General features: G+C 41.1%; 2 protein-coding genes, 2 long non-coding RNA genes and 4 pseudogenes across 15 annotated transcripts, besides 12 other annotated features; 5 read left to right on the top strand and 3 right to left on the bottom strand.

Moving 5' to 3' along the window:
- Positions 1-20,916: 20,916 nt before the first annotated feature.
- BAZ1A-AS1 (BAZ1A antisense RNA 1) lies at positions 20,917-23,189 on the bottom strand. The gene has a single exon (NR_160776.1). It is a non-coding gene; the product is annotated as a BAZ1A antisense RNA 1 (long non-coding RNA).
- On the top strand, positions 22,020-144,649 carry BAZ1A (bromodomain adjacent to zinc finger domain 1A). Of its 8 annotated transcripts, none has more exons than NM_013448.3 (27): positions 22,020-22,242; positions 22,718-22,888; positions 35,058-35,336; positions 71,224-71,367; positions 86,344-86,445; positions 89,842-89,929; positions 94,392-94,526; positions 96,187-96,286; positions 96,990-97,156; positions 101,615-101,710; positions 102,493-102,631; positions 104,459-104,605; positions 111,159-111,254; positions 111,379-111,603; positions 113,453-113,618; positions 114,148-114,261; positions 117,070-117,194; positions 120,865-121,461; positions 122,890-123,053; positions 123,654-123,808; positions 125,721-125,869; positions 132,112-132,359; positions 132,447-132,673; positions 135,157-135,623; positions 138,534-138,676; positions 142,466-142,553; positions 143,676-144,649. In NM_013448.3, the coding sequence occupies exons 2-27, from the start codon at positions 22,776-22,778 to the stop codon at positions 143,870-143,872; spliced, it is 4,671 nt and encodes a 1,556-aa protein (NP_038476.2). In that variant the 5' UTR covers positions 22,020-22,242; positions 22,718-22,775; the 3' UTR covers positions 143,873-144,649. The 8 variants fall into 8 exon arrangements, 7 of the variants coding, with proteins under 7 accessions (NP_038476.2, XP_024305228.1, NP_872589.1 ...); XM_024449460.2 differs by having other exon boundaries at positions 22,020-22,511; NM_182648.2 differs by lacking the exon at positions 111,159-111,254.
- Positions 22,122-22,221: a silencer, noted in NCBI's record as "silent region_5672". NCBI's record gives its function as "represses an Ori minimal core promoter by ATAC-STARR-seq in GM12878 lymphoblastoid cells {active_cell/tissue: GM12878}" and the evidence as "EXISTENCE:reporter gene assay evidence [ECO:0000049][PMID:35858748]".
- Positions 22,322-22,641: a silencer, noted in NCBI's record as "silent region_5671". NCBI's record gives its function as "represses an Ori minimal core promoter by ATAC-STARR-seq in GM12878 lymphoblastoid cells {active_cell/tissue: GM12878}" and the evidence as "EXISTENCE:reporter gene assay evidence [ECO:0000049][PMID:35858748]".
- Positions 22,692-22,801: a silencer, noted in NCBI's record as "silent region_5670". NCBI's record gives its function as "represses an Ori minimal core promoter by ATAC-STARR-seq in GM12878 lymphoblastoid cells {active_cell/tissue: GM12878}" and the evidence as "EXISTENCE:reporter gene assay evidence [ECO:0000049][PMID:35858748]".
- Positions 22,972-23,331: a silencer, noted in NCBI's record as "silent region_5669". NCBI's record gives its function as "represses an Ori minimal core promoter by ATAC-STARR-seq in GM12878 lymphoblastoid cells {active_cell/tissue: GM12878}" and the evidence as "EXISTENCE:reporter gene assay evidence [ECO:0000049][PMID:35858748]".
- Positions 52,020-52,079, top strand: RNU7-41P (RNA, U7 small nuclear 41 pseudogene; annotated as a pseudogene).
- Positions 53,304-53,804: an enhancer, noted in NCBI's record as "H3K4me1 hESC enhancer chr14:35312782-35313282 (GRCh37/hg19 assembly coordinates)". NCBI's record gives its function as "activates a minimal SCP1, AML or CMV promoter by ChIP-STARR-seq in naive H9 embryonic stem cells {active_cell/tissue: H9 hESC(naive)}" and the evidence as "EXISTENCE:reporter gene assay evidence [ECO:0000049][PMID:30033119]".
- Positions 59,206-59,707: an enhancer, noted in NCBI's record as "NANOG hESC enhancer chr14:35306879-35307380 (GRCh37/hg19 assembly coordinates)". NCBI's record gives its function as "activates a minimal SCP1, AML or CMV promoter by ChIP-STARR-seq in naive H9 embryonic stem cells {active_cell/tissue: H9 hESC(naive)}" and the evidence as "EXISTENCE:reporter gene assay evidence [ECO:0000049][PMID:30033119]".
- Positions 104,450-104,650: a silencer, noted in NCBI's record as "peak2136 fragment used in MPRA reporter construct". NCBI's record gives its function as "represses an SCP1 promoter by STARR-seq MPRAs in K562 erythroleukemia cells {active_cell/tissue: K562}" and the evidence as "EXISTENCE:reporter gene assay evidence [ECO:0000049][PMID:32103011]".
- On the top strand, positions 156,476-157,089 carry RPL12P6 (ribosomal protein L12 pseudogene 6; annotated as a pseudogene).
- Positions 174,083-174,377: a silencer, noted in NCBI's record as "tiled region #5589; HepG2 Repressive DNase unmatched - State 4:PromP". NCBI's record gives its function as "represses a minimal TATA promoter and a strong SV40 promoter by Sharpr-MPRA in HepG2 cells {active_cell/tissue: HepG2}" and the evidence as "EXISTENCE:reporter gene assay evidence [ECO:0000049][PMID:27701403]".
- Positions 182,351-182,940: a silencer, noted in NCBI's record as "silent region_5668". NCBI's record gives its function as "represses an Ori minimal core promoter by ATAC-STARR-seq in GM12878 lymphoblastoid cells {active_cell/tissue: GM12878}" and the evidence as "EXISTENCE:reporter gene assay evidence [ECO:0000049][PMID:35858748]".
- Positions 182,787-188,267, top strand: CFL2 (cofilin 2). Of its 5 annotated transcripts, none has more exons than NR_028131.2 (4): positions 182,787-182,842; positions 183,819-183,872; positions 184,244-184,320; positions 184,403-188,267. NR_028131.2 is itself a non-coding variant. In NM_138638.5 (4 exons), the coding sequence occupies exons 1-4, from the start codon at positions 182,840-182,842 to the stop codon at positions 184,513-184,515; spliced, it is 501 nt and encodes a 166-aa protein (NP_619579.1). In that variant the 5' UTR covers positions 182,787-182,839; the 3' UTR covers positions 184,516-188,267. The 5 variants fall into 5 exon arrangements, 3 of the variants coding, with proteins under 3 accessions (NP_619579.1, NP_001230574.1, NP_068733.1); NR_028130.2 differs by having other exon boundaries at positions 183,819-183,983; NM_138638.5 differs by having other exon boundaries at positions 183,819-184,126.
- Positions 183,031-183,090: a silencer, noted in NCBI's record as "silent region_5667". NCBI's record gives its function as "represses an Ori minimal core promoter by ATAC-STARR-seq in GM12878 lymphoblastoid cells {active_cell/tissue: GM12878}" and the evidence as "EXISTENCE:reporter gene assay evidence [ECO:0000049][PMID:35858748]".
- Positions 196,040-204,496, top strand: LOC107984628 (uncharacterized). The gene is made up of 3 exons (XR_001750947.2): positions 196,040-197,457; positions 202,818-203,069; positions 204,376-204,496. It is a non-coding gene; the product is annotated as an uncharacterized LOC107984628 (long non-coding RNA).
- RPL23AP8 (ribosomal protein L23a pseudogene 8) lies at positions 202,687-203,225 on the bottom strand (annotated as a pseudogene).
- Positions 221,386-221,489, bottom strand: RNU6-1261P (RNA, U6 small nuclear 1261, pseudogene; annotated as a pseudogene).
- Positions 245,318-245,536: a silencer, noted in NCBI's record as "fragment chr14:35121050-35121268 (GRCh37/hg19 assembly coordinates)". NCBI's record gives its function as "represses an EF-1alpha promoter that drives an FKBP-Casp9 reporter gene in an ReSE screen in K562 erythroleukemia cells {active_cell/tissue: K562}" and the evidence as "EXISTENCE:reporter gene assay evidence [ECO:0000049][PMID:32094911]".
- Positions 247,876-248,714: an enhancer, noted in NCBI's record as "H3K27ac-H3K4me1 hESC enhancer chr14:35117872-35118710 (GRCh37/hg19 assembly coordinates)". NCBI's record gives its function as "activates a minimal SCP1, AML or CMV promoter by ChIP-STARR-seq in naive H9 embryonic stem cells {active_cell/tissue: H9 hESC(naive)}" and the evidence as "EXISTENCE:reporter gene assay evidence [ECO:0000049][PMID:30033119]".

Genomic DNA, 249,612 nt, shown 5'->3' with positions numbered 1-249,612 from the left:
TGAACTCCTGTCCTCAAGTAATCCACCCGCCTCGGCCTCCCAAAGTGCTGGGATTATAAGCGTGAGCCACTGCACCAGCCTATTTTATTTTATTATTATTATTATTTTGAGACAAAGTCTCACTCTGTCGCCCAGGCTGGAGTGCAGTGGTGCAATCTCAGCTCACTGCAACCTCCACCTCCTGGTTCAAGCGATTCTCCTGCCTCAGCCTCCTGAGTAGCTGGGATTACAGGCGAGCGCCACCATGCCCAGCTAATTTTTATATTTTTGGTAGAGACAGAGTTTCACCATGTTGGCTAGGCTGATCTCGAACTCCTGACCTCAAGTGATCCGCCTGCCTCTGCCTCCTGAAGTGCTGGGATTACAGGCATGAGCCACCACGCCTGGCCTGAAATGGTTTTTCAGATGTATTTTTAAATTTGCAAATTGTGGCTGCACTGTTGATAATTAGTCATTACTCGTGAACGTCTTTCATCCCAGCGTGGTAGAAGCCTTTATGGGTATTAAAGTTCATAACACCCCGACAGACAGCTTATAGGTAATTAAACTCTGTGATCTACCCACTTGATATATGAATCAGTTCTTAGTTAATACTCTTTTACGTATTTCAAATGAAATAAAAAATTTAAATAGCAGTAATAATGGCACAAGCGCCAGAGAAATACAAAGGAGTTTAAAATCACCATGAAAAAAACTTCTAAATTTAAAAATAGACCTATTTTAGAAATGTGTGAAATGTTATGCTTGAATGAGTTTAAGATGAACCTAGAATATTAAAAATTCATTCCTCAAAAAATATTTTTGGAGGCCCACAGCGTGTCAGACACTGTGTATCAGACACTGTGCTAAAGGTGGCTACACAATCATACATAAGAATTGTCAGCACCGGCCGGGTGCGGTGGCTCACGCCTGTAATCCCAGCACTTTGAGAGGCCTAAATGGGCGGATCACATGAGGCCAGGAGTTCGAGACCAGCCTGGCTAAACTGGTGAAACACCGTCTCTACTAAAAATACAAAAGTTAGCCTGGCGTGGTGGTGCGTATCTGTAATCCCAGCTACTCAGGAGGGTGAGGCACGAGAATTGCTTGAACCCGGGAGGTGGAGGTTGCAGTGAGTCGGGATTGCGCTACTGCACTCCAGCCTGGATGACAGAGCTAGTCTCAAAAAAAAAAGATGCAAAAAACGGAACCCAGATTCTTCAAAGCATTCACTCATTTATTCAGAATATGTAAATAAAAAACTACAATGTGTCAGGTATTGTTTTAGAGGAGGAAGACACTGTCCTTGCCCATCCCCATCCCAGGATTATTGACACATAAACAAATTGGTACAGTGTGTTATAGGAGATACGTAGGGGAATAAGAGTACCGAGAAAGAAGCCATGAGTTTTATGGCTGTTTGTGGGACTAGGGATGCAAGAAGTGTTTCCTGTAGAATAAAATATGCGTTTAGTCTACTATGTATTCTTAATCTGTATTTGTAAAACAATGGTCCACATAATGATATTTGACTCGTACAAAACATAATTTAGGGACGGTAGTAGTTTTTATGCTGGCAAATTAAAATTATGTAGAACTTTGGAACCCCTTAAGTTTTTCTGGGTCCTACTTATTTTGTAAATTTGAGCTCTGCATAATGCAATATATGTTTTATCTGAATGTTGAGACACACTAAGGAACAACACACTGTTCTGCACAGACCGTTGCAACAGCTTTGGAATGTGTTTGTCAAATTAAGCGACAAACAAAAACACAAAACGCTACAGTTCAAAACTGGCTTTTTATTAGATCTGCTACTTTGCTTCAAACTTTAAACTGTACCCAGATAACACAAGAAATAGATAAGTACCAGTTGCAGAGAACCTTCTTTGTTGATTGCCTCTTGGGAATTTTAACATTTGAATATACTTCCCAGTGTGGAAGCATGGAGTAGGGAGTGGACTCCAGAAGATACAGGGGCCCTACCTAGCTGTAACCACGTTATTATGAAGAACAAAATTACAGCTAAATAAAAATTTGAAGACTGTCCTTGAGGATATGCATAAAAAGCAATGTGTTACCTAATAGATAATTTATGAGCCTGAAGTCATTCAAAAGCCAGAGAAGAAATATTCAGGCTAAAACAAAACTTGCTACTTTGTTAGAACAAAGAGAATGCACTTCTTGTTGGGAAGCTAAATCCTAAGAAAGACGGGGAATAAATACTCCATAGATAGCAAGCCCCAGAGAATTTTACTTTAATATTTATTTATTTATTTATTTATTTATTTATTTATTTATTTATTTATTTGAGATGGAGTCTTGCTCTATCGCCCAGGCTGGAGTGCAGTGGCGTGATCTCAGCTCACTGCAATCTCTGTCCTCCGGGTTCCAGCGATTCTCTTGCCTCAACCTCCCGCGTAGCTGGTACTACAGGCGCCCGCCAGCACACCCAGCTAATTTTTTGTATTTTTAGTAGAGACGGGGTTTCGCCGTGTTAGCCAGACCTCGTGATCCGCCCGCCTCCGCCTCCCAAAGTGCTGGGATTACAGGCGCAAGCCACCGTGCCCGGCCAAGAATTTTACTTTTAAAGTGAGTAGGATAGAGCTAACATAAGAACCAGGGACCTTCCTAGAGAACTGAAAAGAAGCCTCGAGTATTGCTATTACTGTAGCGTACGGACATCAGAGCGAATGTTTTACTGAGTTAGATTGAGATCAGGTGGCCTACATGAGCTCTGGGAAATAACCAAAACAACAGCATAGGAATGGAGGTTAAATGTGTGGGTGGTGCCATAACTTTGAGTGGCTAAATTCAAGATAATTTATCGAGATTTGGTCCTAGATGCTGTTATACTGGGCACCCACCCAGGCTTTTTAAAAAGAAAATCAGCCAGATCTGGTGGCTCACACCTGTTTTTCCAGCACTTTGGGAGGCCAAGGTGGGAGGATCGATTGAGGCCAGGAGTTCGAGACTGGCCTGAGCAATATAGTAAGACCCTGGTCTCTTAAAAAAAAAAAAGAATATCAAAGCCTGAAAGTACAAGAGAGGTCTCTCAAGTTGTAGAGATAAGGCATGATCAGTCTTCCTTGGTGGAAGAGTAAATAAAAATATTGGCCAGTTTGATTTTGCTGCTGTTTAGAAAGACTCCTGGCTGGGCGCAGTGGCTCACGCCTGTAATCCCAGCACTTTGGGAGGTCGAGGTGGGAGGATCACTTGAGCCCAGCAGTTCAAGACCAGCCTGGCCAACATGGCAAAACCCCGTCTTTACTAAAAATACAAAAAATTAGACGGGCATGGTGGCGCACGCCTGTAATCCCAGCTACTTGGGAGGCTGAGGCACGAGAATCACTTGAACCTGGGAGGCAGAGATGTCAGTGAGCCAAGGTCAGGCCACTGCATTCCAGCCTGGGTGACAGAATGAGACTCTGTCTAAAAAAAAAAAAAAAGAAAGAAAGACTCCTGAAGGGTTTTATTTATTTATTTATTTATTTTTAAATAAAAATATAGAGATGGGGTCTCACTATGTTGCCCAGGCTGGTCTCCAACTCCTGGGCTCAAGTGATCCTCCCGCCTTGGCCTCCCAAAGTGCTGGGATTACTGGCGTGAGACACTGTGCTCGGCGCTTCAAGGTCTGGATAAACATGAACACACTGCTTGAGGGGAACGGGGGATACTAAGTGCCCGTTATGGACCAGACACTGTGCTTAGGCACTTTCTCTGAAAGATAACAATTAACTTTCTCATTGAAAGCAAACAATTTGCAGACTAGAGAAGTTTCTTATCAATGCTTAGGGTCATTTGACCTTTGCTAGCCACTAGACTTCCAGTGATCAAATTAATTTACTAGAGCAATAATTTTTTAGTCATTTTCTTGTATTTTTTCTGAATGAAATAACCATTATCATTAACAGAAAGAAAGACTTATAAAGGAAAAGAAAAGTAATGTTCAGTTGTGTTGGTGATACTGAAAGGAAAAGTGTGGAGGCAGGTGTAGGCAGCCATACTTTAAAGACTTGGATGGTGTTGCTTTGGGGGCATCCTTACTTGCAGTTTATATTCTTCATATGTAATTATATTGCCAAAGACAAACTATTTCATCATGTATGGTAAACATTTTTCCCCAGACCTACCATAGTTTTAATGATGTCTTCTGGTTGTAATAAAAATTAATGAGTTGCGGCAGTTTAAGACAAACAAAATCCAGGTAACCTTGTTTTATTCTTTTTTTTTTTTTTTTTTTTTGAGAGGGAGTCTTACTCTGTCACCCAGGCTGGAGTGCAGTGGCGCGATCTCAGCTCACTGCAACCTCTGCCTCCTGTGTTCAAGAGATTCTTCTGCCTCAGCCTCTTGAGTAGCTGGGATTACAGGTGCACGCCACCACGCCTGGCTAATTTTTATATTTTTAGTAGAGACAGGGTTTCTCCACGCTGGTCAGGCTGGTCTTGAACTCCTGACCTTGTGATCCGCCTGCCTCGGCCTCCCAAAGTGCTGGGATTACAGGTGTGAGCCACCACGACTGGCCCCTTGTTTTATTCTTATCTTAAAAATAGTATGTGCTCAGCTGGGCGCAGTGGCTCACACCTGTAATCCCAGCACTTTGGGAGGCCGAGGCAGGCAGATCACGAGGTCAGGAGTTCCAGACTAGCCTGGCTAACATGGTGAAACCCCGTCTCTACTAAAAATACAAAAAACAGCTGGGTGTGGTGGCAGGTGCCTGTAATCTCAGCTACTTGGGAGGCTGAGGCAAGAGAATTCTTTGAACCTGGGAAGCGGAGGTTGCAGTGAGCCAAGATCACGCCACTGCACTCCAGCCTGGGCAACAGGGTGAGGCTCCATCTCAAAAAAAAATAAAAATAAAAATAAAAAGATAATAGGCCGGGTACAGTGGCTCACGCCTGTAATCTCAGCACTTTGGGAGGCCAAGGCGGGTGAATCATGAAGTCAGGAGTTCAATACCAACCTGGCCAAGATGGTGAAACCCCGTTTCTACTAAAAATACAAAAAGAAAAAAAAAATTAGTCAGGCGTAGTGGCGGGCGCCTGCAATCCCAGCTATTCAGGAAGCTGAGGCAGAGAATTGCTTGAACCCAAGAGGCGGAGGTTGCAGTGAGAGTAGATCACGCCACTGCCCTCCAGCCTGGGCGACAGAGTGAGACTCCATCTCAAAAATAAATAAATAAATAAATAATAATACTGTATGCTCATTACAGAAAAATCAAATCAGAAAAACTAAAAATGAAAATGAAAAACACCAATCAATCCAGAAATAACTGCTGGCTAGTAATAAAAATTTGTTATATCTTTAGAAAGGCTGTGTGTGGTGGTTCATCCCTGTAATCCCAGCACTTTGGGAGGCCAAGATGGGCAGATCACTTGAGGCCAAGAATTTGAGACCAGCCTGGCCAACATAGCGAAAGCCTGTCTCTACTAAAAATACAAAAATTTGCCATGTATGGTGGCACATGTCTGTAATCCCAGCTACTTGGGAGACTGAGGAAGGAAAATCACTTGAACCTTGGAGTTGGAGGTTGCAGTGAGCTGAGATTGTGCCACTGCATTCCAGTCTGGGCAACAGAGCTGTCTATCTCAAAACAAAAATAAAAAAACTTTCCATGGGAATAAAATATGTTTGTACAACATCATTTTTAATGGCAGCATAGTAGTCAATTGTTTAGATATTTATTTTATATCTTTTTGCTAAATATTTGAATTGTTTCTTTTTTTACTAATGGGTTTCATACCCTTTGTTCATTTTTCTATTAAGTTATTTCTTTTTGCCTGTAAGGGCTCTTTATATATTAAGGATCCTAAACCTTTACCTGTCATAATTATTACAAATATTTTGGTAAGTTTTCTATTTGCTCTTTAATTTTATTTTGAAGTTAGAAAAGTTTTAATTTTAATACAGTTAAATCTATTAGTCTATTCAATTTTATTTCCACCCATTGTATCACGCTTATGCATCATTCTCCACACCATGGTTATATACTTACACACATTTTCTCTTAATAGCAGACTTTTACATCAGAATGAAACTCTGCCTTACATGCTTATGTTTTCTTTTTCATGTAATATTTATTCCATGTGAAACTTATTTTGAAGTAAGACATAGGTAGAGATATAATTGATTTTCCCCCCAAACAGTTGGCCAGTTGATTCAATGTCATTTTGACTGAATCATTTTCCCTGTTTCAAAATGCTACCTTTTTGTATCCTGAATTCTTACCTATACTGGGCTATTTCTGGACTTCCTGTTTTGTTTCATTGATTTATCTATTTCCCCTCCCCCTTTGAAGGCAAACTGAGTTTACTTGCCAGACAAGAGAACCAAACCAGTAAAAAAATTAGTTTACTGATTCACTAAAGGGCAAAACCGTGGGGATGGTCTGTCTGTGATAGAAATGCAGGGAGTTTGTGATGGCTGTGGTAATTTAGAATGGAAAACTTTCATTCTAGATAGGACAATGAATTAATATACCTTTACATTTTTTTTTTTAAGTCCCATTGTTCCTTGGAAAGAGCATCCTAGTTGGGTCCAATAAAGTTCTGGCCTACCAGGGACTCTAAAAGTTCATTTTTTTTGGCTGGGCGCAGTGGCTCACGCCTGTAATCCCAGCATTTTGGGAGGCCAAGGTGGGCAGATTACCTGAGGTCAGGAGTTTGAGACCAGCTTGGCCAACTTGGCGAAACCCCGTCTCTACTAAAAATATAAAAATTAGCCAGGTGTGGTGGTGGGTGCCTGTAATCCCAGCTACTCGGGAGGCTGAGGCAGAAAAATTGCTTGAACCCGGAAGGCGGAGGTTGCAGTAAGCCAAGATCACGCCACTGCACTCCAGCCTGGGTGACAGAGCGAGACTCAATCTCAAAAAAAAAAAAAAAAAGATAATACTTGTGTATATTTAATATAGTTAGATGGGGTCAGTGGAACAGTGGAAGAGGCAATAATTGAGTATTCTATGTTTTAAAGGAGACTTGAGCTGATAAAAATCAAGAACATAAGTAGAAGAGTTAATTTTGGGAAAGTAAATTTTTCTTTATTTGTGGATGTAGGTAGCAGGAGAGAATATAGAGAAATTGTCATCTAATGAATGTAATCACCCAGAGTGCAGGGATCTTCTGTTTTATTCCCTGATATATCCCAAGGTCCCTAGAACCATGTCTGGCAGCTAGAAGACACTGAGATATTTGTTGAACGAACAGACTTTGACATATAATCAATCTGAATTTGAATCCCAGTTCTTCCACTTGCATACTGTGGAATCTTGGACATTTTCTTTCCCTTGCTAAGCCTTACTCTTAGTATTTTATAGTAAGAGTATAAGCCTTACTCTTACTATCTGTAAAATGAGAATAATAATACAGAATGTTTGGGACATAGACTTTTTTTTTTTTTTTTGAGAGAGGGTCTCAGTCTGTCATCCAGACTGGACTGCAGTGGTTTGATCATGGCTCACTGCAGCCTCGACCTTCTAGACTCAGGTGATCCTTCCACCTCAGCTTCCCAAGTAGCTGGGCCTACAGGTACTCGCCATCATGCCCAGTTAATCTTTGTATTTTCAGTAGAGATGGGGTTCCGCCATGTTGCCTAGGCTGGGCTTCAACTCCCAGGCTCAAGCAATCCACCTACCTTGGCCTTCCAAGGTTCTGGGATTACAGGAACAAGCCACTGTGGCCTGTCAGATTTTTAATCTGAGCCACTATGACTTTCTTGTTCTTAAATTTAGTGATTGGCAAAGTTGCTCTGTGATTTTTTTCATTTAATTTTTATACGTAAGGAATACATTTGCTTTATTATAAATCACAATATCTTTAAATATTTTCAGCAATTTTCTAGTTGTGGAACCTTCATTTGTTGTGATATAACACATACTTGGTTTTTGTAAAATCACAAAAATAAGTTTTTTTGTTTTTGTTTTTGTTTTTCGTATTTTTTTTAGACGGAGTCTCGCTCTGTCACCCAGGCTGGAATACAGTAGCATGATCTTGGCTCATTGCAACCTCTGCCTCCCGGGTTGAAGTGATTCTCATGCCTCAGCCTCCGGAGTAGCTGGGGCTACAGGCGCCTGCCACCAAGCCTGGCTAATTTTTATATTTTTAGTAGAGACAGGGTTTCGCTGTGTTGGCCAGGCTGGTCTCAAACTCCTGACCTCAAATGATCCTCCCACCTCGGCCTCCCAGAGGGCTGGGATTATTGTCGTAAGCCACCATGCCCAGCCAAAAATAAATTTTTCTAAAAGTTGGTTATACAGATGCATTTAAGTTTTAAATATTTCATTCTTTAGCTCTTAGATCCAAATACCTGGCATCACATTCTGGTGTTTTCTCTTTTTTTTTTTTTTTTTTTTCTGAGACAGAGTCTCACTCTGTCGCCCAGAGACTGGAGTGCAGTGGCGCGATCTCGGCTCACTGCAAGATTCCGCCTCCCGCGTTCACGCCATTCTCCTGCCTCAGCCTCCCAAGTAGCTGGGACTACAGGTGCCTGCCACCACGCCCGGCTATTTTTTTGTATTTTTAGTAGAGACAGGGTTTCACCGTGATATCCAGGATGGTCTCAATCTCCTGACCTCGTGATCCGCCTGCCTGGGCCTCCCAAAGTGCTGGGATTACAGGCGTGAACCACCGCGCCTGGCCTCTGGTGTTTTCTCTAACTTCATTAACAATTAAGACGGTAGCTATGGTGGAATGAGGTAGCTTTTTATGATTGAAGGAGAAATGTAGGTATACGTGTAGAGTACAGAGGGGAAGGCATTGCTAAGTTTCCTGCTAGAAAGTTCTAAAACATAAATATATTTTGTGAAGTAAGATTGATTGTATTTAAATTAATAATGGAAAAATGCGGTGTTCTTATTGGCACTTTCTAAATTAAAACTTGACTGCCCACTTCTCATGCTAACACTCAAGTTTGTTGCCATAGGAATTGCCCAAGATTCTTGCTTACAGCCTTAAATGAGTATAATTGCTATTGTTATAGAGCGAAAAATCCTGACTTATGACTAAGAGATAATCATCATATGATAACTCTAAGTGCATTTACAATTCCAATTCCTTGGAAACAAATAAAGGCAAAGTAGTATTAGATTATTTGTTGCTTCTTGAAAGTCAGCATCCCAAATGGTGCAAATATTTGATTAGTCACAGCTGAAAACATTTTAAGATTAATTTATCAGATGATTGCTGCCCTATAGAAACTTACATTTTGGAGACTGACACAATATATAGAACATACCAACACAACACTGTTACAGCAAGAATTCGAACTACTAATCAAGACTACACATAGTTGTAAAGTTTATATTACTTAGTGATAAAAAAAGGAGAGTGATAAGATGATACATCTGAGGGAATCAAAGTGAAGGAAAAACATTTTTGGAAGATCAGGGAAGCTTGAATATGTTAGTAGGCCAAAAGAAAAGAGCAACCAAAGGGAGGAGATATTAAGGAAGTCAAGGAATAAGCTCCTAGGGGTTGAAGCAAATACGATCAAAGGCATAGATATAGTCTTGGAGAGGAGAAAACAATAGGGAAGGAAAAAGGGATGTGGTGAAAAAAAAATTGGGTTGAGAACAGAAGTTCTCAGAATGGCTCAGATTTTGTAAATAAATTAGGAGGCAAGGTGATTGCCGAGAGCAAAGGTAAGGCTAAGAAAGGAAGACCAGGTTGGAGCCTTGAGAAAAATGAAAAGAAGTTCGGAAAACCTGTTGTAGGGCGTTCAACAGAATGTCAATATGAGATGATGTAAAAGGAGTTTAGAGTGTCAGCAAAGGCCCCTAAGATTAGAGAGCACATTTTTGTAATATCTAGCAATGATCAACCCAGAAGAAGGAACGGAGAAAACAAATGCCGGTGGTTACTCAGTGGCTCAGTGAGGTATTCTGGAGTGCTGAGGAGGGGTCTTGAGTGTCTTGGTACTTGATCTGGGTGCCTGAATAGAGGGAAGAGTATAAAGAAATGTATTTGTTCAGCAAATAATTACCTACTATATATCCATCAACTCTAGTAGATTTTGTTATCACATTTCTGGAAACAATCCCCTAATCTATAGACTGAATTTTGATTTCTCTTCGGGTTTTTGTTTGTTTGTTTGTTTTTTGTTTTGCTTTTTGTTGTTGTTTGAGTCAGAGTCTTGCTGTGTCACCCAATCTGGAGTGCAGTGGCACAATCTTGGCTCACTGCAACCTCCGCCTCCCTGCTTCAAGTGATTCTCCTGCCTCAGCCTCCCAAGTAGCTGGGATTACAGGCGAGTGCCATCAAACCTAGTTAATTTTTGTATTTTTAGTAGAGGAGGGGTTTTGCCATGTTGGCCAGGCTGGTCTCGAACTCCTAACCTCAGGCGATCTGTCCACTTTGGCCTCCTAAAGTGCTACAGGCGTAAACCACCGCGCCCGGCCTGATTTCTCTTTTGATTTCAGAGCCTTGTCTTCCAACTGCCTGCAGGGCAGGTCTGATTTGATGCTGCATATCTAAAACTGAATGCTTCATCTCCCTCCCAAACCTAATTTAATACCTTGTTACCCCATTTCTGTTCATGATGTTATTATCTTTCTGGTCTCCCAAGCCTGAAACCTTTGAATCATCTCTGATTTTTCCTCTCTCTTCCTTAGTGTATCATCAAATTATGTCACCAAATATTTCCTCTGAAATATTTCTCCTGACTTTTCCTCCCTTCCATTGCCAAGGCAATAATTCAGGCTTCATTTCATTTCGTGCTGGTACTTCTATGCCTTCTCAACAAGTTTTCCTATCTCCAGGCACTACCCAGTCCAGTCAGTCTTACACACCACTTCCTCCCAGATTAATCTTTATAAAATGTCAGTTTGGGGAGTCACTCATCATCTCAAAAATCTTCTAGGAACTGTGGCGGAGTCCTCAAGGAAAGAACAAGACCCCAGAGGAGCTCATATTCCAATGAGAATGGAGGCAGTTAATGTTGTGAGGAAGAGATGTTGATTTAGGGAAGGCCTCCCTGAGGAATGACAAGAGAAGAGAATGGATGGGAGGAAGCTGGGAAATGCCAGGCTTTAGAGAATAGATTGAGGGAGAAGAGGTGATGCCAAGGAGACTCAGAACAGCTCAGGGAGGTAGGAGGAGAATCAGGAAAATTTGTATCACAGAGACCAAGGTAGGAGAGGATGCCAAGGAACAGATTGAGTGAGTAAGGTGGACTCTTTCCTGGAGAAGAGTTCTTTGGATTTGTCAGTTAGGGGGTCAGAATCAAAAGCAGGTTCAGGGGAGTGTAGGGAGTAGAAAGGCTATAGTGAGCTGGAAAATAAGGAGAAATAAAGAATACAGATTTCCTTTTTAAAATGTTGGTTGAGAACAGAAACAGTGCTGAGGATTGTACTTAATTTTTTCCCCCACAATGAAATGGACCTACACTAGTTTACAGTCTAAGGGCAGAGATCTTAGGGGTGAAGGAGAGGTTGATATTAGAGGAAAACTGACTGATGGAGCAAGTTCCCTAAAGAGGTCTGAGGAGATGGAATCCAATCAGGAAAAAAGTCTTTGTCCATTTATAATCATCTCCTTACTATATACATGCAAATTTTGTATATATGTTATGGTTGTATATGGCTAAGGTAATAGTGTATTATGAAATGACTAGATGAATTTTTGCAGCTTGAAGCGGTCTCTAGAAGCTGGAAGACCTTCTAGAGACTTGGTGTGTGGCCCTCTTTCTCATTCAGAAGGAGCAATGTCACATCTCTGACTTTGCTTCAACCATCGCATCTCTCTCTAACATAGTCAGGAAATGTTCTCCACTTTCAAGGATTTATGTGATTAGATTGGGTCCACCTGGGTAATACAGGCTACTCTCTCTATCTCAAAGTTCTTTTTTCTTTCTTTCTTTTTTTTTTGAAACAGAGTCTCTGTGTTGCCAGGCTGGAGTGCAGTGGCACGATCTCGGGTCACTGCAACCTCTGACTCCCTGGTTCAAGTGATTCTCCTGCTTCAGCCTCCCGAGTAGCTCGGATTACAGGCACGTGCCACAATGCCCAGCTAATTTTTGTATTTTTATTTTATTTTATTTATTTATTTATTTATTTATTTATTTGAGACAGAGTCTTGCTCTGTCGCCCAGGCTAGAGTGCAGTGGCTTAATGTCTGCTCACTGCAACCTCCTCCTCCCGGGTTCAAGCCATTCTCCTGCCTCAGCCTCCCAAGTAGCTGGGATTACAAGCGCCCACCACCATGCCCAGCTAATTTTTGTATTTTTAGTAGAGACGGGGTTTCACCATGTTGGCCAGGATGGTCTCGAATTCCTGACCTCGTGATCCACCTGCCTCAGCCTCCCAAAGTGCTGGGATTACAGGCGTGAGCCACTGTGCCCAGCCTCTGCATTTTTAGTAGAGATGCGGTTTCACCATGTTGCCCAGGATGGTCGTGATCTCCTGACCTCATGATCTGCCCGCCTCGCCTCCCAAAGTGCTGGGATTACAGGCGTGAGCCACCGCGCCCGGCCTTAAAGTTCTTAAGCTTAATCACATCTGCAAGTTTCTTTTGCCATATAAGATAACATATTCACAGGTTATGGGTATTAGGATGTGGACATCTCTGAAGGCTGTTATTCTGCCTGCTACACTGGAACTGACTGTGAAGTCCTTATTTTAAGAGGAGAGTTTGAAATGGGAAAAAGAAGGGCCGGGCGTGGTGCCTCATGCCTGTAATCCCAGCACTTTGGGAGGCCAAGGAGGGCGGATCACGAGGTCAGGAGTTGGAGACCAGCCTGACCAACAAGGTGAAACCCCGTCTCTACTAAAAATACAAAAATTAGTCAGTCGTGGTGGCACACAGCTGTAATCCCAGCTGCTCAGGAGGCTGAGGCAGGAGAATCACTTGAACCCGGGAGGCGGAGGTTGCAGTGAGCCGAGATCATGCCACTGCACTCCAGCCTGGGCAACAGAACGAGACTCTGTCTCAAAAAAAAAAAAGAAAAGAAAAGAAAAGAAAAGGAAAGAAATGGGAAAAAGAAAGGTGTTTAGTATAGAGAAATTTGGTTTTTGTACTTGAATCGGGCAAGATGCTTATTCTGGTAGATAAACTGGCTTCCAGGGGCCATGAATGTGGCGTCTACATGCTGAGAAGTGATTGAGAAACAGTTTACTGGTAGCTTGAAATGAAATGATCTTTTTTCAGCTAAAAAAAAGAAATTTCAGTTGTGGTAAGGAAATGAGATGGTGTTTCAACACAAACTTTTTTTTTTTCTTTTTTTTGAGTTAGTGATGGAGTCTCGCTTTGTTGCACAAGCTGGCCTTGAACTCCTGGCCTCAAGCAATCCTCTGACCTTGGCCTCCCAAAATGTTAGGATTATAGGCGTGAACCACCACACCCAGTCCAAACATTTGAATTAGAGAAAATAGAGCGGTTATTATGATTCCTGGCTTCCAGATGTGATGATGGCAACAAAAATAAAAAGGAGAAAATCCTAAATGTTTTTATTTTATAGGAACCTATAGCATTAGCACGTTTTGTCAGGAACTCTTAGGTTAGAATTTAACAAAAATACTTTCAGACCTGGGTTCTTAATTTTGTCTTAGTTCTAGCTCTCCTTCCATAATGGCCAGGTAGTCTGTGGATACAGGCAGTGCAATGTGAGGACTCTTCTTTTAAAGCACATTGTAAGTTATTGGAGTCAAAACGGTTTTTATGTCTGATTATTCCTTATATGTCTTATTTTTAAAAACAACAATAAATCTCTCTGGTTGAACATAGTATGATTTATTTTGTAAGTTGGTAAATAACTATAAACGTAGGTAATCTAGATAGAATTTTTCAGAAATGTGTAATCTCAATTCTATTTCCAGGTTAAGATGAAAGCAGTTATCTGACTCTATTTCTCTCACTATAATCAAATTAAATTTGTGTTTTATATATCCATGTAACCATTCATCCATCCAACAGATATGTATTGAACTTCTATCTTGGGAAAGACACTATGGTAGGCCCTGTAAAATATTTAACACAGACATTTTTTACTTTCTATTTGCAGTTCTAAACTTTATATTTCTGATTGTGAAGTGAAAGATTTTATTACATCAGCTATCTCTCCTGACTTGCCTCTTTACCTTCTAACCTCTGTATCTTTATTTCAACAGTGAAAGGTTTCCCTTTCTTTCTTTTTTTTTTTTTTTTGAGACAAAGTCTCGCTCTGTCGCCTAGACTGGAGTGCAGTGGTGCAATCTCGGCTAATATGTATTTTTAGTAGAGAGGGGGTTTCACTATGTTGGTCAGGCTGGTCTCAAACTCCTGACCTCGTGATCCACCCGCCTCGGCCTCCCAAAGTGCTAGGATTGCAGGTGTGAGCCACCATGCCCAGCTAAAAAGTTTCCCTTTCATCCTTGTCTCCTAGCCACCCCTTTCTCAGAGGCAACCAGTGTGTTATTTTCTTACATATCCTTCCAGATGTATTTTATGTATCAGGCAAATATATATTATAATATTTTTTAAACAACATACACATTTTTCTGTACCTTGTATGTGTTTTTATTTTACTTCTTTCTTTTTCTTTTCTTTTTTTTTTTTTTTGAGACGGAATCTTGCTCTGTCGCCCAGGCTGGAGTGTAGTGGTGCGATCTCGGCTCACCGCAACCTCCACCTCCCAGGGTCAAGTGATTCTCCTGCCTCAGCCTCCTGAGTAGCTGGGACTACAGGCGTGTGCCACCATGCCCAGCTCATTTTTGTATTTTTAGTAGAGACAGGGTTTTGCCATTCTGGCCAGGCTGGTCTCAAACTCCTGACCTTGTGATCCACCTGCCTTGGCCTCCCAAAGTGCTGGGATTACAGGTGTGAGCCACCATACCCGGCCTCACAGTGTAGTTTTAATTTATACTTGTCTTGTTAGTGAATATCTTTTATTTTTATTTTTAAGGCAGGGTCTCATTCTGTCTCTCAGGCCGGAGTGCAGTGGTGCAATCTCAGCTCACTGCAACCTCCACCTCCCAGTTTCAAGCGATTTTCCACCCTCAACCTCCCAAGTGCTGGTACTACAGGCCTACGCCACCACGCCTGGCTAATTTTTGTATTTTTAGTAGAGACGGGGTTTCGACACATTGGCCAGGCTGGTCTCAAACTCCTGACCTCAAGTGATCTCTCCACCTCAGCCTCCCAAAGTGTTTTTTATGTTTGAAAAGCCATTTGTGCTTCCTTTTCTGTTTATGTTGGGTTATTGTGATTTATTATTATTATTTATGGGAGCTCTTTATATATTAGGGAAATTAGCCCTTTGTCAGCGAGTTGCAAATATTTTTTTCCCCAATTTGCTATTGTCTTTCAACTTTGTGGTAGCTTTTTTTCGTTGTTTTTGTTGTTGTTGTTTTTTGAGATGGAGTCTTGCTCTGTTGCCCAGGCTGGAGTGCAGTGACACGATCTCGGCTCACTACAACCTCTGCCTCCCAGGTTTAAGCGATTCTCATGCCTCAGTCTCCCTGAGTAATTGGGATTACAGGAGCCCACCACCAAGCCTGGCTAATTTTTGTATTTTTAGTAGAGACAGGTTTTTGCCATGCTGGCTAGGCTGATTTTGAACTCCTGACCTCAGGTGATCCACCTGCCTCGGCCTCCCAAAGTGCTGGGATTACAGGTGTGAGCCACTGTGCCTGGCCTGTGTTAACTTTTATATGCGGAACTTTATTTATTATTTTATTTTTGAGACAGGGTCTCACTCTGTTGCCCAGGCTGGAGTGCAGTGGTGAGATCTTGGCTCACTGCAGCCTCAACCTCCTGGGCCCAAATGATCCTCCCACCTCAGACTCCTGAGTAGCTGGGACCACAGGCGTGTGCCACCATACCTGGCTAATTTTTGTATTTCAGTAGAGATGGGATTTCACCATGTTGCCCAGGCTGTTCTTGAACTCCTGTGCTCAAGTGATCCACCTGCCTCGGCCTCCCAAAATACTGGGATTATAGGCATGAGTCACTGTGCCCAGCCTAAATTTTTATTTTGTAGAATTATATATTGTGTATTTTCTCTTATAAGTAGGCTTTCTTTCTTTTGAGATAATTTTTAAAAAAATCTTACATGGTTTTCGTTAGTACTTTTATGATTAACAAACCTTCTTAATCATTACAAGTTCTAAATTGTTCAGTGGATAGTACTGAGTTCCCTGTTTCAGTTTATATCTGAGCTAGATTAGCAAGTCAGTCCTATGGAAATATAGAATAGTAGTAAGAAGCTTGGATTCTGGAGTTGATAAGATTGGAATTTAGGCCTTCCTGTTTCTGAACTGTATGGTTTGGGGCATGCTACTTAATTAACCTCTCAGAGCCTCACTGGCTTCATCTGTAAAATGGTGATAAGTACTTCTTAGTTTGAGGTGAAAATTGCATGAGATGAGATGATTCCCTTAAAGCCCTTAGCACAATCCTTGACAAGTTGGAAACAGTCATTAAATGTAAAGTATTACTGTGATAAAGATGATGACCATAGACTACTCTCTCAACTTTAACTACATCCCATAATTCATGACTCTAATCGGAAGGGGTTGAATAAAAAGATGTATTCCCAATTTGCCCACATTACCACTTCAACATCAACAGTCCGAGCACAGTAATTCTCAGCCTTGGCAGTCCATTAAATTACCTGAGTAGATTTTTAAACTCCCAATGCCTGGGTCTCTTTCCCAGCGACCTGGGGCCTGGATATGGCCCAAGCACCAGTATTTTTCAAAAACCCTTCAGGTGTTTCCAATGGGCAGCCAAGTTCTAGAACCACTATTCTAACACTAGGCCACTGGTTTCAGATATAAAGGAAAACACATTGCTTCTAAATAACAGTACTGTATATAGAAATCTTTTATGGGTAAAATGCCATGAATTCATTAGAAAGACATTATAAAGAACATAGAAGACTTGAGACAAATGTTAGAGATATGTGAGAAAAGGAATTACAAAACTAAAGATGTTCCTTGTATATATTTGTAAGGCATCTTTCTCAGAAAAGCTTGGGCAGCTATACTGTAAGTACTTTTATAATATTGCTGAGAGGTAAGGGAAATGAAATTTTCTATCTGTTAGATGTGTTAATGGAAGCATGGAGATAGGTCTCATGTCAGCTGTCCAATTAGAGAAATTTATGATTTTTTTTTTTTTTTTTTTTGAGACGGAGTCTCACTGTGTCCCCAGGCTGGAGTGCAACGGCATGATCTCAGCTCATTGCAACCTTCACCTTCCAGGTTCATACGATTCTCCTGCCTCAGCTTCCCGAGTAGCTGGGATTACAGGCGCACACCACCACGCCCAGCCAATTTTTGTACTTTTAGTAGAGACGGGGTTTCACCACGTTGGCCAGGCTTGTCTTGAACTCCTGACCTCAGGTGATCTGCCCGCCCCAGCCTCCCAAAGTGCTGGGATTACAGACATGAGCAGCCTCACCCGGCCTATGACTTTTATTACCCCATTGCTTTCCTGGATGATTCTCAAAAATAATTATTTCTTTACTTTTTATTTTTTAATGTTAAGGACACAGCTGCAACAAAAATAATTATTTCTAATCATCAGTAATATAGCTTATCCCTATATGAGCACTTTAGGAAGGATGTATAATGGTATTTTAGCTCATTAATGCTGTGGGAGTAGGGTATATAAGAAAATTAGCTATTATTGAATCCAAAGAAAGAGCAGTGTGGTCTAAAGACACTGACTGGACAAGGAGACTCAGGAGGCCTGGATTCTGGTTCCTCAGCTTCAATTTCCTCAGGTGCAAAATGGAAGAATTAACAGAGGTCCCAAAGGTTTCTTTCAGGTGTAAGTGATTACTGTCTCACTAAACCACCTAAGTATAAAGCCTTTCTTAAGTTAATCAGTCAATATTAATAGAAGCTGCAGGAAAATTGTTCTAGTTCAAACTTTTTTCTTTCTTTCTTTCTTTTTTTTTTTGAGACAGAGTCTCACTCTGTCGCCCAGGCTGGGGTGCAGTGGCTGGATATTGGCTCACTGCAAGCTCCGCCTCCTGGGTTCACGCCATTCTCCTGCCTCAGCCTCCCAAGTAGCTGGGACTACAGGCGCCCGCCACCATGCCTGGCTAATTTTTTGTATTTTTATTAGAGACGGGGTTTCACCATGTTAGCCAGGATGGTCTCGAACTCCTGACCTCGTGATCCACCCGCCTCGGCCTCCCAAAGTGCTGGGATTACAGGTATGAACCACCACGCCTGGCCTCAAACTTTAAAAATTTATATTCCGGGCCAGGTGCGGTGGCTCATGCCTGTAATCCCAGCACTTTGGGAGGCCAAGGCGAGTGGATCACCTGAAGTCAGGAGTTCGAGACCAGCCTGGCCAACATGGGGAAACCCCGTCTCTACCTAAAATACAAAAATTAGCTGGGTATGGTGGCAGGCACCTGTAATCCCGGCTACTCGGGAGGCTGAGGCAGGAGAATCACTTGAACGCAGGAGGCAGAGGTTGCATCAGGAGGCAGAGGTTGCATGAGCTGAGATCGTGCCACTGCACCCCAGCCTGGGCAACAGGGTAAGAGACTGTCTCAAAAATAAATAAATAATAAAACTTAAAATTCCAGTCTTTTTTTTTTCTTTGATGGAATTTTGCTCTTGTTGCTCAAACCGGAGTGCAATGGCATGATCTTGGCTCACTGCAACCTCTGCCTCCTGGGTTCAAGTGATTCTCCTGCCTCAGCCTCCCAAGTAGCTGGAATTACAGGCGTGTGCCACCATGCCCAGCTAATTTTGTATTTTTAGTAGAGACAGGGTTTCACCATGTTGGTCAGGCTGGTCTTGAACTCCTGACCTCATCCACCTGCCTTGGCCTCCCAAAGTGCTGGCATTACAGGTGTGAGTCACTTCGCCTGGCCCATAGTCTTGTTTTGTCTTTACTTCTAAGGCAGTATGTGTCTCAAAATTGATATTTTAATCAAACTATGTCTTGATAGTATTAGATTAATATATGTTCTGCCTAACTAGAATATTCCCATTTTACGTGTCTTCATGCTGAAGGACGACTAATGGAGATTGATGGGGTTGTCGCTTGAGACTGGCGAGGATATGTTGGAGCATGAGTTCTCTGTTGCCCTTCAAATCATGCCCTGTAGATGACTTCATTTAGGACTGATCCTGGGGTCTTCCTTCTACATTTTATTCTAATATTTTCTACTTCTCTTTTTGCATTATATTACTCGTGATCATCAGGATTCACATAATTCTTGTATTGGTTGTATTTGCATTGTCTCTTTCCTATAAGATTATACATTTTTTGAAGCCAGGATACATTTATTTACATTGTATCCCTTACATGAGCTAGTACAGTGTCTTGGCACACAAAAGGAGCTTGACAAATGTTTAAATTGTTAAAAATTAAATAATTTTAATATCATTGCCTTCTCTTTTTTTGTGCCACTTTAGCTTTGTTTCCTTGACAATATTTCCAAAAAAATTTTTTACACAAAGTCCTATGTTATGACAGTATCCTTTAACTACTTTCTGAATACAGCAATGAGCTTTTTATTCTCAAAAGCCAAGAAGTAGTAATTAACAAAGCAGGGAAGAAATCATGATACCAAAATACAGAAATAGATCATAAATTAGGTAAGCTTTTAGTTGTGAATGTGTAGAATACTTTAAATGTTATTTCATGAGGCAGTTTAGGTAGTCTATTCATTTGAGTATTATAAACACATTAAAACTAAACTTTTGAACATTTTAATTATAATTTTCTAAACTTACATTGTTCTGAAATAACAATGAACAACTGTATAACATTCATTAAATGCCACAAATCATTAAAATAAACCATATGTATATAATTCAGAGAAATAAGTTATGATAGTATTGAAATTTGAGTATGATCGTGAGAAAACTGAGCATGATAGCTTTTGATGGAATAGAATAAAATTTTAAGCTAGTATAAGAAAAAACCCAACTTAAATATTTGTATTTAATAATAAAATAACGACTTTTGATCATGATTTGAATGACTTATTGAACAGTAAGATCTAATAAATATAAATACTGACGTATTCAGAAAGAATTTCATCTTTATTTAGCTTAATTGTTAAATTGGGATTTTGAGTTGTGAGGGTGATGCTTCAATATAGCTTGAAAATTATCCATTTTCCCAATCCCCCTTTTGAGTTTACCTTTGTGGGCTCTAAATTTTTCACCTGGTAGATCAATAAATACTTTTTTTTTTTTTTTTTTTTTTTTTTTTTTTTTGAGACGGAGTCTCTGTCGCCCAGGCTGGAGCGCAGTGGCGCCATCTCGGCTCAGGACAACCTCCGCCTCCTGCCTCAGCCTCCCGAGCAGCTGGGATTACAGGCACCCAGCGCCATGCCCAGCTAATTTTTTACTTTTAGTGGAGACAGGGTTTCACCATGTTGGCCAGCATGGTCTCAACCTCCTAACCTCATGATCCGGCCGCCTTGGCCTCCCAAAGTGTTGGGATTACAGGCATGAGCCACCGCGCCCGGCCCAATAAATACTTTCTAGGCAGGGAATTCTAACTTGTCACTCAGTATACTAGTTGGAGACAGGTTTAAAACACCAAATCTTGGCCGGGCGCGGTAGCTCACGCCTGTAATCCCAGCACTTTGGGAGGCCAAGGCTGGCGGATCACCTGAGATCGGGAGTTTGAGACCACCCTGGCCAACATGGTGAAACCCCGTCTCTACTGAAAATACAAAAATTAGCTGGACGTGGTGGTGTGCGCCTGTAATCCCAGCTACTTGGGAGGCTGAGGCAGGAGAATCGCTTGAACTCAGGAGGTAGAGGTTGCAGTGAGCCGAGATCGTGCCACCGCACTCCAGCCTGGGGGACAGAGTGAGACTCTGTCTCAAAAAAAAAAAAAAAATTAAATCTGTAAACTCTTATTTGAAGAGTTAACCGATACTAAAGTATATACTTACTACTTACAGGAGCATTTCCAAACTTCTGTGACTTCTGTACAGTAAGGTGCATTCATAGTATTAATGAAATTTAAAACACCCAAAGAATAACGCCTTTCACAAATGTTTATTTTGCTAGGTGTATGAACAGTTAAAGCCAGCCTGAAAGATAAAAAATACTAACTCTTGATTTCGATTTCTTACATTTTCTGCTCCAAAGTACAAAGGAACTTAAATTTGAAGTTATAAAACGGATCCCACATTGTTTCTGTAATTATCATTTCGCAGTATTGGTAATAGGAATAACATCTTTGTCGAATAACCATTCCTAAAACTTACTTTTAGACTCATTCTTACATATTAATTTGCAAATAAGCAAATGTTAAGGACAGTATCAAAAAAGACTTTAAAACACATCTAGTGAACGTTCTGAGTTACTTCTAGTTTCGAAAATTCTATTGAATTCCAAGGTCACATGTATTATGTACATTAAACTTGTTTCCCTAAATAAAAGTTACTGATATGGGAAAGTTGCTTTAGGGGAATTTTCGCTAGTAAATCCATAATCCTTAAAATTCTAAGTGAATTAAACATTGATACTTTGCAAATATTTACAGCAGTGTAAATATTACTTTTTAAAGGTGCGTTAGTTTCAAGAATGCTGGGGTCCTACAAGCATGATGACACTTTGTAACACATACTTTTTTTTTGGTCTTTTCCTCTGCTTTCTAAATCTCTTAATTGCCATAAGTATTAAATAGAACTGATGTCAAGGTATCTTCTGTTCAAGATGGATGTTTACTAAACATGCAAAGTATTTTTAGAGATATAGATTCTAATTTGGAAGAAGAAAAATAGCAACAAATTTTCTTATTCATTTCTTTTCTCATCTTTAAAATACAAGTTAAATCGTAATTGGAATCCCTTTTCCCATCGTGTAGTCAAGAGTCTGTGCCAGACTTGAAGGCTTTACTTTGTTAGCCATGTGTTTATGAACCCCCAGCGCTTTCCCTAGATCTTTTGGCTGATAATCTCAAACATGGAGGATGCTTCTGAATCTTCACGAGGGGTTGCTCCATTAATTAATAATGTAGTTCTCCCAGGCTCTCCGCTGTCTCTTCCTGTATCAGTGACAGGCTGTAAAAGTCATCGAGTAGCCAATAAAAAGGTAGAAGCGAGGAGTGAAAAGCTCCTCCCAACAGCTCTTCCTCCTTCAGAGCCGAAAGTAGATCAGAAACTTCCCAGGAGCTCCGAGAGGCGGGGAAGTGGCGGTGGGACGCAATTCCCCGCGCGGAGTCGGGCAGTGGCAGCGGGAGAAGCGGCAGCCAGGGGCGCGGCGGGGCCGGAGAGAGGCGGTCCCCTGGGAGGACGGGGTCTCCCCTCGTTGCCTTTGTAGTGGAGAAGGTGGACAAGTGGCAGTCGGCGTGATCGCAGGTGAGGGTCGCTCGGGAGCCGGCCGGCGCCGGCGGGGAAGTGGAGGCGAGCCGGGAACAAAGCGGAGCAGCTCCGGGGTCCGCCCGCGGCGAGCGCTCTGGCGGCGTTGGGCTGGCCGGCCGGCCAGCTGCGCGCCGAGCACGTTGTGAGCCTGGCGGCGGCGGCGGGCGAGGAGCCGGCGCTGGGGGAGGGGGCCGCCGCCGCTCCCGCACTGCCCCCCGCGGCGGGGCGTCCTGCCCCATTGTGAGGCGGCGGCAGGACGAGAGGAGGTAGGGCGCGCTCGGGGGGCAGGGGCGGCGGCGGCTCCGCTCGCTCGACACCCGGGCAGCGGCAGGAACGAACTCGGCTCCGGTAGCGGCCGCGGCGCGTCAGTCACACAAAAGGCAGCCGAGCTTCTCCCAGCGCGCGGACCGGCCCACGCTGCCGCCGAGGGCTCCCCACCTTACCGGCTTTCCTTTCCCTCCAATTTTGATAGGGAAGCGGGGCCGGCGCGGGCGGCCGAGGGTCCAGGCGAGCCCGCGGGCGGACGGGAGATGCCGCTGCTACACCGAAAGCCGTTTGTGAGACAGAAGCCGCCCGCGGACCTGCGGCCCGACGAGGAAGTTTTCTACTGTAAAGTCACCAACGAGATCTTCCGCCACTACGAGTAAGAGCCGGGCCGTGTGCGGGGCCGCGGGGGGTGTGGGGACTCCCCCCGCAGCGCTCTTTTGTCTCTCTCCTTTTCCTCGCCCTGGGCTTCTGGCGGGGCGACTTGAAAGTGACGGGTGGCCCCCGGGCCCGCGGTTCTCTGCCTCCTGGCCTCCACCTGGAGAACGCGCGGGGCCAACTGGCGGCGGCGCGCGTGGGGAACGCGGGTTGGTAGTGGCGGAGGAGGCTGGGTCCCTGGCCGGCCTCGGGGACCGCTCCTAGCCGCTGCTGTCGCCCTCCCGCCCTCTTGGCCGCGGGGCGGCGGAAACTCCCCGCCTCGCCCCTCCCCGCCGCGGCCACACGCGCACTCCGGGGCCAGTTCCGGGATCCCCTCCCGGCGGCCGAGGGGATCCCCGCTAGGGTCAGCGACGTGGGGCCGCAGTCCCTGGGCCGGGGAAGGGAATTCCTGCCCCGGTGGGCAGGAAACGACTGGGCTGGGCTTCGTTTTCTCAGTCGGGAGTGGGGTCTGACGTTGGAGCTGCCTGGGGTAGGGGAGAGAGGAGCGGAGTTGAGACTCGCTCTAGAAGGGAAGGAGGGGGCGTCCCTACGGGCCAGGGGTGGAGGGCGCGGGACGCGAGAGCCTCCGTCCGCGGCCTCCCGTCCGGCGCTGCTAGGCCTCGGAGTGCGACGCGAGCCGCGCTCTCTGTCACCGCCTCTTCTTGGTGACTAACTCGTCTCCGGGGAACTCAGCGTCTCCGCCCCCGGGAGATCAGTGAGGAAGAAGTCGCGGCTGGGCAAGGGGAAGAGGAAGGGGGAAGAAGCAGGGCCTTGGGCGCCCCTCGTTTTCACTTTCGCATAGCCGGGAAGCGCGGTGGAGGTTGTTGGGGGAGGGGGTTAAGACAAGTTCAACTCCAGACTCAGCCAGGCGCCGCTTTATCCCCCTGCGCATGTGGGCTGCCTGACATGTGCCACTCGCTATTGTTTTGATAAGAACGCGGAGCTGCTGGTGTAGTTACAGCTCCTACATTTTCAGCCCGTCGCTTAATTTATCCCAAGAGATCTAGTCCTGTGACACGGAGCAAGGGGGTGTGTTTTAGCGTCTTGTGTTTAAACAGGATCTCTAAGTGAGAACCTGACTTGATCAATCACTCGAAGAGGGTGATCCTCTCTTTTTCTTATGCTTTATCCTCTGCACTCAAAAGGAGTCCCTTTGTGGCTTGCAAACCAAGTGTAATAGCAACCAAGTAACGTCGCGTGTAAGGAGGCACCTTTTCTGAGTGGGGGCTTGATCAAGGGAGGGTTTTGGGCAAACTGTACCTGTCTAAGAAATGAATAGTGAGGTTAGAAAAGTTCCTTTGAGCATTTATTTTAAGTAAACCTTTTTCTTCAGCTCCACAGAAAGGGTTACACGTTAAACATGTTATATCCAGAGAAGTAGAGTACTTTTCGTCAGACAGTACTTTTAAGTAGGAGTGCACATCTCGCTCTGCTCCTGTAGAGACTTGTTTTGTTACTCAAATAGAGTTCTCGTAACTAGTTAAGTGAACTTGGATTAGGTAATTGGACAAGTTTTTTTTTTTTTTTTTTTTTTTTTTTTAGGATTTTAAAGCTACAGGCCTTGCTAACAATTACGATAAAAAAAAAACTAAGAGTATCAACAAAATAGTAAATAGGCTTAAATTTCAAACTGCTTTCTCCTTCCACGTAAGCAGTCTTTTAAAGAGGCTTTTCTCACTTTTAGAGGGTAGGATGAATATGACTGTTATCCTTTGTGAATTAAACACTCTTAAGGCACTTTGGTTCTTGAGCTGAATTATTCTAACCATGGAGAAATCTGAATTGCTGAAATACAGATTTTTCGCATTCCAGAACTATCTGTCTTCCATTATTTTTATTTATTTACTTATTTTGAGACAGGTTCTCGCTCTGTCGCCCAGGCTGGAGTGCAGTGGCACAATCTTGGCTCACTGCAGCCTCCACCTCGTGGGCTCAAACAATCCCCCCCCACCTTACCACCTTAGCCTCCTGAGTGTGGGATTGCAGGTGCATGCCACCACTCTGGCTAATTTTTGTATTTTCATAGACGGGGTTTCGTCGTGTTGCCCAGGCTGGTCTTGAACTCCTGAGTTCAAGTGATCTGCCTGCCTTGGTCTCCCAAAGTGCTAGAATTATAGGCGTGAACCACCAAGCCTAGTCTTATCTTCCATTAATATTAAGGAATTGTATCCTTTGTAGTCTTAGGGCATTTAAACATTTTAAATAACTAGGTTTTTATTTTCAATTTTTGTTTTTTCCCTTATGCTGAAGTGTTTGGGCTTTTGGAAATTACAAGCAGTCCCAGAGAGATTACTGGTTTGGGAGCAAAGGTATTTGACCATTTACCCTGAATTAAGGAGTATTGCTGATGTTCTTAGGTTTCTATGACTGAACGGAAATAATTTTGACAAAATTGGAAGAAGACTGCCATTTAATCATGTTACATTTTGAATTACTTTCTGTTTCTCGCAAATGATTACAAAGAGATCTTTCCAAAAATGCATTTGTGGTACGTGGATATGGTGGTCTGTAGTATGGTAACCTGACCTTTGGAACAACTCTGGAAAAACTATGACGGAAACCTCTGCAGGCTGCTCTTTTTTTGAGACGGAGTCTCACCCTGTCGCCCAGGCTGGAGTGCAGTGGTGCCATCTCGGCTCACTGCAACCTCTGCCTCCCGGGTTCAAGCATTCTCTGCCTCAGCCTCCCGAGTAGCTGGAATTACAGGAGCCTGCCACCACGCCCAGCTAATTTTTGTATTTTTAGTAGAGACGGGGTTTCATCATGTTGGCCAGAATGGTCTGGATCTCCTGACCTCAGGTGATCCACCTGCCTCGGCCTCCCGAAGTGTTGGGATTACAGGCGTGAGCCACCGCACTTGGCCTGTGCCTCACATTTTGTCTTCTCCAAGAACCTGAACTCTTTGAGACAGTGACTGGCCAGGATGCATCCTCAGTGATTATGTAGCAGAAGCTCCTTACTACATTCTCCTTAACTAATTGCTAACTCTTGATTGACCTGCTTTTTCATAGGTAAAGAAGACTCAATAGCACATCAACTATAGACAAATGCGTAAGCTAAGGTGCATAATGTAGTCTCTTAAATACGATTTATTCTGGCTGCATGCGGTGGCTCATGCCTATAATCCAAACATTTTGGGAGGTTGAGGTGGGAGGATCACTTGAGGCCAAGAGTTTGAGATCAGCCAGGTCAAAATAGTAAGACCTTGTTTCTACAAAAATAAAAATATTCTTTAATTTTGGCTAGCCGACAACAATTTTGTTTATTTTTGCTGTGGATTGTTAAAAAATGGAACAGGTCTGAATACAGAATTTCTTGACTTGTGGGATAGGAAAATGATTTGTTGTATTACCTAGTGACTTAATCTCATAAATAAAATAACTTTTTTTTTAGCCATGTAGACACTTGGAATATATTTCCCATCTTTGAGTGAGTTCAGCCTTCAATATAAAATGTATAACTCTCTTCCACAACATCACTAACAGGTGGTCCAAATTATGTTTCACACTGGCTTTTCATTGGAAGAGGTTTAACTAGCTTACAAGGCATCCTGTTTTCATTGTTCATCTGCTCTCCCTTGTTAATAAGTCAGTCCTTTCAACAGCCTCCTTTTACAGGTGAGGAAACAAGTTGGGGTGGGGAGTAAATCCAAGATTACGGTGTCCAAAATTATTTTTCTAGTAACTGATAATGCTAGACTCTAACATCAATTATTCTAGCATTTATGCTCTTTTTACTGTTTATCACATAGTGCTTATTATGGAAAATTCTTCCTGATATCTGTTGAAGTATGCATTAAGAAAATAGGGGCATTGCCTGGAATTTAAACTGGCTGCCTAGATCTTTGTGTAGATACCACTCTGTACTGTCTGCTTAGACATTTGGCTTTTTACTATACCCCAAGTGATTAAGCTCTAGGTATTCAATGGACATATCAGAACATCATCAATTTATAGTAGGGAAGAATGTCTTTCATACTGACCAATTCCTATACTAATGGTCAGTTATGTGTGAAATCTAGTTATAATCAAAGGCTATTTGGTGAGCATGGGGTTTTCAAAGGAAGTTGGATAATTTTCTTAGCTAGTGTCTTTAAATGAGATGTTTAGCTCCTTTTTAAGGAATAAGCCTGCCGTATTGTCCTGATACTTGGATCCATGAGTCCTTTTTTCCTGGATGGTATAGCAGAGATTCCTAAATGCTTTACTTTTTGAATTTTATCTTTTGTCTACTTAGCAGACACGTACTTAGTTTCAGATGTTTTAAATACATTTTTTCTTCAGACAATACATTGATCAGTTACTGCAATATTGTAGGTTGTAGTAACAACCTACCCCAAAACTTGGTGGCTCAAAATAACAACCCATTTTATTTGCTCACTATTCTGTGGATTGCCAATTTGTTTTCTGCTGGTTTCCTCTGGGCTCACTCACTTAGCTGCAGTCAGCTGGAGGCTAGGCTGAGGCAGGTTGGAGTAAGAGCCTCAGTCACAGGTCTGGGAACTCAGCTGGGATGGTTTTAGTTACCGTGTGGTCTTTCAACCTCAGAAAGAGGCTGTTTCACATGGTGGTCTTAGAGTTTCAAGAGGGTGAGAATGGAAGTCACTCAATATCATTTCTTTATTATTTTGGTCAAAACAGATTACAAGGTCAGCCCAGATTCAAGAGGTCATGAAATAGACTCCAGCTCTTGGTGAGAAGAGCATGAATGTCATATTTCAAAGGAGCCTGCACACCTTTAGACCTCTTTGCAAACAGTCTACCACAAGCAGTTGCTACAATTTTATAGTTGGGTCATCCTGATTGGATTTTGTGTGTTCACTGATAGTCTAATATATGTTATCCATCAAAACACAATGAAAACCATCCTAAGAACTTGTGGACCTGCCTTGTTGTTTGCCCCATACTACCTATAACAATGATTCAAAAACTCTTTCTTCCTAGAATTTCTGTTGTTTCCTACACTTGCCCTCAGGAGCTGACAAGAAGAAATATCTTCAGATGTTTGAGATAGTTCTGTCTCTTTCTGCTCCCCTTCCAAATGTCTAACTTTCTCTCTTGAAAACATGAGTTTTTCTGACATTGTTTCTCTACCATACTGGTTATTCTTCTAGGATCTCTCTGCACATGTGGTACCTGAACAATAAGAATTGATAATATTTATTGAGTGCACTTACATTTTAGGGGCATTTGCTAAGAATTATCTGATTTTATGTTATGTTATGTTATTTATTTATTTATTTATTTTGAGACGGAGTCTGGCCCTACCACCCAGGCTAGAGTGCAGTCATGAGATCTCGGCTCACTGCAAACTCCGCCTCCCGGGTTCATGCCATTCTCCTGCCTCAGCCTCCCGAGCAGCTGGGACTACAGGCATATGCCACCAAGCCTGGCTAATTTTTTTGTATTTTTAGTAGAGACGAGGTTTCACCGTGTTAGCCAGGATGGTCTCGATCTCCCGAGATCGAGTATATATATACATATATAATATATACGTATATATTATGTATATATATACATGTATTATACACACACACACACACACACACACACACATACATACTTACATACATAGAGAGAATGAGTGTGTTTTGGCCCCTAAGTAGAGTACACTTTGTTTTTATCTGAATTGTACTTTGTTTCTGTTTTTTTTTGAGACGGAGTCTCACTGTGTCGCCCAGGCTGGAGTGCAGTGGCTCCATCTCGGCTCACTGCAACCTCTGCCACCCTGGTTCAAGCGATTCTCCCACCTCAGCGTCCCGAGTAGCTAGGATTACAGGCTCCTGACACCGTGCCCAGCTAATTTTTGAATTTTTACTAGAGACGGAGTTTCACCATCTTGGCTATGCTGGTCTTGACCTCCTGACTTGTGATCCACCCGCCTCGGCCTCCCAAAGTGCTGGGATTACAGGCGTGAGTCACGGCACCCGGCCTAGTTTCTGATTTTTATGTCACAATTTAATCTTCCCCTACTAGGTTTTTAGTTTTTTAGTTTTCCCAATACCCAACAAATTAATAGTATGTTGCACTTTGTTCCTCAGTTTGTTCGCCAGAGTGTTGGTTGACTTCATATTACAGGTGCGTTCTTAAGAAAGTCCCTTGTAACTCAGCAACTTTTCCTTATGAAATAATGGTAAAGAGGAGGGGTCATCAAATTTTTTCCGCAAAGGGCCAGATAATCAGTATTTCAGGCTTTGCTTGGCCATAGGGTCTCTTGTACCTATCCAACTGTGCAAATGTAGTGAGAAAGCAGTTATTGACAACACCTAAAAATACAGGTATAGTTGTGTTCCCCAAAAAATCTACAAAAACAGGTGGAGGGCAGGGTTTGGTCTCTGTGCCAGTAGGATGCCCACCTTTAGTGAAGAGGATGATTGAAAGAGCGCAGTCATAAATCTGACATTAATAACCTGTATTAGCCTAAATTTACATTCATATAAAAATACTTTGTATGTTATCATTTTTGCTTATAGTAGTAAAATGTATTTCTTGTAAGTTTCGTTAGTTACATTCTTAATAATGTAGAAATTGAAGAGGCATTGTAACCAACCCCCTAGAATTCAGTATTAACAAATTCTGCACATTTAAATGTGTATGATAAATGGGTAAAGTGTGAGCAGAATTACAGAAGTGGGAGAAAGTGAAGGTGTGTAATGTTAGAGATGGTGCTGTGCTGTTAGGGGGTTATGAGTAGGGGAGAGATGACCCTTGGACTTTTCTCCCTTAAATTGGCCACTGTGGTAGCATGTCCTGCCTCCTTAGGGTAAGTCTTTGTGAACAGTGAAGCTATAATGTAACAATAACTTTGTAGAGTAAATAGACACAAAGGAAACAAATGGCACAAACATTTTGTAGGAGATAGTAGAAACCTTGGGATATAAAAGGGCAGCTATACATCACTGGTTGTGGCATTTGTGCCATTGCTGTTCTTGGTATTTTTAGGCAGTGTTAAGTCTAAATCGTGTTTGTTGCACTTCACTGCGTTTAGCTGTCCCCCTGCCATGGCATGAAATATCCCATGCGTGACCTACTCAATACCTCAGGCACTTAGCTGCTGTGGCTAGAGCTGTGCTGTCCAGAACAGGAGCCATTACTTGGCCAGATGGGTTATTAAGTACTTGAAATGTGATTAGTCCGAATTAAGATAGACATAAATGTAAAATATACATTGGATTTTTTTTTTCTTTTTTTTGTTTGAGACAGAGTCTCGCTCTGTTGCCCTGGCTGGAGTGCAGTGGCACAATCTCAGCTCACTGCAACCTCCACCTTCCGGGTTCAGGTGATTTTCCTGCCTCAGCCTCCCCAATAGCTGGGACTACAGGCGCGTGCCACCACGCCTGGCTAATTATTTGTATTTTTAGTAGAGATGGGGTTTCACTGTGTTAGCCAGCATGTGCTCGATCTCCTGACCTCGCGATCTGCCTGCCTCGGCCTCCCAAAGTGCTGGGATTATAGGCGTGAGCCACCATGCCCGGCGGATTTTTTTTTTTTTTAAAGAAGAATGTAAGTAAAGTATCTTAATTTTTAAAATGTTTATTACGTATTGAAATGAAATTATTTTGTGATATATTGGGTTATTTTTATTTTAAAATTTTTAAATGTGACCACTAGAAAATTTAAAATTATACATGTGACTAACCATTCTATTTCTACTAGCACTGGCTTACAGACTAAAGTATAAGATGTTTAGATTTGAAGTATAATTTTCTCAAGCAATACTAAGTATTGTTTAAGTTATTAGAAGTATACTTCATGTGATGGATATCCCAGTTACCCCGATTTGATCATTACACATTGTATACAGGTATTAATATGTATAACTGTTATATATCAATTTTAAAAAAGAGGAAAAAAGTATACCAATGTACACTATGTGCTAACTATGTACTGGTTTGAGAAGCTAAATATTATAGATATGTTTGTTTCTATAGGAAAAAGTTAGAACTTTTTTCTTTTTTTTTTTTTTTGAGATATTGTTTTACTCTGTCACCCAGGCTAGAGTGCAATGGTGCGATCTTGGCTCACTGCAACCTCGGCCTCACGGGCTGAAGTGCTCCTCCTGCCTCAGCCTCCTGAGTAGCTAGGACTACAGGCATGTGCCACCACGTGGACCTGGCTAATTTTTCCGTTTTTAGTAGAGACTGGGTTTTGCCGTGTCACCCAGGCTGGTCTTGAGCTCTTGGGCTTAAGCATTTCTCCTGCCTCAATCTTCCAAAGTGGTGGGATTATAGATGTGAGCCACCGTGCCTGAACTAGAACTTTTTTAAGAAACAGGGTTGTGCTCTGTCACTCAGGCTGGAGTGCAGTGGTGTAATTATAGCTCACTGCAGCCTTGAACTCCTGGGTTCAGGTGCTCTTCCCACCTCAGCCTCCTGAGTAGCAAGGACTATAGATGTGCGCCCCCTGGCTAATTTTTTTCTTCAATTTTTGGTGGAGACAGGGTCTCGCTTTGTTGCGCAGTCTGGTCTCGAACTCCTGGCTTCAAGTGATCCTCCTGCCTCAGCCTGCCGAAGTGCTGGGATTACAGGCATGAGCCATCGTGTCTGGCTAAGACCTACCTGTTAACATTACTTCCCCCCAAAAAAGTTCTAATAGTATTTTTAAAAATCTTTTTTTACCTTCTGAATTCTTCCCTTCCCTTTCTCTGAATTCTTAGGATATCTGCCTTCTAGCTTATAAGGATAACTGCTTTTTACTTTGTATTTTTGATGATATACACCGATTATTTCCTGAACTAAACTTTAGTTCAAAAGGATCTTCTTTGTACTGAATTAAGAGCCATATAACTTGGCATATGCATGCTATTTCTGTAGATCTCATTTAAGTTAAGGTATGATTAGTTTCTCTTGCTTTATTTCCGTAGATACCTTTTTAAAAAGTTGTTCTATAGAGATGTACAAAGGAAACAATCTAAATGGAATTGCCCCCAATTTTTGGAGATCAAACTAATAGAGATAACCTACACAGATAGATGTGCTAACCAGGAAATAGACATATAACAGTTTAAGTACTTTTAGAATGACGGGAGAAGTAAAGATTTCAGGAAGGAGAAAAAATTGAAGAATAATGAATTATATGGTTACATATAGAAAAGTAGAACAAAGTGTAAAGCAGGAAAAAATTTTACCTGTATCTTACCACTTAGAGGCAGCCATTGTTAACCCTTTTGCATATGTATAACCATATGCATATATATAAAAAAATTTTTTTTCAGACAGTCTCACTCTTACACAGGCTGGAGTGCAGTGGCATGATTGTGGCTCACCGTAGCCTTGAACTCCTGGACTGAAGCGATTCTCCTGCCTCGGCCTCCGGAGTAGCTCGAATTACAGGCTCATGCTACCACAGTGGGCTTTTTACACTTAAAAAAAATTATATTGGCTGGGCGTGGTGGCTCACGCCTGTAATTTTAGCACTTTGGGAGGCTGAGGTGGGCAGATCACCAGGTCAGGAGATCAAGACCATCCTGGCTAACATGGTGAAACCCCATCTCTACTGAAAATGCAAAAAATTAGCCAGGCATGGTGGCATGTGCCTTTAGTCCCAGCTACTTGGGAGACTGAGGCAGGTGAATCCCTTGAACCTGGGAGGCGGAGGTTGCAGTGAGCCAAGATCATGCCACTACACTCCAGCCTGGGTGACAGAGCGAGAACTCTGTCTTTAAAAAAAAAAAAAAAATTTATTGCGCTGTGTGCGGTGGCTCACGCCTATAATCCCAGCACTTTGGGAGGCTGAGGTGGGTGGATCACGAGGTCAGGAGTTCGAGACCAACATGGTGAAACCCCGTCTCTACTAAAAATACAAAAATTAGCTGGGTGTGGTGGCGCGCGTCTGTAATCCCAGCTACTCAGGAGGCTGAGGCAGGAGAATCACTTGAACCTGGGAGGCGGAGGTTGCAGTGAGCTGAGATCGCACCACTGCACTCCAGTCTGGGTGACAGAGTGGGACTCCATTTAAAAAAAATTATTGCAAAATGATATATGAGTAATGCTCATTAAAAAAATTTAAACAGGACTGAATGCGGTGGCTCATGCCTCTAATCCCAGCACTATGGGAGGCTGAGGTGGTGAATTGTTTGAGGCCAGGAGTTCAAGACCAGCTTGGCCAACATGATGAAACTCCATCTCTACTAAAAATACAAAAATTAGCCAGGTATAGTGGTATGTACCTGTAGTCCCAGCTGCTTGGGAGGCTGAGGCACAAGAATTGCTGGAACCAGGGAGGCAGAATTTGCAGTGAGCTAAGATCGTACCACTGCACTCCAGCCTGGGCAACAGCATGAGATTCTGTCTCTGGAAAGTAAATACATAAAAAAAAATAAAAATTCAAACAGGCTGGGTCTGGTGGCTCATTCCTATAATCTTAACACTTTGGGAGGCTGAAGTGGGAAGATAGCTTGAGCCCAGGAAGTTGAGACCATCCTGGGCAACATAGTGAGACCCCATCTCTACACTCTCAAAAAAATTAGGTGAGTGTCCTGGTGTGCACCTGTAGTCCCAAATACTCAGGAGGCTGAGGCAAGACAGAATGCTTGATCCTAGGTGATTGTACCACTGCCCTTCAGTCTGGACAACAGAGTGAGACTCTCTTAAAAAAGAAAAAAAATTCAAACAATATAGAATTATTTAGAATCACAAAAAAAGTTTTCCTTTTCCTTCCTTCCCAGTCTCCCCTCCTTTCTCCATAGGGAATATCTTTACAGTATATATATAAGTACATACATTTTTGTGATTATTATAATTAATGTACATGGGATTGTGTATTCATTGATTCATGTTTTTCCTACCCATTATGTCTTAGAAATCTTTCTGTGATATAGATCTCTTGCATTTTAAAGGAGAGTGGATAGGGCTGGGAATGGTGGCTCACGCCTGTAATCCCAGCACTTTGGGAGGCCGAGGCAGGTGGATCACAAGGTCAAGAGTTCGAGACCAGCCTGGCCAACATGAGGAAACCCCATCTCTATTAAGAATATAAAAATTAGATGAGCATGGCCGGGCGCGGTGGCTCACACCTGTAATCCCAGCACTTTGGGAGGTTGAGGCAGGCAGATCGCCTGAGGTCAGGAGTTTGAGACCAGACTGACCAACATGGAGAAACCCCGTCTCTACTAAAAATACAAAATTAGCCGGGCGTGGTGGCACATGCCTGTAATCCCAGCTACTAAGGAGGCTGAGGCAGGAGAATCCTTGAACCTGGGAGGCAGAGGTTGTGGTGAGCCGAGATCGCGCCATTGCACTCCAGTCTGGGCGACAAGAGTGAAACTCCATCTCAAAAAAAAAAAAAAAAAAAAAAAAAAAAAGCCGAGCGTGGTGGCGGGCACCTGTAATCCCAGCTGCTCGGGAAGCTGAGGCAGGAGAATCGCTTAAACCTGGGAGGTGGAGGTTGCAGTGAGCCGAGATCCGGCCACTGTATTCCAGCCTGGGTGACAGAGTGAGACTCCGTCTCAAAAAAAAAAAAAAAAAAGAGAGAGTGGATAGAGTTTTTGAAAATAGGTAAATGCGCGTATTAAGGAATTCCAGCAGAATAGAAGAGCACTGAATAGAATGGTTCCCCAGTCTTATCACTACTGCCTGTTACCTCGAGTTTTGTATGACATTCCAGAAACCTATGCTTCTATAGGTACCTTTTATTTTCTTTCCTTTTTCTCTTTTCCTCTTTTTTTTTTTTATAACACAAATGAGATCATCATATAGTTTCAAGAAAATACAGGAGAGATCAAACTGAAAATAGGTATTTTTCTATTAACATTAATGGAAATGTTAATTAAGAACTTTATACTTTTTAATGACTGATTTTTCATTATATAAAGTACTACTTTATTTAGCTTTTTTCTTGTTAGCTGCTTAAAGTTTTCAGTTTTTCACTGAAAAGCAGATGGAACTCAAAGTCTGGTTTTGACTGATGTACCTTTAAATTGCAAAATATAAATATTTAGTTTAAATATACTTTTTCTTATGTTTGTATTAATGTTATAAGTTGACCAGTTACCAAACCCTTGAGTTCTGTGAGTCTACATAAAATTTTGCATTAAAGGCACAAAAATAACCTGATAATGCTATCAGTTTTTAATGTAAAATTTGTGAAATGATAGGTAATGGGCTTTTGTTTTTGTTTTTGTTTTTTAATCAGTGACTTTTTTGAACGAACCATTCTGTGCAACAGCCTTGTGTGGAGTTGTGCTGTGACGGGTAGACCTGGACTGACGTATCAGGAAGCACTTGAGTCAGAAAAAAAAGCAAGACAGAATCTTCAGAGTTTTCCAGAACCACTAATTATTCCAGTTTTATACTTGACCAGCCTTACCCATCGTTCGCGCTTACATGAAATTTGTGATGATATCTTTGCATATGTCAAGGATCGATATTTTGTCGAAGAAACTGTGGAAGTCATTAGGAACAATGGTGCAAGGTAAAGTACTTTTAATTTTTCCTCTTGGTAAGTTTATATTCACATTGCTCAAAATCCAAAACACACAAAGTGGTGACCTAAGGAAATCTTCCCTTTTACTATGCTCTAGCTATTCTGTTAACCCACAGATAGCCCCGGTGTTAGCTGTTTCTTGTATATCTTTCCAAAGCTAATTTATATATATGCCACCAAAAACATATACGTGCATGCGTCTGTATGTGTATATATAACATGTGTCTTATGTAACAAACGTGCACAAATTCCTTCCCTTTTTAATGCAAAAGAACATACATACTCTAGATCCCTTTTCACTTAAAAGATCTTGAAGGTTAGTCCTTTGTTACATAAGCCACCTTCCTTCTCTTTAATTTACTGTATAATAAAGTTCTATTATATGGAAGTTCCATCTTTAGGAGTAGAAATCTTTAGCTAATGGTATCTACTGTGTCCTCATTATGTCACCTAATAGTTTAAATATGCCAGTATTTATTTATTGGTTTTAGTGTTTTATTTAACAAAACCAGGATTGAGTTTTATATACTCCACTAAGTTCTCCTTCTTTCATACTTTCTCACATTGCTTTATTGAGCTGTAACTCACATACAATACACTTCTCCTTTCTGTAGTATACAAATGCAGGGTTAGTGCTCTTCCCTTTCACCGAGCTCTTCAGAAATAAAGTGGATTTTTATATGAACATTGAAAATGACACAATCTATGGCAATAAATGAAAAATTATCAATGTTTTCCTCAAGTCTGAAGCTTTGTGATTGGCTAGTCACTGACATTTATAATAATAAACTTTATATGCATTAAAACCTCTTGTAGCCTCTTGACTTTAGGTATTAACTGTTTTTTGGATGCCCTGCCCCCATTATTGACCTGAATACAAATTTTTTTTTTCTCGATTTTAAACTTTAGAAGCCAAAAGTTATTTATGTTGTTACTATTATCTTATTTGAAGAATCATTATAAGTTTGTATGTAATGTTAGAATTAATGTCTTAACAAATTAATATAATCCATTTTAATTGTTAGGTGCTACTCTACTTGAATCTTAAAAAGCCAAGCAACCAAATGTGTTTATATTAAGATATAATTTATTTGGGTTTGATTTTTGGCAAGTAATTAAGTTCTTTTTTTTTTGAGACGGAGTTCCGCTCTTGTTGCCCAGGCTGGAGTGCAATGGCAAGATCTCGGTTCACTGTAACCTCCACCTCCCAGGTTCAAGTGATTCTTATGCCTCAGCCTCCTGAGTAGCTGGGATTACAGGCACCCACCACCACACCCAGCTAATTTTTGTATTTTTAGTAGAGACGGGACTTCATCAGGCTGGTCTTGAACTCCTGTCCTCAGGTGATCCACCCACCTTGGCCTCTCAAAGTGCTGGGATTACAGGTGTAAGCCACTGCGCTTGGCCTAAGGCTTAATTTCTTAATACATTGGCTATTCTTTTTATTGTGTGAGACAAAGTCTGGCTCTGGGTTTGTTTTTGTTTTTTTTTTTTGCTTTTTTTTTTTTTTTTTAACTTTTGGTATAGATGAGGTCTGGCTCTGTTGCCCAGGCTAGAGTGCAGTGGCTCCATCTCAGCTCACTACAACCTCTACCTCCCAGGCTTAAGCCATCCTCCCACCTCAGCCTCCTGAGTAGCTGGGACTACAGGTGCATTCCACCATGTCCAACTCATTTTTGTATTTTTTGTAGAGACGGGGTTTCACCATGTTGCCCCAGCAGCTCTCAAACTCATGAACTCAAGTAATCCACCTGCCTTGGCCTCCCAAAGTGCTGGGATTACAGGCTGAGCTACCAAGCCCAGCCTATATTGGCCATTCATAATTGGTGATTGTGCCTGAAGTTTTCCTCCCTTAAGTACAACATTCTGAATGTACTCTGTTAAAAAAACAAAACAAAACAAAAAAACTATGGAACTCTTGTCCTAATGCATTTAAATAATTAAGCATAGAATTGGGTTAATCTGAAATGTGCTTGTAAGAACAAGAGAACAGTACTTTATTAGTTATTTTTATCTAAAAACTAAGAATGGTTACAGTTATTAGATCCACTCCTTAGGTCCTTTGTTCCCATGATCACTTAGATTATAAGTACCATAGGGTTGGGGCGTTTGGGGAGGGTGGAGGTTGTGGAACTTGAGACTAGAGACTCCCCAACTCCTCAACTCCTCCAAAGACTGGAGACAGCACGAATTAGAATTCATATGTATATTTTACTAATATATCCTTAAGGTTGGCATCTTTTACAAAGCTATTTTGTTTGTCTTCTCTGTAACTTGCTGTGAGCACCATTGACAAGGGAGTAGTAAGTAAGGTAAGAATAGTAAAAACAAAATACTAAGAGGTGGCATATGAAAAAGATTAATTGGGGATGATGAATTATAGGAAAATCATGATTTAAAGGAGGCTCAGTTAAGAGTTAAGTAGAAAAGGGGTCTCAAGATGCCAGTGGATAATCTAGTAAGTTTTTAAGCTAAGTAATTAAATTTTTTCAACCAATAGCAGAAAATCATCAGGAAAAGTATTTAGAAATAACTGAAAACCTCTTTCCCTTTTAAAATTAAGTTACGCTGTTGTTTTTCTGTGGATTTTTTTTTTTTTTTTTGACAGGGTCTGGCCCTGTTGCCCAGACTGTGCAGTGGTACAATCAGAACTCACTGCAGCCTCAATCTCTCAGCCTCAAGCAGTCATCCCGCCTCAGCCTCCTGAGTAGCTGGGACTATAGGCATGTGCCACCACACCTGGCTGATTTATTTATTTTTTTAACTTTTAGTATAGATGAGGTCTGGCTATGTTGCTCCTGAGCTCAAACAATAATCCCACCTCGGCTTCCCAAAGTGCTAGGGTTATAGATGTGAGCCACTGCACCTGGCCTTTTCTGTGGATCTTATAAATCAACCACACTGTCCTATGAAGTGTGAAATAACAACATAATTTACCTTTTAAAGGGATGTACCTGTACCAGTCTTGCTGCTATACAGTAGTCATATATTTGAGTTCCTTTTTTATACCAGACACTGATTTAGGTGTTATGGATTAATGGCTCCCCGACTCACAAAGCCAGACATACTTGCTGCTTCTCAAATATGCCAGGCATGATCCCTGCCTCAGGGCCTTTGCATTACTCTTCTCTTTGTCTGGAATTTATTTCCCCAGATATCAACGTGGTGAGTTCTTTTACTTCTTCATGTCTTCCTCCATATCACTTTCATTGAAGCCTTCTGTCCTATCTGAAATTTAGCATTTTCTTGCCCCAACTTTTAATTATTTTATTATTTTAAAATTTATTTATTTTTTGCCTCCCCACCCTCGCCCCAACTTTTAATTATTTTATTTTATTTTAAAATTTATTTATTTTTTGCCTCCCCACCCTCGCCCCAACTTTTAAAACATTCTTGATAAAAATTTTTTAAATTGTGGGCCAGGTGTGGTGGCTCAAGCCTGTAATCTCAGCACTTTGGGAGGCTAAGGCAGGTGGATCACCTGAGGTCAGGAGTTCGAGACCAGCCTGGTCAACATGGCAAAACCCCATCTCTACAAAAAATACAAAAATTAGCTGGATGTTTTTTCTTCTCTGTAACTTGCTGTGAGCACTATTGACAAGGGAGTAGTCAATAGTCAATTACAGGCATGTGCCTATAATTCCAGTTACTCAGGAGGCTGAGGCAGAATTGCTTGAACCCAGGAGGTGGAAGTTGCAGTGAACCGAGATCACGCCACTGCACTCCAGTCTGGGCAACAAAGCACGAGTCTGTCTCAAAAAAAAATTTTTTTTTAATTGTGGAAAAATACACAACATAAAATTAGTCATCTTAACCATTTTCGAGGATACAGTTCAGTCATCGCCTCAACATTTTATATTTCTCTTCCATGCTTTGTTTTTTGTTCACCTTGGCACTATTAACATATTTTCTTTATTTATTTTGTTGTTGGTGGTTTCCTCCACCAGAATGTAAGCTCCATGAGCTCAGGAATTTTTGTTCGCTGTATTGCTAGCACTTAAAATGGCACATAGTATGTGAGCAGAGCAGGTATTTGTTGAAGTATAAATAATGCAAAACAAATTTCAAATAGAAGTGCTTTGAAGGCAGTGGTATGGTAGAGAGTGAGGGGAGGAAGTGGTTGGCACTTGAGCTAGGGTGGTCAGAGAATGTTGCTGTGGAGGAAGTGACATTAACTCTGAGAACAGAATGAAGGAGAAGGAACCAAACATGTCAAGAACTCTCTAGACAGAGGGAGAGGCCTGAAGTGGAAATAATTTAAAATATTGCTCTGGCTGCTGTTTGGTGAAATGATTGAAACGAGGTCAAGCATGGAAATCCTGGAACCAGTTTGGAGGCTACTACAACAGGCTTTCTAGTGCAGATAAGAACTTTGAATCAGATGGCAGCAGTACAAATGGAGAGAATTGGATGGATTCAGGATATTTTGGGTGGAGAACTAACACGATTTATTCATGGATTGGATGGATGCTGGTTTGGGCAGGGGAATGTGTGGGAAAGGAGAAATCATGGATGATGAAATCATGGATGATCTCAATTTTTTGCCTTTAGTAGATGGTAAGATGGAGAAGCTTAGCTCATGTCTATTGTCCCTTAGCTCATGCCTATACTTGGGCAGGAGGATCAGTTGAGCCCAGGAATGCAAGTGAGCCGACTACATGATCATGCCAACTACACTCCAGCTAGGGTGACACAGCAAGACCCTACCTCTAAAATGAAGAAGAGACTGGGTGCGTTGTGGCTCAAGCCTGTAATCCCAGCACTTTGGGAGGCCAAGGCGGGCAGATCATGAGGTCAGGAGATCGAGACCATCCTGGCTAACACGGTGAAACCCCATCTCTACTAAAAATACAAAAAGTTAGCCAGGCGTAGTGGCGGGCACCTGTAGTCCCAGCTACTCAGGAGGCTGAGGCAGGAGAATGATGTGAACCTGGGAGGCGGAGCTTGCAGTGAGCCGAGATTGCGCCACTGCACTCCAGCCTGGGTGACACAGCGAGACTCTGTCTCAAAAAAAAAAAAAAGAAAAAAGATGCAGAAGCCTCAGGAAGTAATGTATCAGTTTAGCCATCTTTGCACTCAAATCAGGCCTTGTTATTTTCTGATTGCTCTGATTTTGTGTTTCATGGACATCTTTGTGTTACTCATAAGTGACTTTTTTTTTTTTTTTTTTTTGAGACCGAGTTTCGTTCTCACTGCCCCAGGCTAGAGTGCAGTGACGCAATCTTGGCTCACAGCAACCTCTGCCTCCCGAGTTCAGGCGATTCTCCTGCCTCACCCTCCCGAGTAGCTGGGATTACAGGCGCCCGCCACCACACCCAGCTAATTTTTGCATTTTTAGTAGAGATGGGGTTTCACTATGTTGACCAGGCTGGTCTTGAACTCCTGACCTCAGGTGATCCACCCATCTCAGCCTTTCAAAGTGCTGCGACTAAAGGTATGAGCCACCGCACCCGGCCTCATAATTGCTTCTTACAGGCTAGATACTGGGCTGGGTATATTGGGGTTTTGGAAAGAATTAAGATGCTCTAAGCAGCCTAGGCAACACGGTGAGACCCTGTCTCTACAAAAATTAAAAAATGAAAAAGCCAGGCATGATGGCATGTGCCTGTAGTCCTAGCTACTCAGGAGGCTGAAACAGGAGGATCACGAGCCCAGGAATTCTAGGCTGCAGTGAGCTATATTGCGCCACTGTGCTGCAGCCTAGGTGACAGTAAGATCTGGTCTCAAAAAAAAAAAAAAAAAGATGCTCTTGAGTTCAGTTAAGAGAGAGACAAACATGCAGACTTGCTAAATATTAAAGTTGTGAATAAGGTAACTCAAGAGCATCCAAGTTCAGTGTGGCATTGAGGCTAGGCCTAGGTTCCCCACACTTAACTAACACTGAATAAGTCTTTTAACCTTTGCCAGATTGGATGATATCTCAGTGTTTAGCTTGCTTGTTCCAATCCTTTGCTTATTTTTCTTTTGGCTTGTTATTAGTATGTTTGTGGGAGATTTATATTAAATACTAGGCATATTAAGCTCTTTGTTATACTGCTACAAGTATGTTTCTGTTCCATTTTTTGTTCTTTTTCTTAAGTGTGCAATAAGGGTAAAAAGCCCTTTACTTACTTATTTATTTATTTTTTGAGATAGTTTCTCACTCTTGTCACTAAGGCTGGAGTGCAGTGGCGTGATCACGGCTCACTGCAGCCTTGACCTCCTGGGCTTGGGTGATCCTCCCACCTTAGCCTCCTCCTGAGTAGCTGGGACCACAGATGTGTGCCACCACACCCAGCTACCTTTTAATTTTTCTGTATTTTGTAGAGACAGGGTTTCGCCATGTTGCCCAGGCTGGTCTTGAACTCCTGGGCTCAAGCAGTCTGCTAGCCTTGGTTTTCCAAAATGTTGAGATTAAGATGTGAGCCACCATGCCTGGCCCAAGACATTTTAAATATATGTAACAAATAATTAAGAAATAAAGAATAAAAATACAATAAACATCCCTGCATTCTCCACTTGTGTTAAAAACTTAAGACAAATTAAATTTAACAGAGCTTAACTGACGAAAGAACAATTAGCAAATCAGGCAGCCCCCTGAACCAGAAATAGGTTCAGAGTGACTCTGGTGCTGCTGTATGGTTGAAGAGGATTTATGAACAGAAAAAGAAAAGAGACATACAGAAAATGGAAGTGAGGTACAGAAATAGCCAGATTGGTTGCAGCTTGTCGTTTGCCTTATTTGAACACGGTTTGAACAGTTTGCTGCCTGTGAGTGGTTGAAGTATGGCTGCTGTGATTGGCTGAGACTTAGCTACTTGTTACAAGAGTAGGTTATAGTCTGTGTATACACCCAGTTAGATTATAGTTAACCATGTACAGAGAAACCTTTAGGCTGAACTTAAAATATATAAGGAAGCAGCATTAGGCTAAACTTAACACTTGGTATTATTATATTATTATTATTATTATTTGAGACGTAGTTACACTCTGTCGCCCAGGCTGGAGTGCAGTGGCGCGATCTCAGCTCACTGCAACCTCCGCCTACTGGGTTCGAGCGATACTTGTGCCCCAGCCTCCTGAGTAGCTGAGATTACAGGCCCGCACCACCAAGCCCAGCTAATTTTGTATCATTAGTAGAGATGGGGTTTTGCCATCTTGGCAGGGCTAGTCTCGAACTCCTGACCTCAGGTGATCCGCCAACCTCAGCCTCCCAAAGTGCTGGGATTACAGGCATGAGCCACTGTGCCGAGCCAACACTTGGTTTTAATAGGATACCTTTATCTCTGCTTTTTGTTTATAGTTTGAGAAAAGTTTTATGGGAGGGAGGTAGTGATAGCGAAGGGCAGGATTTGGAGTTAGACTTTGTTGGACAAATGACATCCTTTTGGGTTATTGCGAGATTAAAATGAAAATGTATATGTATGTATGTGTGTATTGTATACATTTTGAATTGCTATAGAATATGGTAGCATTTTACTGGGGGAGTAATACTGCCGTTGACTTGAGGCTTATGTGGTAGTTAATTTTTTTTTCTATTGACTTTAATTTTCTATTGAAAGTTAAATTTTATGTTATGATTAAACTTCAAAGATGACTTGTAATTTTAACATTTTATTTTATTTTATTTCGAGATGGAGTCTCACTCTGTCGCCCAGGCTGGAGTGCAGTAGCGTGACCTCGGCTCACTGCAGATTCTGTGTCCCGGGTTCAAGCGAATTTCATGCCTTAGCCTCCTGAGTAGCTGGGATTACAGGCATCCACCACCATGACCGGCTAATTTTTGTATTTTTAGACAGGGAGTTGCCATGTTGGCCAGGCTGGTCTCGAACTCCTGACCTCAAGTGATCCACCCGTCTTGGCCTCCCAAAATGCTGGAATTACAGATGTGAGCCACCGCACACAGCCCACAATTTTAACTTTAGATCCTGAGTTCCGCATCATATATCCTTCTCTCTCTATCCCTTTCACTTAAATTTCAGTTAAAATAACTTTAAGATATAAACTTGCCTAAATTGACTAGATTTCCTTTGGTTTGAATTGTGCCTTCAGCACATACTTACTACCTGTATAACTTTTTGGCAAGTTATTTAACATCACTTATCTCCTAGATTTCCAGTAAAGGGACTGCAGAATTACAGAGAAATCAGATAGAGACCATTCTTGTGTTGAATTAGTTGGTATAGGTACTCAGATCTGCTCGCTTCAATATTCTTTTCTTATTGTCTCATTTACTTTTAACTATCTCCCCTTGTCTTTTATCTTTGAGATGGGGTCTTGCTCTGTCGCCCTGGCTGGAGTGCAGTGGCACCATCTCAGCTAACTGCAACCTGTGTCTCCTGGGTTCAAGCAATTCTCCTGCCATAGCCTCCCGAGTAGCTGAGATTACAGGCGTGTGCCACCACGCCTGGCTAATTTTTTTGTATTTTTAGTAAAGACAGAGTTTCACCACATTGGCCAGGTTGGTCTCAAACTCCTGACCTTAAATAATTCACCCGCCTCGGCCTCCCAAAGTGCTGGGATTACAGGCGTGAATCACTGCGCCTGACCTTCCCTTGTCTTTTTTGCATCTTTACAAGTATAGCTTAGGTGCTTCCTCCTCTCCACCAAGACTTTATGCTTTCAAAGAAGCAATCAGGTAACAGATTATTTTAAAAGATCCTTTGTTATTGTTGTGACAGAGTAGTAAAGAGAATAGCTGACTACTTGGCAAAGATAGGGGAAAGAAAGCATGATTTAGTTATTATTTAGTTGTTCAACTCTCCTCCACACCCTGATTACCACCTAGCTTGCCTGCCAAATGCACTGACATTTGTTCTCTGCTACTTCCTTAGAGCCTACAGGAGAAGTCTTGTGACAGGAACACTAAATTGGAAGTTGAGTCTGTTCTTAAATACTTACCAGATGTTTTGTGTCTATATTATATCAGTAGATGGGAGGCAAGAACTTAATATTTCCATTTACAGATGAGGAAACAGATCAAAAGAAGTGATTTTTTTTTTTGTAATTGTTCAACATGTATTTATTGATCATCTGTACGCTTGCACTGTTCTAGATGCTGGAAATAGAGCAGTGAACAAAAAACCAAGTCATGGAGCTTTCCTTCCAGTCTTAACACAGGTAGTAGACAGGATTTAGATTCAAGGAGGACTGATTTACAAAATCATTTCTTTCACTGTGCTCTTGGTTTTGGGTTCTGCCATTTATGATTAGCTGTATGGCTTTGAACAAGTAGTTTAAACTCTGTGAGCTTTAGTCTTTTTTCACGTATTAAATGAACCCCCCGCCTTATAGGGTTGCTTCTCAGGATGAAATGATGTAATAAATCTGATTTTTTTAAAAAGCTATATTATAGAATGTTGCCATTCATGTAGATGTCTTATTAATATTTCAGTGTCTTCATTGGGGAACATGCACTTTATTTTATTTTTTTTGAGACAGAGTCTCAGTCTGTCACCCAGGCTGGAGTGCAGTGGTGCAATCTTGGCTCCCTGCGACTTCCGACTCCCAGGCTCAAGCCATTCTCATGCCCCAGCCTCCCAAGTAGCTGGGAATACGGGCGTGCGTGCCACCATGCCCAGCTAATTTTTGTATTTTCAGTAGAGACAGTTTCATTATGTTGCCCAGGCTGGTCTTGAACTCCTGGCCCCATGTGATCTGTCCGCCTTAGCCTTCCAAAGTGCTGGGATTACAGGCATGAGCCATTGTGCCCCGCTGATTTTATTTCACTTTTTGAGACATGCCAGTGGTGATGTAAGGGCTGCAATAGCTATCTTTGCCATTACAACTTGGAATCAAATTCCCCTATTGTAACTGGAAGGAAACTCCAAAAGTTAACAATTTCTATATAGTGGACAGACATAGTTTTTTGTTTGTTTTTTAAGATGATCATCCCACATTTTTATGTGGTCTTTTTTTTTTTCTTTGAGACGGAGTCTAGCTCTGTCGCCCAGGCTGGAGTGCAGTGGCACGATCTCAGCTCACTGCAAGCTCCATCTCCCGGGTTCACACCATTCTCCTGCCCCAGCCTCCCGAGTAACTGGGACTACAGGCACCCGCCACCACGCCCGGCTAATTTTTTGTATTTTTAGTAGAGACAGGGTTTCACCATGTTAGCCAGGATGATCTCGATCTCCTGACCTCGTGATCCGCCCGCCTCAGCCTCCCAAAGTGCTGGGATTACAGGCATGAGCCACCACGCCCGGCCTATGTGGTCTTCTAAGAACGCCATGCAAACAGATTTTAAGGCATCTAAGTATTATTTCCTTTTTTTTTTACTTCACTATGTTGCCCAGATGGCCTCTTGGGCTCAAGGGATCCTCCCTCCCACCTTAGCCTCCTGAGTAGCTTGGACTACAGGCATGGGCCACTGTGCCTTGTTCTCATTGTCTTTTTTTTTTGAGCAAACACAATCATTGTTTAACGAAACGCTGGAAGAATGGTGAACTGGAACTCAAATACTTGGATGATTCACCCATCTTCTGTCCCCTCCCCTGGAACTGGAGAATTAAATCAGGAAAAAAGATGTGGAAATCATACAACAAAGGAACATTTTGGACTCATTGTGTAGTCATCATTCAGTCCAAAGATAGAATTAGAGTTTGAGAGAATCTGAAAAATTGAGTCAAACTATAATCATAAATTTGGTAATTTTTAAAATTAAAGTGGGCTTTGGGCAACCCATTTTCAGACTTTTTTTTTTTTTTTTTTTTTTTTTTTTGAGCTAGGGTCCCACTCTGTTGCCCAGGGTAGAGTGCAGTGGTGTAATCACAGCTCACCACAACCTCCATATCCTGGGTTTAAGCGATTATTGTGCCTCAGCCTCCTAAGTAGCTGGGACTACAGGCGCCTGCAACCATGCCTGGCTAATTTTTATGTTTTTAGCAGAGATGGGATTTCGCTACGTTGGCCAAGATGGTCTTGAACTCCTGGCCTCAAGTGATCTACCAGCATCGGTCTCTCAGGGTGCTGGGATTTACAGGCATGAGCCACTGTACCTAGCCATTTTCGGACCTTTTTACAAGCATCTCTTTTTAAATAAGAATTGGCATGTTGATGTAGTCTTTGAAGTAGATATCAAAATGGTTAATTTGTGGATAGGTAGCTGTTTTTCTGCATAATTTCCACCTTTAACCTCTTCTACTTCACCAGTTCTACCTATCGTTCTTTGGGTCTGGAAGGAATCTATGTATCTGTCAAAACGTAGATATCTTCCGGGTCTGTGAAAGTCTACATTTTGCAACCACAGTAATGGCTATGGAATACATACTAATTCCGTCTGGGAGAAAGTTGAGTGTGTGCAAGAGAAAAGATACTTGCTACAGAGAAGTGGCAGAGATTCTAAAATTTTGACTACTTGGAGAGTCAGCACTACCCTTAAGGAACCTCTGTAATATTGTAGTACATAATCTTCTATTTAGCTAGCGTACAGACTACTTAATAGTTCAAATTCTTTGGAATACAACTTTAGACATAAAAGTAAGCTGAAAATCTAAAACTGGATAGGAAAGTAACTGCCACAGTGTTCATCCATGTGCTTTACCTCTGACTAGACTATAAAAACTATTCAAGAGCCTATTGACCTAAGTCCTATATTAAAATTAAAACATTAGTGTTAAACTGTCCCAAGTTGTTTTGGGATCCTCTTTGAACTTTTTGTTTGTTCATTTGTTTTTGAGACAGGGTCTTGCCCTGTTGCCCAGGCTGGAGTGCAGTGGTGGGATCTCAGGTCGCTGCAATTTCCATTTCCCGGGCTCAGGCAATTCTCCCACCTCAGCCTCCGAAGTAGCTGGGACTACAGGCCCATTCCACCACACCTGGATAATTTTTGTATCTTTTGTGGAGATGGGGTATCGCCATGTCGCCCAGGCTGGTCTCAAACTCCTGGGCTCAAGCAGTGCCAGCCTCGGCCTCCCAAAGTGCTGGGATTACAGGCGTGAGCCACTATGCCCGGCCTGACCTTTTTTTTTTGGTCACAGGGATAGCTTATGTCTATTTGTGCGTACAGATATTTGAGTGACTGTCATAGTAGGGCTCTGATGGGGGATACAAAAATGAATACAAGTATTTTTCTGTGTAGACACTCAAAGTTTGAAGGAGCTAATAAAGGTTTATGAATAACTGAAAGAGAATAAGTTGCTATAAAAGAGGCACAGTTAAGATGTTCTGGGAGCTGAAAGAGTTTGTGGCAGATTTGAAGCAATATGTGGTAGAAGGTACTTCTAAAGGTGGGTATACTGACAGCAGCAAAAGTGGGACCTAATAGCAAAGGAGAAGCTGGAATAAGCAGCAGTTAAAAAACTCTACTGGCGGGTTGGTATAAAACTTGGTTGCATTAGAACACATTGCAGAACTGGAAGTACACTAACATTTATTGAGCTTTTCCTGTATGCTAGGCAGTGGGCTAGATGCTTTCATTTCAGTCCTCATAATCATAATGAGTGACCCAGAACTTTCAAATGTGATTTGCTCCACTCATCAGAAGTAAAGTTTATAAATTTTTTAAAATCTGTTTTTTTTTCTATTAAAGTAAAAGATTCATGTATCAGAGAAAAATGCAAAAGATGAAAGCCTGGAGTTCATTTTCCAAATATTCCATTGAGAGATAACCACTATCAGAAATTTAGTGCATATTTCTCAACCGTTTTTTCTATACTATACTAACATAAAAAATTAGCAAGCAGCTTTTTCACTTAGTAATGGTTTGGATGTCTTCTCGTATCAGAACACACAGATGTGTGCCTTTTTGTCTTCTTTTTCCCCTCTTTTGAGAGACAGTCTCACTCTGTCACCTAGTCTGGAATGCAGCGATCATAGCTCACTGCAGCTTTGAACTTCTAGGCTCAAGCAATCCTTCTGCTTCAGCCTCCCGAGTAGCTGGGACTATAGGCATGTGCCACCACACCTGGCTAATTTTAAAAATTGTTTATAGATAGTCTCCCTATGTTTCTCAGGCTAGTCTTCAACCGGCCTTGTGCGATCTGCCTCAGCCTCCTGAAAGTGCTGGGATTATAAGTGTGAGCCACCACACCTAGCCACGTGTGCTGTTTCTGATCGGTTTTACATGAACTGGTTAAACTGTTCCTAAAAAGCTTACTTGTAATATTGCCTTTTTCTGAGGACGGATAAAGCTTCTTTTGCTAGCCTGGTGTGAGTTCTCTCTTTGAAGATAATAAGCTGCCTTTTCTTTCAGCTTTGACTAACAGACCTTTTCCCTAATATAGGTTAAATCAGTAAAATGGCCGAATTGGATTTGCATCAGTTTCATTTATAGCTAGGTTTCCCCAAATATTATCCCCATAGTATTTGGATTTAAAATGTATAAAATGTTATCAAGTCAAGAAACATAACAGATTATTGTTCAATATATGTGCTGCCAAAGTGAGCATGAGACTATGGTTCAGTATTGTTTTTAGAACTGCCTTGTAAAATGAAAATTATATAATTATTATTTTTTGAGACAGAGTCCCGCTCTGTCGCCCAGGCTGGAGTGGCGCGATTTTGGCTCACTGCAACTCCGCCTCCTGGGTTCAAGTGATTCTCCTGCCTCAGCCTCCTGAGTAGCTGGGATTACAGGTGCCTGCCACCATGCCCGGCTAATTTTTGTATTAGTAGAGACGAGGTTTCACCATGTTGGTCAGGCTGGTCTCGAACTCCTGACCTCAGGTGGTCCTCCTGCCTTGGCCTCTCAAAGTTCTGGGATTACAGGCACGAGCCACCACACCTGGCCTTAGTTATTTTTAATCTTATAAGCTGATATCAATTTAGGCATCAAGTGGTAATAAACCAATTAGGGCTCTTAACTATTCAGCCATTAAAGTATATTCCTGTGGACTTCCTATGTTGCATTGGTAGAATGCTTTAAGCAATTTAGATGAAGTAAAAGAAAATTAGCTGGGTGCAATGACTCATGCCTGTAATCCTAGCACTTTGGGAGGCCAAGGTGGGTGGATGTCTTGGGCTCAGGAGTTCAAGACCAGCCTGAGCAACATGACAAAACCCCGCCTCTATAAAAACAATACAAAAATTAGCTGGGCTTGGTAGTGCGTGCCTGTAGTGCCAGGTACTTGGGAGACTGAGGTGGGAAGATTGCTAGAGCCCAGGAAGCAGAGGTTGCAGTGAGCCAAGATTGTGCCACTGCACTGCAGCCTGGGTGACAGAGCGAGACACTATCTCAAAAAAGAGAGAGAAAATTTGCACACAAACCTATGATACAGAGTGTTAAGTACTCAGGGTATATTAGAATTAAAAATGAGAAAATTGATTTTTTATCTTTGGGTACTTTTATATTGCTAGCCTAAATTAAGTGCTGTTAATGAATCATAAAATGCATTAATGTTCAGGACAAAAGAGAGCTGCTAAATATATTGATGCGGTAAGATGAACATAAAAGATTCAAGCGAGAAACAAATACAGTTATTTTGATTTAAATATGCATGCTTGGATGCCAGTGATTGGGTACATGTGGGATTAATCAAGTAGAAGTTTTTGAGAAAGGGTTGAGTAGAAATATGAAGAAAAAAATATAGATTAGCAGAAAGGATTACAGGAGGGGGACTTCTTATTTCGGCTCAAAGATAGTATAGATTTTTAGCAACACATTAAATTTATTGTAGTTCTTTTTCAGAAAGAAAGCTTTCATTTGGTCAGCTTACACTACCTTTTTTTTTTCTCAATCCTGCTCCTTCTGTATATACTACTGAATTCGTAAGATAAAAATTGCTAGTTCCAGGACAAAAAAGTCTTAAGCAACATCTCAGCATTGTTTTCAGTAAACCCTGATGACCCTAATATGTTGATACTTTTTTTTTTTTTTTAAGACTAGTCTCGCTCTGTCACCCAGTCTGGATATCGGCTCACTGCAAACCTCTACCTCCTGGGTTCAAGCCATTCTCGTGCCTCAGCCTCCCAAATAGCTGGGATTACAGGCATGCGCCACCGTGTCCAGCCAATTTTCGTATTTTTAGTAGAGATGGGGTTTCACCATGTTGGCCAGGCTGGTCTTGAACTCCTGACCTCAGGTGATACACCCACTTCAGCCTCCCAAAGTGCTGGGATTACAGGTGTGAGCCACCATGCCCGGCTGATGATACAATTTTTAATTTCTTAAAATTGTTATTTGGGATAACTGTTCTTTTTTAAAAATTATTTTTAATTTTTTTTTAAGTTCTGAGGTACGTGTGCAGGATGTGCAGGTTTGTTACACAGGTAGGGATAACTGTTCTTTCTCTGGAATCTAAGTTAGAGTAGAACTATCTTTTTTAGGTACATATCGTTAGGTTTGCTGTATGTACCAGAGACCATCCAACCTAATTGGCTCCTGGATTGTCATTGCAAGTTGAACAGTTAACATTTAGAACCCTTATGCATAATAGTATAAATTGGGAAGTCATTTCTGGGAAACCCTTTTTTTATACGCTAAAAATTCATACATAGTCACAAAAACAAATGAAAATGGAAAATGACTCTGTTTCTAAACATTTAATTCAAATAGCATATAAAGCTATGTTGTAAATGTTTCTGCATGGACTCAACTGCTTTATGCTTCACAAAATAGTTCAATGAAGTTTAGACTTACCATACAAATTTCTTCAGTGTTCTAAGGGCTTCCAAATTGTAGTGGCTATCAGGAGCATCTGTCTAATGCCTCATAAGAAAGTCCTTGGTAAATGCTGGGGGTGAGAGTGGTTAGTTTTTATGGCATTTTCTTTATTCTTTACACTGATGCCATATGCAGTCAGCTGAGTCTCCACCAGGACTTACGGTCATTACTGTGGAGATCTTATTTAAGAAAGATGATTAAAATGGGGAGTGGCAAGTAAACTGAGATTCACCTCCTTTCTAATGTGAAAGGATATTCAGCGTTGGCTTTATTTTGTGTCTTTCAGAATTGATTAGCAGCAGGGTGGTGAAGTAGAATAGTAATGGTTCTGAAGTTCTTAGTTATCAGTGGCAGGCAAATATTATAATAGGCTCATCACATGAAAGAGGTGAGACTGTATAGCTACTTCTGACCTTAAATCCCCATTGGGGATTTCATATCTACATGGTTACTACAGTTTCAGATCTGAGGAATTAGAGGCTCTTCTGGATAAAATAATCTCTCCTACATCTTTTTCTGCCTCCATCATGATCCATTCCTATTGGGCCATATAAGATCAAAGTTTTCTTTTCTTTTTTTTTTTTTTTTTTTTGAGACAGAGTCTTGCTCTGTCGCCAGGCTGTAGTGCAGTGGCACGATCTCGGCTCACTGCAACCCCCGTCTCCTGGGTTCAAGTGATTCTCCTGCCTCAGCCTCCCAAGTAGCTGGGACTACAGGCACACGCCACCACGCCCTGCTAATTTTTGTATTTTTAGTAGAGACGGTGTTTTTCACCATGTTAGCCAGGATGGTCTCGATCTCTTGACCTCGTGATCCGCCCACCTCGGCCTCCCAAAGTGTTGGGATTACAGGCGTGAGCCACTGCGCCCAGCCAAGATCCCAGTTTTTAATAAAAAACTTTTCTCATAGATAAACTTGAAATAATTTTGAGGACAAGGTAAAACTGTCATTTGTTTTCCATGCTGCCTAGGAGGCTTGTAGTATTTATTGAATACAAGTGGAATTCATTTGACGTATGCATCAGAATTAGTTTAAAAATTGGGATTGTCTTTCTTAGACAAATTCAGAGGTCATCCAAAGATAAAGGAGAGAAGCGTTACAGCTCTTTTAGAATTGTCTAGCAGGCTTTCCAGTTTTTGCTGGAAAGCCCCTCTTCCCCTCCAAAAAAAAAAAAAAAGAAAAAGTTGAAGAATTAAGAGAAATAACACGTGTAAAATAATTTTAAATAAAATGAAAAGAGTAGTAAAAGTATGAAAAAATACAAAACTACTCATCATTAAAGGCTGAGCAAAATCTTTTAAAATTAAAAACATATTCTCTAAATAATTCCGAGCAGGAGTTGGCACATTTTAAAAACACAAAGGTTCAAATAGTAAATATCATAGGCTTTGTGGTCCATATGGTCTTTGTCACAACTATCCAACTCTGCTATTATAATGCAAAAGTAGTCATATATAATAGATAAATGAATGAATATGGCTGTATTCCAAAAATATTAAGGAACACTAAAATTTGTTGCATATTATTTTACATATCACAAAATAGTCTTCTGATTTTTATTTTGAACCATTTAAAATGTTTTAACCATATGAATTTTAGGATTATTTTTCTATTTTTATGAAAAATAATGTTGGATTTTGTGTGTGTGTGTGTGTGTGTGTGTGTGTGTGTGTGCGCGTGTGTGTGTGTGTGTTTAGACAGGGTCACACTCTGTTGCCCAGGCTAGAATGTAGTAGCTCTCTGTAACCTCGAACTTCTGGGCTCAGGTTATCCTCCCCAGTGGCTGGGACTTTAGGCTTATGCCACCACACCTGGCTAATTTTTAATTTTTTTTTTTTGTAGAAACAGGGTCTCCCTGCGTTGCCCAGGCTGGTCTCAAACTCCTGGGCTCACGTGATCCTCCTGTCTCAGCCTCCCAAAGTGCTGGGATTACAGGCTTGAGCCACTACGTCCAGCCAATTTTGGAATTTTGATAGGGATTGCATTGAGTCTGTAAGTTGTTTTGGGTAGGATGGACATTTTAACAATATTAACTCTTCGAATTCATGAACACAGAATATGTTTCCATTTGTGTCTTCAATTTCTTTCATCAGTGTTTTAGTAGTTTTCAGTGTACAAGTCTTTCACCTCTTTGGTTAAATTTATTCCTAAGTATTTTATATTTTTATAGCTACTGTTCTCTTGGTTTGTTTTTCAGGTAATAAGTGTTTAAACCATTCTTTTTTTTTTTTTTTTTTTTTTTTTTTGAGACGGAGTCTCGCTCTGTCGCCCAGGCTGGAGTGCAGTGGCGCGATCTCTGCTCACTGCAAGCTCCGCCTCCCGGATTCACGCCATTCTCCTGCCTCAGCCTCCCGAGTAGCTGGGACTACAGGCGCCCGCTACCACGCCCGGCTAATTTTTTGTATTTTTTAGTAGAGACGGGGTTTCACCGTGTTAGCCAGGATGGTCTCGATCTCCTGACCTCGTGATCCGCCCGCCTCGGCCTCCCAAAGTGCTGGGATTACAGGCGTGAGCCACCGCGCCCGGCCGTGTTTAAACCATTCTTAGCTTGCAAAGGTGATGAGCTGGATTTGGCCATGGACCATAGTATACTGTCTCCTGGTACAAAGGAAAGGGTTAAATAAGGGTTGTAGGATAAAACCACCAGAGCCTAAAACCTCAGAGAATGGCATGCAAAGATGGCTTGATATAGTAGAAAGAGTCTTTGGGGCCAAACTGACTTGCTAGTTTTGGGAATCTTCTTTCCTAATCTGTAAAACTGGAAAAAAATAGCTATATTTATATGGTGGTTGTAGTAGTTACCTTTGCTGTATAACAAACCACCCCTAAAAGTTAGTGGCCTAAATCAGTAAACATTACTCTTACAATTCTGTGGTTGGCTGCAATGTTCTTAGAGTCTGGGCTGACCTGGCTAGGACTAGATTGTCTAGGTCCTAGAATCTAGGATAGCCTTACATGTCTGGGGCCTCAGACTGAGGTAGCTAAAGTCCACTTCCATGTGACCTATTATTCTACAGGCGACTAGCCCTAACTTGTTCACAAGATGGTAGAAAGATCCCAGCAGCGAGAGAGAGCAAGCCCCAAAGTGCAAGAAAGTACAAGCCTCAGCGTGCTGTATGTTTGTTAGTGTTACACTGGCCAAAGGAAGTCACATGAGTAAATCCAGAGTTAATGTGGGAAGGGATCAGAAAGGTGTGATTCAGTTCAGTAACTGCAGCAGTCTGCCACAGTGCCTAGCACCTAAGGAACTCAGTAAATTTTAGATCCTCCTTATATTTGTCAGACAAGTGAAGAATCTGCCAGCTGTGATGACTCATCTTTTTTTTTTTTTTAGCCAGTCCCTAGTTTTCTTACATTATAGTCACTGTTCTTGAAACTTGCTGTATGTCATTTTAGGGAGATGAATACAAGACTACTAAACTTTTGAGAGCTGACCATGTGCAGGAACTATTCTAGGTTTTTGACATATACCCTTTTTTTTTTCCCGTAAATTCAATGAGTGGGCACCCCTCAAATGTGAATGAGCCCTAGGGCTTTGGGAGAGCATACATGTACTATTATTTAATTCCCAGGATAGCCATGTGATAGTTGCTTATTTGGTCATTTTACAGTTTGAAGAGCCCATACACAGATGTTAATTAATTAAAATTTGCCCAAGGTCATGAGTGATGATGTTTTCAAGCACAGGCAGTATCAGAACCAGAGCCCTGTTCTGTGCTTCTGTTTGGGAGGAATAAGTGTGTATGACAACATACTAAAGGATAGCAGTTAAGCAGGATTAAAAGATATTATAGTTAAATGCATTTATTGAACACGTACGATTTACTTTTCACTTTACTTGACTATTTTATAATTTTTGTCAAAGCGTGGTCAGATTAAGCTTTTAATCATTCGCTCTTAATGATTCAGGTTATGTTGTTGAGGGTTTGAAAGTCAGCATCTTAATCTGATCATTGAAGCAAAGAGAAAAATGCTTCAATAAATGGGTTGCCCTGCTGCTTAAATTCTTAACCATTGTACTAATCAAAGGGTATCTTCATTATTTTACTTGCGTACTCTGCAATGTTTAAGCCTTTTTCTTTTCTAGTATTTTGCTAGCAGATGAAAGAATGCTGTCTAGTGGCAACAAAAGGTGACAGCAAGTATGGGGGAAACAAATATTTCATTTATTTGTTGTCGTTCTGTCTTTTGACTTGAATTTCCAGGGATGAAAAATGCAATTGTTTGTGCCTTTTTTTTTCTTTGAAGGTAGTAGGCAGTATTCTGAGTTAGTACTTTAAAGTACACACAGGCAAATTTTATATAATCCATTCAGTAAGTATTGTGTGCTGGCTGCTGTTGTAGGCATTGGGAAAAGGGTTATGAATAAGACAGGGACTTGTGACTTAGATTCTAGTGCAAGGGAGATAAACACAAAAGGATAATTTTAGATATTTATTGGTGCTATAAACAAAACTTTGCATGCCAAATAATTAAAAAGTTAAAAAACATAAAAAATTTTTTAAAATAAAACTTGATAGGATGGAGTCTTGAATCATATATTTTTTATTTCAGCCACTTAAGTATCTTCTCTGAAAACCATGGTGCTAGATGCAACAGGATAATTAAATATGAGTAAATGATCAGTACTTAATTGTTCTCAGACATTATATTGGTGTTTATATTTGTAGTAGGGATAGAGTTTGCAAGGCAAGGATAAGTGAAATACATATGAATAACTGATATAGGACTGAATAAGGTAAATGCATTAAGGAAACATAAATAAGGCTGGGCGCGGTGGCTCACCACCTGTAATCCCAGCACTTTGCAAGGCCGAGGCAGGTGTGTTGAGGTTAGGAGTTTGAGACCAGCCTGGCCAACATGGTGAGACCCTGTCTCTACTAAAAATACAAAAATTAGCTGGGCATGTTGGCACATGCCTGTAATCCCAGCTACTTGAGAGGCTGAGGTGGGAATCGCTTGAACCCAGGAGGCGGAGGTTGCAAGTGAGCCAAGATTGCACCATTGCACTCCAGCCTGGGCGACAAAGCGAGACTGTCTCCAAAAAAAAGAAAACACAGGTAAGTCTTATTTGGCTAGTGATTATGTTACTAATATTCAAATAGAATGAATAAAGGGCATTGTAGTGCCAAATAATTTAGCCCTACATTAATAATTTGCTATGATTGGCAATCAGAATGGGCTGATGTTTACATTTTAGTTTTCTCTCCAAAGATATGCTTGCAATTTCCTTCATCTCCTTCCAGTTAGTGAGTCAGTTAACAATACTGATTTTGAGGAGTTTGAGAGCATCCTGACCATCATGGTGAAACCCCATCTTTACTAAAAACACAAAATTAGCAGGGCATGATGGCGGGTGCCTATAATCCCACCTACTTGGGAGGCTGAGGCAGGAGAATTGCTTGAACTCGGGAGGTGGAGGTTGCAGTGAGCCAAGATTGCGCCATTGCATTCTGTCCTGGACAACAAGAGCGAAACTCCATCTCAAAAAAAAAAATATTGATTTTGTTGTTATAAATGTACCCTAAGGATGGTTAAACAAACAAAAGAAAAGGTTATGTTTGAGCTCCCCAAAAGGGGTCTACAAGTAGGTGGTCTAGCTAGAAAATACCAGCTAGAAGAATTTAAGAAGGGAGTAATAAGTATAAGTTTTTTGTTTGTTTGTTTGTTTGTTTGTTTGTTTGTTTTTGGGGGGGAGACAGAGTCTCACTCTGTCGCCCAGGCTGGAGTGCAGTGGTGCAACTTTGGCTCACCACAACCTCTGCTTCCTGGGTCAAGCGATTCTCCACCTCAGCATCCCGAGTAGCTGGGATTACAGGGGCCCACCACCATGCCAGGCTAATTTTTGTATTTTTAGTAGAAACGAGATTTCACCACGCTGGTCAGGCTAGTCTCGAATTTCTGACCTCAGGTGATCCACCTGCCTCGGCCTCCTAAAGTGCTGGGATAACAGGTGTGAGCCATCTCGCCCAGCCTAATTTTATCATCTTAGGTAGTTGTGCATATAATAATTTCATTGTAAATTCTTTCAGTTGTTTTTATGTACTTTATTTTGATGTACATAAATCACCTGACTTTGATTTGACTAACTCAGGTTGTAAGAGAGAAAACACCGGTATAATGCTTCTTTCTGAAAAAACAGGGATTTTTAAGATTGATTTTTATATGCTTACGGTTGAGATGGAGACAAACTTTAGGACTCCCTTTACATATTTTTTGCATTACACAAAACTCTGTGGCTTTTCTTCTAATAAGTATAGGCAGGACCAATCTATACTTCAATGAGATCTAACAAGTAGACCTACCTCAATTAGCCAGGTTTTTAGAAAAGCAGTAATTATTTTTCTTTTAAGTTAAAGAATAATTTAAATCAAATAAAAACTTGTATTCAGATAAGCTTTTATTCTAAGTAGTTTAAACTAATAAAACTTTGCTAAATGTGTTACTTTCACTCTTATTTTAAAAATCAGTTTTATAGAATTTGCCTAAGCTAAAATTCACCCTTTTTGGTAGAGTTCTGACTTAAAAAAATTTTTAATTGTTCTTTTCTTTTTTAAAAAATTAATTTTAAAACTAGGAAATGCTCATTTTTCCTTTTTTTTTTTTTTTTTTGAAACAGAGGCTCGCTTTGTCGCCCAGGCTGGAGTGCAGTGGCACGATCTGGGCTCACTGCAAGCTCCGCCTCCCAGGTTCACGCCATTCTGCCTCAGCCTCCCGAGTAGCTGGGACTACAGGCACCCGCCACCACGCCCAGCTAATTTTTTGTATTTTTAGTAGAGACGGGGTTTCTCCATGTTAGCCAGGATGGTCTAGATCTCCTGACCTCATAATCCGCCCACCTTGGCCTCCCAAAGTGCTGGGATTACAGGTGTGAGCCACCACGCCTGGCCTACTTTTTTTTTTTTTTTTTTTGAAAGATAGTTCTGGCTTAGTCGCCCAGGCTGGAGTGTAGTGATGTGATCTCAGCTCACTTCAGCCTCCACCTTCTGGGCTAAAGCCATCCTCTCGCCTCAGCCTCCTAAGTAACTGGGACTACAGGCACACACTACCATGCCGGCTAAATTCTGTATTTTTTGTAGACATAGAGTTTCACCATGTTGCAGGTCTTGAACTCCTGAGCTCAAGCAATCCACCTGCCTCAGCCTCCCAAAGTGCTGGGATTACAGGCGTGTGCCACTGCGCCCGGCCAAGTTCTGAAATTTGACACAGTTATGTAACTCACCACAATCAGGACACACAGCGTTTCTATGAACCTCCACAAAATTCATTTCTGCCGCTTTGTAGTTAACCCTTGCTTCACCTTCTAGCCTTTGACAAACCACTGATCTGTTTTCTGTCCTGAAGTTTGCCTTTTCCAGAATAAAATATAAATTGAATTATAGCCTATTTCTGGACTTTATTCTCTTCCATTGATCTGTTTGGCAATCCTTTCACCAATACTACAGTGTCATCATTACTGTAGCTTTGTGTAGTATTTATTACTTTCATCGTGTATTTATTTGTCTCATGGAATGAATACTTTTAATTGGAGTTAATATTTTGTTAATGTTTATCATCAGTATTTTAAAATTAAACCTTTTTTGCGACTACTGTAGGTTCACATGTAGTTGTAAAATAATTGTTTCCTGGCCAGAAATGGTGGCTCATGCCTGTAATCCCAGCACTTTGGGAGGCCGAGGTGGGTGGGTCACCTGAGGTCAGGAGTTCAAGACCAGCCTGGTTAACATGGTGAAACCCTGTCTCTACTAAAAATACAAAAATTAGCCGGGCGTGGAGGTGGACGCCTGTAATTCCAGCAACTTGGGAGGCTGAGGCAGGAGAATCGCTTAAACCTGGGAGGCGGAGGAGGTTGCAGTGAGCCGAGATTGCGCCACTGAACTCCAGCCTGGGTAACAGAGGGAGACTCTGTCTCCAAAAAAAAAAAGAAAAAAATAGTTTCCCTCATGATATTATCTTGCAAAATTATGGTACAGTATCACAACCAGAATACTGACATTGATATAGTTATAATACAGAACATTTCTACAGGGCTCTCTCATATTGCTCTTTCTCTTCAGATTTTCAATTTTCTGAAACAGATACGACTTGAAATCTATATTGCCAGTAACTTTCAAATTTAAAAACCTTATTCAGGTTCTGTGATTCATGAAGTGAATTTTACACAAATGTTTATAAAGTGATCAGTGTTTAATAAATATCTAGCACACCTAATAGATTGCCTTTCCTTAACAGCAGGATTTGCCTTGGATGCATATAACGGAAGTGTTTAATGGCATAAACAGAATGGAAGTTTTTGTCTTGTGTAAAATGAGTCCAGAAGTGTGTAGTGTAGGGCTGGTATGATAGGTCCACAAAGTTGTCAGGAACTCAGGCTTTTATTTGTTTTCTGCTTCATCATCCTGTTGTTGTAACAATCGTTTTCATTGTTCAGGATGGCTCAAAATAGAGGAAAGACAAGAAGCCTTTTCCTATGCATTTTTCACATTGAGGCCGGTTAGTTTGAAAATACTGTTACTATGTTGAAACAAAAGATCACTTGTCAAATCTGTGGTGGCTTTTCATATTTAATGTGTTGTTGTCTCTGATCTTAAAATGTTAACCTTGCTGTAAGGAGGCAAGACTATCTTACATGTTTGTGTCAATAGGCTGGACGGCACAAAGCTGAGCCCACAAACAATTGAATACCTATTTATTTGAATATACTACTTAGAATTTTAAAGTTTTTGGTAGTTTTAATTAATTTGGTTGATTCTGCAGCCACACTAATTAATAAGGCTTTAATAAGATACTTTTGAATACTAAAGAGGTTAAGCAGCATATTAATAATATCCAGATATTTGGAAACTAATTAGAAATATGTAGGTTTTAAGCCATGGATTTTGTGTCTAGAATTTTCTTTCTAAAGATTTTTGTGGCTGGGCTCAGTGGCTCATGCCTATAATCCCAGCACTTGGAGAGACTGAGGCAGGAGGATTGTTTGAGGCCAGGAGTTCAAAACAAGCCCAAGCAACATGGCAAAAACGCATCTCTACAAAAAAAAAAAATTAGCTGGGGTGGTGGTATTCGCCTGTAGTCCCAGCTACTTAGGAGGCTGAGGTTAGAGGATTGCTTGAGACTGGGAGGCGGAAATGGCAGTGAACTAAGATCACACCACTGCACGCCAGCCTGGGCAACAGAGACCCTGCCTCAAAAAAGAAAAAAAGAGACTTATTAGTATTATATATATCTTTTAATAATGGATTTAGTCTTCAGTAAGAATCTAGTGATTATCATCTTGTGATATTTAGACTTATAATAGGTCAAATGCCAGTTGGAGAAATAATAAGGTTCTGTAGTCCATAAAGGGTCTCAGAACAGTTAAAAATGAAACATTCTTTTAGGCCAGGCATGGTTGCTCATGCCTGTAATCCCAGCACTTTGGGAGGCCGAGGTGGAAGGATTGCTTGAACCCAGGAGTTTGAGGCCAGCCTGGGCAGCATAGCAAGACCATGTGTCTACTAAAAATAATACATTTTTTTAAAAGGAAACATTCTTTGAGCTACATTGACGTATTTCTCTAAAAAAGGAATTATAAACAAAGCAATCTTTTCCTTTTTTCTCATTGACAAGTAATTGACATAATTCACACTCTTTTTGTGTGAATAGCTGACTCGCTCAAATGCTCTGGTTTCTTCCACTTAAAATGAGATATCACATAAACTTAATTTAAGGTTTTTGTTTTTTAACTCTAAACTTCAAATTAGTTCACTGTTAGAAAATATTGACTTAATTGTCCAAGCATAGTATTTTTTATAAATATTCTTGCAATTGTATTACTAGAAAATAAAGGTTAATGAGGCAGAATGGGGAGCAGTTGTGAAGTATGCTATAGATTCAGCATATTCAATTTTTAGAGACCCAAACAGAGGGTCGGTCTCTTATTTCAAGTAGGTCTTCCCAGGCTTCTAGATCTTCTTTCCCTTTGCTGTTAACTATTTACCTTCTACCCCAAATACCCTGTAGAAATTCTGCATGTGTCTCAGTTATAGAAAGTTTTTTTTTTTTTTTTTTTTTTTTTTTTTTTTTTTTTTTTTGAGACGGAGTCTCGCTCTGTCGCCCAGGCTGGAGTGCAGTGGCGCGATCTCGGCTCACTGCAAGCTCCGCCTCCCGGGTTCACGCCATTCTCCTGCCTCAGCCTCCCGAGTAGCTGGGACTACAGGCGCCCGCTACCACGCCCGGCTAATTTTTTGTATTTTTAGTAGAGACGGGGTTTCACCGTGTTAGCCAGGATGGTCTCGATCTCCTGACCTCGTGATCCGCCCGCCTCGGCCTCCCAAAGTGCTGGGATTACAGGCGTGAGCCACCGCGCCCGGCCTATAGAAAGTTTTATAATTTGCTTTTGGTCCATTGAATTTTTGAGATATAAATTTAAATGGCTACTAAAAATAGCTTTTTAGCGGAAGGTATATACATTCCAGACTATCCTCATAAAAAGCTATTTCCAGCTGGGCGCAGTGGCTCACGCCTGTAATCCAACACTTTGGGAGGCTGAGGCGGGCAGATCACCTGAGGTCGGGAGTTCAAGACTAGCCTGACCAACATGGAGAAACCCTGTCTCTACTGAAAATACAAAATTAGCTGGGCGTGGTGGCGCATGCTTGTAATCCCAGCTACTCGGGAGGCTGAGGCAGGAGAATTGCTTGAACCCGGGAGGCAGAGGTTGCAGTGAGCCGAGATCACGCCATTGCACTCCAGCCTGGCAACAAGAGAGAAACTCTGTCTCAGGAAAAAAAAAAAAAAAACTATTTCCATGTTCAGCTTATTACAGATTTATGACTAATTAATGTTGTGCCCTTATACTGTACTTGCTCCTGTTCCACAGTCTTGCTTTCACTCTGAAATGTGTTTAAGTTGTTAGTACTTTAAGGAGCCTCGCATTGCCTGGGCTTAAAGTTGTGAAATGCCCTTGGGTCAACATAATGTTTCCATTCCCTTCAACTCTAATAATAGAGTGGAAAATTAGAAAGTATATGGGCTTAAGAGTCACACAGTTAAAGTTTTGGCTGTACCATTACTGGTTGTGTGACTGAGAGCAAATTACTTAAATCCCTGGGCAGGGTGCAGTGGCTCATGTCTGTAATCCTAGCACTTTGGGAAGCAAGGCGAGTGGATCACTTGAGGTCAGGAGTTTGAGGCCAGCCTGGCCAACATAGTGAAACCCTATCTCTACTAAAAATACAAAAATTAGCTGGGCATGGTGGCGCGTGCCTGTAATCCCAGCTACTGGGGAGGCTGAGGCAGGATAATTCCTTGAACCCAGGAGGCAGGGGTTGCAGTGAGCTGAGATCATGCCACTGCATTTCAGCCTGGGCAACAGAGCGAGACTCCATCTCAGGAAAAAAGGAAAAAAAAAAATCTGAGCCGGAATTTCATCTTCTAGAAAATGTATAACTTATGGAGTTGATTGATATATAAGGAGAGACATATATGTAAATTACATATTTAATCTGGCACACATGAATGCTAATGGTAAGGACTCTTAATCATTAACTTCCACTGTGTTCTCAAATAATGGAGCATAACTTTAATTCAAATAGTTTCTATGCTCTTGAAGATCCTCTAGCTGGGTCTTAATTCATGATTCTCTGTTTTTTTACATACACCCCTGTAAACTTCTTTGAACTCCCTAGAATCAAGAAATGGTAGCAAGTAGCTGTGAAAGACATAGACTAAGTCTCTAGAAATCTATTAGAAGGTGTTGACTTGGCATCTTGAGTAACATAAGTTTAGCTAAGTACCTATGGGAAGGGCTAGCCTTGATTAGATTGACAAGGAATGCTACCGGTGGTTTGGTTGTGCTACAAAGTCAATAGTAGCATTGACAATAATTACTACAATTTATATAATTTACTTCTGGGCAATGTCCCTGTGTTGCACTGGTTTCCTTCTCCCTAATTCCTCTGTCAGGGAATTGTATTTCTTTCTGTTGGTTTTAAATATATTAGTCCTCAAATTATTGTAGCCCTGTGGGACCTACTGTGGTCAGTTGTTCCCACTGATGACTGTCAGACCACTTTAGGCCTCACATCAACTGTAATTGGGTTCAGAGTAGACTCATTTACCCTGTATTTGCCTCATGACCACCACCACTGTTACCACTTAAGGGGCATTCACCTGGGCTCTGCCAGCAAAGATCATCTCTGTTTCTAACTTGAGCAACCTTGTCATAGGGTCCCTGAAAAGCTTCCTTCATTACTTCCCAGAAGCCTTAGTAATATTATGAGCCCTGATAGATCTGATATCTAAGCCTTTCAAAGGCAGATCCATTTGATTTCTTTCATATTTTTTACAGCTCATGTTACTAAAGTACAGAGCCTTTTTATCAATAGGCTACATAATTACCTAACAGGTTTTGATATGATTTCCTGTAGTTGTTCCTCTTGAGAAACACTGGTTTATTTCTACCAGTCAGTGGTGAAAGTCAGCCTGCAGTTCTTTAGACATCATTTCCGTTTGCTACCAATGTAGGATTGGTAATTGAGCCTCTTCTCAAGCTTTTCTCTTAGAATAAAAAAAGTTGTTTTTTTTATTTTAGTAAAATAAACATAAAATTTTTACTATTTTTGTCATTTTAAGTGTGCAGTTCAGTGGCATTAAGTACATTCACAGTGTACTTAATGTTGTACACAGTATTGTGTAAATATCACCACTATTTCCAGAACTTTTTCATCATCCCAAACAGAAACTCTGTAGCTATTAAGCAATAACTCCCCATTCTATCCTTCCCCCAGCTTCTGGTAACCTTTATTCTATGTTCTTTCTCTGTGAATTTGCCTATTCCGGATACTTCATATAAGTGGAATCATATATTTGTCCTTTTGTGGCTCAATTCACTGAACATAATGTTTTCTTTTTTGTTTGCTTGGGGTTTTTGTTTTGTTTTGTGAGATGGAGTCTCGCTCTGTCGCACAAGCTGGAGTGCAGTGGTGTGATCTCTGCTCACTGCAACCTCCGCCTCCTGGGTTCAAATGATTCTCCTGTCTCAGCCTCCTGAGTAGCTGGGATTATAGGCGCGCGCCACCACGCCCGGCTAATTTTTGTATCTTTAGTAGAGACGGGATTTCACCATGTTTGGTCAGGCTGGTCTCAAACTCCTGACCTCGTGATCCACCCGCCTCGGTCTCCCAAAGTGCTGGGGTTACAGGCGTGAGCCACCACACCCAGCCAAGCTTGGGGTTTTTTGTTTGTTTGTTTTTCTTTGAGACAGTGTCTGAAGTGTAGTGGTGCGCTGCAGCCTCAACTTCCCAGGCTCAAGCGATCTTCCCACCACAGCCTCCCTAGCAGCTGGGACCACTGATGTGCACCACCACACCTGGCTAATTTTTAAATTTTTGTTTTGTAGAGTTGGGGGTCTCACTCTGTTGCCCAGCCTATGAACATGTTTTCAAGGTTCATCCACATTGTAGCATGTATCAGAATTTTATTCCTTTTTATGTCTGAATGTTCCATTATATGTATATACCACAGTTTGCTTATCCATTCATCTGTTGATGGACACTTAGGTTGATTCCACCTTTTAGCTATTGTGAATAATACTGCTATGAGCATTGGTGTATGAGTATCTGAGTTCTTGTTTTCAATTCTTTTGGGTATATACCTGGAAGTGGAATTACTGGGCTATATGATAATTGTATGTTTAATTTTTTGAGGAATTGCCAAACTGTTCTCTGTAGCAGTTGTACCATTTTACATTCCCACCAGCAATGCACTAGTGTTCCATTTCCTCTACATTCTTATTAACACTTGTGAATTTCTGTGTTTAAAAAAAAGAAAAAATATATAACCATCTTAGTGAGTGTGAAGTCGTATCTCATTGTGGTTTTGATTTTGTATTTTCCTTATGACAAATGATGCTGAGCATCTTTCATGTGCTTATTGCTGTTTGTATCTTCTTGGAGAAATGTCTATTCAAGTCTTTTGCCCGTCTTTGAATTGAGTGGTTTGGGGTTTTTTTTTTTTTGAGTTGTGAGAGTTCTTCATATATTCTGCCATCTCTTTGTCTGCCTGGGTATCAGGGTAATTCTGGCCTTATAGAATGAATTAGGAAGCATTCCCTCTTCTTTAGTTTCTTGGAAGATTTTGAGATAATGTATGTTAATGCTTCTGTAAGTGTTGAATAGAATTCCCCAGTGAAGCCATCTGTTCTTGGGCTTTTCTTTGTTAGGAAATATACATACATACATATATATATATATATGTGTGTGTGTGTGTGTGTGTGTGTATATGTATATATGTATATATACACACATACACATACATACATACTTACATTTTCTGAGACAGCCTCTGCCTCCTGGACTCAATGATCCTCCAACCTTAGCCTCCTGAGTAGCTGGGACTGCAAGTGCACACCACTATGCCTGGCTGATTTTTGTATTTTTGTAGAGGCAGGGTTTCTCCATGTTGCCCAAGCTGGTCTTGAACTTCTGGGCTCAAGCCATCTCCCTTCCTCAGCCTGCCAAAGTGCTGGGATTAGGTGTGATCTGTCGCACCCAGCCAGTATTCTCTTATAACCTTTTTTATTTTTGTAAAATCAGCGATAATATTCTCACTTTCACTTCTGATTTTAGTAATTTGAGTCTTTTTTTTCCTTCAATTTTTTAAAAAGAGCAGCTTGAAAAGGACCAAGACTAGGATGCTTAAATTTAATTGAACTTATGTAAATCTTAGTGAGGGGAAATGAGTAGAAGGTAGAAGGTAAGATGCTTTGAGGACTTTGGGTTGACCCATATAGTATACATTTTGTTGATTCTTAGGCCTTAGGGTGCTTTGGAACCAGTTATGTTTTCTTTTGTTTGGGTGTAGGATTATTTGTTTGTTAAATGGAAGGAAAGATTAAACAGCTAAGCCTGGAATGGGCAAGGTGCAGCTAAATCTGAGGAAGAACAGGAATAAAAGAACTAATTGCCTCTAGTATCCTTGCCATCTCTTCTGTCTTACAGATTTTACCACCTTTCACTGCACACTGTCTCCTCCATGTAGCAGGATATATGGCTGCCGACAGCACCAGAATTTTATCTTACAGATTTCATGGTGGGAGACAAGGACTGATTTTTACCTTCTAGATTCCAAGTTTAAAAATCTTAGAAAAGATATATGAGCTCAGCAAAGTAGTGCCTACCCTGTATCAGCTAAATCTGGCCATTATTTTGGGAGAACATGGCAGCTCTATTAATAGCCATTTGGAAGAGGGTAGAACATGGGAAGAATAAAGTTCCTAGGAGAATAGAGCTGGTAAATGAGACAGGATATCAAACAGTATATCAAAATTTGTTGATGGTATGGTATAACCAAATGAATGATATAGTCAGCAAAGTATCTAATCTTGAACCACTTTTTCTCAGAGAATAGAGATTTAGCCCAATGGTAGGTATTTATGTGCTTAGAATATTTGTAGTTAATAAAACCTTCCCCAGGATTGCATAAGAGTTGTAGAGGCTGCAGCCTGGCCAACATGGAGAAACCCCATCTCTACTAAAAATACAAAATATTAGCTGGGCGTGGTGGATTGTGCCTGTAGTCCCAGCTTCTTGGGATGCTGAGGTGGGAGAATCAGTTGAACCCGGGAGGCAGAAGTTGCAGTGAGCTGAGATTGCACACTGCCTGGGGGACAGAGTGAGACTCAAAAAAAAAAAAAAAAAAAGGAGTTGTAGAGATATACCATAAATATAATTCCAGCAATGCTCTCTCTCCTTTATATTTACTCCCTACTGTATCTTGCAACTCTTTTTTTAATGACTTTATTGAGATATATTTCACATACCATAAAATTCACCCATTTAAAATGTACAGTTTTAATTTTATAACATTTTCAAAATCTCAGAAAGAAAAGCTTTGCCCATTAGCAGTCACTGCCCATGGCCCTCCTGTCCCCTTACACTGCCCCCGCCATCCCCCGCCGCCAAGTTTCTGGTACCTACTTTGTCTATCTTCTCTCTAGAGATTTGCCTAGATTTTATATGAAATATAAATATCCAGATTTCTGGATATTTCATATAAATGGAATCCTATGATAGGTGGTCTTTTGTGTCTGGCCCCTTTCATTAGCATAATATTTTCAAGATTCATAAATATTGTAGCATGTATCAGTACTTCATTCCTATTTTTTTTTTTGCTGGATAATATTTTATTGCATGGTATATACCACATTTTAATGATCAGTTGATGGATATTTGGATTGTTTATAATTTTTGGCTCTTATGAGTAGTACTGTTTTGAACATTTATGTACAAGTTTGTGTGGACATATGTTTTATGTCTCTCAGGTATATAGCTAAAAGCGGAATTACAGGGTCATATGGTAAATCTTTGAGGAGTTGTCACACTGTTTTTCAAGGTGGTTCTACATCCTCACCAATACTATTATTGTGACTGTCTCAATAGAGATTAAACCTCCTTGGTTACATAAACTCCCTCTAGAGAAGAAATGGATTTTTTTGACCACATTTCTAGAAGTTGAGAGTCAGACAATCAGTTATCTAGAGCTGAGATGAGACACCAAGGGAAAGTATATATCAACCAAGAGATATGCAGTAGCACTTTGGGGGAATCACTATATATTTTGGTAGTATGAGGAGATCAAGAAGCAGGCAAAGACAGAGAAGAAGTGTGGTCAGGGAGGTAGGTTAGATGATGAATAGGTAAGATTTTGAACCATAAAAATAGAGGTGGAATTTTTTAGTAAGGGGGTGGATAATGGTTTACAGAAGATTAAGACAACTAATACAATACTTTGGATTTGTTGACCAATAGTTAGATTATTGTGACTTTCTTGGGACAAGTTTTGTATATGATGACCAAAATTGTAGGAATGGTAGGGAAGTGGAGAGACAATATAAGTCACACTTTTGAACCACCTGACAGTAAATGGAAGGAGAGGAGACTTCACTGATGGATGAATAAGTCCTGAGAGAAGAGGATACATTGAAGAGCAGATTATAAATTGATAGGAAGTTGCTATTAATTTATTTTTTGGCCAATGAAATGGTCTTTTTTTTTATTTTTATTTATTTTTGTTTATTTTTTTAGATAGTCTCACTCAGTCACCCAAGCTGGGGTGCATGCAGTTGTAGGATCTGAATAGCTGGAATTACAGGTGTGCAGCAGCACCACCATGCCTGGCTTTTTTTTTTTTTTTTTTTTTTTTCAGAGACAGAGTCTCACTCTGTTGCCCAGGCTGGAGTGCAGTGGCACAATCATGGCTCACTGCAACTTCCACCTCCCGGGTTCAAGCAATTCTTGTGCCTCAGCCTCCCAAGTAGCTGGGATTAGAGGTGCATGCCACTACACCCAGCTAATTTTTGTATTTTTAGTAGAGACAGGGTTTCGCCATGTTGGCCAAGCTGGTCTTGAACTCCTGGCCTCAAGCAATTGATCCGCCTTTCTCACCCTCTCAAAGTGCTGGGATTGCAGGCGTGCAAATGGTCTTTACAAGAAGCAAAATGTCTACAGAGCAGGTACAGATGCAGATTATCTTTGCTTGGCCTTTCCCTTGCTTTGGCAATCACTATGCTTCCATATAAGGGGATATTTATAAAAATTGGATTGTTTTTGTTCTTGGAATCTACTTTGGCTTCCGCAATGCCAGGTCCCTCTAGGGAATGAGAAGAAGAGACCATACCCTGGAGTCTCTAGAAAGCTAGAGATAGATAAAAACTTTCCAGGATATTGAAGAGCATGTCTTTTAGCAGAGGAAAACTGAAGATACACAGGAGGAGAAATACAATGCAACGGGATAAAAGAAGAGGTTACAGGCTGGAAGAGAACCCTTCTGACATCAGAATATGAACAATTATGAAGGATATGGACATTTGATGTTGAGAAGGAAGTCAAAGAGCCTAAGTGAAGATCTCTTCTTTCATTTTCTAATGTTAAAGCACTGAGACTGGGACTTGAGGAAACGAGAAAGTTTTGGAAATCTGTTTTGAGAACCAACAAAAGTTATCTCAACAGTAAGATCCTAACCTTGAATTCATAGTAGACTCATGGTTTCAAGGCAGGAAGTAAAGAATTTGGAACAAGAGGGAGTGTGGAGAGAAAACAGGTGCTGTCTTTTCTAGCATTGAAAATTAGCACAATAGAGATGGGATTAAGGAGTATTTTTTTTTTTTTTTTTTTTTTGAGACGGAGTTTCGCTCTTGTTGCCCAGGCTGGAGTGCAATGGCACAATCTTGGCTCACAGCAACCTCCGCCTCCTGGGTTCAAGCCATTCTCCTTCCTCAGCCTCCGGAGTAGCTGGGATTACAGGCATGTGCCACCACGCCCAGTTAATTCTGTATTTTTTTTACTAGAGACAGGGTTTCTCCATGTCAGGCTGGTCTCAAACTCCGGACCTCAGGTGATCCGCCCGCCTCGGTGTCCCAAAGTGCTGGGGTTACAGGTGTGAGCCACCACACCCGGCCGATTAAGGAATATTTTAATTGTGGTTGAATGAGTCTAAAATCATGGCCCATAAAATCCAGATACAGTATGCAGAGTAAAGGAAGCCAGAATAGGGGTGATAGAGTTAGTAAATAGGAAGCTTTCCAGAGATCAGAAATCACAACAAAAGTTGTGAGAATAACTTTTGTCTGAAGAATTTTAGAATTTAAAATATTGGATGCTTTCAAAAATTATAAGGCCCCAAATCTGTAAAATAAGATATTGTGCCAATATATGACTTTCTTTTTTTTTTTTTTTTGAGACAGAGTCTTGCTTTGTTGCCAAGGCTGGAGTGCAGTGGTGCAATCTCGGCTCACTGCAAACTCCGCCTCCTGGGTTCACGCCATTCTCCTGCCCCAGCCTCCCGAGTAGCTGGGACTACAGGCACCCGCCACCACGCCTGGCTAATTTTTTGTATTTTTAGTAGAGATGGGGTTTCACCAGGTTAGCCAGGATGGTCTCGATCTTCTGACCTCGTGATCCACCCGCCTCGGCCTCCCAAAGTGCTGGGATTACAGGCGTGAGCCACCGCGCCCGGCAATGACTTTCTAGACAGTTAACTTTAGTTAGGAATATAACTGCTGAGAGAAACAGACATTTTCACAATAATAGCTGGAGACTTCAGTACTCCATCTTCCATAATGGATGGAACAACCCGGCAGAAGTTAAGAAATAGAGGATCTGAACAACACAATAAATCAACTAGACGTAACAGACATAAACAGAACACTCAACCCAACAACAATACACATTCTTCTCAAGTGCACATGGGATATTCTCCAGGATAAACCTTATGCTAGGTCACAAATTTAGTCTCATTGGATTTTAGAAGGTAGATATCTGTATTAGACAGAGTTTTCCAGAGAGACAGAACCAATAGGAGATATTTATCGAGAGAGAGAGAGAGATAGGAGAAGGGATGGGGAGAGAGTATGGAGGAGGGGACACTGGTGCAAGTCCCAAAATCCAAAGGCTGGTGGACCTGGAGTTGTTGATGTCCAAAGGCAGGAGAAGAGAGGTGTCCCAGCTCCAGAAATCGAATGAATTTGTCTTTTCTCTGCCTTTTTGTCCTGTCTGGGCCCCCAGTTAATTGGATGGTGCCTGCTCCCATTGAGGGAGAATCTTCCCTGACTCAGTCCACTGACTCACACAGCACTCTTCTGTGGAAACACCCTAATAAGACACACTTAGCAATAATACTTTAGCGACTATCTGCTTTTGCCTTAATGCAGTCAAGTTCACACCTAAAATTAAGCATCACAATCTCATACAAAGTATATTCTCTGACTACAACAACATGAACTTAGCAATCATTAACAAAGGAAAACTAGAAAATTCACAAATTTGTGAAAATTTAAAACACACTCTTAACCAGTGGAGCAAAGAAGAAATCCTAAGGAAAATTAGAAAATAACTTAGAGATGAATGAAAACAAAAATATACCAAAATTTATGGGATACAGCAAAAGCAGTGCTAAGAGGGGAGTTTGTAGCTATAAATCCTTACATTAAAACACAAGAAAGATCTCACATCAGCAACCTAACTTTACAACCTAAGGAACTAGAAGAACAAACAATCCAGAGCTAGCAGAAGGAAGGAAATAATATAATTTTGTATAATCTTGATAAATTGAGTTTTAAAATAGTTTTACAGCTTTAAATTATATCTAATATTTGCTTAGATGTTACAGATTTTCTTTTTAATTAAATTGTTTAAATCAATCAGCTATAGCCTCTGCAAAACAAAATAACTAGTTCAAAACAATTCGATTGCTCTGACATGTTTGGCTGTAAAATATGAAATGATTTGCATTTTTAAATGTATCATTTTATTTCAGGTTGCAGTGTAGGATTTTGGAAGTCCTCCCTCCATCACATCAAAATGGTTTTGCTAATGGACATGTTAACAGTGTGGATGGAGAAACTATTATCATCAGTGATAGTGATGATTCAGAAACACAAAGCTGTTCTTTTCAAAATGGGTAAGTGATTTTTATTAATTTTTAAATTATTTGGCAGATTGCCTAATGATATTCCATTGAAATAACTTTTTTTTTGAGATAGAGTTTCACTCTTTTGCCCAGGCTGGAGTACAGTGGCTCGATCTCAGCTCACTGCAACTTCCACCTCCCAGGTTCAAGTGATTCTCCTGCCTCAGCCTCCTGAGTAGCTGGCATTACAGGCACCTGCCTCCATGCCCAGCTAATTTTTGTATCTTTGGTAGAGACAGGGTTTCACCATATTGGCCAGGCTGGTCTCAAACTCCTGACCTCAGGTGATCTGCCTGCCTCGGCCCCTCAAAGTGCTGGGATTACAGGCATGAGCCACCGCACCCAGCTGAAATAACTTTTCTTTCATCCTTTCCTTTTTTCCTTCTAGTCATACTATGGTATAGTACCCATCTAAACAATCTAGTTCAACAATGATGTTAGAATTTTCAAAATTGAAATTTTCCTAGTTCACGCTACTCAGCTGTTGAAGAGCCTCATTCAGTCATTTATACATCTCCCCCACCCTCTTTTTTTTTTTTTTTTTTTTTTTTTTTTTGAGACAGAGTTTCCATCTTGTTGCCCAGGCTGGAGTGCAATGGTGCAATCTCGGCTCACTGAAGTCTCCTGGGTTCAAGCGATTCTCCTGCCTCAGCCTCCCAAGTAGCTGGGATTACAGGCATGCACCACCACGCCCGGCTAATTTTGTATTTTTAGTAGTGACAGGGTTTCACCATGTTGGTCACGCTGGTCTCGAACTCCTGACCTCAGGTGATTGACCTACCTTGGCCTCCCAAAATGTTGGGATTACAGGCGTGAGCCACCACATCTGGCCCCTACTTTTGTTTACTTGAAAAAATCCATTCTGTACTTTAACAGTCATTCTCTTTGGGGCACATAATAAAGAAATGCTGTAACCACCTAAAATTCAGACAATTGATGGTCTGTGTCAGCTGGGTGCTGTTGGAGAAAAATCACACAAACATGTAGCTAGGAATTTAAAATCTCAGCTGAGTCTGCAACCAATTAAAAGTTCTTTTACATGTTTTAGCTCAGCAACCTCTTCTGTTCTCCTCAATGACTATTCTAAATCGTTATTTCTCCATTCTGGTCCCTTTTGGGCATCTCAGACTTCAAAATGCTTTCTCCCGCCTGTCTTGTGTCTTTCTTGGTTTCCTATTTTTAGTGAACAGTACCATAATGTTTAAAAAAGAAACCTGAGATCACTCTTACCTACTTCTCTTAATTACTTTGCTCCTGAAATACCAGTGTTGATAAGTTCTGTCTTTCAGAAACTTTTAGTTCAAGTTCTCATTTGGCCTGACATTAACTATTATAGCTATAACTAGCATTTGAGAATTGACTGTGATCAGGCACTGTGCTAAGTGCTTTATATGCATTTTGGTCAGTTCTGGAAGAGTGTTGTAATTCTAATTTAACAAGGAAAAACCTGAGACTTAGGAAGGTTAATTGGCTTTGTACAAGGTCATCTAACTAGCACATTGCCTGACAGAATAATTTTTAGGTGAGTGAATGAAGCATGACATGGTCCTGTATAAGTCTTTTGATACATCTCTTCTTTTTTTTTTTTTTTTTTTGAGTTGCTGCTTTTTTTTTTTTTTTTTTTTTTAAAGAGATGGAGTCCTGTTCTGTTGTCTAGGCTAGAGTGCAGTGGTGAGATCATAGCTCACTGCAGCTTCAAACTTCTGGGCTTAGGCAGTCCTCCTGCTTCATCGTCCCAAGTAGCTAGGACTACAGGTGCGTGCTACCATGCCTGGCTAATTTTTAATTTTTTTTTTTTTTTTTTTAAGTAGAGACACAGTCTTGCTATATAGCCCAGGCTGGTGTCAAACTCCTGGCTTCCCACCTCAGTCTCTTGAAGTGCTGGGATTACAGGCAGGAGCCACTGTGCCCGGCCAACTTGCTACTATTAACCAGAAAAATAAATTACTGTATTACTTGTCCATGTCTTCCATTAAATATAGGGTTTGGGATGCAAAATTTGTGGGATTTATAGTAGTAAATGTGTGTCCTTTAGCATGTCTGACAGTAGTTCATATGTTTTGTTTGGACAATGTCAAAGATTGTAACCTTTAAATGGAGTTAGTTATAAATCAGATGAGTGTATACATAGGTACAAATATAAGTAAACATGCAATTATTCATTAATAATAATAAATACAAAGTCTCTAATTTATTGGAATGCCTCTTGAAAATTTTAATTCAAGATAAAAAAACTAAGCCCAGTCTTAAAGGATTGAACACAGATTTTGTATATGAAAGGTATTTTTAAAATTCATGTTTAAATATGGTAAGCATTTATTTATCTGAAAAATTTTTTTTTTGAGATGGAGTTTCGCTCTTGTTGCCCAGGCTGGAGTACAATGGCACGATCTTGGCTCACTGGAACCCCCCATCTCTCGGGTTCAAGTGATTCTCCTGCCTCAGCCCCTCTAGTAGCTGGGATTAAAGGCATGTGCCACCACGCCCAGCTAATTTTTGTATTTTTAGTAAAGAAGAGGTTTCTCCAGGTTGGCCAGGCTGGTCTCGAACTCCTGACCTCAAGTGATCCACCCACCTTGGCCTCCCAAAGTGCTGGGATTACAGGTGTGAACCACTGCACCCGACCCATGTACTAACTTTTTTTTTTTTTGAGACAGAGTCTCACTCTGTCGCCCAGGCTGGAGTGCAGTGGCGCAGTCTCGGCCCACTGCAACCTCTACTTCCTGGATTCAAGTGATCTCCCGCCTTAGCGTCCTGAGTAGCTGAGACTACAGGCGCGTGCCACCACTCCCAGCTAGGTTTTATATTTTTTAGTAGAGAGTGGGTTTCACCATGATGGCCAGGCAGGTCTTGAACTCCTGACCTCAGTTGATCTACCCATATCAGCCTCCCAAAGTGCTGGGATTACAGGCGTGAGCCACCATGCCCAGCCCCATGTAGTAACTTTTCATATACTTTTCTAATTCTTTTAGGTGCTGTGAGGTGATCTGAGATGAGGACTGTGTAGATTCTGGGGGTCAGCATGCTGTTATTTAGCTCATGAATGTCCCTTTCTTTTTTAGATTTGAACATGAGCTACCTGCATATTTTGTGGCTAATTTGTTACTTTGAATACAAAGCACATTAATTCAAAATTTCAATTAGGAAATATTTTGCCTGTTATAAGGTAGCATTTTGAAGAAGACTTCCATTGGTGCATCCTACTTGTGACATTTATAGGAAGTTTACTACAAAGTATGATTGAATTTGCCCATAGGAGCAATCAGTCATAATTTCCTGACTAAATAGACTGTGCCATATCCCTTGTATACGGATACTTGGAATAGACCCTTGATATGAGAAAAGTGAATAAGCTGATGAATTATTTTTTGTTTTTTGTTTCTGTTTTTGAGACAGGGTCTCACCCTGTCACCCAGGCTGGAGTGTGCAATGGCGTGATCTCAGTTCACTGCAGCCTCGACCTCCTGGGCTCAAGCCAGCTTTCCTAGTAACTGGGACTACAGGTGCACACCACCCATGCCCAGCTAATTTTCTGTATTTTTTGTACAGATGGAGTTTCATCATGTTGCTCAGGCTGGTTTGGTATTCCTAAGCTCGAGTAATTCACCCACCTCAACCTCCTAAAGTGTTGGGATTACAGGCATGAGCCCCCATGCCTGGTCTAGTCAATTATTTATTCACAGGATTTTTTTGTTTTGTTTTGTTTTTTTGAGACAGAGTCTCACTGTGTCACCCAGGCTGGAATGCAGTGGTGAATCTCAGCTCACTGCAAACTCCACCTCCCTGGTTTAAGTGATTCTTCCACCTCAGCCTCCCAAGTAGCTGGGATTACAGGTGCATGCCACCACACCCAGCTAATGTTTGTATTTTTAGTAGAGACAGGGTTTTGCCATGTTGGACAGGCTGGTCTCAAACTCCTGACCTCAGGTGATACACCCGCCTTGGTCTCCCAAAGTGCTGGGATTACAGGTGTGAGCCACCACACCCTGCCTATTCACAGGTATTTTTATTTTTATTTTGAGATGGGGTTTTGCTCTTGTTGGGCAGGCTGGAGTGCAATGGTGCGATCTTGGCTTACTGCAACCTCTGCCTTCCAGGTTCAAGCGATTCTCCTGCCTCAGCCTCCGGAGTAGCTGGGATTACAGGCATGCACCACCACACCCGGCTAATTTTGTATTTTTAATAGAAATGGGGTTTCTCCATGTTGGTCAGGCTGGTCGCGAACTCCCAACCTCAGGTGATCTGCCCGCCTTGGCTTCCCAAAGTGCTGGGATTACAGGCGTGAGCCACCCTGCCTGGCTCACAATTATTTTTAACTAATTTGTCTATGATTAAAGAATCTGAGCCTTCACTATACATCAATATCATAAAATACGTACTTGTTTGTGGATTGCTACTGCTATATCTAGACATCATCAGATACCACAGGAAGGGTGAAACATAGCTGTCTTTGGACCTTATTATTTCTAAATTAATTCCCTAATTTTTAAAAGTTCTCTAATTTGAGTAATAAATTGACTTCCAGGTAATTTTCCCTGCCATCAAAACATAATCTGGATTTTCTCATGTTTTAGTAGGTTGTTTAAAGAAAAGGGAAGGGAACAAGTATTTATTCATTTATTTTTATTCATTTATTCATTAACATTTTTTCATGTTAGGCTTATAACAACACTCACATAAATTGTTTTGTTTCTTAGAATCATTCTGTAATGGTAGATGGACATATCCTTATATCACTTAGTAGAAATGGAAGTTCGGAATTAGGAAATTTGCCCAGCATCACATGGCTCATTATGTCTACAAGATATATGCAGTGTTGTCAAGATGTCAGTTCTTCCCATCTTGATCTATAGGTTTATCCCTACTTAATTTGTAGGTTCAATGCATTCCCAATCAAAATCCCCGCAAGTTATTTTGTGGATATCAGCAAACTGATTATAAAGTTTATATGGAGAGACGGGAGACCCAGAATAGCCAACACAATATTGAAGAACAAAGTCAGAGAACTGACACTACCCAGCTTCAAGACTTACTCTGAAACTACACTAATCCATAAAGTGTGGTATTGGTGAAAGTATAGACAGATCGATCAATGAATCAGAATAAAGACTTCTGAAATAGACCCACATAAATGTAATCAACTGACCTTTGACAAAGCAGCAAAGGCAAAACAGTAGAGAAAAGATAGTCTTTTCAATCAGTAGTGCTAGAAAAACCTGGATATCTACATGTAAAAAAAAAAAATCTAGACATAGACTTTATACTTTTTACAAAAATTAACTCAAAATGGTTTGTAGACCTAAGTGTAAAACCCCTAGAAAAGATAGAAGAAAAGCTAGATGACCTTGGATATGGTGATAATTTTTTAGATATAACACAAAAGGCATAACCCATGAAAGAAGTAACTGATAAACTGGACTTGATTAAAATTATAAACACTTTTACTCTGCAAAAGACCTTGTCAAGAGAATGAGAAGTCAAGCCACAGAGTGTTTTGCAAAAGATAATCTGATGAAGGATTGTTATCCAAAATATACAAATAACTCTTAAATCTCAATATTAAGACAATGAGGGCTGGGCACCATGGCTCACGCCTGTAATCCCAACACTTCGGGAGGCCAAGGGGGGTGGATTGCTTGAGCTCAGGAGTTTGAGACCAGCCTGGGCAACATAGTGAAACCCCCATCTCTACAAAAAACCACACAAAAAAATCAGCCGGGTATTGTGGTGTGTGCCTGTAGTCCCAGCTACTCGGGAGGCTGAGGTGGGAGGATGGCTTGAACCTAGGAGGTGGAAGTTGCAGTGAGCTGATTGAGCCACTGCACTCCGGCCTGGGTGACAAAGCCAGACCCTGTCTCAAAAAAAAAAAAAAAAAAAAAAACGAGGAACCCAATTAAAAAATGGCAAAAGATCTGAACAGATACCTCACCAAAGAAGCCATATAGATGGCAAGTAAGCATATGAAAAGATGTTCAACATCATATGTCATTAGGGAATTGTAAATTAAAACAACAATGAGATATGACTATGTACTTATTAGAATGACCAAAATCCAGAACACTGACAACACCAAATGCTAGTGAGCATGTGGAGCAACAGGAACTCCATTTATTGCTGGTGGAAGTGAAAAATGGCATAGCCACTTAAGAGGACAGTTTGGCAGTTTCTTATAGTACCAAACATACTTTTATATGATGTAGCAATTGCATGCTTTGGTATTTACTCAAATGAATTGGAAACTTTACATTCACACAAAAACCTGCACATGGATGTTTATAGTAGCATTATCTGTAACCTCCAAAACATTGAAGCAACTAAGATGTCCTTCAGTAGGTGAGTGGATAAACTGTGGTACATAAAGACAATGGACTATTATTCAGCACTAAAAAGAAATTAGATATTAAACCATGAAAAAACACGGAGAAAGTTTAAATGCACATGTACTAAAAGAAATTTAAATGCATATGTACTAACTGAAATAAATGTACTATATATTTAAACTCACATGGGTATATGCCTATATACATTATACAATCTGAAAAGTCTACATACTTATGATTCCAACTATGACATTCTGGAAAAGGCACAGCTATGGAGACAGTAAAAGGATAAGTGGTTGCCAGGGGTTTTAGAGAAGGAGGGATGAATACTCAGAGCACAGAGGATTTCTGGGGCATTGAGACTATTGTGTACAATACAGTAGTGCTCCCATATCCATGGGGGATATGTTCCAAGACCTTCAGTGGATTCCTGAAACCACAGATAGTACCAAACTATATACCCTATGCACGAATTTCATTTTCCTCCTTCACAATTTCATGAATAGAAGATTCATTCTTTTTTTTTTTTTTTTTTTTTTTTTTGAGACAGAGTCTTGCTCTGTCGCCCAGGTCGGAGTGCAGTGGCGTGATCTCAGCTCACTGCAAGCTCCGCCTCCCGGGTTCATGCCATTCTCCTGCCTCAGCCTCCCGAGTGGCTGGGACTACAGGCGCCTGCCACCACGCCCGGCTAATTTTTTGTATTTTTAGTAGAGATGGGGTTTCACCGGATTAGCCAGGATGGTCTCGATCTCCTGACCTCGTGATCCGCCCGCCTCGGCCTCCCAAAGTGCTGGTATTACAGGCTTGAGCCACTGCGCCCGGCCGAAGATTCATTCTTATCATAGATTAATTTAGCAACCTCAGCATACAATTTTTTATTCCTTATTAAGTCCAGAAATTTTACCTTTTCACTTAAAGGAAGCACTTTACGGCTTCTCTTTGGCATATACACGGTGTATACAGTGTGGATATGTAAGACAAATGGAAGATTCATGTCCTGGGTGGGATGGGACAGGACGACATGCAATTTAAAACTTATGAATTATTTATTTCTGGAATTTTTTTTCTTTAATGTTTTCAAACCACAGGAGGATACCTGTCATTATATACATTTGTGAAAACCCATAGAATATGTAACACTGAGAGTGAACACTAAACTGTTGACTTTGGGTGATAGTTATGTGTCAATAAAGTTTAGTAATTTAAAAAATGTATATTTAATGCCCTTTTAACTATTTTTAAATGTGCAACTCAGTGGCATCAATTACATTCACAGTGTTGTACAACTATCACCACTATTTACTTTGAAATAGAAATTTTGTATCCATTAAGCTATAACTTTGTGTTTCTCCCTCCTCCCAGCCCCTAGGAACCTCTGATCTACTTTGTCTTTTTGAATTTTCTATTCTAGATATTTTGTATAGGTAGAAATAGGTTATGTTTGCCCTTTTGCATCTGGCTCATTTCACTTAGCATGTTTTCAGGGTTCATCCGTATTGTAGCACAATCAGGAACTTTATTCCTTTTTATGGCTGAATAATCCATTGTATGTGTATATCACATTTTGTTTATCCATTCATCTATTGATAGGTATTTGGATTGTTTCCACCTTTTGGTTACTGTAAATAATGCTGCATTGAATATTGGCATATAGGGATCTGCTTGAGTCCCTGTTAGAAATTCATGCGGGTATATGCCTAGAAGTGGATTGCTGGGTCATATGGTAATCTATGCTTAACTTTTTGAGGAACTGCCAAACTGCTGTTCCCAGTAGCTGTGCCACTTTACATTCTCACCTGCAGTATCAGAGGGTTCCAGTTTCACCATACACTTGGCATCAGTTGTTATACTCTGGTTTTTAAAAATTATAGTCATCCTTATCGGGTGTAAAATGGTATCTCATGGTTTTGATTTACATTTCCCTAATGACTAATGATGTTGAGTATCATTTCATGTGCTTATGGCCATTTGTATATTTTTTTGCAGAAATACCCATTCAAGTTCTTTGCCTATTTTTAAATTGGGTTGTTTGTCTTTTTGTTGTTGAGTTACAGAGTTGTGTTTTTTTGTTGTTGTTTTGTTTTGTTTTGTTTTGTTTTGAGACAGACTGGCTCTGTTGCCAGGCTGTTGCGCAACAGCGCAATCTTGGCTCACTGCAACCTCCGCCTCCCAGGCGCAAGAGATTCTCATGCCTCAGCCTCCTGAGTAGCTGGGATTACAGGTGTGTGCCAACACCTCCAGCTAATTTTTGTATTTTTAGTAGAGATGGGGTTTTGCCATGTTGGCCAGGCTGGTCTCAAACTCTTGGCCTCAAGTAATCTGCCCACCTCAGCCTCTCAAAGTGCCGAGATTACAGGCATGAGCCACTGTGCCCAGCCTAAGTTACAGAGTTTTTAAATAATATATTCTGACCACCAGAGTTTTAAAAATATCTTGATATATTTGGGGGGGGGTGTATTGATTTATATTTATAAGTAAAAGTAAATTTTATTTAAAAATTGACTTCTTGGCTATTATTTAATAGGACTGGATAAGAGTTTGGGCTGCATTTTAGAAACAATATTTTGTTATATAAGATTGAGGTAAAGAGGATTAGGGTTTTATCTCCTAGTCTTTCTCTCTGAAATTTTACATAAGTATTGTGTCTGCTTTCAATAATTTTTTTTTTACTCTTAATGTTTGCCGTTCAAGAATTGGCCCAGTAATGTTATATTGTCCGCTATTGTTCCTTTCACTCAAAAATTACTAATAGATTTTTAAAGAAAATTTATATGTAAATATCCTTACTATTTGGTGAGATCACATTGTGTGTAATTACTTGATACAGGTTTCCCCTGTTAACAGCCAAATAATGAAGTTGATCTACAATCACAAATTCTCTGGAATCTGAACTAAATTGATAGACAGTCCTGACTCAGACAGTCACTAGTTTTCCATCTGATTTTAGTAGCCAGATGTGCCAGGTATAGGTGAGTTTGTGTAGTTGCTTTTAGAATTTATAAAAGAAACCAAATAAGGTATTTGTAGCAGCTCAGATTAGTATGTGAATGATGCTTTCTAATAATATAATCTGTTATTGTGATTTAAAGCTATCAGGCTGCTGCCTGTTTTTTACAGTGGATCAAGTTTTATGGAACCATCTCTAAACACATAACAAAAGCTGAAGTACATTATAGAAAATCCTTTAGCCTGACCTGAAAATAGTACATGAATACATGAGTACACTTTTGGTTACCTATCCTGTCCTGATGGTGATTTGCAGGAGTACAAGGGCAAACTATTTTAGAAACATCTGGGGCTGGGCGTGGTGGCTCACGCCTATAAATCTCAGCACTTTGGGAGGCCAGGGCGGGTGGATCACGAGGTCAGGAGATCAAGCCCATCCTGTCTAACACGGTGAAACCCCATCTCTACTAAAAATACAAAAAATTAGCCAGGCGTGGTGGCACGTGCCTGTAGTCCCAGCTACTTGGGAGGCTGAGGCAGGAGAATCACTTGAACCCAGGAGTCGAAGGTTGCAGTGAGCTGAGATTGCACCATTGCACTCCAGCCTGGGTGACAGAGCGAGACACTATCTCAAAAAAAAAAAAAAAAAAAAAAAAAGGTCTGGAATAATATGTATGTAGCTTCAAAATATATGTACTTTGATGCAGTATAGTCTAGCCGTCATTATAACTTGACTAATCGTTAGTAAGATAAATGAAATCTGAGTGTTATTTTTAAAGAAGCAGACCTAATTGTTTTGCTGTTTGTAGTTCCATGGATGGAAACTTAATGCGTGAGAAATAACATTAGCATTTTAAATTTTTATACATATATATATCTCCTGTGCCTAATCATTTAGTGGGTTGTCATTGTAGAATAGTTGTGAACACAATTTGATGATTTCTCTTAAAAGAAACCTTTATGTTGAAAGTATACAAGTTTTTTTGGTCATTTCTGTGGTGCTGATACAGAAAATTGTTTAATTTTTTATAACTTTATTGTCAAATGTTCATAATATATTAGGAAAAACAACTCCCATTATGGTAAAATCAAAGTAGAATTAAAATTTACATATATAACTAGGCATATTGAAATAAACATTTGTGAAATTTTGTTGTGAATGAATAATCGGAATGGTGTTTTGATTTTATTAGTACAATATTTGATGTTTGCTTGTTGTAGAACTAAACACAGGTCTACACTTGTTGGTAATAAAATGGTGGGTCACCATCATAATTGAGATCACTAAATTCAACTTGATTAAACTATTTAGGCCAAGGCTTTGGGTAGCAAGAAAAATGATTAAAATGTAAGTTTTTTAAAAATATTATCCTTGTAGTTTCTATCTTGTAGGTGAATTCATATTATAAGAAGCAGTTTTTCTTGGTCTCCAGTAATTGTGCTTCTTTGGGAAGAATGCAATTAGGATTTTATTTTATATAGAATTTTGCATAAGTATTATAGATAGCAAAGCCCCAGTAAGAATATTTTCACTGATTAGAAAAAAATTTCTATTTATCTTCACAAATGAATTTCATGGTACGGCAAGAAAAGTAAAAGATAATTGTTTGCACATATAAACTCGCACATTTTACAGCCTTAAATCCATTAAGATATAGTCTGTGGCCAGGCGCAGTGGCTCACGCCTGTAATCCCAGCACTTTGGGAGGCCAAGGTGGGTGGATTACCTGAGGTCAGGAGTTCGAGACCAGCCTGGCCAACATAGTGAAACCCTGTCTCTACTAAAAATACATAAAATTAGCTAGGTGTGGTGGCGGGCACCTGTAATCCCAGCTACTCGGGAGGCTGAGGCAGGAGAATCTCTTGAACCCAGGAAACGGAGGTTGCAGTGAGCCGAGACCGCACCATTGCACTCCATCCTGGGCAACAAGAGCAAAACTGTCTCAAAAAAAAAAAGATAAGGTCTGGTACGGTGGCTCACACCTGTAATCCCAGCACTTTGGGAGGCTTGAGGTGGGAGCATTGCTTGAGCCCTGGAGTTCTAAACCAGCCCTGGGCAATGTGGAGAAACCCTGTCTCTACAAAAAAAAAATACAAAAAATTAGCCGGGCATGGGTGGCACATGCCTGCAGACCCAGCTACCCGGGAGATTGAGATAGGAGGATCACTTGAGCCTGGGAGGTTGAAGCAGCAGTGAGCCGTGATTGCGCCACTGTATTCCAGCCTGGACCACCGAGTGAGACCCTGTCTCCCCCAAAAAAGGTCCATATACAAGTTTTCTAGACTGTATACCAATATCTGAATACTCAGAATCTAAATTTTTAGGAATTGCTACTCACATCTTGGTTTTCTCTCCTGTTAGTATATTATTTTATAATTCACTAAAATGTGGGGGAAATAAGATTTTTTGTGTATTTAATTGGTTATATAAAATATATTTATATGTTAATATATAATGCATAGTAAAATATAAATTTATAACATAATTAGATATAGCCACTGGTAATAATTTTAAGTACAACTTAATATACTTGATCAAGCTCTTATAAAATGGTAGTGGTTAGTTGCTAAGTTGAGACCTATTCAAAAAGTATTAACATAATTTTCTTGTTCTTAAACTGCTGCTAATTCATTAAAACTCACTTGTTTTTCCTTGTCTTTATTTCAATAAATTTTCTTTCTTTTTTTTTTTTTTGATACAGACTCTTGCTCTGTTGCCCAGGCTGGAGTACAGTGGTGCGACCTCGGCTCACTGCAACCTCTGCCTTCTGGGTTCAAGCAGTTCTCCTGCCTCAGCCTCCTAAGTAGCTGGGGCTACAGGCGCAGGCCACCAAGGCCGGCTAATTTTTGTATTTTCAGTAGAGACGAGGTTTCACCATGTTGGCCAGGCTAGTCGCAAACTAAACTAATGACCTCATGATCTGCCTGCCTCAGCCTCCCAAGGTGCTGGGATTACAGGTGTGAGCCACCACACCTGGCTGAAATTTTGTTACTGAGAACTCTTGTCGTTGCTTCGTTTGTTTTTTATTTGATCATATTGTTATTATTATTTTGAAGACGGAGTTTCGCTCTTGTTGCCCAAGCTGGAATGCAATGGCACAATCTCGGCTCACTGCAACCTCTGCCTCCCAGTTCAAGCGATTCTCCTGCCTCAGCCTCCTGAGTAGCTCGGATTACGGGCACTCACCACCACACCTGGCTAACTTTTTGTATTTTTAGTAGAAACGGGGTTTCACCATGTTAGCCAGGCTGGTCTCCAACTCCTGACCTCAGGTGATCCACCTGCCTCGGCCTCCCAAAGTGCTGGGATTACAGGCGTGAGCCACTGTGCCCAGCCTGTTTGTTTTTTGAGACAGGGTCTTGCTCTGTCACCCAGGCTGGAGTGCAGCGACACAATCACAACTCACTGAAGCCTCCAGTCAGGCTCAAGTGGTCCTCCCATCTCAGCCTCCAAAGTAGCTGGGACCACACACACATGCCATCATATCCAACTAGGTTTTGTGTGTGTGTGTGTGTGTGTGTTTTGTAGGTTTCCCCATGTTGCCAAGGTTGGTCTCAAACTCCTCAGCTCAAGTGATCCACAAGCCTTGGCCTCACAAAGTGCTGCAATTACAGGTGTGAGCCATCACACCCGGCCAGCAGTGCTTCTTTCTTTACATTTAGAATTCTCTATTTGATCTGTCCTCTTGGAACAGTGCTTTTCATACCACAGGTTGTTATGGCCCCACGTAGGTTGTGAAATTAACTTGGTAATAAACTTTAATAGAATAGAAAATACTAGATACTCCATATAGTACAGGTGCATATTTAAATACATCTACTGCTTTATGTATATACTGAGTCTTAGTGTAAAGATACTTGGCCTTCCAACTTAGAATTTAATGCTATTGTAGGTAAATACTCTAGTTTTACTTGTTTAATTGTATCATATCCCTTTTGTGTTAAACACTTTCCCTGCTTTATGTGTGCTATATTTATGTAACTTTATATCTTATTCTCATTGCCAATGCTTCTCTTAATCATCTTACCATATCATTTTCTGCTCTTCTCTATAACCCCCACTTACATCCTCTTTACATTCACAGAGGTGGCATTTTCAGAATCCTACCTCTTCTCTCTATTGCTGCTACTTCCATTTAAGTCCATGCTGCAATCAGTTCTCAGTAGCTTTCTAACTGGTATTCCTGTTTACACTCTTGCCCCAGAGTGTCTTCCCCAGAGTGTCTTTTCCACATAGCAGCCAGAGTGACCCTTCTGAAGTGTAAGTTAAGTCATTATCACCTTATTATTAAAAATCCTCTAGTGACTACTCAATATCCAAAGTCTCATAATCTGGCACTGCTGCTACATCTCTGAATCTTCTTTCATTTTCCTTATTCATTCTGCTACTTGTCTAAATTGTGCATGCCTCCTTCCACCTCAGGGTTTTTACTTTTTTTCTCTTTTTTAAAAAATTCATTTCCCCAAGGTTTTTCATGAGTTGCTCCCTTTTTTTTGTTCCCCTCCCCCCCCAGATCTCTGCTTAAATATCAACCTCTTTGAAGGCATACTCGGTCAACTTATCAGAGATCACTATCTGTATAAAATAATGGCTCCCCCACCCTGCACTCTGTTCTCTTCATAGCACTTATCACTTCTCCTGTTGTATGTGTTTTTGTTTGCCTGTATCTCGTCACTGTTTCTATTTTGTTGACTGCTGAATCTTCACTATTTAGAGTAGTTTCTGGCATATTGCGGGCTCTTAACTATTGAATAAATAAATAAATACCCTCAAAGGGAAGAAAAGATGTGAAGTTGGTGGGGGGTAGGGATTAAATGTGTAGTCTCTTGGTCAATTAAACTACATTGTCTCCATTTTTATTCTTGGATTATATAGCTGTAAATAAAGTTTAAAAGCAAATCCAAGAACTTTTTTTATTTTTATTTTTTACTCTTTAAACTGGGTAGTCTATGCTTCATCTCTAGTTACTTTCTTCACCCAAAGAAAATGTAGTGAATGAGTAGCTAAAATACCTACCTAAAACAAAATAGTGCTTTTTTCTGTTTTGGCTAATAGAATGGTGGAGGCAGGGATCAGTAACTTATAAAACCCCAGTTAAAGTAAAAATGCATGGCCATGTACAGTGGCTCATGCCTGTAATGCCAACACTTTGGGACGCCAAGGTAGGAGGATCTCTGGGGGCCAGGAGTTTGAGGCTGCACTCAGCTTTGATGATTCCATTGCACTCCAGCCTGGGTGACAAGGCGAGACTCTGTCTCTTAAAAAAAAAATAAAATTTTAAAATTTTGAAATATGTGGCCAAGCACAGTGTCTCATGCCTGTAATCCCTGCACTTTGGGAGGCCAAGGTAGGCAGATCACCTGAGGTCAGTAGTTCGAGACCAGCCTGACCAATGGTGAAACGCTACCTCTACCAAAAATACAAAATTAACTGGGCATGGTGGTGCATGCCTGTATCCCAGCTACTTAAGAGGTTGAGGCAGGAGAATAGTTTGAACCCAGGAGGCGGAGGTTGCAGTGAGCTGAGACTGCACCATTGCATTCCAGCCTGGGCAACAAGAGTGAGACTCCATCTCAAAAACAAAAAAAAATTTTGAAATATGTGATTTTATTATAGTATATTCTTAGAAACTAGGTTTTCATTTAAAATTTCATTTTCCAAATTATTAACTGATTTGTGTCTTTTCCCTCTTCTTTTTAGGAAGAAAAAAGATGCAATTGATCCCTTACTATTCAAGTATAAAGTGCAACCCACTAAAAAAGAATTACATGAGTCTGCTATTGTTAAAGCAACACAAATCAGGTAAAACTCACTATCTTCTCAATAGTAGTTTAAAGTAGAATAATTATGTATGTTAGATTAAGAAGGTCTGATGTAGAACAAATGGGAAGTACTGTGATTGCTTTCCTTCTTAAAAATAAATGTACATTTATATGTTCATAGACTGATTAAAATAAATCCTAAGAATCCTGATGGAGGCCAGGTGCAGTAGCTCATGTCTGTAATCCTAGCACTTTGACAGGCCAAGCCAGGAGGATCACTTGAGGCCAGGAGTTCAGGACCAGCCTGGACTACGTGGCAAGACCCTGTCTCTATTAAAAAAAAAAAATCCTAATGGACTTATTGAGCCATTTGTTTAGATGACTAACCCCAAATAGTCTTCTATCTAAAGAATTAAAAAGGGTCCTATTTATGAAGTACTTTTCATGAGATAACTCAATTTTTAATGTTAATAAAGGTGCTTATAAACGTCACGTTTGTAGTATTCATTAGACAAACATTTGATCAGTTTTTTCCTATTCATTAAGAAAGTTAAATCATAAAAAATGAGTATCTTTAAAAAGTTCCTGTTTGAGGCCTAATCAAAGGAGACAGAAGTTAATGTAAGAAGTTGCTTTAGTGAGTAGTTAATACGTAAAAGAACTGGCTTTAGGTTATACAGATATATTTTAGGAAAATCCCTATTGTTGTCTGTTGGGTTTAGGCTCTTAGTCATCTGAAAGCAAGATGATATCAGCCAGCTATCAACCTGCCACCTAGGAGTCAGTCTTGTATTTCATTTAGTGTAAAATAATTTTTGCTTATGTTCTCATCCCTTTTGTTCCATATATATTCATGTATCCAAACGAAAGTGATAATAATATAAGTATTAAGAGAATCCTGAGATAGATATATCACTTTCTGTGGCTGTATTGAGGTGTGTGTGGTTTGTTGGTTGGTTGGTTTTGGGGGGCTCATCATTAGTTTAAGATCTCTAGAGCATTCTACATTTTACTTTATATTCAAAAATAATATTCTAAAACTAATGTTTGATTATTCAAACTTCTAAAAATTTGTTTAGTTTATGGGCTAATGAATAGCAATTGTTGAGACTACAGATATTTTCCTTATTCACAGTTGAGTTTTTTTCTTTTGCCTTTAGTTCAGGATATGTTATTTACATAATGTAATTCCCTATTTAATATTTTTCATTTTTCTATTTACTTTTTGACTTATACTTTAAATATAATTATTCTGCTAGGCCATGGTTACAGCCTTGGTTAGCTCATTTTCTTCCTAATTGGTAAGCCAAAGAATTACAAGGTGAGAAAGTTATACTTCATAATAAAAGACTTAAGTGACTTATAGCTCTTTGTTAGCATCAAAAAATAGTACAATACTTTTTTTTAAATAAAGAGATGGTAATATTCCTCTAATAAAGAAGAAGACTTGATATGCTAGAGTAGCATTGACAAGTAGAACTTTCTTTTATAATGGAAATGTTACATGTATGCTGTCCAACAGCCATGTGTCACTATTGAGCATTTGAAATGTAGCTAGAAAGAATGAGGGAACTGAGTTTTTAATTTTATTTATAAATAAACAATATGTGGCTGGTAGCTACCATGTAAACTAATGAAGTCCTTCAGGACTAGTTTCTTCAGTAGTCAACAAGTAATTACCTTCTCTTTACCAGCTTGCAGAGATGTAGCAGAGTCCTTGTTCTCATGGAGCTTTAAGTCTAGGAAAAGAATATAGTCATCCTTGGTTATCTGTGTGGGAGGGAAATCTTTGAATGTTCAAGTTTCATAAAATGGTGTAGTATTTGCATTTAACCTACACACATCTTCCCATATACTTTAAATCATCTCCAGATTACTTATAATACCTAATACAATGTAAATGAAGTGTAAATCATTGTTATACTGTATTGTTTAGGGAATACTGACAACAAAAAAAGTCTGCACATGTTTAGTACAGATGCAGTTTTTATTTTCTCCAAATACTTTTGATCTAAGGATATGGAGGGCTAACTGTATACATTTTTGGGAAGGCCACTACTTAAAAATCATATATTGTTTATTCACTTATAGGAGCTTTTAACGGCTTTTTCTTGAAAGGAATATATTGAACTCAATTAAAACATTTACTTTTTCCCAAAAATACTTCTATTTCTTTTCTATTGGTTTTGTTTTGTTTGTGGTGGTGTTTGGTACTCTTGTGGTTGTTTTTAATTGGGGGGCAAGGGAGAATAAAAAACAGTATGTTTTAGAATATTAATTTTAAGCCTCTTTTAATTTTCATCCCACTAATTTGCTGGTTGTCATGAGATTTAAATACAAAATGTTTTAAAATTTGATACAAGCTATGTTCAATTTTGTTTACAATATCCACTTGAATATTGATTTGCAGCACTTAATACGATTTCTGGTAGTCTACTGATTTTAATTTTTTTTGTTTTGTTTTGCTTTGTTTTTTTGAGACAGAGTCTCACTCTGTCTCCGAGACTAGAGTGCAGCAGCACGATCTCGGCTCACTGCACCCTCGGCCTCCCAGGCTCAAGCGATTCTCCACCCTAAGCCTCCTGAGTAGCTGGGATTACAGGCATGTGCCACTACCGCCCAGCTAATTTTTTTTGTATTTTTAGTAGAGATGGGGTTTCACCATGTTGGCCAGGCTGGTCTCGAACTCCTGACCTCAAGTGATCCACCCTCCTCAGCCTCCCAAAGTGCTGGGATTACAGGTGTGAGCCACTGTGCCTGGCCTGATTTTAATTTTTAAGAGAATTTTAATGGTTATACTTGTAGGGGTAATCTAATTTTATAAAATTTGATTTACTCTCTATAGCATATTTTCCTTAAAGTTTATTTTCTTTTTTTTTGAGACAGAGTCTTGCTCTGTCGCCCAGGCTGGAGTGCACTGGTGTGATCTTGGCTCACTGCCTCCTGTGTTCATGCTGTTCTCCTGCCTCAGCCTCCCGAGTAGCTGGGACTACAGGCACGCGCCACCACACCCTGCTAATTTTTTGTATTTTTAGTAGAGACAGGGTTTCACCGTGTTAGCCAGGATTGTCTTGATCTCCTGACCTCGTCATCCACCCGCCTCGGCCTCGCAAAGTGCTGGGATTACAGGCGTGAGCCACTGCGCCCGGCTCTTGAAGTTTGTTTTCTCAGTGGCCCCTAAACAACAAATGCATATTGCTGTTTTTGTAATAGACTTTTTATAATAGATTCACTCATGTAGATCTTATAACTTCCTAATAAATACCTCTGTAAAAGTTTCTTGTAACTTCTACATAAATACTGTTAGAAGATGAAGTGTGTCCTTTGATTCCTAGGCTTTCTGAAATTCAGGTTACAAATTTACAGAGATTATGGAGTTGGGGTTGAACTCTTTGATGCTAACACTACCCCTCTTTGACTTCCTTGCCTCCTGTAGCCGGAGAAAACACCTATTTTCTCGTGATAAACTAAAGCTTTTTCTGAAGCAACACTGTGAACCACAAGATGGAGTCATTAAAATAAAGGTAATCAAATAATGAAATTATTTGTTGGAAGACAGAAAACAAAATGGGTAGTGTTATAAAGTTATAACATTGCTGAAATGTTATTTCAAAGATGATTAAAGATTGCTCTCTTTTAATCTGGAGCCAATTTTTAGTACTTCTGAAAAATATTGGATTAATTACTATTTCTAAAATTGCTGGAATCGCTAGGTGGTTCAGTTACTGCCACTTACAAAAAAGATCAACAAGGACAGGTGAAAATAGAAAATTTGGAAAAAGAAAAGTTATCAGGTGGGGCAACTATAGCTTCCTAATACCTATAGTGTGGTTCTCGCTTACAAAGAATAGACAGATTCAAAGAACAATGCTAAACAGAGCCTACTAGATAAGAGAACAATGTATAATAAAAAGAGCATTGGCTGGGCACCGTGACTTACTCCTGTAATCCTTGCACTTCACGAGGCCAAAGTGTACATACTGCTTGAGCCCAGGAGACCAGCCTGGAGACCAGCCTGGGAAACATGGCAAACCCTGTATCTACAAAAATTAGAAAAATTAGCTGGGTGTGGTGGTGGGTAACTGTAGTCCCAGCTACTTAGGAAGCTGAGGTAAAAGGATCACCTGAGCCTGGAGAGGTCAAGGCTGCTGTGAGCTGTGATTGTATCACTGCACTCCAGCCTGGACAACAGAGTGAGACCCTGTCTCAAAATAATATAATAATAATAATAAATAAAAATAAAAAGTATCATGCTAATACTAAGCAGACAGATTATATTTTGTCTATAACCATTAAGAGAGGAAAAAGTCAAGTTTTAGAGATTTCACATTGCACACTAAATAAAAAGTTAAATGGTAAAACTCAAAGTAATTTTTTAAAATGCAAAATATTCAACTTTTATTGGGATAAAGACACACTAAGTGAAAAAAGCAATAGAATGGAGCCTCATGCCTGTGGTCCCAGCTACTCCGAAGGCTGAGGTGGGAGGATCACTTGAGCCTGGGATTTCAGCCTATCAGAAGGTGGGAGGAGGGAGAGGATGGGAAAAAATAACTAATGGGCACGTGCTTAAAACCTGGGTGATAAAGTAATCTGCACAACAGAACCCCCATGACACGTTAACTATGTAACAAACCTGCAAATGCACCCCTGAACTTAAAATAAAAGTTTAAAAAGGCAGTAGCATGGGTTAGAGAGATGTATGCATTTGTCACAAATCAGCTCCTGCATGTGTTAGATTTGTGCATTTCACTGTATATAAATGTTTAAAAAGAAGAGAAACTTTAAAAAAAAGAATGAGTTTATGCGAAAAGTTAACATTTCAGGTCTCTAGAGGCAAGACTGATAAATAAAAATGGACACTTGGTTAACTATTGGAATAATAAAGTTAAATCTAACTCAAAAGAAATGAAACAAATTTTAATGTTAAACATGATGAGGTACTTAGGAGAAATAGAAAAAAAAATACCAAGGATGAGATTGAGCATAAACATAGGTTTTAAAATGTCATGAATAAGTGAGCCAAGATTGCGCCACTGCACTCCAGCCTGGGCAACAGGAGACTCCGTCTAAGGGAAAAAAAAAAAAAAAGTCATGTGTAGATTTCAAGGGCAAGCGCTGGGGGAAAAATACCTTGAGTAAATACAATGAAGAACGCAAATTAACTAGAGAAACATAAGCACCCCAGTAGGAAAATGGTCAAATAGATATGACTAAAATTCACCGTGGATGAAATATAAAAACTTGAAAACGTAAGATAGCGTCATCTGAAAAATAATTTTTTAAAAATGTGAGCATATTTATGTATCTGCCTTGATAAGATTCAATTATGCTCTGTCTATAGCATTATCAGGCAGCCATATTAAATGATGCTTACAAAAAGTTTTAATGATTTAGATACTTGCAATAAATGGCTAGAACAGTGCCTGACACGTGGTAGGCAATCGATATATGTGAATAGTTGTATATGTATATTGTAAACACCCAGTTGGCCAATTCCTCTAATTTGCAAAGATTTCTTACACATCAATGAGCAAAGATGACCCAACTGGAAAATGGTGATGAAAGACATCAGCAAATATTTCACCAAGGAAAAAGTCAATGAACATGGAAAGAAGCTCAACTTAATAAATAAATGGGAATTAAGGTCACAATAAACATTTTTCACTTAGAGTGTAATAGAAGATTATTAATGGATATGCTGGTGTATTAATCCATTCTCACACTGCTATAAAGACATACCTGAGACTGGGTAATTCATAAAGAAAAGAGGTTTAATCGGCTCACAGTTTTGTGGGCTGTACAGTCTTCTGCTTCTGGGGAGGCCTCAGGAAACCTACAATCATGGCGGAAAGCAAGCACATCTTCACATGGCTGGCAGGAGACAGCGTGAAGTGGGAGGTGCTACATTCAAACAACCAGATCTCATGAACAGCAAGGGGGAAGCCTGCTCCATGATTCAGTCACCTCCTACCAGGCCTGCCCTTTAACACTGGGGAGTACAATTCCACATGAGATCTGGATGAGGACACAGAGCCAAATTATATCAGCACAGCCCTTTGTGAGCAAGCACACAAAGTTTGATAACCAGTTTTGGTGAGCATAGACTGCTGTTAGGAGTACCTACAAGTACACAAAGATGTGGGTTTTGTGTATTGTGTGTATGAATAAGGAACTTTGGCAATTAATGTACTAAAACGTATTTTGGCCTTTATGAGTGTGATATTTGAGAAGAAACCACCCATGTGCTTTATTTCATATTTAAGGTGCAATTCTGTAGACAATTACATAATTCTATTCTGTAGATAATCCTGTTACCCCACATAATTCTGAGGTTATATGGGATGGAATATGATTATTTTAATGAAATCTTCTTTAATGGGAAATTTTGATAGATTCTTGATTTATTATCATGGCCAGAACTGGTGGAATTCCAGGTGTTTAAAGCTGTGCTCTACCTACAAAAATAATTATACACAAAATACCCTTTTCTGTTTTGTTAACTTTTTGTATTTTGTGTCATTATTTTCTCACACATTTCCTGAAAGGTATTTCAGTAAATGGCACTTGCTTTTGTTCACTTGTTTGAGAGGAAGAATGATGATCTTGGCCATTAGGTCAAAAATAACAAAAAGTCTAGGGTTGCACATGGATAAAAGGTAAGCAAGACTGGGCGCAGTGGCTTATGCCTATAATCCCAGCACTTTGGGAGGCCAAGGCGGGCAGATCACTTGAGGTCAGGAGTTCGAGACCAGCCTGGCCAACATGGTGAGACCCTGTCTCTACTAAAAATACAAAAATTAGCCAGATGTGGTGGCACGCACCTGTAATCTCAGCTACTCCGGAGACTGAGGCAGGAGAATCACTTGAACCTAGGAGGCAGAAGTTGCAGTGAGCCGAGATCATGCCACTACACTTCAGCCAGGATGACAGAGCAAGATTCTGTCTCAAAATAAATAAATACGTAAATAAAATTAAAAAAACTTTAAAAGGCAAACAAATTCTAGATACAAGGTAAAAGGAGATAAACTCTTGGATTTAATAATTATTCTAGAACCACACCATTTCTGGCAAGAATGAGTTTGACTTCTGAACTTAAATTCTTTGTTTAAACTTTATAGGAATTTGCAAGTATTTCTGCTTTTATCAAGACTAGAGGGATGTAATGGGAAATTTGATATATTAAGTAGTTAAGTTATTACTCTACCCTGGGAGGAAAATCTAAATAAATGTTCAGCAGTTGGCAAATGGTTAAGAAAAATTTATCAGGTTAATACAGTAGATTTTTAATGTTAAATATATGGATTGATTATTCATTTACATAGATTGATTCATTTATGTAGAAAATCTCACAAAATTTGTCAAAGCAAAACAAATTATTGTATAATATATATGTAATTTTGAAATACAAGAAACTGTACAACCATTCTTGAGGTATTTTATTGTAATCTTTGAATTGTGGTTTTCTTTTTGGTAAGGCTAATTAATTATATAGTGGAAAAAGGATTGGTTAAACCAACTAAAATGTATTTTACTACACAATAATGCATAAAATTCTAATGTTTTTATCCTTATCTTTTTTTTTTTTTTTTTTCCTGAGATGGAGTCTTACTCTGTCACCAGGCTGGAGTGCAGTGGCACGATCTCTGCTCACTGTAACCTCCACCTCCCAGATTCAAGTGATTCTCCTGCCTCAGCCTCCCGAGTACCTGGGACTACAGACGTGTGCCACCACACCCAGCTAATTTTTGTATTTTTAGTAGAGATGGGGTTTCACCATATTGGGCAGGATGGTCTCGATCTCTTGACCTCATGATCCGCCCGCCTCGGCCTCCCAAAGTGCTGGGATTACAGGCATGAGCCACTGTGCCCAGCCTATCCTGATCTTTTAACAGCATTAATAGTGGCCATATGACATGTTAGGGCATATCTGTATGTTGTTTACTAATGTGTTATTATTGTACCCTATGTCTTTGTTTTATTAAGGCATCATCTCTTTCAACGTATAAAATAGCAGAACAAGATTTTTCTTATTTCTTCCCTGATGATCCACCCACATTTATCTTCAGTCCTGCTAACAGACGAAGAGGGAGACCTCCCAAACGAATACATATTAGTCAAGTAAGTACAGAATTGATTAAAACTACATTTTCACTGTTAGTAAAACAGTATTCAGAATCAAGAAGTATGTTTGTCTCCCCTCACATCCATAGCCTAGAGGAAGAAACTCATTACCTCACCAAAAAGTATGTAAGTGTGTACTATATGTTGATAACTGCTCAGCAATGAGGCTTGTAGAAGTTTCAGGTGTGAATTAGATATGACTTTCATACCACAAGGATTCTATACCAAAGTGGAAGCAAGCACATAAGCAATTACTGAAATGTAAAGCAGGGAATAAACTATGGGATTGAAGTGTAGAATAAAGAGCAATAAATTCTGACAGGAAGAAGCTATAGGGGGCTTTAAAAAAGCAATAATGCAGCCGGGCACAGTGGCTCTTGCCTGTAATCCCAGTACTTTGGGAGGCTGAGGTGGGTGGACATTTGAGTCTTGGAGTTCTAGACTAGCCTGGACAACATGGCAAAACTCTGTCTCTACTAAAAATACAGGAGCCTGAGGCACGAGAATTGCTCAAACCCGGGAGGCAGACAGAGGCTGAGGTTGCTGTGAGCCCAGATCATGCCACATTGCACTTTAGCCTGGACAACAAAGCCAAGACTCCATCTTAAAAACAAAACAAAACAAAACAAAAAACTACACAAATTAATTAGGTTAGAGACATTCTTAGAAGAAATAAAATAAAAATAAAATTTGACATTGGCCACAAGAATTTTTCTGGTATGTCTTTTTTCTGCATCTTTTATATTTGATATTTACACCATCTAGTTTATAAAGTAAGCTGAGAGTTTGTTTTTCTAATGCATTTTTAAGGATCTTTCTATATATTACCAGTTTTTCCTGAGATATTCTTGTAATAATTTATAGAGCTACAGAGTTAACTCATGTTCTGTTTATTACTAAGATTAGAGTTATTAACAGTTCAGTAACACTTTTTTTTTTTTTTTTGAGATGGAGTCTCACTCTGTCACCCATGCTGGAGTGCAGTGGCACGATCTTGGCTCACTGCAACCTCCACCTCCTGGGTTCAAGCAGTTCTGCCTCAGCCTCCTGAGTAGCTGGGGCTGCCGGTGCATGCCACCACGCCCAGCTAATTTTTGCATTTTTAATAGAGATGGGGTTTCACCATGTTGGCCAGGCTGCTCTCAAACGCCCGACCTCAAGTATTCTACCCGCCGTGGCTTCCCAAAATGCTAGGATCACAGGCATGAGCCACTGTGCCCGGCCCAATTATACTTTAGAATAAAAACTCATTTTAGACTGGGCACAGTGGCTCACACCTGTAATCCCAGTACTTTGGGAGGCTGAGGTGAGTAGCCCACTTGAGGTCAGGAGTTCAAGACCAGCCTGGCCAACATGGCAAAACCCTGTATCTACTAAAAATACAAAAAAAAATTAGCCAGGTGTGGTGGCACATGCCTGTAATCCCAGCTACTCGAGAGGCTGAGGGAGAAGAATCACTTGAGCCCAGGAGGCAGAGGTTGCAGTGAGCCGAGATCACACCACTGCACTCCAGCCTGGGGGATAGAGCGAGACTTTGTCTCAAAAAAATAAAAAAATCATTTTAGTATAAAGAAAGTGTAATTGGTGAGAGTTTTAAATTTTTTGCTTTTTATTCTTACTATAAGAACCAGGCATACTATTTTGGTTTGTTTTTTAGGAGGACAATGTTGCTAATAAACAGACTCTTGCAAGTTATAGGAGCAAAGCTACTAAAGAAAGAGATAAACTTTTGAAACAAGAAGAAATGAAGTCACTGGGTGAGTTTTAACATTGTTTCCAAAAGCTAATTAGGAATAAGAAAGAATATTTCTCTGTGCCTGAGTGGGGGATGTTTCCGAAATGGCATGTTTCTGGTTAATTGTTTTGAAGTGCAGTTATTTTTTCTATCAGATAACTATTGTTTATTTGTTTGTTTGCTTGTTTTATAAATAAGACCGCTTCATCTCTTTAAATTTCATGGTCTTGCATATTCCCTATTAAATTGCTTAGTGCTAGATTAAGCAGAAGTTTGAGTTTCCAGGGCTTACAAACTGGGGCTATTTTGTTTGATTCACACAGCCTTTTAAAACATTGCTTCCCAAACTTGAATGTACATATGAATCACTTGGGGATCTTGTCAAAATGATGAAGATTCTAAATTAGTAGGTCTGGTGGGGGAATGAGATTCTGCATTTTTTAACAAGGTGATGATAACCTTGCTGCTGGTCTTCAGATCACACTTTGGGTATTAGGGCTTTCAAAGGCACAGATATGTTTGTCCCAGTACTGTAGTTTGTCATAAACTTAGCCAATTTGCTTTTCCTGTTTTAATAATCTGCTGGCTCCCTGTAGGAATTTTAAGAGTCTCTACTAATCTCATTTAACTTTAAATTATTTCAAGGATTCTGTTGTTACATCAAAAAAATTGCCAAGTGTTATTTTGTCTATATATATAGTTCTAAGTTTGATTTTTCTTCACAGCTTTTGAAAAGGCTAAATTAAAAAGAGAAAAAGCAGATGCCCTAGAAGCGAAGAAAAAAGAAAAAGAAGATAAAGAGAAAAAGAGGGAAGAATTGAAAAAAATTGTTGAAGAAGAGAGACTAAAGAAAAAAGAAGAAAAAGAGAGGCTTAAAGTAGAAAGAGAAAAGGTATTCATTTGAGTATATTAGCTATACTCTCTACATATAGTAATACTACTTTACATATCTACATCCATGGTTGATTTTTAAATGCTTTTACTACTTTCATTCACATTTATGAATGTGCATAGAAAGTTGATTGGTTTATCTCCCTTTTGCTTTGGAAAATTTAACATGCCTTTACGCATCACTTAAAACCTCTTTTAGAATGCAGTTCTAAATGATTTCATTGTTTAGATTTCCAAATTTAGGGAAGATGATATATGTAAAAGTTTATATGTAAACCTTTAAGAGGTAAAATACGCAGTTTGAAAAATAAAATAGGCCGGGTGCAGTGGCTCACACCTGTAATCCCAGCACTTTGGGAGGCCAAGGCAGGCAGATCATGAGGTCAGGAGTTCGAGACCAGCCTGGCCAGGACGGTGAAACCCCATCTCTACTAAAAATACAAAACTTAGCCGGGCATGGTAGTATGCGCCTGTAATCCCAACTACGAAGGAGGCTGAGGCAGGAGAATCGCTTGAACATGGGAGGTGGAGGTTACAGTGAGCCAAGATCACGCCACTGCACGCCAGCCTGGGCAACAGAACAAGACTCCGTCTCAAAAAAAAAAAATGAATAATGTTCTTATCCTACTTGAAAAATAAGGTGTAATAATAGTGTTTCAGCAAATCTTTGATTGTGGTTTCCAGTGATACATATTCCTTAGAGAATTCTATAGCTGGTTTCCTCCAAAGTCAGCCATTTTCAGAGATTTCTTGGGATATTCACAAGTAGCCTTAGAGGATCATATTACATGCTCTGTGCTCATTTTAGTTGTCTATCGTCTCCCTTGAATTTTGTTTTTTAATTATACTTTAAGTTCTAGGGTACCTGTGCACAATGTGCAGGTTTGTTACATAGGTATACATGTGCCATGTTCATTTGCTGCACCCATTAACTCATCATTTACATTAGGTATTTCTCTTAATGCTATCCCTCCCCCCTCCCCCCACCCCACAACAGGCCCTGGTGTATGATATTCCCCATCCTGTGTCCAAGTGTTCTCATTGTTCAAGTCCCACCTATGAGTGAGAACATGCGGTGTTTGGTTTTCTGTCCTTGTGATAGTTTGCTGAGAATGATGGTTTCCAGCTTCATTCATGTCCCTGCAAAGGACATGAACTCATCCTTTTTTGTGGCTGCATAGTATTCCATGGTGTATATGCACCACATTTTCTTAATTCAGTCTATCATTGATGGACATTTGAGTTGGTTCCAAGTCTTTGCTATTGTGAATAGTGCCACAATAAACATATGTGTGCATGTGACTTTATAGTAGAATGATTTATAATCCTTTGGGTATATACCCAGTAATGGGATCGCTGGGTCAAATGGTACTTCTGGTTCTAGATCCTTGAGGAATCGCCACACTGTCTTCCACAATGGTTGAACTAGTTTACACTCCAGCCAACGGTGTAAAAGCATTCCTATTTCTCCACATCTTCTCCAGCATCTGTTGTTTCCTGACTTTTTAATGATTGCCATTCTAACTGCTGTGAGATGGTATCTCATTATGGTTTTGATTTGCATTTCTCTGATGACCAGTGATGAGCATTTTTTCATGTGTCTTTTGGCTGCATAAATGTCTTCTTTTGAGAAGTGTCTGTTCATGTCCTTCGCTCATTTTTTGATGAGGTTGCCTGGGTATCACCAGTGGAGCCTGCAGAACAGCAAATATTGCAGAACAGCACATATTGCTGCCTTATCCTTCCTTTGGAAGCTTTGTCCCAGAGGGGCACCTACCCATATGATGTGTCAGTTGGCCCCTACTGGGAGGTGTCTCCCAGTTAGGCTGCACAGGGGTCAGGGACCCACTTGAGGAGACAGTCTCTCTGTTCTCAGAGTTCAAAAACCATGCTAGGAGCTGCCAGACAGGGATGTTTAAGTCTGTAGAAATTTCTGCTGTCTTTTGTTCAGCTACACCCTGCCCCCAGCGGTGTGGTCTACAGACGCAGCAGGCCTTTCAGAGCTGCGGTGGGCTCCGCCCAGTTTGAGCTTTCCCAGCAGCTTTGTTTACCTACTCAAGCCTCAGCAATGGCGGACACGCCCCTCAGCAGTGGCGGACGCCCCCTCCCCCTGCCAGGCTACTGCCTCGCAGGTCGATCTCAGACTGCTGCACTAGCAGTGAGCAAGGCTTTGTGGGCATGGGACCCGCTGAGCCAGGCACGGGATATAATCTGCTGGTGTGCTGTTTGTTAAGACTGTTGGAAAAGCGCAGTATTTGGGCAGGAGTGTCCCGATTTTCCAGGTGCAGTCTGTCAAGGCTCCCCTTGGCTAGGAAAGGAAAATCCCCTGACCCCTTGCACTTCCCGGGTGAGGCGATGCCCGCCCTGCTTCGGCCCGCCCTGCTTTGGCTCGCCCTGCTTCGGCTCGCCCTCCATGGGCACCAGTCCCAATGAGATGAACCAGGTACCTCAGTTGGAAATGCAGAAATCACCGTCTTCTGCATTGATCACGCTGGGAGCTGCAGACTGGACCGGCCGTCTTGGAACGGAAACCAGATGTTTGTCAAATAGGCCATGAAGGTGGTGCAGGAAGTCTAATATAAGTTTACTCCAGAAAACATAGAGGACAGAAAAATCACCAGAAATCTGATGGTAACATTAGAGATAGAATTAACACTTTTTTTTTTGAGATGGAGTGTCACTCTGTTGCTCAGGCTGAAGTGCAGTGGCTTGATCTGGGTTCACTGCAACCTCTGCCTCCCAGATTCAAGCAATTCTCCTGCCTCAGCCTCCCGAGTGGCTGGGACTAGAAGTGCCCACCACCACGCCTGGCTAATTTTTGTATTTTTAGTAGAGATGGGTTTCACCATGTTGGCCAGGCTGGTCTCAAACTCCTGACCTCAAGTGATCTGCCCGCCTCGACCTCCCAAAGTGCTAGGATTACAGGCATGAGCCACCGCACCTGGCCAGAGAGAATTAACACTTTGATTTGTTTATTTCTAGTCTTTATCCTCTGCCTTAAAAAAACAGATCACTCACCATTTAAAGTTTTATATGCTTTTTTTATCTAACATGATCATAAACATTCTTTCATGTTATTAAATAATCTTAAGTGGAATTTTTAATGACTGCATAACTCATTAAATAGTCATAGCTAAGTGCTTTAAATAATACTGCTGTGTTCAAATTTCTGAATAAAGTCTTTTTTTTTGGACTATGTCCCAGGATAAATTTGTAGAAGTAGAATAAATCAAAGATTAAGAATATTTTTAAAACTTTCTATACATACACATAACTAAGTATTTCCCAAGCATGTGCTTATTTACACTGTTAGCAACAATGAATTAGAATGTTAACCTTATTTGATCCTATAAGAATTATTTCTGAGGTTGGGGGTGGATAATTTATTTAAGCAGACTATTCAAGTTACAGCAAGTTCCGTAACTATCTAGGCGTTTTATGTTGAAAATTTGATAAGTGCACATCTGTTAACCTCTGTTCTTACTAAATTTCAAAGAAGAGAATAATAACATATTAAGTATACTTACTGGAAAAAATAGTAAAATATTTGATTTACACTGTTTTATTAGAGACATTTAGCAGTTAATATTTATCTTGCAATTTCAAACACCAGAATCAAAAAGTAAGGGTTTCAAAAGACCGAGTAAGAGAAATAGCCTGAATTATAAGAAATAAGTCCATCTATTCTAATATTGTTGCTTTTAATTATTGTTCCCTCTTTGTATCTCTAGGCTGTTATCAGATTCAAATGAATCTTGAAAATGACAAATTTATTACAAACATAAGGGGAAGTTTCATTTTAGGCAGTCTAATAATTTATTTTGCTAGGATCTTATTGATAGGAAGTAGAGGGAAAGCTATAGATCAAGTCAGATTAAATTAATATTTATTCAAGAGCTGCCCAGGCGGGAGTGCAGTGGTGTGATCTCAGTTCACCCCAACCCTCTCCTCCCGGGTTCAAGGCTTCTTCTGCCTCAGCCTCCTGAGTAGCTGGAACAACAGGTGCATGCCACCACGCTCAGCATGCATATATGTGTGTGTGTGTGTGTGTGTGTGTGTATGTATATGTATATGTGTTTGTATTTTTAGTAGAGATGGAGTTTCGCCATTTTGGCCAGGCTGGTCTCAAACTTCTGACGTCAAGTAATCCACCTGACTCTGACTCCCAAAGTGCTGGGATTACATGTGTGAGCCACTGCACTCGGCCCATTTTCAGTCTTTATAGTATTATTTTGATAGGTATTATTTTGATCAGTGGTTCTAAAACTTTAGCGTGTATTAAAAACCACCAGAAGGGCTTGCTAGAACACCAGTTGCTAAGTCCTAACCTCAGAGTTACTGCTTCAGTAGGTATGGGGTAAGGTCCAAGTATTTGCATTTCTAACAAGTTCTCAGGAGATGCCGATGCTGCCATATAAATTTCTTACATGAATTGTTATTAACTTTTAAAAATTTCTAGGAAAGAGAGAAGTTACGTGAAGAAAAGCGAAAGTATGTGGAATACTTAAAACAGTGGAGTAAACCTAGAGAAGATATGGAATGTGATGACCTTAAGGTATAAACATGTTATGTGATGTTTAGCACACATAGGTTTTACATGTCCTATGTGGCTTTGCTGATGAAATCATTCTTATTTAATAGCAGCCTCTTCTCTTTATATTTAACCGAGAGGAAATAGCTAGTTAAGCAAATGTTCACACTTAGAATTCCAAGGTAGCATTGTTAGTGTTTTATAATCAGCTTTGATAATGATTCTTATTCTGTAGAAATAATAGGTCAGTTTGTGTGATCCTTAATAATCCAAAAACCACTGTAGCCAGGCATGCATTTAGCTTGATTGCTAGGTAAGGATTCTGCCTATTTCCAGAAATGGCCAAAGTGTCCAAATCAAACTCATTCAACTTGGCTTATAAAGAATAATTTCAGTAAATCAAAATTAGTAGATGGTAGATTAATTATGTTCCAAATCATAAGGAGCTACTACATTGAAGGTAGTATTTCACAGCTGATTTGACTTCAGAATGTGGGTTAAGAGACTCTTACTAGGAAATATAGTCAGAAATACACTCAGCCTAAAGTTATGTTCTTAGTATAAGGAAGAAAATGTTCCTTTCTCCCGGTCCCTTGTCAGGAACTGTGATTTAGTAAAGTTGGAACAAGTTCAGGACATCTATAATTTTAGAAGTTTCAAAGGTGATTGTGATAAACAGCAAGGGTTGAGAACCAGTAGCTTACAAATAATACTTCTTAATAGTTAGGTAAAAAGTATGTCATCTCTGCCTTTTAAGTTTTCCTGCTCTTGGTTCAAATAGTTATATAAATTGTTCAATATTTCAGGAACTTCCAGAACCAACACCAGTGAAAACTAGACTACCTCCTGAAATCTTTGGTGATGCTCTGATGGTTTTGGAGTTCCTTAATGCATTTGGGGAACTTTTTGATCTTCAAGATGAGTTTCCTGATGGAGTAACCCTAGGCAAGTGCTTTAGTTATCTATTGCTACATTATAGTTCATCCTAAAATTAGTGGCTTTAAAAAAACAAGCCACCTTGTAAAGTTCTGTGGGGGCACTGGAGTTGGGATCTCTCTGGTCTGGCTAGATGTTCAAAATGGCTTCTTCTCACACAGGTCTGGTGCCTCGGTCCTCTTCATGTGGCCTTTCATTTCATCAGAGTATCTCATACTTATTATGTGGCACCTGGGGGCTCTAAGAAGCAGGAAGCAGAAACTGCTAGCCCTCTTAAAGCCTAGGCCTGGAATTGGCACAGCCTTACTTCTGCCACATTCCATTGGTCAGAGCAGTGAGAGGCCACCGTGGGATTCAACAGGATTGTGGAATAGACTCCACTTCTTGAGCAGGGAGTGGTATATGGGTGTTTGCAGACAGGTTATTGCCTACCTTTATTTGTAATTCTCTTTGGCCTGTGTACTTATATACTTTTACTTTGTATAAACATTTATAATGAGTATAGTATAAGGAAAGATTTGGATCAAATTTTGAATTTTTGGCTGTCACATGGTAAAATAATTTTCTTAAAATCCATGTAGAGACTTTGAAATAGAGAATTATAATGCCACTCATTTTTTTTTTTCTTGAGACAGTCTTGCTCTGTCACCTAGGCTAGAGTGCAGTGGCGCAATCTCGGCTCACTGCAAGCTCCACCTCCAGGGTTCAAGCGATTCTCCTGCCTCAGCCTCCCAAGTAGCTGGGACTACAGGCACCCGCCACCATGCCCAGCTAATTTTTTTCTTTTTTTTTTCTTTTTTTCTTTTTTTTCTTTTTGAGACGGAGTCTCGCTCTGTCGCCCAGGCTGGAGTGCAGTGGCGTGATCTTGGCTCACTGCAACCTCCACCTCCGGGGTTCAAGCAATTCACTGCCTCAGCCTCCCAAGTAGCTGCAATTACAGGCACCCATCACCAAGCCCAGCTAATTTTTGTATTTTTAGTGGAGACAGGGTTTCACCATTTTGGCCAGGCTAGTCTTGAACTCCTGACCTTGTGATCTGCCCGCCTCGGCCTCCCAAAGTGCTGGGATTACAGGCGTGAGCCACCACACCTGGCCCAATTTTTTTGTATTTTTAGTAGAGATGAGGTTTCACCATGTTAGCCAGGATGGTCTCAATCTCCTGACCTCGTGATCCACCCACCTTGGCCTCGCAAAGTGCTGGGATTACAGGCGTGAGCCACTGCGTCTGTCCTATAATGCCACTCTTATTTTAATAAAAGTATATTCTTTAGGAGGGCTTTCAAATTCTTTTATTTCTCCTTATGAGGTGGATGAAGCAAGAATCATTGTGTCTTATAGATCAAGGAGGTCTAAACAGTGCTGGTTTAGGTGAGATGAATTAGATAAAAAACATTTATTTATGACTTAGACATAATATTAGGATTAAAACCTAATGCGGATAATGACCTCTTCTATGCCCTATTTGCACATACATAGCCCTCAGGAACAGTGGCACAATAACAAATATTTGCATTGTTCAGATTAGAATAAAATTGTAATTTTTAAAATGTGCCTTAATTTGTGCCTTAAATTTAAATTTAAATGAAATATGTTGATCTATTGAGGCTATTTTGACTTACTTGAATGAGGTGACTTTGGCTTACGATTTTATTGTATTTTATTGTAATCATTATAAATTCTTATTTTGGCTTGGATAATACTTGGTTATACTTTCATAAATTGATGCTTAAGAAAATAGTTGCACATACTATTGTTGATTACATGTTTATTCCAGTGGAGTTGTTTTTTCAGTACATGAACAGAACTTTAAATTCATTTTAAACATTTTATTCACAGAAGTATTAGAGGAAGCTCTTGTAGGAAATGACAGTGAAGGCCCACTGTGTGAATTGCTTTTTTTCTTCCTGACTGCAATCTTCCAGGCAATAGCTGAAGAAGAAGAGGAAGTAGCCAAAGAGCAACTAACTGATGCTGACACCAAAGGTCAGAGTTCAACATTATTGCTGATTGAACCATAGTAGTTTTGTAGCGAAACTAATTTTTGAGGGCCAATTTTAAGTTAAATTGGCTTTTATGCTTATAAAATATAGTTGTTCAGGTTACCTGATGTTGAATCATATGCTAACAACAAATGGATTATGTTACAAAAATTTTGTTTTGATATAACCTGTGTCTGACAACCTTAAAGATATTTTCCCTCAGTCTATCTTGCTTTTATTCCTTTAGACTTTTCCTATGATTTAGGAGCATTACAGATTTCATTGACCAGTATCTGTAATTCCAAGAGATTCTGCTAACTAGCACTCTAGCACTGTTTCTTTGTTTTTTTGGGGTATTTTTTGGCCCTCAACTAAGGAAATACTTTTTTTTTTTTGAGATGGAGTTTCGCTCTGTTGCCAGGCTGGAGTGCGTTGGCGTGATCTTGGCTCACCACAACCTCCACCTCCCAGGTTCGAGCAATTCTCCTGCCTCAGCCTCCTGAGTAGCTGGGATACAGACGCCCGCCACCATGCCCAGCTAATTTTTGTATTTTTAAAATAGAGACGGGGTTTCACTGTGTTGGCCAGGCTGGTCTCGAACTTCTGACCTCAGGTGATCCACCCGCCTTGGCCTCCCAAAGTGCTGGGATTACAGGCGTGAACCACTGCGCCTGACCAGGAAATACTTTAATTGTAATTAATACTTTAAAATGAAAATACTACTGCTGATTTCATTTTAGATCTGACAGTTTTTACATCAGAGTTAAATAAAATTTTACTTCTGAGTTTGAACTAGATAATTTGCCCTTTAAGTTCTGCACGCTTAAATATCTGGAGTCAGTGTATGGTACGTGTTAATGTAGGAATAATTCTTGAGGCAAACCTTTTCATATTTTTAAAACAGTATGTTCACTATTTTGTTTAGGATTTACCTCAGTCATAGGAAATGTTAAGCATTTCTAATAAGAGATTGATTTGGCCTCCTGAATAATACCTTGAGCTTTGCCATATATGAGATTTAGGACCAGAAACTTGATTAAACAATACTTGAGTGTGTTGCATAAAAATTCACAGTAAAACAGAACTGTTAGGAGACATCTTGATATCAGAATATTGGTACAGAAAGATGGGACATTCCTCCAGTCAGATAGTTTTGTTGACCTTAGATAATTCAGGATCATCTTCCTTCATGCCTGGTCTCTGAAGCAACAGGATATTGATGAGTGTGCATTGATGTTTGTTGCCTTTTGATTTTACAGCCTGAGTTCAAGCAAAAATATATTTATATCTAGCTTGAGTGCTAACCACCATAGGTCCCTTATTAAGACCATTTTAAGCAATATGACCCCTATTGTCACCTCAGATAATTTAGTCAATTAAATGATAATTCTTTTAGCTATTATATTTATTAGTGGTCAACAGCATTATAGGGTTATTGATCAAATTCTAACAATACAAGACATAAAGCTGTATTTAATTCCAGATTTGAATTTTGTAGTTTTGGAAGTCATGGTGGAAAACAAAAGTACGGTAAAAAGGAAATAGTATGGGAAAATCAGTATAAAGGAAAAATATATATTAAGCAATGGTTGGTGTTTGAATTGCCATTACTACTCTCTTCTCTTCTCTTTTCTCTTCTCTTTTCTTTTCTTTTTTGAGACAGAGTTTCGCTCTTGTTGCCCAGGCTGGAGTGCAATGGCACAATCTTGACTCACTGTAACCTCCGCCTCCCGGGTTCAAGCGATTCTCCTGTCTCAGCCTCCTGAGTAGCTGGGATTACAGGTATGCGCCACCATGCCCAGCTAATATTGTATTTTTAGTAGAGACAGGGTTTCTCCATGTTGGTGAGGCTGGTCTCGAACTCCCGACCTCAGGGTCTGCCCGCCTCGGCCTCCCAAAGTGCTGGGATTACAAGCTTGAGACACCGCACCCAGGTGCCATTACACTTTCATTATTGATCTATGAGTTTTTTAAATAAGTATTCCCTATATAGAACTATGTATTAATATAAGATGTATCTCTCTAAGTAAGTATTGGCCACTAAATAAAAGTTTTAATGCTCTGTTTGAAAATATTTAGCCTGGGCGACATAGTGAGACCCCTGTCTCTACAAAAAATAAAACAAGGCTGGGTGTGGTGGCTCATGCCTGTAATCCCAACATTTTGGGAGGCTGAGGTGGGCAGATCACTTAAGGTCAGGAGTTCAAGACCAGCCTGACCAACATGGTGAAACCCCATCTCTACTAAAAATACAAAAATTAGCCAGGCATGGTGGCGCATGCCTGTAATCCCAGCTACTTGGGAAGCTAAGGCACCATAATCCCTTGAACCCAGGAGGCAGAGGTTGCAGTGATCCGAGATCACGACACTGCACTCCAGCCTAGGCAATAGAGAGAGACTCTGTGTCTCAAATAAATAAATAAACAAATAAATAAATCAAAATTAGCCAGGTGTAGTGGTGCAGCCTATAGCCCCAGCTCTACTTGGGAGGCTGAAGTGGGAGGATTGTTTGACCCTGGGAGTTTGAGGCTGCAGTGATCTGTGATCGTGCCACTGCATGCCATCCTGGGACAGAGTGAGACCCTGTTTCAAAGGGAAAAAAAAAAAAAAGAAAATATTTATTTAAATGTTAGGGAGGAAAAAAAATAAGTCTGGCATTTTTCACTCTTTTCTCACTTTCCTGTTATTTATTATTGGCCACATTTTACATAGTTACTGAAGATCACATAGCTAATAAGTGATGTAAGAGACTACGCATTGTTTCATTAAATTCTCATACTACTCTTTTGAGGTAGATATTATTTTCTGCATTTTACATATAAAGAAACTGAGGCTTAGTTTGAAGAAACATGGCTAATAAGGAATTGATGGGATACAAGTTCAAGCAATCTGATCTAGATACTCATTACAATTATGCTATGTTGTTTCATAATACGGTAAAGAAGTTGAAATTTTGAATATTTGTTTCTCTGGCATTGCCTGTAAAATTACTTGTCTTTGAGAAGATCTAATTTCTTTGGCCCTTGGTCTCCCTGTTTTTATATCAAACCTGAGAGATTTTGACCACCAATTTAAAAAATCTTACATTTAATACATCAGTTCCTCTCTTTAGTCTTATATCATGAACTAAAAAGCCCTTCAAAGTATGGGAACAAGAGCATCCTCTTTATATAGAACAGTTTTGTGTATTTGTTGGATCATTGTCTAGTGTTGGAATTGTATGCACCTAATTCTAGATTATCATGACAATAAATATATCTGTTGCAGGTAGTCATAAAATACTGGATATAATTCAACTATATTCTCTTCGTTGTGATGTACCCAAGTGACTATCACTAAGCAAATCCTAGAATGATATTTACAGTTTCTTAAGAATGACATATGATAAAGAGTTAAAGAATATATTTTAGCATATTACTTTATTTAACACAATTAAAAATACATTTCATTGGTTTTTCATTTCCTAAAGGCCTTTTTATAGCCTTTGTCTTAGGAAATTATAACTTTCTATAGATGGTATAGGTTGAATGTGGTGATTGCTGCAGGATGAGAGCCAACACCTTTTACAACTTTGTATCTAGGACTGTTGTTAATTTTGGAGTGCTCATTAATTAAATTTGTTTGGCTTTATATGTAAAATGAACATTGATGAAATTTTAGGTCTAGTATTTTTCTGCAACAGAAGAATATGATTTCTGTCATTTGGGCTAGATTAGGTCTGGTAGGAATGACTTTTGGCATATATGCAAATTTTATAGATAGCTTCTCCTGTGTGGCCCTATGTATGCTTTAAATGCCATGAAATTGTCGATGATTGTAATCAGATACGATCCCAGAGCTGCCTTTTTCCTTTAGTAAGGGACTGTTCTCTAAGGTTAATTTTGTCAGGCTTTGAACTTTGGTAGGGGAGTCATATAGTAGAAGGCTAAAGAACCACAGAAGATTAGCCTAGTGATTTTCAAACTCTAACCCAAGGCACCCTACAAGTTGTTCAGAAATTCTTCAGTGCCACTGCAGGAGAGTTGGAAAGATGAAAAGGCAGAATTCTCATCTCCATATCTCACTTTAGGAGGAGCATCTTTTATCTCTTTTATATTGAGTTTTCAAGAAAAAAAATTTTTTTTTTTGGAAGAATTTGAAAGCTGCTGATCCAGAGTCATTCCTTTAAGAAAATGGGCCGGGCATGGTGGCTCACACCTGTAATCCTGGCACTTCGGGAAGCCAGGGCAGATGGATCAGTTGAGCTCAGGAATGTGAGACCAGCCTGGGCAATGTGGCAAAACCCCGCCTCTACAAAAAATACAAAAACTAGGTGGGCATGGTGGCATGCGCCTGTAGTCCCAGCTACTGGGGAGGCCGAGGTGGGAGGATGGCTTGAGCCCGGAAGGCAGAGGTTGTAGTGAGCTGAGATTGCAGCACTGCACTCCAGCCTGGGCAACAGATTCAAACCCTGTCTCAAAAAGAAAAAGAAAAATGAGGCTGAGCATGGTGGTTCACGCTTGTAATCCAAGCAATATGGGAGGCCGAGGTGGGTGGATCACAAGGTCAGCCTGGCCAAGATGGTGAAACCCTGTCTCTACTAAAAATACAAAAATTAGCCAGGCGTGGTGGCGGGTGCCTGTAATCCCAGCTACCTGGGAGGCTGAGGCAGAGAATTGCTTAAACCTGGGAGGCGGAGGTTGCAGTGAGCCAAGACTGCGCCACTGCACTCCAGCCTGGGTGACAGAGTGAGACTCCATCTTCAAAAAAAAAAAACAAAAATGAACCCCAGATTAAGTGACTTGTCTCAATGGCACATTACTAGGCACTAGCATAGCTAATACTAGAATATACATTATCTGACTCTTAGTCTGAATCTGTGTACACTGTACTATGATATAACAGAAGGGTTTTTCATAGCTTGACATTTTGATCAATCTATGTATTATAATTAGGAATAATTGGATATGATAATGCTTTACATACATTTGTACCAGTAGATTTGCTGTTTAGTTCTATTTGTAAGCTAAGCACTGTTTTAAAGCTAAAGCAGTTTATTTAGAAAATTCAGGGAAATCTTCCTATTGTGTTTTTGTTTTGTTTTGTTTTGTTTTTTTGAGACGGAGTCTAACTCTGTCGCCCAGGCTGGAGTGCAGTGGTGTGATCTCGGCTCACTGAAACCTGTGCCTCCCAGGTTCAAGTGATTCTCATGCCTCAGCCTCCCAAGTAGCTGGGATTACAGACATGTGCCACCACGCCCAGCTAATTTTTGTACTTTAGAAGAGACGGGGTTTCACCATGTTGGCCAGGTTGGTCTCAAACTCTGACCTCAAGTGATCTGCCCGCCTCAGCCTCCCAAAGTGCTGGGATTACAGGCATGAGCCACCGCGCCCGGCCCCCACTGGTTTTTGGATTGGGAAGTTTTCTTTTCTTTTTTTTTTTTTTTTTGAGACAGAGTCTTGCTCTGTCACCAGGCTGGAGTGCAGTGGCACAATCTTGGCTCACTGCACCCTCTGCCTCCCAGGTTCAAGTGATTCTCCTGCCTCAGCCTCCCGAGTAGCTGGGACTACAGGCATGCGCCACCACACCCAGCTAATTTTTGTATTTTTAGTAGAGACGGGGTTTCACCATGTTGGCCAAGATGTTCTCAATCTCTTGACCTCGTGATCCGCCTACCTCAGCCTCCCAAAGTGCTGAGATTACAGGCATGAGCCACCGCACTTGGCCTGGAAAATTTTTCAAATAAAAATGTGAAATTTTAATGAAGATATTTCAATAGTTAAATTACAGTAGTGCCATCTTTAACTTTTTTTTAGCTCATTTTCTGTGATGATTTTGTGATGGCTACAACCTATACTTTGTTATGACTTAATCTTAAAATATCCATAAAAGGGCTGGTCACCATGGTTCACGCCTGTAATCCCAGCACTTTGGGAGGCTGAGGTGGGTGGATCACCTGAGGTCAGGAGTTCGAGACCAGCCTGACCAACAAGGTGAAAACCCGTCTCTACTAAAAATACAAAAATTAGCCGGGCGTGGTGGCAGGTGCCTGTAGTCCCAGCTACTCGGGAGGCTGAGACAGGAGAATTGCTTGAACCCGGGAGGTGGAGGTTGCAGTGAGCCGAGATCGTGCCACTGCACTCCAGCCTGGGTGACAGAGCAAGACTACATCTCAAAAAAAAAAAAAAAAAAAACACACATAAAAGATTGGAGTATCTTTAAATAGATTCCAATTTTCAAGGTAGACTTTTCTAAGGTTATATTGAGTGAGGAGATTTGTTTTTAATTCTAAAGTGCATTTTATCTTTTGGGGGAATGTTTATGTGCGTCTCATTGGTAATTTGGAAATTGTCTTTTCTGTTAATTTACAGAAATGTCAGTGTGTAGTGCTTGGTTTAGGATTTATAGCTGTAGGTGGTGATGAAGCAGAATGTGAATATTGCTTGTACCTAGTGTTTGTTCTTTTGAGGTTCCGAATGTTAAGGCGTTTGCTGTTTCTTTCATCATTTAAAACGGGCATTATTCCCAAATATTCAAGCTTTGATTTGCACTAGAATAAAGTATTTATTTCCTTAAAGATTTAACAGAGGCTTTGGATGAAGATGCAGACCCCACAAAATCTGCACTGTCTGCAGTTGCATCTTTGGCAGCTGCATGGCCACAGTTACACCAGGGTATGTGTGGGTTTTGTTTTTTTTTTGTTTGGCTTTTTATTTTTAATTTTATAAAGGCACATTTACATTGCTGAGTATTTATTGTTTATATTCTAAATGACTATTTCATTTTTAACAACTATAGGCTGCAGTTTGAAAAGTTTGGATCTTGATAGCTGCACTCTTTCAGAAATCCTCAGACTGCACATCTTAGCTTCAGGTGCTGATGTAACATCAGCAAATGCAAAGTATAGATATCAAAAACGAGGAGGATTTGATGCTACAGATGATGCTTGTATGGAGCTTCGTTTGAGCAATCCCAGTCTAGTGAAGAAACTGTCAAGCACCTCAGTGTATGATTTGACACCAGGTAAGCTTTGCAAGTTGGAATTTGCATAACCTGCCCACTTCCTCCCTCTTATGCCCAGAAAACTAAGGAGCTGATGAGAAATTTTACAATAAATCAGTATTAAAAGAGAAAAAGAGAAAGCAAACTATTGTTATTATTCATATTAACTTTATTTATGATTGTCTTTTTTATTTGGATTTTCTAATATTTTTAAACGTATGATTAGTCTACTACATCTACTGAGTTTAAAAGGGTGAGAATTAGCTAGAAAATTAGCTTTCTCTTGTATTTACTAGTGTATCAGAAGTTTAAATCTAAATGGCTGCTAAATCCTGCCATTCACTTGAATAAGTGTTTGAGGTATGAGAAACAGTATATGAGGTTAAGATGAAGCTATTTTTCACTTCCTTTTTTTAAAAAATTGCATGTACAAGTAAAGAGTTTAATTTAGTATACTTTAGAGAACATACAGTAAAGTAGAATACCTTACTTCCTAACATTTGCAGTCTTTATAATTTATGGTGGTTTTTTTGTGCAGTCTTTTAGAAATAGTAATTTACCATTGTCTTTTTTTAATTCATGTGATTATAATTTAGTATTGATTTGAACTTCAGTTACTCAGCCAAAAAGTTAAAACTTGAGGGCTGGGAACAGTGGCTCATGCCTGTAATCCCAGCACCTTGGGAGGCCAAGGTGGGCAGATCACCTGAGGTCAGGAGTTCGAGACCAGCCTGGCCAACATGGTGAAACACCATCTTTACTAAAAATACAAAAATTAGCTGGGTGTGGTGCTGTGCACCTGTAGTCCCAGCTACTCGGAGGCAGAGGCAGGAGAATCGCTTGAACCCAGGAGGCAGAGGTTGCTGTGAGCCCAGATGGTGCCACTGTACTCCAGCCTGGGCGACACAGCAAGACTCCGTCTCAAATAAGTAAAATAAAACATGACATGCAAATTCGTGAAGCGTTCCATATTTTTTTTTGGCCAGGCGCGGTGGCTCACGCCTGTAATCCCAGTACTTTGGGAGGCTGAGGCGGGCAGATCAGAAGGTCAGGAGATCGAGACCACCCTGGCTAACACAGTGAAACCCCGTCTCTACTGAAAATACAAAAAAATTAGCTAGGCGTGGTGGCGGGCGCCTGTAGTCCCAGCTACTCGGGAGGCTGAGGCAGGAGAATGGCGTGAACCCGGAAGGCGGAGCTTGCAGTGAGCCGAGATCGCGCCACTGCACTCCAGCCTGGGCGTCAGAGCGAGACTCCGTCTCAAAAAAACAAAAACAAACAAAAAAAAACTTGAAAACCAATTTGTAATTACAAAATTTCTCATGTTTACTTAACTAGTATACAAGATAGACATTTGAAATGCCTCATATATCAATAGCTGCAAATTGGATTCAAAGTTGCCTTTTTTTTTTTTTTTTTTTTTTTTTTTTGAGACAGAGTCTCACTCAGTTGCCCAGGTTGGAGTGCAGTGGTGCGATCTTGGCGCAACGCAACCTCCGCCTCCCGGGTTCAAGCAATTCTCCAACCTCAGCCTCCCAAGCAGCTGGGACTACAGGCACATACCACCACATCCAGCTATTTTTGTATTTTTAGTAGAGTTGGGGTTTCACCATGTTGGCCAGGCTGGTCTCGAACTCCTGACCTCAGGTGATCTGCCCGCCTCGGCCTCCCAAAGTGCTGGGATTACAGGTGTGAGCCACTGCGCCTGGCCCATAATTGCTTTTTCCTGAAGACATGTCATTGACATGTTTGAGAGACTACTCCATATTCTTTATTAGGCATTTTCACATTGAGCCACAAATTTAAAAAGTTCAAACACAGTTCATTTGCTGCGATTTATAATACAGAAGTATTTACCAATTTTTGACAGGAGAAAAAATGAAGATACTCCATGCTCTCTGTGGAAAGCTACTGACCCTAGTTTCAACTAGGGATTTTATTGAAGATTATGTTGATATATTACGACAGGCAAAGCAGGAGTTCCGGGAATTAAAAGCAGAACAACATCGAAAAGAGAGGGAAGAAGCAGCTGCCAGGTAAGAGATAATTGTAATAGTTGTGTTAATGAAAGCTGTTTATTTCTTTGCATTTAAAACCATATTTCACATGGTGCTATAATGTGGCATTCATTATACTGATGTTTGATGGCTTTACTAAGAGCTTGTGAATGAGGCCAGGTGTGGTGGCTCACGCCTGCAATCCCAGCACTTTGGGAGGGTGGATTACTTGAGGTCAGGAGTTCGAGACTAGCCTGGCCAACATGGCCAAATCCCATCTCTACTAAAAATACAAAAAGTAACCGGGCGTGGTGGTGCATGCCTGTAATCCCAGCTACTCAGGAGGTTGAGGCACGAGAATCACTTGATCCTGGGAAGCAGGATCAGCCTGGGCAGAAGAGTGAAACTCTGTCTCAAAAAAAAAAAAAAAAAGCTTATGAATGATTACTACATTATAGTTTTATAATAATGTTTGAAGTACTTTCCATGATTTGATTAAAGACAAGATGCTAAAAGTGAAATGTATATGTGCATCAGATAGACTACCATATTTCATTTTAACTTTTAGAATTCGTAAAAGGAAGGAAGAAAAACTTAAGGAGCAAGAACAAAAAATGAAAGAGAAACAAGAAAAACTGAAAGAAGATGAGCAAAGAAATTCAACGGCAGATATATCTATTGGGTATGGTTTGAATCACACTGTTCATCTGCTTTACCATACATAAAGAATAAAAACCAGACACCTTAAACTCTAAAAATGCTTTCACATTTTTAGAAAAGTTGTCTTTTTATTATAGGTACATGATAATTTCCCAGAAAAACACTCAATAGGCTATTTTTAACCAATATATTTATCTGTCCCCTCCACCAATATCACAGGTGTACACTGTATTTCACAGAGTTATTCTGTGCTGTATAGAGGAACAGGGTTGAGATTGGATGTTTTTTGGTAGATGATATAGGGAGAGGATGACAGCACCTTAAGTAATTTAGAGATACCCAAGTATTTTATTGCATTTTAGAATATTTGAGATAGGATTGTCTATGAAAACAAGTAGGAATTTGACAGAAATCATCTTTTTTCCTTTTTAATGAAATCTGCAAAGGAAAGTTCTGAAAAAACTCAATATTCCAAAATTAGTATATTGACTTTGACTTTTTAATACTTGTGTATAAAAATACCCATTAATAAGCCTTAAGATCTTAGGTCACAAACTCGCAGTAGAAGAAAATATTTGCAAATCATATATCTGATAAGGGACTTGTATCCAGAATATGAAAGAATTCTTACAACTCAACAATAAAAAATTGAAAGATTCAGAATAGGGAGTTAATTTTTTAAATGTCAAAAAATAAAGAAGAAATAATTAAAAGAAAAAAAATCTTAAAAACAACCCAATTAAAAAGTGAGCAATGGATTTGAATAGACATTTCTCCAAAGAAGATATGCAATAAGTACATGAGAAGATGCTCAACGTCATTAATCATCTGGGAAATGTACATCAAAACCACAGTAAGATACCACTTCACACCCAGTAGGCTGGCTATAATCAAATTGACAAACAATAACAAGTTTGGATGAGGAGTTGAGAAATCAGGACTCTCATACATTGCTTGTGGGAATGTAAATGATGCAGTTACTTTGGAAAACAGTTTGGCAGTTCTTCAAACAATTAAACCATTTGTTACTGTATGACCCGACAATTAAACCATTTGTTACTGTATGACCCAGTAGTTGCACTCCTAGATATATACCTAAGAGAATTAAAAGCATACCTTCATCCAAAAATGTATACACAAATGTTCATAGCAGCATTATTCTTAATAGCCAGAAGTGATAACAACCCAAATGTCCATCAATTGATGAATGGATAAACAAAGGTATATCTCTTCCGTGGTATGTCCATACAGGAGAATATTGTTCAACAATAAAAAGGAATGGAGTTCTAATACAGGCTATCATGTGGATGAACTTTGAAAATATATGCTAAAGAAGCTACTCACGACCAATTGCGGTGGCTCACGCCTGTAATCCCAGCACTCTGGGAGGCTGAGGCGGCCGGATCACCTGAGGTCAGGAGTTTGAGACCAACCTGGCTAACATGGTGAAACCCCATCTCTACTAAAAATACAAAAAATTAGCCAGGCATGGTGGCACATACCTGTAGAGGCAGGAGAATTGCTTGAGCCCTGGAGGTGGAGGTTGCAATGAGCCGAAATTGTGCTCCAGCCTGGGCAGCAGAGTGAGATTCTGTCTCAAAAAAAAAAAAAAAGCAGCTAGTGACAAAAGATCACATGTTGTATGACTCCATTTACATGAAATGTCCAGAATAAGCAAATCAGTAGAGAGTAGATGTTGGTTGCCAGGGGCAGCAGGAAAGAGGAAATGGGAAATGACTACTAATGGATATGGTGTTTCCTTTTGGTATGATGAAGGTGTTCTGGAATTGACAGTGGTAATGATTGCATAACCTTGTGAATACACTAAAGACCACTAAATTGTACACTTTAAAATGGTGATTGTTATGGTATGTAAGCTCAATTTTTTAAAAAAGAAAAGTAACACTATGGATTTCACATCTTCATATTTTTTAAATATTTATTCAGCCCCACTCATTTACATTTTCCTTGGCTGTCCTTACATTAGAACTTGCAAAACCCAACTGTGGATTTAGAACATAATGGTGTAATTTATTTCAAGGTTCATATAATTTTAGTTTTAATTTGGATAATATAATGAATTAAACAACTATATTGTGTTCATTCTGCCTGTTTACTATTTCTGAATTTCTCTCCTCCACTATTTATCATCTTCTCTCCTTCTACTCTAAGCCACCATCACTTCCTAGCCAGCCACCTAGACCACTACTGATCTGTTACTATTATTACTGGCTTCTTTACTGATCTCCCCTCATCTACTTTCTTTCCCAGGTAATTTTTCACACAGTGGCTACAGCACTTTCTAATATCATTTCCCTTTTCTAAATTCTTCTGGTTTTTTCCTATTGTTTTTTGGATAAGGCCTTACAAGGCCCAGCCTAATCTCACCCTGCCTTTTTCTCTCATCTACCTCTTGGATTACTGCTTTCTCCTTTACACTTTTCTCAAAATTATAAGCTCCTCCCATTTCTCTTGAGCTCTGTGCCATTGTGTATGTTATTCCTCTGTAGCACACACTCCTCCCCATCTCCCTGGTCTCACATTGTAAAATATCACTTCTTCAAGCCAGCCTTTTTGATCCCTAAGAGTCAGTTTCATTCTCCTTGAAATGTTTTCATAGTACCTTGAACTTCTCTTGTTTTAGTACTTATTACATATTTTTTAAATGATTTGTGTAATTATCTGTTTTCTCTGCAAGACCAAAACTGTGTCATGTTGTTCACTACTTCCTAAGCCTATAATGCCTGGTACTTCATAAGCAAGCAATAAATATTTCATAAATGGAATTATATATTCATTAGTAAATGTCATCTTTGTTTTTATCCTAAAGGGAGGAAGAAAGGGAAGATTTTGATACTAGCATTGAGAGCAAAGACACAGAGCAAAAGGAATTAGATCAAGATATGGTCACTGAAGATGAAGATGACCCAGGATCACATAAAAGAGGCAGAAGGGGTAATACTGAAATTTCTTTAGGGCATTCTTGTGTATTTGTTTTTAACCAATAAAGCACTTTATTAATTCAGCTCCTCTGAAATATATTGATTGCTTTCATTTGTGATTCCAGGCTGTGTTTGTTTTTTTAAATGCCCACCTCATAGCTGTGATGAGTTGTAAAAATGTGTTATGAAGTCCTATTAGTACATTTATGATTGGGTCATTATTTACACACCATCTATACTTTAGAAAGAAGATACAATATTCCTATGTCGTTAATAGGACAGTTTCTCATAATTTCAACTTTTGGTTAGTCATCAAGCTTCATTGAATTTTTACATTTACTACTTTTTTGGGCCAAATAGAAATTTGTATTCTATAATGTACTCATTCAGCATGCATTGGATGCCTCCTATGTGCTAGAGATATAAAGATCAATAATGCTCATAATTTGTATCATGTTGATGAAAATGGTAATCTCTCCTGCCTTAAAATTATTTCATAAATTGCTAGATCAAAGCAAATACATCTTTTAAAAGTTGTTAATACAAATTTCTTGTGTATTTATTTAATGACCTTATTTAATGACTATCAAAAGAAATCCTTAATTAATTCTGTGCCTATAATTTGCATGGGATCTTTTTTTCTGTATTTTTTTTAAATGGTTACTCTAAGTAGATAGAAAATTTCCTGTATCATGGAAGCTGTATTGTCTGATTACAATGCAATTGATTTCAACATCTAAAGCAAACCTAATATGATCAGAGCTTTTAAAACATACTTTCTAAATATTGGGTCAAAAGAGAAACCATAATGGAAACTAAAAAATATTTAAAACGAATCAAACTAATCATTACTGAATATTAACATGTGTTAAATACAGCCCCTCTACTTAGGGGAAAATGTATAGCTTTAATACATATTAGAAAAGAAGAAACACAAGCTGAGCTAGACATTTATTTAAGAAGATGGTGGGGGAAAAAGAATAATCCCCCCAAATCTGAAGGAAATAATACATTAGAGTAGAAATTAATAGAAAATAAAAATATAGTAGGGCCAGGTGCAGTGGCTCATGCCTGTAATCCCAGCACTCTGAGAGGCCAAGGTAGGTGGATTGCTTAAGCCCAGGAGTTCAAAATCAGCCTTGGTGAAACCCCATCGCCACAAAAAGTACCCAGAAAGCAAGCTGGGCATGGTGGCATGCACCTGTAGTCCCAGCTACTCAGTAGGCTAAGGTGGGAGGGTCACTTGAGCCTGGGAGATCAAGGCTGCAGTGCGCCCTGATTGCGCCACTGCACTCCAGCCTGGGCAACAGAGCAAGGTCCTTTCTCAAAAAAATAAAATAAAAATATAGTAAAGAACAACAACAAATCCAAAAGTGTGTTTGTCTGAGAAAGACAAACTAGACAAACCTTTGTTGAAATTGATTTTTATAAAGAGGGCAATCATAATAAAGTTAAGACTGAAAGGGGAGCAACATAACTATGGATAGAGTAGAAATTTAAAGATGAGATATACACAATTTTTGATGAATTTGAAAATGTATGCAAAAATAAAATCCTAGAAAATACAAATTATCAAAATGGATCTGTGAAGAAATTTGTTAATGTAGATGGTCTTAAACCATTAAAGAACTTGAATCAGTACTAAAATCCTTCTGCAGAGAAAACATCAGTCCTAGACAACTTTATAGGTGAATTCTGCCAAATTTTTTAAAAAGCAGATAATTCCAATCTTACACAAACTCTTTCAAGCAAAAGAAATAGAACGAAAAAATACTTCCGAACTATCAAAGCAATTTGACAGTAACTGAAACAACAGAGAAATTTAATTCCAACATACTGTCAAAGTCAAGGCAGATTATCAGGGGTCCAAGCTCTTTCTATCTTGTTGGTACTGCCATCCTTAGGGTTTTGCTGCCATTCTCATGTTCCAAAATGATTTATCACCATGTCTGCATTCTAGCTAGGTGGAAATGGGAAGGAGGAAAGGGAAGCACAGTCCAGAGGGTACACACAGTGCTTCTGATCCCATCTCTTTGAACAAAAGTTTTTCATTTAGTTGTGCCTACTATGGGAAATGTTGTCCTTCTTTTGGGTTGCTAAGTGCCCAGCTAAAAACTAGTGGTTCTGTTACCTTCAACCAGTGGTTAGTAAATAACAGTTTGTATGCCAAATCTGGCCGGCCCCATTTTTTTTGTTAATGTTTTTTGAGGTGGAGTCTCGCTCTGTCACCCAGGCTGGGATGTGCAGTGGCGCCATCTCGGCTCACTGCAACTTCCACCTTCTGGGTTCAAGTGATTCTCCTACCTCAGCCTCCCGAGTAGCTGGGATTACAGGTGCACACCACCACACCTGGCTGATTTTTGTATTTTTAGTAATGATGGGTTTTGCCATGTTGGCCAGGCTGGTTTCAAACTCCTGGCCTCAAGTGATCCAGCCACCTCGGCCTCCCAAAGTGTTGGGATTACAGATGTAAGCCACTGTGCCTGGCCCTGCCCTGTTTTTGTATAACTCATAAGCTAAGCTAAAAAGGAATTTTCCCTTTTTTTTTTTTTTTGGAGACAGAGTCTCACTCTATCCCCCAGGGTGGAGTACAGTGGCGTGATCTTGGCCCACTGCAACCTCCCCCTCCTGGGTTCAAGCGATTCTCATGCCTCAGCCTCCTGAGTAGCTGGGATTACAGGTGCTTGCTACCATGCCCAGCTAATTTTTGTATTTTTAGTGGAGACGGGATTTCACCATGTTGGCCAGGCTGGTTAAGAACTCCTGATGTCAGGTGATCCGCCCACCTCGGCCTCCCAAAGTTCTGGGATTACAGGCATGGGCCACCGCGCCAGCCGGATTTTTACAATTTAAATGGCTGGAAAAAAGAAGAATGATACTTTGTGATAAGTGAAAATTATATGAAATTCAGATTTCACTGTCCATAAATAGTTACATTGAACCACAGCCATGCTCATTGTCTGCATGTTGCCTGTGATTGCTTTTGGGCCACAAGAGTGGAATTGAATAGCTGTGAAGACCATAAGATCCACAAAGACAAATATTTATAAGCTAGTCTTCTCCAGAAGTAGTTTGCTGTTATTCCTCCCTTAGAGGAAGGACTGGGATGACTACTGGAGGAGAACTAACATACTCTACTAGCACTCTCCAGTATGGAAATGACAGATTTTGCATGCCCCTTTAGATTTAAGTATATTGATTTCTTATTAACATAGTGTATTAGTCTGCTTGGGCTGCCATAACGAAATACCACAGACTGGGGTGGGTTAAACAACAGAAACTTCAGAAATTTTTTTTCTCACAGTTCTGGAGTCTGGAAGTCCAAGATCAAGCAGGGTTGGTGTCTGAAAGGCTTTTTCTTGGCTTGCAGACAGTGCCTTCTTGCTATATCCTTACATGGCTTTTTCTCTGTGCATGTCAGATAACAAGATCTCTGGTGTCTAAGAACACCAATCATGTTGGATTAGGTCCCCACCTTCATGACCTTAATTACCTCCTTAAAGGTTCTGTCTCCAAATACAGTCACATTGGAGGTTAGGGCTTCAACATATGAACTTGGGGTTGTGGAGAGGGGATACAGTTTAGTTCATAACACCTAATAACTTGGGGTAACTTTGTATCTCATATTTTTCTAATGGAAACTTGAAATATGATGATGATGAAACATTTTATTTTAATTACAGGGAAAAGAGGACAAAATGGATTTAAAGAATTTACAAGGCAAGAACAGATCAACTGTGTAACAAGAGAGCCTCTTACTGCTGATGAGGAAGAAGCATTAAAACAGGAACACCAACGAAAAGAGAAAGAGCTCTTAGAAAAAATCCAAAGTGCCATAGCCTGTACCAATATCTTTCCCTTGGGTCGCGACCGCATGTATAGACGATACTGGATTTTCCCTTCTATTCCTGGACTCTTTATTGAAGAGGATTATTCTGGTCTTACTGAAGACATGCTGTTGCCTAGACCTTCATCATTTCAGAATAATGTACAGTCTCAAGATCCTCAGGTATCCACTAAAACTGGAGAGCCTTTGATGTCTGAATCTACCTCCAACATTGACCAAGGTCCACGTGACCATTCTGTGCAGCTGCCAAAACCAGTGCATAAGCCAAATCGGTGGTGCTTTTACAGTTCTTGTGAACAGCTAGACCAGCTTATTGAAGCTCTTAATTCTAGAGGACATAGAGAAAGTGCCTTAAAAGAAACTTTGTTACAAGAGAAAAGCAGAATATGTGCACAGCTAGCCCGTTTTTCTGAAGAGAAATTTCATTTTTCAGGTAAATTTTCAATGAAAATTGTTTTTACTTTTTTTCCCTCCCCCTAATCTCTGGTCATTCAGGATTAAGCGTTTTTGCAACCTATTAGAAATACATTTACAACACCTTATCTTTGATTTAGGCTGTCCTTTTAGTTTGCAAGTTAGAGTTTGGGAATGTATTTCTGTATAGAAATAAGATTCTCTAAATTCCACTGGATTGTATTTGAATTATGAGGAACACATCTATGGTATAACAAAATACATATTCTCCCTGATCTCCTTATTCCTTGGTCAGTAGACTCTGAAACCCAAGAATAGACTCTAAGGCTGCCATCAGTTTTGGACAGATTATGGTGAGTGAGGTTACTCATTAAGGGTTTTGGCTGAGAGTCTAGGGAGAAGTTCCACTAATGGTCACTTCTTTGGAGCTTGGCTGCAAGGGCAGGTCGGATAGCAGCATTTCCTGCTTGATGGTCCGTCCACTGATGACAAATAAGAAAAAGCAGTAAGGCATTTTTAGATGTGAGTTTTTATATTAATAAATTAGATTCTCTAGGTAAAGAATTGCTTACTTGTCTCCTGTGGGAGAGAAAATAGAGCTAAAAACGTTTTAAATTAAATCAAAATTTTAAAAAGAATTGCTTAAATTTAGGGGCATGTTACCATGACCACTTCAGTTTTTTTCAGGATTAAAAACTATAGATCACAATTATTGGGGTTTTTTTTTGTTTTTTGTTTGAGACAGAATTTCGCTTTTGTTGCCCAGGCTGTTGGGCTCACTGCAATCTCTGCCTCCTGGGTTCTAGTGCATCTCCTGTCTCAGCCTCCCAAGTAGCTGGGATAACAGGCGCCCGCCACCACACCCAGCTAATTTTTTGTATTTTTAGTAGAGATAGGGTTTCACCATGTTGGCCAGGCTGGTCTCAAACTCCTGACCTCAGGTAATCCACCCGCCTTGGTCTCCCAAAGTGCTGGGATTACAGGCATGAGCCACTACCCCCCGCCAATGTTGAGCATCTTTTCATGTGCTCATTGGCCATTTGTCTGTCTTCCTTAAATATCTATTCAGATCCTTTGCCCATTTTTAAATTGGGTTGTCTTTTTATTGTGCTGTAAGAGTTCTTTATATATTCTGGATACAAGGGCTTTATTTATTTATTTAGAGACAGGGTCTCGCTCTGTTGCCCAGGCTGGATTGCAGTGGCATAACCATAGTTCACTGCAGATTCAAACTCCTGGGCTCAAGCAATCCTGCCTCAGCCTCCTGAGTAGCTGTACAAGGGCTTTATAAGATAAATGATATTCATTCATTCATTCATTCATTTGTGGCACTTGAGGATTTACAAAGCACTTTTATATCTGTTATTTCAAGATCATAACAGCCACATGGAGTAATTGTAGTTTTTAATAAGAAAATCATAATAAAAGTATTTGATTACTATTTCAGACAAACCTCAGCCTGATAGCAAACCAACATATAGTCGGGGAAGATCTTCCAATGCATATGATCCATCTCAGATGTGTGCAGAAAAGCAACTTGAACTAAGGCTGAGAGATTTTCTTTTAGATATTGAAGATAGAATCTACCAAGGAACATTAGGAGCCATCAAGGTTTGTACTTGTTCCCATTTTTAGTTTGTCTAATCTACTTGGTCCAGAATTTTGGTCATATTTGTTAATTATATGGCATAGACAAGGCATATGTGTTTTGAATAAACACCAGAGAATGATAAATTTTTTATGAAAACTTAAGTTTATTCCCCTGCATAAAAATATTTTTTCCGATATTTTCATCAGATGTTGAAATGCGTAAGGATATTTTCTTCTTCCTTGACTAGCCCCTGCCTTCTCTGCTGAGTCTGGTTGGTTTGTTGGTTTCTTTGTTACCTTTTTAAAATCTGTAATTCATGGCTGATAATGTATTCTGTTCATGCCTTTGCCATCATCTGTCACTTTTTTGCTGCTATCAAGTGACCAATCTTAGAACTGTTTATGATTTATTTATACAGAAAGTAAGGCATTATGGTTTTCATCTATGAAGAATATGAATTCCAGTTTGGCCACTTAGTAACCTTATTTTTAGATACCTTTTTGATTCATAATCATTTCTAAAATATCCATGAATTGATTTTATATGCATATTGAACTTCATACCTCTCAGAAACAATATATTCCATTTTTCATGGTTAGTAAGTTTGAATTTTGTTACAGGTTACAGATCGACATATCTGGAGATCAGCATTAGAAAGTGGACGGTATGAGCTGTTAAGTGAGGAAAACAAGGAAAATGGGATAATTAAAACTGTGAATGAAGACGTAGAAGAGATGGAAATTGATGAACAAACAAAGGTCATAGTAAAAGACAGGTACAAAAAGATTTTTCTAAAGTAACCATTACTTTTCCTTGCCATTTTAAGGTTTTTTTTTTTTTTTTGGTTTTTAAGTAAATATGTTGCTTTTTCTTATTTTAAAAACTTGTCGTGAGGACCTTGATATTTGTAACCATTGGACTGATCATTTTCTAAACCTCAGGATCTCTGTTACTCCACTTTGTACTAATGCAACCAAAAAACAATTCATTCGAATAATGATAATTTCTTAAAGTTTTTTTTTTTAATCTTTGAACTTAAGGTTTTATTAATTTTGGAAAGTAATTATACTATTATTCTTCTTTTCTATAGGAAAACTTAGTAAATTAGTAAATTCTGGTAGACTTGAATGTTATTTGAGCCAGGCAAGATGGCGTGGGCCTGTAGTCTCAGCTGCTCGGGAGGCGGAAGCAGGAGGATCACTTGAGGCCGGGAGTTGGAGACCAGCCTGGGCAACATAGTGAGACCCTGTCTCTCTTTTTTTTAATTATCTGGGCATGGTGGCATGCACTTGGTTTTTGTTGTTGTTGTTGTTATTTTTTGAGACGGAGTCTTGCTCTGTTGCCAGGCTGGAGTAAAGTAGCACAATCTCAGCTCACTGCAACCTCCTACTCCCTGGTTCAAGCAATTCTTCTGCCTCAGCCTCCTGAGTAGCTGGGATTACAGGCACGTGCCAACACGCCCAGCTAATTTTTGTATTTTTAGTAGAGACAGGGTTTCGCCACGTTGGCCAGGACGATCTTGATCTCCTGACCTTGTGATGCCCTGCCTCGGCCTCCCAAAGTGCTGGGATTACAGGCCTGAGCCACCACGCCTGGCCGGCATGCACTTGTAGTCCCATCTATTCCATCGTTGTACCCCAGGACTTCAAAGCTGCAGTGAGCTAATAATGATTGTGCCACTGCACTCCAGCCTGAGCAACAATGAGACCTCATCTCTAAATAAGTATAAGTATTAAATATTATTACTAATCAGAATCTATATCCATATATCTATAGATACTTTTATTTTTTCAAGATTATTTTGGATATTATATGCCTTTAAGCAGTTTGTCATCTAGAAGGGAACAGTGGAGAAACATGAGGCTAGCATTATATTTACTAGAATGGGGTACTGATAGAAGGTTATACCCAGTGCAGATGAAGTACATGGGCGGGCTACTTGTCTTAGTAGAACATGGGAGATAGTAAAGGAAGTGCAAGAGGAAGTGACTGCAAAGCTGAGCCCTAAAGTTGAGAAAAATAGGACACTGGGAAGAAAAACCATGTACAAAGGCTTTGAGTGAATGAGTTTGCACTTTAAAATGATCATTTTAGGCCAGGCGCAGTGGCTGACACCTGTAATCCCAGCACTTTGGGAGGCTGAGACAGGTGAATCATGAGGTCAGGCATTCGAGACCAGCCTGGCCAACATAGTGAAACCCCGTCTCTACTAAAAATACAAAAAATTAGCCGGGCACGGTGGTGGGCACCTGTAGTCCCAGCTACTCAGGAGACTGAGGCAGGAGAATGGTGTGAACCCGGGAGGCAGAGCTTGCAGTAAGCTGAGATCGCACCACTGCACTCCAGCCTGGGCAACAGTGCGAGACTGTCTCAAAAAAGCAAAAAAAAAGGGCAAAACAAGAGAAATAGAGATAAGCTGCCCGAAATACTTAGGCTTTAAGGCCCATCACAATGTCACCTCTCTGAAACCTTTCCCATAAGCCTTCCCTCTTCTTTCTCTCCTTCAAATATTTACCCTTAGTCCTTCTAAATGAATCTCCCTTCCCTACTAGTTTACTGCAACTCCTTGAGATTGAGGAAATGATTTTTTACAAAGGTATAAATAAGCATTTGAACCAATGAATGGACTCAAGTTTTACCTAATAGTGTTTTTAAGTACCATAAACTCTTAATTGTTTTAATTGTAGACTTTTGGGGATAAAAACAGAAACTCCAAGTACTGTATCAACAAATGCAAGTACACCACAATCAGTGAGCAGTGTGGTTCATTATCTGGCAATGGCACTCTTTCAAATAGAGCAGGGCATTGAGCGGCGTTTTCTGAAAGCTCCACTTGGTAAGTATCTGTTTTTATTTCAAAATATTAGTTGTGTTATAAGTAATTTTGAGTTGGCCTTTAACTAATAGAACTTTATTGGCTGACATAATGAAATTGATAATCTTAAAAACTTGAGATGTTTTCATTTTTAAATGAGTTCTTTTAAGGTGAGATTTATTTTTAGAATAATACAGTCTTTTGTGAAGAGTTTCATCAAAAGAAAGATTACCAGCTAGGCACAGTGGCTCATGCCTGTAATCCCAACACTTTGGGAGGCTGAGGTGGAATCGCTTGAGCCCAAGAGTTTGAGACCAGCCTGGGCAACATATAGCAAGAACCCCATCTCTACAAAATTAAAAAAGAAAAAAATTAGCTAGGCATCATGGCATGCAACTGTAGTCCCAGAGGCTGGGGTGGGAGGATCACATGAGCCCAGGAATTTGAGGTTACAATGAGCTATGACCACACCATTGCATGGTGGCCTAGGTGACAGAGTAAGACCCTGTCTCTTTAAAAGAAAAAAAAGATCACCAAAACCTATAACTAGTCAGACCTTGAATAATCAAAGATTATGTGTAACTTTTTTTTTTTTCTGTTATTTGAAAGAGAACCCCAAATAAGTGACTTAAAAGTTTACCATTTGGGGCATAGTTTGATGATATGAGTCACCCACATGCTATATCAGAAATACCAAGTGCTAAATCAGAAATACCAAGTGTTTAAAGGAACACGGGTGAGGAAATGCTCTATAATTTATAGTGAGGAATAATATACTATCTGTATCACTTTTTGACAAATTATGAAATTAGTGGGTTTTTAGGGACTAATCTAGGAACCTCCTAACCATTATGTTTTTGGGAAAATATCTGTTTCAGAATTCTAAATCAATGTTTATATCATAACTGTCTCTAATTCCCTGTTGTTTTTTTGAGATGTTTAATTTATAACTCATCATGTTGAGATATTTATATTCTTGTAATGGGATCATGGAAGAAATAACTTTCTTAAACCATATCTTTTTGGTCTCCTATTGAAAGAACTACTTGAATTGACTAAAATCCTTAAATAATTGTTTTAGCTGGGGGTGGTGGCTCACGCCTGTAATCCCAGCACTTTGGGAGGCCGAGGCGGTTGGATCACCTGAGGTCAGGAGTTGGAGACCAGCCTGACCAACATGGTGAAACCCCGTCTCTACTAAAAATACAAAATTAGGTGGGTGTGGTGGTGCATGCCTGTAATCCCAGCTACTTGGGAGGCTGAGGCAGGAGAATCGCTTGAACCTGGGAGGCAGAGGATGCAGTGAGCTGAGACTGCACCATTGCACTCCAGCCTGGGCAACAAGAGAGAAACTCTGTCTTAAAAAAAACAAAAATAATAATTTTTTGATATCTCATTATTAGAACAAAGTTTTCATAGTGCAATCAGAGCAGTTTTGAAATGTGAATATACTGGTAAACTTTTTAAATTGAAGAGTTGTGGCCAGTATCTCATTAAGTCTATTCACACTGTTGTAAATTGATAATCGTACCATAAGCTTAATAACCCACTGGCCACATTGAAAGTAGCAATTGTAAGAAATAAAATATGTATAATCACAGCTCCCAAAGATAGCAGAGTTGGTATTTGCTATGTCACTTTTATTTCCCAGTCTTCAGTATTTCTTAGGATTTTCTTTGTGTAAATCCAGTTATGTGTACAAGGGATCACTCTGTATTTATTACAACCACATATTAATACACAATTAGCTAAATTAAAATTTCAATTTAAAATTATTTGCAAATCATGCAGGTTTTATAAATGTAAGATACTGTTACTACTAACACTGTGATTCCAAAAGAGTAAAAGGATAAGACACAATATTGCTTATTTTCCCACTTCTGAAATTTTCATTAAAGTTTTTTTAAGTTGAAGGGGGGAAAATCAAATTAATTGTTTAGTATGTCTGTATTTTCATCTGCACAACTTATTAAATATTTAGACAAAGAAAAAGGTTAACATTGAGAGTTGTTACAACTTGTCTAGTAGGTTATATGAGAGACACTGTTCCTTATGCTGGTTTGTATACAGTGGTTTTCAAACATTAATTTCATTCCAAAAGATAGAAAGTTATAATTCAAGATCTTAAGAAATAAGTGAAATAAGAAAAGTTTGTTACTTTGGTAGTGTCAAAGTTAAATATTGGTTGAAGTCAAATGTTGGTCATTTATAATATGGGTGTCTACTGTTGCTGCTCCATAAAAAGTTATTAGAATAACTTAAGCCTTTGAAAGGTCTGTTTTGCACAGGACAGCAGGAGATGGAGATAGGCTATCTGAAATAAAGCAATCAAGAATATCAGTGATTGGGAAGAGAAAAGCAGGTTTTACTTTATGAATATTTGAGATGGAATATATATCGAAATTCTCCATTCACCTGATAATATTTCAGGATAGCAAATTAATCATAGTAGGCATTTTCCCAATTTAGCTTCAGAAGTCATTTCAGTTTCTTGAGGAAGCATGTACGAAATAAAAATTCTACTTACGTTCTACCTCTCTAATATGTCCCTTTTATTCTAGAGATTAATCATACTGCTAAAAGTAGACTTTTTTTCATTTGGGGAAGATAAAATCATGTTTTGTTTTAGGTAAGATACATGAGGATGTTTTTTAAGATTGATAATTCTGTTATTTTTAAAGTCATACTTATGCTTAAACCCTTAAGCTATGAAAAAAAAATCTTCAACTAACTATATCAGTTTGAAATTAGGTAAAACAGAAATTAATAAGGATCAAAAGGGAGATAGAAAAAAAAAAGGACAAGAAAAAGAGAGAGGAAGATCTATCTAGTGTGAGAGATGGTAAATTTTTAACTTTTTAAAGAAATTTATGTTTTGTCTTTTTAAAGAATGATTTTACTTTCTCTATGGCTGAATAGTGATTTGCATATTTAGCTTTTGAAGGAAAACCTTGGATTTGATTTTTTTGGAAGGGAATGGACTTGGGGGTAAGCTTAAAATAGTATCTTCCTAGCATTTCCCTTTCTATATTTCACACCTCAGCTAATCACTCTTCTAAATTGGCATATAGAAAGTTGACACCGGTGAATCTTTGTATACTTAGCTATTAGTGAAAAGAATGAATGGCTGTGGAACTTATGTTTACCTGTTTCACATAAAGTATTTATTCACAGCATTTTTTTTCTTTTACTAGCTTGGAGAGACATAGGACAAGAGTTTTTATGTTTTGTCCCCTAGAGAAGCCTGTCCTGGTCACATGGATTACTGTATAGTGGCCATTGAACAGTATGAAGTCTCCCACTATAATATTTGATTATGTGACTGCCAGTATTTTATATTAGTAAGATCCTTTTAATAATTTATGGAGGAATTTATCTGTGCTAGCATAATGGAAGATAAAAGATAAACAAGACATTTTCTGCCCTTTACGGTTGTGTAATCTGGGGGGAAAGCAAGGTTTAAGATAAGGAAACAACAGAAAAATGGAATCAATTGTATATACTGTTTTCTATCCTTATATCAGTACTATGCAAAAATAGAAAAATAGGCACATTCATTATGGACTAGAATAAGAATTGGGCCTTGAGCTACTGCTGGTTTAATTTTCTTAAACCACCCCATTAATCAAATCCCATAGCATTTCACCAACCTTTGCATTAAAAAATCATTCAAACTAATTTCCAAGATTCTAAAAGTTCTTCATAATTTGTCTTTCTTCCCATTCCTTCACATTGACCTCTGCAACCTTATTCCTTGCCAGCCATTACCAATGAGAATATTCTCTGATTTACCCAGAAGGATCATGATCTTTGAACTAGCTATTCGTGCTTCCTCATTCCTTAGAGGCCCTGCTCAGGCCAGAACTTTTCATGAAGGCTTATATTTTAAAAACCAAGATAAGTAAAACGCTCACAATGACAGGGGAGAAATAAATCAAATGCATTTAAGTGGACTCTACTCTCCAATTATTATACATATATATATATTTTGAGACAGAGTCTTGCTTTTGTCACCCAAGCTGGAGTGCAGTGGCACAATCTGCAACCTTTGCCTCCTGGGTTCAAGCAATTCTCCTGCCTCGGCCTCCAAAGTAGCTGGGACTACAGGCACCTGCAACCACGGCTGGCTAGTTTTTGTATTTTTAGTAGAGATGGGGTTTCACCGTGTTGGCCAAGCTGGTCTCAAACTCGTGGCCTCATGTGATCCATTCCCCTCAGCCTCTCAAAGTGCTGGGATTACAGGTGTGAGCTACCACATCTGGCTCCAATTAGACGTTAGATACAGTTTTGGATAGTTGACAGGGAGAGTGAAGCAAATAGAAGAAAAGACTGTATTAACATAAAATCTAGCTGGTTTATATACTGTCTACAAAAGACACACCTAAAACAAAACAACATAGATAAAGATGGAAAAATATTACTGATGCTGCATTCTAAGTAATAGCTTTGTATTTTCCCAACTTCATTAACATGTCAGCTTTGAAGAGCCATTTGACCCATCCACTGTGTTTTTGCCTCTGTTTTTAATCTCAATCATTTTGAAAAGTTCTAACTGGATCTTTTTCAAACTGCCTGGTTATTCATATTTTAAACTTCTTAAAACATATTAAAGTTATTTTATATTCTGTTTCTAATTCTAGTATCTGAAGTCTTTATGAGTTTGATTCTGCTGGCTTTCACTTAATGTTTTGTTTCCACATGTGCCTTGTGGTTTTGATTAACTCTCATTCCTCAGATTTCATCTGTGAAAATCTTTTCAGAGAGAATTTGCAAAGATTTGTACTTGTTTCTGCCATTCACTTGAGGTCACTAGCAATCCTAGACTACTTTAAAATCTTAGCCTATGTTTTTTTGGGTTTTAAACCTGTTCAAGGCTTTGCTTGATCCTCAGGGAGATTATTTTCCCTTTCTAACCAACGCCGAAGTCTAGGTGAATCAACTTCCTTGCTCTCCATTTTTTCATGTAGTGCCTGTTTCCACTCTGACACTTGAAGGGGTAGCTTTCTGGGGTCCTGGCTTTTTAGAGAGGGACTAACCACCCTGATGGGCCCTAGGTTTCATGTCCTGTCAATCTCACCCTACCCGACAGGCAAACAGGAGCTCAAGGTCCATTGGTACTTGACAGGTCTCTGCTTTATGGTTTTAACTCATTGTGTATTTCTTCACTTTTCCAGCTGTACTAAACATTCCTTGAAGATAGGGACCATAGAATAGACTAGTTTCTTATCTTCTAAAGTGCTGCACATAGGGGGAGCTATACAGTGCACTAATAACGATAGTAATATTAGCATTTACTGTGACAGATACTTCAATGCCTTATGCGTATTATCTCATTTAATGTTTCCAGCAACCCTTAGAGGCAGATACTCTCCATGTATTACAGTTGAGGAAACTGAGAGACAGATGGGTTAACTTGCCCAAGTTCATATGGGGGAGCCAGTACTCACCTCAGAGCAGACTGTCTCCAAAGCCTGCATTTTCTTAACCGTTATGCTACTGCCCAAGAGGTTTTATTTGAGAATAATAGTAGGAAATAATGGTATTATAGAACCAGATTATGTATGGAGTCTTATATACCTTGCAGAATTAAGTATAATGTTTTTGGAAAATTAAGGTGGTAACAATATTAAAGATTGAAGTGGAAATCACACACCAGTATAAAATGACTATTGATTGATAGCATTTAATCAGATGATTAAATTTTTTAGCCCAGAAGATAAAGAATGGTGATGTTAAGTGACAGAAGGTTTCAAATGTTTCTATATAAATATTAGTGCTGAAAAATCCATTTTGGTAGTATTAACATTGTTTTTACTTACCACAATTTTAAAACTATTTTCTTAGAAGATAATTTAAGTTGGAGAACAGTCCATCTTTTATATGAGATGAGGAAGTAACATACTTCATGCAAATGAATAGTATAGACTTGGAATCATATGTAACCAGTTTTTAAAATTAGCTCAAGATTTGATACAAAGACTAGATTGAGAACACATTGTCTGAATTATTTTTCTCTTTAGCTATTAAAATCCCTTAGCATTTGATTTATGAATTTAAGTAATTCCTTATGTCATAAACGAGATGCGGCTCAGCAAATATTTTCCATGAGATTTTTGTTTTTAATATCAGCATGGTCTTTTTGTTAAGTATCAGAAGAAAAGAAATGTAAAATCTAACCTATATTTAAACTACCAACAAACTATTTCTAGGAAGATTACTAGGTTTGCCTAAAAAATTGTAATCACTTTCCCTTTTCATTTAAGATGCCAGTGACAGTGGGCGTTCTTATAAAACAGTTCTGGACCGTTGGAGAGAGTCTCTCCTTTCTTCTGCTAGTCTATCCCAAGTTTTTCTTCACCTATCCACCTTGGATCGTAGCGTGATATGGTCTAAATCTATACTGAATGCGCGTTGCAAGATATGTCGAAAGAAAGGCGATGCTGAAAACATGGTTCTTTGTGATGGCTGTGATAGGGGTCATCATACCTACTGTGTTCGACCAAAGCTCAAGGTATTTTTTTCTTCTTATCAGATTAGAAATGAGACATTAAGATTTTGAGCAATAGATGATTAATGATCATTTATGTGATTTTTTCAGACTGTGCCTGAAGGAGACTGGTTTTGTCCAGAATGTCGACCAAAGCAACGTTCTAGAAGACTCTCCTCTAGACAGAGACCATCCTTGGAAAGTGATGAAGATGTGGAAGACAGTATGGGAGGTGAGGATGATGAAGTTGATGGCGATGAAGAAGAAGGTCAAAGTGAGGAGGAAGAGTATGAGGTAGAACAAGATGAAGATGACTCTCAAGAAGAGGAAGAAGTCAGGTAAGTCCTAACATGCAATAAAATGAGTCAGTAAGTCTTAGTTAGACAATTTCTCCACTATTCAAATACAAATGGAATAGTTAGGGTCTGTAACTTAGTTTAAAACTAATATATAGGCTGGACACGGTAGCTTATGCCTATAATCCCAGCACTTTGGGAGGCTGAGGCAGGCAGATCACCTGAGGTCAGGAGTTCGAGATCAGCCTGGCCAACATGGTGAAACCCCGTCTCTACTAAAAATTGAAAAATTAGCCAAGGTGTTGGTGGACATCTGTAATCCCAGCTACTCGGGAGGCTGAGGTAGGAGAGCTGCTTGAACCCGGGAGCGGAGGTTGCAGTGAGGTAACGGATCACGCCATTGCACTCCAGTCTGGGTGACAAGAGCGAGACTCCATCTCAAAAAAAAAAAAAAAAAAAGAAAAGAAAAAAGAAACTAACGTATAGTGGCCTGAAGTTACCCTTGCTTTTTATATATTATAAACATTCAAAAATATTCCCAAGGGAGTATTGATAATTTGGGGAATCTGAGAGAGAGTGATAAATGCACTGTATTTTTATACTTCTGCCACATTAGCACCTGGAAACAGCTTCTATACTACCATATAACTAAGTATTCTGCAACTTAGCATGCTGTGTCATTCAGGCCTAGCGAATGAGTGTGGAGCCTGGATATTCCTTCTGTGGCAGCACTGGGGCAATCTCCCCTTACTTGAACCTCCGGTTGAGGGCCGAAATAAAGGGATATTTAGAATTTTATATCCACAAGGTAGATATACAGGCTTACCTCAAAGATACTGCCATTTCAATTCCAGACCACAGCAATAAAGCAAGTTACAAATTTTTTTGGTTTCCCAGGGCATATAAAAATTATGTTTACATTACACTGTAGTCTCCTAAGTGTGCATGCAGTAGCACTATGTCTAAAAAAAAAGTGCATTTCTATATCTTAATTTAAAAATAATGTATTGCTAAAATATGCTAACAATCATCTGACAGAGAGATAAAAAATGAGCTCATGCTGTTGGAAAAATTATGCCAATAAACTTGCTTGATGCAGAATTGCCACAAACCTTCAGTTTGTTTAAAAAAAAATTATAATTGTAGCATGCAGTGAAGCACAAAGCACTATAAAATGAGGTGCCTATGTCTAACCGGTAGCTATAAGCTAGACAGATCTACTGGGGGTTTTCTGTCAGCAGGCCTGACCATAGCCAGTCATATCAGGGAAGTCATTGTGCTCCTTGTTCTTATCATCCCCCTCCCCCCGGCTTTTTTTTTTTTTTTTAAACATTTGAACCCCATTCTTGTGGAAGCAGGAAAATGAGTATGAAGCAAGGCAACCTAGAACTGCAAAAGTGCAAAAGGACCACAGTTGGAGAAGTTGAGATAGAGCCACCCCATCTGTTTTAAACAAGGTTTTAAGAAATACCAGCTAGAAGAGCCATCTTCCCTGTAGCTTGTGAGGGCAGTATTATGTTAGGCATAAAGATGATAAAGAATGTGGAAAGTTCTTGCAAGTACATGGGATAAACTGGAAGTCCAGGTATATGGGGAGAGGAATAATGAGTTAATGGAGGTGTTGCATTCTTTTAATTAAGGACAGTTAAAAGATTAAATATAGTTTTATAGTCAGAATCAGAAGACAACAGAGAGGTTCTTGGCGTGGTATTCAGGAACCACGGGTTCAAGGCCCACTTCATTGGCAGCCACTGGCTAAAACTGTAGGTTATCTCAGTATCAATGATAATGAAAAGTGGTAGTCTCCTGTAGCAAAAGGAGACAAAAGAATTTCATTTTAAGATTACTTCATTACTCTTAAGTTTTCCAACATGATTGACTAAGTCTATTTGTTGGTTCTCCTGAGCATTTTATTACAATTTATCAGAATTTAGGACTTAATTTTCATAATGATGTCCTGAAGTTACCAAGAAGATATGGACTGGGCACGGTGGCTTACGCCTGTAATCCCAGCACTTTGGGAGGCCGAGGCATGCAGATCGCCTGAGTCCAGGAGTTTGAGACCAGCCTGGGCAACATAGCAAAACCCCATCTCTACAAAAAACTACAAAAATTAGCCAGGCATGGTGGTACACACCTAGCTACTCAGGAGTCTGAGATGGGAGGAGCACCTGATCACAGGGAGGTCAGGCTGCAGTGAGCCGTGATCGTACTACAGCACTCCAGCCTGGGTGACAGTGATACTCTGTCTCAAAAAAAAAAAATAAAGAAAAGAAAAGAAAACATAAAATATTCTCTTTGCAGATAATTCTCTTTGCATTTCAAAGAAATACATGAAAGCACATTTTAGATTCCCTTGAGAACTTAAAACTTACTGACTCTTTAAGGAATTGAGTCTAGGATAAGTCTCAGTTATATAGAAAATTTGTATAAACTCATTGGCTAAATACAACAAGGAGAATAGAGCTAATCATATGTTCATCATTGCTCTGTACAATAATTGTGTTTTCTAACAATATTTATAGCCTACCCAAACGAGGAAGACCACAAGTTAGATTGCCAGTTAAAACAAGAGGGAAACTTAGCTCTTCTTTCTCAAGTCGTGGCCAACAACAAGAACCTGGAAGATACCCTTCAAGGAGTCAGCAGAGCACACCCAAAACAACTGTTTCTTCTAAAACTGGTAGAAGCCTAAGAAAGATAAACTCTGCTCCTCCTACAGAAACAAAATCTTTAAGAATTGCCAGTCGTTCTACTCGCCACAGTCATGGCCCACTGCAAGCAGATGTATTTGTGGAATTGCTTAGTCCTCGTAGAAAACGCAGAGGCAGGAAAAGTGCTAATAATACACCAGAAAATAGTCCCAACTTCCCTAACTTCAGAGTCATTGCCACAAAGTCAAGTGAACAGTCAAGATCTGTAAATATTGCTTCAAAACTTTCTCTCCAAGAGAGTGAATCCAAAAGAAGATGCAGAAAAAGACAATCTCCAGGTATGAAGAAATCTAAACTCTTCCTTCCCTAGGAAAATTGAATAATTTGGAAATATCGAATGTTGAGATACTTTGGATCATTTTTTAAAGTCTGTCACTAAGATACACAAAGTTATTAGGGAACAATCTGACCTGAAGCATAATAGTCATTGAAGGGGCAACTATTTAATGAATAAATTATATTACTAATATTTCTACTAGTGAAGCAGGGTAATAAACTTACAAATGACGTTCTGTTTTTAATGGAGATATTTGGCCAATATTTGAACAGTGTCAGGATACTACATTATAACACATTTCACTCTCTCCCACCTTTTCCTCCCTCAAAACGCAAATACTCAGCATCACCTAGACAAGCTACATCAGATTATTTGGTAAGGTTCCCATCTCAAATACTGAATTTGGGGGAAAGGGAGAGTTGGAAGCAGTAATATTTTTAGGAAGCGATGACCAGCTGTCTTTTTATTTTTTATTTGATTGACTGACAGAGTCTAGCTCTGTCGCCAGGCTGGAGTGCAGTGGTGCAATCTTGGCTCACTGCAACCTCTGCCTCCTGGGTTCAAGCGATTCTCCTGCCTCAGCCTCTCGAGTAGCAGGATTACAGGTATGCACCATCACACCGGGCTAATTTTTGTATTAGTAGAGACGGCTGGTTTCACCATGTTGGCCAGGCTGGTCTTGAACTCCTGACCTCAGGTGATCCACCCACCTCGGCATCCCAAAGTACTGGGATTATAGGCGTGAGCCACCGCGCCTGGCCTCAGTTGTCTTTTTAGTTCTCATTTTTGTTTATAGTAATCATTATTCATAGACTAATTTCTTTATTCATAAAGAAATTCATAATCTCTTCCTTTCCCTTGTTTTAATGTAAGTGGTAATAAAATTTTGATTTTTTAATTTTATTGTTATTATTAATTATACCAGTCACTCAGGCTGCTGTGCAGTGGCGCAATCTGAGCTCACTGCAACCTCTGCTTCCCGGGCTCAAGCAATCCTCCAGCCCCAGCCTCACAAGCAGCTGCGACTACAGGAATGCACCACCAAGCTGACTAACTTTTGTATTCTTTGTAGAGATGGGGTCTTGCCAAGTTGCCCAGGCTGGTCTTGCACTCCTGAGCTCAGTTATCTGCCTGCCTTGCCTTGGCCTCCCAAATGTTGGGATTACAGGTGTGCGCCACCACACCTGGCCTGGCCCTATTTTTTTGTTGTTGTTTTTTAAATGAAGCTAAACATAAAAAATGCCACTGTTTCTCAAAAAAAAAAAAAAAGCCACTGTTCTTCAGAGAATTTTAGATACATTATATTGCATTATTCGGATACGCAGCAGGATTAAGGAATTCATTGGTGAAAGAATGGCACGTAATCTGTTTATGCAGTCACCAGATTGTCAAGTTTTTTAGGGGAAGTATCCTAATTTTGTACCAGTCAGGATCTAATTTAGCTTTTCCTATCCACTTATCTGTTTTGCTTTTCCCCAATTCTCCAAGCTGTTTGGAGAAATAATACACTTGAAACATTTTTACTCAAAAAACTAGGAAGAAAAACTTTTTGTTTTCATTGATTTGTGAAATTGCTAAGCCTGGTACTAAGGACAAACAAAAGGGGAAATGTGTGGACCTACACTGCAAGGAGAGAATTTATACATCTGAATACATATATGGACTATACTACCCTTTCTACCAATGCATATACTTTAGATTTCATTATACTATACCTTTCTTAGGTCTGTGAGGAAGCATTTTGCTTTTCGAACATTATCTAGATATTAAAATTAAGATCTGTGGCCAAGTGCAGTGGCTCATACCTGTAATCCCAGCACTTTGGGAGGCCCAGGTGGGTGGATCACTTGAGGTGAGGAGTTGGAGACCAGCCTGGCCAACACAGTGAAACCCCATCTCTACTAAAAATACAAAAATTAGCTGGGTGTGGTAGCAGGCACCTTTAATCCCAGCTACTCGGGAGGCTGAGGCAGGAGAATTGCTTGAACCCAGGAGGCAGAAGTTGCAGTGAGCCAAGATCATGCCACTGCACTCCAGCCTAGGTGACAAAGCAAGACTCTGTCTCAAAAATTAAATAAAATAAATAAAATTAAGATCTGTAAGAATAATCTTTTACTTTACCAGTGAGAATTGCTTTTCCATTATGCAAGGTAATTTATATGTAAGCCTAGTTTCTAGATCTGAGGAGGTTACTTTCTGAAGGATATGCTTTAGGAAATACTAGAGAATTGCTTAGTTTCAGTTAACTGTAGCTGAAAAGGCCGGGCGTGGTGGCTCACGCCTGTAATCCCAGCATTTTGGGAGGCCGAGGCGGGCAGATCACGAGGTCAGGAGATCACGAGGTCAGGAGATCGAGACCATCCTAGCTAACACGGTGAAACCCTGTCTCTACTAAAAATACAAAACAAAATTAGCCGGGCGCCGTGGCGGGTGCCTATAGTTCCAGCTACTCAGGAGGCTGAGACAGGAGAATGGCATGAACCCAGGAGGCGGAGCTTTCAGTGAGCCAAGATCGCGACACTGCACTCCAGCCTGGGTGACAGAGCGAGACTCCATCTCAAAAAAAAAAAAAAAAAAAAAAAAAAACTGTAGCTGTAAAGTATTTTTAATAAAATTGAGTAAAAATAATCCAAAAACTTTTGTGTTCTAGATTTTTCTTTTGCATTACACTCTGAAAATCTGTTCCCAATGAATGTTTAATGCAATTGGACATTTTTAAGATCAAAAAGGAAATAATGACTATTTGGTCCTATTTTGGTTGAATTTTCATATCTCCCAGAAAATAGTTAACATCTCAGTGTACGGAGTGTCTATTTTCTGTTGGAATTTGGTATTTATATATCCAGTTTGGCGTGTAGTGAACCAATATTTTGCTTTGTTATCACCTAAAATGTTGTAATTATTTACTCAGAGCCATCGCCTGTGACACTGGGTCGAAGGAGTTCTGGCCGACAGGGAGGAGTTCATGAATTGTCTGCTTTTGAACAACTTGTTGTAGAATTGGTACGACATGATGACAGCTGGCCTTTTTTGAAACTTGTTTCTAAAATCCAGGTAATTACTAGACTTGATAAAATGTATTCCTGTATATTATCTGATTTAGTCCACGTGATAACTTTGAAGTAGTCAAAACACCTGTTACTCACTGTCTAGTTTTTTTTGTTGTTGTTGTTTTTTCCTGAGACAGTCTCACTCTGTCGCCCAGGCTGGAGTGCAGTGGCGCGATCTCGGCTCACTGCAAGCTCTGCCTCCCAGGTTCAAGCGATTCTCCTGCCTCAGCTTCCTGAGTAACTGGGATTACAGGCACACACCACCACACCCGGCTAATATTTCTATTTTTAGTAGAGACGGGGTTTCAACATGTTGGTCAGGCTGGTCTCAATCTCCTGACCTTGTGATCTGCCCACCTCGGCCCCCCAAAGTGGTGGGATTCCAGGTGTGAGCCACCACACCTGGCCATGTCTTCTTCTTAGTATTTTTAGAGACAGGGTTTCTGTCGCCCAGGCCGGAGTGCAGTGGCATATTTTGGTTCGCTGCAGCCTCAACCTCCTGAGCTCAAGTGATCCTCCAACTTAGCCACTTGAGTAGTTGGTACTACAGGCACATGCCACCAGGTCCAGCTGTTTTTTTTTTTTTTTTTTTGAGACAGGGTCTCACTTCATTGCCAGGCTGGTCTTGAACATCAGTTCCTATGTTCAAAACAATAGGGTTGGCCGGGCGCTGTGGCTCACACCTGTAATCCCAGCACTTTGGGAGGCCGAGGCGGGCGGATCACGAGGTCAGGAGATCAAGACCATCCTGGCTAACACAGTGAAACCCCATCTCTACTAAAAATACAAAAAAATTAGCCAGGCGTGGTGGCAGGCGCCTGTAGTCCCCGCTACTTGGGAGGCTGAGGCAGGAGAATTACTTGAACCCGGGAGGCAGAAGTTGCAGTGAGCCGAGATCGCGCCATTGCAGTCCACACTCCAGGCTGGGCAACAAGAGTGAAACTCCATCTCAAAAAAAAAAAAAAGAAAACAATAGAGTTAGACAGCTCAGTCCCTTCTAATTTTGTGACTGATTCTTTTTTTGTTGTTTTTGTTTTTGTTTTGAGACAAAGTCTTGCTTTTGTCCCCCGGCTGGAGTGCAGTGGCGTGATCTTGGCTCACCGCAACCTCCACCTCCCGGGTTCAAGCGATTCTCCTGCCTCAGCCTCCCAAGTAGCTGGGATTACAGGGGCCTGCCACCACACCTGGCTAATTTTTGTATTTTTATTAGCGACAGGGTTTCACCATGTTGGCCAGGCTGTTCTCGAACTCCTGACCTCAGGTGATCTGCCCACCTTGGCCTCCCAAAATGCTGAGATTACAGGCACGGGCCACTGCACCCAGCCTTTTTTTTTTTTTTTTTGAGATGGAGTCTTGCTCTTGTCATCCAGGCTGGAGTGCAATGGCGCGATCTCAGCTCACTACAACCTCCACCTTCTGGGTTCAAGTGATTCTCCTGCCTCAGCCTCCCGAGTAGCTGGAATTACAGGCACCTGCCACCATACCTGGCTAATTTTTGTATTTTTAGTAGAGACAGGGTTTCACCATGTTGGCCAGGCTGGTCTCAAACTCCTAACCTCAGGTGATCCATGTGTCTTGGCCTCCCAAAGTGCTGGGATTACAGGCATGAGCCACCGTGCCCAGCCATGACTGATTCTTTATAAATAATGATGGTGTGTTACAATGACCTCAATGTTTTTGTTCTATGTAATGAATATGAATAGAGTTAATTGAGTACCATTAATCATATTTTTCTTATGTAAAGCAGTGGTTCTCAAACTACCGCATGCCTCAGAATCATTTGGAGGACTTGCTAAAACATTGATTCCTGAGCCCCAGAGTGTTTGATTCATTAGGTCTGGAATGATGTCTAACTCTTGGATTTCTGACAAGTCCCCAGATGATGCTGATGGTCCTGGCCCAGAGAGCACATTTTGAGAAACACTGATATAAAAGTTATTCTGGGCCAGGCGTAGTGGCTCACACCTGTAATCCCAACACTTTGGGAGGCCAAGGCGGTGAATCACCTAAGATCAGGAGTTCAAGACCAGCCTTGCCAACATGACAAAACCCCATCTCTACTAAAAATGCAAAAATTAGCTGAGCATGGTGGTGCATGCCTGTAATCCCAGCTACTCGGAAGGCTGAGGCAGGAGAATCGCTTGAACCCAGGAGGCGGAGGTTGTAGTGAGTCGAGATCACGCCATTGCACCCCAGCCTAGGCAAGACTCTGTCTCAAAAAAAAAAAAAAAAAAAAAAAAATAGGTATTCTGGCTGGGTGCAGTGTGTCACGCCTGTAATCTCAACAGTTTAGGGCCAGGCACAGTGGCTCATGCCTGTGATCCCAGCACTTTGGGAGGCCGAGGTGGGCAGATCACGAGGTCAAGAGATTGAGACCATCCTGGCTAACACGGTGAAACCCTGTCTCTACTAAAAAAACACAAAAAATTAGCCGGGCATGGTGGCACACACCTGTAGTCCCAGCTACTCTGGAGGCTGAGGCAGGACAATCGCTTGAACCCGGGAGGCAGAGCTTGCAGTGAGCCGAGATCGTGCCACTGCACTCCAGCCTGGGTGACAGAGTGAGACTCTGTCTCAAAAAAAAAAAAAAAAGAAAAAAACCAGTTTGGGAGGCTGAGGCAGGTGGATCGCTTGAGCCCAGGAGTTTGAGACCAGCCTAACCAACATGGTCAAACCTTGACTCTACAAAAAATACAAAAAAAAAAAGAAAAAGAAAAAAAATAGCCGAGTGTGGTGGTGCATGACTTTAGTCTCAGTTACTTGGGAATCTGAGGCAGGAGGATCACTTGAGCTTGGAAGGTGGAGGTTGCAATGAGCCGAGATAACACCACTACGCTCCAGCCTGGGTGACAGAGCAAGACCCTGTCTCCAAAGGAAAAGGAAAAAAAAAAAAAAAGATAGGTATTAGGTAACAGTGATGGCCTAATCAAACTGAAGGATATGAGATGGTGTTGTAGTTAGGTTATATATATATATGGCAGAATGTGATCTCTTATATAGCAAAGATAGAACAAAGTTATGGTACTGGAATAGAAGTTATCATGGTATTACAGAAGTAGAGTAGACAGAGATTGATTTGAGCATTTCAGAGGGACAAAATAATAATTAGAACGCTTTTTAAGGAGAACTATTTGGAACTGGTCATTGAAGAAGGATAGAATTTCAACACTAAGAAATGCAGTAAGGATGTTTCAGGGAGAAAGGAATATGCTATACGGTAGACACCCAGAAATGAGAATATGGTGAATGGTGGATGGTTTGAATGAGGTTGGGTTAGAAAGTCTCAGACACACAACTGTATTATAAAGGGTCTCACTCACCAGTGTGAGGTAAAGGTTTCTGAATGAAGAAGTGACATCATCAGAATTCTACTTTGAGACTTCTAGAGCAAGAATGAGAAGGATTAATTAATATTGAATAGCATAAAAAAATTAAATCTTAGTTTGACTTGACTCATTTTGCCTGGGTAATTTTTGTCCTAAAGTACACTTTGTTACATACATTTTATTCATTATTACAAATGCAATAATGCTCATTGAAGAATTTTTTTTCTTCTGGTCACAACTGACAATGGTGTGTATATATAGAGAGAGCGCGATATCTATATAGATATATATCTGTATAGACACATCTATATAGACATATATATCTATATAGAGAGGAGAGAGTCATGAGCAAGACCATATTGCAATTGCATATTGAGTTGCTTTTTAGTGCAAAACTTTTAGTTATTTGAACACTTCTTTCCAGTTAAGTTTTCTGTGTGGACAGAGATATTTGAATTATTTTACAGGTCCCAGACTACTATGACATCATCAAAAAGCCCATTGCCTTAAATATAATTCGTGAAAAAGTGAATAAGTGTGAATATAAATTAGCATGTAAGTAATTTATGTTTTTCTTTGATATTTATTTTTCTAAGGCATTTTGTTATAGCATCTTTGATATTTATTTTTGTTTAAAGAGGTAGAGGCTGTTTTTCTGTTACTAAAAGGATGTGTGTTGATGTAGTTGTGTAGATGGCATTCCATGAGGTTCCACAAGTACTTATTAGTGTATGTGGGGATGAAAGATGGATTAGGATCAAGTAAGTTAAAGATACTTTATAGATCTGATCTTACTCAAAGAAGTTCTTTATAATCACATAATGTATATGATCACATAATTGGATAGTTTCAATAAAACAATTTTAAAGTATTTACAGTTAAACAGTTTTAAGCCTCAGTTCTGCTACCTTGTTTCAGAATCTTTTTTCTTTCTTCTTTTTCTTTTTTCTTTTTTTTTTTTTTTGAGATACGTCTCACTCTGTTGCCCAGGCTGGAGTGCAGAGGCAAAATTTTGGTTCACTGCAGCCTTGACCTCACAGGCTCAAGCTGTCCTCCCACCTCAGCCTCCCAAGTAGCTGGGACCACAGGTGCAGGCCACCATGCCTAATTTTTTTTTTTTTTTTTTTGAGATGATGGAGTCTTGCTCTGTGGCCCAGGCTGGAGTGCAGTGGTGCGATCTCAGCTCACTGCAACCTCTGCCTCCTGGGTTCAAGTGATTCTCCTGCCTCAGCCTCCCGAGTAGCTGGGATTACAGATGCCCGCCACCACGCCCCACTATTTTTGTATTTTTAGTAGAGATGGGGTTTCACCATGTTGCCCAGGCTGGTGTCGAACTCCTGACCTCAGGTGATCCGTCTGCCTCGGCCTCCCAAAGTGCTGGGATTACAGGCTTGAACCACCGCAAGTGGCTAATTTTTGTATTTTTTGTAGAGATGGGGTTTTGCTATATTGCCCAGGATGGTCTCGAACTCCTGAGCTCAAGTGATCCTCCTGCCTCAGCCTCCCAAGTGCTGAGATTACAGATGTGAGCCACCATGCCTAGCCAGAGTCTTCTCTTTCTAAAGAAAAAAGTGGGCTTCCATTTTCTTAATAAAATTTCCAGATATGATACAAGAATTATATTTATTATAATTTATGTACTTTCATTCTAATCTTTTTGTCTCTTTCCCTTTCTAGCTGAGTTTATTGATGACATTGAGTTAATGTTTTCGAACTGCTTTGAATACAACCCTCGTAACACAAGTGAAGCAAAAGCTGGAACTAGGCTTCAAGCATTTTTTCATATTCAGGCTCAAAAGCTTGGACTCCACGTCACACCCAGTAATGTGGACCAAGTTAGCACACCACCGGCTGCGAAAAAGTCACGAATCTGACTTTGTCCTTCTAAAGGATATATTTGAAGAAAAACAAATTGTTCATGAAAATGGAACATTAAATCATGCTGTATAAAGCAATAACAATTGATTGACCACATGAAAGTGTGGCCTGCACTATATTCTCAATTTTAATATTAAGCACTCAGGAGAATGTAGGAAAGATATCCTTTGCTACAGTTTTGTTCAGTATCTAATAAGTTTGATAGATGTATTGGATACAGTACTGGTTTACAGAGGTTTTTGTACATTTTTGAGATCATTCATGTGTCCAGAGATCTTGGAAAATATTTTTTCACCCACGATTTATTTTGTTATTGATGATTTTTTTTTAAAGTGGTGGTATTAAGGGAGAGTTATCTACATGGATGAGTCTTCCGCTATAGCACAGTTTAGAAAAGGTGTTTATGTCTTAATTAATTGTTTGAGTACATTCTTTCAACACTACACATGAATGAATCCAATCTTATAACCTTGAAGTGCTGTACCAGTGCTGGCTGCAGGTATTAAGTCCAAGTTTATTAACTAGATATTTATTTAGTATTGAGAGTAATTTGTGAATTTGTTTTGTATTTATAAAATTTATACCTGAAAAATGTTCCTTAATGTTTTAAACCTTTTACTGTGTTTTTATTCCTCTAACTTCCTTAATGATCAATCAAAAAAAGTAACACCCTCCCTTTTTCCTGACAGTTCTTTCAGCTTTACAGAACTGTATTATAAGTTTCTATGTATAACTTTTTAACTGTACAAATAAAATAACATTTTTTCAAATAATCTGGAATTCTCTAATTTTTACAATCAGCTTTGGACTTTTGCTCGTGATAAAAACAGACCATAGGAACCAACTTTTTGTTGTACCTGAGTCTCTATAGCAGTAATTTGCTGCTTTTTCTGCCGAAACCCTTGAGGAGTAAGATCCATTTCATTTCATCAAAAACAGTAACATGATGTGCATGGATTCTCATTAAAAAGAGGAGAGAAAGTTTGGAATACACTCACCTAGTTGAGAATCTGGAAATAATTAATTAAAGTTTTTATGCATATATACACATAAAAGGAGCTATTTCTTAGGTATGGAAGACATACAGGGGCTTCAGTTTTGTAGCATACTTTTCCTTTTTAGGATGCAAAAGGCAGGTGTCTTCCCTATTCTCTAGGACTTTTTGGTAGGCGGGAGAGAACCTTCCCTCTATTTCCTTAAAATCCTGAGGGTACTGCATTATTATTTAATTAATTTACTTGGAAGTTTACCTGTCTTTCTCATATAGTTTGAGATTATCAATTTTCTAGATTCTTCACATGAATATAACTGTAACTTTTGGTAAATGTGTATAAATTTTATATGCCATAACTAAATTTCTTGGAAATTAATAACATTTAAATACCAAGACAATTCTGAAAATACAATTACATTTTAATAGTAATTTATCTGATTACTTAATATTCTTTTTTTAAATAAAATTTTAATTTTATAGAATAGAGACAAGGTCTTGCTGTGTTGCTTAGACTAGTCTGAACTCCTGAGCTCAAAGTGATCTGCCTGCCCTTGAACTCCCAAAGTGCTGGGATTACAGGTGTGAGTCACTGTGCCCGGCCAATATTCTTCATTTTTTAATGTTAATAACAAGCAATTTTTATGTTAGCTTTTCTTCTACACAGTTAACACAAAGGAACCATTTCCAACCAACTAATTATGGAATTATTCAATCTGCAAGTCAGTCATAAAACTTGCAATTTATTTACCATTTCTCAGACTGAGTTAAAATAAGACCTTACCTTTTTTTTTTTTTTTTTTTTTTTTTTTAAGATGTGGTCTTGGCTCTGTCACCCAGGCTAGAGTGCAGTGGCATGATCTCAGCTCACTGCAACCTCCACCTCCTGGTTTCAAGTGATTCTCCTGCCTCAGCCTCCCGAGTAGCTGGGATTACAGGCATGCGCCACCACACCTGGCTAATTTTTGTATTTTTAATAGAGACAGGGTTTCACCATGTTGGCCAGGCTGGTCTCGAACTACTGACCTCAGGTGATCTGCCCACCTCAGCCTCCCATAGTGCCGGGATTACAGGCGTGCGCCACCGCACCAGCCAAGACATTACCTTGCAATCTGCTCAGCCAAATTGTCTTATATGCCAAATTCATCATTTATTCCCATACACATCTATAGTAATTAAAAATTTTAGGCCAGGCACGGTGGCTCACGCCTGTAATCCCAAAACTTTGGGAGGCTGAGGTGGGCGGATCACCTGAGGTCAGGAGTTCGAGACCAACCTGGCCAACATGGTGAAACTGTCTCTACTAAAAATACAAAAATTAGCTGGGTGTGATGGCAGTTGCCTGTAATCCCAGCTACTTGGGAGGCTGAGGCAAGAGAATCTCTTGGACCTGGGAGGCAGAGGTTGCAGTGAGCCAAGATCGCGCCATTGCACTCCAGCCTGAGTGGCAGAGCAAGACTCCATCTCAAAAATTTTATACAGCAACATGATTGACAAGGGATATATGGTAGTGGCTGAGAATGTAATGTCAACATGACCAAGAAAGCAATCAGCATTATTTGACTCCTACTTTTCTTTCATGTTTTTCTTCAAGGAGAAAGGACTACATAATGGAATGAGAGAAACAAAAACATGAGTCAGAGAACTGGAGTCCAGTATGATGAAAGAGACATTTAAATCAGCTGGGCACCTCTTACTGAGTTTAGTCTCTAAACCCAGATAAATTGTATTTCTAAAAGCACTTGATTTGTAATTGTAAAAGAGAGTACCAGAAGGGAAATAAATTAATATATCCCATTGTGTTGCCAAGCCCTTTAATGCAAAAGTTTATAGCTTTTGTACCCAAAAACTATGTAAAATGCTTTTTTATGTTAAGCAAGGCAGTTCTCTAAGATTTTGGTATTCTCTCAATTTTTCAGTTAAGGTTAAGACTCAGATGGATTTTTGTTTTTAAGACAGGGTCTCACTGTGTTGCCCAGGCTGGACTCAAACTCCTGGGCTCGAGATATCTTCCCACCTCAGCCTCCAGAGTAGCTGGGACTACTGGTGTGAGCCACTGCACTTGGCTGGATTTTATTTTTTTAAACACTTGCCCAAGATCACAGAGTAAATTACATCAGTTCTATCAAACTTCGCCTTTCCATTACATCAGGGTACCTCCCAGAAGATAAGACATAGTCCATTTTCTCATTTGTTCATTTTTGATATGTTAAAATGTTATGTTTTTTTCTAGAGAGAGAAGGGGACATGGTTAGTTGCACAGATTTGAGTACACTATTTGATTTCAAGAATTCAGCAGAGTACTTAGGTTAACTTCAGTAATAACGTGAGGAATATCGTGCTCAGGCTATATTCCACACTAACCCCATTAGCTGTTTATATTTGCCATTCAAGAAAGCTTATGGCCAGGCTCACACCTGTAATCCCAGCACTTTGGGAGGCCAAGGCAGGCAGATCACTTGAGGTCAGGAGTTCGAGACCAGCCTGGCCAACATAGTGAAACCCTGTCTCTACTAAAAATACAAAAATTAGCCAGGTGTGGTGGCACATGCCTGTAATCCCAGCTACTTGGGAGGCTGAGGCAGGAGAATCACTTGAACCCAGGAGGCAAAGGTTTCAGTGAGCCGAGATTGCACCACCGCACTACAGCCTGAGTGACAGAGCAAGACTCCGTCTCAAAAAAAAAAAAAAGTTTACACTTTTAAGAGCATTAAAGCAAACCTCTAGATTAGGGGGAAAAAATACAGGAACAACAGTATACAAGTTATTTACTGGTATGCAAATGACCAAGCTATTATTTATTTAGAAATAGGGTCTTGCTCTGTTACGCAGGCTGGCGTGCAATCCGTGGCACTATCATAGCTCGCTGTAACCTTGTAACCTAAAACTCCTAGGCTCAAGCAATCCTCCCACCTCAGCCTCCCACAGCTCTAAGATAACAGGCGTGAGCCACTGCTCTCAGCCTAATCTTCATTTCTTACTTTTCTGAGTGAACGTTTTGTCTTAGGAGCTAGCAACTCTATCAAAAAATTTTGAGAAAATATATTGAGTATAGATGCACAAATCTCTGTAAATTTTAATATTGTGATTTAAGCCTTTATTGTAGCCATTATTAGAGCTATATTACTTTTTTCCCCAGTAAAATGAAAATTTTATTTCTAGTTATAAAATGAATAAATGGTGATTGCCCATAAAAATAGAAAACAACAAATATATAAAATAGAAATAAACAGTGTATAATTTTCTGGATTCCTTTCTTCAGCAAAATGGGATCATGGTGTACAAATCCTATGTTAAACAGCTCTTTTCATTCTGCAATGTATTGTGGATGCCTCTATTTCTGAGCTGTCCAGTACTCCAGTCTATCTAGGTCTCACCTCATTTGGAACCCTTCTCTCAGATATCCCAGTCTTGCATTTATTTAACCAGTTATCAAATGACATCTTTTTTTCAATGTGAAGTCATCTCTAATGACATTTAGATGGTACAAAATTATAATTTCCTTGGGATACTCTGGCTACTATAATTAACTCACACATTAGTAATATTTTTCATGTATATGACAGCTGTTTCTGATCTAATGATCTGAAGAGTAGCAAACTAAAACTGGATGAAGCAGTGTAGCATTTTTCCAGCTGATTGGCATTTGATTTTAAATATTTCCCTCCCTTAGCTTTTTGTGACTGGTATTTGTTCTTTTGCCTCATCCTATGAACTTCCCCATGAAGGAGGAATTGGGATAGGATTTGACATCCTGCTGTAAACAACTAAAAAACTGGACAAAATAACTAACTATGGACAATAGGCAATTCTCAATAGTCAGCAAGACTAAGTACTACAAGATTTCCCTGTCACCTTCCTAAATAACAAAACCAAGCAACTCAATTTTTTTTTCTTTTTTTTCTGAGACGGAGTCTCTGTCATCCAGTCTGGAGTGCAGTGGCGCGATCTCGGCTCACTGCAACCTCCACCTCCAGGTTCAAGCGATTCTCCTGCCTCACCCTCCTGAGTAGCTGGGACCAGAGGCATGCGCAACGACACCCAGCTAATTTTTTGTATTTTTAGTAGAGACGGGGTTTCGCCATGTTGACCAGGCTGGTCTCAAATTCCTGACCTCAAGTGATCCACCTGCCTCGGCCTCCCAAAGTGCTGGATTACAGGCATAAGCCACTGCACCTGGTCTCAACTTATTTGTAAAATTCTTTTCCCCATTACCCTAAATGGGATTTATCTTGTCCTGCATGATCTGCCACCGTTCTGTAGGCCTCATCTATCACCTTGCACCATATCACCTATGTATTGGTTCCTGAACACTGGACTCTATTGTTTCTGGATATTGAGAGTTTTGTAAGACTCTATGCCCTCTCACTTGCTGTGCTTTCTGCCTGAAATGTCTTTCTACCTCCACTTCACCAGGAGGAAGCAAATAACCTAAAAACCTGTTAAAAATACCCAGAAGAGAGTTTCTGTTTGAGATGATGAACAGTCCTGGAAATGGATAGTGATGACAGTTGCACAACAATGTATACTTAATGCCAATGAATTGTACACTTTAAGATGATTAAATCACACCTGTAATCCTAGCACTTTGGGAGGCTGAGGCAGGCAAATCACTTGAGCCCAGGAGTTTGAGATCAGCCTGGGCAATATGGCGAAACCCTGTCTCTGCAAAAAATTAGCCCGGTGTGGCACACACCTGTGGTCCCAGCTACTCAGGAGGCAGAGGTGAGAGAATTGCTTGAGCGTGGGAGGTTGAGGCTGCAGTGAGCCATGACAGTGCCACTGTACCCCAGCCTGGGCAACACAGCAAGACCCTATCTCAAAAAAATATATTTTAAAAAAAGATAATTAAAGTGGTAAATGTATTGATTTATTTATGAGACAGGGTCTCTGTTGCCCAGGCTGGAGTGCAGTGGCTCAATTAGAGCTCACTACAGCCTCAAAACTCCTGAGCTCAAACAATCTTCCTGCCTCAGTCTCCCCAGTAAATAGGACTAAAGTGCATGCCACCATGCCCAGCTAATTTTAAGATTTTTTGTAGAGATGAGGTCTTGCTATGTTGCCCAGGCTGGTCTTGAACTGCTGCCTTCAAGCTGTCCTCCCACCTCAGTCTTCCAAAGTGCTGGAAGTGTAGGCATGAGTCACCATGCCCAGCCTGAATTAAAGTTTTTTTTTTTTTTGAGACGAAGTCTCATTCTTGTCCCCCAGGCTGGAGTGCAATGGCGTGATCTCGGCTCACTGCAACCTCTGCCTCCCGGGTTCAAGCAGTTCTCCTGCCTCAGCCTCCCGAGTAGCTGGAATTACAGGCACCCGCCACCATGCCCGGCTAATTTTTGTATTTTTAGTAGAGACAGGGTTTCACCATGTTGGCCAGGCTGGTCTCGAGCTCCTGACCTCAGGTGATCTGCCTGCCTCGGCCCCACAAAGTGCTGGGATTACAGGCATGAGCCACCGCACCCAGCCTAAATTTTTTAAATACCTAGAAATGCTAAGTAAAATACTACAGGCATCTTATCTGATTAAATTCATAGCTAAGTACACTTGAGAGACTAAAACTATTCTGGTAGTCACATGAGCTGAAGCCGATGCTCTCCTGGTTGTGGAGTGGCAGGTGCCAGCCCATAAAGGAGAGTTAGATAGTCTCAACACTCCAGGGACTTAGGTTTTAAAACCTATGTGGAGACAGGAGATAGGCCCTTGGGCTCACTCAAATCAGGATTGAACTGAAAACCCATATAAAGCTGTAACCCACGTAGGAGTATACCTTTATTGAAAATGTGGGCTGGAAAAAAATCTGCCAATATGTAATCCAAAAACCTAGGAGAAAAATCTGCTTTAAAAAGTGGTCCTGGCTACTCTGGGCTCACTGCAAAAAAAAAAAAAAAAAACATGGTCCCAGGTCAGGGTGTGGTGGCTCACGCCTGTAACCCCATCACTAGAAGGCCGAGGCAGGCAGATCACCTGAGGTCAGGAGTTCGAGACCAGCCTGGCCAACATGGTGAAACCCCATCTCTAATAAAAATACAAAATTAGCCGGGTGTGGTGGCACATGCCTGTGTAATCCCAGCTACTTGAACCCAGGAGGCAGAGGTTGCAGTGAGCTGAGATCGCACCACAGCACTCCAGCCTGGGTGACAGAGCAAGACTCCATCTCGAAAAAAAAAAAGAATAAGTGGTCTTTAGACAGACTTCCATTTCTGGTAAGACGAAGCAGGCATCTTCTCTCCTATTCCTCCCACTCAGTATAGCTAAAAACCCTGGACGTTCTATATAAAACAAAAATAAGACTGAAAGGTGACAATAAGTCAGACTGACTAAAGGACCTTGGGACCAGAGGAAAGACAGTGGTAAGTTCCCTAGGTTTTCTTTTTGACTTATATATCAGACTTGATGCTAAAGAAGCGGAAACTTGAAAATGCCAAGTGGCACAGACGAAGTGTAAAGCCACAACAAAAGCCTCTCTAGCCAAAGAACTAGGACAGGGGCAGCCTAATAAGACAGAAAACCTAGACAATAACCACTATCCCAGCCAAACACCACAAAAAACAAACCAACCAACCAACCCTGGCCCTACCCATATCCACACCAACAAAGAACAAGCAGGGAGTCTACACTTCCATCCCCAGAAGGATAAAATGAGGCGGTACAGTGCACCCACCGGAGTGGTGTCAGAGAAGTAAGGAACAAGAAAGGCAAAGTAAGGAACCTGGCCTTTCATCCCTGCTGGCAGAAATGAGATACCCCCAATCCCTCCCAGTGTCAGTACAGACCGTCTGGGGGGCTGATTCACACATCTGCCCACCAATAGCAAGGAGCACCCCCTTTCTGGTGTCAAAGAGGCTGGCAGGAGAACTTGGACTTCTACTTGTATCTGGCAGTTACAAGGAAGCAACCCAGCTTTCTTTGCCAGAATGGTGTCACAGAAAGCCAGCTAAAACTAGGTTTAAATAAGGTATTAAGTCTCATCATGGGCTGGGCATGGTGGCTCATGACTGGAATCCCAGCACTTCGGGAGGCCAAAGCCGGCCAAACCCAGGAGTTCGACACCAGCTTGGGCAATATGGCAAAACCTGTCTCTACAAAAAATACAAAAATTAGCTGGGCATGCTGGCACATGCCTGTGGTCCCAGCTACTCGGGAGGCTGAGGTGGGAGAATCGCTTGAGTGTGGGAGGTGGGGGTTGCAGTGAGCCGAGAGCAAGCCACTGCACTCCAGCCTGAATGACAGATTGAGACCCAGACATTTTTATACTGTTATGAGACTTTATTTTTATTTTTTTGCAACAAAAAATAAAAGGCTCATAACAATACGAAAATGTCCGCATTTCAATAAAAAATCATTCATACGAAGAACCAAGAAGATTGAAACTGAATGAAAAAAAAGATGTCAACACCAAAATGACATGTTAGAACAATTGACAAAGATTTTAAAGCAGCCATGATGAAAATGCTTCAATGAGCAATTATGAACATCCCTGAAACAAATAAAGTAGCTTCAGTGTACTAGTTTCCTATTGCTGCCATAACAAATCACCACAAATTCACCAGCTTAATGCAGATTCGTTAGCTGTAGGTTAGAAGTCTGACATGGGTCTTAACTGGGCTAAATCAATTTGTCCACAAGGCTGTTACTTTGTAGAGACCCTAAGGGAGAATCTATTTCCTCGCTCCTTCCAGCTTCTACCCACATTCCTCGGCATGTAGCCCTCTTCCTCCATCTTCAAAGCCAGCAACATGACATCTCTGTGCCTTTCTGTCACATCTTCCTCTAACCACAAGCAGGAAAGTTTCTCTGATTTTAAGGACCCATGTAATTAGATTGCACCCACCAGACAATCCAAGCTAATCCCCCTGTTCAAATCCTCAAGCACATTATTTTAAAGTTTATTTTGCCATGTAGAGTAACATATTCACAGTTCCAGGGATTAAGACATGGACATCTTTGGAGGACCATTCTGCCTACTGCACTCAGCAAAGAAATACAAAGTCTCAGAATACAGAAGTTATGAAGAAGAACCAAATGGAAAATTTAGGGCACAGTAACCAAAAGAAAAATCTCAGTGGATGGACCCAACAGGACAATGGAGGAGAGAGAGGAAAGAATCAGTAAACTAGAATACATATTACCCAATCTGAGCAACAGAGAAAAAACAGATTGAACAAAATTGAACATGACCTTAGGGAACTATAATAAAAAAAAAACTAACATTCATGTCATCAGAGTTGCCAAAGCAGAGGAGAAAAAAGGTGGGACTAACAAAGCCCTCAAAGAAATAACTCAAAATTCCCCAAGAGACAACCCACAGATTCAAGAAGGTGAACAAACTCTGAAAAGGATAAACCCAAAGAAATCCATGCCAAGACATCATAATTAATTTTCTGAAAACTAAAGACAAAAAAATCTTGAAAATAGCCAGCAGAAAATGAGTGACATTTTACGTATAAGGGGAAATCAATTAGAACACACTAGAAAATGGTGGGAGAAAGAAGTGGCGCAATATTTTTCAGGAACAAACTGTTCGAGTTTTGTTCAAAAACAAAACTGTTGGCCGGGCACAGTGGCTCACGCCTGTAATCCCAGCACTCTGGGAGGCCAGGGCGGGTAGATCACTTGAGGTCAGGATTTCGAGACCAGCCTGGCCAACATGGTGAAACCCCATCTCTACTAAAAATACAAAAATTAGCCGGGCATGGTGGCATGCACCTGTAATCCCAGCTACTCAGGAGGCTGAGACAGGAGAATCACTTGAACCCAGAGGTAGAGGTTACAGTGAGCCAAGATTACACTACTGCACTCCAGCCTGGGCAACAAGAGTGAGATTCTTTCTCAAAAAAAAAAAAAAAAAAAAAAAGGCCAGGCGTGGTGGCTCCCGCCTATAATCCCAGCACTTTGGGAGGCTGAGGTGGGCAGATCATGAGGTCAGGAGATCAAGACCATCCTGGCTAACACGGTGAAACCCCATCTCTACTAAAAATACAAAAAATTAGCCAGGAGTGGCGGCAGGCACCTGTAGTCCCAGCTACTTGGGAGGCTGAGGCAGGAGAATGGCGTCAACCCGGGAGGCAGAGGTTGCAGTGAGCCGAGATCATGCCACTGCACTCCAGCCTGGGCGACAGAGCGAGACTCCATCTAAAAATAAAAATTAAAAAAAAGAAGTTATCTAGGCTGGGTGGAGTAGCTCACACCTCTAATCTCAGCACTTTGGGAAGCTGAGTTAGGATGATCATTTGAGCTCAGGAGTTCGAGATCAGCCTGGGCAATATGGTGAAACACTGTCTCTACAAAAAATACAAAAATTAGCCAGGAGTGGTGGCTCATGCCTGTGGCCCCAGGTACTTGGGAGGCTGAGACAGAAGTATCACTTGAACCCAGGAAGTAGTGGTTGCAATAAGCTGAGATCTGGTCATTGCACTCCAACCTGGACACTAGACAGAGACACTGTCTCAAAAAAAAAAAAGAGAGAGAGAGAGATTGGCCAAGAACTATGAGTTGTGGGTAGGGAGGGCTGAATAAATAAGAGTGCAGGGGATTTTTTTTTTTTAAATACAGGGTCTCACTCTGTCACCAGGCTGGAATGCAGTGGCACAATCTCAGCTCGCTGCAGCCTCAAACTCCCCAGATTCAGGTGACCCTCCCACCTCAGTCTCCTGAGTAGCTAGGACCACAGGCACACGCCACCATGCCCGGCTAATTTTTGTATTTTTGGTAGAGATGGGGTTTCGCCATGTTACCCAGGCTGGTTTCGAAATCCTCAGCTCAAGCGACCCACCTGCCTTGGCCTCCCAAAGTGCTGCAATGATGGCACCCAGCCAAGAATGTTAACCTGAAGTGTGCATGCGTTTAGGGCCACAAAATATATGAAGCAAAAGCTGATAGAACTGAAAGGAGAAATAGACAAACCTACAGTTACAGACGGAGACTTCAACACTTCCCTCTTAACAATTACTAGAACAACTAGGCAGAAAATCAGCAATGATATAAAAGAACTAAACAATAACATCAACCAGTAACATACAGGCTTAGAAAAACTCCACCCAACAACAGAACACAACAACAGAACATACACCAAGACAGATCATATCCTGGGCCATAAAACAAACCTTAAATTTAAAAGAACTGAAATTATGTAAAATGTAATCTGTGGCCACAATGAAATCAAACTAGAAATCAATAATGGAAACATAACAGGAAAATCTCCAAACTAAACAAAATACTTTTAGATAATCCATGGGTCAAAGAGGAGGTAAAAAAAATTGAGAAAAAAAAAGAGAATACAATAAACAAAATGAAAAAATAGATATATTTTCCCCCAAGCTATATGCTTCTACCTTAATACTCTTCCTCTATTTCATTTCAGGTTTTTTCACTCTAAAGTCTAAACTAACTAGGTCAGAGTCTTCAAAGTATTGCATTTGTTTAACTGGCATAATAATGCTATCTCAGCATAAACTATGGTAAAGGTTCCACCAGTCCAGGCCATTTTTGACAACTTCTTGGAAGGAAATGGGCAAACCACAAATCAAAAGAACATCCGCATCTGAAAATCCACCCTGTATAATAGTAGAAGGCAAGAGATCTGTAACTAAAGCTAGTTATAAGTTGATGGACTCACTATGAACAATTTGGCTACATCTGGTAGAATTACAGAAAGCATGTAGAGTTCACATGTGTTAGAAATCCTAGAAGATCAAAGACTCTTAGCTTGAACTCTTTCTTAGTAGAGCTAAAAATGTATGTCACTCGGCCAGGCACGGTGGCTCACGCCTGTAACCCCAGCACTTTCGGAGGCCAAGGCAGGAGAATCACAACGTCAGGAGTTCAAGACCAGCCTGGCCAACATGGTGAAACCCCGTCTCTACTAAAAACACAAAAATTAGCTGGGCGTGGTGGCATGCACCTATAATCCCAGCTACTCAGGAGGCTGAGGCAGGAGAATTGCTTGAACCCGGGAGGCAGAGGTTGCAGTGAGCCGAGATCACGCCACTGCACTCCAGCCTGGGTGACAGAACAAGACCCTGTCTTGGAAAAAAAAAAAAAAAAAGTGAAGACCATGGGAAAGGCGCAGTATCTGGCCTGGAGTGCAGTGTTCCTCATGGCACAGTCCCTTAGTGGGACTTCCTTGGCTAGGGGAGGGAGTTCCCCAACCCCTTGTGCTTCCCAGGTGAGGCAACACCCCACCCTGCTTCGGCTTGCTGTCTGTCGGCTGCACCCACTGTCCAACCAGTCCCAATGAGATAAATCAGGTACCTCAGGTGGAAATGCAGAAATCACCCACCTTCCACATCAGTCTCGCTGGGAGCTGCAGACCAGAGCTGTTCCTATTTGGCCATCTTGCCAACAATTCCCTTAAGAAACTCACTCAAAACCACACAACTACATGGAAACTGAACAACCTGCTCCTGAATGAGTACTGGGTAAATAACGAAATTAAGGCAGAAATAAGTAAGTTCTTTGAAACCAATGAGAACAAAGACACAATGTACCAGAATCTCTGGGACACATCTAAAGCAGTGTTTAGAGGGAAATTTATAGCATTAAATGCCCACAAGAGAAAGCAGGAAAGATCTGAAATCGACACCCTAACATCACAATTAAAAGAACTAGAGAGCTCTCGGCTTTCGGCTTGGAGGAGGCCAAGGTGCAACTTTCTTTGGTCATTCCGCACCAGCCGCCTCCACCATGCCGCCAAAGTTCGACCCCAACGAAATCAAAGTCGTATACCTGAGGTGCACCGGAGGTGAAGTCGGTGCCACTTCTGCCCTGGCCCCCAAGATCGGCCCCCTGGGTCTGTCTCCAAAAAAGGTTGGTGATGACATTGCCAAGGCAACGGGTGACTGGAAGGGCCTGAGGATTACAGTGAAACTGACCATTCAGAACAGACAGGCCCAGATTGAAGTGGTGCCTTCTGCCTCTGCCCTAATCATCAAAGCTCTTAAGGAACCACCAAGACACAGAAAGAAATAGAAAAACATTAAACACCGTGGGAATATCACTTTTGATGAGATCGTCAACATTGCTTGACAGATGCGGCACTGATCCTTAGCCAGAGAACTCTCTGGAACCATTAAAGAGATCCTGGGGACTGCCCAGTCTGTGGGCTGTAACGTTGATGGCCGCCACCCTCATGACATCATAGATCACATCAACATTGGTGCTGTGGAATGCCCAGCCAGTTAAGCACAAAGGAAAATATTTCAGTAAAGAATCATTTGACAACTGGTGAAAAAAAAAGAACTAGAGAAGAGAAGCAAGAGCAAACAAATTCAAAAGCTAACAGAAGACAAGAAATAACTAAGATCAGAGCAGAACTGAAAGAGATAGAGACATGAAAAACCGTTCAAAAGATCAATGAATCCAGGAGCTGGTTTTTTGAAAAGATCAACAACATAGATAGACTGCTAGCCAGACTAATAAAGAAGAAAAGAGAGAAGAATCAAATAGATGCAATAAAAAATGATAAAGGGGATATCACCACTGATCCCACAGAAATACAAACTACCATCAGAGAATACTATAAACACCTCTACGCAAATAAACTAGAAAATCTAGAAGAAATGGATAAATTCCTGGACACATACACCCTCCCAAGTCAAACCAAGAAGAAGTTGAATCCCTGAATAGACCAATAACAAGTTCTGAAATTGAGGCAGTAATAGCCTACCAACCAAAAAAAGTCCAGGACCAGATGGATTCACAACCAAATTCTACCAGAGGTACAAAGAGGAGCAGATACCATTCCTTCTGAAACTATTCCGAACAATAGAAAAAGAGGGAATCCTCCCTAACTCATTTTATGAGGCCAGCATCATCCTGATACCAAAGCCTGGCAGAGACACAACAAAAAAAGGGAATTTTAGACCAATATCCCTGATGAACGTCGATGCAAAAATCCTCAATAAAATACTGGCAAACCGAATCCAGCAGCACATCAAAAAGCTTATCCACCATGATCAAGTGGGCTTCATCCCTGGGATACAAGGCTGGTTCAACATATGCACATCAATAAACGTAATCCATCACATAAACAGAACCAATGACAAAAACCACATGATTATCTCAATAGATGCAGAAAAGGCCTTTGACAAAATTCAACACCCCTTCATGCTAACAACTCTCAATAAACTAGGTACTGATGGAATGTATCTCAAAATAGTAAGAGCTATTTATGACAAACCCACAGCCAATATCATACTGAATGGCCAAAAACTGGAAGCATTCCCTTTGAAAACCGGCACAAGACAGGGATGTCCTCTCTCACCACTCCTATTCAACATAGTATTGGAAGTTCTGGCCAGGGCAATCAGGCAAGAGAAAGTAATAAAGCGTATTCAAACAGGAAGAGAGGAAGTCAAATTGTCTCTGTTTGCAGATGACATGATTGTATATTTAGAAAACCCCATTGTCTCAGCCTGAAATCTCCTTAAGCTGTTAAGCGACTTCAGCAGTCTCAGGATACAAAATCAATGTGCAAAAATCACAAGCATTCCTATACACCAATAATAAACAGAGAGCCAAATCATGAGTGAACTCCCATTCACAACTGCTACAAAGAGAATAAAATACCTAGGAATACAACTTACAAGGGGGAGAACTACAAACCACTACTCAAGGAAATAAGAGAGGACACAAACAAATGGAAAAACATTCCATGCTCATGGATAGGAAGAATTGATGTTGTGAAACTGGCCATACTGCCAAAAGTAATTTATAGATTCAATGCTATCCCCATCAAGCTACCACTGACTTTCTTCACAGAATTAGAAAAAACTACTTTAAATTTCATATTGAACCAAAAAAAAAAGAGACCGTATAGCCAAGAAAATCCTAAGCAAAAAAACAAAGCTGGAGGCATCACGCTACCTGACTTCAAGTTATATTACAAGACTACAGTAACCAAAACAGCATGGTACTGGTACCAAAACAGATATATAGATCAATGGAACAGAACAGAGCCCTCAGAAATAACACCACACATCTACAACCATCTGATCTTTGACAAACCTGACAAAAACAAGCATTGGGGAAATGATTCCTTATTTAATAAATGGTGCTGGGAAAACTGGCTAGCCATACACAAAAAACTGAAACTGGACCCCTTCCTTAAACCTTAAACAAAAATTAACTCAAGATGGATTAAAGTCTTAAACGTAAGACCTAAAACCTGCTGCACGCAGTGGCTCATGCCTGTAATCCCAGCACTTTGGGAGGCCGAGGTGGGAGGATCACAAGATCAGGAGTTCGAGACCAGTCTGGCCAACACAGTGAAACCCTGTCTCTACTAAAAATACACAAAAAATTAGCCAGGTATGGTGGTGTGCACCTATAATCCCAGCTACTCAGGAGGCTGAGGCAGGAGAATCGCGTGAACCTGGGAGGCGGAGGTTGCAATGAGCCAAGATTGTGCCACTGCACTCCAGCCTGGGCAACAGAACGAGACTCCGTCTCAAAAAAAAAAAACCTAAAACCGTAAAAACCCTAGAAAAAAAACCTAGGCAATACCATTCAGGACATAGGCATGGGCAAAGACTTCATGACTAAAACACCAAAAGCAATGGCAACAAAAGCCAAAATTGACAAATGGGATCTAATTAAACTAAAGAGCTTCTGCAAAGCAAAAGAAACTATCATCAGAGTGAACAGGTAACTTACAGAATGGGAGAAAATTTTTGCAATCTATCCATTTGACAAAGTGTTACTATCCAGAATCTACAAAGAACTTAAACAAATTTACAAGAAAAAATCAAACAACCCCATCAAAAAGTGGGCAAAGGATATGAACAGATACTTCTCAAAAGAAGACATTTATGCAGTCAAGAAACACATGAAAAAATGCTCATCATCACTGGCCATCAGAGAAATGCAAATCAAAACCACAATGAGATACCATCTCACACCAGTTAGAATGGCGATCATTAAAAAGTCAGGAAACAGCAGATGCTGGACAGGATGTGGAGAAATAGGAACACTTTTACTCTGTTGGTGGGAGTGTAAATTAGTTCAACCATTGTGGAAGACAGTGTGGCGATTCCTCAAGGATGTAACCAGAAATACCATTTGACCCAGCAATCCCATTACGGGGTATATACCCAAAGGATGATAAATCATTCTACTATAAAGTCTCATACACACGTATGTTTATTGCGGCACTATTCACAATAGCAAAGATTGGAACCAACCCAAATGCCCATCAATTATAGACTGGATAAAGAAAGTGTGGCACATACACACCATGGAATACTATGCAGCTATAAAAAGGGATGCATTCATGTCCTTTGCAGGGACATGGATGAAGCTGGAAACCAACATTCTCAGCAAACTAACACAAGGACAGAAAACCAAACACTGCATGTTCTCACTCAGAAGTGGGAATTGAACAATGACAACACATGGACACAGGGAGGGGAACATCACACACTGGAGCCTGTCGGGGGGTGTGGGGCTAGGGGAGGGATAGCATTAGGAGAAATACCTAATGTAGATGACGGGTTGATGGGTGCAGCAAACCACTATGGCACATGTATACCTACGTAACAAACCTGCACGTTTTGCACATGTACCCCAGAACTTAAAGTATAATAAAAAAAATGTATGTCACTCTACCTCCCAAATTCAGAAGAAGCTCTTAGTCTCTCTAAATGTGTATGTCACTTTGAAGGGAGAAATTCAAAAGTCATAATCTTTTTTCTTTTTTACAGTGGTTCTTTTCGATTTTATTTTTTTAATTAATATAAATTATATATATATTACATGATGTATTGAAATGTGTATACAGGGCTGGGCACAGTGGCTCATGCCTGTAATCCCAGCACTTAGGGAGGCCAAGGTGGGCAGATCACTTGAGGTAAGGAGTTCGAGACTAGCCTGGGCAACATGGAGAAACCCCATCTCTACAAAAAATACATAAAAGTTAGGCCAGGCTCGGTGGCTCACACCTGTAATCCTAGCACTTTGGGAGGTTGAGGCAGGTGGATTGCCTGAGCTCAGGAGTTCATGACCAGCCTGGGCAACACAGTGAAACCCTGTCTCTACTAAAATACAAAAAATTAGCCCGGCGTGGTGGCATGCACCTGTGATCTCAGTTACTCTGGAGGCTGAAACAGGAGAATCGCTTGAACCTGGGAGGCGGAGGTTGCAGTGAGCCCAGATAGCACCACTGCACTCCAGCCTGGGCGACAGAGTGAGACTCCATCTCAAAAAAAAAAAAAAAGCAAATGTTTGCTGCGTGTGGTGGTACACACCTGTAGTCCTAGCTACTCGGGAGGCTGAGGTAGAAGAATTGCTTGAACCTGGGAAGCGGAGGTTGCAGCGAGCCAAGATCGCGCCACTGCACTCCAGCCTGGGCAACAAGCAAAACTCCATCTCAAAAAAAAAAAAAAAAGTACATGTAGATGAAGATGACTCTTCAGGACTTAATATTGAATAGAAAAAGTGGGTTGCAGGTAATATATGTGTACGTAGAATTTTTAACTAAACCAAACAATTCTACATATTTTCTTTGTTGGCGCTGGGGGGTAGAGGGCTGGTGAGGGGGATGGTGGTAGGGAAACGGTGTCTGGCTCTGTCGCCCAGGCTGGAGTGCAGTGGCGTGTGGCGGGATCTCAGTTCACTGTGGCTTGTACATCCTGGGCCCATGAGATCCTCCCACCTCAGCCCCCTGGGTAGCTGGGACTATAGGCACCCACCACCATGTCAGGCTAATTTTTGGATTTTATGTAGGGACGAGGTCTCGCCATGTTGTCCAGGCTGGTCTCAAACTCCTGGGCTCAAGTGATCCTCCCACCTTGGCCTTCCAAAGTTCTGGGATTACAGGTGTGAGCCACTGTGAATGGCTACTTTTACATACTGTTTAGGGGCAAAATGCATTTGTAATAACTGTTTAGGGACAAAATACATTTGTAGTAAAAGTGTAAAATCAAGGACAGGAAGATTATATATTTGCCTCTGTGATTAGAGGAGGTACAAAGTGGACTTCAACTGTACCTGTAGTTAAAAAGAAAGCTCATACAAATATGACAAAAAGGAAATATGGAAAATGCAAATGTACCCCTCTCCATTTCCCATGAAAATATGAAAAAATAGGAGAACACTATGTACTATCCTATTTCCCTGTATGTGCAATATTTCATTAAAAATGTAAGTTGTATGCTGATTCAAGCAGCAGGAAAAAATATATAAAAATATACGTGTGAGTATATTTATATATGTGTGTATATAAACATACGTATATAAAATATATACATAAATGTATGTATACACATATGTGTGTGCACGTGTGTGTGCGTGTATGCGTGTGTGCGCATGTGTGCGTGTATGTGTGCGTCTGTGTGTGTGCGTGTATGTGCGTGTGTGTGTGTGCCTGTCTGTGTGTCTGTGTGTGCGTGTCTATGTGTGTGCATGTGTGTGCGTGTGTGTACGTGTGTGCGTGTGTATGTGTGTGCGCATGTGTATGTGCGCGCCCATGTATGTGTGGGTGTGTGTATGTGGGTGTATGTGCGTATGTGTGTACGTGTATGTGTGTGTCTGTGTGCACATGTGCGCGTGTGTCTGTGTGTGCGTGTGTGTGCGTGTGTATGTGTCTGTGTATGTCTGTGTATATGTGTGTGCGTGTGTCTGTGTGTATGTGTGTGTGTCTGTGTGTGTATGTGTATATGTGTGTATGTGTATGTGTGTGTGTCCGTGTCTGTCTGGGTTTATGTATGTGTGCATATGTGTGTGTGCGCGCGCACGCGCGTGTCTGTGTGTGCGTGCGCGCGTGTGTTGCCAACTGTGGGAAAGTGATCTGCCCAGAAATTAAAAATCAAAATCAGAGAAATTCAACAGACCAAACAGGGCTAAGGATTTGGAATAAGTAACGGCAGGTATGGTGTGGAGTTTTTATCAGCAGAAATTTCTAGCAAGCAAATTTGTAAAATGTAAGTCAGTCAGTTTAAAAACGAATTTCTTAATTAAAAATACTCACAGGAAGTATATACAGCTGGCCTTTGAGCAACATGGGTTTGAACCGCGTGGGTCTACTAGACATGGATTTTCTTCTGCCTCCGCCACCCCTGAGACAGACAGCAAGACCAATACCTCCTTTTTCTCTTCCCCAGCCCATTCAACACGAAGATAAGGAGGATAAAGAGCTTTATAATGACGCACTTCCACTTAATACATAGTAAATATATTTTTATCTTCCTTATGATTTTCTTAATAACATTTTTTTTCTTTTTGAGATGGAGTCTCCCTCTGTTGCCCAGGCCGCAGTGCAGTGGTGCGATCTTGGCTCACTGCAACCTCCCCCGTCTGGGTTCAAGCGATTCTCCTGCCTCAGCCTCCCATGTAGCTGGGATTACAGGCGCACGCCACCACGTCCAGCTAATTTTTGTGTTTTTATTAGAGACAGGGTTTCGCCATATTGACCAGGCTGGTCTCGAACCCCTGACCTCAGGTGATCTGCCTGCCTCAGCCTCCCAAAGAGCTGGGATTATAGGCATAAGCCACTGTGCCCCAGATGATTTTCTTAATAACATTTTCTTTCCTCCAGCTTACTTTATTGTAAAAATACAGTATATAATACATATCACATATATAAAAAAAAAGTGACAGTTTATGTTGCCGGTATGGCTTCTGGTCCACAGTAGGCTATTAGTAGTTAAGCTTTTGAGGTCAAAAGTTCTATGTGGATTTCTGAATGTGTGAAGGGTTGATGGTTGATGCCCCTAATCCCCATGTTGTTCAAGGGTCAACTGTACTTCAATTCCAAATCCAGTGCAGAAAAACTTTCAGGGCCAGGAAAATGCATTTTGATATAAAATTCAATGGATATTAAGCTCATGCCATAATTAACAACATAATTATTTTTGCAAGAGTTGATAATATTCACTCCACACTGAACTCTCTAACACACTCTCCCAGGTACTAAAGCCAACAAATAGTTTTCATTTCATAATCTTTTTTGCTGGAGAACTAAAGATCCTATTTATGAGTTCACCGAAATCCAAGAAAATTTACAAATCTGGGGAAACAAAGAGCTGTGGATTCCTTTATTACTGTGGCTCAGCTTCTTGGAATGCAGTTTATCCTTACACTAGTAAGACCGGTTTATAACTGCAGATTCCAAAATGGAATCTGGTCAATGGGTAACTTTGAAGGGATGTCCTGTAATGAGGGAGGCTGCCAAAAATGAGTACCCAACGTGAGCCCTTTGGAAAAATAAGTACAATACACATAGGCAGCCAGTATCTCTGAATGAATGGTCTAATAGCCTATATTAAACTATATTCATGAGAAAAGAACACAGGGAACATAGCTCTTTTTTTTTTTTTTTTAATCTCATGACATCAGTAGAACCTGTTAAATTAAGTTTAGCCTAAAGTTGTCTCCTTCCATATCCTAAGTTTGGTCTAAAGGTTGCTCCATACAGAGTGAACTGTAACCTAACTAAATGTATAAACAGACCACAACCGACTCTTGTGCCAATCACCAAGTCTCAGTCAATCACAGGAGGCCAATTGTTCAAATTGTGTTCAAATAAGACAAACACCGAGCTATAACCGATCCTGCTGTTTCTGTACCTCATTTCCATTTTCTGTATGTCACTTCCCTTTTCCTGTCCATCAATCTTCTTCGACCACCCATTAGCTCCAGAGTCTCTCTGAACCTATTCTGGTTCAGGAGGCTGCCCAATTCACAAATAGTTCTTTGTTCAATTAAACTATGTTAAATTTAATTTGTCTAAGGTTTGTTTTTTTTTTAACAAGCCTCATTCACGCTTACGCTCTGAAATTCTTAAAAGAGTTCCAAATGTAAATGCAAAATCTCTGTGTATCATTTAATACTATAAAAAACAGCTTTTTTCTCCCAATTTGTATCATAAAAAGTTTAAAAACTTAAACAAAAACCCCATAGTTCCATCAGCCTAATAAATTGCTTCTAATCCTAGACATAAAGAAGATTCTATTAGCAAACAAAATATAAATTCTTCTCAATTATACATGAAACATTCTCCAAGATAGACCACAAGTTAGTCCACAAAACAAGTCTTACCAAATTTAAGAAGAGTGAATCATATCAAGTGTCCCTTCTGAACACATGGTATGAAACTAGAAATCAATAATAGGAGGAAACATGGAAAATTCACAAATATATGGAAATTAAACAACATGCTCCTGAACAACCAGTGGGTCAGAGAAGAAATTAAAAGGAAAATTTAAAATGTCTTGAGACAGACAAAAATGGAAACACAACATATCAAAACTTAAGGGATGTAGCAAAAGCAGTCGTGAGAGGGAAGTCTATAGCAACAAATGCCCACGTTTAAAACAAACAAAAAAAAAGGCAGCCTGATGCGGTGGCTCCCATCTGTAATTCCAGCACTTTGGGAGGCTGAGGCGGGCGGATCACTTGAGGCCAGGAGTTCAAGACCAGACTGGCCAACATGGTGAAACCTCGTCTCCACTAAATGTAGAAAAATTAGCTGGGGTGTAGTGGCGCATGCCTGTAATCCCAGCTACTTGGGAGGCGGAGGCGGAAGAATCGCTTGAACCCAGGAGGCAGAGGTTGCAATGAGCTGAGATCATACCACTGCACTCCAGCCTGGGCGACAGAGCAAGACTCCATCTCAAAAAAAAGAAAGTATGATGTTAGCTGTGGGCTTTTCATATATGGCTTTTATTGGGTTGAGGTACATTCCTTCTATGCCTAATTGTTGAGGGTTTTTAATCATAAGAGGATACTGAATTTTGTTAAATGCTTTTTCTGCAACTATTGAGATGATCATGTGGTTTTTGTCCTTCGTTTTGTTAATATGGTGTATCACATTTACTGATTTATGTATGTTGAACCATTCTTGTATCACAGGGATAAATCATGCTTGAACATGGTGAATAAACTTTTTAATGTGCTGTTGAATTTGGTTTGCTAATGTTTTGTCGAGGATTTCTGCTTGTTTGTTTTGAGACGGAATCTCGCTCTGTCACCCAGGCTGGAGTGCAGTGGCACGACTGAGGCTCACTGCAACCTCCGCCTCCCAGGTTCAAGTGATTCTCCTGCCTCAGCCTCCCGAGTAGCTGGGACCACAGGCATGCACCACCACACCCGGCTAATTTTTGTAATTTTAGTAGAGATGGGGTTTCACCATGTTGGCCAGGCTGGTCTCAAACTCCTAACCTCAGGTGATCCACCCGCCTTGGCTTCTCAAAGTGCTAGGAGTACAGGCGTGAGCCACCACACCCAGCCTGGCTTATAGGTTTCTTATAGTGTCCTTGTCTGCCTTTGGCATAAGGGCAGTGCTGGCCTTCTAAAATGAGTTTGGAAGTATTCCCTCCTCTTCAGTTTTTAGGAAGAGTTTGAGAAGGGTTGATATTAGTTCTTCTTTAGATGTTTGGTATACGGCCAGGCATGGGAGGCCAAAGAGAGTACTTTGGGAGGCCGAGGCGGGCAGATCACTTGAGGTCAGGGGTTCGAGACCAGCCTAGCCAACATGGTGAAACCCCATCTCTACTAAAAATACAAAAATTAGCCGGGTTTGGTGGTGCACGCCTGTAGTCCCAGCTGCTCAGGAGGCTGAGGCAGGAGAATCACTTGAACCCAGAAGGCAGAGGTTGCAGTGAGCCACGATCATACCACTGCACTCCAGCCTGGGCAACAGAGTGAGACTCTGTCTCAAAAAAAAAAAAAATTAACATACAAATATCAGTAGCATTTCTATACACTAAAAACTATCTGAAGGAGAAATTAATAGGAAAACAATCCCATTTACAATAGCACCAAAAAAAAAATTAGGAGTAAATTTAACCAAAGAGATGAAAGACCTGTATATTGAGGACAATAAAAGATTGATAAAGAAATTGAAGAAGATAAAAATAAATGGAATGATATCCTATGTTCATGGATTAGAAGAATATTGTTAAAATGTCTACACCACTCAAGAAATCTACAGATTCTGTGTAATCTCTATTAAAGTTCCAATGCCAGTTTTCACAGAAATAGAAGAAAAAATTCTAAAATTCAGGTGGAACCACAAAAGACCCCAAACAGCCAAAGCGATCTTGAGTGAAAAAAAAAAAAAAAAAAGCTGGAGGCATTACATTCCCTGAGTTCAAAACATGTTATAAACCTGTTGTAACAGCATGGTACTGGCATAAAAACACTCACACTGGAACAGAAGCTCAGAAATAAACCCAACTCTTTATGGTTAATTGATATTTTATAAAGGTGCTAAGAACACACAATGGGGAAAGGACAGTTTCTTTATAAATTTTGGTAAAATTGGATATCCACATGCAGAAAACTGCAACTGGACCCTTATCTCACACCACATACAAAAATCAACTCAAAGCCAGGTGCAGTGGCTCACACCTGTAATCCTAGCACTTTAGGGGGCGAACGTGGGCAGATATCTTGAGCCCAGGAATTTGAGACCAGCCTGGGCAATATGGCAAAACCGTTTCTACAAAAAATACAAAAATTAGCTGGGTGTGGTGGTGTGCACCTGTAATCACAGCTACTTGTGGGGATGAGGCAGGAGGATTGCTTGAACCCGGGAGGTTGAAGATGCAGTGGGCTGTGATTCTGCCACTATACTCCAGCCTGGACAACAGTGAAACCCTGTCTCAAAAAAAAAACAAAAAACAAACAAACAAAAACTCAAGATGGATTAAAGACTTATGGTCACAAGACCTGAAACTGTAAAACTACTAGAAAAAAACATAGAAGAAAAGCTCCAGCATATTGGTCTGGGCAATGATTTCTTGACTAGGCCTGCAAAAGCATAAGCAACAAAAGCAAAAATAGACAAAATGGCTTATATCAAACTAAAAAGTTTCTGCACAGCAAAGGAAACTTTTAACAGAGTGCAGAGACAACCCAAGGATTGGGAAAAAGTATTTTCAAACCATACATTTATAAAGGGGCTAGGCTGGGCCCAGTGGCTCATGCCTGTAATCCCAGCACTTTGGGGGGCTGAGGCAAGCACATCACTTGAGGGCAGGAGTTCAAGACCAGCCTGGCCAACAAGGTGAAACCCTGTCTCTGCTAAAAATACAAACATTAGCCAGGCATAGCGGTGCACATCTGTAATCCCAGCTACATGGGAGGCTGAGGCAGGAGAATCACTTGAACCCAGGAGGTGAAGGTTGCAGTGAGCCACTGCACTCGAACCTGGGTGACAGAGTGAGACTTCGTCTCAAAAAAGAAAAAAAAGAAAAGGGGCTAATATCCAAAATATATAAGGAACTCAATTCAATAACAAGATAACAAATAACCCAATTAATAAATGGGCAAAGGACCTGAAGAGACGTATATCAAAAGAAGACATAAAAATGGCCAATAGATGTTTGAAAAAAATGCTCAACACCTCTAGACATAGAGAAATGCAAATAAAATAATGAGCTATCACCTCACACCTGTTAGACGGGCTATATTGAGGTTCCTCAAAAAAAAATAAAAATAGAATTACCTTATTATCCAGCAATCCCACTTCCGGGTATATATCCAATGGAATTGAAATCAGTATGTTGAAGACATATCTGCACTTCCATGTTCATTTCAGCATTATTCACAATAGCCAAGATACAGAAGCCAACCTAAGTGGCCATCAACAGATGAGTGGATAAATAAAATGTGGTGCATATATACACAAAAGAATACTATTTAGCCTCAAAAGACAAGGAAATTCTGTCATTTGCAACAATATAGATGAACCTGGAGGACATTATGTTAAGTGAAATAAGCCAGACACAGAAAAACAAATATTGTATGATCTCATTTATATGTGGAATCTAAAAAAGTTGATCTCATAAAAACAGAGGAAAAAAATTATTACCAGAGGTAGGGGGGGTGGGTGAAGGGAATGGGGATAGAGGAGATGATGATCAAAGGGTACAAAGTTTCAGCTAGACTGGAAGAATACGGTTTAGTGATATGGATTATATTAATCTCATAAAAGTATTATAAGTTTACTTTCTAATTTTAAAAGATTCAAATGTTTAGTTAGAATTTTTTTTTTTTGAGATGGAATCTCAGTCTGTTGCCTAGGCTGGAGTGCAGTGGTATGATCTCAGCTCACTGCAACCACTACCTCCTGAGTTCAAGCTATTCTCCTGCCTCAGCCACCTGAGTAGCTGAGATTACAGGCATGTGCATGCCTGGCTAATTTTTGTATTTTCAGTAGAGACAGGGTTTTGCCATGTTGGCCAGGCTGGTCTTGAACTCCTGACTTCAAGTGATCCACCCACTTCGGCTTCCCAAAGTGCTGGGATTACAGGCATGAGCCACTGTGCCTCGCCAGAAATGTTTAAATGATACGAACTGCCGCAGACTAGAAGATAATAGACTGTTCTTCGTTAAAACAACAACAATAATAATATTGAAGCTGAGCACAGTGATGCCTGGCTCTAGTCTCAGCTACTTGAGAAGCTGAGGCAAAAGGATCACTTGAGCCCAGGAGTTTGAGTCTAGCCTGGGCAAAATAGCAAGACCCTGTTTTATACTGAATATTTACACTACAATCAGTAAACCTGGATGTAATATAAAGACCTCAGAAATTCAACAGTGGCCTGTATGTCTCAGGTTAAAACTATCTCTAGGACTGAAATTATTCTTTCAGAGATAAAAATGCATTATGGGAAAAGATACTTGCTTTCTGAGGGAATATAATACAATGTCAAATGCTCCATGATTCAGAGCAAATGTCTGTTTTTCGTAGTAAACATTGGACCAACACTTGATTGCTACCACGGTTTGGATGTGTCCCCCACCCAAATCTCATCTTGAATTGTAATAATGCCCACGTGTCAAGGGCAGGGACAAGTGGAGATAATTGAATCACGGGGGGGTGGTTCCCCCATACCGTTCTCGGGGTAGTGAATACGTTTCACCAAATCTGATGGTTTTATAAATGGGAGTTCCCCCACACAAACTCTTGCCTGCCGCCACGTAAGACATCACCTGCCTCCTCATTCGCCTTCGGCCATGATTGTGAGGTCTCCCCAGTCATGTGGAACTGTGAGTCAATTAAACCTCTTTACTTTATAAATTACCCAGTCTCAGCTATGTCTTTATTAGCAGCGTGAGAACAGACAAATTGCCATTTTGGCATGTTTTAGGTGAGGGAATAGATTTCTCCTTTTGTCTCACACACAAATGTTCTTAAAATGTCATTCCTATAGAGGCTTCATCATCAGCACTCCTATTGAAAGATCTTACCCATGACACATTCTAAATTTGGGTGGACTATGATAAAACAGAACTGATTTCACTCAGTACCACATAAAATATGCTCTTTCCTGTCTTTGATCCCCTCCAGCCTCAGGATGTTATCACTTCCCATTCCCTGGTGGGCCTGTCAGGATGAGATTTGGGGAGGGTACCAATCGACCAACTGAGGGAATTAACACCTTATTCTCATGAATAATCTCTGTAGCCCTCCACAGAGGGGTCGAAATTAATGACAAAATCTTTCAATATATTTTTATAAACACATGACTAAACATTTAAAAGTTCATAAGTTTTAGGCCGGGCACAGTGGCTCACACCTGTAATCCCAGCACTTTGGGAGGCCGAGACGGGCGGCTCACGAGGTTGGGAGATCGAGACCATCCTGGCTAACATGGTGAAACCCCATCTCTACTAAAAATACAAAAAATTAGCCGGGCGTGGTGGCGGGCGCCTGTAGTCCCAGCTACTCGGGAGGCTGAGGCAGGAGAATGGTGTGAACCTGGGAGGCGGAGCTTGCAGTGAGCCGAGATTGCGCCCCGCTCCACTCCAGCCTGAGCGACAGAGCGAGACTCTGCCTCAAAAAAAAAAAAAAAAAAAGTTCATAGGTTTCAGAACCAACAAGTCTTGAGTTTAAGATTTTTATGGACATTTATCTTATGGACAAGTTAGTTAACTGCCTGAGCCTGTTTCTTCATCTGTAAAAATGGAAATAACAATATTTACCTTGTTAAGATTGAATGTGCTCACTTTGAGATTACCTTAGCTGTTCTTTACTTATTTTTCCTTTTTTACTTTCCACATGATACTGATAAATATTTACATCTCTCTCTATCCACCTTTCCTATCCATGACAATTTATAATTCCATTTCTGGTTCAAGAGTGCTACAGAATTATTGTTATTGAACATGGATTATAAAATCTATAAATTGAGAAATTATTTCTATAGTCAGTATATATATAAATGGGGGTGGGGAAGAGAGAGGAAAAAAAATTTACTCTGCTAAACTGCCTAAGTAATGCCAAAGAAGGGCCCTGGCTAAAAATGTTGAGAATAAATTTGGGGCTGAAATAGTGCCCAAAGAAAAAATTATCCTTTAATACAAAATAAATCATCTGTTCAGGTGTCAGTCCCCACCCTGGACAGAGGGCTCAATGGCTAGAACCTTATTTCAGGTAATCATATATCACAACGATTAAGACAGAGCTGCTTACATAAAACGAAGAGTAGTTCAAGCCAAGTAACAGTGTCTTGAATGAGACAGAAATTTATCTTTCATAGACTGGAAGTTCTGCAAGCAGTGAAAAAAATAAAAATAAAGAAATTTCCTGGCTGGGCGCAGAGGCTCATGCCTGTAATCCCAGCGCTTTGGGAGGCCGAGGCAGGTAGATCACCTGATGTCGGGAGTTCAAGACCAGCCTGGCCAACATGGTGAAATCCCATCTCCACTAAATACAAAAAATTAGCCAGGTGTGGTGGCACATGCCTGTAATCCCAGCTACTTGGGAGACTGAGACAGGAGAATCGCTTGAACCCAGGAGGTGAAGGTTGCAGTGAGCTGAGATTGTGCCATTGCACTCCAGCCTGGGCAATAAGAGTGAAACTTTGTCCTCCCTGCCCTCCACCCTTCCCCCCCAAAAAAAAGAAAAAAAGAAAAGAAATTTCCCTATCATATTAAAGTCCACAGGAAGGCTGTCCAGGACTCGCATGGTGGCTGCATAATCATCTGAGATCCAGGGTCCCCTCTCTCTTTCTGCTCCATCATCCTAACAACTGGCATTGATTCTCAAGATCACCTCATGGTCCAAGAGGGCTGGTGGCCCTCTAACCATCAAGTCTGTGACACAAGCCAAAAGAAGGAAGGACGGAAAGGCAAGAGAGAACACACCTGCATCTAGCTCTGTCGCTCAGGCTGGAGTGCAGTGGCGCGATCTCGGCTCACTGCAAGCTCCGCCTCCAGGGTTCACGCCATTCTCCTGCCTCAGCCTCCTGAGTAGCTGGAACTACAGGCGCCCGCCACCATGCCCAGCTGATTTTTTTTGTATTTTTAGTAGAGACGGGGTTTCACCATGTTAGCCAGGATGGTCTCGATCTCCTGACCTTGTGATCCGCCCGCCTCGGCCTCCCAAAGTGCTGGGATTACAGGTGTGAGCCACTGTGCCCGGCCTGAGTCAGCTCCTTTTAAGCAGCCTCCTGGGAAGTCAACTCGATATTGGTAGAATTAGTCACATAGCCATATCTCTTATCAGAGAGGATGAAAAATTCAGTCTTTTAGCTGGGGACATAAGCTCCAAATAAAGTGGGGACTGACATTCTTTTACTAAAGTGCAAGGGAAGAATGGACATTGGCGGCCCCGGCAATCTCTGCTATAATGTTTCAAACCGATGTGAGAAAGGCTGGGCAAAGTGGCTCATGCCTGCAATCTCAGCACCTTGGGAGCCCAGGTGGGAGGATTGCTTGAGACTAGGAATTTGAGACCAGCTAGGGCAACACAGTAAGACCTGACCCTGTCTCTACGAAAAATTAAAAATTAGCCAGGCGTGGTGGCATGTACCTGTAGTCCCAACTACGGGGGAGGCTGATGTGGGAGGATTACTTGAGCCCAGGAGAGCGAGGCTGCAGTGAGGTATAATCACAACACTGCATTCCAGCCTGGGCAACATAGGAAGACCCTGCCTTTAAAAAAAAAAAAAAAAAAAAAACAGTGGCCGGGCATGGTGGCTCACGCCTGTAATCCCAGCACTTGGGGAGGCCGAGGCGGGCAGATCACAAGGTCAGGAGATCGAGACCACGGTGAAACCCTGTCTCTACTAAAAATACAAAAAAATTAGCCGGGCGTGGTGGCGGGCTCCTGTAGTCCCAGCTACTCGGGAGGCTAAGGCAGGGGAATGGCGTGAACCCGGGAGGCGGAGCTTGCAGTGAGCTGAGATCGCGACACTGCACTCCAGCCTGGGCGACAGAGCAAGACTCTGTCTCAAAACAAACAAACAAACAAACAAAAACCCATTTGAGAGGATAAAAATTTCAAGCACCTTGGAAAGGAGACAGCTTTATAGGCCTCATCTACCTAGGAAATCTGTTCCATCCTTTCCAACTTAAAGTGATCCCAGGGACATCAGAAAAGTAGTGCGTCCTTCCCGCACCCCCCTCACCCTTTTGTAGGCAGTTTGTGGAAGGAGAAACAATTTAAAAGCCACTTAAGTCAACTCTGCTTCCATTCTTGATTGGTCTCTAACTAGCCGTGGGGCAAAATGATCTGTTAGGGAGGAAAACATTACAGCCTTTAATTAGAGTTTTGAAATTCAAGCCTAAGTAAGACATTGTGATAATTGAACAAGTAAGTGAAAGAAAAAATCACTTTAGGTAAAATGTCTAGATTTTTAAAATATTGTTTTACTAGAAAATATTAAAGCCTCCACAGCACTCTCCTGTTTTAAAAACCCTTCCAGGCCAGGCATGGCATGGTGGCTTACGCCTGTAATCCCAGTACTCTGGGAGGCGAGGCAGGCAGATCACTGAGTCCAGGAGTTGGAGACCAGCCTGGGCAACATAGCGAAACCCTGTTTCTACTAAAAATACAAAAATTAGCTGGGCATGGTGGCGCTCGCCTGTAATTCCAGCTACTCACGAGACTGAGGTGGGAGGATGGCGTGAACCCAGGAGGAAGAGGTTGCATGCAGTGAGCCAAGATCACACAACTGCACTCCAGCCTGGGTGACAGAGTGAGACCCTGTCAAATAAATAAAACATACATACATATATACCTTTCCAGAACGTCCTGTAACCCTTGGAACAAAACCCCAAAATCCTTAACAGTAAAGACTCCCACATTTTCTTGGCTCAAGGTGGCCTTAATGTCTCAGCAGTTTTTTTCAAGTTCCACTCAGGCCAAAAGAAATAACTAACATTTTGGTCTAATAAGTAGTTAGATCCAAACAATAAATATTCATGTCCTAACAACTTAGCATCTACTGGGCACTGCATAACTTTTCAAACCTTAGAACTGTATTGGGCACAGCCATCCACATCTCGTGCTCCACACCGATTTTCCCTTAGGTCTTGCTTTTTATCACAGCAAGGAGGGAAAAACACATCCAAAGGAACGTAGCTGGATTTAAAGTGGAAAATAGCTCGAGGTAGTAGTTCCTGTGATGTTCGACAGATGTCGCTGTGTTTCCCTCAAATTTTAAAAATATCCAAGGCATCCTGGTGAGTTTGCTGGTGCACCCCAGGGAGCCTCAAAACACAGTTCGGGACATGGTTTATATGGCCTTGTATTAACTGGCCCCTGACCGTTTCTTCAGCCTTATCTGCCACTGTTCTCCCTGCTCACTACACTACAGTTCTACTGGCCTTTTATTTTCCCAAAAGAGCCAAGCTCCTTCTTAGTCTTTTTTTCATGCTTTGCCTTCATGTGGAGGACTTTTCAACTGGAGAAGCCTTCTTTATTTCTCCTAGTTTATATCAGGGACCCTTGTTATTCTCTCACTAGCCTACAGGCTCCACGAAGGCAGGGACCATGTCTGTTTTCTACATCATCTTACACCCAGTGTCTAGCACAGTCCTTGGCACATAGTAGAAACTCAAGTGGTTTAAAAACATATGTTTCTGGCCAGGCGCAGTGGCTCCTGCCTGTAATCCCAGCACTTTGGGAGGCCGAGGCGGGTGGATCACCTGAGGTCCGCAGTTCAAGACCAGCCTGGCCAACATAGTGAAACCCCGTCTCTACTAAAAATCCAAAATATCAGCTGGGAGTGGTGGTATGCACCTATAATCCCAGCTTCTTGGGAGGTTGTGCCAGGAGAATCGCTTGAACCCAGGAGACAGAGGTTGGAGTGAGCCAAGATCATGCCGCTGCACTCCAGCCTGAGCAACAGTGCGAGACTCCATCTCCAAAAAAAAAAACAAAATAAATTAATTAAAATATGTTTCTATTGACATTCATTAATAAGTTAATCTTCAGATGCACAAGTAATCCAGTTGTGAAATACAAGAGAAATTCCTTTCTTGTTAGCACTTCAGTTCATCAGTAAGCAATTATAAATCTAAAAATTGATGACATCTTAGAATGTGATTGCTAGCATACTTATAATGACATTTTAAAAAACAAATTAGAGGCCAGGCGCAGTGACTCATGCTTGTAATCCCAACACTAAAGGGGGCCGAGGTGCGTGGATCACTTGAGGCCAGGAGTTCGAGACCAGCCTGGCCAACATGGTGAAACCCCATCTCAACTAAAAATACTAAAAATATAAAAATTAGCTGGATGCGGTGGCACGTGCCTGTAGTCCCAGCTACTCGGGAGGCTGACGCAGGAGAATCACTTGAACCCAGGTGGTAGAGGTTGCAGTGAGCCGAGATCCCACCACTGCACTCCAACCTGGGCAACAGAGTGAGACTCCTTCTTAAAAAAAAAAAAAAAAAATTAGATAAAAAACAGTCTTTTCAATAAATGGTGCTAGAACAACTGGACCATATGCAAAAGAATGAAGTTGGCCCACTACCTGACCATATTAAAAAATTAATGCAAAATAGACTATAGACTTAAAACTATAAAACTCTTAATATGTGAGTAAATTTTTATAACCTTAGATTAGGCAATGATTTCTTTGATGTAACACCAAAAGCACAAGCAACAGAAGAAAAATTAGATAAACTCCATCAAAATTTAAAACTTTTTAGTTTCAAAGGACACCATTAAGAAAGTGAAAAGACAGCCCACAAAATGGAAAAATTTTTTGCAAATTATATATCCAGTAAGGGACTTGTATCCAGCATATATGATGAACTCTTACAAATGAATAAAAAGACAAATAACTCAATTTAGAAATGGAGCAAAGAGGAATTTCTCCAAAGAAGATACAAGAAGCACATGAAAAGATGCTCAGCATCATTAGACATCAGGGAAATGCAAATCAAAACCACCATGAGATACCACTTCACAGCCATTAGGACGGCTAAAATAAAAAAGACAGACAATAACAAGTGTTGTCAAGGATGTGGAGAAATTGAAATCCTCATACATTGGGATTATAAAACGTATGAATGGGATTATAAAATGTATGAATGGGATTATAAAATGGGGCAGCCACTTTGGAAAACAGTTTGAGACCTCTCCAAAATGTTAAACATAAAGTTACCATATGACCCAGCAGGTATATACCCAAAAGAAATGAAAATATATGTTCACACAAAAATTTGTACATGAATGTTCATGGCAGCATTATTCATAATAGCCAAAAAGTACAAAAAACTGAAATGCCCATCAACTGATGAACAGATAAAGGAAGTGCGGTATTTCTAGGCAACAGAATGTGATTTGATTATAAAAATGAAGTAGTGATACATACTACAAACTGGACAAACCTTGAAAACATTAGGCTAAGTCAGAGAAGCCACTCACAAAGATCACATATTACAAAATTCCACTCATATAAAATGTCCAGAACAGGGAAATCTGCAAAGATAGTAGACTAATGGTTGCCAGAAGCTCAGAAGAAGACAGAATGTAAAGTGACTGCTAATAGGTATGGGGTTTTCTTTTTGGGGGTGATAAAAAGGTTCAAAATTAGATAGTTGTGATGGTTGCACAACTAAATATACTGAAAAACATGGAATGGTACACTTAAAAGGGCAAATTTCTTGGTCTGTGAATATCTCAATATACCTATTATTTTAAAAACATTTGAAAAATTATGTCTCCTTCATCATCTGCAGAATAAAGTTCTGACTGTGAGATTGTCTATAAAGCTCATAAGATCTGATGCTTCCTACCACTCCGTTATTCCCTCCAAACCCAGAGGCTCCAACAAACTACTTGGGGTTTCTTCTGCTTCACTCATGCACTGTAGCTTTGTACATCACTCGTGCACTGTAGCTTTGTACATTTGGTTCTCTTTGCTTTGAGTACCCTTCCTTCATCTGCCTAGTAAATGCCCACTTGTTCCTTAAGACCCAACTCACTCCATACTGCACTGGTGGCCCTCTTTGGTGCTCACAAGACATCCTGTGTATATGCCATTGTAGCATGCATGGGATTGTTTCATAAAGGTCAGCTTCCTTGCTGTGCTCCCACAGGACTGACTTTCTTCAAGGCAGGGACTATGTTATGTTTATCTTTGCATTCCCAACACCCAGCAGAGGTGCTCAATAAATGAAATAAAGGAATTAATGGATGGAATGAATAAACTCTCCATGCATGTATTCATTTTATGATCTCTCTCCAACTCTTATTCATGTCTCTTAACATATAGTTTTTATATGTTACATTTTTCATGTCTGTATGATTAGCCTATGGTTTTAAAATCTACAGCTTTTGGCTAGGTGTAGTGGCTCATGCCTGTAATCCAAGCACTTGGGGAGGCTGAGGCAGGAGGATCTGTTGAGCCCAGGAGTTCAAGACCAGCCTAGGCAACATAGGGAGACTTCATCTCTACAAAAAATATGAAAATTAGCTGGGCGTAGTAGCACATGCCTGTAGTCCCAGCTACTCAGGAGACTGAGGTGGGAGCATCACCTAAGCCCAGGGAGGTCAAGCCTGCAGTGAGCCATGATCGTGCCACTGCACTCCAGCCTGGATGATGGTGAGACCCTGTCTCAAATAAATAAATAAGTAAATTTAAAAAATAAAAACAAAAATAAAATCTACTGTGTTTTGTTTTGTTTTGTTTTTTTAAGAAAGTCTCACTCTGTCGCCCAGGCTGGAGTGCAGTGGCTCAGTCTCAGCTCACTGTAGCCTCCACCTCCTGGGTTCAAGCCATCCTCCTGCCTCAGCCCTCCCAAGTAGCTGGAACTATAGGCATGTGCCACTACACCCGCCTGATTTTTTTTATTTTTTGTAGAGATGGGGTCTCACCGTGTTGCCCAGGCTGGTCTTGAACTCCTGAGCTCAAGCAATCCACCCACCTTGGTCTCCCAAAGTGCTAGGATAACAGGCATGAGCCATCACGCCCGGCCAAAATCTACTGCTTTTGTAATAAAGTAAGTTAAACAAAGGAGTGTTTAATAAATTACTAGCAAGTTTCTTTTCTCAGATGACGTTTTATATGGTTTGTATAATTTAGGTAACCAGTTGCTATTTACTATCACAATTCAATTACTATCAATGCATTATTAATTAACATTGTGATTGAGGTTTTACAAATAACTGGCGGGTGAATCTGATAAATTGTGTCTGAGTTAATAAGTTGAAGCTGGTATGTTTTACACCATTGAAGTTGGTAATTATAGTTTGAGACCATTTTGAACTACATTTCACTAATTATTGCATTTCAATACTGCTACCTCTTCATTACCACTTCATGTGACACAGATTACTGATAAATTCCTTTATTGTGAGGTCATTCTCCTAAATTAGAAAGAACCAGAGATGGCATATGTAAGACCCAAAGTGAGTTTGTGGATGAGAGTGAGTCACAGAGATCAGACTCCAAAAAAACACCTCCTACTGTATTTATTTTCTAGTTCTAAATTCAAACTTGGATTTAGAAAAATATACGACTTGACTCCTCATCAGTCTTTTTTTTTTTTTTTTTTGAGATGAGTCTCACTTGTCGCCCAGGCTGGAGTGCAGTGGTGCAATCTCGGCTCACTGCAAGCTCCACCTCCCGGGTTCACGCCATTCTCCTGCCTCAGCCTCCTGAGTAGCTGGGACTACAGGCGCCCGCCACCACGCCCGGCTAACTTTTTGTATTTTTAGTAGAGACGGGGTTTCACCGTGTTAGCCAGGATGGTCTCGATCTCCTGACCTCATGATCCGCCCGCCTCAGCCTCCCAAAGTGCTGGGATTACAGGCGTGAGCCACTGCGCCCGGCCCCTCATCAGTCCTTTAGCTCAGGCGTGGGTTAGGAAGGATATGTCAGAGTTAGGAAGGCATGTCGGTAGAAAGGTACATTTTGAAGTGGTAGTGTCTTTATGCTTACATTTGTCTTTGTCAGGAAGTGGCTGTGGGAGCTGAGAATGTGATGTCTCTTGACAGGGAGTAGGGCTTACACACAGTTTGTCTGCATAATCTTCCAGATTCACTGTTTTAGATAGTTCTTTCAAACTTTTACATGCCACAGAACCTCCATCCACATTGTTTCTCAGGTGTGGTGGCTCATGCCTGTAATTCCAGCACTTTAGGAGGCCAAGGCGGGAGGACTGCTTGAGCCCAGAAGTTGAGACCAGCCTGGGCAACATAGTAAGACCCCCATCTCTGTAAGTGAGTAAGTAAATATATACATAATAGATTGTTTCTTGGGGGAATAGATTATATATATTAAGGGATGATCACCTTTCCAATTTTTTAAAGAATCCTGAGTAAACAAACTTTAGCTGAGTCTTCAGAATCAATGAGGATTGGGACGGCTTCACGCTATTGCCTATGAGTTGATAAAATCAGTGCCTTCATCTTCACTCTGCTGGTGGTAATAACAGCTCCAGGGTTCCTATTTCTGTGCTGGACAAGGGCTTTACATACATTATCTCTCTTGATCCTCCCCATAATCCTGAGAGGGAAGAGGTCATATAATCCCTATTTTACACATGATTTGGAAACTGAGCCTTATGGCAGCTAAATCAATGGCCTGAAATTGCACCGCTACTAGTGTCTGAGCTGAGATTACATTCAGAGGTTACTCTCACTAAGTTCCTAATAGTTGTCACTGCCATCTATGTGTGGTCTAGTAAATGGATAATTATAGCTTAGATGTTTACAGCACAAAAGTATCTAGTACCACATTGTTCGGGGTCCCTCTGTCACACCTATTAATTGTTTGCTTGAGCTTGAAATTGCTCAGAACAGTTGTATGGTAGGCAGAATAATGCAACCCCTCCTCACAAAGGTGTTCCTGTCCTAACCTCCAAAGTCTTTGAATGTTAACTTGTACGAAAAAACAGACTTTGCAGATGTGATTAAGTTAAGGATCTTGAGAGGGGGAATTATCCTAAACTACCAAGTGGGGTCCAAAGTAACCATAATGGTCCTTATAAGTGGAAGACGGAGGCAGGAGAGAGAGAGTCAGAGGAAATGTGATGACTGAGGCAGAGGTCAGAGTGATGCGACTGCTGCCTGGGGCCACAGGCCAAAGATGATGGGCAGGTCGAGTGTGGTGGCTCGCACCTGTAATCCCAGCACTTTGGGAGGCCAAGGTGGGCGGATCACAAGGTCAGGAGATCAAGACCATCCTCGCTAACACGGTGAAACCCCATCTCTACTAAAAATACAAAAAATTAGCCGGGCATGGTGGCGGGTGCCTGTAGTCCCAGCTACTCAGGAGGCTAAGGCAGGAGAATGGTGTGAACCCAGGAGGCGGAGTTTGCAGTGAGCCGAGATAGCACCACTGCACTCCAGCCTGGGTGACAGAGTGAGACTCCATCTCAAAAAAAAAAAAAAAAAATGATGGGCAGCCTCTAGATGTTGGAAAAGGCAAAGGAGTCTCCCACTACAGTCTCTTGACTTTAGCCCCATCAGGCTTATTTCTGCTAGTTGTGGTGGTTCATGCCTGTAATCCCAACTACTCGGGAGGCTGAGGCAGGAGGCTCACTTGAGGCCAGGAGTATGAGGCTGCAGTGAGCTATGATCACATCCTGCACTCCAGCAACCTGGGTGGGCAACAGAACCAGAGACTATCTCTTAAATATATATATATAGAGAGAGAGACTTGTTTCTCTGACTCTGTAAGACCATAAATAATAAATTTGTGTTGTTTTAAACAAGTAATTTTATGGTAATTTGTTATAGCAACAGTCGAACGCTAATACATGTGGTATCTGACACTCAGATCCCCCTCCACTACACAGTGACCAAAATTCATGCAGCAATGATTGGCAATGCTGCCCCTTTACCAAGTGGTGGTAAGTTCTGGTTATAACTCACAGAGGTGAAGGCAGGAAGCTGCTACTGGCCCTGACATTCTCAGTGCCATGCTCACAAGGGCATGTAGAAAGGCTTCACAATTTTCAGAAGCTTCCTTTTCATTCTCTTTACAGCACTAAAGCATCTTAAATGTATTATTTCAGCACCTATTAAGCACCTACTATCTGTCAGGTTCCAGAAATTCAAAGATAACCAGGACTCAGATCCTTAAGGAGCTTACAGCGCAGTAGGGTGGCAGAAGACATAAACAAGTTATTATAATGTAACAAAATATATGCAAGACAAAAATAACTTCAGGAAAAGAATCTTAGAACATGTGAATTACCATCTCTGTTTGGGGAGGGTAAGAGAGAATGGGAGGCATGGAAAGGGGTTGGAGTCCGAGCTAGGGGGTGACTAGCATCTTTGGAATCCCCAGCTTTGGTGGGTAAGGTTCTGACACCCACTTTAGGCCCCAGTGTCATCAGACCTGGTCTCTGCTGGGGCTGCTGCAAATCTCTGAGGTTGGGAAGGGAAGGTAACCGCAAGATGAAGCGAACAGGAATTTGCTAATACCTACACATAGCAGATGATCAGAGCTCTGGAGAGACATTCTCCATGACTTCTTGGAAGTTCAACAGATAAAGTGAAAGGTTCCATAAATTGTAATGTACCAGCTAGATATAAAGTATTATCCACTTGCTTGGGATTCATGCTTAGACATTGGGAAATCCCTTCTCAATTTTTGTCTCTAAACGAAGTCTATCTTCCAATTAAGAAAACAAACCCAAGATATAGACAGAAAAATAGGTCTGTTTCAATGCCTAGCATGTTCCATTTAAAATACAGTAAATTTGGGCTGAAAGAACTTATCACGCAATCTAGGGCAAACACCATCTCATGACTTTCCTGCCTAACCTCAATCCTGAGACCACCAAAAACACACCATTTCCTACTGAACATTGATATACTCAGAAACTGAAATCTAAAGCTGGAAAGGGCCTTAACGATAATTTAATAACAGTTTGTTTTACACATGAAGAACCCTGAGGTATGGAGGAGTTAAGATTAAAAAAAGAGAAACTGCCTTGGCGCAGTTATATGGGCTTTGCTAGAAGAGGCTGCGTCGGCTTATTTGATATCAGCTGTCATAGCTGGAGCTTCATGAAATCTCTAAGAGAGAGTACAATCCATTTCCTATGAAGTCTAAAATGTAAAAGGATATTACTAAGGAATGCTACCACGTAATTTTTTAATCATAATTATTATTTCAACCAGAGTTTTGAAAAGTGATTTACCAACACTGCGTATCATTTTGTTTTTGCTAAGTACTATCAACTGGAGCAATCTCGTGTAGTATTTATTCTCATTTATCTCTAAACAACTGGGGGTTTTCCAAAAAGACTCAAAATGTCGAAATCCAGCCTCTTTCGGGAAAACCACAGGTAAATAAGGAAAGACACCTTCGCAGGAGTTCCCCTCACACGCACCCACCCCTGGCGCAGGGCCCTACGGAGGCGGTGGAAACGCCCCTCTGGGAGCCCAGCACTCTCTCCCACCGGCTTGACGGGTGATGCTCGGGGGCTGGAGGCGGCTCTGCCAGGCTCCCGGGCTCCGCTACCACCGCGTCGCCCCCCCCGGCCTGCAGGGCTCGCGCTCTGAGGTCAGGCCGAGGACGCGGACAGCCGGGGAGCCGGGGCCGCGAGACAGAAGGGCCGGCCTGGGAGCGGGTGGCGCCGGCTGGGGACCAGGCGTGCCCACGTGACCGCCCCGCCCGCTGCCTGCGGCCCGCCGAGCCCCGCCACCTCCCTCGGGCTGCAGCTCCCGGCGTGCCCCGCACTCTCCGCTGCCCACCCGCTCGCCCGCCCCTCCTTCTCCTCCCAGTGCCACAGAGCCGAAGCCCGAGCTGCCGCCGCAGCCACAGCCGAGGGCACTATGGTAAGACGAGCGCGCTGGCCGGGAGGCCGCGGCGAGGCGAGAAAAGCCCCCCGCACGGCCCCGGGAGTGAGGCCGCCATTTTAACCTGATTTTGGCCTCCAAGGTGGGCGCTTCTGCTCTGCGGCTCCGCTGCTCTCCAGCCGACCGGCCTGCCCTCCGGCCGTCAGGCCCTGCCCTGCTGCTCTTTGGATTTTGGGGGGCGGGGAGGGCCCGGGCGTCGGCGCAGGTTGGGGGTCGGGGCCGGGCGGGCGGGGGCGCGAGAGGGTCTGCGGACTGCAGCCGCTCGCGCCGCCTTTGCCCTTCGCTTCCTAATTTTACTTAACACGCGAGGCTTTAAAATTGGTACGTGCTGCGAACGCTGTGTGGGTCAGGGTCTGGACGGCCTGTAATAAAACCCTTACGGGGAGATTAAGGAAGAGGGAAAACACTTTTTAAAATGCTTTCTCGCCGTAAAAGCTTTTACACTCGATCAGTTAGTTTTGGAGTGTCTGCATGTGAGCTGTGTGTGGGCCGTGGGCGGTTTGGAGTTTACACTTGATTCTCTTTCCTTATGAGGAAACGTCAGTGGCTAGGATGACTTTAAAGAAAAAAATAGTAGAAGCATTAACTGAAATCCAAAAGTGTTTTTTTAAGGCCAGCCGAGTTGACACAATACAGAAGGTATTTTTGCTGCCACTCCTGAAGCTCTGACATCACCCAGTGAAATAGGAAACATTTCAGGGATGGGACAACTTGTATTTGTCCCTTTCGCTTCCACGTCCAAACCCCTTTAAGAAGGATGAATGGGCAGGATGAGTTAGACTCCTTCGCTGTATCGTCTACTGATTCTTAAAATGTGACAAATCTGATTGGACGACTTACATGGTACGGTGCAATTTTTGATGTCCAGACTAAAGTGAGTCTTCTCTAGGCAAACAGTAATTTTGGTTAAAACCAAAATACGTGTTCTGAATTACTGTTCTGTGTTTATTTTCAGGCTTCTGGAGTTACAGTGAATGATGAAGTCATCAAAGTTTTTAATGATATGAAAGTAAGGAAATCTTCTACACAAGAGGAGATCAAAAAGAGAAAGAAAGCAGTTCTCTTCTGTTTAAGCGATGACAAAAGACAAATAATTGTAGAGGAAGCAAAGCAGATCTTGGTGGGTGACATTGGTGATACTGTAGAGGACCCCTACACATCTTTTGTGAAGTTGCTACCTCTGAATGATTGCCGATATGCTTTGTACGATGCCACATACGAAACAAAAGAGTCTAAGAAAGAAGACCTAGTATTTATATTCTGGTGTGTAAAAACAAAAGAAAAAAGTACTTTTAAAATGCAAGGATTATTATTATCATAGTCAGTCTTACCTTTGTTTTTCTTATAAATGGGATTCAATAATTTTTTTTTTTTCTGTAGGGCTCCTGAAAGTGCACCTTTAAAAAGCAAGATGATTTATGCTAGCTCTAAAGATGCCATTAAAAAGAAATTTACAGGTACAAACTTGAATATTTGGGGCAGAGAAATTATTCTTTATTAATTATAATAAAGTAATAGGATAATGTTTTTTCTTTTTAGGTATTAAACATGAGTGGCAAGTAAATGGCTTGGATGATATTAAGGACCGTTCGACACTTGGAGAGAAATTGGGAGGCAATGTAGTAGTTTCACTTGAAGGAAAACCATTATAAAATGACAGTCAAGTGCCATCTGGATCTTAAGGAGCTTCCATTTCTCCAGCTCAGTCCATTGGAATAGTATTAGGTTTTGGTTTTTTGTTGTATTTCCCCCTTTCCACTGGGCCCTTCCAACACAATGAATGAAGGAAATATCATTTATTTAAGCAGCCTATCAGTGATTGCCATTAGACTGTTGAATACTGTTACTTTTATATAGAACCCAAGGAATGCCTTCCTGTCATATTTTAGCCAAAACAACTGGTTATATGCCTCCCTTGCAGCAAGCACTACAATGTATGTGATCGTCAATGTGAATAGCTTAGAATACTGCAAAGGATAAGCTAATTGAATGCCTTGAAAGTATTATCCACTGGTCAGATGGTCAACTTTTTTCAGTATTATTTATAGTTGGCACTTGATTGCAGTTCTGTGAGGCTTGAGCATTCATACACCTCACCTGCCTTGGCAAGCCTATTTTAGTGATATGGCAGCACGGATATAACACTATGCATTAAAAGCACTTTTTGTAATAAGTTTAATATCCTAAAAGGAATGCCAATTAAGTTTTGTTAACTGTGTCATCAACTTATCCTAGTACCTCAGTGTTCATTCCTGTTACCTGCATATCTTCTTAAAAGAAATAGCTGTTATTAATGCCTTTTTGTTTTCCATTGAGTGTACACTACTGAATAAGTGTAGGAGTTTTATGTTTACCATGTGAGTCCTGCAACACTAAAGATATTTTGAATATCAGTCATGATGGCAATTTCTGTATAAAAGAGCCTTAAATGGAACATTGTTTTGAGATCAAACTCCCCACCCTCACAAAAATGGCCACGTTGCAATAAAAATTGTGGCATATTACAGAACGTTGCCTTGTTTTCCTTGGAAATTTTGCAAAATGTTATGTGAAACAACTTCTAGGGTAAAAACAGCTATTACTAATCTCTGCACTGGTCATTTGAGAATTTTTTTTGTACAGCATTCATGTGTGATATTTTCCAGATTTGTTGGATCTATTTGGTTTAAAAAGTATTCTATCTTAAGGCCAACTAATATAAAATACCATTGTTAAAGAATGGTACTTTTATAAACATTAGTGTATTTATTTCCTATGTGTTAATATGAAGATCAGAAATTATTTTTTGCACTTTGGCATAAATACTTTTCAATATCTGATTTGTTCTCTGGATAAATTAGCATAGTTATTTTTTTATTCACATTTACATTTCTAAGTAGTTGTATAGTAGAAGCAGGAAGCTCTTATTGCTTATTTGGTCGTAATGAAAATAATTTGTAAAATGTCCTTTAAAAGTTTAATGATACTTCTGATGTTTCGGAACAGTCATTTCACCTACTATTTCTGAATATATTTTGCAAATTGAATTGGAATAGGAATTGATAATAGCAGTCTTAAACATTAGTAGTGGGATTTGGCTATGGTCCAGACTGTGCTCCTTATAGAGAATTTGATCTGCTCAGTGTGAGCGGTTTGCTGTTAGCCAGGGCTATTTATGGCAAACACATGCTTTTGTATCTTGTCATAGTTATCCACAAATGGCAAAACTGGACTTGATTCTACTGGTATGCAAAACAGGCATGCTAGTAAGCAGTCAGTCGTGGCTCAGAACTTAACCCCATAGCTCAGAGGAATGCTTTTAGCAGAAAACAGGAAAGAAAATATCCCTTAAAAATTTTTTTTGAATGTGTGGAAGTAATTTTAGTATAATTAGATTTTTTCCATATTTTTGAAAGATTTTTCAGATGTGAACATTAAAAATAGGGATTAAATGTCTAGGCTTCCATTTAAAATTATATGAATGGTTTGGGATCTTTTTGCACTGAGCAATTTTATTTCAGGCTTCCAGCTGTCCCTGTGAGTTATCCTGGACATTTCGATGGTTTTTGGTAAGGCCAAACTCTGATAAGCAAAACAGAGAATACTGACGTATACTTAACCATATGTGTAACTGATACTTGGCACCATGGAATTTTTCATTGAGTTATTTCCTCATTCTTTTAAAAAATAAGGGACTATAAATCAGTTATGTAGTATCTTTTGTTTTTGTAGCTGATTCCTTAACTTTCTTGTATGCCTCTAGTAATTTCAGAGATTAAATATTGCTTTAAACTGTGATACTTTGATTTGCTAGATTGACAAAACTGATACTAATATAATTAAGTTCATCTTTGAAATACATCTTTGTGCGTAGAGCCAAAAAAAGAGATAAAATTAATAATAGTTCACTTGTTATTTGAGATTAATTTGGCATTTGAAATGATCATTTTATTTTACAATCATTTATAATGAATCAATGTTCCAGTTAGCTTTAAAAGGTATACGGTGCTAATTAGTAAAATATTGAAGGCAATATTTTACTGCTAGCTTGCAAAGTTATGAGAGTTTAAAAAATAAAATATATGAAAATATGTAAAGCTGTTGAGATGTGTTTACTTATACTTCAGAACATTAAAAGTTTAAAAACTGGTATTTCAGATCAAAGAGGCATCATTATCTTTATTCTGTTTTTCAGGATTTTAGTTGGTAATACTTTCTCATTTATCAATAACAATTTTCTTTAAAAACTGAGTGTTACAGCAATTAATTTTAGCATTTTCAGACAAATGGGAACAGTTGGCATGTGTCCCAAACTGGCTATCAGCTGTTGTTTTCCATCATTATCTAAAATAGTGTGGCCAGCATTGTGTATTGAAATGTGCCTTTTTCGTACATTGGAAGAGAAGCCTCTTACTGGGTTTGAGTTTCTCTGATACAGAACATTTGTAGCAGCTAATTTATGGAATCTGGCAAATAAGCTTTGGGAGGAAATTCTTTTAAAAGTGTTTTCTTGTTAAGGAATAATCTCAACAATGGTAAATCATCAAGAGGTTGAGAAGACTCTTAGGTTTGCCACTCAGAAAAAACAGTCTCATTTTGCTCTTCATAGGTCCTGTTTTTGCTTGCACATTTAATAGTAGGTGGAGATGCAAAACAACGTGAATGTTCATTTTTTTATGAATAGTATTAAAGCTACTAGAGGTGGGCAGGCAGGTCCCAGTAAATGTTGCCTTTTTTTTTTTTTTTTTTTGAGACAGGGTCTCACTCTGTTGCCCAGGCTGGAGTGCAGTGTCAAAATTTCAGCTCACTTCAAACTCAACCTTCCCAGCTCAGATGATCCTCCCACCTCAGCCTCCCAAGTAGCTGGGACTACAGGCATGCACCACCATGCCTAATTTTTTTTTTTTTTTTTTTTGTATCTCTTTTGTAGAGACTGAGTTTGGCCATGTTGCCTAGGCTGATCTCCAACTCCTGGGCTCAAGCTGTCCTCTGACCTCCGCCTCCCAAAAGTGCTAGGATTGCATGCATGAGCCACCACTTCAAAAGCTCAAATACTGCTTTTGAAGACAGCATGAGTTTATGGATGTTCTGTCTCCTTTCAGCCCATAAAGAAGTCTGAGGCTTTTCTTTTGCTCTGGAACATCCAACTAATTGCTTTATTTCCATGTAGAAGTAGAGGAATCATCCCTCCACTTAAATTTCCTCTCATAATGCAATTTGGCAAATTAAATCTCTAAATCTCAGTTTTTTAACCCATAGTATGGGAACGGTAATATCTGTTTACCATGTTTCCTGAGTACTAAATATGGAAATGGTTTTTGAAAACAGGAAAATGCTATGTAAATGCAATAATCTGTTTAAACTATTCATTCTTAATTACTGTATGTAAGTAGATAAATATTAAATGTTTTTGTTAAAAGATGTATTACAGATCATTGAACCTCTATTTTTGTAACTTCCGTGTGTGTACATATATATATGTATATATATATGTATATATACACACATACACACACATTTTTTTCTTCTTTTTTGGACAGGGTTTCACTCTATTGCCCAGGCTGCTGTGCAGTGGCACAATCATAGCTCAATATAACCTTGAACTCCTGGGCTCAAGTGATCCTCCCACCTCAAGCTCCTGAGCAGCTGGGATTATAGACATACACCACCATGCCCAGCTAATTTTTTTTTTTTTTTTTTTTTTGAGACAAAGTCTCACTGTATCACCCACGCTGGAGGGCGGTGGTGTGATCTCGGCTCACTGCAACCTCTGCCTCCTGGGTTCAAGCAATTCTCCTGCCTCAGCCTCCCGAATAGCTGGGACTACAGGCATATGCCACCACACCTGGCTAATTTTTGTATTTTTAATACAGATGGGATTTCACCATGTTGGCCAGGCTGGTCTCAAACTCCTGACCTCAGGTGATCTGCCTGCCTCAGCCTCCCAAAGTGCTGGGATTACAGGCATGAGCCACCATGCCCGGCCTGCCCAGCTAATTTAAAAAAAAAAAAATTGTTGAGACGGGGTCTCACTGTGTTGTCTAGGCTAGTCTTGAATTCCTGGCCTTAAGCAATCCACCCATCTCAACTTCCCAAAGCACTGGGATTATAGGTGTGAACCACTGGGCTGAGCCTATTTAGTGTGTATATAGAGATGGGGTTTCAACATGTTGGCTAGGCTGGTCTTGAACTCCTGACCTTAGGAGATCCGCCCACCTTGGCTTCCCAAACTGCTGGGATTATGGGCTTGAGCCACTGCACTGGCCCTATTTAGTATATTTTTAAAGTAGCATCTTTCAAGAATATTTGAAAAACAATCCTAAGATTGTTTTCTAAAAAAGCTCATGCTCATAAAAATCTAAAAAGTTGTATATTTCAAAGATGTTCTGAAATATTTCAGTATTGTAAACTTATGGAATCTGTGCCAAACGAGGATTGTATAGACACAGAAAGCTGGTGTCTCTTAATCCTTTTCCAGAAACTTGGATATATCCCTCCCCTACCCATCTTTCTAAGAAGAGATAGTACTTTATGTTATAGTGGGTAAGTCCTAGGACTTTGGCATTAGATTGCTTGGTTGTTTACATAGAGCCCTTTAACACTTAGTAACTGGATAGTCTTAGACAAATCGTATAACCTCTTGGAAGCTTAGTTACTACATCTATAAAATGGGGATGATTGTACTCCGTCTCATAGGATTGTGAGCATAACTGAAAGCACTTGGAATAGTTCCTAGCACATAATAAGGGCTCAGTAGGATGATCCTATAAGATTTACAGGCCAAACCAGAACACTTTTTGAAAATGAAAGGGAGAGCTATTAATTATGCCAAGACAACAGGCTTGAGATAGGCCAATCCCAAGCAAACCAGGAGGTGTTGTCCAGAAGTATAGGCTAATATTAAAATGTAATACTTAAACAATGAACTGTATGAAAGACTCAAGATCATCATTTATTAATTTTAATTATATAATGTATTAGCATACTGACTTGAGGATCTCACGAAGTATATGAGTGGTCTTAAGTAAACCTCAGAGAGATCGAATTTGGCTTTTTAAGCCTTTTTAATAGCGTTCCTTCTGACTTTTTTTTTTTTTTGGAGATGGAGTCTTCCTCTGTCACCCAGGCTGGAGTGCAGTGACGCGATATTGGCTCGCTGCAAGCTCCACCTTCTGGGTTCACGCCATTCTCCTGCCTCAGTCTCCCGAGTAGCTGGGACTACAGGTGTCCGCCACCACGCCCGGCTAACTTTTTGTATTTTTAGTAGAGGTGGGGTTTCACCGTGTTAGCCAGGATGGTCTCCATCTCCTGACCTCATGATCCGCCCACCTTGGCCTCCCAAAGTGCTGGGATTACAAGCATGAGCCTCCTTTTGACTTTCATACTTGTAAACTGTCAGATATTATGTTTTGCTACTATCAGTATGCTTTGTCTATAGCAGCTTCTGCTAATAGTTGCTTTTCATCTCGTGGATTTGGAAAACCAGGTTTGTTATAATTATGTATAAGCAAATAAATAGGCCCAGAGTGAAGACTTGAGAGCAAAATGCCTGAACACATGCACCTTATTTTTGGGGGCTGTTTAAATAACTTTGTGATGTACTTTCAGGGTTTGGGTTGTTTTTTGTTTGTTTTAATAAAAGGTATGTAAAAGAGCTGAACTGTAAATAGGTATTACTGTATCTCAGGGAGGTGTCTGCAGTATTATTAGTATTTAAGGAAATCATACTTGCTGTTGACAGTACCTGTATCATTAAAGGCTCACAAAGAAATTTGTTCCTGTTTTTTTTTGTTGTTGTTTTTTTTTGAGACGGGAGTCTCGCTGTGTCACCCAGGCTGGAGTGCAATCTCACCTCACTGCAACCTCCACCTCCCAGGTTCAAGCGATTCTCCTGCCTCAGCCTCGTGAGTAGCTGAGTAGCTGGGATTACAGGTGCCCGCCACCACACCCAGCTAATTTTTGTATTTTTAATAGAGACAGGGTTTCACCGTGTTGGCCAAGCTGGTCTCGAACTCCTGACCTGAAGTGATCCACCTGCCTCAGCCTCCCAAAGTGATGGAATTACAGGTGTGACCCACTATGCCTGGCCAAGAGAAGGTTTATTGACCTATTTTTTTTTTTAGATTATTGAAACAAGTAATAAGTTATAAGAACAAGAATTTGATAAGCAAAGTACTCTTAAAAAATTAAATGCCAGCTGGGCATGGTGGCTAACACCTGTAATCCCAGCACTTTGGGAAGCCAAGGTGAATGGATTGCTTGAGTTCACAGTTCAAGAATAGCATAGGCAACATGGCAAAACCCCATTCTACAAAAAATACAGAAATTAGCTGGGTGAGGTGGCGCAGACCTATGGTCCCAGCTACTTGGGAGGCTAAGCCAGGAGGATCACTTGAGCCCAGGAGAGCCAGATTGTGCCATTGCACTCCAGCCTGGGTGACAGAGCAAGACCCTGTTTCAAAAAAAAAAAAAAAAATGCCAGTTGACTTTATTTTTTTCGTTTAGTTTATTAGATTTTCTTTTCCTTTCTTTTTTTTTGAGACAGTCTCGCCCTGTCGCCCAGGCTGGAGTGCAATAATGTGATCTTGGCTCACTGCAACCTCCACTTCCAGGTTCAAGCGTCTCTCATGCCTCAGCCTCTGGAGTAGCTGGGATTACAAGTGTGCGCCACCACGCCTGGCTAATTTTTGTATTTTTATTTATTAATTTTATTTATTTATTTTGAGACCGAGTCTTGCTCTATTGCCCAGGCTGGAGCGCAGTGGCGCGATCTCAGCTCACTGCAATCTCCGCCTCCCAGGTTCAAGCAATTCTCCTGCCTCAGCCTCCCACGTAGCTGGGATTACAGGAACCCACCACCATGCCCAGCTAATTTTTGTATTTTTAGTAGAGAAGGGGTTTCACCATGTTGGCCAAGCTGGTCTCGAACTCCTGACCTCAAATGATCCGCCCACCTCAGCCTCCCAAAGTGCTGGGATTACAGGCATGAGCCACCTCGCCCAGCCTAGATTTTCTTACATGTACTCTAGACATGTTCACCAGGAAGCAGCTTTGATTACCCTTTATCTAGACATTTTTCATTTACTCTTGACTTCTGACAGCTAATTTGATTATGCATACATAGCAATTTAGTAGTTTATCTGGCATTACAGAAAAATTTGAAACAGATTTTCATTCAAATGAGTAGTCATTTTTCCCTTACATGTGAAAAAGCACTTATGTTAATGGTATATTATTGGGGCACATTTTCTCTCATTTTATTCTTAATAGTGGAATTTCAAATATTTCCCTTGAAACTTGATAGTTACTGAGTGAATTACAAAATTCTTGGGTATGTAGCCCAAAGCCTCCTTAATATGTGTTCCTGTGAGCTGATGGGGACTTTATTTTTTTTTAATTACAAACTAAATCACCAGGCAAAGAGAAAGGCAGTTCTCAAATTGGCATAATTAGACCTAGTTTTACTTTTAATTTTTATTTTTTTAATTTTTATTTATTTATTTGAGACGGAGTTTCGCTCTTGTTGGTTGCCCAGGTGGGAGTGCAATGGCCCAATCTCGGCTCACTGCAACCTCTGCCTCCCAGGTTCAAGTGATTCTTCTGCCTCAGCCTCCCGAGTAGCTGGGATGACAGGTGCACGCCACCACTCCTGACCTTAGGTGATCCGCCCGCCTTGGCCTCCCAAAGTGCTGGGGTGACAGGCGTGAGCCACCATGCCCGGCCTAGACCTAATTTTATAAAAGGTAGAAATTGGGCCAGGCGTGGTGGCTCATGCCTGTAATTCCAGCTACTCAGGAGACAGGTATATCACCTGAGGTCAGGAGTTCGAGACCAGCCTGGTGAACATGGCGAAACCCCGTGTCTACTAAAAATACAAAAATTAGCTGGGTGTGGTGGCTTGTGCCTGTAATCCCAGCTACTCAGGAGGCTGAGGCAGGAGAATCGCTTAAACTTGGGAGGTGGAGGTTGCAGGGAGCCGAGATCACACCACTGCACTCCAGCCTGGACCACAGAGTGAGACTCTGTCTCAAAATAAATAAATAAATAAATATAATAAATAAATATAAAAGGTAGAAATGGCAGCAGAGTATTTTGTTCCAGAAATCATAAAACTTAACTATACCACACAAGAAATAAGATGATACGAAAGGTGTCTTATGTCCTGATTCATGAAATAAGTGGAATAGAGTTTTATGTGAAGATTAATGTTTTAACCTTTTATATGTAAAACAGTAATAGATCAAACATGGAGAGAAAAAGTGAGATTCCCTTTACTCATGACTGCTTATTGATGACAATTATATTACGAAGGAATATATAGATACATGAGAGGGAAAGCGATAATAGGCTAACAAAACAGGTGTTAACCATTTTCCTAATTTGAAATATATTCAGATTTTATTATTTTTGTTTTTTTGTTTTTTAATAGAGATGGGGTTTCACCATATTGCCTAGGCTGGTCTTATACTCCCAAGCTCAAGCAATACACCCACCTAGGCCTCCCAAAGGGCTGGGATTATAGGCATGAGCCACTGCGCCTGGTTATATTGAGATTTTAAAATGTGGCCGGGTGCGGTGGCTCAGGCCTGTAATCCCAGCACTTTGGGAGGCCTAGGTGGGCGGATCACTTGAGGTCAGGAGTTCAAGACCAGCCTGGCCAACATGGTGAAACACCGTCTCTACTAAAAATACAAAAATTAGCTGGGTATGGTGGCACGCGCCTGTAATCCCAGTTACTCAGGAGGCTTAGGCATGAGAGTTTCTTGAACCCAGGCGGCGGACGTTGCAGTTAGCCGAGATCACGCCACTGCACTCCAGCCTGGGCAATAGAGCAAGACTCTGTCTCAAAAAAAAAAAAAAAAAAAAAAAAAGATTTAAAAATGTACCTGGGGACCAGGCACAGTGGCTCATGCTTGTAATCCCAGCATTTTGGGAGGCCAAGGCAGGCGGATCACTTGAGGCTAGGAGTTTGAGACCAGCCTGACCAACATGGCGAAACCCCATCTCTACTAAAAATACAAAAATTAGCCAGGCACAGTGGTGCTCACCTGTAATCCTAGCTACTCGGGAGGCTGAGGTACAAGAATCGCTGGAACCCGGGAGGCAGAAGGTTGCCATGAGCCTTGATGGCGCCACTGCACTCCACCCTGGGCAACAGAGTGAGACTGTCTTAAAAAAAAAAAAATTAAATAGCAAAAGAAGTACCTGGGTTTCTTTTTTTTAGGCTTAAAAGGAAAACAAAATTGTTGATTAATAATTTTAAAAAATACTATTATATATTGAGTCATGTGTCTACTTTCAATATTTGCCATAATAGAATTATTTATTATTAGGAAGTTGACTGCAAAACTTCTCTCATTATTATTATTATTATTTTTTTGAGATGGAGTCTAACTCTGTCCCCCTGGCTGGAGAACAGTGGCACCATCTCAGCTCACTGCAACCTCCGCCCTCTGGGTTTCAGCGATTCTTCTGCCTCAGCCTCCCGAGTAGCTGGGATTACAGGTGTCCACCACTATGCCCAGCTAAATTTTTGTATTTTTAGTAGAGATGGGGTTTCACCATGTTGGCCAGGCTTGTCTCGAACTCCTGACTTCATGATTTGCCCGCCTCAGCCTCCCAAAGTGCTCAGATTACAGGCATGAGCCACCGCGCCCAGCATTTTTTTTTTTTTTTTTTTTTTTCTGAGACGGAGTCTCACTCTGTGACCCAGGCTGCTGGAGTAAAATAGTGTGATCTCGGTTCACTGCAACCTTCGCTTCCAAGGGCTCAGACAATTCTCCCACCTCAACCTCCCGAGTAGGTGGGACTACAGGCACGCACCACCACGCCTGCCTAATTTTTGTGTATTTTGGTAGAGACAGGGTTTCACCATATTGGCCAAGCTGGTCTCGAACTCCTGACCTCAAGCAATCCACCTACCTGGGGCTCCCAAAGTGCTGGGATTACAGGCATGAGCCACCACACCCGGCCATCTCATTATTATTATTATTATTAATTATTATTATTATTATTTTGAGATGGAGCCTTGCTGGAGTGCAGTCGCATGATCTCAGCTCACTGCCACCTCCACCTCCCAGGTTCACGTGATTCTCCTGCCTCGGCCTTCCTGAGTAGCTGGGATTACAGGCGCGCACCACCATGCCCAGCTAATTTTTTGTATTTTTTAGTAGAGACGGGGTTTCACTATGTCAGCCAGGCTGGTTTCAAACTCCTGACCTCAAGTGATCCACCAACTGAGCTCGGCCTCCCAAAGTGCTGGGATTACAGGCATAAGCCACGGCGCTTGGCCCTCTCCTTATTTTTTTGACTTCAAAGCAGATCCTGTTTATTTTTATTTTGAAAGCATTTAAATACTTCATTGTTTTGTTTTTATCTACCTGCTAGAGAAAAATGTTTTGTTTTATATTATATTTATCACAGTATAGCAGTTCTTAAGAAATACCATGTGACTGATTTAGATAGGTGTCATGCTCTGGCTGTGAAAAAAAATGTTTTGGGATTAATGCAAGTGTCATTCAGTAACATTGCCACAACAAACAAAAAAGCTTCCTGTTCTGAGCTGGATGTTTTCTTTCTTTCTGATTTCCTCTTTGCAATATATTAAATAAGTAAATAGAATTCTAGAAAATGGGCCGGGCGTGGTGTCTTACACCTGTAATCCCAGCACTTTGGAAGGCCAAGGCAGGCAGATCACCTGAGGCCAGGAGTTCGAGACCAGCCTGGCCAACATGGTGAAACCCCGTCTCTACTAAAAATACAAAACTTAGCCAGGCGTGGTGGTGAACGCCTGTAATCCCAGCTACTCAAGAGGCTGAGGTGGGAGAATCGCTTGAACCCAGGAGGCAGAGGTTGCATTGAGCCGAGATTGCACCATTGCACTCCAGCCTGGGCGACAGAGAGAGACTCTGTCTCAAAAAAAGAAAAAAAGAAAAAAGAAAATGACCCTTGGGTTAAAAACACAGCCTAGGCCGGGCGCGGTGGCTCACGCCTGTAATCCCAGCACTTTGGGAGGCCGAGGCAGACAGATCTACTAAAAAATACAAAAAATTAGCTGGGCGTGATGGCGGGTGCCTGTAGTCCCAGCTACTCAGGAGGCTGAGGCAGGAGAATGGGGTGAACCCGGGAGGTGGAGCTTGCAGTGAGCTGAGATCATGCCAGTGCACTCCAGCGTGGGTGACAGAGTGAGACTCCATCTCAAAAAAAAAAAAAAATTATATTCTCATAAGAACATCCTAAAAATGGGCTAACTGATATGATTACTATCATTAAGTAATATGAATGATATTCTTCTGGCTAACTCTCAGAAAATTGTATTTATTTTTATTTCAAAAATAACATGTTTTATAGAGAACCTCTGCAAAATATAGAAAAGAACAAATAAGAAAGCTAAATCATGAGTTAGCTTTAAACACTACAAATTACTTGTGTTAAGCTATTATGACTAATAGGAAGATTCCTGTAGTTAAAACTGGTTTTAAGTTATCAATATATGCTGGTAAGAGGGAAACTTTACTCAAATATTGTTTGTGCAGATTCCTTGGTATTTTTCATCCCAGAAAGAACTGTTGTGGCTCTAGTCACAACAGATTTGAATCTTGAAAATTATGCATTGCACCTACCTAAGTGCTCGCTGCATGACTTAGTGCCATCTACCATTAAGATCTGAAACCACAAAATTTTCTTCTGTTTATTGTGCCATTGGGAATTGATAATAGACATTTTTGTTTTTTGTTACACTGGGAATTGATAATAGACATGATTTTTACTGTTCCCCAAAGGAATTATTTTACAAAATAAATAGTTTCCAATATATCAGGATTCTACTTTTCCCCTTGTATTTGTATGATAAAGTTTAATAGTTGCTAGTTCCTGGTGCACAGTGTAAATAATCCATCCTCTAATCTACTTTGTCCCTTTCATATAAAGATGTAAGATAAAACATAATGTATACATTTTGCACTAAGCCAGAAGCACTCAATCTATATTTGATGAAAAAGTGATATTTACTAATTTGGCTCAAATTATGCAGATCATACATTGACTAATTAGCTCGTGGATATTTAGTCTTCATTTAACTAAGAGAGAGTTTGCATTTTGTTTGCTATTCCAGCAAAGTCTGGTAATCCTTGTGATTAAAGAAACATGATTTATGTTTGCTGTGGAGAAACATGATCATCCTGGCTACTATGAATCACTCTGGAAACATCCCATCTGTTTCCCAATTACTCAGCTCAGACCATTAGATCAAATTCAGTTCAGTTCAACAAACACGAAGCACCTTTCTTAGGCTCAAAAAGCTTTCCATGATATAGGGAAGGCAAGCAAGCACATAAACAAATAATTATGATGTAATACAATGTGATAAATACAACCATATGTTACTACTAGATTTAGAAGAGGGAGTGCTTAACTTTGGAGTTGAAATGGGCTTGGAGAAGGCCTTCCAGAAGTAATGTTTGAGCTGGGTTGTAAAGGATGATAGAGTTCACCAGAAATCTGTATGAAAGGATTGTCCTAGAGAAAAAAAAAAACCGCAGATGCCTTGCAAATGTTTCATTACAGCTGCTATTGAGTCAAGCGTGAGGCACTGTGATGAGAGAAGTGCAGGAGAGGTGGGTATGAGCTAGATCATTGAGGGCATTGGATACCATGTGAAATTTTGTGCTAAGGAGCTGGTGCAGGGTTTTAAGCAAAGGAGTGGTATGATCTTTCTGAAACACAAACCTGATTGTTTTATGACCATGATAAGAATATGTGTAAGGAGAAAGAAATTGGAGGCGATTAAGATGCCTAAATCAAGGCAGTGGCAAATACATTTGGGGTAGGTGGATTTGAGAGGTATGTAGGAGAAATGACAGGACTTGATTAATTTCAAAATTAAATGAAAGAATGCAGAGCTTTAATAATTATTTGGAAAATATTGACTATATTTTTAGTATTGTAGACATTTAGGATCATTTAAGCTTCAGAATTGGCTCAGGAAATTTATAAATGTGGAAAGAAAAATATATTAAAAACATTTTTTTTTTTTTGAGATGGAGTCTCGCTCTTTTGCCCAGGCTGGACTGCAGTGGTGCTATCTCGGCTTACTGCAAGCTCCACCTCCCGGGTTCATGCTATTCTCCTGCCTCAGCCTCCTGAGTAGCTGGGATTACAGGCGCCCGCCACCGCACCCGGCTAATTTTTTGTATTTTTAGTAGAGACGGGGTTTCACCGTGTTAGCCAAGATGGTCTCGATCTCCTGACCTCATGATCCACCCGCCTCGGCCTCCCAAAGTGCTGGGATTACAGGCGTGAGCCACCATGCCCGGCATTAAAAACATTTTTAATGAAGATAACATTTTGATAGCATGAAATAAATCATTGACTAGGAAAATCATGTGTCGTATCTGAATTTAGATTTGTAAGCCGCTTTGCAGCAACATGTAACAATGGTTTCAATAGATAAGAAATTTTTAAAACTACCATAACTATAGCATCTTTGAAATGGAATATCCTATAGTTTAAAAAGTCATGGTTATATTTTCTGTTATTCTATGCTTTTGCTTTTACTGTAAAACTTGTCTGTCCACATATAAGCCATGGCCAAATTCCTCTATCAAATTTTTTTATGCATTTTTAATATCATGGAGATTAATACAGATTCTACATTGAGATGAATACTAAATTTAACTAGCATATTGTCAGCATTTCCCCATCTGGTGGAATTTTCAGAAACTTGATTTTTTTTTTTTTTTTTTTGAGACGGAGTCTTGCTCTGTCACCCAGGCTGGAGTGCAGTGTCCTGCTCTTGGCTCACTGCGACCTCCATCTCCCAGATGCAAGTGATTCTCCTCCCTCAGCCTTCCAAGTAGGTGAGATTACAGGCATCCACCATGATGCCCAGCTAATTTTTGTATTTTTAGTAGAGACGGGGTTTCACCATATTGACCAGGCTGGTCTCGAACTCTGACCTCAAGTAATCCACCTGCCTTGGCCTCCCAAAGTGCTGAGATTACAGGCACAAGCCGCCACACCCAGCCCCTGTATCAAATATTTTAGAAAGAAATTAATTTAGCAATGTTCTTTTATCACACAATCTGCTCGTTAGAGAAAACCTGGCCTACTCTTCGCTGGTGATAGAAAATGGAATTTTCAGGTCATTTAAAAGATCACGTTCTATTAAAGATGATTTTTAATCCTCACTAGTAAATACAAGCTATTTATAAACACAATGTTTACAACACAATGTTTATAAATACACAATTCCTTTCGCAAGTACCATCCAGAATCAAAGATTCCTCTTTTTTACCTCCTTGTAATTAACCATATTGTTTTTTCATCTTGCTTTTATGATAAATAAGTTCACTTTTCTGAGAGGCCTTGCACTCATCAGGAACCATTTATTGAGTGTCTATTTGTAGAACACTGTCCTGGTCATCCTGAGAAATAAACTTCTCAAGGGCACTTTTATAATCCAGTTGCAGAGACAAAATAGACCTGTAAACTAATAAGTATACAGTGATAAGCAATTGAATAAGCAGTAACGGAATGCAAGAAAAAAAACGGATCCAAAAGAGAAAAGATTTTCTAGAAGTGAGTTTTATTTTATTATTTATTTATTTTTTGAAACAGGGTCTTGCTCTGTCACTCAGGCCAGAGTGTAGTTGTGCCATCACAGCTCACTGCAACCTAAAACTGGGATCAAGTGATCCTCCCACCTCAGCCTCCTGAGTAGCTAGGACTATAAGTCCACCACTATGCCTGGCTAATTTTATATTTTATTTTTTTAGAGATGGGGTCTCACTTTGTTGCCCAGGCTGGTCTTGAACTCCTGGGCTCAAGCAATCCTCCTACCTCAGCCTCCCAAAGTGCTGGGATTATAGGCATGAGCCACCGCACCCAGCCTAGAAGTGAGTGTTAAACAGCACTTAGAGGAAATAAATGGCATTTCTCTTCAAATATCGAGTATTTATTTATTTACTTATTTATTTATTGAGACAGAGTCTCACTCTGTCCCCCAGGCTGGAGTGCAGTGGCTACATCTTGGTTCATTGCAAACTCTGTCCCCCAGGTTCAAGCGATTCTCATGCCTCACCGTCCCAAGTAGCTGGGACCACAGGCGTGCACCACCACGCCCAGCTGATTTTTGTATTTTTAGTAGAGACAGAGTTTTGCCATGTTGGCCAGGCTGGTCTTGAACTCCTGGCCTCAAGTGATCCACCCACCTTGGCCTCCCAAAGAGCTGGCATTACAGGCATGAGCCACTGAGCCCAGCCTAGAATTGTTATTTGAAATGTTCCAACAGGCTTTCTTCACTAAGAATCTCCTTAATATCAAGAACAAAAAGGGCCTTTTTATCACCACTTCCATTAAATCATTTGGGAGAAGGCCTAGGGCCAAAGTAAAAACCAACTGGGAGCTCTGTGTTCCACATGGGTATTGTCATGGAGGCATGAGTTTCTACAGGCCTTCCTAACCTTTTTCCAAAGATTCTTTGGGCATCTGGTAAAGACTACGAACTCCTCTTCAGAGTAATGTTTTTGAATAATATACATTTTTTACATTAAAAATAGTGTTGCTTAGTGCAACACTATTCTCCAGCGTTGGTGACAGAGTGAGACCCCTTCTCTTAAAAAATAAATAAGCACTTTTTAAATAGATAAATGAAAAAAAAACTGATTCTCTGCTTATCTTGAAAAAAAAAAGCACCTTTAAACTGATTTATTTTGTCTTAAGCACATTAACATACCATCAAGTTTATAACCCTGGAAATAGAGCTTGGAAATCAGTAGCATACAGTTAAAACCATGGAGCATCAATAAGACGCCCAGCAAAAATTTGTGAGTATCGTAGAAGAAGAGAAACAGTCCAAGAGTGGGCAAAGGAAGAGAAGCCTAGAAAAAGGAAAGAATTGTCAAAGAGGTAGGAGGAGAACATACCTTCTGTGATGTTACAAAGCAGAGGGTGCCAAATGCTGCAGAGATGTCACATATAATGGGGACAAAAAAATAATACACTGAATTTGGCCCTATGAAGGTCAGTGACCTTTCCTGTGGCATTTTCAGCAGGTGAAGGGCAGATACCAAATGGAAATGGCTTGAAGACTGAATAAGAGATGAAGCAGAACAGTGTGGTATAAACCAGTGCTTTTCAAACGTCTATGATGAAGCACATATTTAATTTTCAATCTGTCATAGATTGACAACAGGGTCCTACTGTTCATGACTAGTATGCAGCTTGCACCAGATGCAATGCATCCCTAGAGCTGGGCAACAACCAGATTGGTCTATAGTCTGTTCAACCTGACAAGTCCACTGGTTCCAGGTTTGGATGTCATGGCCAGGTCAAATGGCTGTAAAAGTTTCTAAATGCTTATTGTCAACTCTGTACAGTAGGAGAGGTTTTATTTTAAGAAGTTTATCTGTTGGGTTTCTTTGTTTTGTTTTGAGATGGAGTCTTGTTCTGTCGCCCAGGCTGGAGTGCAGTGGTGCAATCTTGGCTCACTGCAACCTCCGCCTCCCGGGTTCAAGCGATTCTCCTGCCTCAGCCTCCTGGGTAGCTGGGATTACAGGCACGTGCCACCACACCTGGCTAATTTTGTATTTTTAGTAGAGATGGGGTTTCTCCATGTTGGTCAGGCTGGTCTTGAACTCCCGACCTCAGGTGATCCGCCCGCCTCGGCCTCCCGAAGAATTTTTGTATTTTTAGTAGAGATGGGGTTTCACCATGTTGGCCAGGCTGGTCTCGAACTCCTGACCTCAGGTGATCCACCCGCCTCGGCCTCCCAAAGTCCTGGGATTGAAGGCATGAGCCACCGCGCCCCGCCAATAAGCTTATCTGTTAGGGAAGAGAGAGCAACAGGTACTCTCCAGGGCCTTGGAAGGAAGAGAGGTTTCTTTTTTCTTTTCTTTTCTTTTTTTTTTTTTTTTGAGATGGTGTTTTGCTCTGTCGCCCAGGCTGGAATGCAGTGGCACAATCTCGGCTCACTGAAACCTCCACCTCCTGTATTAAAGTAATTCTCCTGCTTCAGCCTCACAAGTAGCTGGGACTACAGGTGTGCACCACTATGCCCGGCTAATTTTTGTATTTTTAGTAGAGCTGGGGTTTCTTTCTTTTTTTCTTTTTGAGACAGTTTCACTTTTGTTGCCCAGACTGGAGTGCAATGGCATAATCTTGGCTCACTGCAACCTCCGCCTCCTGGGTTCAAGCGATTCTCCTGCCTCAGCCTCCCGAGCAGCTGGGATTACAGGCGCCTGCCAACACGCCTGGCTAATTTGTTGTATTTTTAGTAGAGATGGGGATTTCACCATGTTGGCCAGGTTGGTCTCGAACTCCTGACCTCAGGTGATCCACCCACCTCGGCCTCTCAAAGTGCTGGGATTACAGGCATGAGCCACTGTGCCCAGCTTTGAGACAGTGTTTCACCATGTTGGCAAGACTGGTCTTGAACTCCTGACCTCAAGTGATCCTCCCACCTTGGCCTCCCAAAGTGCTGGGATTACAGGCATGAGCCACCACGCCAGGTGACTACTTTCTCTGCGTATCTCCTAATGTTCTTCATGCTTTGCATTCTTTTCAACCCTTAATTTGGATCTCCAGCACCTAAAATAGTTTTTGGTACATAGAAGGCATTCAAATTAAAAGGTTTTTGAAGAAATGAATGAACTTTCATGTGAACGGTGGAGGAAGACGTCCTGTTTCTAGATTTTACAGTAGAAAATCCTGCCTTACTTAGCCTCTTTATTTTGCCTCTAGGCAGAGATTTCTCAGGGAGAAATCATCTGGGAGGCCCATCATCTTTTCATAGTCTTTGAGTGCATTAAAGTGTTCCCCTCTGTTTTCAAAAAAAAAATTTTTTTTATGGTGAAAAGATACACGTATATTTAGAACTAGCCAGCTGGACTCAATTTAGATGATACCAATTTTTTGGCAACATCCAAAACATCGTAATCAGGAGCCAGTCAAACATATGCCTTCTTCTCTCCACCAGGCCGAATCAGGGTGTTGACCTTGGCCGCATCAATGTCACAGAGCTTCTTCACAGCCTGTTTGATCTGCTGCTTGTTGGCTTTAACATCCACCGTGAACACAAGTGTGGTGTTGTCTTCTATCTTCTTCATGGCGGACTCAGTGGTCCACAGAAACTTGATGATGGCATAACGGTCAAGCTTGTTTCTCCTGGGGGCGCTATTCCGAGGATATTTGGGTGGCCTCGAGTCGCAGTGTCCTGGGCCTCCGGAAGGTGGGTGACGTGCGGGTCTTCTTTTTTTGTGTGGATGTGGACATCTTTCAACACTGCCGTCTTCGCCTTTAAAGCCTTTGCTTTGGCTTCGGCTTCGGCTTTAGGAGGGGCAGGCGCTTCCTTTTTCGCTTTTGGCGCCATCTTGTGAAAAGGGTCCTGTTTTCAAAAATTATATCACTGACCTTTGCTCAATAGGAACTGTACTTTGAGGTTTTTCTTTCAAAATTGGTAACGGATTTGCCTCTGGGTTTACCTTCCTTTCCCTCTTCGAGGGCATACATTAACAAAGGACTATCAGGTTTGGGACCATGCCATTGAAACGGGACAAGTTCCCTTGTCCCCCCTTGCAGGGCGTGCAGTGGGGGTGTGGCTCGCTTCTTCAGTGCTCCGATGCTCAGACTTCTAGAGGAGCCTACAGATGGGCAGGCTGTGGGGCTCCGACCCCACAGCAGTGTCTAGGGGTGAATATTTACAGCTCCTGAAGCCCCAGTGGGCGTGTGTTACAGGATGCTCTTTTAGTTTTGCTCTTTTAGTTTTGCTATCTCTAGGCAGCTTGTGTTAACCAGCTCAATTAGACCCTCTACCCTCTACCTTGTGGCAAGGACAGAGGGCTTTCTGTATCCCAGGTTCTTGCCTTGGTGTACCGGAAGAATCGGATCACAAGTGGGCTTGGAGAATGAGTGCAAGGTTTTATTGAGTTGAAGTAGCTCTCAGCAGATGGGGGAGCTGGTTTTCCCCTGGAATCAGACACGCGCTCCTTCGATTACCCTAGCCAAACTCCACGTTATTCTGCTGGTCAGTGGCCAGCCTGCATGCTGGTGCCTGGCGGTGCGTTCCTCTAGACGTCCAGCTGCCTGTGTATTCCTCCACCGAGGTACTCCTTTCCAGCTCCAGCTGCTTCTGTCTCTGCCTTGCTAGGGTCCCGGGTTTTTATAGGCACAGAATGAGGGCGTGGCAGGCCCAGGTGGTCTTAAGAAATGCAACATTTGGGCAGGAAATGCCTGACTACACCTTGGTCCCTGGGGGTGGAGCCCTAGCCAGGGACCACGCCCTCCTCTTCGGAGCACTTCCCTTCCCTTCTTCTGTGTCATTTAAAGGGACCAAGCTCTTCCCTTGCCAGCACTCTCCTTCCATATCACCATAACCACAGAAGAAAGAGAATTTACCTCCACAGAGCTCAAACCTTAATATTTTAGCGTAAAATATTTTAGCATGAAAGAACTCTAGTGGTTCATAAATCTCTTCACTTTCTTCTTTCTCTAACTGGACTGATTTTCAAACATCCCTCTTCTTTTCTCATCTAAAGCATTGCCCCTAGCCCAAGCAGTGGAACTCAAATCTGTCCCTGGAAAAAATGAGAATGGTGACATAAAATGTGAGCAATGGCTGGACGTGGTGGCTCATGCCTGCAATCCTAGCACTTTGGGAGGCTGAAGCAGTGGATCGCTTGAGCTCAAGAGTTCGAAACCAGCCTGGGCAACATGGTAAAACTCCATCTCTACAATAAATACGAAAATTGGGGCAACAGAGTGAGACTCTGTCTCAAGTAAATACATACATACATACATACATACATACATACATACATACATACGTACATACATACAGTGTAGGCAACACGATCAGGAGTCAAAGAAAAGTGGACAATTTCAGTCATTGGGAAAACATTTGTTGAATACTTAGTATGTACCAAACACAGCACTGACTTCCAAGTGTGTGGTTTCCCTCCAGGGACACATAAAACTCAAATCCAGTCAGATGTGCCAGGATTGGTTTCTATGTTTAAGTGTTCAGAGGGACTTTTTCAACCAAAGCAACTGGAAGACTTTTTGCAGCGTGTACCACTTACATAGCTAAAGCACATCCTATAGTAGATTTTTAACCTTAAACAGACATTGTTTAACAGGTTTAAAGAAGAAGCAGGAAAACAGGAAAATCCCAGCGGGGTGTGTGTGTGTGTGTGTGTGTGGTTTGGGAAAGGGGTGGTGGAAGGTGATTAAATGCTAACTTTCATACTTTTTGGAAATAAGTGGTGGTTGAATTTATGGCTTAATCAATAAGGGTTATTTTGGCTTTTTTGCCCTGTTCTGGGGTAAGGAAGACCTCAACCTTTACTCTGCATCTGGTCCTTAGCATAAAGTACTTACTCTGGGCTGGGCGCGGTGGCTCACGCCTGTAATCCCAGCACTTTGGGAGGCCGAGGCGGGCAGATCACGAGGTCAGGAGTTCGAGACCAGCCTGGCCAACATGGCGAAACCCCATCTCTACAAAAAATAGCTGCGCATGGTGGCGGCGCACGCCCGTAATCCCAGCTACTCTGGAGGCTAAGGCAGGAGAATCTCTTAAACCTGGGAGGCGGAGGTTGCAGTGAGCTGAGATCGCGCCACTGCACTCCAGCCTGGGTGACAGAGCGAGATTCTGTCTCAAAAAAAAGAAAAGAAAAGAAAAGAAAAATGTATTGCCACATTAGAGGTGATGATTGTTGAAGTGTGTGGTGTGCATGTATTTGTCCATTCATTTAGAAACAATTTGGTGAATACATTATGTAGCATCCTCAACTGCCCTAAAAGAGCTTTCGGAGAAGAAACGAAATGCAGATGGTCAAAATTTAACCATGGTTTGACTAAACGATTTTTCAACTTTTACGATGGTGAAAATGACATGCATTCAGAACTCTTCTAGATTTATGATGGTATTGCATCCAGATAAATCCATCATAAATTGAAAGTTTTTGACTTACGATATTTTCAATTTATGATGGGTTTATCTGAACATAACACCATCGTAAATGGAGGAACATCTGTATATGTCAATGGCCATACCACAAAGAGGAAAGTGTTCGTGCTGCACTTTAGATAAGGACGCTGTATGTTTTTGATGGTATAGTATTAATTCCATTAACTTGACTGTAAATAGCTCAAGGCCATTTAGAAATACCACATGAATAGAGGGAAAGTCCACTTCATTTACTTTTCACAAAGACAAATTGGGATCTTATTGATCCCCTTTGTAGCAAATGATCAAGCTAGAGAAATTGGGGGAATATTAAATAAATATCACTTTGGCATAAAAGGCTATGTCACATTAAAAGTGTATTTTTGTAACATATTGATTTCTCACATGCAGTTGCTTAATTCTTAGAGCACCTTCTATGAAGGCTTATTATACCACAAAAGACATGTCTACACCGGCAGGCAAAATTACATGGTAGAAAAGCCTGGCTTTTGCAGTCAGATGTGTTATTAGAATGCTTGTTCCTGCTTGGCCGGGTGCGGTGGCTCACGCCTGTAATTCCAGCATTTTGGGAGGCCGAGACGGGTGTATCACGAGGTCAGGAGATCGAGACCATTCTGGCTAACACAGTGAAACCCCGTCTCTACTAAAAATACAAAAAAATTAGCCGGGCGGTGGCAGGTGCCTGTAGTCCCAGCTACTAGGGAGGCTGAGGCAGGAGAATGGCGTGAACCCAGGAGGTGGAGCTTGCAGTGAGCCGAGATCGCCCCACTGCACTCTAGCCTGGGCAACAGAGCGAGACTCTGTCTCAAAAAAAAAAAGAATGCTTGCTCCTGCTTTATACTAGGTGCATGACCTTGGACAAAGTGTCAACTTTTCTGGGTGCCAGAGTCCTCGTCTGAAAACAGAAATAGTACTACCTCTAGGGTTGTTGGATAATCAATAATAGCCTTTTAAAAAATTGACACATTGGCTGCCGTGGCTTACAGCTGTAATCCCAGCAATTCAAGAGGCAGACTCTAGAAGATCACTTGATCCCAGGAGTTGGGGACCAGCCTGGGGAACATACAGAGACCCCGTCTCTACAAAAAGTTAAAAAGTTAGCTGAGGATGGTGGCGTGCACCTGTAGTCCAAGCTACTTGGAGAGGCTGAGGTGGGAGGATTGCTTGAGGCCAGGAAGTTGAAGCTGTAGTGAGCTGAGATGGTGCCACTGTTTTTTTTGTTTATTTGTGGGGTTTTTTAAATCAACTTTTTTTTGTTGTTTTTTGTTTTGTTTTTTGTTTTTTGAGACGGATTCCCACTCTATTGCCCAAGCTGGAGTGCAATGGCATGATCTCGGCTCACTGCAACCTCTGCCTCTCGGGTTCAAGCAATTCTCCATGCCTCAGCCTCCCAAGTAGCTGGGGCTACAGATGTGCCCCACCATGCCCGGCTATTTTTAGTATTTTTAGTAGAGATGGGGTTTCACCATGTTGGCCAGGCTGGTTTCAAACTCCTGACCTCAGGTGATCCACCCACCTCAGCCTCCCAAAGTGCTGGGATTACAGGCATGAGCCACTGCACCCAGCCCGTTGTCTCTTTTAAATGTTAAAAAATAAATACGGCCGGGCACGGTGGTGCAATTACACCTGTAATCCCAGCACTTTGGGAGGCCAAGGAGGGTGGATCATGAGGTCAGGAGTTCAAGACCAGTCTGGCCAACATAGTGAAACCCTGTCTCTACTAAAGATACAAAAAATTAGCCAGGTGTGGTGGTGTGTGCCTGTAATCCCAGCTACTCGGGAGGCTGAGGCAGGAAAATCACTTGAACCCAGGAGGTGGAGGTTGCAGTGAGCCGAAACCACTCTGTTTATTTTGAGACTCTGTCTCAAAATAAATAAATACATAAATACATAAACAATGCTGTTATGAATCTTTGTGTACAAGTTTGTTTGTGTGGTTGTATGTTTTCATTTTTCTTAAAAATATATGTACCTATCTGTCATATGCTAGTAATATGATAATTATGTTTAACTTTTTTTTAAGAGACAGGGTCTTGCTCTGTCACCCAGACTGGAGTACAGAGGTACAATCATAGCTCCCTGCAGCTTCCAACTCCTAGGCTCAAGTGAGTTTCCCACCTTGACCTCCCCAAGTGCTGGGATTACAGGTGTGAGCCACCGTGCCTGGCCTGTTTAACTGTTTGAGGACATTATTTTTATTATGAAAATTTTCAAAAGCTGAAAGAATGGTACAGAGTACCTGTATCTCTCCATTTAAAGTCAATAATTTTTGACATATTTTCAGATTCACATCCCCATTTCTCTCTCTGATTTCATTTTTTAGAGCCAGCACTCTTAACTACTAAATTACATTTGTCCCCAATTGAATGAATGAACATAGGTAAAATAGTATAATCCTTGGCCAATAATGGCTACTCAATAACATAAATTCCGTCCTCTCCTCCTTTCCTCAATACTTAGAAATATAGGATCTGGAGCTCTTATCTCTACATCAAGATAAGAGAAGTGAAAACTGAATTAGATTCATGAACCTCCCTGTCCGCAGTGTTCCTGGACCAAGGTCAGTGGAACTAGGAAAGTGGCCATCCAAACTGTGATGATTCAGGGGTTCAATTGCTGGTTGATTTTACTAGGGTGAGATAATTAGGAAGGGCAAAATATATTCTATGAATAGATAAATTAGCAGGGGGAAAAAAAGAGTCCAACCATCACAACTGTTTTTTATTTCAAGGTAGCAGGAACTTCAGCTCACACATATGCAAACAAACCTATTCTAAAGCAAAATTTAAAATCTCATGTGCTAATGCAGACTTTTTCACATCCCTCCCACTGAGTGCCTGGACATAAGGAAGGAACTGTGTAAGTGAACTGACCAGTGCTGAAGTTTTACCAAAACACCAACAGAAAGGGTCAGTTTCTTTCTGGACAGTGATATTGAGCAGGTGAAAAGTATGGCAGCTCATTACTCTACTTTTCACTGATTTTTGAAAATAATCAACCATAACTTTAGATCCTTGGGGTCCCCAGAACAACTTTCACTCCCGTGAAATCCACATGCTTACAAGAAGCTGTTGGGCTTACTGGAATTTTTATGAATTCCAAACCTGCCAATCATAATTTTCAGGCATCAGACCTTTAGCAGCCACTTCTTATCCAGAGATATTCCTGTAGCAGAGGTTTTCTCCCCATTGCTGAAATAAATCTAGTGAGATTATGAATACTTTTGGTCTTGCAAACACCCAGTTGTGCTGCCTGAGTCCTACTAGATTCAGACCAGACATTCTGAACCCTGGCTGTGCATCAGAAAGAGACCATTATCACTTCTAGCAAAATTAACAATTTCTTAATCTAATCTAATACCTAATCTATATTTAAATTTTCCCAATTGTCTCCATAATGTCATTTTACAGCTTGTATGTTCAAACTAGAGTCCAGCAAAGTCCACACACTGTTTGTTTTTTATTCTTAAGTCTCTTATAATCTAGAACAATCTTAAATACCCCCAGCGCCCCCACACACACACTTTTTCTTAATGCCATTGACTTGATGAAGAAACTAAGTCAGTTTGTCCTGTAGAATGTCCTACCTTCTGGATTTGTCTGATGGTTTCCTTGTGATGGCCTGCCTCTGTTCCTCTATTTCTTGTATTTCCTATAAGCTGGTAGTTAGATCTAAACGGTTGCTTAGATTCAGGTTACACAATTTTGGTAAGAAATTTTATAGCTTATGCTGTGTCCTTCTTACTGAATCACATCAGGTGCACAAAATATCTGGTTGCTCCACTGACAGTGAGGCCAAGATTGATCAGTGCAGTCAAATGGTCACAGTCTGATCTCTCCCATTACAAAGTTGTGTTTTCCCCTTTGACCAGTAAACTAATCTGTGGACTGCCCTTTGGTCCTTTTATTTACCACCACCATGTGCCGTGTTTACAACCTGGAAGATTAAAGGGAAAACTAACTAACTAAATAATTATCTTTTCTTTTCTGGTTTGAATCAGTAGATTGAAATCATACAATGTTCTCTGATCAGCTGGAGTGAAATTAGAATAATAGAATGAAATTTAGGAAATTCACAAATATTTGGAAATTAACTCCTACTTTTTTTTTTTTTAGACAGAGTTTTGCTCTTGTTGACCAGGCTGGAGTGCAATTGCGCAATCTTGGCTCACCACAACCTCCACCTCCTGGGTCCAAGCGATTCTCCTGCCTCAGCCTCCCGAGTAGCTGGGACTACAGGCTCCCGCCACCACGCCCAGCTAATTTCTGTATTTTTAGTAGAGACCAGGTTTCACCATGTTGGACAGGCTGGCCTTGAACTGCTGACCTCAGGTGATCCACCTGCCTCGGCCTCTCAAAGTGCTGGGATTACAGGCGTGAGCCTCCGCACCTGGCCTAACTCCTACATTTCTAATTTTTAATTAAACCAAGATTGAGGCCAGGCACAGTGGCTCACACCTATAATCCCAGCACTTTGGGAGGCCAAGGTGGGTGGATCACCTGAGGTCAGGAGTTCAAGACCAGCCTGAGCAACATGGCAAAACTCCGTCTCTACTAAAAATACAAAAATTAGCCCGGTATGGTGGCACATGCCTGTAGTCCTAGCTACTCAGGAGGCTGAGGCAGGAGAATCACTTGAACTTGGGAGGCAGAGGTTGCAATGACCCAAGATTTCACCACTGCCCTCCAGCCTGGGGGACAGAGCAAGACTCCATTTCAAAACAAACAAACAAGATTGTAAAAACTGGACGAGGCATGGTGGCTCACACCTGTAATCCTAGTACTTTGGGATTGAGGCCAGGAGTTCGAGACCAGCCTTGAGGCCAGGAGTTCAAGACCAGCCTGGCCAACATGGCAAAACCCTGTTTCTACTAAAAATACTAAAAATTAGCCAGGCGTGTTAGCACATGCCTGTAATCCCAGCTACTTGAGAGGCTGAGGCATGAGAATCACTTGAACTCGGTAGGCAGAGGTTGCAGTAAATGGAGATCGCACCACTGCACTCCAGCCTGGGCAACAGAGCGAGACTGTCTAAAAAAAAAAGATTTTCTAACCCAGCTTCATGATTGGACCCCCTCCTCCAAACTTGCTTCTCTGCCAGTATTCCTGATGCAGAGACTGTCTCTAGTCCTGCAAGCCAGAAACCAGTTAGCATCCTGCCACCTCCTTCTTCCTCACTCTCACCCTTCCTTAGCCACTGATCACCGGTCCTCAAAATTTTATCCTCCAGCATATCTCAGACTTTTTACTTTTTTCATCCCCCTGGTCCGGGCTGCTGTCATCTCTCACCAGGGCTGTTACGGTTCTTATAGTCTTGCCCACCTCCTGCTTGTTCTCCACACTGTAGGCAGAGAAATCTTTCCCAAGCTCAGAGCTCATCCTGTTTACAATCCTTCAATTGCTTTGCGTTTTAGCATAAAGATCAAGATCTTCAATGAGGTCTGCAGGGGCTAATCCGGAACTCCTTCTGCCTCCCAGCTCCTATACCCTCTTGCTTTCTGGGCTACAGCTGCTATAGCAACACTGACTGTTCCTCAAATGCCTTGTGCTGTTTCCTGGCACAGGACCTTTGCACTCACTGTTCCCACTGCCGACAATGCTCTTATGCAGCCTCTTTGCTCAGCTAACTCCTACATTTCACTCAGATCTCAAGCCCAGGATCATTTTCTCAAAGAGATTGTCCATAATCCCTCAGACCGGGACAGGTCTCTCCAGTGGTGTGTGCTGTCAGCATCATGTGCCTTCCCTTCTAATCACAGTATGGATTAATTTTTTTGTGATCGGTGGATTAATGCTTATCTCCCCCACTAGGTTGCTCACCCACTGAAGGATGCGACTGTGTCTCTTTTGCTCACCACTCTCCTTGTGCCTAGCACCTCAGCTGGCATGTAGTAGGAGCTCTCTCTCTCTCTCTCTCTCTCTCTCTCTCTATATATATATATATATATATATATGTGTGTGTGTGTGTGTGTGTGTAAAATATATTATATATATAATTTAAATGTTATGTTAAATGTTAAGTTTAAAAAACATGATGAAGGGCCGGCCGTGGTGGCTCATGCCTGTAATCTCAGCACTTTCGGAGGCCGAAACGGGCAGATCACTTGAGGTCAGGAGTTCCAGACCAGCCTGGCCAACATGGTGAAACCCCATCTCTACTAAAAATACAAACGTTAGCCGGGTATGGTGGCAGGCACCTGTAATCCCAGCTACTCGGGAGGCTGAGGCAGGAGAATCACTTGAACCCAAGAGGCAGAGGTTGCAGTGAGCCAAGATCATGCCACTGCACTCCAGCCTGGGCAATACAGCGAGAATCCATCTTGAAAGAGAGAAAGAAAGCAAGAAAGAGAGAGAGAGAAAGAGAAAGAAAGAAAGAAGGAAGAATGTGGAGTAAAATTCTTATTTATATATCATTTCCACATATTTTTAAGAAGCAGGATTATTCAGTGTTGTCTTGTTTTCTGCTTTTGACTGAACATTATATGCAAAAATGTATATCATATATAGGCAAAAGATATATGTGCAGAGAAAAAGGTTGAATGACAATGTTACTGGTGATTGCTTTTCGTAGATAGGATTTCAGAGGTATTTTATTTCTTCTTCAGACTTTCCATATTTTCCAAATATTTTTACAATGAATATATATGTTTTTATAATTAGGAGACAGCTGTGATTAAGAACTTACACTTTGGTGTTAGCTAGATTTGAGTTCCAGTCTCAGCTCTACCTCAGCTGTGTATTAGCTGACTGACCTGGACAAGTTACTTAACCTCCTCTAAGGCTCAGAAGAATATCTAACCACAAGGTTGTTGCAAGAAGCAAATGACACAATACATAGAAATCACTTAGCACAATTTCTGGCATATCATTAGTAGTAGTAGTTCTTGTTATAGATTTTGATCTGACAAAAAAAATGTTAATTTTTAGGCAACTCTGGGCTCACTGCCTGTGGGTTAGCCCTGCTCCACAAGGAGCAGCCACTCTAACAAAATAAATAAATAAAAATTAAAACAAATAAATAGGCTGGGTGCAGTGGCTCACACCTGTAATCCCAGCACTTTGGGAGGCCAAGGCAGGAGGATCACTTGAGGTCAGGAGTTCGAGACCAGCCTGGCCAACATGGTGAAACCCTATCTCTACTAAAAATACAAAAATTAGCTGGTCTTGGTGCCGGGCACCTGTAATCCAAGTTACTTGGGAGGCTGAGGCAGGAGAATTGCTTGAACCCAGGAGGCAGAGATTGCAATGAGCTGAGATTGTGCCACTGCACTCCAGCCTGGGCAACAGAGTGAGATTCCATCTCAAAAAAAAAAATAATAATAAATTAAATACATAAATAAACGAAACAAATAAATAAATGTATTACTTTAAATTTTTAAAATAGCCTTTCCTTGGAAAAGAAAAAAAATGAAAATAAAGTTCATATCTAGTTTCAATTATATTTTCAAAAAAAAAAAAATACCAGCCGGGCATGGTGGCTCACGCCTATAATCCCAGCACTTCGGGAGGCTGAGGCTGGCAGATCACCTGAGGTCAGGAGCTCGAGACCAGCCTGACCAATATGGTGAAACCCTGTCTCTACTAAAAATACAAAAATTAGCCGGGCATGGTGGTGGGCGCCTGTAGTCCTAGCTACTCGGGAGGCTGAGGCAGGAGAATGGTGTGAACCCAGGAGGCAGAGCTTGCAGTGAGCTGAGATAGTGCCACTGCACTCCAGCCTGGGCAACAGAGCGAGACTCCGTCTCAAAAAAGAAAAAAGAAAAAATACCCAGATTGTTGAAATTACTGGACCTGGAGGACCAACTGTAGGAAGCAAGGTAATTGAAATTTAGGAAATTAATTCCTGTATCACTTTCTAAAAATAAACCCAAACAACAACCACAACAAACACCTAACATTGCCAGCCTAGATAGAGGTGAGAAAGCAAACATTGAATGGATTCATACCCTGAAGTGCAGCAGCAGTAGCAGTGCCCCTCACAAATCTTTAATACGGTGATAGTGAGCAGCAAACAATACAGCCAAACTGATTTGACTTGTGTCAAAAATACAGTGGGCAGCAGTGGGATCTGGACATCCCTCTAGTTGATGAACACAGGCTTAGAGGACATCAGCTTCTCCATAGCAAATGGGCAAATTTGTTCTGAAACCCAGTTGATAACTTTGTAAATTATCTGGGATTGACATGTTGTGTTCCAGTTAGGATGTGTGGAGTGAGACAGACCAGCTTTGTTGCTGTATTTATTAGGTTTTCTCTGGTGGAAAGACTCCACTGGAATCCAAGCTCCACCACTTACCAGCTTTGTGGCTTTGGCTGAAAACCACTCCTGGACTTTGTTTTCTCATTTGTAGATGGGGATGATAATTCCTCCCTCACCAGGAGGCTGTGCAGTTGGAATGTGATAACATATGTGAAAGTCTAGACTAGAGCCTGACAACTGGCAGGACTGACATGTTACTCCCCACCTCCTAGGATGACCCAACTCAAGAGACAGAAGCAACTGAACTGTGTCTGTACCTGAGCAGTTACGGCAGTGAGAGTCACGGCCAACTTCCTCTGTGGGGCCTGTACCCTGCAAACAGGGTTCTGTGGAAGTGGTGGAGGCTTCAGAGAGGGGATAGAGTCAGCCTCTGCCTTCAGGAAGCAACATCACTCACCAGCCCTTTCACCCACTAGACTGTTAATGGAGGTTTTAAATAGAAAATGATGTGATCTTCTTTCTTGAATGATTATACTGCTAAAGTTTCTAAATATAAACTTAAACTATGATACCTCCTACATACACACACACGGTCCTTATGTCAGAGTGGTGACTGTCCACCTGTCACGGCTTTTTCACATCTTTTTATTTTGAAAAATTTCAAAGATAGAAAAGTTGCAAGTAGTACAATGAACACCATATGTCACCAGATGTTCACGCAGATTTATCAATTAAATTTTACTGCATTTGCATTCTATTTTTTAAAAATCATTTGCTGAACCATTTAAGAGTTAACTATAGACACTGTGACACTTCATCCAAAAATACTTCGGTGTGTATCTCCTAAGAATAAAAATATTCATCCTATGTAACTATAAAATAAGTATCTCGGCCGGGCGCGGTGGCTCACGCCTGTAATCCCAGCACTTTGGGAGGCCGAGGCGGGTGGATCACCTGAGGTCAGGAGTTTGAGGCCAGCCTGACCAACATGGAGAAACCCCATCTCTACTAAAAATACAAAAAAAGCAGCCGGATGTGGTGGTGCATGCCTGTAATCCCAGCTACTCGGGAGGCAGAGGCAGGAGAATCACTTGAACCCAGGAGGCGGAGGTTGTGGTGAGCCGAGATCATGCCATTGCACTCCGGCCTGGGCAACAAGAGTGAAACTCCATCTCAAATAAATAAATAAATAAAAATAAAAAAAATAAGTATCTCACTCGGGAAATTTTACATTAATACAATAGTAGCATTGAAAATACAGTCCCTATTCAGAATTTCCCAGTTATTCCAATAATACCCTTTGTAGGTTTTTAAAATACAGGATCCAGAAGAAAGAAGGGAAAAAAAATCACACATTTCACTTAATTGTCATGTCTTACCCAGTCGATTTCTGAAATTCAGCCCTTTCCTTTTTGGAGCTAGAGCTGTTGTTTTCCCATTAATTTTATCCACCTCAATGGGTCTCATAACTAAATGCAAGCCCCAGTAATTTTACGTCTTCACTTTTGATCCATGTACTTAAAGAAAAAAAAGTGACTTGTATTGAATATAATCCCACCATTTCTCAGTTCTTAGCTTTAAACAATATTTGAATAGAATTGTCATGTTAACAGCATGTGCACAATGACAGATCTGGGCAGTAAAGGTGGGGGCATTCAGCTAAGGGCACATTCAACTCACAGTAGTGACCGAATATTCAGGTTACAAGCTGTGGTTGGAGATGAGACCTGAATCTCTCCCTAGGTAAGGTAAAGAAGGATCTACAAAGAGTGAGAGGAGAAGCCGCAAATGGGTAACTTTTCCCAGAGGAGAGAATATTTTGCGAGAAGAACCCGTCTGAATGTTGGGAGACTTCCAGGCCAGAAGAGAGGCAGCAGGGTATGCTGAAGACCCAGAGAAACCAGGGGAGTGGGGTGTCCTCAGAAGCGAGGAAGGAATGGGGTGCACAGATAATGAGAAATAGACAATGAATTTCATCCCTGAACTGCTTATGGTTTTTAATTCAAGATGTGAATGAGGTCAGGTGCTGTGGCTCACGCCTGTAATCCCAACACTTTGGGAGGCTGAGGCAGGTGGATCACGTGAGGTCAGGAGTTCAAGACCAGCCTGGCCGACATGAAACCCTGTGGCATATGCCTGTAATCTCAGCTACTTGGGAGGCTCCCTTGGAGAACTGCTTGAACCCAGGAGACGGAGGTTTCAATGAGCCAGTGAGCCAAGACTGTGCCATTGCACTCCAGCCTGGGCAACAAGAGCGAAACTCTGACTCAAAAAAAAAAAAAAAAAAAGAATGTGAATTAATTCCAAGTCCAGCCCAGGAGAGGGGCATTGGGGCGCAGAGCTATGCCAGCTGGAGTCAGATCAGATAACCTTCCAGAGAGGCAGGGTGGAGGCCAGGCCAGAAGCTCAAAGCCCCAGACCTCAGATCTCCTGAGGCAAGACTCCTCTAGGTAAGCAAACAGGAGTAGGCACTGGGAACTGTGGAGAGGGAGAAAACCCAAGCATAATCATCAGGAAGAGAAGTTGCCGAGGAGCACATGAAGGGACAAACTGGAGGACAAAAGCCAATTTGGTTGGGATGACCAGGGAGCAAATGGAAAGAATCTGTGTCCTTGACAACATTGAACCACTGAGTTAACCAACTGCAAAACTGCCCCACTGCTGTACTACTTCTTGTTATATAAAATAATAAATTTCTGGATTGTTCGGAAAAAAAAAGAGGCAAACTAAATCAATAAATTAAGAAACTCCTTAAAAAGCACAGTTTTAAAAAAAAGTCTTAAGAGCCAAGAAAATGAAGTAAAAATATCAAATAGGTGAACATAACGTAGTTACAATAATTATAGCAGATCCACTCACCTTGTTAAGTAGATCTTAAACATATAATTAGATTTAAATGTTTAAAAAGAATAAGGTTGTCAGTGAATAATTTGATTTTTAAAAGATCAGAGAAAAAAACAGAAAGGCAGGCAAAAGGAAAATCTGGCTGGGCACGGTGGCTCACGCCTGTAATCCCAACACTTTGGGGGGCCAAGGCGGGTGGATCATCTGAGGTTAGGAGTTCGAGACCAGCCTGGCCAACATGGTGAAACCCTGTCTCTACTAAAAACACAAAAATTAGCCGGGCGTGGTGGCAGGTGTCTGTACTACCAGCTACTTGGGAGGCTGACGCAGGAGAATCACTTGAACCCGGAGGCGGAGGTTGCAGTGAGCTCAGATCCTGCCACTGCACTCCAGCCTGGGCAACAGAGCAAGACTCTGTCTCAAAAAAGAGAAAATTTATGTAACTCTCAGTTTCTTTTCTTTTTTTTTTTTTTTTGAGACAGAGTCTTGCTCTATCGCCCAGGCTGAAGTGCAGTGGCGCAATCTCAGATCACTGCAAGCCCCACCTCGCAGGTTCACGCCATTCTCCTGCCTCAGCCTCCCAAGTAGCTGGGACTACAAGCGCGCACCACCACGCCCAGCTAATTTTTTGTATTTTTAGAAACAGGATTTCACCGTATTAGCCAGGATGGTCTCGATCTCCTGACCTTGTGATCCGCCCGCCTCGGCCTCCCAAAATGCTGGCATTACAGGAGTGAGCCACCACGCCCGGCCAACTCTCAGTTTCTTAAGACACATGAATATATATGTGTGTGTGTGTGTGTGTGTGTGTGTGTCTATATATATATATATATATATATATATATATATATATATATATACACACACATACAAATATCCCCACAGCCATGTATTACTTAACCATGAAGAATACATTCTGAGAAAAGCATCGTTAGGCAATTTCATCATTGTGTGAGCATCATCAAATGTACTTACCACGAACCTAGATGATATGGCTACTACACACCTAGGCTATATGGTGCAGCTTATTGCTCCTAGGCTACATACCTGTACACCATGTTACTGTACTGAATACTGTAGGCAGTGGTAACACAATGGTACTTGTGTATCTAAACACATCTAAAAACAGAAAAAGTGCAGTAAAAATATGGTGTTATAATCTTTTTATTTATTTATTTATTTGTTTATTTTTGAGACGGAGTCTCATTCTGTTGCCCAGGCTAGAGTGCAGCGGTGTGCATTTGACTCACTGCAACCTCCACCTCCCAGGTTCAAGCAATTCTCCTGCCTCAGCCTCCCGAGTAGCTAGGATTATAGTCGTGTGACACCACACCAAGCTAATTTTTGTATTTTTAATAGAGACGGGGTTTCACCATGTTGGCCAGGCTGGTCTCGAATTTCTGACCTCAGGTGATCCGCCCACCTCAGCCTCCCAAAGTACTGGGGTTACAGGTGTGAGACACCACGCCCGGCCTATGGTGTTATAATCTTATGGGACCACTGTTGTATATGTGGTTTGTGGTTCACTGAAATGTTGTTATATGGTGCATGCCACTATACACACACACACACGCACACATATGTGCACACACACACATGCACACACATGCACACACACGTGCACACCCACGCGCATGCACACATGCACATATAAGTATATAGCTCTATATATGTATATATACATATATGGGCATATGTGTGTATATATGTGTGTGTATATGTATAGTATACACAATTTGCCCCGTGAAGGAGGCACTGATGAATACAGAGGCATTCCTGATTATTCAGGTGGTGTGAGCAAGGGAAAGTAAAGTACTAACTGCTGATGGTTGAAAAGAGGTTTGAGGTGCTCTTGCCAACTAACAAGAGAATTTTTGCCCGAATAACTAGAATGAGTAGAGCATTCACAATCCATGGTATTAATATGGTTTGAAAGCAGTGTGAGTATGTCATAGCAGAGGGGGACGTGGCATGCAGTCTCTATTGTCTTGCGTCTCTGTGGTAAACACTTTTCAGTAGATACTGAATAATCAGGGTGAGATTATTAACCCGTTCTTCATCTCTGAGAAATTAACCCCACAGCACTCCAGTTTACCAGTACAAACCTTACTGTAGAGTTGTCTACTGGACTGTGAATAAATTCATCGGGTTCTAATTTGCAAGTCGAACTCTAAAATTTTCAATCTTCTCGCCTTCAATTTATTTTGAAAACAGTCTGTGCCTGAGTTATGACAAAGGAAGGGAGAATTATATTTTCACCCTCAAATTGATGGAATAACTTTAAATGAAACACCCATATTCCACTTAGAGACTGTAGTATTGACTACTTTCCTATTCTTACGCCTCCTAATTCTTAAGTGGGGGTGGTGGGGCCTTTAACAGCTGCACATTTCCAACACAGTCCTCCCTAAATGGTGTCAAATGACTGGGAATGAAGTTTTGGTAACTCTGGATGATTTATGCAGCCACTTAGTCATCGTTGTTCCATCAGGGGAAACAATGAGAGGCTTTTGTTTGTGTTTCTGTGTGTAGGGTGTGAGGGACAAAGAGAAGCAAATATTCATATAATGAAACTTTGGTCCTCTTTTTTTCCTCTCAACAGAGGTCTTTATATTCAAATTACTATAAATATAACATAAAAATAGAATATATACTGCACTGTGGCTCTTTCTACATTGTTTTCATGTATTTGCCTAGAAAGCTGCTTTTTTTCCTTCTCTCTCTGTTTTTTTTTTTTTTTTTTTTTTTTTTTTGAGACGGAGTCTCTCTCGCTCTGTTGCCCAGGCTGGAGTGTAGTGGCATGATCTCGGCTCACTGCAACCTCCGCCTCCCGGGTTCAAGAAATTCTCCTGCTTCAGCCTCCTGAGTAGCTGGGATTATAGGCGCGCGCCACCATGCCCAGCTAATTTTTGGATTTTTAATAGAGACGGGGTTTCACCATGTTGGTCAGGCTGGTCTTGAACTCCTGACCTTGTGATCCACCCGCCTCGGCCTTCCAAAATGCTGGGATTATAGGCGTGAGCCACCTTGCCCGGTGCCTTCTCTGTTTTTCAAAAAAAAAGTAATGCATGAATACATTCTAACCATAAAATAATCAAACATTATGGAAGTACGCAGAATAAAAAACCAATCTCCCTTCATTGCCCTCACCCAACCTCCACCCCCCACCATCCAGCCCCTACAAAAAAGATCCTTAAAAAAAAAAAAACCTCCATTGCCCTGGTTTTGGGCAGTTTCATAAGAACAGAAGACATATTGCAAGCAACAGGAAAATTCTAAAATATGGAAAATCAGAAATCACTGCAAATGGACCCCACTGTGAAGCATACCCCAGCAAGTGGCAGGGATAATTGTGGCAGTGTTTGAATGCAGGTCGAGGTAGCTCCTCTGAAGAAAAGGCACGTGGAGCCAAAAATATCTGGGTTTGCTTCTTTCTACCTCTGCCACTAGCTAGCTGAGTATCCTTGGGCAACTTTAGTTTCCCTAGCCATAAGGTAGACATGGTCACAGAGGCATGAAATGAGATTGTGTGTGCTGAACACCTGCCAAATGCCTGAATACTAGGTCTTCAGCAAATATTAGCTTTCCTCCAACCTCCAGAAGAACTTTGCTGCAACTGAGGCACCTAACAGTTTATTCCTGGTAAACTTCTAGTTATTTCTTGATGTCTGTGGGGAAATGATAATCCTATTTTGTACACTGGTTGTAAAAGGTGAAAAAGAGCATGGTTTGCTGTCCTGCCAGGCTGCTCAGAGCATGTCAGTGTTTTGCAGGGTTAATTAAAGGCTGATGTGAAAATAGGTCTCCACTACATTTGAGTTCAGGCAATGAATGTGGATTCAGACAAGAGTGCTGATGATTAAGAAATCCTAGTAGGCCAGATGTGGTGGCTCACGCCTGTAATCCCACACTTTGGGAAGCCGAGGTAGGTGGATCGCTTGAGCCCAGGAGTTCAAGACCAGCCTGGGTAACATAGGGAAACCACCACCGTCCCCGTCTCTACAAAAAAATTAAAAAAAAAAATTAGCCAGAGCTATTATTGTGCCACTGCACTCCAGCCTGGGTAACAGAGCAAGGCCCTGTCTCAAAAATAAAAATAAATAAATAATAAAAGAAATCCTGGCCAGGCACAGTGGCTCATGCCTGTAATCCCAGCACTTTGGGAGGCCGAGGTGGGCAGACCACGTGAGGTCAGGAGTTTGAGACCAGCCTAGCCAACATGGTGAAATCCTGTCTCTACTAAAAATACAAAAATTAGCCAGGTGTGGTGGCGCACACCTGTAATCCCAGCTATTCAGGAGGCTGAGGCAGGAGAATCGCTTGAATTTGGGAGGCAGAGGCTGCAGTGAGCCGAGATCACACCACTGTACTCCAGCCTGGGCAACACAGGGAAACTCCATCTCAAAAAAAAGAAAGAAATCCTGATAATCATGGGTATATTATCTCCTGGAAACCTGTATCACTAGGTGACTCATTAAAAGAACAAATTTAATAATGGGGAACACTGATACAAGAACATTGGATTCTCATTATTATTTTAAATATGGAACATTTCACAAATGTGTGTGTCTGCCTGGGCAGGGTCAGTGCTAATCTCTGTATTGTTGCAATTTTTAATACACATGCTGTTGAAGTGAGCATGGATTATTGCTTTTAATAGACTATTTTCTTTTCTTTTTCTTTTTCTTTTTTTCTGAGGCAGAGTTTCACTCTGTCACCGAGGCTGGCATGCAGTGGCGTGATCTTGGCTTGCTGCAACCTCTGCCTCCCAGGCTCAAGTGATCTTCCAGCCTCACCTTCCTGAGTAGCTGGGACTACAGGCACAAGACACCATGCTTGGCTAATATTTGTATATTTTTTTGGTAGAGACAGGGATTTGCCATGTTACCCAGGCTGGTCTCTAACTCCTGAGCTCAAAGCAAATCTGCCTGCCTTGTCCTCCCAAAGTGCTGGGATTACAGGTGTGAGCTACCATTAATAGACTATTGTCTAGAGCAGTTCTAGGTTCACAGCAATATTAAGTTGAAAGTACAGAGATGGCCAGGCACCGTGTCTCATGCCTAGGCGGGTAGATCACTTGAGCTCAGGAGTTTGAGACCAGTCTGGCCAACACAGTGAAACCACATCTCTACTAAAATACAAAAATTAGCCAGCTGTGGTGGTTCACGCCTGTAATCCCAGCTACTCAGGAGGCTGAGGCAGGAGAATCACTTGAACCCAGGAAGCAGAGGTTGCAGTGAGCCGAGATCGTGCCATTGCACTACAGCCTGGACAACAAAGCGAGACCCTGTCACACACACAAAAAAAGTACAGAGATAACCCATATACTCCTTTCCTAGACATACATGCAGAGCCTTATCCACTATCAACATCTGAACCAAAGTAGTACCTTTGTTACAATTGATGAACCTATATTTACACATCATTATCACCCAAAATTCATAGTTTACATTAGGATTTAGGCCAGATGCAGTGGCTCATGCCTGTAATTCCAGCACTTTTGGAGGCTGATGGCGGCAGATCACCTGAGGTCAGGAGTTTGAGACCAGCCTGGCCAACATGGTGAAACCCCGTCTCTACTTAAAAAAAAAATACAAAAATTAGCCCAGTGTGGTGGCAGGTGCCTTTAATCCCAGCTACTTGGGAGGCTAAGAGGTAATAGGTATGTGGTCCTATCTCATTGTTGTTTTAATTTGTGTATCCCTAGGAGAATCACTTGAACCCGGGAGGTGGAGGTTGCAGTGAGCCAAGATTGCACCATTGCACTCCAGCCTGGGTGACAGAGCAAGACTCTGTCTCAAAAAAAAAAAAACCCAAACAAACAGATTAACTCTTAGTTTTGTACATTCTGTAGGTTTTAACAAATGTATAATGACATGTATTCATCATTATAGTATCATACAGTGTAGTTTCACTGCCCTAAAAATCCTCTATGCTCATTTTTCCCCAACCCCTGTATTTCTGGTTTTTCCTTTTGTCTTTTTAATTTTTTCTAAGTTTTTCTTTATTTTTAATATTGAAACATTTTCGGCCAGGCTCAGTGGCTCACGCCTGTAATCCCAGCACTTTGGGAGGCTGAGATGGGTGGATCACCTGAGGTCAGGAGTTTAAGACCAGCCTGACCAACATGGTGAAACCCTGTCTCTACTAAGAATACGAAATTAGAAAAATTAACCTGGCATGGTCTCGGGCACTTGTAATCCCAGCTACTCGGGAGTCTGAGGCAAGAGAATCCCTTGAACCCAGGAGGCGGAGGTTGCAGTAAGCTGAGACTGTGCCATTGCACTCCAGCCTGGGCAACAAAAGTGAAACTCCATCTGAAAAAAAAAAAAAATTTCTTTCTTTCTTTTTTTTTTTTAGAGACAGTCTCACCAGTTTGCCCAGGCTTATCTCAAACTCCTGGGCCTAAGTGATCCTCCTGCCTCAGCCTACCAAGTAGCTGAGACTACAGGCACACACCATTATGCCTGGCTGCCTTTTCTAGAATGTCATATAATTGGAAACATACAATAGGTAGCCTTTTCAGATTGGCTTCTTTCACTTAGCAATATGGATTTAAGGTGCCTCCATGTCTTTTCATGGCTTGATAACTCATTTATTTTCAGTGCTGAATAGTATTCCATTATCTGGATGTACCACAGTTTATCCATTCACCTACTGAGGACATTTTCATATTGCTTCCATGTTTTGACCATTATGGACAAAGCTGCTATAAACATTGATGTGCACATTTTCATGGGGACATAAGTTTTCAACTTATTTGGTAAATACCTAGGAACACAATTGCTGTATCTTATGGTAAGCCGTTTAGTTTTGTAAGAAACAGCCAAACTATTTTCCAAAGGGGCTGTATCATTTGTCATTCCCAACAGCAATGAATGAGAGTTCCTGTTGTTCCACATCCTCACCAGCATTTGGTGTCCTCATTGTTGTGATTTTTGCCATTCTAATAGGTATGTGGTCCTATCTCATTGTTGTTTTAATTTGCATATCCCTAGTGACATATGAAAATCTTTTCATATGCTTATTTGCCATCTGTGTATTTTCTTTGGTGAGTTTGTTCTGATCTTTTGCCCATTATTTAATCGGGTTATTTTTCTTATTCTTGTGTTTTAAGAGGTCTTTATATATTTTGAATAACAGTCATTTATTAGATAAGTCTTTTGTAAATAGTTTTTCCCAGTCTGTGGCTCATCTTCTCATTCTCTTGAAATTATTTTACAATTATTTGTAAATGTTGATTAATGTGGCTATTTGGGAATACAGAAGCTTTGGTTTACATTACCAAGAAAATGTTCTGCAGTCATCCAACAGGTGAGCTCTTAATAAGCTGAAAGCATCGGCCTGGCAGGGTGGCTCACGCCTGTTAATCCCAGCACTTTGGGAGGCCAAGGCAGGTGGATCACTTGAGGTCAGGAGTCAGAAACCAGCCTGGCCAACATGGAGAAACCTTGTCTCTACTAAGAATACAAAAATTAGCTGGGCGTGGGGGGGCATCTGTAATGCCAGCTACTCGGGAGGCTGAGGCAGGAGAATCGCTTGAACCTGGGAGGCGGAGGTGGCAGTGAAGTGAGCCGAGATAGCGCCACTGCACTCCAGCCTGGGCGACAGAGCGAGACTCCGTCTAATAATAATAATAATAATAATAATAATAATAATAATAATAACAAGCTGAAAGTATCTTTCTGGAGATAAAGATTAAGGCACTGACCCCCAACTTCTGGAGGGATCCGCTTGCATTTTCTGCAGTCTATAAAGCCTAGAGTGCCCTCTGCTGGTTACCTTCTGAAAACCAGGCAGTCGATGGTTTCAACTCATTTATTTTTGAAATAACATCATAAGTAATAACCCTTACTCTCCTGTGATTTCTTTATCAAGTTACCTTCTGAAGGCTTATCTCAAGGAGAGAAAAATGACTATTCTTTAGTAACAACTTGATTCCTTAGTCAGAAGTGTGTTTTATTCCACCCCACCAGCCTGTGGAAGAAGAAAAAGAAAAAAAAAGTGTGTCTGATACATCTGCAGCATGTATAGAATTTTTAAAGTGTGTCTAAGATACATTTTATCTTATTTTATTTTATTTACTTTTTAGAGACAGAGACTTGCTCTGTTGCCCAGGATGGTGTGCAGTGGCGCAATCATAGCTCACTACAGCCTCCATCTCCTGGGCTAAAGCTATCCTCCCACCTCACCCTCCCAAAATCCTGGGAATATAGGTGTGAGCCACTGTGCCTGGCCAGATACCATTTGAAATGTGATCAATATGTCTGTTGGTTCCCAAAATCTAAAGTAATTAGCATTTTAGAAGAATAAATTAAAGTAGCCCAGCCCAGGCATGGTGGCTCACACCTGTAATCTCAGTGCTTTGGAAGGCAGAGGTAGGAGGATCGCTTGAGCCCAGGAGTCCAAGACCAGCCTGGGCAACATAGTGATACCTCGTCTCTACTAAAAATTTAAAAATTAGCCAGTTTGGCTCTGTGTCCCCACCCAAATCTCATCTCCATGTGTAATCTCCATGTGTTGAGGGAGGGAGGTGATTGGATCAAAGGGGCGGTTTCCCCCATGCTGTTCTTGTGATAGTGAGTTCTCAAGAGATCTGATGATTTTCCGAGTGTTTGGAAGTTCCTCTTCCTTCTCTCTCCTGCCACATTATGAAGAAGGTACCTTACTTCCCCTTCTGTCATGCTTGTAAGTTTCTTGAGGCCTCCCCAGCCATGCAGAACTGTGAGTAAATTAAACCTCTTTCCTTTATAAATTACCCAGTCTTGAGTAGTATCTTTACAGCAGCGTGAAAACGGACTAATACATGCGCACATTAGCCAGGCACAGTGGCTTGCCCCTGTAATCTCAGCTACTTGGGAGGCCAAGGCAGGAGGATTGCTTGAAGCTAGGAGTTGGATCAGCCTGGGCAATACAGTGAGACCTCCATCTCTAAAAAAATAAACACACACACACACACACACACACACACACACACACACACACACACAAATGTCCCACAGCTCACTTTTCCCTAGAAGATTGGCAGCTGGAATATCCAGTCTTGTATACATCACCTCAGAAATCTCTATAAGCAGACAGAGCAAAGCTGTCCTGGTTGAAGTAGAGTTGGGATCTGTCTTTTTCTTCCTGTCCTTTCTCTACATCTCTCACTTCCCAGGTTGTTGGACATTGAGGTACCTCTTGGGGTTTTGTGGAACACAGATTGAAAGCCATTATTCTATTTAAAAACCTTCATTTTATACAAAAATTAGCCAAGCGTGGTGGCACGCGCCTGTTGTCCCAGCTACTTGGGAGGCTGGGGCAGGAGAATCACTTGAACCCAGGAAGCGGAGGTTGTAGTGAACTGAGATTGCGCCACTGCACTCCAGCCTGGGCAACAGAGCAAGACTCTGTCTCAACAAAATCATAAAATTTAAAAATTAAAACCTTCCTTTTAGAGATGAGAAAAATGAGGCCCTGGGGTAAACTGCTGATCTGGAATTCAAACTGAAATCTCCCAGTTTCAAGCCCCCTTCCTCTCTTTGTTGCATTGTATTGTTTCTCTTTAACTCTGTGAAGATTTATTTGTCCTATGTCTCATTCCCTCTGAGTCCAACCTCAGGTAGTTATTCCTTGAAAACCAGTTTTACAAACTAATTTATAATTGGATGTTTATGGCCAATAATAGCTTAATAATTTGCTTCTATGAAGGTGTCTCTATCAAAGTCCCAGGAGGAAACAGATGGCACACCCAAATTAGTATAACTCAAAGTGGGTTTAATAAAGGTACTATTTACACGTGCATGCAGTGTGTAGGAGAGCCACAAGGCACAGCAGTATCAGGGCTTTTATAATACCACCTTTAGGCCTGGAAGGATGATGGGAGGATGCAAATTCTTCAGAGAGCCATTGAGAGATGCCTTCCTTGAGAGAAGGGACCCTTCAGTCAAGGGACCCTAGCCAGCCCAAGACAACCTCTTAGGAAAGAAGCTGGGCAATAATAACACCCCTCACTGCCCTCTCTTCTTGATCTCTGCTGGGATCTTCATTGGTTGAACTCTACTGAAACCCAACGCTATTGAAGTGATCCACACAGGACAGTGGCCCTACAGAGCAAGGTGAGGAAGGGTGGAAAGTAAATCTGGAAGGCAAATGGAAGATGCACAAAGTTATATACAATTTAGTAAGCAACTGCTGGAGCCAGCTAATGAGAACTCATCTGATGATGGAATCTCAGATTCTGCGGAAAAACAGAGGGAAAACAGTCTGAGAGGGAGCTTTCCCAAGTGTCAACTCATGCCACACATCCTATCCTGGGTGGGAGTGAATCTTCCTGTGACCTGTGCTCTATAGCTCTTTAACACAGATCACATATGGGGACTTTCCAATGGAAGTATAATAGTTTCCTGGGTCCATACAGATGGCTGGGCAATCCATTAAAGCACTGCCCAAGCAAAGAAGGAGAGAGCCATGCTTAGTCAAAGCTGTAATCACAAACTCGAGACATACATTGGTTCTAAGGGTAGAATGAAAGTAAAATGGTGTAAAATGGAAGGAATTGCTAAACTTCAGATAAATATTTCTTCAAAGTAAGAGAGAATAGTTTCCAAAAGATTTCTGTGAAGTTAAAAAGGAAAACATTTCAACACATAAACAAACACTTTAGGAGATTGTTACAGTAGCTGTTGTTGTTGTTGTTAAGAGACCCTGTCTCTTATAAATAAAATAAAATAAAATAAATTTAAAAATAAAATAAAATAAATTTTAAAAAAAGTTAAAAATAAATTTCAGTTTAAGATATCAATTGTCTCTTTAGAATCAGATTATGAGCTGGGACAGTGGCTCACACCTATAATCCCTAGCACTCTGAGAGGCCAAGGCAGGAGGATAACTTTAGGCCAGGATCAAGATCAGCCTGGGCAACATAGCAAGATCTTGTTTCTGTATGAAAAAATATATAATAATAAATAAGTAAAACCAGTCAATGTTGCTGATGTCTTAAAAATATATATAAAAGTATATATACATAAAAATATACATAAGTATATATATGTGTGTGTATATATATAATATACATATTTTATATATATATACTTTTTTTTTTTTGAGATGGGATTCTTGCTCTGTCACTCAGGCTGCGTGCAGTGATTCGATCTTGGCTCACTGCAACCTCTGCCTCCTGGGTTCAAGCAATTCTCCTGCCTCGGTCTCCTGAGTAGCTGGGACTACAGGTATGAACCACCACGCCCAGCTAATCTTTGTGTTTTCAGTAGAAACAGGGTTTCACCATGCTGGCCAGGCTGGTCTTGAACTCCCGACCTCAAGTGATCCTCTCGCCTCATCCTCCCAAAGTGCTGGGATTACAGGCGTGAGCCATCATGCCTGGCCTCAGGCAGAGTTGTTTCTAAATGCAGGTCTATGGCTGGCTGCAATGTCTCATGTCTGTAATCCCAGCACTTTGGGAGGCCATGGCAGGAGGATCACTGGAGCCCAGGAGGTCGAGACCAGCCCTGGCAACATAGCAAGACTCCATCTCAACAAAAAATTTAAAAATTAGCCAAGGGTGGTTGTGTGCACCTGTGTTCCCAGCTACTTGAGAGGCAGAAGTGGCAGAATCACCTGAGCCCAGGAAGTCGAAGTTGCAGTGAGCCATAATTGCACCATTGCACTCCAGCCTGGGCGACAGGAGTGAGACCCTGTCAAAAAAATAATAATAATAAATAAAAAACAAAACAAAACAAAACAAAAATTCCTTGAATGAGTCACATCACTTCCATACCTTCTGTATCAATAACATGTTATTCTAAAACTTAGTGAGTTAGAAAAACAATAATCATTTTATTTCTCATGGTTTCTGTGGGTCAGGAAATTTGGAAGAGTTTGGCCTGGAAGTTCTTGCTCTGAGAAGGATGCAATCGGATTTGGCCAGGGCTGCAGTCATCTCAAGGCTTGAGTGGGGCTGAAGGATTCACTTCCAAGCTGACTAATTCACAGGACTGGCAAAGTGGTGCTGGCTGTTGGTTGTGCACCTTCCTTCTTCTCCATATGGGCCTTCCTACAAGGGTTACTCAGGGTCCCCATAGGATTGTAGCTGGCTTTTCCCAGAATGGTCCCAGAGACCAAAGCAGAAGCATCAGTGGATTTTATGACAGCCTTGGAAGGCCCACCATCACTTCTGCTGTATTCTATTGGTCACAGAGGGCCAACCCTAATTCAGTGTGGGAGGAAATTACACAAGGGCACGAATACCAACAGGCAAGGATCACTGAGGGCCATCTTGGAGACTGGCTATTACAAAACCTAGGCTAACATGCAATCTCCTTAAAGAGACCTACAAGGCCATTCACCCTTGTCATCAGGAACAAGGACCTGTCACGTCCTAGCACATCTCTAAGATTGCTATTTTAGAAGTAAGGCATAGTTCTTAATTGATCTATTTACTCCTAAGACCCAATAATTAGAGGTGATGGCACTATTCCAGTTGGCTCATTTATTTTAATGTTCTTAGAGAAGAAAGTGTTAGTGCCACTGAAAACTATAACATTCTGTGGTTAGGATTACTGACAAATACAAAATTATCTCTAAGTCATCTACATAAAACAATACACATTAAACTAAATATGCATATTTAGAGCAACATAACATACTTCATAAAATTAAACATATTCAGTAATTCAAGTGTGACATTGTCAATATTTAAACTTAACATTTAGTTAATAAAATTAAATATATCCAATATTTGTCCTCTGCTCTCTCCTCCTAAAACAAGATAAACATACCGTTTTTGTTTTTTTTTTTTTGAGACGGAGTCTTGCGCTGTCACCCATGCTGGAGTGCGGTGGCGCCATCTCGGCTCACTGCAAGCTCCGCCTCCTGGGTTCACGCCATTCTCCTGCCTCAGCCTCCCAAGTAGCTGGGAGTACCGGCACATGCTGCCATGCCCGGCTAATTTTTTGTATTTTTGGTAGAGACAGGGTTTCACCGTGTTAGCCAGGATGGTCTCGATCTCGTGACCTCATGATCTGCCCGCCTCGGCTTCCCAAAGTGCTGAGATTACAAGGCGTGAGCCACCGTGCCCGGCTTTTTTTTTTTAGAGAGATGGGATCTCAGTCTGCCACCCAGGCTGGAGTGCAGTAGTGCAATCATAGACTCAAACTCCCGGGCTCAAACAATCCTCCTGCCTCAGTGTCCTGGGTAGCTGGGACAACAGGTGCATGCTACCACACCAGGCTAATTTATTTTTGTTTTAATTTTTTATAGAGAAGGTTCTCATTCGGTTGCCCAGGCTGGTCTCAAACTTGTGTGCTGAAGCAATCCTCTGGTCTCAGCCTCCTAAAATGTTAGGATTACAGATGTGAGCCACTTTGCCTGGCCACAGCATTCTTTTCTATTTCCTCCTATACCTGCTTCCAGCCCAATTCTTAGCATAAAGTTGACGATCAACTGGACGTGGTTGCTCACGCCTGTAATCCCAGCTCTTTGGGAGGCCAAGGCAGGTGGATCACCTGGAGTCAGGAGTTCGAGACGAGCCTGGCCAGCATGGTGAAACCCCGTCTCTACTAAATATACAAAAGTTAGCCGGGCACGACGGCGCAAACCTGTAATCCCATCTACTTGGGAGGCTGAGGCACGATAATTGCTTGAACCCAGGAGGCAGAGGTTGCAGTAAGCTGAAATCACACCACTGCACTCCAGCCTGGGCAACAGAGTGAGACTCCATCTCAAAAAAATAAAAATAAAAATAAAGTTGATGATCATTAAATATTTGTTGAATTGGATTGAGTAATACCAGGAATAAATAATCCCCTAGTCTTCTCTTTGTGATTCCTTCTGAATTTCTGTGGAGTAGTCAACAGTATTATGCTTCAAGCATTACACTAAGCATTTTACATGTATTATTTCATTTCATCTTTATACCAACCTAATAGGAATGGTGCCTTTTCAAAGTCTATTTTAAAGACTACTGTGCATTTATTTAGCAACAATATTAGCAAAATGACTTTTTCTTCAAGATATAGAGAAATGTGCTGTAGAGGACCTAAACAAAAAGTAGATACGCTCTCTGCTTCCATGATATGTTTTTATTGTTCTCACTTTAAAATTCTGAAATGAGTATGTAACTTATAGTTGGTGTGAACATTTAACATCCTGCCTTTTTTGTTTCTCCCAAATGCTGTTGGTGCATTTTTAAATTGCAGAAACATATGATGTCAAAATTGCGGCCCATGTCTCTTACTTCCCCATGGTCTGTTAGAGAATGTGATGACTCTGACAATAAATATGCTTCATAAAGCTGAGCTTACATCCTGTTGTCGTTCAGGAACTTGCTGGCTTGCTGCCATACAGATACATTTATCAAATGCATCTGCAGAGTTAAGCATTTTTATTTTTGAGAGCTTAAAGTACTTTAGAAACTCTAGTTTCTATTCTGTAGTGAATAGGGGTATAACAAGAAATCTCTTACATGTCAAAGAAAAGACCATTTATTTTCCTGGAAAAGGGCATTGTCTTTCTTCATGTAATAACTTAAACATATTGGCTTAAGGATTGTTGTCATTGTCTTCCTCACTACTGCCATCATCATGGTGTACATTTAGCAGGGGAAGAAAAAATCAAAACTGATCCCAGTGCTAGTTAGAACTATTATGGTTTAGGAGCACATTTTAAAAATTAATTATAAAAATGAGACCCTTTGGGAATAAGTTTGATGGCTTGGGGCAAGTAAAGAAAGAGTAAACTACTCTATAAGAAATAAATTAGAATCTGAGGGATTGAGACAAGTAAGTCAGCCAGGTGAGGAGGCACTGGGGCTGCAATCTGGCCATCTGTTGTGAGGCCTCCTGAATGTAGTGCCCATTTCTTTTTTCTTTTGAGACAGAGCCTTGCTCTGTTACCCAGCCACTGCAACCTCTACCTCCCGGGTTCAAGTAATTCTCCTACCTCAAGTAGCTGGGATTACAGGCACCCACCACCACGCCAGGCTAATAGTTGCATTTTTAGTAGAGACAGGGTTTCGCCATGTTGCCCAGGCTGGTCTCGAACTCCTGACCTCAGCTGATCCTTTCACCTCAGCCTCCTAAAGTGCTGGAATTACAGGCATAAGCCTCAGTGCCCGGCCTAGGGTACCTTTTTCTAAATGTGCACAAAGGCACTATAAGGACCTGTAGTGACCCTAAGAGGGACCCAGCACAATGCCTAGAGGCTACAGCCTGAATGGAAGAGACACAGAATGATTTCTCCATAAATGGGAATGGACCAGGAATTTTTAAGTTAAGAAATGTTAAAATCCAGATTAGGTCAGTCTGCCCCAGAATGTCATCCCCTTCTGTGGCTCTCTTCCTTCAACAATAATACACTCTGGATAGTGGTGCTTCACAGAGAAGAGATTGAGGCAGTCTCCAGTGCCAGTGAGAGGACAAGGTGACACAGAGCACCGGAGCTTTAGCATTGCTGGAAGCAAGATTTCAGAACCAGAGAACGCCAAAAGGAAACTAAACCCCAGAGTATCCTCTGAGAAAATGGGACGGGTATTTGAACCAAATGTTATTTGAGTTCCAAAGGACTTGGGAACCTCTATGAAGCTGACATATGTATTACACATGTATAAATATCATTTAAAATCATTTGAGGTAGTAAGGTCTGAGAGATTAACTAACTTGCTCAGGGGTAAAAGTAACATATCTGTAACTGGAATATGGCTCCTGGGACTTCTGCTTTCTGCCATAACGGAGCAAGGGGAATGAGATTTGCCATCTTGGCTGGGCGCAGTGGCTCACGCCTGTAATCCTAACACTTTAGGAGGCTGAGGTGGGCCGATCACCTGAGGTCAGGAGTTTGAGACCAGCCTGGCCAACATGGCAAAACCCCGTCTCTACTAAAAATACAAAAATTAGCCAGGCATGGTGGCAGGCGCCTATAATCCCAGCTACTAGGGAGGCTGAGGTGGAAGAATCACTTGAACCCGTGAGTGGAGGTTGCAGGGAGCCGAGATCGTGCCACTGCACTCCAGCCTGGGCAAAAGAGCAAGAGTCCGTCTCAAAAGAAAAAAAAAAAGAAAAGAAAAATTTGCCATGTTGCCTTTAAATTTTTTAAACTGGGTCGGGTGCGGTGGATCACACCTGTAATCCCAGCATTTTGGGAGGCCGAGGCAGGCAGATCACGAGATCAGGAGATCAAGACCATCCTGGCTAACACGGTGAAACCCTGTCTCTACTAAAAATACAAAAAATTAGCCAGGCTGGTGGCGGGCGCCTGTAGTCCCAGCTACTGGGGAGGCTGAGGCAGGAGAAAGGCGTGAACCTGGGAGGCGGAGTTTGCAGTGAGCCGAGATCGCCCCACTGCACTCCAGCCTGGGAGACAGAGCAAGACTCCGTCTCAAAAAAAAAAAAAAAAAAAAAAAATTAATACAGCATTCTGTTAAATAGACCCAAGAATATATGGTAATTTGCTATATGGCTGCATTTTAATTCAGGAAGGGAGACAAAGATTATTCAATAAATTATACTGGGCCGGGCACCGTGGCTCACGCCTGTAATCCCAGCACTTTGGGAGACCGAGGCGGGCGGATCACGAGGTCAGGAGATCGAGACCATCCTGGCAAACACTGTGAAACCCCGTCTCTAATAAAAATACAAAAACATTAGCCGGGCATGGGGGTGGGTGCCTTGTAGTCCCAGCTACTCGGGAGGCTGAGGCAGGAGAAAGGCGTGAACCCGGGAGGCGGAGCTTGCAGTGAGCCGAGATTGCGCCACTGCACTCCAGCCTGGGCAACAGGGTGAGAGAGACTCCATCTCAAAAAAAAAAAAAAAAAAAAAAAAAACTTAAACTGAAAAAAAATCTGAAACAACAGTTTCAGACATTGGACAACAGGTAGCGTGGGACAGTGATCCCTGAAAGGAAACAAAAGAGATGAGCCTCACAGTTGTCTTCTCTTACTGCCTGGGGAGAGTTTCCAGGTAGCAGCACAGAGCAGAGAACCAGGGTAGAGTCTCGAAGCCCTGAGGTCTCCCTGAGTTAAGGAGCCAGAACTAAGAATTTGAAAAAACAAAGGCATCTGGAACTTATAGAGATGAGCCCTGGGGAGACAGGTGGAGGAAGAGAGAGAAAGCCGAAGATTTGAAGAAGGGTGTGTACCAAAACAAAAACAAAGCTAAAAAATATTTAAAGGGATATCGAAATACAAAAAAAAAAAAAAAATCCAGCACCCAATAAGGTAAAATTTATAATGTCTGACATCCAATCAACTATTAAAAGAAGAAGAAAAATATAACCAATACTGAAGAGAAAAATAAAGCAATATAAATCCATAAATTGAACAAATGAGAGAAATATCATATTAAACGAGGACATTGAAACAGCTATCATATACTCTGTAGGTTCAAAATGGTAGAAGAAAGTATGAGAATATTAATTAGAAACATGGAAAATATTAAAAAGACTCAAATCAAACTTGTGGAAATGGAAAAATACCATATTTAAGATAAAAAATACACTAGATGGGATTACTGCAAATTATGCCCTGAAGAAGAAAATATTTGGAGGTGAATTTGAAGGCGTAGTATCCAGAATGAAACACACAGAGGAAAAGACCAAAAAAATTGGACAGAGCACCAGTGAGCTATGGGAAATATTTTTTGCTTTTGCTTTATTATTTATTTATTTATTTATTTATTTATTTACTTATTTATTTATTGAGACAGGATCTTTCTTGCTCCGTAGCCCAGGCTGGAGTGCAGTGGTGCAATCTTGACTCACTGCAACCTCCGCCTCCCAGGCTCAGTTGATCCTCCCACCTCAGCCTTCCAAGTACTGTTACTACAGGCATGTGCCACCACACCCAGCTGCTTTTTTAAAACAATTTATAGAAACAAGTTCTCATTATATTGATCAGACTTGTCTTGAACTCCTGGGCTCAAGTGATCCTCCAAACTTGGCCTCCCGAAGTGCTGGGATTACAGATGTGAACCATCATACTCAGCTGAGATTTTTAAAGATATACAAAAGCTAAAAGGATTCATAAGCAGAATGCCAGTATTACCAAAATTTTTAAAGGAAGTTCTTCAGATAGAAGGAAAATTGTACCAGATGGATATCAGGATCTATACAAAGGGATGAAGAGAATGGAAAATGGTAAATACGAGGGTAAACATAAAAGACATTATTTATTTATTTATTTTTGAGACAGAGTCTTGCTCTGTTGCCCAGGCTGGAGTGCAGTGGTGCAGTCTCGGCTCACTGCAACCTCTGCCTCCCGGGTTCAAGCGATTCTCATGCCTCAGCCTCCCGAGTAGCTGAGACTACAGGCATGGGCCACCATGCCCTGCTGATTTTTTTTTTTTTTTTCAGTATTTTTAGTAAAGACAGGGTTTCACCATGTTGCTCAGACTGGTCTCGAGCTCTTGAGCTCAGGCAATCCACCCACCCCAGCCTCCCAAAGTGCTAGGATTACAGGCGTGAGCCACCACACCCAGCCAATTTTTAATAAGCAATGTTTATTATTTTTGCCTTATGTACTGTGAGATTTATAATGAATGGAAATAAAATGTATGACAACAAAGGCTAGGAGGGAGGAAATGAAGATATACTGCTGTAAGATCCTAACACTAGATGTGAAGTGGTATACTGTTGCTTCAAGTCAAATTGATAAGTTAAAGATGCATATTATAAACCCTGTCTTAATCCATTGGAGCTGCTATTACAAAGTACCATAGGCTGAGTGGCTTATAAACAAAAGAAATTTATTTCTCACCATTCTGAAGGCTGAAAAGTCCAAGATCAAAGTGCTGGCAGATTCAGGGTGTAGTAAGGGGCCACTTCTTTATAGGGTCTTCTCACCCTACCCTTACATGGTAGAAGGGGTGAGAGATCTCTCTTAAGTCTCTTTATTTAATTTATTTGTCTGTTTGTTTACTTATTTATTTATTTATTTATCTGAGACAAGGTCTGGCTCTGCTGCCCAGGCTGGAGTGCAGTGGCATGATCTTGGCTCACTGCAGCCTCCACCTCCCAAGCTCAAGAGATCCTCCCACCTCAGCCTCCCAAGTAGCTGGGACCACAGCCACATGCCATCATGCCTGGCTAATTTTTTACATTTTTGGTAGAGTCCAGGTCTCACCATGTTGCCCAGGGTGGTCTCAAACTCCTGAACTCAAGCAATCCACCTGCCTCAGCCTCCCAAAGCGCTGGGATTACAGGCATGAGCCACTGTACCCAGCCTCAAGTCTCTCTTATAAGGGCACTAATCCCATTCATGAGAGCTCTGCCTCAATCACTTACCTCCCAAAGGTCCCATCTCCTAATACTATCACTTTGGGGATAAGTTTTTCAACATATGAAGTTTGGGGGAACATAAACATTCAGACTATAGCAAATCCTGAAGCAACTACTAAGAAAAAAATAAAACAAAGACTAATAAGTCAATAATGGAGTTAAGATGGACTCATAAAAATACTGAATTGATCCCAAAGAAGGCAGAAAAGGGAGAGAAAGGAAAAAGAACAGGTGGGACAAATAGAAAACAAATAGCAAGATGGTTTATTTAATTACAGACATATCCCATATCAGTAGTCACATTAGATATAAATGGTTCAAACATCCCTGTTAAAAGGAAGAGATTGGCTGGATACCAATTGGTTGGATAAGATTGGTTGGATACAAAAGTAAGAACCAACTATATGATTCCACAAGAAAGCCATTTCAAATATGAAGATACAGACAGGTTAAAAGAAAAGGATGGTAAAATATATACCATGCTAACACAATTTAAAAGAAAGCTTCAAGGGCTACATCAATATCAGACAAAGTAGATTTCAGAGCAAAGAATATTAACAGGTATAAAGAGGTTCACTTTATAATGGAAAAGGGGTCAAATTCCTCAAGAAGACATAATTCTAAGTGTTTATACACTTAGCAGCAAAGTTTCAAAACACATGAAGCAAAAACTGATAGAACTGCAATGAGAAACAGACAAATCCACAATTATAGTCACAGATTTGAACACCTCTTTCAATGATTAATAGAACAAGTAGACAAGACTGAACAACATTATCAACCAATGTGACCTAACTGACACTTACAGAACACTCTGTATTCTATACATATTCTTCTCAGAATACATATTCTTTTTTTAAGGGCACACAGAACATTTATCAAAATCAACTATTTTCTGGGTCATAAAACAAGTCTACATACATGTCTTTAAATTTCCAACTTTTAAGTTCAGAGGTACCTGTGCAAGATGTGCCAGTTTGTTATATAGGTAAACTTGTGCCATGGTGGTTTGCTGCACAGGTCATTCCACCACCTAGAAAAAGCCCAGCATTCATTAGCTGTTCATCCTGGTGCTCTCTGTCCTCCCACCCTCCACCCTCCAACAGGCCCCATTGTATGTTGTTCAACCCCATGTGTCCATGTGTTCTCATCATTCAGCTCCCACTTATAAGAACATGTGGCATTTGGTTTTCTGCTTCAGTGTTAGTTTGCTGAGAGTAATGGCTTCAAATCTAAATACATTTTTAAAGTTTAAACAAAATTGAGCCAGGTGGGGTGGCTCATACCTGTAATCCCAGCACTTTGGGAGGCTGAGGTGGGCAGATCACGAGGTCAGGCATTTGAGACTGGCCTGACCAACAAACATGGTGAAACCTCATCTCTACTAAAAATACAAAAATTAGCCGGGCGTGGTGGTGTGTGCCTGTAATCCCAGCTACTTGGGAGGCTGAGGCAGGAGAATAGCTTGAACCCGGGAGGCAGAGGTTGCAGTGAGCCGAGATCGTGCCACTGCACTCCAGCCTGGGTGACAGAGCGAGACTCCGTCTGAAAAGGCAAAAAAAAAGAAATTGAAACTCATATTAAAAGTTTCTTTTTCTTTCTTTTTTTTTTTTTTTGAGGCAGAGTCTTACTCTTGTCGCTCAGGCTGGAATGCAGTGGCTCAATCTCGGCTCACTGCAACCTCTGCCTCTCGGGTTCAAGTGATTATCCTGCCTCAGCCTCCCGAGTAGCTGGGATTACAGGTGCCTGCCACTAAGCCTGGCTAATTTTTGTACTTTTAGTAGAGATGGGGTTTCACAACGTTGGCCAGGGTGGTCTTGAACTCCTGACCTCAGGTGATCCTCCTGCCTCAGCCTCCCAAAGTGCTGGGATTACAGACATAAGCCACTGTGCCCGGCCTTTTTTTTTTTTTTTTTTTTTTTTTTTTTCTGAGATGGAATCTTACTCTGTGACCCAGGCTGCCGGAGCAAAATGGTGCGATCTCGGTTCACTGCAACCTCTGCCTCCTGGGTTCAAGTGATTCTCCCGCCTAAGCTTCCGGAGTATCTAGGACTACAGGCACGTGCCACCACCACTCCCGGCTAATTTTTTTGTACTTTTAGTAGAGACGGGGTTTCACCATGTTGGCCAGGCTGGTCTTGAACTCCTGACCTCAGGTGATCCTCCCCCCTCAGCTTCCCAAAGTGCTGGGATTACAGGCATGAGCCACCACACCTGGCCAAAAGTTTCAAATAATACAAAGGATCTTCTGTGAACACAATAAAATTAAATTAGAAGTCAACAACAGAAAGATATTTGGAATATCTTTCTGGAATCCAATCACACACTGCCAAATAACCCGTGAGACAAAGAAGAAATCAGAGGGAAATTAGAACATGTGGCTCCCTTATCTACATTTTAATTCAGTGACATACTCTTACCTGTCAAATGCTAGTTTGTTATACTTCTTCAAATTTCTTTTTCCTGTCCATTCATCACTCAGAAGAAATCTTGTCATGACATGTTTAGGGTATAGCACATGTATTTTATTTCTGAAGGTCTGATTTTTGTCCTAGTGAGAAGTACTGTTTTATAATAAGAGATCTTGTAAATTGCTTTGAAGGAGACCAAAATCCAACCCAAATTAGCTTAAGTAAAAAGGAGGATTTGCTTCAGGGATCCTGGAATAGCTCACAGAATTGAGAATGCCATGTATATTTGTTTCCTATTGCTGCTGCGCTGAATTACCACAAACTTAATGGTTTAAGAAAACACACATTTATTATCGTTTTGTTTTGGAGGTCAGAAGTGAAAAAGGGCCTTCACTGAAATCAAGGAGCTAAAATCAACATGCTGACAGGGCTGCATTCCTTCTGGAGGATCTTTTTTTTTTTTTTCAGATGGAGTCTCGCTCTGTCTCCCAGGCTGGAGTGCAGTGGCGCGATCTCTGCTCACTGCAAGCTCTGCCTCCTGGGTTCATGCCATTCTCCTGCCCCAGCCTCCCGAGTAGGTGGGCCTACAGGCTCCCGCCACCACTCTTGGCTAATTTTTGTATTTTTAGTAGAGACGGAGTTTCACCGTGTTAGCCAGGATGGTCTTGATCTCCTGACCTCATGATCCGCTCATCTCGGCCTCCCAAAGTCCTGGGATTACAGGCGTGAGCCACCGCGCTTGGCCCCTTCTGGAGGATCTAAGGCAGAATCTGTTTCCTTGGCTTTTCCAGCTTCTGGAGTTTGGTGCATTTCTGCTGTCTTTCTCACACTGCCATCTCTCTGGTCTCAGCTTCAGGTTCCCTCTTCCACTCATAAGGACTCTTGTGATTATATTATATTGAGCTCACATATTATCCACAATAATCTCATCTCAAGGTCAGGTGATTAGCAAATTTAATTCCATCTGCTAACTTAATTCCCTTTTGCCATGTAAGGTAACATATTTACAGGTTCCAGGGATTAGGACACAGACTTCTTGGGGGCCATTATTCTGCCTATCATACCATATAAACTGTTTGGGATTAGAAATGCACCACTGCAATGCCATCTATAATGAGGAAAGGGGCAGGGCGCTGTGGCTCATGCCTGTAATCCTAACACTTTGGGAGGCTGAGGCAGGAGGATTGCTTGAGGCTAACTGTTCAAGACAAACCTGGCCAACAATCACAAGACCCTATCTCTAAAATAAATAAATAAATAAAACATGATCAGTAAAGGAAACTGTAGTCTGTTTCAGAAGGCAGGCGTAAGCAACTGTGTTGGAAAATGAACTTTATATCTTCAGGATGCCTTTAGAGCTGCAGAAGTAAGTGAGTTCTACATAAGCAGAAAAAGCAAGATTAGGCCGGGCGCAGTGGCTCACACCTGTAATCCCAGCACTTTGGGAAGCCGAGGAGGGCGGATCACGAGGTCAGGAGATCGAAACCATCCTGGCTAACATGGTGAAACCCCGTCTCTACTAAAAATACAAAAATTAGCCGGGAGTGGTGGCGGGCGCCTGTAGCCCCACCTACTCAGTGGAGGCTAAGGCAGGAGAATGGCGTGAACCCGGGAGGCGGAGCTTGCAGTGAGCCGAGATCGCGCCACTGCACTCCAGCCTGGGAGACAGAGCGAGACTCCATCTAAAAAAAATAAATAAATAAAGCAAGATTTAAAAAAAAAAAAGGAAAGAAGTGAGTTTATAAGCATGTCCAGGCCCTTTTTTAGGAGCACTCAAACATCAAGCCCATTTATCTTATGATTGTATTTTTACTAGAAAATTTAATTTCTTTTCTTTTTTTTTCTTTTGAGATGCAGTCTTGTTCTGTTGCCCAGGCTGGAGTACAATGGCATGATCTTGGCTCACTGCAAACTCCACCTCTCAGGTTCAAGCGATTCTCCTGTCTCAGCCTCCTGAGTAGCTGGGATTACAGGCACGCACCATCACACCCAGCTAATTTTTGTATTTTTAGTAGAGACGGGATTTCACCATGTTAGTCAGGCTGGTCTTGAACTCCTGACCTCATGATCCACCTGCTTCGGCCTCCCAAAGTGCTGGGATTATGGGCATGAGCCACCATGCCTAGCCAGAAAACTTAATTTCTATAGAGGATATGCAAAATACTCTCATGCTATTTCTTGTCTCTGTGCAATTTATGAGACAATTAATACAGAAGCAATTTTCCATTAAATGTGCCAGTGGAAAACATTTTGCATTTGCATTTAATTCAGGCCTTGTTGAAGTACCCCGCCAGCACTACTGATCTTTGGTCCACTCAGCAGAAGCTCCAGTATAATTTCACATCTGTCATTCAATGGAGGCTGCCCAGCCCCACTGCTTTTCTTGTCCTAGGGGACTGGATTAGACAACCAAGATCAAGTACAGTTTATCTTTCCAAGTAAAGATCTCACCTCCCAATTGTGATCTCACCTTCCCATACAATAGGAGTTAGGAGGAGGGCTCCCACATCCAGCTAGTATTCAGAGTCATTATAACAATCTAATTTTTTTTCTTTCCAAAGTGACCTGATGTTTAGCTTTCCAGTCTCAAGACCAGTCCCCCTCATTCAGTGATAGCTCAGGCATTTGGTTTATAACAAGTCTTCTTTTTCGCCTGAATTTCTGTCATTATCTTTGATCTGCTTATCTCTAGTGAGCTATGCCTCCACTCAATTTTAGCCACTGCCTTCTATGGTCACACCCTGTCACTGGGAACTGCAACTCTACTGGAATAATAGATTCAAACTGGAATAATAGATTCCATCCTCACTCTCTGGCCACAGCATTCTATTCTTCCAGTTCCTTCAGTCAGTTATTCTCCCAGCCTCTGTTTTAGTCTGCTATAATAAACAAATTAAGGCTGGGTTTGGTGGTTCATGCCTGTAATCTCAGCACTTTGGGAGGCCAACGTGGGCGGATCACCTGAGGTCAGGAGTTTGAGACCAGCCTAGCCAACTTGGTGAAACCCTGTCTCTAATGAGCCGTGGTGGCTCATGCCTGTAGTCTCAACTACTCAGGAGGCTGAGGCAGGAGAATCACTTGAACCCAGGAGATGGAGGCTATAGTGAGCTGAGATTGTGCCACTGCCCTCCAGACTGGGTGACAGAGTGAGACTTCGTCTCAAAAAAAAAAAAAATTAAAATCTCAGTGTTTATATTAGTCAATCATTGCTGTCTGGTAAATCACCCTAAGATTTATTGGCTTAATGCAATAATCAGCCCAGTGTGGTGGTTCATGCCTATAATCCCAGTGCTTTGGGAGGCTGAGGCAGGAGGCTCACTTGAGCCCAGGAGGTTCGAGGCAGCAATGGGCTATGATCATGCCACTGCATGCCAGCCTGGACAACAGAGTGAAACCCCGTCCCTTAAAAAAAAAAAAAACCCACAACAACAATAATCATTCATAGATTTGTAGGTCAGCTGGGATTTGGCTGATGTAGTCTGAGCTTGTGGCAATGGCAGAGACAAATGAATGCAAGTGGAAGCACAAGTAATGTCTTAAGGTCTAGGCACACTGTCACTTCAAATCACACGCTGTTAGCCAAAGCAAGTCACATGGTCAAGCCTAAAGTCAAGGGCCAGGAAGTCTGCTCTGCCCACAATGAGACTAGGGCAAGGATATAGACATAGGTGTCTCACGTGTCCATGTGAAGAGACCACCAAACAGGCTTTGTGTGAGCAACAAGGCTGTTTATTTCACCTGGGTACCGGTGGGCTGAGTCCAAAAAAAGAGTCAGCAAAGGGTGGTGGGATTATCATTGGTTCTTATAGGTTTTGGGATGGGCGGTGGAGTTAAGAGCAATGTTTTGGGGGCAGGGGTGGATCTCACAAAGTACATTCTCAAGGGTGAGGAGAATTACAAAGAACCTTCTTAAGGGTGAGGGAGATTACAAAGTACATTGATCAGTTAGAGTGGGGCAGAAACAAATCACAATGTGGAATGTCATCAGTTAAGGCTATTTTCACTTCTTTTGTGGATCTTCAGTTGCTTCAGGCCATGTGGATGTATAAGTGCAGGTCACTGGGGATATGATGGCTTAGCTTGGGCTCAGAGGGCTGACATTCCTGTCTTCTTATATTAATAAGAAAAATAAAACAAAGTAGCAGTAAAGTGTTGGGGCGGTGAAAAATTTTGGCGGTGGTATGGAGAGATAATGGGCGATGTTTCTCAGGGCTGCTTCCAGGGGCATTAGGGGTGGCGTGGGACCCTACAGTGGGAGAGATTCAACTGAAGAAAGATTTTGGGGTAAGGGGTGATATTGTGGGGTTGTTAGAAGGAGCATTTGTCGTATAGAATTATTGGTGATGGCTTGGATGCGGTTTTGTATGAATTGAGAAACTAAACGAAAGACACAAGGTCTGAGTAAAAGGAGAAAAACAGGTATTAATGGACTAAGAATTGGGAGTACCCAGGACGTCCAATTAGAGAGTGTCCAAGGGGGTTCAACGTTATTGTTTGCTTGGTTGGCGAGTTTTTGGGCTCTATCCTTGAGTTTTTTTATGTTGTCATATACCAGGCCAGATTGCTTTAGGTAAAAACAACACTCTTCATTTAAAAATATACAAAGTCCTGGGGGGAGGGGAGAGGGATAGCATTAGGAGATATACCTAATGCTAAATGATGAGTTAATGGGTGCAGCACCCCAACATGGCACATGTATACATATGTAACAAACCTGCACGTTGTGTACTTGTACCCTAAAACTTAAAGTATAATAATAAAATTAGAAAATATATATATATATACAAAGTCCTCCTTTCTCAGCAGTGAGTAAATCAAGGCCTCGGCAGTTCTGGAGGACAACTGCAGGTAAAGAGTCAACCTGGGCTTGGAGAACAGATAAAGTTTGTGATATATCTGTAATGCTAGCAGAGAAGTCATTAGAGAGACTGCAGAATGTTGTGACAGTGGTTGAGATGCCTGCTATTCCAGTTCCAAGTGCAATAGTGGAGGCAGAGAGTCCTAGACCCACAAGCAAAGGGATTAGTGGGATGACTCTTTTTTGTCCTGTTAACATCATGAGGGGGACAGGCAGTTGTTCATTCCCATCTGCAAACTGGATTTTGGGGGTAAGGAAGACTAGAGTACATGTGCCTGTCCAGTTGGCAGGTAGGCACATGTAGGTGGAAGAGCCACATAAAAAGAAGAGACCTTTTGTCAGGCAGAACTGGAAATGTAAAGTGAAAAGATGAGAGGGTGTACTGAAAGAGTAATCCTGCACCCAAAATCCTAGAGATCCAGCAAGGGCAGCAGCTGTTAGAGATTGTAATGGGGATTGATGGTGCAACTGTGTAGAGGGAGGGGTTCGGTTCTCATGGTGTATGAGAAAGCGCATAGTGTCTACAAGTAACCTTTCACTGCTATTCATGGAGCTGGGTATAAGCAAGCAAGAGGAGGGGCTAGGAGGAGATTCAGATGAGCAGGGGAAGGGTAGCCAAGGATGGAGTGAGATGCAGGGTAGGTGTCTTCCTAAACAATAGTGACTGCCAATGTGTTTTAGTTTGTCAGTAATGATAGAGGGCTTATCAGTAATGCAAAGTCAGAATGCTCCCATCTGTTTGGTAATGTGTGTGGCTGGGCTCTGGAGATAAAGAGTAAAGGAACATTTGGACAGTGGAAGGTTGCCTAAAGGGATTCCAGTAGGCTGTTGTTGGGAGGAGCGGCAACAGGGATAGTTGTTTGTGTGGTTAGGGGTCCAAATATAGGGGGGTGGAATTGACATAAGGAGAAAGGTGCCGTAAGTAGATGCAGAGAAGTGTGGCAGCTTGTTGGTGTGAAATATCTGGGGAGTTCTCACCCAACCTGTCTAGAAAGTAAAGGAGTTCCTCAGGTGAGTAAAGATGAGGGCTATTAACGGAGGTTCTGAGGTGCAGGGAGACGGGAGAGGTAGCCCAGTCAGCCTATAGAGTGGGGGTGGCTGTGTAAAAGCAGGAAGAAAGGGAAATGCATAGCCAACAATTCTTTGCTAGAGAAGGATTGGAGACAGTGAGGAGAGAGTGGGTGAGATTGATAGTATGCTGGAGGTAACTAGGGAGAGGTAGAGAGTGGCATAAGAATGGGAATGAGAATAAGAGTGAGTACAAAAGTAAAGAATAGAACTTCATCAGGGTGGAAGTACTGGGGGGTGCCCTGCCACCATAGATCATCTATCCACTCCAAGAGGGAGTCAAGAGTGGCAGTTTGGGGATAGCACCAGGAGATATCAGCTATGATGTCTTGGAGAAACAATGTAAACCGGCAGTGTAAACAAGAGCAGGTCATTTATGAGTAGTTGAGAATGGTGAATAGGAGTATGACTAGACAGAATATAGTAGGGATGACAAGTTTTGGGGCACAGTCCAAGTAGTGGGGGTGACTGCATAAAGTCCTGTTGCAAAGAGTAGGGTAAGGATGGATAGACCTAATAGAATGAAGGGATGTATTAGGCTCATAAGGGTTATTACTGTTCTTCAGAAATGCAAATGAGTTTAAGGGAAGTAGGGGAGAATACTTGTGACTTCCAGGAGGAAGAGGAGATATCAGGCTGGCTGTCCGAGGGACACAGCTTTATCCTGGAACAGTGAACCCAATGGGGAGGGTCCTGCAGGCAGACGGCGGTTGGAGTACTATAGATGACTAAGTAGGGTCTAGTCCATTGAGGTTGTAGGGTTTGAGGGGTCAGACTCTTAACAAGAACTGATCGTCCAGCTAGGGTGTCTTCTTATGGCTAGGAATTTGGAATAGGCAAGAGAAGATTAGCAGCCTGGTGAATTTCCTGTCTAGCTTACTGGAGGACTGGAAGATAGCCGCCTAGAGGGCCGGTGTCTGGGACGAGGCTGGGGCCGAGTAAGAAAGTGCATCCAGGCCAGGCGTGGTGGCTCACGCCTGTAATCCCAGCACTTTGGGAGGCCAAGGTGGGCGGATCATGAGGTCAGGAGATCGAGACCATCCTGGCTAACACAGTGAAACCCCGTCTCTACTAAAAATACAAAAAATTAGCCAGGCATGGTGGCGGGCGCCTGTAGTCCCAGCTTCTTAGGAGGCTGAGGCAGGAGAATGGCGTGAACCTGGGAGGCAGAGGTTGCAGTGAGCCGAGATCATGCCACTGCACTCCAGCCTGGGTGACAGAGCGAGACTCGGTCTCAAAAAAAAAAAAAAAAAAAATGCATCCATATAAAAGTCTAAATGGACTGTACACTGTAGCATCTCAAGGACAGGCTCTAATTCTGAGAAGGGCAATAGGTAAAAGTACTGTCCAGTCATTTTTAAGTTGGAGGCTGAGCTTGGTGAGGTGTGTCTTTAAAAGACCACAGTGGCTTAACACAATAATTTTTTTTTCTCCTTCATTTCACAGTCCAGTGTACTCAGCAAGGGAGCTCTGCTCTACCTGGTCATTCAGCAACACAGGCTCCTTCTACTCTTTGGCTTCCCCTATCTCTTTGGCTTCCTCATTCTCTGCATTCAGCTGGCAGATATGGAGAGATGGAGTGTCTAGGATCACTGTGGTCAGCAGAATAATGGCCTCTAAAGATGTCCACATCTTAATCTCTGGAATCTGTGATTGTTATCTTTATTGCAAAAGATACTTTGTAGCTGTGATTAAATTAAGGGACTTAAAATGGGGAGATTATCCTGGATTATCTGGATGAGCCCTAAATATAATGACCTTATAAGAGCGAGGCAAGAAAGTCAAGGATAAAGAAGTAAGGAGATATGAAGATTGAAAACACTGGAGTGATGCAAGGAATGAGTCACAAGCCAAGGAATGCAGAAGGCCTCCAGAGGCCAGAAAAAGCAAGAATTCCCCACTAGAGCTTCAGAAGGAAGCAGCCCTGCCAACAACACTCTGACTTGAGCCCTGTGAAGCTCATTTCAGACTTCCGGCCTCCAGAAGTAAGAGAATAAATTTATGTTGTGTTAAGCAACTAAGGTTATGCTAAGTTGTTACGGATGTGCACACATCATTTTCAATCATGTTCCATTGAACTTAGTCACACAGCTACTCCTATCTGTATGGGAGCCAGGGAATATAGTCTCTCTACGTGGCCAGGAAAAAAAAAGAAAGAAGGTTGGGGCCAGTCACCCCCACATCCCTTTATGGAGGCTTCCAGATCATGGATCCTGTCACGCGCATCCCGGTGAAGAGAGTCCACCAACAGGCTTTGTGTGAGCAACAAGGCTGTTTATTTCTCCTGGGTGCAGGCGGGCTGAGTTTGAAAAGGGAGTCAGCAAAGGGTGGTGGGATTATCATTAGTTCTTACAGGTTTTGGGATAGGTGGTGGAGTTAGGAGCAATGTTTTGCGGGCAGGGGGTGAATCTCACAAAGTACATTCTCAAGGGTGGGGAGAATTACAAAGAATCTTCTTAAGGGTGGGGGAGATTACAAAGTACATTGATCATTTAAGGTGGGGCAGAAACAAATCACAATGGTGGAATGTCATCAGTTAAGGCTATTTTCACCTCTTTTGTGGATCTTCAGTTGCTTCAGGCCATGTGGATGTATAAGTGCAGGTCACTGGGGATATGATGGCTTAACTTGGGCTCAGAGGCCTGACAGATCCCACCAGCCAGACTGACCATCTTTCAGCTTCTCAAGAACACCACACTCCTGTCTCGCACCAGACCTTTATAACTACTGCAGTCTCAGCCTTTTAATGAGTTCTGTGGCAGGTGATGGTGGTTTTCACTGGAATTTCTGAAAGCCTTCCACACCACGTTTATACCATTCAATTAAATGCAAGAGGGGGAAAGAGGTTTTTTTTGTTTTTTTTTTGAGATAGAGTCTCACTCTGTTGCCCAGGCTGGAGTGCAGTGGCACAATCTTGGCTCACTGCAACCTCTACCTACCAGATTTCAAGTGATTCTCCTGCTTCAGTCTCCCAGGTAGCTGGGATTACAGGCATGTGCCACCACACCCAGCTAATTTTTGTATTTTTAGTAGAGACAGGGTTTTACCATGTTGGCCAGGCTGGTCTCGAACTCCTGGCTTCAAGTGGTCCACCTACCTCGGCCTCCCAAAGTGCTGGGATTACAGGCGTGAGCCACCTTGCCCAGCCGAGATATTTTTAATAATTTAGAATTTATCGCATGCTGTCAGTATGCTTTTAAAATGAGAATACACATGTTCTATCTGACTTTCCTTTTTAGAAACTGCAAAACAAGGAAATTGTGTAGATAGCAAGGTCAGAGAAGTGACTGAAAAATGTGGCTGTAGAATATAAAAGAGTAAGTAATTCAATACATTCTCTGAGTCATAAAGTAGAAGTAGAAAGAAACCTCAAGAGGTCATTTGGTTGAACTCTCTGCTTCTGAGAAGCCCTAGACTGAAATCATCCCAGATGAAGCTGGTGAAGGGAGCTGGTGGGAATTGGGGAGAGGAGGAGACAGGAAGAGGGCCAGGAATTGTGATCTATTCTAAGATCTCTAGGCATGGAGATGAGAAAAGACCTTTTCAAAGTTTTGTCTCAGTCCTCAGAAAATCTCTACATAGCTGAATACTCAATACTAATATTGGCTGGGAACTTTACATATGGAAGACCTTCTGGCATCCAACTCGGCTATCTTCTAATTTTGAGGAAGGGCTGAGGGTTGGGAAACTTCTGGGCCTCAGTCACACCCCAGGGAAAGCTAAATCTCAAGATCTCCCCCTACCTCAAGATCAGCCCTGACTGGGCTGAACTGCCAGATTAGAAAAGGGGCAGCCCTCCTGTCAAGTCATCTCTGCGTCCTAAAATGGGAAACAGGGCAAGAACCTCCCCTTACCATCAGCAGTTGCTTCAAAGCCTCTGATGCCCCAATTCCCTCCAAACCTAAAGAAATCAAGATCCTTGCGTCTGTCATTCCCTCCTCCTATCTCTCCCACTTTTCCTTTTTCTCCCCACCTAACTTTGTCTCCTCCTCCGCTCTAGACTATGGAAAAGTCTTACGAGCAGGCAGGAATATCTTGTTTACATAGTCAGAAGCTTGATATTCTTTTTTTTTTCTTTTGAGATGGAATCTTGCTCTGTCGCCCAGGCTGGAGTGCAGTGGCGCAATCTTGGCTCACTGCAAGCTCTGCCTCCCGGGTTCACGCCATTCTTCTGCCTCAGCCTCCGGAGTAGCTAGGTGGGACTACAGGCGCCCGCCACAACGCGCGGCTAATTTTTTTTTTTTTTTTTTTTTTAAGTAGAAACAGGGTTTCACCGTGTTAGCCAGGATGGTCTTGATCTCCTGACCTCGCGATCCGCCCACCTCGGCCTCCCAAAGTCCTGGGATTACAGGCATGAGCCACCGCGCCCGGCCATTTAGGCACTTGATATTCTAACTAGAAGACCCAAATGTCCTTCAAAAAAGGGCGGGTGACTGCTCTCTCTTGTCATGGGGCAATAAATCTCTAGGCTTTCAGTCCAGAGATGGGAAGCTAGCAAACAAAATTTAAGGAAGTATTTAGATTCATTGTTTTAATATTTACAAATACAAGTCCTGTTTCAGTAACAAGTGGCAAATCCAGAACTCAAATGCAGTTTGTCTGACTTAAGTCTGCACTTTTTTTTTTTTTTTTTTTTGAGACAGAGTCTCGCTCTTTCGCCCAGGCCGGAGTGCAGTGGCGCGATCTCGGCTCACTGCAAGCTCCACCTCCCGGGTTCACACCATTCTCCTGCCTCAGGCTCCCGACTAGCTGGGACTACAGGCGCCCGCCACCGTGCCACGCTCATTTTTTGTATTTGTAATAGAGACAGGGTTTCACCGTGTTAGCCAGGATGGTCTCGATTTCCTGACCTCGTGATCCGCCCGCCTCGGCCTCCCAAAGTGCTGGGATTACAGGCGTGAGCCACCGCGCCCGGCCTTAAGTCTGCACTTGAAAAAGTCATTCTTTAACTTTTCTGCTCAAGGTCAGTTTTGCTTTATATCCCCCAGCTTTTTACTTCTTTTGTTGTTGTTGTTGTTGTTTTTGAGATAGGGTCTTGCTCTGTTCCTCAGGTTGGAGTGCAATGGGGTGATCTCAGCTCACTACAACCTCTGCCTCCCGGGCTCAAGCGATTCTCCCACCCTCTCAGCCTCCTGAGTAGCTGGGACCACAGGTGCGTGCAAGCCCCATCTAATTC

This window comes from Homo sapiens, chromosome 14 (assembly GCF_000001405.40).
Source record: "Homo sapiens chromosome 14, GRCh38.p14 Primary Assembly".
NCBI classification, from domain to species: Eukaryota; Metazoa; Chordata; class Mammalia; order Primates; family Hominidae; genus Homo; species Homo sapiens.
The sequence above is the reverse complement of the archived record's forward strand: the minus strand, read 5'-3'. Positions and strand labels throughout refer to the sequence as shown.

Bases quoted from the DNA above. Each gene is read 5' to 3' on its own strand.
- BAZ1A (NM_013448.3), top strand. From the start codon at position 22,776: ATGCCGCTGCTACACCGAAAGCCGTTTGTGAGACAGAAGCCGCCCGCG. The intron at 117,195-120,864 runs GTAATACTGAAA...TTTTAATTACAG, and splicing joins ACATAAAAGAGGCAGAAGGG to GGAAAAGAGGACAAAATGGA. The intron at 132,674-135,156 runs GTAAGTCCTAAC...CAATATTTATAG, and splicing joins CAAGAAGAGGAAGAAGTCAG to CCTACCCAAACGAGGAAGAC.
- CFL2 (NM_138638.5), top strand. The intron at 184,127-184,243 runs GTGTGTAAAAAC...TTTTTTCTGTAG, and splicing joins GACCTAGTATTTATATTCTG to GGCTCCTGAAAGTGCACCTT. The intron at 184,321-184,402 runs GTACAAACTTGA...TTTTCTTTTTAG, and splicing joins CATTAAAAAGAAATTTACAG to GTATTAAACATGAGTGGCAA.